Genomic DNA, 288,358 nt, shown 5'->3' on the forward strand with positions numbered 1-288,358 from the left:
GACACAAAAAGAAATGGTTGCAAACTGGCTGGGAATTAGATGGCTTCTAGATAACAGAACAGAAAAGCTGTACAGCAGTTTCCCCACAGGACTGGACTGGGGTGGAGGGGCAAGAAACATGACTAATACCTTTTCAAGGTAGTGTTTGATAACGTTATGGGAATGATCTAACAGCAAGTAACTGGACCCTGTGCCAGAGGCTCTGCCCGTCTTTTTACACTTACGTGTTGCTAAACAGTAAATGTCTCTGATAAAAACCCAGACATTTTACATATGACAAAACTACGTTAAACTGCTACACAAAAAAAAAAAAAGTGTGCAGGAGGAAAATGGCTTCTAGTATCTGTGCCGTCTTTTTATTCCCTGGGGCACACACTGCTGTGGTGGGTTGGCCCTGGCTGGGTGCCAGGTGCCCACCAAGCCACTCTGTCACTGCCCTCCTCAGCTGGCCAGGGGAGAGAAAAATACAATAAAAGGCTCGTGGTTCAAAATAAGGACAGCAGGGAGATCACTCACCAATTACCATCATGGGCAAAACAGACTCGACTTGGGGAAATTAGTTTAATTTATTATCGATCAAATCAGAGTAGGGTAATGAGAAATAAAAACTAAATCTTAAAAACACCTTTCCACCCACCCCTCCTTTCTTCCCAGGCTCAACTTCACTCCCAGTTTTCTCCGCCTCCTCCGTTCCAGCAGTGCAGGTGGGCAGGGAATGGAGGCTGCGGTCAGTTCATCACACATTGTCTCTGCCACTTCTTCCTCCTCAGGGGGAGAATTCCTCACACTTTTCCCCTGCTCCAGCATGGGGTCCCTCCCACAGGAGACAGTTCTCCGTGAACTTCTCCAAAGTGAGTCCTTCCCACAGGCTGCAGTTCTTCATACACTGCTCCAGTGTGGGGTCCTTCCCACGGGGTGCAGTTCTTCAGGGACAGACTGCTCCAGCGTGGGTCCCTGGCAGGGTCACAGGTTCTGCCAGCAAACTGCTCCAGCCTGGGCTCCTCTCTCCGTGGGGCCACAGGTCCTGCCGGGAGCCTGCTCCAGCATGGGCTTCTCACAGGTCACAGCCTCCTCAGGCATCCACCTGCTCTGGTGTGGGGTCCTCCATGGGCTTCAGTTGGATATCTGCTCCATCGTGGACCTCCATGAGCTGCAGGGGCACAGCCTGCCTCACCATGGGCTTCACCACAGTCTGCAGGGGAACCTCTGCTCTGGTCCCTGGATTATCTCCTCCCCCTCCTTCTGCACTGACCTTGGTGTCTGCAGAGCTGTTTCTGTCATGTATTCTCTCTCCTATCTCCAGTTGCAGTTTGTGGCACAGTTTTCTCCCACTTCTTGAATATGTTATCCCAGAGGCGCTACCACCGTCAATGGTGGGATCAGCCTTGGCCAGCAGCAGGTTCATCTTGGAGCCATTGGCTGTATTGGACATAGAGGAAGCTTCTAGCAGCCGCTCACAGAAGCACCCCTGTACCCTTCCTGCTACCAAAACCTTGCCACACAAACCCAATACGTGTACTCTCTGAAAGAGTGACTTCTGCAAGGTGACTCATTAACTCTTTGAGAAAAATCAGACTTCCTAATGCTAGACTGGATTTTATTTAAGACCAGTAGAAATGGAACTATCATAATTTGTATCTTCATTACCACAGAAAATGAAAATTTACAGTTTACCCTTATGGAAGGCAATTTATATTCATTGAATGGAAAGTCTAAAAGGAACAATATATCTAACTTGCTCTTTTCTATATAGCAGGCCAGCACATATCACTTTGCACTACACTGAGCCCAATAATATATAAATGACTAAAGCACAGACCTCGCTTCAAAACCATGCCTTGATGAAATTAAGAGATAGAACAGTTGTTCCGAGTTGAAATTAATCATGCTGTTACCTATTTGTGCTCATTTTAATAACCATTTTCAGTTTCCAGATACATATTTCCTTTCTGACTTTCAGAGCTGAATCTCCAAGCTTAGTCCAAGCTTTTTCACCTACCTGTAAACCTGCACATCCTTTTGTGACTAAGTTAAGATGACTGAGCTTTTTGGGATATTACATGTAATATTTAAATTGTTTCTGCAGTTCTCTCTAAGATCTGTCAGTTTTCTGATACCTCTTGTAAGATGTGGACAATAAAACTGGACTTTGCAGTTTTGTGTCTCCCCAACCAACATCGTCTACAGAGGTTAAAGTCTCCTCCTGTCTGTTATTTCCCTGTATGTACCTCCCAGGATCACAGGGTTTCACAGTGGGACCTGCTTCCTGCTACCATCCTTGAACCACAGCCTCCTGGGAGACTTTTCTCCACTGATTCAGGTTACTTGTCTTACTTCTCACCACCTTTGTGGAGCCACAGATACTACGGTAAGGTCTTCCACATTGCTCTGCTAAACCACCTTCATAAGCACTGCACACCTATCACTCAGCTGTTCCAGTTCTGCACTTTGCAAAGTAATCAGAATATTTCACCCAGAGTTAAATGTGCTTGCCAGGAAATCAGGAAGATAGTCAGATTTGCAGCCTCTTCTGGCATGGACAGGTTACAGGTAGTGTAGCACAGGTACCTTTCTGTAACAAACATCCCTTTACAAACTGCATTACTGTAGTGGATAAATCCTCTTCTACTGAAAACGTGGAGGAAATGCCTAACAGTCATCACATACTGCTTTAGTCTCCAAAAATATCTGGCAGTGGTCCACTTTCAATACTTCCCTGAAAGTAGGTGTCAGCTTTTTCTCCTAATGAAGATTTCAGACTAGAAATTATATATAGATGGTGTGCCTGTTAGGAAAATAACATCAGTCATTACACTTACCACCACATGACTCATTTTTAATCCATAGTGAACTTCAGTAACTTTCTAAAGCTTTTCTTTACTTTCAAAGCAGAAATAGAGTTTAAATTCAGCCTTAAAACAAAAATTCTCCATAGTAAGGGCATTTCTGTGTTCTTCTGAAGTTAATAGGGCAAGTTTCTGAGATTCCCTTAATTAGAAGCTCAGCAAACAGATTTGTCATAAACTACCTCATTAGGCAAAAAGTATAGCTGCAGTCACCTACACTTTTCATTAATGCATATGTAGCTAAGTGGGGGGTGAGGGTGGGGTGGTGGTGGAAGGAAGATGACCTATGCACTGTATGTTATTTCACAGGGGGGAAAAAGTCAAAGCAATCACATTCTACTGTCAGTAGAATACTGAAAAGTCACACTATTTTAGCTATAGGAATGCAAGCATGATCTAGATCTCAGGAAAAGCTATCTAGCACCTAAGTACCCTACATCTATATTTTAACATGGTATGAGTACATAATCCTGTAAGCAAATACAACATAGCCCTCCTAGAAAGCAAGTAATTTATTTCCAACCATCCAGACCTTCTTACTGGAAATTCCAAAGGGAATTCATTTTCCTCAGACATGTGTCCTTGATGATCTTGAAAGTTCCCAGTTCATTCTAATCCAAGAAAGCCTATGTAATACAAGTGACGCTGGTGTCTATGCTCTTTCTACTGCCCCACAGAAGCAAGTGTTGTGGGTTTTTGTGTCTGGTTCGTTGGTTGGTTTTTAATCAAGGTTGGCAAAGCCTGTGCAAAGGAGCCTGACTGCTGGAATAATGGTTGAGCAAAGTGCAGGCAGAGCTTGCCTGAGAAATTACACTGAAACTGCTACAAAGACATCAGCCTTTTATGAGGTGGTTGGATTGGACAGTAAACATCTGAAGAGCTGCTTGACGGATTTGTCGAAAGGTGTAGGGAGGGAAAGAAGGGAAGGGAAAAGGAGGCAGCGGCAGCTCCAGTCAGTGAGAGGAAGCAGGAAGACCAAGAGAGAAAAAAGTGAAGACTCTTGCAGGCTGCCAAAGAATTCTGAGAATCCCTAGGTACCAGAGCAGCATGCACATTTGTGCTTCAAGGACTCATTCAACTATGTAGTGAGTAAGGTGTAAGGAATTGGGCAGGAAGGGAGATGGATAGCAACAGCTCACAGTCTAGCACCAGAACAGTAAGAGTAATACAGGCAGAAGCCAGCAAGATCAGAAAAGATGGAGAAAGTAATATCCGATCTTTTTCTAAAAAGAAGCTATGGTATTTATGTGCATAATACAGAAAATCCTGTATTTTACAGAACAGGTGCAACATTGAATGTACATATGCCAACATACACTGAAATAGAAGGTTATCAAAAGTAATGTCTTCCCAGATATTTGAAAATGTGTACGGATCTATGTATGATAACAGCATTCTGATATCCATGCTGAATAGCATTTAGAGATGAAATGTCATAACCCCTTGAAGATAGCGTTAAACTGTTAATTAGAGTGGATAACAATTGGATCATCTAGAATGACTCCTGCTCAGCAGCAAGTGAAGCGTGTGCCACAGCTGTATTAGAAAGTCTGTTCTGCCCTGACGTAACCAACCAGTTTAACTTTTAAAACCATCTATGAGATGCAGCTTTCATCAACAAAATGTAGGTGTTCTAGAATGACAATTAAAACATTAAATTTCAAGCTATTCTTGTGGAATATGAACTAGTACAGGATCGTAACCCTTCATGAAAAACAGTGGCATTTTAAAGTTCACTTTCAGATTTGTTTTCTCTCACCTGTTGGCACTAACAATAGTTGCCTGAATGAAGATACGCCTCCTGTATACAAATGAACTTTTAAAAAATAAAATAAGCAAGCTAATTCAAGATGATAAAAAAATCCACTAATGCCAAAAGTCAGCAAGCTTTTAATTACTGTGTTCAAGGTTTCAGTCTCTCAAATTGTCAGAGCTATAGCCAAGGATAAAGAAATCCAGAAACACTAACACTGATGAATTCAGGAAAAACAGGACAAGTTGCAGAATATCATTCACAATCAAACATTTTTCTTCTTAGTGCTTTAAAAAAAATCACCTTAAACTGAAGAAATAAAAGCGGAAGTGAGCAGCAGAAGTCAAATTGGGATTTGTGGAAAATTGAGAGAGGAATATTGCAGTGGTTTGAACACAGTAACATTTTATTTACTTTGTCTTGCATTGGAAATGAAAGGTTCCATTAAAACTATCACATAATGTCTTCTGAACAAGTAAAAAGACATTTCTCTGTGCATCCTAAAATGGAAAGGATACTACATTAAATTCTGTGATGAAATTTTAACGAGAGTTGAGTTTCTTATGAACAGTACCATTTGCATTACTGCAAATGAAATAAAAATATTAGCTTGCTTTTCAGGGAATCATTAGGAGGCATGTATAATTTGTCCTGCACACTGTTTTCAAGTGAACACACAGTAAGGGAGGGATGGCCACCCTGAAGCACTGTGACATGGGTGCTGGCAGTGGCAACCTACACATAATAGGGTCAGAATATTGATTCATGTGAGAAAGATGATGTTCCTCCTCACCAAATCAAATCCAGTGGAGTTTGTCAGGGCTTCTACTTTGAGCTGGAAGTTGCCTGTGATACAAGCACATCTGGCAACAGAGGATGGATTTGGCTATTTGACATACTGCAAAACAACCCCTTGCCCCAAAATCCAATTTGTATTTCCTTGAGCACTTCTTCACTTTTTTATCTTTTCTTTATGTGTGTGTGAACAGCTACAGCGTATGAGCTTTTCCTTGTGATGTAAGCACCTAAGTCCGTCTATACACAAAACTACCCCCTTGGAAAACCTTCACTGCAATCCGATAGATCACATAGATTTTTGAATGTCCAAACAGCACTCCTCTTGATCCCCTCAGTATATAATTACAGAGGCCATTCTCTGCAGTTAATGAACTGGCCACAAGATGAAGAGATAAACATCTAAATTATAGACTATAGCTAAAAGCACATTGCCCGAGGCAGTTTAAACACGAATGCAGAGGTTAGAACACAACTTCTGGAGGAAAAGACTGGGACATGATGCTTAAAGGTCCACCCCTGCTTCCCATTTGCATATATGATTACCTTAATCAGTTATCCATCATTTAGTATAATCACTTTTATTTTGCTTAGCATGTTTCTGGATTTGTTGTCAAAGAACTAATGAGGTCAAGAAGTCCTTCTTTGTTTCAGCATAAAATGTATACCACACCTGTGTATCCGATCAACACAAATCACTTAAATGCAGGAAGCAGGAACAAACTAATAATTTTATTCTGAAAAATGAATGTAAAATATTGTTGGGGCTGTAACCAGTCCGAAGTAATACTCCTCCCTATATTTGTGGCTTTTGTGGCATAAAGAGCTTTTGTTGTTGTTCCTAATCAGGGATGACCTTCAAAGGGACAACTGCTGATAGATCCAGTCATGATACCTTTACATCAGCTACACACAGCATAGCTAATTTAAGATTAATATGGTGTTTGTACAAGCCTTTAATTTGATCTTTATCATCCCCTTCATACAGTACCATTATATTTGACTTTGCTTGCTTCAACACTCTTCTACATTTAGAAACTGTATTCTTGTCTGAATAAATAAGTCTGCTAAGAGCATCTATTAAGTACTGGTATCCCCAGGGTCTGAAGCAATTTTTTTTTTTCCCTTCCATTTTTTGCCTGGTGAATTTGAGTTATAAAACATATAGCAGAGAGAGGAAGGTTGCCGTAGTAACGAGGCAGACCCAATCAGCTGCATAGGCTCCCTTGAGACAACCTAATTTGCGCAGCAGAAAGAGGCCAGGACAGGTGGCTAAAGTAATGTGCCAGACAGCTCCGAATATGACACACACACACGCACACGAACGCATACACAAAATCTATCTGTGTACTTATATATGAATGCAATTATCTTCCACGGTTTGCAAAATAAATAGCATCTGGGTAAGGCAGCGCCGCAGAATCCCCAAAGCAGTGGAGATACCGCAACAGTGGAGGACGCGAAGGGGCTGGGAGGTAGCAGGGATCCTTCCCGCAGTCCTGCCAGATCCGCAGCTGCTCCGGGGAGGAGGGGATGGACTCCTCCCAGCAGGCACAGGCCTGAACAGGGGTGTGATGTGTGCTCTCCCATCTTTACTGGGGCTTATGAGCTGCCTGCTGCTGATAGCGTGATCTGTTGTGCTGCTCTCCTGATTCCACGGGGTGTTAGAGCTCTCTTCCCTGACCCTTTCTGTGCCACTCCACAAGGCTTTCTCCCCATGCCCTTGCTTCCGATTTAAAGTGAACTTCCACCTTTTCCCCACTGTTTCTTCATAAATACAAAAAAACTGAACTTGTTTTGTATTCTCCTTAGTCCCTGCTGTAAGGATTCAGCTGCAGAACAAGAATTTGGATCACTCTGGATGCAGATCACATACCAGCTTCTAGCGCTTACGAACACAACCTCACATCATTTGTTTTTGCAGCATCTCCACGTTGGCTTTAGCCACACCCAGAGAATAACAGAAATTCTGAGCCCGCTCCATGTTTGACATCTGCAGGGCACATGAAAGCACTTTATGCACAGAAGAGCCCTGCAACAGACTGTGCTTCAGAAATGCTCTATGTTACTATAGCGCAGAATCACTCAATTTATTTATGATGGGAATAATCTATTCCCGTATAACTAATTATAAGAGACATCTGACAAAAATTACTAGTAGAGGTACAGTTAGTGTATTGTTTCTTTACTATAGCTTCTCAGCCAGAAGTGCTGTGAGAACTGCCCTGTCACACCAGGTGCACATGTATCCCTACATGACATTATAACCTAAGCACAGACATGGCTTCTCTTCTCCTTTTGCCCTTGTGCATTGCTGGGACATAACAGAGCATTTTGATCCTAGACCATACAACTCCTTTACACAGTGAGGCACTTCTCATCCACCTACATCAGGCTAAAAAAGAAGAGCTCTGAATACTAAGATCAAAAGGGCTGTAAGGAAAACAGAGGCATGAGAACAAACAGTAAGTTTGAGCCCTGTGGAAAAAAAAAATTACAGTGAAAATACTGACATACAAACCATAACAGAGAACCCAAAAAAAGGCTTGAAAGTTTCTTGGGTTTTGTTCTTCTTGTTCTGAATACATTTGGTGTCAAGAGGATGGGCTTTACAAGATTATTGATATACCTTTCCCCGCCCCGATTTGCAACAATTGTAAGCATAGCTGCTTATGCTGTACTAACAAGCTATTTCAGTGAGGTGTGGAGCATTACCTAGGATTTGGCTGGAAATCACAAACTGGACAAGTGTGACAGTCTTATAATGAAATGGAAACCCCAAGTGAGACTAGGACCAATTTGTGCTTGCTTTTCCAGGATTTTCCAAAGCAAATGTGTGAATCTGCATCCAAAGGACACATCCAGAAGCACACAGGAAATACCTATTGGAGCAAACAGAGTCTCCCGAGGCTCAGATTAATGCCCTTGTTGCTGCCTCTGACATCTTGCCAGTACACATTGTTTATACTTTTCATCCTTTTTCACTATTAACAAGGCAAAACCATGGAGAATTTTCCTGACAGGAGCATTAGTTAGCTGGCTCAGAAAAACATGCATCACAGTGGATCGGTAGGGAGTGCAAGTTCTTCACAAGTATAGATTGTGGGAGTTACTTCCATCAGTTTTTGGAAAATGTGTTAATGGGATGCTTAATTATATTTAGAAAAGTGGCTAGATAAGTATTTTGCTATGTTAGGCAAAATCTGAGCCCCTAGTGACACAGTAAGTCGTTTCCAAGGATGTAACACTATATATATGATTAGACAAAGTCTATTTAAAACAAATGGCAGGTACCCAACAAAAGTCTCACCTGTAGAGCACATCACAATGTAATGCCAGCTATGTAAAAAGGTAACGCATGCAAGTGAAGACATAAAAAGTCTGCTAGATAATGCTTACGTATATTTGCAAATGATGCATCTAGAAAGAAAACTTCAATATCAATTAGTTTTAAAATATGTATAGTTAAAAGATATATATGTACACCCCCCTGAGACCTGTGACCACATCCAGTGTATCCTCACCACCAAACTCAGTGTGATCAGCTACACTTAAAAGACATTGAAGCAAAACTAGTCCTTCCTAACCATTTAAATGTCTTGGTCTGACATAGAATATTTGGTCTACAGACTTGGTGGGCAAGTTGGGGGTTTATTCAGTAGTGCCCCATCCCTACATAACTTTTAGAGCACCAACATCTGCAAGTGGCGTTATGGAGAGCTGCTGCTTTATTTCCAAAGGATTATCTATGGATTAACAAGCTGCATCACACCTTATTCATACAGAGCAGAAATGCCACTGTTCAGATTATGAAGATTTCTCTGGCAAGGAGGAGCACCCGAGCAACAGAGCTTCAGGAGAGATTTGTGTCACCCATCCTAGACATTTACATCTGAGCTGACTGCTAACTCCCCTTTTATTGTAGGCAGTGTCAGAAAAGGAGAACTTATTACACGTAACTCATTTCATCTGAAGGTAGATTGCTGAAGTCCAGATGGAAGATGAATAGCTCCCAGAAATACTCTTCTCTCCATTGACTGCAAAGAATATAGGTAACTTTCTGAGAGGGATACAGCTACTATGTAATGCTTAGTATTTGTTGAGATCAAATTATCTCCCGTGTCCCTGTTTGATCTCTCATGGAAGAGGATCTTAGCAAAAAGATCTAGAGTGGCAAGAGATCTACCCTGCCCAAACAGTTTCTAGTTGCTACTAGGTTAACATGAGTTTCAAAGGTACTTCCCTCCCCTGCCCTACATCTGGCATCTGAGCAGAATTTGACCAAGCATAATTTTAAATGCATGCTATGCAAGAAGTGGGGGAAGGAGGAAACACATCATGTGTAAAAAAACCCCAACACATCAGTTTTGTGAAGAGTGGCTATGTGTTTTTTGTTTTTTTTCTGTAAAACTATTCAATGATCAGACCCCTAACACAGTCAAGAAATGTTCAGTTGACCGAATTTATGCAGTGACAGGGAAAAACAAGAACTACTCAATCAGAAAACAGAAGTCTGGAGTATTGTCTGAATAGTACCTTTCCACCATTGTGAGGAAAATTGCCATCATGAACAAATACATTGTGGTCATCTCTGTTTGCACAGTGCTGATTTAGAACCCCCAGCTGAGAAGGCAGCTGTGAAGAACAAGTAACTGGTGAGCACGGCAGGAGTCCTCTGCTCTAATGCTGCTCAAATAAATTAATGCTTTCTTTCTGTTGTCATTATCACTGGCAGCTATGTGTCTGTTTTCCTTGGTAGGTGCACAAAGACTGGGCTGGTTTGGCCTTGAAGAAGTGAAAGCCAAGATCTCCTTTTTTCATAGTTTTGCAGCTAATACTCAGGATGAGACAGCAGCTAAATATTAGCCACCAAACCTGAAAGAGGACTTGTGAAGTTTTGCGCTGGCAAGAGTGGACAACTGAAGCAAAAAGCATCCTTTGTTGCATTCCTGCTGGTAATAGTCACTATATTAAGGTTGCAAAATATTTTCCACGTTAGATCTATGTTTCCAAATGGCCAGCTTCTGGGAACACGGTTGTTATGAAAATGTAATATTCATTACACTAATTAGTCTCTGACTTATGTAAAATATTTTGTGTATTTAAAATGCTGGCATAAAGATTCTTCAGGAACATATGATTAATCAGCAGATAAGTATGAAACATGACTGTACTTTTTAAACCAGGTTCTTACCTAATCCTGTGATGAAATCAATCACTGTGGGAAGCACTCAAACGACATTTAGAAATCAGAATGATATAATCAAATGAAATTTGCATTGTACATGATTTCAAGGTAGGTAGAAACAGGTATGGTATCAGAGTGCTGATATGTAAATAATTATCTCTGAGAATATATGTTTTATCAAAATCTGCAAAAGATGTGGAGAAAGAGTAATGCCCCAATAACTCTATTTCACACTGGGTTAGGTGAGAAGAAAAGGGAGATGACAAATGGGTAAAAAACCCAAAAGACCAAGGAATGAGGAGGACCATAAAATCCTTACAATACAAGATATCACTGTATCGATAAATCCCACTTTATTAATACTAAAGTTCACTCAAGCTAAAAACCACCCTAACCTGAGACTGTCACTCTTTAATCATCCACACAAGGCCAACCCAGCACTTTTAATTTCTGCCCATTACAACCAAATAAGACAACTCTTTAGTCAAGAGTCAGAAGCCTGCTGCAGCCAACCTCCTTCTATTTCCTTTTTTTCTCCAAAAGCTAATTTGTCCGTCAATCATCATCAAAATTGGGTCTGTGAGCCCCTACTCTGTACCTTAACTTCAACGATCTTACTCTGCATCCATGTACTGAGTACTCAGATAAACTACTGATTCAAAACAATCAAAACTAACCCCAAAGCAAGCCCAGTACACTTAATGGAAAACTGCATAGTTATGTGAAAACAGACCCCAAGAGGAATAGGAATGCCAGACACAGAGCGGGATGTGTAGTTCAACGATATTCTCCTCCTTTCCTCCCCAAAAGCTAAAGCCAGATGCCTACTCAACTCCTCTGTTCATATTGATGTAGTAAGATGTGGGGGAAAAAACCCACACACATTCTCACTTCTTTTTAGCTTTACATCTACTTCGTTGTTCACAAACCAAACCCTCCCTGTCTGTAAACAAGCTGTTCTTGGTTTCGTCTCCACCCACAAAGCCTAACCTCACACCACGAAACACACTTTCCAGCATTGCTCCCTTTTCTTCTCTTTGCCTAACACAGAAGTGCTGGGAGGACCACGATCCTTCTGATCGGTACAGTACCATGAGCTTCTGCACGCTGAAAACAGTGCCACGTCTTTCCAGCAAATGAGCACTGAGTCTAATCCAAAATGCTGAAATCAGATTTCTATTTCCTCCTTCCTTTAGGCTTTTCTTCCACATGGTAGGCAATTCCACCACTTCTACTAACACAATGTCCCAGCTACAGCCATGGTTCCTCTTTTTATTTCATCCACACCTTCACCAAACATTGTTTCTACTCTGATATTTATTAAACAGAAATGAACTGTAGACACTTGCTATTTTTGTTTGCTATGTAGAACAGATTGACTTTATGCCTTTTGAAAGGTGCTAGAAGCTTTTGTGCAAGAAGACATTATAATCCTATTTGCCATCAAACACTTTTACTATAGTCCTGCTCAAATACAAAGTATAGAGACCGCTAAAGGATGTCAGAATGAGTACAGCAGGCAATATACAAGGCAGAAGGCTTCTTCCTGGGAAGCTAAAATCTTTGTTCACAAAATACATACAACTGACAGAAAAAGGAAGAAAAGTTAGAGGGAAAGAGAGAAAGACTTCTAGCCAAAGTGGTAATGATGGAGACAAGTATGCATGCATTAGTAATCAGTGACTCTGTAGCAGAACAGGTGGTATAATTCAATGTGTTATGAACAAAAAGCACAAAATCTTTAATACATTGTACTAGGGAATGCATTTATTTTCGTATAATTGAGATTTAAAACATTTTATGTCTTTTATGCCCTGAAAATGTCTCTTAAAATAATTAGATAGGACAGTACTGCACGAGGTAATTACTCCAGTCACTGGCTTCAAGACTTGATTGATGCTATGAGCCTGACAAATGACAAATGTGTCACAAGCCATAATTTTGAAAGTTGGTGGGTATATTTTCGTCTAACCTTAATGTTCTCAACCAAGGCATGGTCACTGCCTAACACCACAGAGGTCTTCTGTTTAAGTTTGCTTGTTGTTTGATGTTATTACAGCTTTGGAGGGTAACCAGTTTTGAAAAATTTGCTCATAATTAGGCACACTGAGAAATACCAAATCTCACAGCCCCCAAACCATCTAACTTTATGCAAACAACATGCAAGTAGGAAAGAGTCCTGGAGTTTGAACTTCAGCCTTACCTGTCTTAGGTTTCAGCACACGGAGGAGTGTCATTTAGCCATTGATCCTTCCTAAAAGGCTGAGCTGGAAACCTATACTCCAGAGAAGGTGAGACTGTACCTTCAAGTGTAGTGTTCACCTGAACTGATTATTCTCCAGAACATGGAAGATCATATTATTATGTCAAACTATAGTTTTCCTTTACATTTAATAAAACCTGTCAGATGAAGAAAGGCTATTGCACCATGACTACATTAGTGTTTCTGATGTAGGCATTGTATTTGATCTTCCTAGAAGACTCAAAAGAAAAAAAAAAAAGAAAAAAAAAAGGATTGTCATGAAGATCGTGAAGAGACTGGAGCATCTCACATATGAGGAAAAGCTCAGAGAGCTGGGACTGTTCAGCCTGGAGAAGAGAAGGCTCAGTGAGGATCTCATCAATGTATATAAATGTCTGAATGAGGGTGCAAAGAGGAGGGAGCCAGGCTCTCTGCAGTGGTGCCCAGTGACAGGACAAGAGGCAGTGGGCACAAACTGAAATGTAGGAGATTCCCTCTGAACATCAGGAAACACTTTACTGTGAAGGTGACCAAGCACTGGCACAGGTTGCCCAGAGAGGTTGTGGAGTCTTCATCCCTGAACATATTCAACAGTCATCTGGATGTGGTCCTGAGCAAGGAAGTCTAGGTGGTCCTGACTAGATGCCCTCCAGGGGTCCCTTCCAACCTCAGCTATTCTGTGATTCTATGATTCTATGAGTATAACAGAAACAATAGAAAAGAAAAACTGACTTTCAGACAAGCACAAGGAAAGTAAACAAGATTCCCTTTTATTGTTGTGATTATTTTTCACAAAAGAGTAGTACTAGATCTCCTGTATTACATTAAAAAAAAATACTAAGGTGTATCCTGCAAGAAGGAAGATAGATGTGTTCTGATGCTGAAAGATACAGTAAAGCATGTGACAAGAATAGGAGCTGCAGAGATATTATCTTTTTTCTAAGTCACACAGTGGTGAGATTTACTGGAGGCAGGTGTTACAAAAAAAGCAAAACACAAAAAAAACCCCAACCACACATAGATAATGAATATCGGTGATGCTTAGAGAAGAGGGGTAGAAGAACTTTTTTTAAAAGACAGAATTTGAAAGGAGGAGCCATTAGAACCATTTAGGAATTAACCATTAGGAAGTGCATCTCAACTCTACATTTAGATTCTATATTGGAAGTAAAATTCTGGATTTTCTAGGACTGATATTTTTGTTTGATTATAGATAATTAGAGGATGATGGAAGGGTGTCCTGAATAGCAAGATGAACTAAACTTGAAGCTTATGTCTAAAGAAAAAAACACTCCCATTATTTAGGGGCTAGGTTTGCAGAGGAACTTCAGTGTCTAATGGGACTTCAGGAAAACAATTGTTCAATGAGATCAGTGGGACTGAAGCTCTGCTTCTTTAAATTCCTATAACATGAATAGGTGTCTTTAGGAATCTAATAAAACTGAGAGTTTTAATTTAGCTTAAAGGTGTGGTTTTGGAGGAAAATCATAAATCTTTGTCATTGGACTAACAGCCAGGGAGTTTACTAGTTTTGGTCAAATTTTAAAAATCTTAAAAGAGGTACTATGGAAAATGCACAAACAAATCATCAAAGCTAGCCCAAACGGTAGCTTCTGTAACATATTTATATTACATTTCTGTCCTGTTCTTTAACATTCACATGGCTCATCAATCACACAGGAGCTGCCTATATGGGAAATATTTACGTACACAAGTCCTGATGATGCGTTTTCCCAAGAATCTTATAAAATTCCAGACCTTTAACACAGAAGTGAGGTTAGGGGAGCAGGTATAATGTGGATCTCTGATTTGCACGCCACCAGTACTTCTGAACAGAGCCAAGACTGTTGAAACCTACCCAGAACCATTAAGTATGATGTAAGGTTGCCATCCTACTTCCTAATGAAAGAATTTCAGGCCTTATCCTGTCCAATTATTTTCCACTCCTCTTCTGCCCATGCTTGTTTCATCTCCTAAAATGTGTACCCGTCTAATGCATCTCTTTGGTGTTGTCCAGCACCCTTCTTTTCTTCTCTGGAGTAACCTGGACACTTGGGTTCACCACAGGAAAACCTTCAACTCTCAAATGACCCTCATGACAGTGAAAGTGGTCTTTTTTTTTTTTTTTTTTTTTAAAATCATAAGCCATCCATCCAATCTATTTCTACCTGAAGACAGGGCTACAGTTGGTGATTTGGTATAATTTCCTTGTATCTGTCTTTCACTTGTGAACTCTGCCTCTCCAAAACTGCAGAAGCAAAGCTATTAAAACAAGACAGCATATTTTAGTAAGTTCACTGCCATTAGTAAATAAATTCTATAGAAAGTAAATGCTAATAAAAAAAACCCAACAGCCTATTCATAGCACAGTGTTAAAAAGGGTGAGCTACCGAGATGAGCAGAACCTGATAGAAAGAATCACTTCTATTTCTCTCAGCTCCCAGTCCCCCAAAGCACCTCACAAAATGTCAAAGAAAGAATGAAGGGAGCTGAATGCTAGCAACTTTGTTAGCAGGAACTTAGTCAGTTTGTATACATAGAAGTGGCAAATTATTTTAACCAAAAAAGAGGAGTTTTTCATGACCATTTTGTGGAAATCTGCAACATGAACACTACAAGTAGCTGCTCATTAAGGCAGTCACAAAGTCCACAAACAGTATTTGACTATTAAATGTATGATTCTCCTAAAATCATATACTGCAAAAATGTTTTGTAAGCACAAATATGTGAGTAATAACTGCACGATAGCCATTATACTTACAAATATATCTTGGAACTCCATGGTAACTTCTTAAGAGATACAAAAATCCATTGTAACTATCAAGGGAATACTGTCATACAACAAGGAGTGCTAGTTGTATGACAAAATAGGATTTTTTCCCCAGTTTGGCAGCCATCTTTTGGTTCAGCAGGGACAGGTTAAAGCCATGCCAATAGTTACCAAAAAAAAAAAAAAAAAAAAAAAAAAGGTGTTGCATGTCCTTACTGTGGCTTATAGTCTTAACTAGTAGATCCTACTGATCCTACTGAAGAAAAACAAGTTCATTTTCAGTGGCACAAAGCAGAAAACTTCCTTTCTAGCAAATTCTCTGCTATATGAAGCACCATTCACTGTCATAAGATCTCAGTTCTTCTTTCAACTCTGCATGAACAGATGTTCAAGCACAGCCAGATCAAGGTACATGGGAAAAGTAGGCAGGTATGTATTTTAGCTGAGGATAGAAAGAACAGCTTTACTAGAATACAAGCTCATTTTCATCTCTCCCTGCTATTGCTGGTGAATGCAAATGGACTGAGAAGGGAGGAAGCAGTAGCCATGGGAGAAGACAAAGGTGTTTTTTAGCAGGAACAAGTTACTCCTTCCAGTTGCAAAAGGAAAAAAAAAATATCCTGTACATCTAAACCCTACCCCTTCCTTTTTCATCCTGTACAGCAGACCTGACTTTGGCGTTGTCACCTGTAGTCTTAATAGGTTTTATCAACTAATCTTAGTAGTACTCTGCTTAGTAATAGAGTACCAGTACTCTTAGTAGCTGATAAAAGAGAATATGAAGCAGCAGCTGCCCTGAGGCAGGTGAGAAGGATGGTTCTAGTGTTTGTTGTGGGTGAGGGATGAGAAAGGCCAAGTCCTGCGGGGCGGGGGTGGGGGGTGGAGGAGGGGACCAAGTATAGAAGTCCTGTATACCCAGAATGAACAGAAAAGTGAAGGACATCCTAGGGGAAAGAAAAGGCAACTAGCCTAACGTTTTAAGAGAGGTGTTGCCACTTCAAGCTTCTTAGTGCATCCCTCAGCCACCAGAATAGTGATCTTGACTGCAGCCCTGCTCCCCTCTGTGACCCACCCCAGCCTTCTTGGATACAAGCATCTTCTAAAGATTGCAAATCAGGAGCCAGAAGTCAGTTGGGTGCCACTGGAGTTTTTGCTTGCCATGGGGCACAGTTTATAACGATAAGGAACAGAGAAAGCTGAAGGTGCATAAAGCGAGCAGGGGAGAAGCTGACCAGCAAGAGGACTTGCCTTCAAGCCATTTACACAGATCTCAATCACACTGCCTAGTGGGTAGCAGAAGGTGAGCAGCAGCTCAGGCAGCTGTAGTCTGGTACCTGAGCAGAACTAACAAACTTTACTCACTCTTGGACTTTACTCATTCTTGGAAATATTAGTGTCAGTGCAGAGCTAAAACATGTGGACAACTTGCACTGTAGCCATACGAGGGCTGTGCTATGTGAGTCAGACACTGGGGGGGCTGCACTGCTCATAGAGGGAAGAAAAGGGAGATTCCCACCTTCAGTTATCCCCAGCAAGCCCAGTGTGGCAAGAGGAGAACACCTCTGGAGGGTAAAGTGGATGTCCAGGAAAGATGGTACCATATCTTTAATTGACAACCAGAAGCTAATCCCTGTGACTGGACAGGGTAATGTAAATGGCTGTAGATTTGTAGTATGAAAGCAGGAGGAAAATACTGTTGCCTTCAGAAACTGAAGTGAAGAGGAAGTTGTAATTAATACTCATGAAGGTTTCCAGCAAACACAGTGAGTCCTCACATTCAAAGATTCAAAGATGGGTGATGGCTGGTCTGAACAAAGGGAAAATTGTGCTGGGAAATCTCAAAAGGATATAAAACAGCTTCTCAGTTCATCATGTAATTTCTCCTATCCAACTGATGGCAATATTATGACAATAATTGCATGTCTGTTTGACAACCGTACACTGCCAGTCTTTTTAATGGACCTCTGTGTTTTCAAAATATCCCTAAATGACACAGTTTTTAATGAGCTACACAGCTGCAGACTGGTTACTAATTTACGACAGAAACAGTGCTATCACGCTCTTCTTGCCTCTCAGTAGTATTGTAACATGAGTTTGAGGTAACCACTTCAAAATAATGATCATTCCAAAATATTTTCAACTGATATCTGTTGGGTTTTGTCCCATCAAATCCTGACTTCTACCTATTTTCAGTGTTGCTGGTAAACAAGCAGAATTGCAGCTATGAGTAAGGATTTTATTTTTTATTTCATGTCTGATGTATACCTCTACAGATAGCATAAAAAATGTGCATGAGTCCAATGTTATTAAAAAAGAGAATCTGTTGTTATTAAAGACATTACTTTCAAAGATACAGTTGTTTAATTCTTCCTTACTTTGATACTTGTGGGAAAAACCAATTTAATAAAAACCTTGAAAACCCTAAATACCATTTGTATTCAGATTACTCACAAGATCAAAATAGTTTTAATTTTCTCAAGTCATATTAAGACTGTTCTCAAAGGTGAGAGGGTGCAAAATATTACTGGTCTTTCAGTATCTGTTGTCTGATCCATTTATTTCACTGCTGGCAAACTGTAACAGCAATTTTAGGATATTAAGGGATAATAACAGTTTGTAGGCCTTCTCCAGCCATTTTGAAGAGGAACGATGATATACTTTTCCTCAGAGCAAGCACCCCAGGAATTCTGACCCTAGGACTGTTGCCTCTTTTTAGTTTTTAAGACTGAAAAACAAAACCAAAAATCCTTCTAGACACAGCATTCTTTCAATGCACTGCCAAAAACTAACCATTAGTACGTAGAGCTTATGGCTGTGCTACAACAAAAATTAAAATCTAGCTCTTGACACACAACGCTTTTAATTCTCATTAATATATGTAGAACTCCAGAAGAAGTTCTGGCACAGCTTTTTGTGAAGCTGTATTTTAAGACATAGACAAAAATAAACTTAATTCTTCTAACACTTCAGCTATTAAACACTTCACCAGGCATAGGAGACTGAATACCATATAACCAGTTTTCATGAATCTCACAGTTTCAGCTATAATATATTCCAGTCTATTAAGCATTCTTACACTGAAGGTGGTTGGTATCTGCCAGCAAGACTATCCTTGATCTATGTGCAATTAAAAACTTCTCTAAAACTAAATGATGTGTTAACTAACCGGAGAAGTAATTAAGCCTTCTTTGTAAAAAAAGGAGAGCTGGAACAAAACAATCCATTGTTCAGTGACTGGACCACATGGGAAAGCCTGAACAAATGCTAATTAACCCAGAAAAAATAGGCTTCATAGTTTACCTGGTTGATTGAGATGAATTTTAGAAGCTGATAAAACCAGAAAGTTTATGTCCTCAGCTATGAGCTGATTTGGATTAACTGTTTACCTCATAGCTCTGGGCAGTCTCCATGCACTCTGAGGTTATTGCCCTCCATTCTCCTCTATAAATATTTTTCTGAATGTTCTTTAGCCCAAATTCATTCCACTGAGCTGGATTAGGGAGGAATCGAACTGATTGTCTGGACAATGCTTTGATGAACAGCAGAGGGTAATAATTAATTAACTCAGGTTAGCAGCAGCCAAGGATGTTTGACTTCATGCAAATATTAATGGAAAACCAGAAATTTGCTAGCAACTGGGGGAAATATAGGTAGAGATACTGTGATACTGGACAGACTGAAAAAGAACTTTGGACTTCTTACCAAGGAAACTGTTTAAAAGTGCCAAAACTGTGAGTTCTCTGAGCAAATCAAAATGAAAGAAGTTTATGTGGCTACCATCCTTGACTTCTCCTCCTAAGAAAGCAATTTAACAAGGTCCTCCCCAGTTCCGCTCAACCGCCTGGTTACTCTACCTAGCAGGCAACAGTAACATTGAACTTCAGCTAGAGAAGCTCTCATTTCATTCCTGGGTATTACACTTTTGCTTCTTGAAGTGCATAATTCACATTCTTCATGTGGGCTCACCTTTAAAAAGGCTTAAAAATACCTGTACTTAAATATTTGGTAGGACATTTGCCTAATGGTTTCCAAAAAAATGTGTGCCTAAAAGTGTGTTACAAGCTTTTACTGATAAGGCAGAGATTAGACACCTTGTCCTACTTTGAATTATAGCCATCTCTAAAGCAAACATAGCAAATATTAACAGCCCACAATGGCTTGGAGCAGGAAGTGAAAAAATAGCTACTAGAACTGCAAAAGGGATCACGCTGGCCGAAATGTTACTAAAACCTGTAGCCTTTTTTTTTTTTTCCTGAGGACATTTAACATTGCCAGCTTTTAAATCAATAGAAGGGGGAAGGAAGCTAAGTAGCTCAAAAAAAGCACTTAATTGGTATGGATTTCAAAATGCACCTTATAGAAGTAGGTTTATACATTTTCTGTCTTTGGAAGGGACTGAAAAAGAGAAACAAGAATATCAAAAAGACTACTTAAAAATCTGATTTAATGAAAAAAGAGAAAGTACTGTAATTTGGAGAAATGAGTGACTATCTATTACAATTCATTGGTCCACTTTTTCAAAATTTAAGCTTTAAAAAAAAATCTAAGATGTGTAATCCTTTAAATATTTTGTACCTGAAGATTCTGAAATTTTCTTATCACTGAAGTACACTGTTAAAGGGCTGAGCCTTTAAGTACTTACTAGATGTTCATGATAGTTATGCTGAGCCTTGTTTCAAAATTAATAAAACAAGAACTGCACCATCAGAAAAGGAATTTGATTTGTAAGTGACACACATTTGTAAAACGTTTTTTATAGTTTCATGTGTCTTTCATTTTCTTCAGTGAATATTAAATTCTAAGATTAAAGCTGAGTGCTCCAAAAGAATGGTGTGGATTTATTCTTGTCAAGACTTTTAGGATATATTTCATCACAGAAATGTTGTTTTCTAGCCATTTTAATGGACAATTTTCAGTTTAGCAGCAGCCTTTTATGAATTGCCTTGTAATACCATACATTACAACACAGGCATTCAGATAAATATAAATGGAAATTCCTTTTAGTTAAACTGATACTGCAATTTTAGCAATCATGCCTTCTCATTTGCCTCTGGGGCTTGTCTGATCTGGTCTAAAGATCTCTGTACTCCTATTTTAGTTTGAACTCCTCTACTCCAAATTAGGATGTGTCCTTTGAGCCTAAGAACATGGTAGCTTTTTATCCCATATGTGACTATCTCAGCAGAGGCTGGAGTGATTTATGAAAGGCCAGATCTCTTTTTTTCACTGAGGTCAATGTCAGAAATCTGATTGACCTCAGTAGAAGGTCAGCAGAAAAATGTCACAGAACTTGAGAGCCAAAGGAATTGTTCTCATGCAGCCAGTCTTGCCTAGCCAAACTTTATTTCACTACCAACTCCTGTATAAAGTGCACAGGTATATGAAGATAGATAGTAAATACTTCAAAATAATGGCAATACAATGGCCAGTCACAAGATAGCTACATCTTTTAAATGACACACCTGTTAAAAGTATTCATTTATTATCACTAATTTAGCAAGCAAAGACATTTAAGGATCTAGTGTCCAAAACTGTTGAATACTTACTCTTCTATACCCCTTTTATTTATTGTTTCAACAGTGAGCAGGTACATGTAGGCAACTCCATGTAATCAGTAATAAAAAGCAAAAGCTGCAGGCAGAATAAAGTAAGTAAAAATCTCAAAAGATACTTCAGGAATGCTTAAAAGCACAACCAGTAATCATAAATTCTTTGTAAACAAGAGGTCATCTACAGGCAGCTAAATGACAGGCACACATATGTATCTGGATGCCTGTGGCTATTTTCTATTCCTTTTATTTAAAATCAATGTGTCTTCCAAAATTGTTTTGAGTAGAGAAACCCCATCAGTAACCATAAGTTTCAATAAATTATGGTGCAAGCTGAACAGCCTAGATCAATGACCCTCCTTCTCATGGTTATTTACTAAACATAAATTCGAAATAAATTTAGATTTGGAGATGGTGGTAAGCACTTCATACTTGGCCCTTAACTGTGAAGTAAGTGTCAGAATGAAATCCAGCATGGTTTTCCTCCATTTTAGTGAGCTCTATTATTCAGCAAAGTAGTGATATATGCAGGTACAGATGATGTACAGGCAAGAGGCAGAAATCCTGCAAGACCTAGGGGACTTTTAATGATGCAAAAATACTGACAAAACAAGCCAAACCAACACTACCATATTACCCAGGGGAAAGAAAGGAAAAATAGTTGTAAAAAATGATTGTTACTGGCTGGCAACTACAACTGACTTTGCAACATGCATTTTTAAAAGCAATCACTACTTAGGAAACAAAACACATACTGCTAGTGGTGGCACTGGTCTTGGTTCTCGTCTTGAGCAGTTGTCTGTTTTACTTAATTGGGAGGCTCCAAAGACTTTAAAAGATAGACAAATAATATCACTCCTTTCCACATCCACATCCACATTAACATTTTGATAAGAGTGAGGTCACAATGGTCCTCAGGTCCTGACACCATTCACAACGCAGCCTTTTCAATGTAGTCACGCTATATTAAAACCCCTAGTGAACTGCTCTGATAGACATGGTGCTGCACTGGATCCACATGTTCTCAGCTGACTAGGGCCGAGAAAGACATAGCTACTAAGACTACTAACTCTGTTGCTTTTGAGGACCCTGCAATCCACTTGCCTTGCCCTTGGAATGGCTGCTCAGTAACCTGCATTAGCACTGTGACCCCTCCACATTACACCTCCCCTACTGAACTACAGCATAGTTTACATACAGATTTCATCCACATTACATTTACACTTATAAATACCTCAGAGCAGTCTTAAATGTCCTTGACTGTGTCTTTCTTACAAGTCTGTATATCTCTAATTCATTCCAACACCCTTTTGGATTTAATTGGTTTGGGTTTTGTTTTTTTTCCAGAGCTCCTTCTCTCTGTAGTTGAACGATGTTATGTAAGGAAAGGATAATATATATATCAGTGCAAGCTAATGTAGCTCAGTAAAGATAGGTCAAATTTTGACAAGATTTCATGCTTAAAAACGTTTGAAAAGTAAAAATTTTGTTTCAGTGTTTTCAAAAAAACATCTTGATTTTGTTTGTTTAGTTCCCCCACCTGAAGAGCCAAAATTAGGCTGCGGAAGGTTGTGAAAAATGCTATCCTTTCATAAAGTATGGAATTAGGAAGGGAAGTAGTATTTTTAACATTCTTTCGAGTGTGTAAAGAATTATGATTTATTCAATATTCTCACCTTGCTTTTGAACATCTAACATTGGCCTCTTTCTACTCCAGACCTTCCAGACAATAAAAACCAACTGCACCTGTAGCAGAATATAGCAAGAAGCTTCAACAAAAACTTTACAGGAAATCACTGGGAGAAAAAACCTCAACAACCCAAAAACTAATTATCCTTATAGATGAAAGAAGTTAAAGGCAGTCATTAATTCAACTCCACTCCTTAAGTAAGTACACAAAAAGATACTTTCCTTAGAACTGAAATCAGTCACCAACAACATTTCAGCAACAAGCCTATACATAACTGCAGAGTTTGTCTACAACAGACTTTACAGCCATTAAGACAACCACAGGAACATATTTCTACAGATATGTCAGTTTACTCAGAAATACCCCAGTAAATTGTAATGAAAACTTCTGTATCTGGATACCTTACAACGTATTACCTCAACTACTACTTATTCATGATCTGGGATTAATTATATGTTCTCTCTTTGCCTGCATTTGTCAACCAAGAGAATAATGAAATGTACCTAACCAAGAACATATTTTCAGCATTAATTGTAGAATAATATTCATATTTCTACAATGAAAAAAATCTGTCAGGACTACACAAGAAAAAAAGGAACAGCAGTCTTCCAACAATCCTAAACAATAGATAGATAGATTCAATAGATAGAGACAAACAACAGACAGACGTATACAATGAGTAAGGGCAATCACACCATGGTCTTTTGTAATCTGTTTGTGTAAAACTCAGTGAGGTCTACCTAAGCATTAAGATATTAAAATAAACAGCAAAACGATCCTGGAAGATTCATTGTACAAGAAAAAAGGGCACAACATTTTGCTTTTAATGTCCTTGTCAGTCATCTGTGAGGACAGATTTCTTTTCCAGAATGCAAGTTGAAGCATGACAAATACTAGCAAGCCTATGGACAAACTACAACCTTTCTAATTATGGAAGAGATGTTAAAAATTACAGCACAAAGAATTTTCTGTATATTGGATTTCAGCTATCTTCTCTATCACTATCACCCAGATTAAAGATTCCTCCTTTTTTTACTTTGTGAAGTAAAAAAAAAAATAATCTTTTCTTGAAATATAAAAGTTTTGTTTGCCCTTTTTTTTTTTTTTTTTTTTTTTTTAAGAGTTCAGAGGAGAGCTCTCTAGTGGAAAATCAGCATGGTGTCACTCTCTCCACAGGGCGGGTTGCCTGTGTCATCCTTAGCTTGTCTCTTCTTTGCTTCCTTCTTTAGAGTTTAGATCCGCTAGCTTTTGGTAAGAGGATAGAAAGACAGCAAGCCGATTTATTGCTAGAAAGCCAGTACACTCACCAATTCCAGCAACTAGATTTTTGTTGTTGTTGTTGTTCTTTAGCAGTTTTGTTTGATTTTTTCCAAGACTTTACAGGGCTGAGGGGAGGTTGGCTGCACCTTTTTAACTTCAATTAGGCAAAGCTGCAAATGGTGTTGGTTTTGAAAGCATTATCCACAACTGGCTAGGAAACAGTTCTGTGAGCTTTTTCTGAAAGAAAAAAAACCAAAGGTAGAAACACAAAAACCTTTGATAACACATTTGATAACAACCGACAAGAGAAAATAAAAGCCCGCTTTCAATCCAGTTTGTAACAAAAAATTCCAGATTTTTGCATTCTCCAAAATTAAGTAAAATAAAATGCTACCAACAAAGCCACAAATTTATTTAGACTTAATTTATTACATAGTAGTAAGTTTTGAAGTACTTCCATGGGACATTTTGTTGTTGTGGGAACTTCTTCTTGAACTTTTTTTTTAAAAAATACTGTGAACATGATCCCACTGAAATTGTACTATCATAGGTTCTTTCCCATTAGCCATTTCTAGGATAAGCAAAACACATCAGTTAACGGTATATACTACTGCCTTCAGACCTACAAAGAGGTAATTCTAGATATCTTTCTGTTGTTTGAGCATCACTCCCCTCACTCCTGTGAGCCACCAAGCAGTAGACTTGCCCTCAATAAGTGAGCAGCCATTCAATTCTGCCACAGCCAAGAAAAGCAAGGGAAGAAGTCTTTCCTTCATCAGATCCAATATCAACATGGAGTAAAAGAATGCTTTTCATATCTATTACTAAAATACACCAAAAAAAGTTATGCTGAACCTTTTATATATGATCTCTGATATGAAGGATTAGGAACAATTCAAAGATAACATCAGCAAGATGCAGTAGCCTGCCCACAATGACCAATGCAAATAGTAGAAATATTTGTCTTACAGATGACGTTTCAGTGGCAGCTTTCAGAAGAAGACTCTTCTATTTCTTTGATTTCTTTGACACTTGGCTCATTAGGATAGTTACCATTCCGTGCTGGCTCCAACCAACAGGAGAAGAGGTGGTTCTCTTATTTCCTACAAATTGGCATGTGTCCTCCGCTAACTTAGCCTGATTAGCTTTGAAAGACCCCTGAACTTTTTGCCTAATAACCAGTAATAAGACAAAAACTATATGACAAATATTACTCAGAATCCTAAGAACTCTCAGTTGTTTTATTTTCAGAAAAAAAGCACTCCATAGGAAAAACACATTAGTCTAAGTAAAATAAGCACCAACTTCTGCTTAAGTGAAAAACAGGGTTTGCTATGTATAAACTAGTTAATCTGTTTTCATTCTTGTACTTTCCACCTCCATCAAAACAATGATGTCAGACTATATAAACAGATTTTCCTCATGAACCTGTTATACACAAGGTTACTGGTGAGTTATTTTACCATTATGGCCTGTAGATGTTTATACTGAACTGGCTGAACTTGCACAGTTATCTCAGATTCTGGGATATCTGCTGCTTCCTTTAGAATTTCAAACTGAATTCAGATTCTCTGGAGAAAACACTGCCTTCTGGTAGCCAAACAGAGTATGCCAAGCATGGTGCAGAGCTGAGCCATGAAAGATGAGGTTTTCATTTAAAACTGTGGCTGAAATGTCCTGTCCAACTTCTGGATTAATGTCTGAGGGCTGACAGCATTTGAAACATATCTCTTCAAGAGTATGCAGCAGGCTTACAACACTACAACACTACAGCTGTCTCAAATTCCTCGGTTGAGTCCTGAGGAGCAATAGCAGCCAACAGACATGACTCTCAGCTCTTGGGCAAGTCTCAGTATTATCTCCTTACAAAATGAATGAATAAATAAATAAATAAATAAAAAGGACACTGATAGAATGAGGAGTCTTCTCAGTGTTACCTCCTCTTTCTCTCCCTTGAGAAATGAAAGTAAAGAAGCCATGCATCAATTTAAGATAGTGCATTGCAAGCTCTAGGGAACAATTTAGCCCAAGAATTTGGAACTAACAAAATAGAGCAAAAGGCAATTTTGGAAAGCAGCTAGGATGATGATGAGGAAAATAACAGCTGACACTCTAACTTAGCTAGAATCTCTCTCACATATGGTAGTTTGGCATCAGTGATGCCACAGTCAATTGTCGGCTGAAGGGAGCAATAAATGGTCATGGCAGTCTTGCTCAAGCAACAATAAAAAAGAGGTAGGAAAGCAAAAGCTGGCTGAGCAAATAGGTAGATCAGTCAGAAACACTGAAAAATAAGACAAGAATGAGTTTCTCAATCAGAAATAAGATAAGAATGCACTGTATAAAGCTGGGAAAAGTAAGGAGGGAAAGTAACATGGAAGGACAGAAACAGAACAAAGATTAAGACATTGAAAAAGATAAAATATTTAAGTAAACATAAAGGACAAGGAATATGAAACAAGAAACAAACAAACAAAATAAAACCAAATAAAAAAGGAGAAGAAATACTTTAAAATTCAAAAATTATAAATCTTTGTAACATTGAAATATTAAAATGTTGCTTTAGACAAAAACCAATAATGAACAGCTCCACATTTGTGATAATGGCCACCTATTTGAATATATGTATTGCCCTGGAGGATGACCAAATCAAATCCAACTAAATCACTCTTCTGCTTTGCATTTAGGAGTCAGAAATATAAAAATAACTTTAGAAATTCAGTCTTTAAAAATGCTTTCTTTATAAAGTCTGAGAGCCAACTGACCTAGAGTAGATAAATATGTTAATAAGAAGAAAACACAGGCAACTAAGAAGCTTTTGAATCTGAAAAATCAAAACGAGGATTAATTTAAAGCAGAGGTTAGTTGCTTATAGTTGTACATTTTCATAATCATTAATTATTAAAAGAAAAGACCAATGAGGAAAGCATCTTCACCTTAACCCTTTATGTCTTTCTAAAAAAAAGATAAATTGCTCAGATCAACTGCAGATCAATGCAGGAGCAACTCTGTATGAATAAATGGTCTGCCTATGCAAAGATCAGTCCCTTTTGGCCATGAACAACACCATGCAATCTATTAATAAATTTTAATACTTAATTTTTTTTTCTTTATATAGGTGGGACATAGACCTTAAGGCCATACAGAGAGATAATGCAAATTATGTACAGGAACTATTTTATTTATTCTTAGAATTATGGAAACCCATTGATCCAATATTCAGGTTAAAATGTTTCTCCATCCTTGAAACTTACACAGGAAAGTGCAAGTTTACGTATACGTACACTAAGTATACTTGTATCAATACAGAATTTCTCAGTCACATTGCTTTCAATGTGCTAATCCAAACCATGAAGAAATTTTTTTTTTTTTAATCTTGTGAGTTAGATGTTAGATCTATCAATTGAGCAAGATTATTCTTCAAATTTTCAATAATGAGATAAGTTGTCACCATTTCATTCCTTAGGTGATGCAACCTAAGTCCACAACGTCAGCCTTCTTTTGCACACACGTATTTCTGCCAACGCCTCAATCAACTCTACAGGAAATTCCTAAAATAAGAAACATAATTGCATGGAACAAAGAGTCAGATCAGGTCTAGCACTGTGTTTCAACAATATTTTCTAATCTGCACTCTTGGGGTCTAAGGATGACTGAAGAAGACCATGAGATATGACTAACAAAATGAAACTTGCAGCTGCTATACAGCAATCCATGTTTCTGATAGCCATAGAAAATATATTAAAAAAAAAAAAAAATCTTGGAAAAGATCCAGTGGTCTACAAATCACAAGAGATAGAAAGCCACTGACCTGTCAGAAGTATTTGCAACTTTGCTATGAGAAACATGAATGTTCTTTTGTGACATGGCCAAATTTTTTACATTTATCTGTCTGCATCTTTTGGGGTTTTGCTACAGGGTAAATCCCTGGCTCAATTCTCACTCCTTCCACCCTGCCATCTGAAAAGCTATTTCCGAGAGTACACCCAGTCCCTTCCACAGACAGAGTATTCACCATCCCCTCTAAAGATCACCCTTCCCCTCTCTCTGCAGTCAAACCTTTATAAAAGAAATACTATTAATATAGAAACTGCAAGGAATTGCAGACAAAGCCAGATTAGCTATATACACACCATATAGCTAATATATATAGCATATATGCATAGCAGAAAATGTGGGAAATTGTGTTTCACTAAACCCCAGGTACAAATATTTCTTCTGTCCAGATGTACACATATGTACATCTTCATTTTCATTCACCATGGGATGGTGTTTATGACAGAAGACTTATAACTAGAGGTAAAAATCTATTTGGCAGAGAAAAGGAAGAACATCCCGATATACTGATTTATCAGACGTGGGAAGAAAGCTTTGCATTTCTTTGAAGAGGATCAATGGTATTTTCCTGTGAAACAAAATAGCTGTTGATACAACAGGTCTGGAAATATGCAAGAATTCCACGTGCCAGTCTATAGTTTTGACAATATACACTAGGAACATGGTCTGTATTTTTTGAAAGTGGAAAAGCATAACCCATATGATTTCAGACTCTAAAGGTGTTTATGTATATACACATTACTAGAGTGAGTATATATGAAAGCTAGAAAGAGTTTTTTGATTTTTGCCTCTGGACTTATGCCCTTTTCTAACCATTAGAAAGGGCCTGCCAAATTTTAATAGTGAGGGGAGAGGCAGACAACCTATACTCTGCCTGTGTGCTGAGGGATTCCTGTCTTCTGAAGCATCTAACACTGGTAGCTATCTAAAATGCGTCATTCACATATATTTGGTCCAGTATGGCAACTCCTAAGCACAGAAATAGAAATAAATATTTATAGATGTAGGCAGTTTTAAGGGGAGAAGAAGCAAGCAGTTTAGCAGCCTACAGAACTGGGATTATTCATGGACAGATTGGCTGTATTTGAATGGAAAACAAGGAAGGATCAGGAAAAGAAAGAAGAGGGAAAAATGAACTGACTGTAGAGTGATACAGAGAGTTGATTATGCATATAAATAGTCTCCAGAACAGACAACCCTTTCAAATTTTAATAAGACCAAATTCACATTTTTCCAAAGTAAAATGAAAGTTACTGCTGAGTTCATGCTTTTGATGTGTGGAAACAACAAAAACATGCTCCAGAACACAAAGTACTCTAATGAAAATAGTAGCATCGCAATACTTTTCCTCAGTATAATGTTCTTAAATATTTTACTGTATTATTTAAATGCTCATGAAAGTAAAAACTGGAACAGACACAATAATTTTACTGAAATGACTAACAGAGTCAGCTCTCAGAGTTGCCTGAAAAATCCACTATGGGACTAGCAAACTGGATTCACTGAGATCGCAAGGGATGCAATGACACGTTTTCATTTTCTTCAGATAAAACCCTATGACATATTTCACAAGGTTTCTATATAAAAGGAAGTAATATCTCCACTTTAATGAAAACTATTGATTTCTTGAAAAGTACAGATTACAGGTGCAGAAATGGATTAATCAGAAATTTTGTCATGGCTGAAAAGTAGAATATATTTCGGGCGATGTTCCCATTTTGTTACACAGGATGTCTTTGGAAAGGTATAGTAGCTACAAAGGTATAGTAACTACTTTAGATTACACAGGTATGTCTTTTGTTTTTAGAGGGCTGGTCTTGTAAAAACTTACCTCACTGGTAAGCAGGGAGAATGAAAAGACCCAAATATTTCTAATACAAGGAAGACTGGTCATTGGAATGTTTTAAGGTCTTAAAATTTATGGAAATATTAATTCAGAGAGCACAGTGCAGTTTTCAACCCTTCCCAAATGGGCCCAGTTTTTAAGCTCAAACTGGGGATAAACCAACCAAGAATACGTGTTTTAGCAAACTGTGATGCACCCAGGGTGTCTCAGGTGTTCCTGCCATACATCATGTCTACCTTTGGGTTCACTGCACTGGCAGAGATGGAGCCCAGAGCTTCTCAATCAGAAAGCACAACTAGCTAACATCCATTAACTGTTGGATTTATTTAACGGCTTAGGACATGTCATTATGTCATGCTAACCCCATCCACTGGTCAATCTATACACCATCTCATTAATTGCCATGGAAAGAATGATCTCATAAGGGTTGTGGCATTATTTGGAGGTTTTGCTTGGTTTGGGGTTTGTTGCACAGATATTTGGGTGAACAGGCTGGCAAACATGTATTGTACCTCTTTGAAATTACTACAAATTCATCTCTATAATTTATAGGACTTTATTTCCATCTGATGAAATGTAACAGCCACCAGCTACTTTTACTCCTACCTGTATTAACCTCATTCATCTTCCTAATAGACCTATCTCTTCACGCTATGCTCAAAACTGAAAATGATGTGTACACTACATTTAATCAAACGTGTGGCTCAAGGAGCAAATAACTAAGCGAAACTTAGGAAAACTGCAGAAAAATCATGCATTGAAAATTGTAAAGAAAGAATTCCCAAAAGCTATTCTGTGACCGAACATGCAGGAAAACACAAGACATCACACAAGTTTCTATTGTAGCTGATTATAATTAAAAAGTTGTGGAATCAGCGTTTAACATTACAAATACTTTACTGGAAAAAAAAATCAGAAGGCCCTTGCAACTTTAACTCTTGATGACTCAATATTTAATGTCAGACCCAGTATATATTCTTTAATTAAGAAATCTGTAAGATTATCATGTACGGCCTTCCATTGTTGAATTTGCAGAATCATAAAATTCTGTGTCCTAAATGAAAGCAAAGTGGTGTCAAAATACCTTGGCCCAGATGTTTATAGAAAGCAAAACCAGGTCCAGACTTAAATCATCGCCAGAAGGCAACTATTTAAAATCCAAACCTGAACCTGTATTTTAAATATATATAGCTAGCATGCACTGATAGAAGACTGGGAAAGTTATGCAGAAGAAGAAACTGGGGGAGGAGACACATGAAGAAGTAGCAGCTATCAAGTTTTGTACAAATCTAAGTATGCCTGAATTAGTAATGATCAGTAAGCCCAGTAACATGCATGTAGAACCTTAATAAAATTAATATTTTGTTTCTTCATCTGATATCCTGCTCCTTCTTAAGCAGGAGCTGGCTTGCCAGGATGTCACTAAGAATCGCATAGCTGTGAAGGGACCCGAAGTTTGCCAATACCCTGAGGTGGGTCTGTCAGCACCTATTTCTCAGAGCAAGTGCACCCAGAGCCATGCTGTGCTTTGCAAGCTCTAGCGCCAGGCTGCATCACAACATGGACAAGAATAAACTTGCTAAAACAGAGAAAGCTCAGTATGAGTCAGAATTTAAATAGAAATGTTTTATAAATGAGTCCCTCCCTGTCCACTGTGTCCTTGTAGTGAGAACCTTTGGCTCTAGGCCTGATCTTAGTTCAATAACTCAGTTGCTTTTTGGATGAGGCTGAGATTTGCACAGTACTGAAGTTTGTGCAGTCCCCTCTGGGTCTCTTGGGGGGGAAAAAATCTCATGACCCCTGGGGCTTGGATTTTTCTGTTTCCTATTTTTCCCAGCAGTCTTCCACTGTCTGCGCTGCTCCAGGCTCCTGGTTCTTTGTTGTCTTTCACATGCTCTGCCTGCCCTACTTGACTCTCAGCAAAGGTGCCCCTCAGCCATATACATTTGCTCCCTTTGGAGGGTCAGTCTCCTTTTTCCTCCAGAAGGCTCTACACAATCCAGTATGCAGCTGCCAGGGCAAGAAACCCTCAGACTCCCTCCCCGACAATTAACCACAGCCTCTGGTTAGAAAGAAGCATTCTTTGACAAAATAAAAACAAAGATATAAAATGAACAGCATCCACCATGAACCTGATGATCTTCCATCACCTGAGCGGCCCCTTTGAATCTGTGCTACCTGTGCTGAAGTCCTGAGCACATAACTTTAAAGAGCGGCGAAGGCATTTGTCCTGCACTTTGTCATCTCCATCTCCTTCTTGTCCACCAGGGCATTTGGCAGAAGCCACAGCTTTTTTAATGCCCTCCCTTTAGCAGCAGTGTTCCTGCTGACCATATATTTAACCTGCTGCCAGAGAGCTCATGTGAGCCTCTTGGGACAACAACAGTTCAGTACAAAAAAAGCAACAGGAATGTCCCTACTGCAACTGCAAAATGTAACACAAGGTTATCACCTTAGCTATTTGCTTTGGCAGCCACTTCTCAGTCTGATCTTTACTATACATTTAAATTATGGGTTTGAACTTTGGTCCTTTCTTAGTTCAGCAAGAAGCACCAACCTTTTCTTAAGTTCTAATGAAAAGCCATCAGAATGGGCAGACCTGAGTGCCCCTACTCTGATGACGCTCCCCCTTCAGAACATCTCCAGAGCTGCGTTTCATTTGTTAAGTAACTGATTTACAGATCTTACCAGTCAATACCTGTGCAGAAGCACATCAGGCTTCTGAAGAGCAGATATTTAATGCACATTGAGACTCAGGGCACTTTTCGGTCTCATGAAGTTGTTATCAAATAAAACAGTAAATGCTCACATGGTGCGCAGGGAAAGCAGCGTTATGGATGCCAGGAACACAAATGCATGGGCTGCATTTTTGAGAAGTTATGAATTTTTGCTCTGATGTATTTACCCAGCTCTCCAGCAATCTTTAAACATTAGCACAGCTGACTGAGCGTCTCCTGTAGCAAGCACTGAGAATCCCAAGCAGCCATTTTGGTCTTCTCTCTGAAGCTTTTACAGAAATACCACACATTTTTAATGAGGAAAAAGACCAATTTCCTTTACCAAAGTTCAGTAAGATTCTGTGTTGTGTGCTCTTCTTTCTTACACACCATTGCTTCATGTTTTATTTTTTAATGTCAAAAACTAATTGTTGAAATAGTTTGTTTAGAAAAACATATTTTTGAGAAATGGTTAATCCTGCATATCTGCATGTGTTAGCTACTGTCAAGTAAACTATTAAGGCTATGCATCTCAGACCACACCTCTGTCAAAATGCAGAATAATTCTTTCTCATCAATAAAAGGCAATGATGTAGTCTTGTTCAGAAGACTAAAGCACACACAGGTTAAGATGTCTGCAATACCAGCCTTTGTTTAAGTACATTCAAGAAAGGAAATCAATATTTCTCAGGAGAGCATTTTGTTGGTACAGCTGCTGTTGCTAAGATTGGCTCAGTGTTGTGCTCTCATTAATAGAGTCTAATGGCAACCATAAGATTGAGAACGTGCAGACAGACATAATGAATTTATACTAAAAACACAACAATGTAGAAATTCTAATTGCTTTGGCCTGATTGGGTACTTTATATCTTGAAAAGATCATGTTTATAAATTAGAGTTTAATGATATTTATGAATCACAAAATTAAGTCCTTCCTTGTAGCAATCATTAGCATGAAAGCAATCGCTGCTGCAGTTCATCCTTTAAGAGCTCCAGCACAAAGAAACTGGCATGCTTGAAAGCAGTTTTGCATTTTAGAGCAAATTGTTACTATTGCAAAGAAAATGTGAGGGTTTAGTTATACTAGCATTTTTTATACCATTAAAATAACTCTTTGAAGCCCACATCTCTCAGAGGAAGATATGTGCATTGTGTCCTACCAACCTGTGAAAGAAAATATCCCTTTGTATCAAGCATTATCAGACCTCCTCATGCTCTCTCTAAACACACACACTGTCCTGGATGTCATTTGTCATTCAGCTGTTAGTTGCTCTGTTGGTGCTCTGGAAGCCTGAGAGATGCAGGCAAGAAACATGAAAAAAGGTACTGGAAAAAAATATTTAAAGGTGATACCAGAGGGAGCTTGAGCAGAAAACAAAATAAAAAAAGAATTGAAGACACAAATGACATCCATGGAGCACAGAGCTGACAGCCTCAAAAGGATTACTGATCAAACACAGGTTACAACCCTGAGAAGAACCCTGGAGGTGAAATTTGACATCTCCTTCGGCAAAATGGCTGCATCTTGAATTAAGGAAACATTTGTAATGAGTCCGGGTCATTAATTACAATCTCACAATGAGATCTGCACAAGCATCAAGCATACATGCAAGCATAATTTGCAAGCTGTATACACAGACTGCAACCCTTCCTGCCCCATCCTTTCTTCATTAGCAGCGTTTGAAGCAGCCTGTGCTCTGTGAGATTTAGCATTGGTCACACTCTGCCTCCACTGGCCCCAGAGCCTGATTTGTCCTTACTCCCTGTACTCCAGCATCCTACAGTTTACGCTAATAGGGGTTACATAATTTTTACTGCCATTTGTGCAAATTTGTCCAGTTGCTGTAGAATAGACAAATCTTTCAGTAAAGATTTTAATTAAAGCACAAAATTGCATCTTAGTAAAAAGTCCCAAGCTCTGTACCATGTGTATGCCTACCAATAATCAAACACAAGTATGAATTTCGTTATGTAGCTGTCTGCACTTTCTTCACTAAGGTGGTATGTTTAGTGTCTGGCACTCCATCAATTATTTGACTTTCATAAAAATTTATTTAGTGAAACATTATTTCAAGGATTATCAGATTTTTCAGATAAGCCAAAGTAAGGATGCCTGAGAGTGCATGTAATTGTGCAACCTAAAGTAAGCTGCTTGGGCACATACAGTACCTAATGATTGGACTGTGTTACAGCGTGTGTTACTCTGAGGTTCACTCACGTGTTCAACAGGCCTGCTTGGGTCTCGGAAAGGAAAATGTGTGCCATCATCAGCTAAATTTACAGGTGGAATTAAAACATCACCATATCATTTCATGTCACCTAACATTTCAACATCCTGCCTCCAATGCAAGGCTTCACAGCATCTTGTACACGTGTACCCACTACCCTATACAAGGAGGGAACTAAAACTGAAGGGAAGCTACAGAAAGGCAGCGCGCTGAGCAGGCAGCCAATGGAGGCTGTTAAGGATGGGTGCATTTCTTACATCCCACTTCTTTTTACAAAATAGACATTTTATTTTGAATTGTAGAGAGGTATCTTTGAGAATCTCCTCTGGGTTTCATAGCCTCGAGGCCCCTTTGGAACAGATGTCTAAGACCTTCTCTTTAAAATAGGAAGTGAAAAGCGATCAGATCTTTACTAGATGACTGAAAAAGGCTATTTCACCCATGCATACGCTTCTCATATGGTAAATTGGTGCTCTGAGAATACACATGGATAGATACGCAGTTAGCTTAAATGCACTACCCTTTGTAAATAATTAGAAATTGATGTCTTAAGTCACTCTTATGTGTACACACACACTCCTCCATTGTTTAATTACTCCTGTACTAACAACGCCATGAAATGGCTGGTTGTTTCAGCTGATGAGACAGGGAACACCCATACCAGAAAACACCTTAGTCTAATGTATAGAAGATACTAGCTTTCTGTATTCTTATTCTGCAAACCTCAGTATTCATATTTTTCTGGATGGCAATTATGTGCAAAAAAATGCATTCATTATTGCCTTAAACTGAACAATACTCAGGCTGTGCAAAATCAGGAATGCAGCAAACAAACCCACACACCCCCACGCCCCCACCTCCCAACATTAGTTCAAATGGTATTTGAGCATCTTATCACTCCTAATAAAGGGGATCTGGACAGATAGTCTATTTTACTCTGTGTCTGTTAAGGTGCAGGAAGGGACAGGATGCTGGGGAGCCAGAGTGGGACGCAGCTAGGCAGGTCCACAGCAATGAGCCAGGTCCGAGGACGAGCCGGGAAGCCAGTCGCAGGCTGGAGGCTGGCTCAGTGGGGCCCATGGCCAGCCAGGGCATGTCTGTGGGGAGCTGGAGACTGGCCCTGCTACATCTTTGCTGGGGCAGAGGCTGACAGCGCTGGGGAGATGACATGGTGTCCTGGGCCATGGGCAGCTGGGGGAAGCCCCAGAGAATGGGCAAGGATGATCAAAGCTGGTGGTGTCCTCAGAGCTGTGGCAGTAACCATCTTTTGTGAGGATTTCTGGGAAGACCTAAGAAAAGTGCTTCTGCAAACAGGCCAAGAGCAGTCCTCAAGCCATGAAAGCACTTGGACATGTGGCCTGACATGTGGCTCAGGAGGGGCTGAGCTGCCAGGCAGTGACTCAGTCAAGCTGTTCCTCAATAAACCTCACAAAGCCCAGCCTTCAGCCTCAGGTGTTTCTGGGTTCAGGTGACTCTTAAACAGAGTCCTGAGTAGTACGTCCTTTAGTCTGGTGGTATCAAAGGAGCAGCTGCGCTCCAGCTCAGAGACCAGTATGCTCATGGGTGACCACTACTGGATGCCCATCTGGAAGCCTCAAGGACCTGGTTCTCAGTACTTGTACCTGAAGTCCTGTTTAATAACTTTGTCAGTCCTTCCAGTCCTGTTTAATATCTTTATCGACAATCTGGACAAGGGGATTGAGTGCACCCTCAGCAAGTTTGCAGACAGCACCAAGCTGAGCAGCAGTGTTGATCTGCCCGAGGGCAGGAAGGCTCTGCAGAGGGGTCTGGACAGACTGGACCGATGGACCAAGGCCAATTGTATGAGGTTCAACATGGAGAAGTGCCGGGTCCTGCCCTTGGGTCACAACAGCCCCATGCAATGTGACAGGCCTGGGGCAGAGCGGCTGGAAAGCTGCCTGGGGGAAAAGGCCCTGGGGGTGCTGGCTGATGGCTGGGTGGACATGAGCCAGCAGTGCCCAGGTGGCCAAGAAGGCCAACAGCACCCTGGCTTGTATCAGAGACAGTGTGGCCAGCAGGACTAGGGAAGGGATTGTCCCCTGTACTTGGCACTGGTGAGGCTGCACCTCGAATGCTGTGTTCAGTTTTGGGCCCCTCACTGCAAGAGGGACATTGAGCGAAGGGCAATGGAGCTGGTGAAGAATCTAGAGAACAATCCTTATGAGGAGAAGCTGAGGGAACAGGGATGGTTTAGTCTGGAGAAGAAAAGGCTCAGGGGAGATCTTAGTGCTCTCTACAATTACCTGACATGAGGCTGTAGGCAGGTAAGGGTAGGTCTATTCTCCCAGGTAACAAGCAACAAGACAAGAGGAAATGGCCTCAAGTTATGCCAGGGGAGGTTTAGATTGGATATTAGAAAAAAATTTATTCACAGAAAAGGTGGTCAAGCATTGGAACAGGCTGCCCAGGGAAGTGGTTGATTCACTGTCCCTGGAAATGTTTTAAAGATATTCAGATGTGGTGCTTAGGGACATGTTTTAGTGGGGACTTGGCAGTCCCAGGTTAACAGTTGTACTTGATGATCTCAAAGTCCTTTTCCAAAATAAATGATTCTATGATTCTATCATTCTATGTAACAAGCAACAACAGAAGCTGTGATGCACACAAATTAAGTGCAAATATTCAAATTCCTCTATAAAGACTGGATCATAGGTATTTTTCAGGTTGGCAGCTCAAATTAAAGGACACTTAGAGGTGAGTTTCAGTTGTCCATATGTACTTAATGTTCCTTAAAATATCTGAGGCTTGAACTACAAGTCCAGACAGACATATGTTTTGTTTTTTACGCTAATGTAGATGGCTTGGATAGCCTTGGTTTCCTCTAAATGCCTGTGTTCAGGAAAGAGAACCAAGTCCTTAATATCCTCTCTGGCTTAGGAAGTTATCTCTAAAATGGAGATGACAAATTATTGCGAAGTTTTCTATATAAAAAATCATGTTTCTGAAGCTTTCAGGTAGTTCATTCTTTAATAAATACTTAAAAGAATCTAACAATTTCTCCTTCAGTGCTTTAAAAAAGAATTACCTCAGAGTAACACATTCAATGGAGAGAAAAATAAAATATTGCAGATCTACCCATGCATCTTCTAGATTATAGGTCATACCTATCCCATTTTCTCTATGATACTAGTGCAATTTTATTCTAAGTCAAGTTACACTCTTTAAGATTTCACATTTCATACAGACTTTTTTTAAGGAGTTTATTTTCTGCCATAATGTATCTTTTAACTTAAAAAATAGCATTATGAAGTTTAAATTCACTTTAAAGTGCTTTAAATAATACGTTCAAAAGGTTGTAAAATACCTTTTTTTTTTTAACTTTTGCTGAGTGGCAGGAAACCATTCTTAGACTAAGATAAAGTCAGGTGTTTACAATAGCTCAGGAGTTTTCAATAGCTTAACAAGACTGGTACAAGCTAAAAAAAAAAAAAAATAAAAGTCTACACTATGGGGCCTTGAGCTGTCCCAATTTTTTTTTTCCCCTGATCTTGGTAAACATTCAGTTATTTGTTACTTATGTACTCCAAGAAGAGACTGCGTAAAGAACTAGTCTGAACACACAGATTGTTCCCAGTACTTCATCAAACAGTAAGGCAAATGATTTTGGTGTAAAAAAATAATGCTTTTTTGACTGGGATTTTTTGAGCAAGCTCTACTGTTTAGAGAGAGTACTTTGGCCTAGCTGGTTCCCCTGAAAAATTATGAGAGTACTCAGTTGCTTTCAGGCCCTTTCCATTTTACAACAGTGTAGCTGGAGACAGGACATCTGCAGAGACGCTAATTCAATCTAGGCAAGTGTTACAAAGCAGAGTGACAGAACTGTGGCTGAATCATGCTTTTTCAGAGACAGCCTGATCAAGAGCGCTGAGGAGATATACCAACTGAATGCAATGCACTGGCCAAAGGCAGTAAGGCTATGCAACTCAGGTTGCTGCCAGAAGTGCCTGAGGGATCTGGCTGAAAGGTGGCCTCAACTACACTGTTCAGTAAGAAAAAGGGATGTGGATCTTTTCAGCTCGCACAGAGTACGTGTTGCTGGACTGGGCTAAAAGAACTAAAAAGAAATAATTACAAAATTTGAGTACACTTACTTAGAGGAATAAATGTTTGTACAGGGCAGAACATGGAGGAGGCATGGGTAGAACAGCAAACTGAGCCAAAGAGTGGGCCAGGCTACTTCAGAACTGCAAATTATTCTTTGTTTTGAAGTCTCTTGCCATTGGGATAAAACAATGAGGAGAAACCCTATCTGATTTTGGGGATCCCACAATGCTGTACTGACCCACATTGACTTTTCTACCACTCTAGAAAATACTGCAACAATGACCAGAGACAGGTTAAATACATAAAGGCAGAGAGAACCCAATTCACGCTCTGCAAGAAAAACTACAACACCTCTGCAAGGGTTTGGCAAATGAAATCTGTTAGGTTATACTATATAATCCAATAGCCAGGAACAAGGATTTGCAAGGCAGAATTCACGGGAGGGATTTTAAATCTGCTGCCAAAGAATCCTTGCAAAAGGCAGTTTCACAAAGACACACCAGAGTGTCTACATATAAGATTAAAAAAAGGAACTGTTCAGGTTTTTGAGAAGACTGCTTGCTATTTCAGCCTGCACAAATGAAACAAATTTACTAGTGAATCCTTACCTGAGCATGTTAGTCACAAGTGGTGACTAGCAATTACAAAAGAAAGACGTGGCAGCACTAGTATCTGAGCAACAGGCAGAAACAATAAAGGCTAAACAGGAGACACCTGGAAGCAGTTGGCCAATAACAAAACCTAATTCAAGCAAAACACGACTTTTATGGGGGTTGTCAGGGCACCGGTTCTGGAGTCATTGGAGTCTGGGACCCTGAGTTGCTTTCTTAATAGGTCTGGCTTTGTTGTGCTACCTGGTAGCTCAAGGTGCTGAAAGTAAGTCTTGCTATTATGCTCCAGATAAGCAAATATGGCCTCACAAACTAATTCAGCCATGGTTAAAAGCTGTGAAAGTATATGCTGGATGTCCTCAGATAACCTTTAATAGCTTGACAGAAAGACCTTGCAGCTCATCCTAAAGCATTGCCTCTGCTTCACAAAATATAAAACAGATCTGGATACCCAGAATACTGACTGATTGCTTGATTGCGATTAGATAATGCAAGATTACTCTGCTGAAGCAACTGACTTGCAAAACAGCACTTGTGTGCAGTCAACATGGCCCTTCAGTCTCATCCCTTTCCCCAGGAGGGAGTGGGGAGCATGTGGGCATGGCAAGGGCCAAAGCAAGTCTTCTGGATCCAGGCCTGAAATAGGAGAGGCTGCCAGACATGCTGAGGGCTGCAGCTCTGTCCAGAGGTGATGGGATCCTGGGAGGGGGGATGGACAATACAGAAGCAGCTTTTCAGTGGGCAAGTCAGAAAAGCATATGACTTCTACAGATAGCTTAATCAGAGAAGACTGGATACACTCCAGAAAAGCCCTACTCACACCTTTACATAGAAATCACCTGATAAATGAGAACTGCTGCTTTTGTTTTGCTGTTTCCAGGTAATTGGGGCTGTGCTTGTATTAGCCAAAATAATTTCACCGCTTCTTCCACAAGCCTTTTTTTCACCTGTTTGTCTGCAGTATCTGCCTACTGCCAGCTGCAATTGTAAACTCTTCATAACAGGGGCAAGTTTTGCTCGTGCCTGTTGTACCGCTTGGTTGATGTCCCTGGATGTTCACAAGCTGAAACAGCAGGACCCTCTTACTAATTCATTGTGTTTAATTTTTTACATTTTTCTTAAAGAACTGACTAAATGACAGTCCCCAGGTCCTGGCAGGCACAGTGAAGGCAGAAGTTTGGATATTACTACATAAGTGTCCTATGGCTTCATTAAGTTGATTTGGCGTAGACGACACTATAAAAACCACTCTTTAAATGCATTTTCTGTTCTTTTAAGGATCTCCCTGAATAACTGTCCTTCATCCTTTTATTTGCAAAAGGAGAATCAGAGAGGAAAAATAAAAAGGCAAAGTGTCTGAAATATCAAGATATAAACCTGAATGATAATTTTTGCATTGGTCAGTAGTTTAATTGGAGACAGCTCACCCAGAGTGTTCAGGTGAATATTTTTAAACTTTTTTTTTTCCAGAATACAGTCAGATTAGTTTAAGTCATTAAGCTTCATATAGTCGTACCAGAAATGTTCAGGAATTCATTTTCAGATGTCACGCTCCCAGTCCTTTCATAAAAGCTTGTATTCACACCTACCAGTGTGAATATGGACTTTGAAGTAGAATACATAAGCAGCAGAACAGTTTCTTTTTCTTGCTTTAAGGGATGGAATTTCATTTCTTCAGCCTGCATGGCCATTCTCTATTAAATGCATGTTTATCGTCCTATGTATAATGCTAAATCAAGAAGCTGCAAGGATTCTGAAACCAATCTTTTTAAGCTGGGCTTGTTTGTCCAGTTCTTTAAACTTGAAGCAATTTTATCATATTCTGATAAACAGCATTTTACAGTAGTTTGTGTTCACTTAATATTCATACATTAATCAACAAGGTGCAAGACACTAGGGAAATTTGGCCTACACTGTGCTCCATTTATTTGGCATTGTGCCTCTATCCTATCAGGTTTTCATATTCTGTTTGAATGTTATTATTTGTATTCTGTTCCAGCTCGTATTATTATGAGATGCCGATAAACCACTGACCAGCTGATCCATAGTTGATCTATCCACTCTATGCCACTGAAAAAGTTTATAACTTGAAACTCTTGCAAATGTTACTATCACATAAAAAGAAAGGAGAACTTAAAACTGAGAAATGCTCTGCTAAGAAATTTCAGGTTTACACATTTACTGTTGCATTTTGGCTGTGCAGAGATTTCAAAATCCTGCATGGTGTGCAGATGAGATGAAGCAAGAATTAAATGGCATTGTCACAAATAAAACTACATTTTCTTCCTGTAAAATCAAACCATGTCAAACGTGGCCTGCCTACCACCAACAGTGTTTAAATAATATTGTTCTGTGTTCAGCATCCTCCACTGCAGTACCATAACTCCATATTTCAATTTAATCTGATTTCACACTGTGTGACAGACTGTGTCAGGTTTCTGTATATTCAAATGCACCTGAAAATACCTGCTTCCTGCTAGACTTCTCAGTAGCTTGACAATAACATGGGATACAAATATCAAAGTCCTTACTGAAGTGTGTACCACCAGCTTTTTATCACAAGGCAGACTCCTTTCCCTGTGGCTCTAACATTCAGCAATGTAAGCATTTTGCCTTTTGAAGCTGAGGTGTTCCTGAATATGCACAGTCTGCTTTTTTAAAGCAGGGCATTACTCTGTTTTGGCTGATTCACTCCATTGTTAGATTGTGCACCCCTCAGGATCACACGGTGGTGAGTCAGTCATTTGTAAACAGGAGAGAGAAAAAACAGATGAATAGACAAGCACAGGCTTCATTTTTGTGATCAAAGGCCTCAAAGAAACCATGCAAAAGGAGCATGATTATTTTTTGAACAAAACTCATAGTGTGATCTTTCCTGTTCAACCTCAGCAGCGCCTGCAGCTGGCCTTACCCACTATTGAACTAAGAAATCATTTGCACCTCAAGAAAAGATAACACAGGCTTTGGATCCTCCCTTTGGGAGACGAGGCTGGACTATGTGTAGTGCCTGCTGCTCATTTTCTTCTGAGGGACTGCAGCATGGGCATTTAAACGAAAACATTTTCAAGGACAGAGATGTGATTTTAGGTGTATTTCATAAAAAGGTAAGTAAATATAATGTACTGGTTCTGCAGGCCGTAGCACTGGAACAGCACAGCACAACTTACAGTAGAGGCGTGTATGCTTTTAAACAAGCAGAATCAGTCTGAGGAGGCTTTAAAAAACAACATTGCTAAGAAAGGATTTTTGCAAACACAAAGCTAATGAGACTACTTGGTAATATGTCAGATGTATAATGTTTCAGTATATTGTTTTTTGGCAGTGGTAGTTTGGTTTTCCTGGGCTCAGAGCCCAGTTTCTGTTTATTTTTCTGTAAGGTTTCATAGCAGCCTAAGCATACAGAGATGGCCTGCTTGCAAATAACCACATACCTCAGTATACATATTGATTAGAATTTAAACAGATCCTGCAGCCTGTTGGATGGACAAGCATTGCCTTCCTATGGCATCTTCATCAGAAAAATCTCTTCTTCAAACTAATGGGAATTTTGCCTGTTGAAGAACTGAGAAGGTAATACATCAAAAAGAAGCTAAATGGAATAAAAATTAAAAAGGTAAACTTCACATATTAAAAACACATTGACTCATCAGTACAAATTTGGGCCTAAATCCTGTCCCACTTCTGAACAATGTTATATGCCTGTAGTGACCTTCAAGCTTTTTAAGGTCCAAAGCAAGGTACCAAAATGGATAGAAGATTTTCTCCCAGGAAGCCAACAGTCTTCTAGGTCCACTCGCTTACAAACATCTTGTTTGAGGCAAAGGCTCTTGAAGGGAAGTTTCCTGAGGCACTGCAGTTCCAAGGCAGTTCATTTCAGCTCACAGACGTATTAGCTCAAATCCAAATGGACTCTACCTGCTTTTATCCAGTGTTATTCCTAAGCTAATGAGCCTCACAGAGATAATAAGCTCTTACTGAAAGGTTGTATTTTCTGTGGAGTCAGCCCTAGGCCAGCTCCCACTGCCCTCCCCACTTCAGCATTACCTTGTGTGACACAAGCCTGAACGCTCTCTCCATTTGCATGCCACTACACATCTGTGCATTTGTATTTAGCTGCAGCTCTATATTCAGCTTAAGACAGCAAAACTGAAAGCTCTACACCCAGTTCTACACCTCCTTAAAAACTGGGCCCATTATTTATATTAAAAGATGAGGATATCCCCAATAGTGCACTTAGGTACATACATTCATCTTGTTCTAGAAGCCGATTGATTCACCAGAGGCTAGAATGTGTGATTAAAGTTGGGTGAGCAATGAAAAATAACTGTCAGACATTTGCAATGAAAAATGACTGTCGGACATTTAATGCCTGTTTACAGTAGCTCTGTAGGTCTTGTGCTTGCTTTCTGTGAAAGGTATATTTTTGAAATTTTATTTCCAGAAAAATGTAATGGAATTACTTTTATTTTTTTTTTAAAAAATATTTTAAAAATATCTTTTATTGTCCATACCAAGCAGTATGTATGAGGATTCCACAGGGAATATTTGTATATGCATTCAGTCACAGAGCGAAAAGTATTTTGTGTCATATTTTTGACAAGTGTGTGAAAGTAATAAAATTCCCAGTTATAAAAAATTAAGAAAATATTTGTAATGGATACATGGATAGAGTTATGACATGGATGCAACTGAATATTTTTTTGATCTGCTTATGGCTATTTGCAGAAGAGGGGAAAAGATGCTACATGTATATATTCAAACTGTGATGACACAACCAATTCTAAATCACTTAGCTGGCTGTAACTTTGGGTCTTTGCTTTAAAAGTGTTTATTCATCACTTCCTTGCCCCTCTGCCCACCACATCGACTCATTTGTTTTATATCATCCCTCAGTGGCTACTTTGAATAGAACTTGTTTGAATTAGGCATCATCTCTTTTTGTGTGGAGTCTCTGTTATAAGGATTTTCTGTTACATCACAGGTTTGGCCAGTTGTGGTCATTAGTAATCAAACACATAATGCACTTTATTATGCAGAAGTACCTTTGTTACAGCTGTTTAGAGCATCTGTTGTCCTAATCTCTGATTTCCCTTTGCTACTAATGAAAGTCACAGTAATTGTATATGATAATAACGGAGTAGCATGGTGAAAATGAACAAGGAAAAACACCCATTCATTTTCTTCTTGCCCAAAGAGACTGCTAGGACAATTAGTAGTGTATAAAGAAAGACACAGTTCTCTCTTTGGCACCAGCTTTCATCACACAAAGTCACCTTTAAGTTACACAGCAGAAAATAAAATCCTTAAACTAAAACTTTTGAACATCAGTACATCTTGCTTTGAAATGTCTTTAGTTCAGACTTTGCATATTCGTGTGGCAGTAGGACATCATTATCCTGGACCTGCAGTGTAATCTAGAGGCTCTGTCTCAATCCTACTATCTTCGACTTCCAAGAAAAAAGAAAAGAGAGAAAGAAAAAAAAAAAAAGCTGAACCATTTAGTCCCTTAAATCAGGTCTTCAGACTATTATGTCTGTAAGTCTATCTTAAAATACAATAAAAGATAGTTCTATTAATCACATTAAAACCTTCCTAATAGACACAAGGGGATGTTTGTCACTTGACTATCAAAGTAGGATGTCTTTCCAGATGCTGTGCTCTTATCCAAAAATTATACATGAACGAGAAATTATTTGCTGAAGATTTTGGCTTAAGTTATGCCAAAGAAAGAGGAAATGGTTTCAATGAGCTCATCTCACCCAAAAGTGGTAGGCAGATAAAAATTAGAGCTGTGAGTGATATAAAACATTGGGCCACTAGCAATCAAAGGTCATTAAGCACCTTGTTCCCTTTATAATGTACAAGCATTCAGACAATTGAACTCACCATTACAATTAGTCCTAATTATCCCCATTGTTGACAGCCTTGGTAAGCTATCCAGAGAATCAGTTCCATGTTGAGCATACTACAGGTTACTGTAGACACACACTGGCAAAAATCATACTTTGATGTATTTTCCTTGCTGATGTGGTCCTGTACTTTTCTATTAAGTGGACTTCTATTTCTATTGCACTTCCACCAATCAATTAAAATTCAATTAAAAATAAAAATAGAATGGCAAAAACTCAGCATCCTGCTAGCTGGAAGGCTTGTTGGTTTTTTCCCCTTCTCATTTCAAAATCTTAGATAAATTCAGTTGGTAAAAATCCCTGGGGAGAGGAATAAGAAAATGTAAGCTATTTTTATCAAAATTTATGTACTTTCAAATTAAGCTTCACAGACTGTGTTTAACTTGACAGGCGGATGAAAAAAAAAAAGTCTATTTTTTACTACTTTACTTGGTGCTTCATCCATAAGCATTTCCATTTTAAAAACCTAGAAATGTAAGGCATTATGGAGATAGGTATCAGAAAACATGTAAAAGAATTAGATCCTTTATTAAGCACTTTCTGGATTTATGACTCACAGAGGGATTGATTTTTTTCTGCTCTGTGGAGATTTTATTTGGTTTTGTCCCTTCTAACATTAGGGGAAATCTAACATGGGAAATGCCTGCTATTGAATACAAAGAAAAGTTTAGTTCCGGACTTCAGATTGAATAACTCATCCAAGATTACATACTCTTCACTTTTATACTGTTTGGTATAAAACCATGTTTCAGTAAAAGAAAGATCCTGATCTAGTTATCTAGTCCATTTTGATTAGTGATCAATAGTTATTTTTGGACATCTTGGTGAGGTCTAATTTTGTAACTTATAAGACTTATCCCTTCTTATACCGTCTCAAATGAAAAATCCACATGATGCTGTCTGCAGTTGTCTGATCACGATCTGAAGTACAGCAAACTAGTTCTTTTTCCTTAGTTCAGCTTGATTATTGACCTTGCATCTCTTACATGCCTACAGCCAGTGCTTAGGGATACTGCTTCTTTTGACATAATGAAGCATGTGAAAAGGAATTCTTCATTTACTGTAGTAACTTAATTGTCAAACTACACACCACAGCCTTGCTGATACGAATAGCAGTTCTCAAATCCCTTACCAACAACAGAATCACAGATGATCTTTTTCTTTCTCTATTTATGTCATTTCCTTAGAATGTAACAATATAAATCGGGTTCATCGTGTGGAGTGTTGTTCATATAAATTATTTTAGTGATGACTCAGCTGGTGACACAGCACCTTTACATTAGATAATACACATTCAAATGCATGCTGTACTGATAGGAAGCAAATTTTCCAAATTGACTGTACTTCGTTCTGTCAGGTCTGGTAATGGTTCCAGCAGGTACACCCGAAGCTGAAAACACTGTGGAGAAAAATATCCAAGGAAAGTTTCCAACAACACTCTCTAGTTTTCCGAGAACAGAGATGGAGTCAGGGCTGGATCATAAGTTCACAGTCCATCAGGGAAAGAGGACTGGAAACAGGGCTGGAGACAAAGCTGCCTACAGGGTAGTCCCAAATGCACCCAGCAAATCCAGTCCGTTAGCCAGGACAGCAGGGGAGAGGACCACATTAGTACATTAGCCAGGACCACAACTACAACCAGGACTAAAGCCCACCTAGAGCAGCGCTGGGTCAGGGACTGATGGTGCCAGGCTGGGCTAAAATGAGGTCCTGGCCACAAGCAGGGCATGAGGAGACCCCAGGAGAGGCTGCGCAGGAGCAGTCAGGGCTGGTAAAGCCCTCAGGGGTCAGACATGCTTTCAGTGGCCACTTAGTGCAAGAGAGTCAGGAAGATAGTAGAAGGCCTTGTAGATGTATAAGGCTGTTAAGATACACTTAGTGATGTACAAAAGAATGTCTTTCATTTTAGTACAAGTAACAATTAATTCCCAGCCAGGATGGCTTGCAACTTTTCTGCTCGTCATAAAATATGTACTACCCAGTAAACACCCACTCTCAAAAATTATTTAAAATATCATACTATAATGAATTACCTCCTTTTTCATTTTGATAAAATGGTATAACTATTAGTCAGACAGAGAATCCATAAAGAAAACAAAATTAGAAAAAAGTAACAAAATCATCTTGCCTTTGTAAAAGATTTGAAGTCAGGCTGTCTCAGAGGCTGGTACTGAAGTCCAGAAGACAGGATAATCAACTCCTGGTACAGTTAACCACAAGATGCCATTGAATGATACGTGACAATTACAAGGTGGAGCATCTTTTCAGGCAGAACTGTTTTGTTTTTTTTAATAACAAACCTGCCACTACCATTAACTGAACTTTACCTTTGGTGTATTTGTTTCTACCTTACATCCTTTTACACCAGGACTAAAGCCCTTGGGAAGTCAACATTATTAACTTTGCTCACAGCATCTGTTCTGAGGCAGTAAACCAGACTTTCACAGCTGTGAATATGGCACCTTCCCCCAGAGCTAAATTCACATAACAAAAGTAAATTAAAATAAAATATGGAGTCAGTAATTTCTGCATGGAAATATAAAAATATTTCCTAGCAGTAAAGTAGTAGTGGACATGAACAAGGAAGAGAAGACTCTTGCTGGTTTGGGTACGTAGAGATCTTAATTCATATTTTGATTTGCACTGAAGAATTTCCTTCAGTGGTGAAGTAGGCATATTCCTAGTGAATTCAATGAGGTTCCTATTGCTGTTCCTATTGCTGCAGTTAGTTCAGTTCCAGGTAATGTTTATAGCATGCCTCTAGTTTTACTGGGCGTAGTAAAGAGCCTTTGGTAGTTGTGCAGTGCCACATATGTAATAAGTAAAGATGACTAAAACAAAGGATGTACATCAACACTGAATTTTATCCTTTTCTGGGCTGTAGCTTTAAAAGCATTAGGTGATGATTATGCCTAATGATGATGTAATGGAAGAATTGACTGCATCTTCCTCCAAAAGAAACCATCCTAAGCTAAGGACAGAAAATCACTGTTTCATAAAGCAAAAAATAGAACAAGAGCAAATTATATTGTCTTCTGCCATCCTTTTTATTCCTGAATTAAAATGCTGACTGGATGGTTCCCAGAATTAGGAAACATGTCATTTGAATAGTGACCTCATTAGTTTTAAGTCTGAAAAAGGTAGGTCATTAAAGCGACCTCACCACACAGGAACTCTAATGCAGTCCAAGAACCACCATACTGGAACAGAGAGTCAGAAAAGTGATGCATAAGGTCTTCATAATTTTTAAGGTCTTTTATATGGTTCCCTGTGGGTTTAGTGCTTCCAATTGATTTCTATGAGATTTATCATGGAGTAAGGATCTATAAAATACAGTTATAACTGTCACAGTCTAGATACTGTAGATTATAGCATGACTGTGAGTGGACCTGTACAACAGCTCACAGATGAGAGACAGTGCAGTAACACTGCCTCCTTACCCCATCTTTACCACCTGGTCACCCTGTGCAAGGACATACCACAGTAACAACCTCTATTTCCTGGCCTAGCAATTTGAAAAAGTTGATCATAAGGGAAGGATCAGTCTCTTTCAGTCAGCCAGTGGGGACAATCTATGAATTTGTGGAGCAGAAAAGCATAACACTTGTCAAGAAGGTGATTTTAAAAATATTTATGTTTGGAAAGTGCTATTTTCTTATGTAGAAACCTGGAAAATTTATTTTGAAATGTGTAAACACATGCATTAGATCAAGTAAGGCCAGTCTTCATCTTGGCTTCATGTACAATAATAAACACAACCATTCCCATCTGGTCCTCTCTCTTCAGTCAAGAAAAGGAGAATGCTGACTACAGGTTTAAGAAGTGCTTTCTGTGCAGAGAAAGGACCCATCAATTCACCTTTCAAGTTGGACTTCCAAGAAGATGAGTGCTACATAAAATCGTTTCCTAACAAGTTCGCCAAAAAAGCAAGGGGTTATGCTTCTCCTGAACATGGGAAGCCAAAAGGCAGCCACTAAGCCAGGACTCTGCAACCCTCCCCTACCAACTACCTGATCCAATTTAAAGCCTAGTGTAACTTCTAGGGGAAGCAAGACCAAAGTGTCTGAAGAACAGCCTACTGCTTCTGCAGCCCACTGGGACACGTGACATCTGACAGCACTGGGCATTTGGCACAGGGAGCAGAGTATGGAACATTCTCAGTAGTTGAATCTAAAGACCAGAAATCTCATCCTGCCCCCTGGAATAAGTCTGCCCAGACCACTGACCCTCAAAGACTTTTAACTACAGTGATGCCAGGAAATCAGTACCAGAGAATAAGGAAGCATCAGCCACTTGAAAAAAAGGAAGAAAAACAAACACTGTCAAACTGGAGATGAAGCCCTGTTTTCTGCAATCCATCACAGAAACCGTAGATCTCCAGAAGGAAATAAATTAGAAATTCTGATAGAATTATCACTTGTGATAGCACATGGCATGCCTGGTTTGTTGCTTATTTATTTACAGTTCTAGAAAGGCATTATTTTACACCAAAGAAAAAATAATTTGGAATACTTCTAAAAATTTGTAAATGAATTATTCACCTCAGTCCATCAGGTTTAGCAGTGTCTGCTTATCTGAAAAAGAATAGAGGTAAAGAAATGTCAAAACTTAGTGATTTTATGCAGCTTCTTCCATAATTCAATCTACTTTTTCTTCAGCGTCCAAACAAAAACATATTAGATTCCTGAAAAGAAATTATGAAGTGATTATGCAAGATTTTTGTGGGGCTTTGGCATATAGATCTCCAATTTCAATAACAAGTTGCTACATTAAGTGAAATCACAGTACCTGTATTAGCCCATCCAGCATAAGGCTGATTTATACCTGTCTAGCCAGAAACCACTGAAGTATTTTGCTGCAAATGCAGCCTAGCTGAATATAATTCCACTGTTAAAAAACATGGTTAATAAATGTCTTCATGCCTTCATGTATTCTATGTGCCTAGTGTTACTGTGCTCTCCTCGGCCATGGTGTAAATTGCACTTTCCTGCAAAGAGGGAACTTCTGCACCCTCTCTATTTTCTCCCCAGCAATTTGAGTGTGTCTGCAGCAGTAACCTAGGCAACAGCAAGGATTTTTCCTCCCACTTTTCTAAATTGTCCACCTTATCATTAAGAATAAACCTCAGATAAATTGTGTGCCCACTAGACAAGGGGCTGCATTTTCATCTTTGACATGATAAAGGTTCGAGCATGAGTAAAGGTGCAATGCAAAGGCATGATTAATCCGTGCTATATTATCCACCAAAGGGAGTTTTCTTTTGCTTACAATCCCAGCCCATTGTGACTGTAGTATAACCCTGAGCAGGTCAGAAACATGTGCAAGCATTCATACCTTAAGCACAGATGATAATGCTTTGAAATACTTTGATCCACTGATTTTGAAGTGTTCTGTAAATATTAATTACAGCCTGACTCAGATAGGCAGTAAGCACACTTCTATCTGACAGTCCCTTACCAATTTTGGAGGGATCTTTGCCCAAATAAAAAGCATATTCAAACCTATTTCCATTATCTGTCTACCAAAGGCAGGAAACTGGGTTTCAAGAAAGTACAGTGTGCTCACTCTGTGAAAGCCAGGAGAACAAATTTTGTTGTCAAATTCAGTAACGTAAGCTAGGATACCTCTAGATGCATCTATTGGCAAAAGTTTATAGTTTGCACCGTATAAAATCCAGACAATGCTTACACATACTATTAGATACCTTAATCTTTTTGTTTATTTGATTGTTGGGGTTTTTTAAACTTGTGTTTTGAATTTGGAAAGTCTTGTCCTAAACATACAGCCACATTCCACTTTACTGTGTTTCAGAATTTAACTGATTGCAGCAGGATTGTGCTGACAGCTGACAGGAGCACACACCTATGCATTGCGAACAGCTTGAAAGTGGCCATGCAGTTCTGAGGATTTTGGGAAGCTGGCCAGAAATTGCTAAACTTTTTATTACAAGAGTATTCCTTTCTGAAAATGATGGAAGGGATACAATCTTTTATGAATTGCTCCCAATGCATAAAGGAATTTATTTCTATATATTTAGCAATTAAGATACAAGCCTTTCTTTCTCAGTCAGTGTTTGCAAATCCTAATCAAGCTGATAGGAGATTGACAGATGTTGTGTCATATATTCTTATAAGATTGCACACCAAGAAGTAGGCAAACGTCTATATTTTCAGTGGGATGATGCACTAGTGCTAGGCATATTAAGTTCCACAACTGTGGCTAGAAATTTGGCAGAACAATCAAAATTTATAATCTATAAATCAGAGAAAGACAAAGAAAATAGTTCAACCTACTGCAGACAAATAAAGCTCCTTTGACAAGATTTTGTTTGTTGAGCCCAACTCTGAATAGCAAATGACACAGATATTGAGCAAAACCTGGAAAAATATATAGATATAGAAATACCTGTCTATATATATAGATATAAATGAGAGAGGGAGAGAGGAGAAAGAGAGAGGGAGAGGAGGTGAAATCTCATACTTGATGTAAAAAGTGCAGTCAATAAAGAACTACAAGCTCAAGTTATGACCCATATATTTAGATAAAATGGACTATTTAAAGCCATTTACTTACATGCTTTGCAGATATCCGGAATCACTCAGGCCAAGAGCTGGTAGGTATTCTTGCAGCGAGTGCCTTGCACCAGAACTCCTTGCTCCATCCAGCACATTTGCCATGCAGCAGACTAATTAGTCTTTTACATAGTTCATCTGTAAAAGCAATCCTCCTGATTTAGTAATCATACACTTTGAAGTTACAGATATTACTCACCCCAAGGAACTACTCAGATGTGGCAAGCTGCACAGTTATTTGAGTCTGCCTGTGGTTGTACCTGCATGCCATTGTTAAGCCTATTCATATTATTAATCAAATCATGCAACAAGATCAGATTTTCAAAATACCTCAACATTTTTAAACAAGGCCAGAGTTTTTAAAGACATCTCTAGTATCCCCACTATTAGATTTTGAGCCAGATTATGAAAAATCTTACAGTACAGTACGGCCACTCACTTCAGGCCTAGGTAACTGCTAAGTTCCTCCTTGAAAACCTGGCAGAAAAGTGAAGACTGATCACTTCTGAAAATCTGTTCTGTAAGAACAAGGATTCTTTAATCCAGCACAGTAAAATGTATTGAGATACACTGTGACCTAACACTAGCTCATTTTGCAAAACATTATCAGGGAAAGACCACCCTGGCAACATCCTCTGATATAAAAAATACCTGATATATGCAATGCAAAAACGGCTTAGATCCATTGTTAATCTGGATCAAACACTCTTTAGAAACATGCACAAACATTTTGGGGAGTATTCTGCAAAATTATGTAAATGCCTCAAACCAGTAAATATATTACTGCTTCTGCAAGGTGATTTTGAATAAATATGTATAGAAAATTTTCTCTATTTGTTTCTTTGCTGGGCTTTCTTCATTTGAAATGGCTTCCATCCCAGAATGTAATTTGAATCAGATGCTGAAACTTCATATCTAGTTTTACTTTTGGATTATTATTTCATATTTAGGTGGGTTTAGGGAGTATTTTTGAGATTTTTTGAGCCAAGCACTTGACAATATTTCCATTTGTGCAATATTTGAAAGCTCCCTCAGCTTCAAGAAGAAAAAAAATAAATAAAACTTTTTTTCTTCTTAAAATTCCTCATCCTTAAACAATGGCTTTCCCCTCTCAGATGCTGTTCAGGACTTCTCAGGATACACTACCACATACCACAAATATTATTTGAATTCCAACTTCTAATGAAGCATAGTCTTTCGAAGGAATAAAAGCCACCCTTGTTGATTATATCCACAATGGTATTTTCTAAAGGAGAGCCGAAGTATTTCTCTATCTCAAAAGCAAGAGAAATATGTATGACAAAAAATCTCCCTTATTAGTTCTATACTCACAAACCTCCATTTTGATTGGCTATTACTCTTGTTATTGTTTTACTCAGTAAACAAGTTAAAAATCTGATGCCAAGTTCAATGATGAACAATTGTCATGTGAAAGTACAGACCAGTCATAAGACTATTACTTATTAAGGAGAAATATTATCTGAGTAATAAATTTTTGATAAAAGCCCTTAAGTAGAGTGCTGTATGTATTGCTGCATTATACTGGCTAGAGTTTTAAATCATAACTCCCTCTTTGTCTCGTGACACACAGGAAAAAAACCCTTTGTTTGGTTAATAGATAGGGATGCAACTCCCTTTTTTAATACACAGATGTTTCTCTTTTTAAAATTTGTTTCTTGCTTTATAGGATCAACAAGCAGGATAGAAAGGCACAAAGGAATAAAAATAATTTTAAAGTTCATTCATTCATGAAACAAACTAGCATTGCAATTACCTTCTTTTCCTCCTTTTTCTTCTAAATGCATTTATTGCTGATGAAATGAAGCAGACAGACAGAACACAATCTAGAACTCTTGAGCCAGCCATGGCAGAAGCAATTCAAACTCAGCTCTATTGTTCAAACATACTTCAACCTTATCTTTAGGGGACTCTCTCCGAGGTAAAAGAGCAAACAAAAGCTGCTGTCTCACTTGGTGGTCTTTCTGAGGTTGGGAATAAACATAGCAATTTTCATCCATAAACTCTGCATTATACAGACTTATAGAATGATGTTCAAGCAATTCAACTCTACTCTTCAGCCTGTTTTACTGCATTATGACTGATGTCTCAAACTACATTTAAATGTGGCTCCTAAATCCTGGTGCGATACTCATCTAAATCATTACTTACTGCAAGATGAAGACACTGGTTACTGTTCTGGATACATTTCAGCTCACTGGTTTCCATTCAGAGGGAATGTGTTCTCACGATGAATAGGTAGGGTACCTAAAGCATAGGGCTATAAGCACTAGGATAATTTGTAATAACAAGAAGTGAAATGCAAAGAGATTAATCCACTTTTCCATATAGACAAAAGGATTGGTAAAGAGAGGACAGGAAGCCTGTCCCATTCTTTTGTTCCTTCAGAAAGCCCAGGTTGAGGGAATTGCCTTCTAAGTTGGAAAAGTTCCAATTACTTGAAGCTGCATTTTCTTTGGTGGAGATTCTTTTGAAACTCCAAGATGCTCTGTATTTTGATTCTTTATCTAGGCTCTGAATTTCTATTTCTCTTCACTTCTTTTTTCAGGAACACTGTCCAAGTAGTTCCCTGTGTCTCAGTACTAGGAAAGGTGCTAACAGTAAGGTACTCCTGACTGCCTCCTCACAAGCTGAGCTGCAGTGATGATCATATAAACAGCATTCATCAACCCGCTGTTTCTCTTGACCATTGTGTATAAAACCACTTTACAGTGATTGAGTTTTGTACTTAACAGGTTGCTCAAAGATGCAGCACAAGCTACACTCTGAACTTGTCATAGCAGGATCCTCAAGATCCCTTTTTTCCTTGCTTACTAAACACCTCATGACAGAAAATATTCTGAATACCTTTTCATTAGATATAGTCTGCTCAGATGACAGTTGGGCACTAAAGTGTACAGATCTCCTTCAAAAGAAGCCAAGATATTAATGAAGAATGTTCTTGTTTCCAGCCAGGCAGAACAGAGACCTGAATACTTAGGGGGTTCCTAACCACCACATTTTTCTCAGTTGGGGATCTCTCACTCTTTCCTCCGAGAGCTGTACATGCTACAGCATTTGTCTATTGAAGCATGGACCTTGGCTGCCAGATTTCCTCCTCTTCTTGTTTCTCTCCATTCTTTGTGATAGGGAGACTGAACTGACTTAGCTGCAAAACAGAATTTCTCTGAAGCTAACCTCCTTCCAGTTATACTTCAAGACTCACAACCTCTCCTCAGCAGATGTTTGGCCATCTGGCTACAATTCCACCTGAAACTGACTTTTCTAGTTGTGAACTGCTGGACTAAGACTTGCCCGTCTTCTTGAATTCTATAACTAGCTTAAGCAGCTCCCAGTTTGGTCCCTACAGGACTTCTTTACAAGTCTAAAGCCCCCATTCACTGAGGGGCAAAGGGCATCAGATCGTCTATGGAAAAACTGGGCTGCTCAGAGGAGCAGTTTTTGAGTATTCTACAAGCCCAAGTTTGGATGACTGATTTTTCTGCAGCGCTACCAGAAGTATATTTAAAAAACAAAATTATTTTATCATAGGAGGACAATAGAAACAGGGTGAAAATAAAACAGAAATTTTGCAGATTAGGGACTGAAATTTCCAGCCCTGAGACATTAAAATCCCCAAAAAAGAACATTAATAAAACAGGACTTGCATCCAGTTGACTTTCACAGGAGCTAAATGACTGTGTGTGTGGTAAAAGTGATTTTATTTTCTGATTTTTTTTTCTCCAAATGAAAAATATTTAACATTCCTCTTTTAAAAGGGATTGGAGAACCACTACAAGTGGAAAAGATCTTAAGTTTCACAAGGCAAAAAACATGTAATATGAACTTACTTACCCCACTGGATTCCCCATCTCTAAAGTAATTTGAACAGAAATGGCCTCAGAAGTCCAGCAGCTTAGAAAAGGAAAAATAATCATTTCATTCTGAGTAGAAAGCCATGTTGCATATATGAAATAAAATAGACTAAACATGCCCGGACCTCAAATTTGAAGGCAGTAAATACTGTGAATATCCTCAGCATAACTAAATGTAGTATGTTATATGTATACTCTATATATACACTATACAGTATATATACTGTAGTATGTAGTATGAATTTCAGGCTTTTTATTATTTGCACATTAAAATGATCTAAGAAAAAATAAATTTTCTATAAGCACATTACTGAATAGCGACTTCATTTTTTTCCTTTCTTTTTAATACTGCAAGATGGGTCCAAAAGCAAGCATTTTAGCTTTTTAAATCAGTGACAGCTGGGAAGGGTTTAAGGAAATACACAGTTTCACACCAGCTTTGAGTATAGGACTGTTTCTGGTGATCAAATTGCCAATGGTAGGAAAACAGGTCTAGAGCAATTTGAGTATGAGTCTCTGAATTTGCAGTAAAAATTATGCAAATATAAGTGGCAGTCATATAAAATTTCCTAAACCTAAAAATTCAGACTTCAGTTTGTTCTGCTTAGCACAAAGTCACAGTTGAGCAGCACATTCTGTGTGGATGTGTAAATACGATGCCATAAAAAAGAAAAATTATTTATGCCTGGTTTAGTAAATTGGCTGGGAAAAATGTCTCACTTAAGAGAATCAAATGAAAATTATTAGACCACATGCACTGATGATGAATGAAGATTCAACTGCAATGATCTTGGCAGGATTGCAAGTGTCCAACACAATCTGTTATATGGCCATTTGCCATTTTTGTTTTATAGGTCAGCATGACATAAGGAATATAGGAGAGGATAATTTTATTAAGTAGCAGCCATTCTGCTATGGAAGCACCTGGCTTTGCAGGTAAGCTATCAATCCTTGCAAAGCAGATTGTGAGTTTGAGAAATGAAATAGGAAAACCAATGTGGGATGAGCCAGCTGCAAGAGATCTTAGGTTTTAGTTTAGGAAAATATCCACATCTTAAATACCTTTAACGTAAAAACAGTGGAAGATCCTTTATTTCTTTCTAGCATCTGCAACAGGTGTTGGCTCCTTTCCTATATGCTTTCTACAGTCTGGTCTTTTTTCTCATGGTGGGGAAATCCCAGAGTAATCAGAAATTTCAAAGTAGCAGGGAGCTTGTTTTACCCAAGCAGTCCCAAGTGATCTAATAATTTTCTACAATCAAAAGGAAAAGTTAAAACTTAAAATAAGGTAGGAAGGAAAACTGGGAAGAAAAGGAGTAGAAGAATTTAATCAAACAGAAATCAGAAGAGAGGAAAAACAAGAGTCTTAATGTTTGATCAGTTACTTTGTTTTGAGCAAACCTCACATTCAGATCTTACTTTGCATCAGAGTTTCACAATTCTGACTATTTCTAAAGCAATATTTCATTTTGTTCCCTGGAATGTATTACCTATGTTCTCATGTGCACAAAACAGGAAGAGACTAAAGCACAAATGAAACAAGAAAAAAAGATCAGGCCTGCTGTGCTTGTCGTTCTAGATCAGTTTTCCAGTATCCAGCATTTCTTTCTTGAAATGTATTGAGTCTAGATGTACTGTAAATTTTTTTTTTCCAAATATGTCATTGTAAATTCATACTCCGGACTTATTCAGTTGGCTTGAATTTCATCCATGTTCCTGTTTCCAGTCAGAGGAGAGAAAAAGACACACCTAAAAAGTGATATAGAGTTTTTAAATGAGGGAGTTAAAAAGGTAGTTAGAGCCTGCCAAGAGAAAACACTAAGCTTGCGATTTTATGTGGAATTTTGACACTCTGTAAATTCCATGAGACCCTTCAGCAGATGGCACATTTATAAATGTTTTATAGTACTAAATATAATAAGGCATCACAAATTTTTCTACATATTTATTAATTTATTTGTTATCTAAAGGAAAATATCTCCTGTCCTCTAAAATTAACGGTTTCTCTAAAGCTGCAAAAAACTTCTTAGTGTCACAGCCAAAACCCACATCCTGTATGTTTCAGAAGATCTGACAGATGACTGTTAATAAACTGGAAAACACTGAAATACAGATTAAGCTGTAGCTAAAAACAGTGTTAACAATAACAATTATAGCCATAACTGAAAGAAGCAGTTAAGATACTTGAAAGTATCAACAAGTGATAAGTGGGAAAAATCCATAAATTATTTCCAATCTTATAGTAGACGCTGTGTGTATCTGTTGCTGATATTGGAAGAACACATTAAAATATTATTTATATAATGAAAACAATGCAAAACCACATATTGATCTTCTATGTAACTAGACCTTTAAGAAGCCTATAATCTGGAGGAGTCACAGAATCACATAGTCACAGTATGGTCAGGGTTGGAAGGGACCTATGGAGATCATCTAGTCCAACCCCCTGCTAAAACAGGTTCATCTAGGGCAGGTCACAGAGTCACATCCAGACAACTTACCCTCAGTGTAAAGTTGTTCTTCCTCGTATTCAGGTGCAACTTGTTCTGTTGTTGTTTGTGCCTGTTGCCCCTTGTCCTGTCGCTGGGCACCACTGAAAAGAGCCTGGCCCCGTCCTCTTGACACTCACCCTTAAGGTATTTGTATACAGTGGTGAGATCCCCTCTGAGTCTTCTCTTCTCCAGGCTAAACAGGCCCAGCTCTCTCAGCCTTTCCTCACAAGGGAGACACTCCAGTCCCCTCATCATCTCTGCAGCCCTCTGCTGGGCCCTCTCCAGTAGCTCCCTGTCTCTCTTGAACTGGGAGCCCAGAACTGGACACAGCACTCCAGATGGGGCCTCACCAGGGCAGAGCCGAGGGGCAGGATCACCTCCCTTGACCTGCTGGCCACGCTTCTCCTAATGCTCCCCAGGACCCCATTGGCCTTCTTGGCCACCAGGGCACACCGCTGGCTCATGGGCAACTTGCTGTCCCCCAGAACTCCCAGGTCCTTCTCCCCAGAGCTGCCTTCCACCAGGTCGACCCGTAGCCTGTGCTGGTGCATGGGGTTGTTCCTCCCTGGGTATAGGACCCTACACTTGCCTTTGTGGATCTTCACTAGGTTCCTCTTCACCCAACCAACACTCCAGCCTGTCAGATCTCGCTGAATGGCAGTGCAGTCCTCTGGTGTATCAGCTGTTCCTCCCAGTTTTGTATGATCAGCAAACTTGCTGAGGGTACACTCTGTCCCTTCTCCCAGGTCATTGCTGAATAAGTTGAACAGGACTGGACCCAGTACTGACCCCTGGGGAACAGCACTAGCTACAGGCCTCCAGCTAGACTGAGCCCGTGGATCACATCCCTCCGAGCTCTGCCATTCAGCCAGTTCTCATTCCACTTTACTGTCCTCTCATCTAACCCACACTTCCTGAGCTTACTTATGATGATGATGTTATGGGAGGCAGTGCCAAAATCCTTGCTGAAGTCAAGGTAGACATCCACTGCTCTGCCCTCATCTACCCAGCCAGTCATTCCATCTTAGAAGGCTATCAGTTCATCAGGCATGATTTCCACTTTGTGAATCCATGTTAACGACTCTTGATATCCTTCTTTTCCTCCACATACTTTGAGATGACATCCAGGAGAAACTGTTCCATGACCTTTTCAAGGATGCAGGTGAAGCTGACTGGCCTGTAGCTTCTTGGGTCTTCCTTCTTGCCCTTTTTGAAGACTGGAGTGACACTGTCTTTCCTCCAGCCTTCAGGCACCTCTCTTGTTCTCCACAACCTTTCAAAGATGATGGAGAGTGGCTTAGCAATAACGTCTGCCAGCTCCCTCAGCACTTGGTGGTGCACCCTGTCAAGGCCCATGGATTTGTGGGTGTCAAGTTTGCTTAAGTGATAATTAACCCAATCCTCCTCAACCAAGGGAAAGTCTTCCTTTCTCCAGACTTCTCTTGCCTCCAGGGTCTGGGATTCCTGAGGCCTGGCCTTGGCAGTAAAGACTGAAGCAAAGATGACATTCAGCAACTCCGCCTCCTCTGTGTCCTTGTCACCAGGGCACCCACCTCATTCAGCAGTAAGCCCACATTTTCCGTAGTCATCCTTTTCTGCTAATGTACTTGAAGAAGCCCTTCCTCTTGTCCTCAACCACCCTCACCAGATTTAATTCAAAAAAAACCTCAGCCTTCCTTGTCACCCCCCTGCATGCTCTGGCAACATCCCTATATTCCTCCCAAGTGGTCCATCCTCTTTTCCACATCCCATAAACTTCTGTCTTCTGTTTGAGGTTTGGTGGAAGCTCCTTGCTCTTCCATGCAGGTCTCCTGGTCCCTTTGCTTGATTTCTGATTCATGGGGATGCAACTATCTTGAGCTTGGAGGACGTAATGCTTGAATATCAGCCAGTTCTCTTGGACCCCCCTACCTTCCAGAGCCCTAACTCATGAGATTCCTCCAAGTAGGTCCTTGAAGCGCCCAAAGTTAGTTCTGAAGTCCAGGATTACAGTCTGTCTTTTTTCCCTTCTTCCTCCATGCAGGATCCTGAACTCCACAATGTCATGGTCACTGCAGCCAAGGCTGTCCCCAGCCTTCACATCCCCAACCAGTCCTTCTTTGTTTGCTTGGACAAGGTCCAGGAACACACCTTGCCTCATTGGCTTCTCCACCATTTGTGTCAAAAAGTTATCAACAACGCCTTGTAGGAACCTCTTGGACTGTGTGCACCTACTTGTGTTGTATTTTCAGGAGATATCAGGGAAGTTGAAGTCCCCCATGAGAACCAAGGCCTGTGATCATGAGTCTACCTACAATTGTCTGTAGAAGGCCTCATTGACTTCTTTTTCCTGATCAGATGACCTGTAGCAAACACCCACAACAGCATCCTCCATGCTGGCTTGCTCATTATTCTTTACCCCTAAGCTCTTGACTTTTTCTGCATCCACCGCAAGGGAGATCTTGATACATTCCAGTTGCTCTCTCACATAGAGAGCAACTCCACCACCTCAACTAATATCCAAGTCTCAACAGCATCCTGAAATTATGGTGCAGGGAAAAAAAATCATTAGGCTTTCTTGAGCCTCAATATCTGTGATAGTGAGTAGCTTCTGCTTATGGTAGATCCCTCTTACATCATAATGTTTGAAAGACAAAACTCTCAAAGACCAAGAATTTCACTGGAGTACAATCCCATGGTATGCAGGATAAAAGTGAATTAAAACAAAAGGATCTTCATACATATATTAAGGCATAGATATTAAAGATGCTTCTTCAGGTACTTCTGCAGAAACATACAGAGACATGCATGCTTGCCAGCCTGTATGACACCTGGATGAGAATTAAAACAGCTTCATGGCTTTTGGTGTAGTGATAAAGTACTTCTCAGCAAGGCCTGACATGCTTTTCAAACTAGAGTTGGCAGGAGCAGGGCATGCAGAGCTTGTTCATTTCCATCTGCGCCGCCAGCATAGGCACTCTCTTCAGAGGCACTGCTTTCTACCTTCTTTTGAAATCAGTTAAGACTAAAGCAACCTTGAGTACCTACTGGATTTCAGCACCCGGTCAGAGGCCTCAGCATACCAAGAGTAACTTAGGAACATAAAACACACAAACAGCCATAGGACCAAGTTTAAGACAGCATTTTCCTTTCTATCCAAAGCAACATTGTTCACTCAATAGTTTCTGGCAACCAGTCTCTCGCTTTGGCAAGAAGGTTTTATACTGACAGCTTCAGCTTACATGAACCTCATGTACCTGCCAAAAGCTTTTAGGCGAAGACCTAGATTTGCATTGCTTTAAATATAATATGTAACTCCAGGATTTGACATGTATTTTCTTAGTTTACGTGAATCTGAAAAAGGCAAGAAGAGAAAACTATATCAAGACAAATAGAAAAAGAGTATGAAACTCCAGTATTTTCTGAGGTCTGACTGAGATCCCAGAAAATTTTTTCTTGTCTTTTTTTCTCACACATAGATTTGTGATACACTTATAAAAATCTTACCTGTATGAACTCTTCCAAACCAGATCAGAAAACAGGATATTTCCAGAAAGTTTTCATATCTGCTTCATTTCTTCTCCAATATAAGACGCTACTAGAAGTGTTTTCTCTCCTTCCAAGGGGGAAGCAGCAAAAGAAAAGAAACAGTCTACAGGACCACAACTACTCCTCAGGGAAAAAAGGTAATCTGAAATGTTGTGAGACTTCAGGTAGCCAGAGGGCAAAGCTAAGAATCCAATAGCCAAAAAAAAAAAAAGGTAAGCTTCTTTCACATTACTTCATTAGGTGTGAGGCATGCTGTTGTGAACAGGAAGACTGACTGTACCTTGTCGAACTTGGGGTGAATGGAAGGATAGCTGCTGTATGCACTGCATAAGATAAGCTGTGAATGAGCTCCTTCTTCTTGTCCTGATCAAATGGTGGACTGGCTGACGATGAGCAGGATACCTGCCTGAATATGATTATGCCAATGACTGTGTGTGCTCCTGAGCAGGCAGAGACAGAAGACTGGGGCCAAGTCTTTACTGTAGAGCAAGCATGGTGCCAAAACGCAAGTGAACTGCGAAGTCTACAAGAACAATGGTACGGACCTGAGTGGCTGCCTTCATACAGCCCTCCCTTACACTCTGCAAAAGTGCCTACATGGAGATGACGAAAGCAATTAAGCTAATTATTTTGAATTACAGCGTAGATCTCCTGGTTTGCAACAAGTATTCTTGCAGCTTTCCTCCACTCAATGCATCCCTAGTTCTTTGCTTTTGAACGTTACCTGTAGGATTTATGTTTAGGGACTAGTTTTTCTAGAGCATGTTTGAGTAGAAGGGAGAGGAAGAGAATAGCTTCTCTTTTCTCAGAACAAATCTTCTCTCAGATTAGCCGTAGAAAAATCTTTCGTGCTGAAAGCTACAGCGTGCTACTATCATACTTCCTTATAGCATCTGTTTTATGATATTATTCTTACATATTTCAGGTAATTTTCCTATTGCTGCAGACTGACAAAATGAAAATGTAAACCCCATTCAGTTGTTAGTCTCTAAAATGAAAGACAGGTCTAAAGTTCTTAATTCACAGATTTCAAAGTCCATAATAATAAAAGTTATTTCCCATTGCTGCAGAAATAGAATTAACTTTTCACATTTTTAAAAAAGTCTCCAGTTCTATGAGGAACTGTCCCAAAAGCTGCAAGTTCCTTAAAAGCAGCAGAGCTGAATGCCTGAAACTCCAACACAGAAGCAGAAATAAAATCAGCTGATGCTTATCTATCCCACAAGTAGCTCTAGTCACAAGCTTATTTCCACTTCTTTAAATGAAGAGCAATGCAAATTAGTTCCTTTAAGCCATGATTATCACTTCATCTATTACAAGGTAAAATTGCCCTCCCTCTACACTGTAGCTCTCTTATATTTGCTTAGTTACTTTAATAGGAGGCAGACTTGGGGTTTTTTGTGAACTTGGAAGAGAAATTATCTTAAATAATTTTATTTTGTGGTCTAGGTCAATTTCTGGAACACGCAACTGTGAGGCATGGGCATATCTCTTGTTATTGCCTCTGCTTTGGTAGTGTAGATTTCTTTACAATTCACATCTGTACCTATTGTCCATGCTAAGTAAAGATTTTCACCAACTTCTACCTCCAGCTGATCAATATTACTTACTAAACCAAGGTTCACTGACCCATAGCAGATAGAGATCTTTAATGGAAGAGTTCATTTCATATGCTGTTAACTACCTAAATTATTAAGGGTCTCATTTAAGTTCCTCACCAAAACTCCTAAGGTCTCTTTCATCACTGGAAGATGGAGGGCAATTCACACCATCTTAAAATAGGTAGACTGAGTCTTCTTTCAGAAGTGCCTTTTTTCCTTGGCTAGGAGGGTTCACAGTCAACCAGCTGAGACTGAAATACACACAGAATTTTTAAAGGGTATGTTAACAAGAAGTTCCCACTGAAAACATGGCTTTCAGTCTGCTAATTTAGGAGAATCTTCTGAATAACCCAGTCACTCTTGCTTGTACTTAGCACAGGATTATGTAAGTATAATTTGCCCATTGTTTTACTGAACTACTTCAGTGTATGGCTGGGAAAACTGTTCAGGAAGAGAGAGCTGTGCCCACCTGAACACAACATATGGAAATAACATGCTTCAAACTGAAGTTGAACACTAACAGTTTAACTCCTTCCAAGTAAAATCACAAAGGCCATGGGGAGGAAAGGGCTTTAAGATGCAATGCAACACAAAGAACCCTCTAAAGCTACTCAAAATTATTTCAAAATTTAAAAATCCTTTTGAAGAAAATACCTCCTGAAATATTTCCAAAGCTCTTCAGAGATTTGTTATTATACTCCATACAGTCTTACCTGATGGAAGTCTACAACTATAAACAAGGGTATCTTACATTAATCCAGCTAGGAAATGCTGCCTTTTCATCAGAATGCAATGAACACAAGCTGCTTGGGAAAAACACAAATTTCACTTTGGCTCTATCCAGGTAACAGCTGCAAATTATGTGAGGCAGCCACACAGAGGAGGAAATATGAGAGTAATTTCTAGAGAAGTGTATATATCCATACTGAACTAGTGCTCCTTCCTTGATTTTATTGAAAACGCTGTTGTTGCAAGGCATGGTTCTACTCTGGCAAGTAACAGAGAAGAAACTGTACTACTTAGTCCCAAGATTATTGTTTGCTTTCGAGCTTTTCTTTTTGTTTCACTTTTCCACAAAACTAAAACCTGTGTTTCACATGCAAATATAAATGTAGGTTGTCAACATAAGGGAGGTGAAGGTTTCTGGTAGGAGAACATATATTAGGCACTCAGCCTCTTTTAAGTGTCCTGGAATACTACAATACTTACCAACACAACTAGCATGACATTAAGATAACATTTTAATCTGAGGTGATTTTTATTTGGCTTGCTGAAGCTACTGCTAACATTTCAGGATTCTTCAAACCAACAACATTAATGAGCAGTCTCAGTTTTGAGTGTGGCAAAAATGAATTTGCTTGGTGGGGAACAGGGGCAGGGTGACATAACAAGGTTATACATATAACTATTCTGCTTTTAACATCAGGCATATCTATAAAGTATGAGTTTGTGTGTAACAGCTAAAGAATTTCCAGTGAAATTTATAGTTTGGACATAATAAAATATGATTTGTTCTTTTATTCGCAAAGTAGAGAGATTACTACTCATTGCTAAAAAAGAATGATGTATTATCCTTTGGAAACCTGTACATAAATTGTACAGTTTCATGTCATGTATGAATTTCAGTGAAGTTGCTGTGGTCCACTGGACTACCATTTCACATCTCAAGTGCTTTTCTGCACTAGTATCATTGCATTGATTACCTGGTTTCTGAAAGAAGAAAGGGATCTTTCAGGAGAAACAATACTACATTCATAAACCTTCATAATATTGCATGATACTAGAAGCTGTATTCTTATTTTTTCTATGATGGTATAGAGCCAGAATGAGTGTCCTGAAATCAGTACAGTTGCACTAGATTTAATGTGGTGTTTCTAAGCAAGGAAAGTCAAAACAAAAACTTTAGACACAGCCTAAAAAGTTTATAGACAGAAAAAAACTTAGAGGAGACACTTGGATCATCACAGTTAAAAATTAAATAATACTTAAAAAGAGGGCTATTACATTTGTTACTCTGATTATGGCAAGAACCTGTTGGAATTCTGAAAGAATCTCAGGAATATGGTCTCTATTAAAAGGGAACAATTTTCCTTTTTCCTTTAGCAATCCAGCAAATGGTGTCTCTCAGCCGCTGCCAGCATCATTACATATCCTTCTGAAACTACATGATCTCATTGCAAAGAGTTTAGATTTGGCACAAAAAGCATACAGACCTCATGGTTCTGGTCCCTATTCTGTCACTACATTTTATTCAATACGTCCTTCACGTATACAAGCCTTCCTTCATCCAGAAACATAAACCAGGACTGCTTTAGTGGTTGCTCATTTAATCAGTGAACTGGCCATTGTAAATTCTGTTTTGGTCATCTAAGTTCTGCCAGTCACCAGCAAGCAAATAGATGCTTTAAAAGACAGATGTGGCAATAATGAGACTTACTTCAGCTAAGCTACGAATTATACTTAAATTACTCATATAAACTAGCTACAAACTAAAATATCATTTAATAACCTTGGCCAGAATGAAAAAAGTAGATTCATCAAGGTCACAGTGCAAATATTAATAAGAGCAGAAATAGGCTAGTGCCCTGATGATTCAGTTATCTTTACCCTCAGCAATAGTGTTCATTTTACCTGTCACAAGGCACAGCAAATGAAATAGAACTCCAAGTACCTGGAAAAGAAGAATTGGTCTGGGCTCATAATTTGCTATTTTACAAGAGGTCTGCTTGATACCTCTTGCATGGACCGCTAATGACCTTTTCTGTGTAAAGATCAACCATGAGAAAAGCCTGAAAATCACTGCCTTGTAGAATCTGTGTTTTAATCAGCTACTTCTGCTCCAGAATAGAAGAACTTGTTCAGAACGTATCAAAGAAATGAACAACCTTGTTAAGATCTCCTTTTTTCATTGATTCTATATCCCAAACAGAACCTATCTAGCTTTTATATTGTCCTAATAAGCTGACTTGTAAAATATTCCCAGGTATAAATGCAAGCAGCCCAAGCTGTTGGGATGTTCTGGACTTACCATGAATTCCCAGGTTATTTCCTCATACATAGCAAAGCAGCTGATTATATCTAAGGACAAGCACTAAGGGGAATCTAAAGCCAGAACTTGAGTGTGCCCGTACAAACCTGTCGTTCTAGTCCTACTATGTGGCAGAAAAATAAAATGCAATAGCATCTGTTAGGCAATAGATGATTTATAAGCCACAGAATCTCTCACAGTCAGAAGTTTTATCAAAAGCATTAGAAGTGTCAGTGACATACTTCCTTTATGTCAGCAAAAGCATTAAACAACGTGTCCTAGTCTGGTTACTTCAGAGTACTCCACTCCTCCTAGTCTTCAGAGTTTGTTGTCTGTTAAAGCAGCAAATTAGTCATAGCTTTTTACTGAGACAATATTGTTTAATCGTTGTAGAGCAGGGCAGATGGTTTGGAAGGTACCTATCTATGGCAAATATAATTACTTACATTAATCTTTCCTCTCATTTCTGGTTGCGAAGCTCTGAGATTATGAATGGATTGAAAAAAACATATTTGACCAACAATTTATAGCACCTTTTGGCATTCCACCCCTTGACCGTATGAGCAGAAAAAAATATTAAAGGATAGCTGATTTTTTACTACAATGATTGTAAGAGACAAAAGAAATACATGCTTCGTTTCCATTTATACTAGTGTCTCTATCCTTTTCAGTGCAGCACCAAGCAAACAGGTCCAGCCACAGCCTTCTCCCAGGAGTGTCCACCTTTCTCTCAGGATTAGGCTACTGACATAAATTATTCTGATGAACCTCTTTGATCATCTGGTCGTGTAATGAGTGTTATTTAAACTCATTTAATAGTTTAATTTACTAAATTAAAAATTAGAGGCTTTAGATAAGGAACTGGCCTTGGGAGGGACTTTCTGCAGGTCAAGACTGTCTCACATACACTAATGACAAAGCAGGGGAAAAGCTATGACGAAACTTTTCAATAGTCTTTGAGGTTTCCATATATTTATATCACCTTGGGAACAGTAGGAGGTCTTCTTGCCTGAAATGTAACACAGTGTGTGACTCAAGGGAGGTGAAGGGAACTTATTTTTTCAAATAAAACCAGTGGTCATATTGCCATTGTTCTCTTCAAAGTTATTCTTTGATGTTTTCATGGCACAAAACCACAAAGAATAAACTCTGACTCTTAAATGGAACACCCTACTTCGCTTTCTGTCAGAGAAGTCTCTGAACAGGCATATGTGTCACCAACAAGCATCATTTTATAAGCTCCACTTTGCCTTATTTGTCAAAAAGCAAATTCCTCAAAACTGACTTTAGTTTGGTTTCGAAATAAATACACGCGAAAAAACCCTTGTTTTTCCAATACTTACAGGTTAATCCAGAGGTACAATAGAGAAAAGATAGTCTGGTTGAGTTGAAAAGCATACCAATGTGCTTAGAGCTCTTAAAATTGAATTAAATTACTCAAACTGGTATTTTCAAATGCCTCATACTTACCAAAAAACCGCAACAGGTATAGTTCATTTTAGTCCAAAAACGTCTACATTGAAATCTGCCAAATATGCTTCTGTGTTAATTTAACATACAGTGTTTGTTTATATACTGCCCATCAAGAAAGAAAGAATCCTGGTCACTAATGTAGTCCCATATAGGTTTTCTACTTGTTTTCTTAACATTTCCATGTTCTTAAAGATGACTGCAATGTAGAGTGGTAAGTTCAATGGTCAAAGATAGCTGCAAAACTTTGCAGCGGTTGTCTCCTATTCCCCTCACAACAGGGTAGCCTCCACACCTACCATTGCTTCCTACAGATGTTCTAACAAACCCCTGTTAATTAAAGATTTGACAACCAGTCTTCTATGATATATGTTTTGTGAACAGTGTAACTCTTTTAATGAAAACCACGTAAAATTGTAATTCTAGTTCAAAAAGTGACCCAACATGTATTGACTCTCTAGAACAAGAAATAAAGTTTTTCATTTCTGCGTATCGGATTACTGTCTCATTTCTGCTTAAATGGATAGCAGTATTGCCATCAGAAAGACTGCCCATTGGCTATTTCTGGGTAACAGAGCTTTTCTATGAAAAAGATGATACTGATTATCTAGACTGACATTCCTAATGAATCCCAGTAAGACAAATTTGGGAGTGAAGTTATTCAGGGAAATGCTCATTGACAACTGCTTTTTTCTAAATTAAGAACCTAAGAATTTAGCCTATTAATGGTAGAGGTCATGCTTGGAAAGAATTCTGTGAAGAGATGTCATGAAATTTTAATCATGTATTACATTTTAAGGCAGATCTAGTCTAAAGCATAATTCCAATAAAACAATGGCATTATACCTGCATTAAATTGTGTTACATTGGGGCAGCAGTCAGATCCTTAACCTGGTGATAGAAGATCTTCCTCTCCAGTGTAGATTAACAGCATTTTTGTTACATTCATGTTGCTTCTAGAGTAATGTTATCTCTGGTGAAACTGTCAGAGTGATTGTTATAGCAACAGGTGTAAAGGTGTAAATGTCATAAATCATAAGCTACTAATGCTTAAGATTTTAAGACAAAATTTTCCACAAAAGCAGAGATCAAATGTATGAAATGGCTTAAGGTCATACGTAATGGGGGCGGGGGGGAAGCTTGCTGGTAACTTTTTCTGTATCATGTGAACTTTGGTCTAGGGGCATCTGAGTTTTTTAGAAAAGTTGTCCTTGTGAACATCTCTTCTCAAGGAAATGGAATGTATCTTCCACATTTTTTAGGAAAAAAAGCCACGCAGAAGCCATGCTGAGACTAGACATTACTGAGTTCCTTAAGAACAAGAAGCCAGGGATCTTCAAGACAGCAGTATCTGTGATCTGTATCTGTCTACAAAAGGGACAACAGAAATATTCAAATAAGACCCAGAGGGGGGAAATGTAGTGATTTATGCAAGCTAGCATTAGTTTAAAGAAAGGAAGGAAGGAAAAGTGACTGAGCTGTAGGGCTCTGATAAACTCAGAACAAAGCACCAAAATCAATTTAAAAAGTAAAATAAAATAAAATAAAATAAAATAAAATAAAATAAAATAAAATAAAATGGAAGAAAATACACAGGTTAACATAACTGCACAAAGTCTGTGTTAAATGTTGTGTGTAAGAGGTGATGAGATAAGAAATTTATATGCAGTACTGTAGATCTTGATAATAAATAATCGTTTATTTGAGTTTTATTTCCATGGTCTGTGGAGGAAGTTTTACAATCATTTCAACTTCACTATTGACTCAATACTCCTAGTTCAGAAATTTAATCTCTTATGACATATTTTTGTCATGTGTTTTGATAAGTGACATTGCAGAGAATACAAGAATGTGTGAGATTCATCCTGCAGTCTGTAGACAATTTTAAAAAGACATAAAAGAAAATCTTATTTTGGCACATGCAAAGTGGTGTAAAAAAAATCCAAAACCCTTAACCAGGCTCTCTTAGTCCCTTTCCTCTGTCCACATCACTAGTATATCTATATATTTGATTTATTTGTAGGTATTATATTATCCTCCCCATGAAAATACAAAGTGCATGAACCATAAAAAAGTGCTGAATAAAACAGGAAGAAAGCTACATTTATTTTCATGTTCCTGGATTATCTCTTTTAAATACCCAAGTATTATAGTGGTACATCTGGGAATGGGAGAGGGAGTTTCCATCGTTATTTTTGCTTCCACACACTTGGAACTTGCTTAGAAATGAACAATGACATTATTGAAATATTTCAGAAAAAAATCCAGAAAAATTATTTTACAGTATCATTGGTTTTGCCTGGAAATAAATTAAATTTTAGAAAAATTATCCAATTCAAAATCTTTATGTCTTCCCATCCCAACAAAAACCCTATAGAACAAGCCAGCCTTTCCTCTGCCCCTGAAAATACTTACCTAAAAACAACAATAAAGCAGAATAGTTTGATTAGATACCTAGAAATGTCAACAAAAAAGCCTTGATAATACCATACAGAATTAGAAAAATACCTCCTTTCAGAATCCGTATTCTAACCAAAGTTGTTTCCATGTTTATATCAAGATATTTGTATTTTATAGAAAAGAACCTCTATCAAATTTTGGCTATTAGAATGTAAGTTTAAGGATCACATCCTCAACAAATACATATAAATCATATGCAGCTTAGCTGACTCAAATGGGTCAAGCCAACACCCGCATTTCAATGATGTGAGCTCTAGCCAGGTTAAGCTGTGAGAATCCACACTGCCTCACCCATTCCCTGCAGGGCCATCTCTTTGCTGCTCTTGAACGCACACGACCTCCCATCCACACTGGAAAAGTAGAATGTATATTATTTGTCTTAGGTCAACTGCTACCCTCACTGAAAACAACCAACTTTGTGAGGCAAGATTTCAACTGAAGAGCACTGCTTAGTTTTCTGCCTAGGTAGAGCGCCATACTGAGTACTGTGCCCACTGGCTGCCACTGTGTTGGATCCAAGAATTAGCCAGAATCATCTGATAAAATGGCAAAGCCTATTATGCTTTTCTTTGCACTGCATCTTAGACTGCTCATTTGCCTTGTTCCCTCTTTTTATTCTGTCTTCCACTTTACACACAGAACCTCCTAGGTGACAAATAAAGACTGCCCTGTGAATAGTATCCAAGTTGTCTAACCTACACAAGAGATACAACTGCACGCGTGATTTGCCCATATACAAGGTATGCAACTGGATGGATATTGACAGCGAAAGACCATCTGAAGGATATGGATGACCCTTCAGCATTTGCAGAAATCAGGCAACACTCTGACTTGGCCTGGGCATCACCAGGAAGTTCTTGGAAACTGCTCAGGAAACAGGCACTTTCCTACTTTCTGAGTAGGTACAAACATCTCCCCCTTACTATAGTTAGCCAGTTCTGCTGCACCGTTCTTTAAATTCTCATTCATGGCCTAAACCCAAATCCTGTTTGAGATTATTCTATCTGAGCCACTGAGCTTTCCAAGGGCACACAGAGTCTGTCCATGAAAAAATACATGAATAAAAGCTGATTTGATGACTGATGCCTTCATGACAATTTGTATAATGCTAGTGCTGATGTGTAACTGAGTAGTTCTTGTGTTTAAGAGAATTTCCTTTTGACAGCAAGCTTTCAGATCTAGTGAAGAGCTGATTACAACACTTTATCTTTCCTAATATTGGAGAAGATTTCTAAATAAAAGGTAGTAATTAAAGAGACATTTTATCGCAGATTTAACAACAAAGTGCATACAAACCTGTAATGCTAACAGTGTAGGAGTTAATGAAATTCAGTCACAGGAGAAGATGAAAGAGCACATAAAAGGAGCCCATTCTTCTATCTATTCCCATATAGAAAGCATAAGGGAATGAGAAGCTTACTCTGTTGAGTGAGAGAAGGTTGTTAGAGGGCAGACAGCTTCCTGGAATTTCACCAGAGACGCTAAATCAGAAAAGGACCTGCTAGGGAGCTTTCTGTAGCAATAGCAAACATAAAAGCAAGAGATCGGTGAAGACAAAGATAAGCTTCAATGAAGTATTTCACTACAAACTTTCTCATCAAAAGCCTTGTGCCACCAGCAATACGGATGTTGAAGAAAATATGCCTTCATTTAAAAAAAAAAAAATCATTCCTTAATGCATTTCACATGAGAACTTGCAGAATTATTATCAAAGAAGACTTGCACCCATACAAGTGGAACTTCTTTTTCAGTCAACCAACAGTCATAATGCATGAAGTAACAATTGGCAGTTATAGTTCTAACACCTTTAATGATTTCAGTAACCCAGGAAGCGTCCAAATAAGCAGTTTTCAAATGTCTTTTTACTGATAGATTACAAGTAAAATTCCATGCCTTCTTATGAGTTCCTTTTCATTGTATGTTTCAGTGCTCTGCTAAATCTCCTGGTACCTTCTTTTATGTTAGCTGAATGATTCGTTTAATCACTGCAGCTGAATTTTCATTCAAGACATCCTTCTCTGACATTGCTCCAAGATAAAATGTGTCATAAAGGCTGACACATACTATAGGAAATCTCTCAAAATTTATTCAAACATCAGCTGCCCATAAGTTCTTAAACACTTAAAATGCACTTACCAATTCCTCCAATTGCCTCTGGCAATTCAGTCCTGCCTTCCCTTTCCCTATAAGCAATATGGCCCACTTCCCGATGTGTTACCCAAGCACTTCTCAGTGGCCAGAGATATATTGCAATATTTTGTTTAGCACAGTCACCAGAATATTAACATACCAGACTTCATTCTGTCACCTGCTCCATGAAATGAGACAAGGATATTCATTCACAAGGAGCCCATTGCTGGGAAGACTTACACAACCATTTACCTTCACATACTGTAAGCCACCCCATTGACTTTTCTTAGTGCTGTCATACATCAAATTAAGCACATATTTAAAATCTTACAGGGTCAGGGTTTAAAAAATGAGTTTAGGCAGATTCAGAATATCACGACCTGTAGTTGTAATGGAGGTGGCAGAACAGATATGTGTCCACTATTCAGCTTCCCCAGTTCTTGATTCAGTGTCATAAAACACGTCTGTAAATTTTAAGTCTAAGCCGAAAGAAAAAATAGTGAGAATTATCCTATCTTCATTAAATGCAATATTTGGGCTTGACATAAGACTTTCTTTGCTCCAAAAAAATAATTTTTTTATGACTCTGAAAAACAACCAATCATATATTTTTATATATATATATTAATAAATAAATAACAATATTAAGATATCATTACTTTTCCATGTAGAGAAAGGTAACATCGATAAAAAAATGATTAGAAGCAATTAAAAAATGTCTGCATATTTCTTGCTTCTAAGAAATAGACATTTCCTTGCGCCAGTTCAAAACTACTGAGTCAGTTGATACAGTCTTTCAATTAGGTCATTTTAATTTCAAACACTTTCAATATCCCTCCCATTGTGGGAACTTAGCACCTCTGAAAAAAGTAGAATAGAATAGTGTCTGAAGCCTTTTGCTTTAATCTTTGATTTTGAGAGTTTTGCTGCTTGCGCACACACATACACATGAAGCTGGTTGGTTGGTTGCATATTTGTGTATTACAACATACAAAAGCTTTCACTTAACAGTTACATAAATCCAATATTTGACACTGAAGTGGCATGATAATTTGCATTATCATTTCAGAGCTATTCACACACTTTGTGATAAAAAATGCAGAAGAAATTGATTCTGTAGGAGATCTGCTACTTCCATGATTCAGAGAGACCATGACTACAGGAAGAAGGAAAAGAATGGAATAAAAATTTAGAGATCTGAAACTAAGGGATAGCATGAACCAAATGCTTCGGCTTAATTTATGGCAATATAAGTTCCTTGCAACACAGTTATCCCTGTGCCCTTTTCTGGGGGCCCCACTGGAAGAATACATGCATTTCACTATTTTGCTTTGCAAATGAAGGTATGTGCTAGCTATAAAATAAGAACTAGATCTAGAAGGTCCTTAAGAAGTAACTGCAACAGAAGAAAATAGATTATAATTAGGAAGAGATCTAGACCATTCACCTTTCTCCAGCCTATTTTTGCAGATGTCTCCTAATTAAAAAAAGAACATGAGCTTCAAAAGCTTTGATGGGAATTCCTTATCTATCAGGGCTTGGGTCCCAGATTAAGTAAATCTCTCGGCCGGATGCCCAGCTGCTACAAATCCATGGAATTACCTGGATTTAAGCCAGCTGATGAAAGGGCCAACTCTTTTGAATGCATAGATCAATTCCTTTTACCCAGAGCTTTTTTTTCTTTCTTTCTTAAGAAAGGATTTTTGAAAAACAAGCTCTGTGTAAATATTAGGGTGAAATATGATTTAAAAGCACAAAGTAGCATTATAAACCCCCCAGCCAGATGCAAAATCTCAACTCTGCTATGCAGTTCAGAAGTTTATACTTAGGATAATGGTGTTAGGTTACTCTTATATATGGAGAGTTTTATGTTTCCACAGGTCAGATTTGGAAAATATTATTTGGTCATCTAGCCCTGTCAGCCAAAATGCTTTCTAGTTCTCCATCAGTCTATCCTTCAACATTTGAAGCAACAGGTTTCTGTTTGTGTCTTTTGCTTTAGAGTCCCACCTTAGTTTTGTGAATGGCATATTATATCTCTATTTCATCAGAATGGCTTTAGGAGTTCATTTTTAAGTTGAAGCTTGGCACTGTCTACGTTATTACAGGGGAGCAATCAAAGGTAGCCTACAAAGCAGTTCCATCCGAGTGGAGGTGGTACCCCTTGTACTGGTAAAACTATTAATTTTGAGTGTCTGCCAAGATACTGAAGAAGTGAAAGGGATTGGCCCACCCTTGAACTTCCTATCTAGAAGTGCATGGACAGGTAACAAAGATTGATGTGTAACCAAAAGCTTTAGGTTTAGACTAAAAGCAAAAAAAGGCAGAGCCACCTTGCATTGGGTCTAAAACTGAGTCAAGATTTTCTAGAGAGAAGACAACAAACAAGATAAAGACTTTATCCAGGAGAGCTGTGGTGCTAGTTCTGCAGTTTGCATAATGATATTGTAAGGTCCTGCTGCTGCAACAAACATGCCAGGAAGTGGGTTTCCATTTAAAGAAGGAGCTGCCAAAGCCAAGCCACACACAGGAAAACTGCTTACTCGATTCTAATCAAAAGGAATTGACATATCTGAGATTCAGCAATGGGAAGTGCAGCACAACACAGAGACAGGTTCAATACTTGGAAAATACATGTACACTATGGGATATGGGAACACTTCAACCTCTAGATCTGTGTACTTCCCGGCTTCACACCACTAAAAGAGACAGGACAGGCTTCCCCTATTCATTGACAGTTGGACTGAAAGAAGAGTGTGAATTTTCTTAACGTTGCTAACCTACATTGGACCCCACGGCACATATCCAGCATGCCCAAATATTGCAAGCAGACACAGAATTCAGTTCACTTTTTCAACAGCTTGCCAATGTAACATTTTAGAGCTATTTTAAAGCTTTCATTTCCCTAAAACAACTAACCTTTAGAACTGAAACCATGGGCAGCAATTTCATGGCAACTGAAAGGGAAACTTAAACTTTCCCCATGTACACAAGCGTGATGAGAAATACCACCCCTAAAGTGTACTGAGGCAAAGCTTGTGGCTTATCCTAAGCAGTAGCCAGAGTCAGGTGTCAGATCCACCCTGTGATCCCACAGAGACTTTCCAGGGGATTATCTCTTTACTAGAACTTTTTGTGTGTGTCACTATGGGTGATAAAGGGAAAATATAGACTCAGAAATACATTAACGTATACGTATCTCTTAAAGACATAACTTGAAGTGCTGTCAATGGCAGCATTAAGTTTAATGGCCCACCTGGAAAAAAAGAAGAATCTAGCACAGTTACAATGAAGGCGATGCTAAACAGCTGTTAATATTCCCTCAGCCTCTCACAGATTCACATAAAGTAGTACTACATAGATTCTGTCTGTTGTTCTACTCCACCAGGAAATTAAAACCAAAGATAAAATTTATACCGATACAAGGAAAAAAAACCACAACAACAAACCAAAAAAACCAACCAAACAGGAAAAAACAACAAAAACCAATTATGCCTCCGTAGCTTCAAATTAACACACCCAAGATTTGTCTGAGCAAAATGTGCAGGAATTTAAATTCAAGGGCATTTTTAATTGGTGTCAGGGAACCATTTCTTCCAGATGATGTTCAGAAATACAATTTCATGTAGCAAAGACCACAGAGATGTTTTTCAGAGCAATAGACAAACAAAGCAATACTGCTTGACCACTGTCTCATTGCTGAATTCAGATTTACGGATCCCTTACATCATTTGACTAAGACTGGGTGAGAGATACCAGAAAATCTCTTTGGTTTCTTGATAAACAGTTTGGAAAAACTGAAAGTACAAACTGGCTATTCAGAGAACTGCAGCTATCTATGAGGTTTTATGGAGCTGATTTTCCCCCAAAACCTCATCAATGATTTTACCTAATCTGTAAAATGCTTGAAGTTATTCACCAAACATGAAAAGACTCCAAACTTTGTTTATAATGGTTATGGATATTTTTTATTTGACATAGCTGTGAAGATGTGTTCACTCCAATAACCCCTCCTAACATCTGCAAGTAACAAACTGAAATAGAAGACTTAATTGAGCTGCCATGAGGTCAACATCAGCATTTAGGGCATGAAAGCCAATTGACCTGAACACCAAGTATTGCACTGCTGTTTGTGGAACAGAAGACTGAAGATATTTTGAAGGATATCTTGAAATTTTCCTTTTACATTTTATTTGTATCCTTTTACATCTGATGTTTCATATTAAAACAGAAAAAAGGCAATAAGGATAAAGGATAAGTGAATTTCTACTACCACATGAAAAGTCTCAGTTTTACCTAATTCTTACTCTGTTTGTAAATTAAATCTTGCTGGAGAATATAAAGTTTTTGTTATGATCTTAAATTTTTTCTCTTTTTTTTCTTCTTTTTGTGTTTCCAGTTTTGGAAAGGAAAAGCAAATGCTGAGATTCTCATGAAATACCCAACTGTGAATTTACAGCACAGTTTTGCAGACTAAAAGGATCAAATTAAGATCAGATGTGGAAAGCAGCCACTCCAGGGAAGTGAATGGTGATGCAGCCTCCTACACCTGGTTTGAATTTTGTTGCACTCTACTAATTCAGATACACTTCCAAAAGTATTTCTCCCTGAAGCTCTTGACTAAAATTTGCCTAAGAGAGACTACATTTCTTTAAAAGTTTGAATTATTACAAAGCTAGCAGGAAGCAGGACCTGAGGTAGCATACTAAAATTCATTTTAAGCCAAGAACAGAGGGAGAGAGATGAGACACCAGTAACTGTGATTTAAAATAAATAAGATATTTAAATAAACATTTTGGCATATTATTATTAGTAATAGTAATAGTAATAGTAATATTTGTTTCAGTAACACATGTAAGCTCTAGTCCTGACCACCTTTGATAGGTGCAATACAAGCAGAATGAAAGAGAATGAAAATAATAGTTTCAGCTCCCAGAGCTGTCTAGGCTTTTATTAGAAAAAATATTTTTAAATCCTTCTACATTTCTTTGTAAAGAAAACAGAGAAAAAGGAAGCAGTATGTGTGAATCAGTTCAATAACCTACTAACCTATTCTATGTTTGTTTTCCTGCTTTCATGACTTTGCAACGGTTTGTATGAATTTTCCAAATTGCACCTTATTATACCTGCTGTTAATAGCAATTTCCTGTAGTTATGTTTTATTTGCCAAGCTTTTTAATACTACAAAAGGTTGTGCCTATGAAAATAGACTTGAGCAAATCTCAATAAAAATGCTTAAAAGTGCTGATCAATTGGAATACCTGCTGATCAGCAGAAAACATGTTTATTTGTTATGTCATTATTGATCCTGACTCTCTACAGTCATATCTCATTAATTTTAATCATTTTAAATTAAAGGTAGATATTTAGCTCGGAAGAAGATATTTCCCCTTGGATACCAAAAGAGAAACAATCTTGCATTTTGCCAGGCTATACTATTCAAAGTTGGAAAGTAAGGTGGCACACCACAGCGGCATTTGTTTCAAACTAGCAAACAACAAAGCCCAATTGCTCACTTCACCATAGAGATCACTCCAGTATAAGTGCTTTGTGTGCTTTTATCCCACTTCCCATTTGTGAACTTAAACAGGCAACCAGAAACACTGATATACCGACCGCCGGATAAAACTTGCATGGATATATTGCAAACTGGTGAGGAAATTTGCTGGACAAGTTTTTTCAGTTGGCAGGGTTGTAATTGTTGTCTTCCAATACCATGTGAATGGGAATTTCTTTTCAAAAAGACTTTTAATCCAAGCTTCAAAGTTATTATGGAGTCAGGTAGAAGATAAACATAGCTCAGTTTAAAAGAATAGTTAGGAAGTAACATGTCATTTATTATTAGAAGCAGGTGTGGTATCTCTTGAAAGCCCAGGGTTTTTTTCTGGGTGCTAGGCGTCAGCATGCTGACATGTCTAGTTTATAGCGATGAAAGTGCTTCTTCATCTCAGTTCACCAACTTTCAGGCTGTTATGGAATCCTGCCAAAGTTTAGCACACACTGACAGATTCAATCTATCTCAGAAGTAACCTCATTTTAGCCTTATTGCTGTCTGCACCACTAGATTGATGAAATGAAAAAAAGGAAGTCTTCTATAGACTTGCAAATAGAGGAAGATGTCATTTATCACCTCTACTGCTGATTTTTTCCATTCTATTCTTACATAACTGTAAAAAATTTTCAAGTGCAATGCACAGTTCTTTAAGAAAAAACAAAACAAAAAGCCGAACAACTCCTGTTGTAGCCAAAAGCTTCTGCCACCTACCTAAGTTTAGACTGAGAAAAAAATAATTTTAAAAATATCATAATTTTTTTCTTAGAATTTATAGGAAAAAAGCAAATACTGTAAGTTTACTAGGTAAAACTTGGGAGAGAAATGTAAAGAGAAATTTCCCCACCTCTCTGACTGGTCACTAACTGCTGGTGGTACATCCCTGTAGCAAACTGCATCCCTTACCAGCTTCTGTGCAACATGATGTCTGGGATGATATTCAGATGACAAAAAAGGTTTCTGCTACAACCAGTCTTCAGCTATCCATGCCTACCTGTCTTGCACTACAGGTTCTTTTCTCACTTTTAGTTGTAACATCAAGAGACAAAAAAAGGACGTCTCATACACTTGAATTGTGTAGCTGTAATGTAGATCTGATCTTGCTTTAAGATTTTCAGATATTTAGTGGAAAAAAGGGAAAGTTTGGGGAAAAAAAGCACAGATGCAACCAACCAGTCCACCTGTCTCCCACAACGTATATAGACAAGTCTTAAACAGTGCCAGAGAAACAATTTCTCTTTATATAAAAAGATGTCCATCCACTGAAGAAGAAATGAACAAACAAGTTTGACTTTTACTTGCTGACAGATATCTGTTCATCCTAATATTACTGTATCTCACCTTAGCTTTGGGTGTGCTTGGGTAACAGATGCACAGTAAATAACCTTATAAGTGCTATGAGAAAAAAAAAACAAGTGCTCATGTTATTCACATGTGAGGTTTGTGATTTTTATGAGCAAAAACATATTTAAAGTAAACTGTAGTCATCAAATGAATGGGTCATGTGATAAAACAATAATGATAGTTTCACATCCCCTTGATTTTGTCTTTAAAGCTCAGGATTTTTTCTTTAATAGCTGAACTGCCAAAAGGAAGGAAAATTAAACAAATGCTGAATTTTGTTAACCATTGTGTTATATACAGATAACTGTCTGTATCTTAAATAAAGTGTTCCTTACAGCAAAGGAATCGGATGAAAAAAACAAAACCAACATCTCTCACGCTTTAATAAATTAATCCAAATTATATTGCGCTTTTTTTGTTGTTTTCTTCTGCTATTATGAGAAATGTGTCGGAAGAATGGATGTCCGCAGTTAAAGGCAAGTGAGTAAAAGACAATCCTCAATGACAAAAATAATATTTTTAGTATTCAATATGTTCCTTGTATACCCCTCAAGACAGAGAGCAAGTAGATGCAGGGAAGAGAAGCTAATACTGATTTTGCTGAAGACCATAGCCAAAATGAACATTTGAATTCTCTGGATACTGCCTTGTTCACAAAAGAATCACAACTGATTTTGATGGTAAAGGTTTGTGTAAAATGTCATTAAGCACAGAGGCACAGCAGGCTGCCTGATCCATAGGAGCTGAGATCAGTCTTTAGTTTATAATCTTTTAACACAATGAGACTAAAAGTGTCAAATTATGACAGCATCAAACTCAAGCAGTGTGCTTCAGCAGACAACATTTAGTGAGGGCTAAATGACATCTTTAGATTCACTGAAATCAATGAAAGTCAACAAGACACATTTGATAAATGTAAGGATATTCTAATTTGGTCCTTGAAATATTTCTTTCCTTTTTTATTCTTACATTAGAACAGTGAACATATGTCAGTTAAATTTACGTAAATACAAGAATCACTAATCATGGGAAAAATCTAGTAAATTAATCTATTCAAGCAATCTGCAAGATAAAGTTTAGTTTTCATAAAACTTATTAGACCAACATTTTATCAGAACTATTATCGCTCTACCCTTGCAATGACTCAGCTATAAAATGTAAAGAACAAAATGTGCTCCAATCTTTCTGGACAATGAAATAATTTCAAATCATCAGTTACTGAAAACACCAAAATATTTTCCAGGCTGACATTTTTGCATAGCTCTGAGATGTTTTAAGCAATAATTTTTTACTAAACTGCTTTCCCTGTCATGGTGAGCTTCAGGTAGACCTACCACAACCAGCAACATGGAATTGTAGAACAAGAAATGAAGTATGTGCGAAGATAAATGGGTAAAGAAAATTGTATAAAGAAACCTCCAACTAATGAGGAGGTGGTAGGGAACTGGGAAAGCCTACTAAATAGAAAAATTCTGGTCTTTGTTCAGATGGCTGCATGCTGAACTTGTCAGGTGGTGCAACTGGTAAACAGAACAGCCATGATTTTGGGAAAGGGTATCAATATTATACTTTGCCTGTTAACTGAATGTACTGGAAGAGCTGATAGGCACATCTGTACTACTTAACTACTATGGCTGAATTGCTGGGCATGTGGAGGGCTTTGTTTTCTGTACTGAGATCAACAGATGCCACGGTGCCTAGATCTATATGTCAGCAGGCAAGGAAAGAAGGAAGGGGTGAGCATAGTCTATGCTGCTTGACTGAGCTCTACTGCAGAAAGCAGTAAAATGGCACACAGAAACCGCTCGACTGCCTGATTGGCAAGCGCCTTAGTGTCCCCATCTTCTAAAATCATGCATAAACTGGACTACAAAAAGTAATGAAGCCAGCCTTCATGGCCATTCATAAACATATTTTGGGTCAGCACTTAAACTCTTCGATCACTACCAGGCTTTATACACCAATTACATCATTTTGCAAGAGTAGAATTACATATTCTGATGCTGAGGATTGACAATTATTTTTTTAAAAGTATCTATGTTTAATTTCCCAGTTCAGTTCATGACAAAGTAAATGCTAAGCACTCAGACCCAGGAAACACTGGGACATGTTTGGAAGTGGTTTTTTGACTCTTCCTGCCTGAGTTTTTAGCTTAAAATGTGGGTTCTGTGGGTTTTGCTCAAACTTACACATTTTAGAACTCCATATGACCTGGAATTTTTGCCAGAACTGTATACACCATGAACTAAAACATTATGTATTCTCAAGACTCTGAGGTGGGATAAACCACAGAAAACCAGCCTGAATTTCCTAACTGTAGCACTCTCATAAAATTGTTGGGAGTGACTGGGCATGGCTGTAAGAAGAAACACAATACAGGCACACATCAGGTGAACAGAGCAAGTCCCAGTGTCACACCACTGGTCATCAGGTTATGTCTCATTTGTGGTGTATGTAAGTAATGGCATGGTTTTAACCAACCAAAACCTTATTTACTGTTCTTAGTAAAGTAGCTTTTGTGTTAGGTTGAGGAAATGTGGATTGACCATGACTTTTAGGAAGTTTATAATTAATGTCAATTAAGGACAATTTTGGTTTTGGTTTGCACCAGTTTTGCCTTTGCTGTTGGAATTTCAATAGAAATGTTCTCTTAAATATTTCCTGTGGGCTTGGACTTTCTAAACTTTGTTCTTTCCTTCTGCTCCCACAGGCTTTTTTTCTGATGACATTGTAAAGACAGAGCACTCTCTGAAGGTTGTGATATGACTTAATTAACTGTCTCTTTCAGGGAGAACAAAAAGTTTTGGCTAGCCCTACATTGCAGAGAAATAGAAAAAATGGTATGAGATCCAATGTCTTTTTCAAACAACTAGTCACAGCTAAACATCTTTGGTGGCATCCATGAATCCTCTGTTCCTTCTGCATCAGTCCATCTTATTTAAGCTCTTCAGAGTTCCTATTTTTATATGCCCTGCCAGCCCCATTTCCTCAACAGTCCTAGTCTTAGTCTGAGCGAGTTATCAAACACAGGTTTTCATGGTGCTCTTCTATCCACTCCCCACAGCTTAGTTGTGCATGACCACATTCCTAAGGTACATGAAGTCCCTGACTTTAGCACAGCTTTGGCAGACTTCAATGCTTCTCAAGAAAGGAGGTCCATTTATTAAACTGCTGACTCTTGTGAATAAAGAAACCTGTATCCAAAGAAAATTTCTTTTACACTTAGCTTTTGCAATTCTGCCATAGCACTGGAATTTTCTTCCCTGTTTACAGCTTCATTTATAAATTCTCTCATCGTGCTTTCTCATTCTGAACCACTCTGTGACACTTTTGTACTGAAGACTGTGCAGGACAGGCAAGGACATATTTCTTTTTTCATGGTTTCCTCTGAGTTTCTTTGCTTCATCTTTCACTCTTCATCTCTGCTTTGATTTACTTTAGTTCCACTTAAATTTGTCTGTTCTTCATCTTCATCATAAGCCACACTGTTTCCAAAATGATGAACTCTCCAACCTACCCTACAAGGTGATAACAGGTAATGGAGACTTCACCATCCATTAAAATTCTACCTAGAGCTTTCCTTCTCTTGCCACAGGGTGACATCATCGTATGGAGAGCAGAGAGGTGGAAGAGATCCCATCTACAAAACTGATTTTTTCTGTAGTCCCTGAGGGCATTTATTAATTGATAATGCCAACAAGAACCAGATTGGGAGTTCTTCTAGAAGTTACCCACCATAAGACATAACATGATTCCTACAAATCACATAGAAATGACTATTTCTGATTTATGACTTCCTCTGCAGATAGTACACAACAGGTGTTTTTCAAGGCTGTATAGTTCTCCATTGGCTATAGTGGAAGGTTAGAGAGGAGAGCACGAGAAAGTCAGCAGGTAATTCCCAGATCTGAAAGGTTCCTGCATAGATGTTAAGTGCACCCTGATGTACACCCAGTCTTTTGGGACCCAGATCATGCTTTCTACTGGCAGAACAACAGTGTCAGAAACATCTACATTAAAAAGTTAATGCTGGGACCAGATGCAGCAACAGCACAGAGAGGACATTGCCCAGTGACATGACCCCTCTTCTGCCATATCACTTAGACTGTACATACAGCCCCAGACAGCCTAATGAATGTGCAAAGGAGGGAGAGCAGGAAGCCTGCACATGGAGCACCCCTGCACACCCCTTCTGCTTAACACAGGACAGTGTCACATCAGTGTCCTCAGTGTTCTGAAGCAGAGTGGGAAAAAAAAAAAAAAAAGGTGGACAACAGAAACTGTCTCTGAAAAACCTGAAACATTTCTGTGGAGAGGAGGGAAAAAGATGGAAAGGGCCTGAGGCAAGGACTGGATGACAGCTTGACTTAAACCTCCAGCAACTTTCTGGCCCAGCATCCAAGTCTCTCTAGTCAATGGGCATCACCCTCGAAATATTGCCTGTAGAATGTGTAGCTATAGCCATATATGTGGTTCCAAACACAGCAGAAATGTAGGAAATGCCATAGAAGATCGGAGAGTTCACTTAGTCAAAGGACTTGCCAGTGGTCAGATCCTTTAGAGGACAGAAAAGGGATCCTGAAAATGTTTATATACAATATGCTGACGTGCAAAAAAACCCCAGATATCAAATATCTCATATCAGATATCTGCCTCCTGTGCTGGGGAGCTCCTAATCTTGGTGAGTTAGTTAGGGACATAATAATGATTTTAAATATCCTTCTCCAAAATATTACCACCACAAATCTGGGTATTCTACTCTCCCATGTATATATGCAGTTTCCTTATATCACTAACCATCAGACATCACATTTACTATAGCCTTTCAGTGTGGTTCTCTAATTCTTCTGCACACAGTGTTTTGTTTGCTTGGAGTTTAATATCATTTGTAAATTTAATATATATATATCCTTACCCTGTCCTCTGGGAAGCTGTTGCCATAAAAATGTAAGATTCATTACCGTCTCCTGCATTTTTGGCTCTTGAAAGCAATAGTTCTACAATATCATTATATTTTTGACCAGTATGAACCAGCACCTACAAACACTTTTCTCTTAGGAGTATGACTTTCAGTGATGGTATTCTCTGCAAGGATAACATTCAAGATTTTGTAGATTATTTGCAGAATTTCAAAGTAATAAATTTACACAACACACTATGAACTGTTTATTAGATAGACTAAGAGACAGAAATGTTAGCCAAAAAAAAGAAAACAGATCAGAAAACTCTGTCTGGGTAATAATGTTAAGAATTATGTGGGAAAATAATACAATCCAGGATAATACAATGCCTAATAGAAAAGCAGGGTGTTCTGTATGTAGCTTTCTCTCTCTGGTCCCCTTGGGAACATTGCAAAGATTCTCTTTTCTTAACCTCCCTATCACTACCTCTCGTTCAGTTTCTAATTTGTGAGACTAGGCTAGATATCTGAAGTCTCTAAATCCAGTGTTGATATGCCAATGTCTTTTAAGCATAGCTGTCTTCCCTAGACCTCCAGTTGTACACACACTCCAGACTGACAGTTCATTTTTTCAGGGATGCATAGTGCCAAATTGATAAGCAGATTTTTGTCTTGCATTTAGGAATAGTACCTGCATTTAGGAATAGTACCTCTCAATATTTTCCTGCATACCACTTGACCACTCTCAGGTATTGTCTGAGTTAGGTCAAGGTCCTGTGAAGTATCTTGAATCTTTCCTCTCCCCTCCACTAGTAAAGAGACTGTTCTCCTAGTGTAACCACCAGTCATTTAAATTTTGCTTCTATTCCTGCTCTCTTCACTTTTTCAGTGTCCTGCTAAGGTAGTTTCTTAAAACCTCAGGCTTCTTTCTCAGGGTTCCTCACCTTGCAGTCAAAGTACTGCTTTGTCACTCAATTATCTCTCTGGAAAACTCAGACTTGAAAAAATGCTTTAGTAGGGAAAAAAAAAAAAAAGTCTATTCATTCAGCTGAGCTTCCACACAAATAAATGATCATCAAGAGTTAAAGCCACTTTGCTGCCAGCACTGTGTTACTTTCTATGAGAACTGCGTTGTAAGGTAAGGCAGGAGAGAAGACAGGTAAGCTCTTGCATGTATTGATTATAGAGAAATTACAATACCAAGTGTATTTCACGTTATGTATGTAGATATACACATCTCCTCTGTTGTCACAATATTCAAAATCCATTGGTGCTGTAAGTAAAACACTGGACAGCACTAACAAGTATTATCTAGGAAAATGTTCACTGGAGTTTCATTTGAAAATTGGTGTTATCCACCAGGAAGGGGTATCAGTATGAAAATACAAAGGCTACAAGTAAAATAAATATGCACAAGTATGCTCTGCATTCACAGTGAGACCCCATTTATATTATACTGGCCATGTGTAACAGCTTTAGTGCACACATGCTTTATCCAACAGATTCCTCAACACTGCATAAGAATATCATACACTATAGTATAAATGAATTTTGGACACTGGATTTTATTCGTTAGAGGCCAGGATCCCATGCAAAGTTAATTGCTAGAAGCGATAAATCTTCTGTCTAAAAGAGGAGAGAGATTCCGCCCAGCTCAGCTCAGTATTCTTCCATCAATTTCAACAGGAGCAGATGAAAAATATTTTGTGCAGCAGATTATCTTCTTGATCAGCCCTAACACATACTTCTGCCTGGTCTTGGCTTTCATTAAGTTAATGGCAAGAACTCAGCTGGGAGGAAATGCAAAGCCTCAGGTTGATGGTCAATTCAGCAGGAAAAAAAAGACCAAAATGGTCCCTATCTGAAAGCAGTAGGCTACTGGTTTGTAAATCTGTCTCTCACCAGGTGATATTCTATTCTCTTGGATATTGCCTGCTGTGCCTTGTACCCTTTGCATACAAGTTCCCAAGCACACATTGGTATAGCTCTCCTTTTAGTGACTTTTAAAAGATTTATTAATAGCTTTTTTTCCACAGTGCCTTATTTAATGAAAGTATCAGAATCCCCAGCCCACCCCTCCCCAAAAATATTAATACTTTATACTTAATCATGTTTGTATTATTGGCATAGGGCAACCTGTTGCCTTGGTAATGGAGAAACTGGTTTTTGCCCTAAACATTACTCCATTCTCCAGGGAAAGAAGGTAAATGCATGATGTAAATAGCCTCCTAATTCCACCTCTCGTCTAACCTTACAGCTTTAAAATAGAAGTAATTAGAAGTGAAGTTCAAAGTATTCTAAAGACACCTACTTTTCCCAGTCTCTCAGCATATAAAATATGCTATTAGGATGTGAAGAAAACCAGTATTAATTCAAATTAATTCTTTCAATGAATATCTACTTCTTTATATGAGATTTCACAGCTTCAGTAAGAGAGACCCACTACTGAGCAATCAGGTTTGACTCTAAGCCCCTGCTCATCTTCTTTCTCTTACCCCAAATACAGCAAATCTACAAAGCCCGAAGTCACAGGCAAAGTTATTTTTAGCACAGTCACGTGACTGGAATTTGAAGAAAAAATAGCACAGTTATCGAACATCCTTACTGTAAATGCATCATGGGAGAGAACCATATAACAGTTCTCTTTCTGTGACATAGCTGAGAAAATGCAGAAACCAAATGTAACACATGACATGACCAAGCTTGAAAGACACTTGCTGTGGAACTTCTGAAATTCTGTTACGTTTTTTTTAAAAAACAACAATGACAGTAATATGTAAGAATGCATGTTGTAGGGAAAAAATGCATATACATTTAAATACAAACATCATATTTTCAATTTTCATTTGAGTATTTTAACACAATATTTTAGATCACAGAGAAGTAAAATGCAAGAACACTAGACAGTATCTCAGGAAACAGATAAAAATTCCAGTAGACTGATCACTGTAATATAAGCAATGATGAGACAACCCCACACTCCTTTGCTTTGTACACAGGGCAAGGTTAACACAGATCAGACTCTATAAATCAAAACTATAAGGGCTTGCCTCATGCCATTTTCTGCTACATTTTTTGCTTTATCACACAAAATATTAAAAGCATAATGGTTAGTTTTATAAATCCAAGCACAGGTTTGAATCCTTAAGGATGTGGAAAGCTTTTTTTCAAATGATGAACTCTTCAACCCAGCAAAAATCAACGATGCATAAGAGTCAGATAAAATCACTGCGGGAAACTAACATGCATTTTTGTCCTAGATAGTCTACAGATTTGTGCTGCAATAGTTATAAGCTAACTGGTTACATGAGGAAAAAGGAGGAACTAATATGGACAAATGTAGGAATCAATTGTTCTGTCCATTCTGGCTCTGTGCCTATCGAGCTTTTAGGTACGTAAATTCCTACTGCTTCTTAAAGAATCAAAATCTCTAAAGATTCTCTTTTTCTCTTTTCTCTACTCCCTTGGTTGTTCTAAGCTGAGAAAAGATGGAAGTAATTCAAACTGGCAGCTGCAGGCAAATTTGGTGGTAAAAATAGGAACTAAGAGCTTGGAGCTTGTTTCACAAGATCATTTTTCTAGCAGTGAGGTTTCTGTTTAGACAGAAAAAACTAGAGCTTTTAATACTCTAGATGAGTTCTGGAAGTAATAATTCTAACAAGTGAGGTTGTTCATAAAGGCTATATGATGTCCAGCACTATTACAAAATCTCTTTGTCTTGCAACACCCAATACTTGGAAAACTTACAGTTTAATCCATTGGCTCCCAGTCCAAAGGCTGGCCTTTTGGTTTTCTCCTGCCCAGGAGGAGAAATTACAACAGATGAGAACTCAGTAGTGGAGCCAATTGAAACAGTCCAAAAAATTCAGCACATTAATGCAAAAGAGTTACGTTTTCTGAACATTTTTTGATCATCTCTGCCAAGCAGAAGAGGCGGGACACTGGGGATAACTCCATGACAGTCATCTAATTCTGCAAAAACCACCAAGGGCCAGCAGACATCTACTGAAACGGGCCTTTTGTACACTCCACACTAACACCACTCAGGCAGCCACAGTGTGAAGGGTTCCTGGGTGCACACCAGAGAGCCCCCAGGAGAGGGTAGCTGCAAAGCGTAAGCCGAAAGCCATGTACAGGCACAGACATATATCTGCTGGCATTACACATACAGTGGCTTGTAAATGGTTGGATGCTTTTGTTCGGTGTGATGCAGATGCAGCTGCATGTGTGGGGCAGAGGAAATAGGCAGCCTCCGTCCCCACTGTCCCCTCCTTACCTAGGGACAAGGGTGAGCAAGGGGGTGCTCTGCCAGCTCCCTGATCACTGCCCCTGGGGCAAAAAACATAAGCAGAAGCAAAGGGGAACTATTTAGAGAGCTAGTAGAGGGATGAGTTGACCCTTGCTTTTCTCTGCCATGTGACAGCCATACAGCACCGGGGTGGCTGTGCTTATTGCGTGAGGTGAAAGCTGACTGCCTGCTCTGTCACTTAGCAGAGTACAGCCGTCCCTTAGCCCACCCTGAGCTCCAGGTTCAGTGCAGCTAAGCTGCTGGTGGTGCTTGAGGTAGAGAGGGAGGTTTTAGGTACCTCCAGCACACTGAAATCTTCAGGCAGTGAACACATTGAGAAGCAGAATATTGCGATGCCTAATACTGCAAGGGAACGCATTTATGCTGCCATGCAACTGTTCCCTCTTTTAAGACAATGCCCAAAGGAAACCCTCTCACCTTTAAATGGTTACATGCCCGCTGCATTTGATGATAATAAAGGTATTGTTGTTAGGGAAGCCTAGTGACATGTAGCACAAAACTTGTTTTCAGTTCTGAGAAATAAAAAGCTAAAGCCAATTATGTATCTGTTAGAAAATGAATAAAGAAGATTAATCTCAGTAGACAGAGCAGGTGAAGACAGCATAGATGGGCATAATCAGTCCAGAGATCTGAGGAACTCTGAGTGTTGTCTGTCAATAAAAAATAAGGCTGAAGATGGAAAAAAGGTGTGTGTATATCTAATGGAATTCATGCAGCCACAGGGTTTGGGGATTCACTATAGAAAATGCATGCAATTAATTCTGCTTTAATCCTTGACCTATTTTATGTCAGTAAACCACGAATGTTTATGTTCATGCTAAGCCCAGAAGTAAAAGTAATGCTGTATCAGCTTTCAGACTGAAAAACACTACGTTTTTGTTGCCTCCACAAAAGTGTGTCTAATTACGTCCTGAGGCTGAAGCCAATAGGAAAGTTAAACTGTGATCTGTTATTACTCATTATTCAGACTTCTCTGAATTAGAAATGTGTAAGGTTTACACCAAAAAAAGTCTAACCATCTCCAGGCCTATTTACAAAGTAGTTCAAGGTTTCCTCCAGTACTGCCTTGAGATGTTCCTGGTGCAGAAGTCTGAAAGATAGAACTGCTGCTGGACAATCTGACTTAAGACCAAAGAAATGTCACTTTAGATTTAATCCTGAAGTCATACAGCAGAGCACAACAAAATGGTTTAATAGGTCTTTAAGCAAGTATGCTAGCTAATGGAGGTAGCTTAAACCCCTAAGAGGCTGAGCAACACTCCAGTTCAGGCCAGCTGTGTCTCAGAACAAGACACAATGTGCCTGCTTTTGCTCTCTGTGTCATCTTGAACGAAGTATTGCAAAGAGTATGTCCCCTACCCCTATAAAATAATGAACTTATTCATCATTCATGGCTTATGTTGATTATCAACCAGCTCCACTAGAGAAATCACAATAGCCACTCAGCCAAGTGTCAGAAACTGTAAGGTATTTTGTGTGTTATGAACAGGGAACAGAGTACAGTCAGCTCAGCATGACACTGCCAGTAACAGAAAACCAGGAGAGAAATATTTCACATTAATTCTTTGATAAAACTAGAAACAGTTGGAAACAGCAGACATTCTTATCTTGTCCCTGATTTGCTACTGCCTAAAAGTGCTATATCCATTACCATCTGAAATTCATGAACTTATTTTAAATTTGCTGCATATAATTACCACTTGGATATCAAGAAAAATTTGGACCCACTGTTACTTCTGTTTTGCCACCTTTCTGAAACCAAAAGAAAGCTGTTAATACTAAATATCTAATAATGATATGCTGATGGAACTTTGGGATACTGAGGAATGTATTGTGACAGAAAGTACAACAACTAAAATGTAGTGTTTTAAAACTCAGTTGATTGTCCTTATCTACCATAAGAAGTAACACCAAGTTAAGTAAAACATGTCAGTTACCACCATTTCTAATATAAGCCTTTAGCTATTTGGACATACTACTAGTATTAAGTTTTTGACTGTTATTATTTAATATACTGCTATACAAATGAATCTTTACGTTTTGCAGGACTTTTTCTTTTTTCCTATTATTCCCACAGTGCTGTATCTCTACATACCCATACCCAGCATAAAGCTGTAAACTTAACAATAATCATATTTGTAAGGACAGGAAAAAACATTAAAAAAAGAGTATCAATGAATGTCAAAGGTCAAGTCTTGGTGGAATATTTTACATTTCAAAGCTCTTTTAGGAACAGATTTTCATTTTTAAAAAAGACATTTTCACCTTTTTTTATAAGGATTTGTTAATACAATACAGTTCACAAAGGCTGGTTCATTATGTCAGTTACAGAACACACTCAACTTAGGAAGGATACTGCAATTTGAGCAGCACATTACTTTCTGAAAATGTGGGAAAAGCAATAAACTTTCAATAAAAAATGCAAATGTTTGTAAATAAAATGTGATGACAAAGTGTATTTTAAATACAAAGTCCTTGTATACTCCTCTGACTAGTATAAAATTTATAATTCACAAGAAATTAGAGAAATTAGAATTTTTAATGGACAGATAAAACAATAACCAAACCTTTTTTTCAATGATTCAAAGCCACATTTTCATTTTAACATGTATGTTTCCTACTCATTTCTTGGTACACATTTAATATATACACATTTGGTTGAGGTGTGTAGTAAACAAACTTTAAAAGATGCCTAAACCAGGAATACTGGATCTGTCACCTTGGCAAACACAAATTTAACAAAAATGTTATTTTAGTTCCTGCTTTGACAGTTTTCACATCAGTCTTAAAAGTGAGAAAGAAAGAGTGAGAGCACAAGAAAGAAAGAGAACAGGGAGACAGCAAATATTTTGTAAGTTTTTTTGAGAAAAGTGCACTACAGAGGGAAGAGTACTACAGGAAATAAGACAAGAGTCCCTCTCTGGTGTGTGTGGAGAGGTTACCCACAGGAATAGACTCATAATGCCAAGACCAGAAATTGAGAGTCTTGGCACCACTTCTTGTGTCTGCTGCTAACATCTCTGCCCTCCAGAACCTTCATTACAAGCTAATGCATTAGCCCCCTTGTCACATACATTTGCTTATTTTTCAGAGAAAATTAACTAAGGTTGTAACATGTGCCATTTTAAAAACAGGTCTGGAAACAGAAGTTGGTTGCTCTTCAATCTAACAGCTAATTCACAAGTTTTTCATGTGGCTTTTCAGGCAAGAACACATGAAACTGCAAATAAGGTGCATCTGTAGCCCACAAGCCTACTATGCCTCCCTGTCACCTTGACCACGCGCAGGAGTTTATGGGCTGGATACCACATCCTTTTGAAGGGATGTAAGCCTTCAGTGGAAAGAGCAAAAATGCATACTGTCAAATGCTGAACTCTGAACCACTCCCCCCAGAAAACCCAAATAAGTGAAAACTCTCCACAAACTCTGTGTTCTAAATTGTCCTTCAAAATAGGAGGTCAGGTGTTGGAATTAAAAAGGGGAACATATGGCCTCTGATTTATCTAAGAAATAGAAGCTTCTAAGACAGAACTAGAGCAGCAAGGGCATGCTATACACTGGACCAAGGACAGGCCATGCATTTAATGGTGGCAGTTAAGCATTGCTGTTCCCAGCCGGTTATGCCATTGCCCAAGGCAAAAAACAGCAGCAGAAAATGATTGTGTCTGTGCTTCAGTCACTCCTGGATCTTTGCCTAAACCACCTGTGAAGGTGAGCTGCAAGTATAAACTGGAGCATGGAAAGTGTAAATACAGATTGTTTTCTGCTGAGTGTGTGTTAGGAACAGTAATGCCCGGTGAAGGCGCAGAGTACCAGTTCCAGGCAGCAATGCCTGAAACAGACACTACTGATTTTATGTGTGCGTATACATCAGAACCCTCTGTTGTTCTAAAAGACTGGGTATTGGCTTAATACTTTGCAGTTAACTTAGGAAGAAAACTTTAATTTAGGCTTGAATAAAATCTACAGCTAAACAAATGTGACCAGACTGGTTATTGTTTCAATAATAATTTCCCCATAATGTTTTGGTCTAACTCAAAACCCCCACCACTCAGGGACAAGTATTTAACATTGATCTTTAGAGAAATTACCTTCCTTGGGATGTTCCTAATGATCTGTTGACTCCTTTACCAATACACCAGCAGATGGAAGATAATCCAGTTTGACATGGATCAAATGTCATTTCTCCTGCCTAACAGAGACTTCAGTGTGAACTGAGTCCTCATTCTCTCGTTCACATTGAAATATCATCATTGCAACCGCTTCAAGGCATGGTATTCTGGGGTGACGGGGCAGGCAGGGGTGGTCACTGTTTTCTTCAGCTTCTGTGGACTGAAATTACCAATCAGGGAGAGGAACAAGAAGAGGAATTCAGCAGAGGAACTTGGAAGGGGTGATGGTGGTCATAATAAGAAGAGCAGGGGGAAGGAAGGCAAGGTCAGGAAGAAAGTCCTACTACACAAAGACTGTGAGGAATAAGCCACAAGCAGAAAAAAAACCAGCATAAATTCTCCTCATTGAATGATTTGACCACTCTAAGCTGAAGATATTGGGTTGCGATTTTCAGAGAATGGCAATGATAAATACTGTCTTGCAGGGACACACAAGATCTGTATTGGTGTTGGGAATAACTTTACCAGCCACTTTGCAGTGATTAAAACTTATCAGCCCCCCAACTCAGAAGACATTATATAAATTGATTTCACAGAAACACTTTGTCTGAGGACCAGAAACATTTGACTATAGTTGAAAATGTGCAATGTATTTCTAACTAACCTTCCAGCTAAAACCAAATTACATGGCACTGGAAGGCTCTAAAAAATCTATTTACACAAAAGGAGCAACACTAACAATAGTGAGTAATTGGCTAATCATGGTGAAGATGATGCCACTGGGAATAGAAAAAAGGTTTAGGCATGTATTATTTATTATCCCGTTTACAAATAGTTTATGAATAGCTAAGAGATTCTTAATAGCAGTCCTAAGCATGTCACAGATGTAGATAGTATGTGCTGTAGTTGGTTATAAGCAATGCATTGCTATAAATTATGCATGGATTTTTAGGACTCTCTAATAGCACATTATTAAAATCTTGCTGGGTCTATTATTGACCTATTCCACATAATTTATAAAACCTTAATGTAAAGTTTGATAAGTGTTTATTTTGACTTTCCAGTTACAGTCCTTATTCTCCTTTTGATGGTTAAATCAATGGGTGAAGAAAATTAATGAAAATCACTATTACCAAAAAGCACATTTTTACTGAGCAGCGTTTTTCAAGAAAAGTACCTGTGTTAAAGTGGTGACTTTTTATAAAGACTGGAAATCAAGATTAAAATTACTTTGTATACAAATTGAAAAGTGCCTTATGCTACCAATTTATTAGCTTATGTGCCAAATTCTTTGGTTGGACACCTTCTCTGTTGATGCACTACAGTCGGAGACAGCTATAACATGTATCACCCCTTTGAGGCAGGAAAAATGCTGAATCTGAAACGATGCCATAGAAAAGGAAGGTCTGATTACTTTAATCATCATTTTTCCTTACAGACTCACACCTGTTTCCTACCTTCATAATTTTACTGTATCTCTGACAAATGTACCCAATCTAAAATCAGATCTTTTGCCCACTGTGCATAGGCTGCAATTGAATGAGTTAAAACATCCTGAATTTTCATCTGTTACCTACGGGCCTTTATTGTACACATGCTTGTCTTCCTCCCATGTACTGTCTCCTGCACTGAATATTTAAAGTTATTGTGCCCTTTAAACAATGAATTGGTGACCAGCTGTGAAGGAAATAAGAATCACTCTTTAAACATTTACCCAAAACCTGATTTGAAATCAGTTTTCCATTTGCTTTTCAATGTTCTGAAAAACTTCAACAAAGAAAATACTGACAACTCTTCCAGTCATTGTTGAGGACTGATCTGTTATTCCTCTCCCTGTAACGTTTCTTCCCACAGGGTCCCTTGCTGGATATCTCCATGGCCTTTTTGCATTTCCACTGTCCTACAGTATTTGAGGAGAGACAATGGTTGACCTCATCCTTGCGTAGGTTGTGCTCTGTTGAACTCTGCTATGGTGAAAAATCAACAGTTAAACACATTTACAAAACTCTAATAGTGCTGCTCCTTTTCCCAGGATCAAAGGAATGAGCCTCATTCATAGTAAAATAAAAAACAGGGGGGTGGGGAAATCTTAATTTCTTAGCTATTTCTTTCCTTTCTAGATGAGGGCTGCATTCCTCCCATACACCAGCACCAGATATCTGTCTTCATAGAATCATAGGATGGTTTGTGTTGGAAGGGACTTTAAAAATCATTTATTTCCACCCCTCTGCTATGGGCAGGGGCGCCTTCCACTAGACAAAGATCCTCAAAGCTCTATATAACCTGGCCATGAACACTTCCAGGAATCCACAACTTCTCCGAGCAACCTGGTCCACTATCTCACTGCCCTCACAGCAAAGAATTTCTTCTGCCTATCTAGTCTAAATCTATCCTCTTTCATTTTAAAACTATTCTCCCTTGTCCTGCTTCTACATGCCCCCACAAAAAGTCCCTCTCCAGCTTTCCTGTAGGTGCCCTTTAGGTACTGGAGGGCTGCTATAAAGTCTCCCCAGAGCCTTCTCTTCTCCAAGCTGAACAACCCCAACACTCTCAGCCTGTCTTCATAGCAGAGGTGCTCCAGCCCTTTGACCATCTTTGTGGCCCTCTGTTGCTGCACAACCTAGCTATCAGGCTGCAACAAGGCTTTACTATAAGTCAGATTGTACCATCAGTGCTCTTTCACCTTCCTCCCAAGGACAAACCACACTGCTCCTCCTCCATCCAGCCACCTCTCCCACAATTCTCAGGGCTTAATATTTAACCAGGTGGCAGGAATGAGCTACACCTGCACATCATCCATGTCAATCAACCCACTACCTTCGAGGCAAGGCCACAGCTGCATATTATCAATGCTGATCACCCCACTGCCTTCATTCCTCTATAGACCTCATCTGGACACACTCCAACAGGTCCATGTCCTTTTTATGTTAAGGGCCCCAGAGCTAAATGCAGTACTCCAGTTGGGATCTTACAAGAGTGGAGCAGAGGAGGAAAATCACCTCCCTCAACCTGCTGGCCACGCTTCTTTTGATGCAGCCCAGGATATAGTTGGCTTTCTGGGCTGCAGGTGTCATTGTCAGTCTATGTTGAGCTTTTCATCCACCAGCACCTCCAAGTCCTCCTCAGGGCTCCTCTCCACCCAGCCTCTACTGATACTGGGGTTTGTCCCAACCCACTTGCAGTACCTTGCACTTGGCCTTGTTGAACTTCATGAGGTTCCCATGGGTCCACATGTCAAGCCTGTCAAGGTCCCGCTGGACAGAATCCCTTCCCTCCAGCATGTCAACTGCACCTCACAGCTTGGTACTGTCCGCAAACTTGCTAAGGATCCACTCAATCCCACTGTCCATGTCGCCAGCAAAGATGTTGGACAGCACTGGACCCAGTACAGACCCCTGAGGAACACCACTCATCACTAGTCTCCACTTGGACATTGAGCCTTTGACCTAAACATTTTGAGTGTGGCCCTCCAGCCAATTCCTTAACCACTGAGTGATCCACCTACCAAATCCATGTCTTTCCAGTTTAGAGACAAGGGTGTTATGTGGATGCTACATCTTTCACGCTACCAATATATTTCTCTTCTGTGGAAAAGTCTTCACAATAGGCAGGACTGGTATAGCACTTCCAAGTGAAAGGCTTTTGATATTTTACTAATCCAAATATTTCAGATTAAAAAGTATATAGAAAAATCCAGATCCTTCCAGCTGCCCTTAAAATGTCCAGCCAAGTTATTGTGTAGCTGTGCAATCACCCCTTCAGTCTAAACAAGCCACCTCCAAAGCGGAGGAGGATCAGGAATTCCTTTCCAAAGGTACAATCTAACTAATGTGCTGGGCAAGTCTGGTGCAGTCAGTTATCTGCTATCAACTATTTGGCAACTTACTGTTTACACAGTATAGTCTGGTTTCTGCTTGGAGACAATAGCTACTGTAGTCAGACTATGTACTCTGTAAATAGAAACAAAATTCCCCAAGGGGACCAAGGCAGTGCCAACACCTTGCTTTTAAATATTTGATTAAATTAACCAGTTCCTACTGTCTGGTGTTTAATTTGTTTTATACTAATCCCCTTAAATAATTCAGTCTTCCTCACACAGACAGCTGACTATGACCATGCGCAAACCTGTTGCATGAAGTGAAATAACGCCCTAAGACTAATAATTGATAAGGTATCAGGAAGAGTATTATCAGCTGGCAGTCTGGCAGTTTCATTAATCTACACGGTACACAGATTTTTATTACCTTCACTTCTTGGAGTTTCCATTCAAAAACTCATTAGGCCTATAAGCATGGCGTACCTGAGAGTCCAGCCCATTTACAGCTGATGAAATAGAATTCCCTGTTTTCCAGGTTTCTTTTTGTTGTGGGGAAATAACTGATTTAAGCCCACCCTGATAACTCCATAAACATGTTCCTGTCTTGTACTAACACCCAGATATCTGAAGATAATTCAGCCTCTCCTCTACTGAATATTGCCTATAAGTTTTACATAAAAGCATCTGTCTTTCAAAGTGGCTCAACTTTACCTCACGATATTTTGCCACGTAACTAGGAAAAAGTGGGCCAATTGGTAGGACTGTTAACTGCCTGAGTAACTGTGAAAAATAACCATCTAGGTCATTCAAGTGAACGCGATGACACCTATGGGAGTTTTCAAGTATTCCTGGGAGTCTATTTCAGTTTATTTCAATGGGGGATTAAAGCAATTCCAACCAGGTCCACCTTTAGAAGTCATTGGAGATGGCAGGGAGACTTTTAAGTCTTTCAGGAAAGTAAGGAGGCAGTTCAGAGTTATGGGGTCAAAAGCAATTAAAGGGGTTTTAGTTCAAATGACCTTGATTTAAATAGTTAACTGTGTTCACACTGGCAAATTTTAAGGCTATTCAGTTTCTGGATGAGCACTGAGCACTTAAGACATCTCTTAGTCATCATTTCAGTTGTATGGTGCAGACTCAGCCATTAGTAAAACACCAGCCCTGGTGATTCATGGCTGGGACTTTTATGGCCACATGAGGAGGAAAAAGTATGCAAAACTGTAGACATATCCTGGACCACAGTTCTACAGAAAGGTAAAGGACGCAAGGTACTCCACAGGCATGGTAGCAAAGGATCTAAATGCCTCTGATCTTACTGTGACTAGCACCATCACATGCAGCAACACTTTCTGTAGAACACACCAATTCCAGGAGCATAAGCTCAAAGTGGAGCAGCACACTACTGCATTACACCAGCGGGATTTTCTTTCTTTATTTGCTTCCTGCTGTTTTTCTTGCTGCTTTTCCCTATTAGCCTCGTTGCTCTGCTCTGTTAAGTTCTGCATTCCTGTCAAGTTTCTGTCTCTGCTAACTCTCTTAGTAATGACAAGACTGTGAGATTTTCATTACCCCCAGACTTGAAAATGCAACACGCAAGAGATGTGAGGAGAAAAAGCAGTAAAGATCTAAATTAACACAGAATGAGGAAAATTGTGACCAAAAAAAAAGGGCTAGGAAACAAACAGACAAAAACAATGTGTGCTCATGATTCCTTTTCATTGAGAAGCTAAGTACATTTTTCCAGACGAGGAATTGCTCCAATTTAGAAGATGAACAAACTCAACCCAATGACCTTCAGCAAGGTCCTTCAAGGGGTACTGAAATCCCATTCTTCCCTTCATTGTCCATTTGATGGACATCTAGGCCACATTTTAACAGAACAGATAGGCAAAGAAAAATTTTAGTATTTTATACAATTTTAAGAACAAATAATGCCAAACCACATATGGATAGGCCCAATCCCTAAGCTGGGCTACAGCTATTTAAATATTCAGGGAGGTTGGACCCAGAATTTTGTGTCTGCCTTACTATAACAAAGGCCTCAGCTTTGAAAAACACATTTGAAGAATTCAAAACAGACTTAATTCATGGTTATGTAACTAAACTATTTTGCTTTTAATTATGCGTTAAAACTTTATCATGAAGAATTCGAATTTTTGTTAGGCAGTTTTTCATTTTGTTGCCTGATTAACACAGAAGAAGAAGGGGAATTGTGGGCAAGCAAGTTAACTAGCCTGCTTTTGTTAAAAAGCTAAGCATGTAAATAGTTTATAGCTTTAATTTTTATGTTATATTCATTCAGGTTTTCTGTCAACTTACTCATGTCACTAATGTCGCTAACAGACATAATTCAGTTACCTGGTCATGACTAATTTGCAAACCCAGGAAAAAAACAAAACATTTTCACCTTTTAAATTTGAATCATAAATATTACATTATGATTATCACATTACATGTGAAGTTAAAAAATAAAAAATTATCAGATGGAAGTCAAGAGACTAAAGATCAATAATTGAAGAAGAAATTAAGAAATATGCCAAAGTCTGAGCAGAAGTTAAGGCCTATACTGCATAACCTGTTTTCAACCCTGCCTCATGAGGCAAGAGGCTGAAATAGTCCCTGAAGTCATACAAAAAGTGACAAGATATTACGTGGGAGTCAGCAAGGGAAGGCATGATAAGATCCAAAGTCATAGTCACAGTCAACATTTAACAACGCTTGTTTTCCTTCATAAAGCATAGACTGAAAAGTTGTGAGAAAAATGTCTCTGTCAAGAAGGAAACATTGATTGTTGTCAATAAACTAGAATGTCACCCAAGCACTGCCCACATTGCTTATATAACCTGTGTACAACACATTGCCATGTCTTTTCTGCCCATGTGCATACTTTGGCCTGCAGACTTGTTTTTTCCCACTGTGTTTGACACTGATCTTCAAAGGACTCCATTTCTCAACAATATATATGAAGGGATTTGACCTCCTGGGACAAGCCACATCAAAATAAACAAAAAAGCAGAAGCTGAACTTTGAAATTATCAACATACAAGCATGAGCATGAAGCCAAACACCGTCAGCCCTCAGTAATACCCATAAAGGCTATAGACAGTTACACCCAGAAAGGAATGAGATAAAGGTAATGGTTTCCTAACCCTGACAGAAGAGTGACCTATCAATTAAGAAGAGTCCAGTACAGGCTGCTCTAAACTAGCAAGCTTGGTTTCATAGGCCACAAACGGAATTTCTGCAGGTATAGAGTGATAAAGTACTTTAAAGGCATTGAAATGTTTGGGTTATGATTTTGTATTCACTTGCTCTTTTGAAATCTCATTAGCCATGCTGAATGGCTATCAAAAAAATGTGAAAGCCTCTCCTGCATGTTCTCTTGCTGTTTCAATAAAGAAATTCTGCATAGGTTTACTAACTTTCATGGTGACTTAAAAATGTTTTCTATAATCAAGCTTTTTGCATGAAAAATTGTGTTTTAAATTTTGACCGCTAAGATACCACATATGCATTCTTATCTAATAAAGACAAGCAACATGATGTGATTTATTCAATCAGTCCATCTCTGACAGTACACTTTAATTTGAATTTGACTTCCAAAACCTGCTTTTGGACAGGCCACAAGCAGAAAAAGTAACTGTGTTCCTCAGGAACCGAGTATTTTTCAAGTTACGGCTCAGCATCTAATCAAGGCATAATTAATAAACTAAAAATTACATCAAGAAAAAGACATTATTTTCAGAAAACTTCAAGGTGACAAACTCATCCTAAAAGGATCCATCCTGTATAGTAACAGAATCCTGTGTGGACCTCAGATGTGTCCAGATACAGCTATACATAGTTCGAGGAAAAAATAGGAAGTTATGTTAGATCTAATTTAAAGTAGTGCATAATGTCAAACAGACGAGCATTCAATTTCTATGCTATAGGCAAGACTTAAAGAAAAGGATGCTATTAAATTGTCTGTGCTCAACACAGACTTGATTTCCTCCCAATATTTGTTGTCATCGTGAAATCTAAAAACGAAGACGAAGCTTGAACAGGTTTGATAACATGGAATCCTCAAGGACATTTCAGCCTTCAACAGACAAGGTCAGAATAAGTCAAACCAAACTTCTGCTGCCAAAGCTTGAATTCAATGCATATTGATCCTCAAAATATAACACACATACAAGCTGTTCATGTGAATTCAGGCAGTAACGGCTGTACACCTTATCAAAAGCCGCCTTTTGAAGACTCCAGTTGGTGCTCTGCTTCTGCTCATTAGCTGGGGGCAGGAGGAAACATTTTCTGAATGGCAAGTATGTTGCGCAAAAGATCAGGCTAGGAGAATGAAGAAAGACTAATGCTGCTATGTCCACTAAATAAAACCAAAATGTGCTAATTGGTTTTCTCAGAAGACAGAAGCAGGTGCTCTCTTCAGGGCTTTAACAAAGACCTGAACACTCTGGCTGATTATGGGTATGATCTCCAGTGGCAACAAATTATCAGGCTACACAAGGGGCTGCAAAAGGAATACTCAGTGCTCATTGTTATAATATGTGCAGAAAATACATGAACATGCTCTAAATAGAAAATTATTAGATTCATTATGGATATTTTTTTTTATGGTGCTGTTCACTACAATATCTGAACGCTTAAGAAAAACAGAATTTATCTTCACATTTCTACTGCCAGGAAGAGGGAGGAGAGATGAAGTTTGAAAGGCAGCAGGGTTCAACCCAATTTAGAGATCGGCAAGCAAAACATTTACAGGACTGCTACCCAGAGATGAGTACTATCTGGTTTTCGAGTACTTCTCATTCTTATAGCTATTTCTGTGCCCAAGTCTCAGTTTCCGATGGATTCAGTAGCAGCTGTGTATGTTTAGCACTTTCTTTGAAACTCTGGCTTATAGTTAACAGGAGTAAGTTAACTTGTCATGACAGAGAGAATTCTCCTACACAGGAGCCAACTGCTTTAATCTAGCAATATTCTTTTTATTCCTTTGAGCCCTTCCCTCATTCTCCAAATGTCTTCCACATTCAGTGTAAACAACACTGAATTTCTGCAGCAATCAATGAAGCCTAGTCCATTTATAAAGTTGATACATTATCAATTATAATTATAAATAGCAATCAAAATCTTCTTCCTTTATGTGTTTCATAATGGTGTACAGAAATGAAAGGGTAAGGCACCTTTACGTTGCAGCAGCTGTCCTTCCATAGAGCCATCCACACAACACACTGAATGAGGTAGAGCTTAACAGAAAAAAAAGTATATTATCACATAATTAAAAGTGAGATAATATGAACAAATTCAAGTTAAGATGGTGGTTCATAACATTTAAAAGCACAAACTGTTATGTGGCAACACAGTGACATTGAATCATCAGCAGTGCTTTTATTTTTAATGGCATAAATCTCCATCTTTGAGCAAACAGCCTGAGCTGGCAAATGCCTCTGAATTGAGGCAGACCTTGTAGTTCTAACTGTAAGGGAAAAGTAGGAAAACATGTTTTAACAATGACCTACTCATACACTTGCGGATAGCATGTCAGGGCCTTGAGTGCACTCACCCCTTTCTAGAAGCATTGCTGGCTATGCAAGGCCAGCTTGCTGATAAAAGCATTATGAGGAAAAAAACCTCAGCTTCCCCCTTCCTTTGGGAGCTGCTGGCCACCACTGGCCTCCACCTGGGCTACATCACAACTCTGTGGTAGTTGTGCCTGTGCCTGGTCATGTAGCCCATTGACCAGGACCCCTGATCCTGACCCATGGTCTGGGCACCCTGGGACCTCATCACTCTGTATTTACCCTTAATCTGGACCATCTCTGACTTTATTTCTGCCAGAACAGCTCTGCTGTTTGAGAATTGTGGGACTACACCCCACTGGGGAGGGCATGGCTTTGCCAGGCAGGCATGGACCCACCACCACAATCCCTGCCCTTGTGGAGCAGACCACATCGCCCTGACAGAAAGCGTCTCAGACACTTTGCTCTTTGTTGTGGTCACAAGAAGATAAAAGACCCAGTCCAGCCATTTTTTTAATCAAACTTCTCTTCCTAAATGTTTACATCTTCTGGCTTTTGATCCCTTTGTTTCAGGATCATACATTGTCTAGATGAAAGGAGAAGAGCAGGAAGGTGAGAGGGGCTCACTAGCAGCACAGGAGAGACAAGCTCTCCATTTGGTACCAGTACACCATTCAGCTCAAACTCCTGCCAAGACCCATCAGATGGGAGTAAGTGTAGCTTTCCCTCTGTAGTCCATTGCTGATGCACTCTTGGTTTCTCTTCTTAAGTTGCACTTGTACAGTTCATGTTATGTTAGGAGCTATTAGGGAATTCAACATTGCAATAAAAGGCTATTAAACTGGAGAAAGCTTCTTCTGAGTGTGTGAAGACACAATTTAGCCAAATTTGGGGAATAGTGTAAAAATATAAGAAACACCTGAGAAATCCATAAACATTTTGCAACAAAAATGTTTAGAAGATACAGGGGTATGATGCCCATTAACTGCCATCCTCAGTTGTGCTGCCATTTCTACTATGGACTTAGGAAAAGCCCACATTTTGGGAATAAAAACTCATCCAAATCCTTACAAATGGGAAACAGCAGACAGTAAATCAGCCTCCTTTCTTTATTAATGAGTTTTAATATAATCTGTGACTATTGAACTAGAACTATTTCTAAAATAAACTCATTTCTCACAGGTTTCTTTCGTTGTCTGCTAGTGTATCCCTTCATTGTTACCTTTTCATGCATTTAAAGTAGGCTACCTGCATAAGAGACATGTTAGAGACATGTATTTGTTGGGAAACACATTAAAGTCACCATCATCATTCTTTGCCCAGCAGTCAACTGTTTGAGGCATTTCAGTTTTGACCCCATTCTGACTAGAACTGTATCACAGGTTAGAAAACACTCTCACCAAGTTTCTTCGGATCAGTGATTTTTGAAAACTGTTGTGTGTTAACAAATAAAATTAGATGCTTTCCTTATTTAGTTACATTATAATTCTCATTCAAATCCCAGAAGAATCCTTGCTCCCCCGTGATTTTGATGGCAGCCACAGAAAATGAAGACAAGAGAATTCAATGTATATTTTCTCACAATCCAGAAGCTGGAGGGCATCCAGTGACATTTTCAGGTACCAAATTTAAAACCACATTACATAATAAACTGTCCAACTCATTGACACAGTAAGCTGTTGAGACCAAAAGTCTGAAGGAGTTCAAAAAAGAACTGGACAAAAATCACAGAAGACAGGTCCACTAGAGGCTTTTAAACACAATGGACAAATAACAGCCTCTGGCTCAGAAAGTTTGCCCCATTAAATGCCTTAAACTGGGAGGTTTCAAAGGAGGATTATTCTGCGTTTGCCCTGATTCTTGTTCTCCCTCTAAGCACCATCTATCAGCTACCATCAAAACAGGAGACAGCAAGCTAAACAGACCTTTGGTTTCAGCTTATATGACATGCTGCTTGGGAAGAAAAAATCCTTGAAATTGAGTGCATTTTTCCCCATTTAATGGTGTATTTTAGTTATTTTAAAGTCTTTAGGATCGATTGGGGGTAAAAACTAAAGAAGGAAAACCCAAAAAGAAATAGTAAGTTTAATCAGTAAATACATATTAATAAATACAATATTATTAAATTGAATATATTGCTACTGCTTGAAGAAAGCACCAAAATTAAATGGCAAAGATAGATCAGGCCAATGGTAGATATGCATAAAACTGTCAACTATCGTTACACCTGTAACAGAGGATGAGACTATTAATCGTTTTGTAGCAATACTGAATTCACTGCCCACAGCAAAAGGCAATGTTCCAATTAGCTTTGTGCTCTTGTAATAATAATAATCTCAATGTACTTTGTTTTGAGGATCCCAAAGCTCCTTGAGGATGCTTTCTTCTCAAGTCCTTCCTCATAAATATTTGAATAGCTTTTTATTATTTTTACAACAAGAGACAGGAACTCTAAGGGATTTGATCACATTTACAGAAGTTTATCCTTCATGAAGTGACAACTACACTCACATTCATGAGACAACACTTCATTTCTAGGCCTTATTCCACTGAAAACACTGCAACACTTTACAAAAGAAGATACCTTGATCATACATGTCAAAAACTCAGTCTCACACTCTCTGGAACCATTGCAACTCATAAAGCACAGGCCAGATCATCACATAGTACAGATTTGCACAAATCCATTTATATTGGTTGGAACTGTGACAAACACACCGGTACAAGATCTCCAAATTTGCATATGATACAATTATAGAAAATGTTCAGGTTACATTGTCATTTTCTGTTTCTACCTCTCATCAATATTTACACTGTCATTGGCATTTTAGGGTCTAAGAGTTGTGGCAGTTTTTCTTTAATTACATATTAAGACGTTACATGAATAATGAGGTTTCTATGCACTTCTGGCACACTTCTGCCTGGATAAAATAAAAAACCAAATAAAAGTAAAGCTAACATTAGTAATAAATTAAATGACCATATATGCTTTTGAAACCATCTAACATCCTGAGCCCCTGAACTTCCGACTGTTTTAACTAAAGGTCTCAACTTTCACTAACAGGTCTTGAACTTCTCAATCTGTAGCACCACAAAGTTCTACCTGCAGGAGAAGATGCACGGTCATACCCATTTGAAAGCAGCAGAGGCACCAGGAATGCCGTGGGCTCCCTGGGGTGGGTCATTGCAGCCAGGGCCTGCCCCATCTCCCCGACCAGGAGCAGGGCAGCTGGGGGGCACTGGGGCAGCCCCAGCCCTGGGCACCTCCCTGGGGATGTGGACAGGCTGAGGCCGGGCTGGGACTTGGGCCCACTGATGGGCCCATCTCAGCAGAGCCCATGGCCGGGTCTCCAGCTGCCCACAGCCCTGCCCTGTCACTGGGTCACCGGGGCAGGGGCTGGCAGCCCCAGGGGGCTGCAGTGGGGTACCGGGCTGTGGGTCCTGTGGAGGGGAAGAGCCCCAGTAGGGCTGGACAGGTATGGTCAGGGCTACCAGTGCCCTAGGGGCATGACACATGAGGGAAAAGTCCTATAGCAAGTGTTGTAAGATCCCCAGCCTGACTGAAATTCTTGTTTAGAAGAGCTTGGGGCAAACATCCCATCCCCTTTCTGACAGAGTACATGTGCTGGCTGCAGACACTACTTTTCCACGGAGCAGCCTGGCCTTAACAACGACTCTTAGTAGCAAGAGCATTGACCTAATCAGGAACTGAGTACATTGGTGCAGGAAGACTGTCACGGTAAACCACTGACCATTCCAGTTGCTGCCTGTTCTCGAGAGTAATACTGCATATAATGTTCATGTAACTCAGTTGCAAGGATTTCTAAAAATAAAGTATTTTTTAGAAGAAATCATCCTCAGTCCTCCTCTGCAGTTTCACTAGTTAAAGTCCCACCAGTCAGGTGACAGGTTTCAGGTCCCAACCGAGCAACTTGGTGTAAGTTTCATATAAAACGCTTGTATCATTCCAGACAGCCATTTCATTTCATGATAGATCCTAGATCATTGCAGTAGCCTTCAGGACTCATTTTCCAACCTGTTTTTCTTGAGACTTTGAGATCCATGGCCTTGTTCAGGGCTTTTTCCAGACTGCCAGCCCATGGCTGACTTCTGTGGATCCTGGTTCTCTTTTCACCCCACACTGTTGTCTCTATCAGCTGCCTTCTACTCACCAGGATAATGCACAAATGGTAGGTTCTGCTCCACTGCAGCTTGAGCGCCTCTGATCCCTGTCTTCTTGCCTACAGTTCCCACAAAGGACAGATTTTTCCAGCTTGTGTTCATCCTACCTAGATAAAACTACCATCCAGCACATTGTCTTATACCAACTGTGTTCAAATGTTGGTGCATGAAGAAGTGAAGAAACAGGGAAGGCATGTAGTAACACCCTAAATATTTAACAACTCACTATCATTTGCTGACTAAAGACTTCCTGAGTCAGGGTTGTTATCTTTGTGTGTAAAAGCCCACAACAGACTTCTGTTTCACAAAAAGTTTCCAAACTTTGATCCTATGTGCGGTTTTAGCACACACATAATCCCACAGCACAGGTTTCCACAGCTTTATTGTATGTTTTCTGATGCATTGTTGCCTTTTTATTTGGTTTGATCTTGCCACCCGATAGCTTAATCTAATGCCACTGGAAAAGGCCATGAGTAGTTGTTCCATACTTACGCTCTGCTCTGCATTATCATGCATAATCATCTACTGGTCCTTGAGACATCTAGGGTGAAGCTGGCTGGGATAGTCTTACACTTTTCTGCAGTAGCATCCATGCTGGTAACATAGTTGTAGCAACGTGGCCTGCGGCTTCTAGAGTAGCTGTACTGACTGAAAGCAGAGATCTGGAATGTATTACATTTTTTTTTGGATGTTCTCTTTGAAAGGCTTGCACTTTTCCTGAGTTGATGCCTGTAAGAAAAGGCAGAGACAGTGTGGTCTGCTTTGGTTTATGTGGTGGTTAATCTTACCCACCTTTCCCTGTTCTGTTCCTTGGGTAGTAGGTGGGAGGAGCTCATCACAAACCAGTGTCAATAGGATGTTAGAGATAGGTATGGATCCATACACCTTAGTATGCAGTGAAGATAACTAATCTGAAGCAACAGCATAGTTGCCCTCCCCTTACTGACAGTACTGAAGAGAGGGCTGCTGAAGGATATCTGAATGACACACTACGTCCCTTGATCACTACTCAGGAGCCCATCTAGATGCCCTTGCACGGGGTCTGTTATTTTCTTAGCAACCAATGAGCCTGACAATTAGGTAAGGGTGCATTCTGCAACAGAAGGAGACAGCATAATGCAGTGAAGACAGAACGGGGGGGGAAATGGATGCATTAAAGAGATAAGGCTGAAACAACAGCTTCAAGCAGCCCACTAAAATAGATAGGTTGCTCACCTGCGGAGACCCAGCAGTAGACAACATTTCTGGATAGGGATTCTATTTTCTGTTTCCTGCGGAACAGGCCATATCCTCTCATCTCATTCCTTTCTTTAATAACACATGATATAGCCCTTGCCAGCCATCTCTCTCAATTTTGCTGACCATATTTTTTTTCGTTATTCTTCAATTTTGGTTTTATTACAGCAAATAACAGAATAGCATCAAAGTTTTTTTAGGACTATTCAACTGTCAATCTGTCAACCTCTGTTTAATAGATCTGACTGATTACAGGCAATCATTTCAGAAGCAATGCAGTGCTAATTTAGACCTTCCCAATAGAAACTGAAGTTCCCAATGCAGTACACATGCATTTTTTCCTCAGAGAACTGTGGTACCTAACATAAGATGTGAGATCTGTAAGCTTCTCATAAATAGCAGCTGACTGCTTAATTTAAAATGGCATTATCTGAAATCTAGTGAAAGTCTTCTATGCAAACACACATTCTCACTATTGCATGTGAAATTGATCTTAGGTATTTAGACACAACTAGCAAGTAATAAACAATTTAAATACGATCATCAAATATTTGACTGATGGGAATCTTTCATAGACCTTACCTTTTCTACAGCTATCCAACTCACAAAAGAAATCATAGGCTTCCATTGAATTTAGGGGATGTAAATCTACCACTCAACAGTAAAAATCACCTTATACAATTGAGCTTGTTACTTACAATCATGAAACATTTTGGAGTGGCCAATTCCCAAACAAGTGGGAAGGTGTAAGGTAACCTGAAGTAACATAACATGTTATAATGCTTCAGAAATCATCATCTCTTAGGATAGAAAAGAATCACTTAAGAGTTCGTATAGGAATTACTGTTATCAGTGAGCTGGGGTTCAAGCTGATGCCAACATCATCGTTGCCTCTAGGAAGCCAAAGAATCCTCTTGCCTTTTGGATGTGTAGGAGACATTGGACAACAGCTTTTGAATGTTCTACTCCTCTTGCTTACTAATTGGGAGAGTTTTCAGTTCTCTGGATTCCTTCATATGAAGCTGTCATGGCTTAACCCAAGCCAACAGCTAAGCACCACCCAGCCACTCAGTCCCTTCCCCTTCAGTGGGATGGGGGAAGAGAACTGGAAGGGTAAAAGGGAGAAAGCTTGTGGGTTGAGATAAAGACAGGTAAATAAGTAAAGCAAAAGCCAAGCATGCAAGCCAAGCAAAACAAGGAATTCATTCATCACTTCCCATGGGCAGGCAGGGGTCCAGCATACCTAATGGTAACTCAGGAAGACCAACACTATCACTCCAAATGCCCTCCTTTCCTCATTCTTTCCCCAGCTTTTATATTACTGAGCATGACATCACATGGCATGGAATATCCCTTTGGTCAACTGGGGTCAGCTGTCCTGGCTGTGTCCCCTCCCAGCTTCTAGACCACCCAGCTTACTCACTGTTGGGGTGGGGTGAGAAGCATAAAAACCTTGACTTTGTGTAAGCACTGCTCAGCAATAATGAAAACATCCCTGTATTAACACTGTTTTCTACACAAATACAAAACACAACCCCATACTAGCTACTATGAAGAAAATCAACTCTACCCCAGCAAAAAACAGCATGGAAGTCATGAGACATGAAATGCAATTTCTTGCTGTTACTGCTGACTTGATTCTAGTATGGCTAGATCTTCCAGCCTTTATGAATCAACATACATAAGACATCTATCAAACCGCACAAAATCATGCTGCCTGTTGGCAGTGCTCCAGTAAGCTCACAGTTCATTTCCAATCTGACTAAACCTAATTAAAGCATATCTCAACATATGAGTACGGATGTGTCAGAAACTTAAGCATAAGCAAACAGGTTCATAAGGAAATCAGTGATAATTGGAATTTTAGATAGTGACACTGCTTGCAATGTCAGGGTAGTAAACATTCCCATGGAGATTAAGAATTTACTGAAAATTCATGTAGAGCCTGTCATAGGCTAAGTAATGGAAGATTTGAGCAGATGGAGACCCCTTTGCCTTTGGGGCAAAATTAATTTTGTCTAAATGCACGTACTTTCCAGAATGCTGCATGCCCTAAAAGATCTCCTGTTATTATTCTGTCATTTTATTTGAAAAAAAAAAAACAAAAAACAAAAAACAAAAAAAAAAAACGTTCTTAAATTTTTAGGTAGCAAAGAAGAGGTTAACAGTGAGGTAGGATGATGCATAACATGTGATTTCCAGTCATACTCAAAAGTTTCCACTTCTGGAAATTTTATTTTGTTCCAATGCCTATCCATAAAGTCTGTAACTTCAGCACAACAAAGCAAGCTGATCTCAAAGAATCCATTTCCTATCCTGCACTGTCATATGACTGGCACTGGCAGTGATATAATTCTTCACATTGAAAATATGAATAATATCACCAGTAATACGACAATTCTGTAAACTTAGCTCCTTAGCACAGAAGTCATCCAGGGTGGCAGTTCAATGCAGCTCAAGAGTTTACAAGGGAATTTAATCTCCATGGATCTCTTTAATTTTTTTCATTGAAAAGAGTTAATAAATATCTAAGGCAAATAAATGAACGTATTATGTAGTGGGCTTATTATGCCAAAAAATCATAGATAGATATCAGAGGTTAAGTGGCCTAGAGACCCAATCCTTTTGCAGGAGCTCAGAGTGTTGTTGCATGTTGTTCCCTGACAGCCCACACCCCTGCCCAATGCAGAATGGAGCCACACCATGCCTTGTGTTCTACTAACCCAGGAGGAAGAAAATAATACATCATTTTAACATTTAAGAACAATCCTTTATAAACATAAATATTCAGGTTGCTACAGAATATGCAGGTAGCATGAGAGTCTCACACCACAGTTGTGTTTCCCTCTGAATTGCTAATACTCTATGGCTTTTTTAAAGGTTGGATTTATTACTGTCATAGTTTAACCTTGGCTGGCAACAAAGCACCACACAGCCGCTCACTCACTCCCCCCTCACCCAGAGGGATGGGGAGGAGAATCATAAAGGAATATACAACTCAAGGGTTGAGATAAGAACAATTTAATAGGGAAAGCAAAAGCTGCGCATGCAAGCAAAGCAAAGCAAGGAATTCACTCACCGCTCCCCATGGGCAGGCAGGTGCTCGGCCATCCCCAGGACAGCAGGGCTCCGTCACACATAACGGTTACTCAGGAAGACAAATGCCATAATGCCAAATGTCCCCCCCTTCCTTCTTCTTCCCCCAGTTTATATACTGAGCATGATGTCATATGGTATGGAATATCCCCTTGGCCAGTTGGGGTTACCTGCCCTGGCTGTGTCCCTTCCCAATTTCCCGTGTCCCTTCAGCCCTCTCGCTGGCAGGGCCCAAGGAACTGAAAAGTCCTTGACTTAATATAAACATTATTCAGCAACAATTAACAACATCAGAGTGCTATCAACACCATTCTCACACCAAATCCAAACCACAGCCCTGCAGCAGCTACTAAGAAGGAAACTAACTCTATCCCAGCTGACCCCAGGACAATTACATATATATTTAAAAAGAAAAAATAAAAATTGTATAATAGAACAGGTGTACAAGAATGTAATTAGCATCATTTCTTGCCCTGCCATTTATTTAAAGTAACCCCACATCTGCACCACATTACTGTAGGGAGGGAAAAATCACCTGCAATGATTATCCTGATAAAGCTATATGTTGCTGAATAAAAGCAATATTAGCACATCACAGAACAATACTGTGGTCTTTTAAAATTAGTTCACCATGGACATAAACTTCTAAGATCCCTTCATCATGTTACATCATCAAAGTACATCTTCTATAGCTACAGACCAGAGAGAAACCGCAGAAGCCCTTTGCCCCCAGCGAAGCAGTGCCACTTTAAATCAGAAAGGAAACGACCCACTTAAAGCCAGTGGGTTTGGGTTCCACAATCACTTTGTTTCTTTTATAAACAGGAATTATTGAATATTTCGTAACTATTCTAGACACTGAGTAACAAGTAGTTCTTGGGTTACATAAAAACTGCCTGGAAAAGAATTACCTGGCAGATAGGCTTGTTTGGGGCTTTTGGTGTATTTTATGCATGAGATAGAGCACAAGTTCACCAGAAACCTGAACGAGCATGAAATAGACTTCTTTAGGCATACCTTGTTGAGCAGCCAGCATTTAGAAAAGTTTTCTGGCTTTGAAATGAAATAAAAGTATTTGATCTTGTGTACTGTCACCTGCATCTCAGGTGTTGATGATATTTGATATTCAAGGGAGTGATAACTCTATTCTTGCCTTCTTTAAAATGATGAAATCCCTTGCCTACAAGCTCCACGTGCTGTTTTACCCTTCCAAAGCTCTATACCTTGGATGCTGTAACAGCCAGGAAGACACACAGTTCCACCTGCCAGGAGTGAGACTACTCTACTCCACTGGCTGAGACCCTCCAAACAAGAACACAATCCAGGATGTGCTACTTTCTGGGATGAACAGAAGTTACTGTGTAAAGCTGTAATTAATTCAGATTCCTTTCTCAGGCTATGCCAAATCAATAAGGCATATAAGCATGCATAAATTCTCATTAAATAAGACATGCAAAGGGTTTGCTGGCTTTGTCTACACTAGCATGTAGGCTAATAGGCTAATAGGATTCTTCCTACCATGTTCAAAGCAACAGGAATTTAAACACATCTCAGCAGACAAAAAGTTATACTAAGGAGTTACCTAATCATGTCTTAGAATTTTACTTTCCAAAAAAACCTAAACACCACATGACACTATTTGTTTAATATAAAGCCTTATGTACAGCTCTGATGTACAACTCAAATGACAGGCCAAAACACATACTGAATTTCCTTTTTGCTGTGGCAGAAGGCTTCTATTTTGTGCATCAGATAAAACATTTCATTCTGGCCCTGTGAGAGTTGGAAGGAGATCTGTTACCAAAATGGAAGGTCAGAATGTGAACTACGGGTGTGTTTTCCATGAATTATTGACTGAGATTTTTTTTTCCCGGTAATAGGATAAATGCTTTCAGAAAAAGAACTAGCATAGCAAGAGGTCTGAAATGTTATTTTCCCTCTGTGTGCTAAAAGAAGCAAGGGAAGAGGAGCACCATTATTTTAAGTGAGCCTTTTATACAAAGATTGAGATCCATTTTCACACTACTCACTAACGATACCAAAGCAAAAGCGGATAGGAGATTTATTCCTTTGCCATTTCAGATTACATATCAATAATTCCAATACTGCATTTTCCCTGTGTACACTAACATACATGCTTAGATCTGAACGACTTCTTTTCTTCTGGATTTATTACTGAATGCATCTCCAGTTCCAGCTTTATTGTATCCTAGCCATCCTCTTTGCACTGAAGAAAATAGTGTCAGCCGAAGTGTATTACCAAGTACACCTGAGCACTCACTGCGGTGAGTCAACCCACAGCATTCACCGTAAACCCAGGGCATCTATTCCTGACAATCACTTTTAACGTCAGACAATGTACATTGTCTTTTTGCTCATCACCTTCGCCACATTTATGCTTCCTTTAAGTACAGCCACTGCCTGAAAAGAACTAAATAGGATAGTGTATGGTTTTGGTTTTGACTGGGGGTTTTTTGTTGGGTTTTTTTTGTTTGTTTGGTGGCTTGGTGGTTTGGTTGGGTTTATTTGGGGGGGGGGGGGGGTGTCAGTTTGGGTTTTTTTGGGGAGGGGGGAAATCAACTTAATATATATTCAGCTCTTGTTTAAAAAAAACAAAATGTGGGGAAAAAAGCTTAGTATTCTGGTCAGTTGATAAATGTAATCCCCAAGAGCACACTTTATCCCATTTGGATTAGAAAGATGAGAGTAGCCAGGGTGCAATAGGTTTTACTGGGATAGTGCATAAAGATAATTTACAACTTTACTAATAATTGGTAATTGCTGATGAATTTCTATCATGTGGTTGCTAAAAGCATTTTCTTGAATGAGAAATTTTTGGTTCCAAAGTTTTTGTATTTTGAAATTTTTTGCATTCTTTGCTCTATTACAAAAGAGACCAAACAGTTTGATCCTTTTTTTTTTTTTTTTTTTTTTTTTGGGTGGGGGGGAACTGATTTACATTTTTCTGACTTCAGTATTAAAATAGTATAAAGTTGGATGAATCTTAACCCATAGTGAATTATTCATACTAGGGTATGAAGTGAATTAACATTTCAGCACAAAATCAGAACATAGAATTTTTTGCCAAATATTTTTGTTCTGCAAGTGAAACTAATTTAGTTAAACAACAAATTTAAGTACAAATGTTCCTTCATAAAAGAAAATATTGACTAGCTCTAAATATTGACAGATAAATCAAGCTGGATAGATTGTTTGCAAGATTGAATGCTGAATCCATTGACCTTCAAATCTATCATGTTTTGCAACATATATTCAATTGCCTTACAGCAACACACTTTTCTTTATTCTCTGTCAAGCAAATACCTGACATACTGTGTGCGCTATTGTCAAACAAAAAAATTGGTTCTTTCCCTGGAGTATGGTGTGCAGGTGGGAGGGGAGGAGAGAAGCAAAGGTTATTTTAATTTAGTTCTCAGTTCCCTCTCAGACAAGTTGCTTAGCTCACCATAAATTCATCACCACACAGCTCAGTTATTCCTAATACGCTGCCTTCAAAAATGTATTATTTATGGATGCAGTAATGGAGTAACTCAAACGACTGGAACAATTCCATGACAGAGATTCAAAAGGAATATTACACCTTCTCTACACTTTCTAGCAGTTGTTTCTTAAGCTGACGAAGTAATTAAAGTGAAATGCACCATGATCCTTGTTGCTGTACATCTATGTTCAGAAGTTCTTAAATTAATTGTCCATCTAAACCAGAGAGCTCTGCCACTGCAGCAAAAGCATATAAGGGAACAAGGATAGCTATTGAAGAAGGAAAAGAAAATCAGCATGATGAACAGGAAAAAGTTAATAGCTAACACAGAACTGGTCTGCTACATCCCATTCAGCAGCTCCCTAAAACAAAGTACTATTGGATTACATTTTCTCAGTCAGGGTATTTGTCTGAAATTCTAGAGCCATCTAGACAGGATTAAATAGGATAAGAGTGTTCCCCATGATAACAAGCATTAAATCCAGTGACTGAATGAGAGACAGAGGGTGATCCTGTTTGTGTGTGTGTGTGTGTGTGTGTGTGTGTGTGTGCATGCGGGCACGCGTGTGCGCAGACGTGGGTTCCCCTGCATGCGATGGCCTCTATAGGCTTGAGTGATTCAACTGCATTTCTGGCACAGCCTTTTATTCTGCATACACACAGCCAAACACATTAAGTATTTATCATTGTGGAGCACAGCGGTGCTGCAAGTTTGGAGTGCTGGTAATGATCGTGACCAAGCAACTCACTAATAAAGTACAGATGTGGTTTCAAAATGGAACAGAAGTACCGGACACACACGCGCGCACATGCACATATGCATACACACAAAATATGCTGTGGGTTATTTACGTTATGCCTGGTATTGATTATTACCAGATGGGAGGGGAAAGCAATAGCTGACAGATTAACCATATGGATCTGCTTTAATTCACCCTGAGTTATAGGTCTGCAGTTCTCCCTCCTCCCTTTTTGGCTCAGAAACCTATGATTTGCTAAGGGGAAAAAAATGTAAATTTACTGTAAGGAGCACATTTCCATCATAAAGCTCCTAATGCTACACTCAGGGATTGAGCTATCTTTCTTTACAGGAATTGCAGTTCCGGCACCACTTCCTAAAGCCACAGGCAGTACCATGAGCAAGAGATTCTGTTACAGACCAGTGAACAAAAAGCGTTTCAATACTGATGAGCCTTGCAGACAATAGATCCTAACTGAAGAAGCTTTGTTTAAGATTCTGCTTTTCACAAAGCTGTTTCAGCCAGCCTCATATAACATACCAGCAAAAAAATCCAGAGACTGCAGTTGTCAAGGCATCATTCTATTCTGAAAACTGGGAGCCCTCAGCAGTGCTTTGAGCTTCAAAGCCTTGGCTCTGGAGGCTTTCTAAGTAGCTGCTCTTCCTACAAGAGTCAGATATAGCAGGAGCTACAAACTCTCTCAAAGCAACAAAGGAAAACACAGTCTCCCCACCCAGCTGTGACCTTCTGAGACTTGTGCATTATGCATTAGAAGGCTGAAGTGTAAATGGATACTTCAGAAAAGCTTCAAGAAAAAAAAAATAGCTAATTGACAAAAGAAACTTTTTGGTCTTTCTGCCAAAAGTAGATTTGAAACAATGTATTTTCTGTACAGTTTAACCTTTAATTTCTATTGTTTTGATTTGCAGCAACCTCCATCCCACTTCCAAGGGCAGAGGGCAAACAACCCTCTATTGCTCATAGGTTTCATTTATATATGTGCACCATTATAGTTCTCTAACCTTTCTGCTTTTCAAATCCATCACTTATGCCTACTGCCAAACAAGTTGCTGTTGACTTTTCAGTGCTCTCTAAATCCATAAAAGAGCTCTAAAAGGAGTAGCATGGGCATCAAAGAAACAACACATAGAGCTGAGACAGAATGAAAAGGGATGATACAAACTAAGAAATCAGCACTAGAAAGAAACGTACACCATGTTTCAATGTGCTATTCATATCTTCTGATGGTTACAGGCAGATTCCATCCTTTCTGGCACTAAAAGGCATGAATCCTTCCTTTCAACTCTTGAGTCAAGAAAGTGACAGCCAGAGTTTACGACTGGTCAGAGTTTTGTCCTTTGATTTTGTGACGCTTTCTGTGCATTCTTGGACAACTGGGTGGGGGGGTGGGGGGTGGTGTTCTTCATTTTTTTTTAATCCTAAAATGGGAATAAACGCTAATACATGCACAGCAACTGGTAGGGGAATTAGTGAAGCATTTTCAAATTCATAGTTAAAAGCCATGCTCCATCTACTCTAGCTCTGCCTGGACATAATTCTAAAACCACAAAGAAGCTGAGAAGATTGCACCCAATCTAGTAAACTATTCTCAGTTGAAAATTTAATAGCCTGCTGGAACAAACAGCAAAAACCCTGCTGATTTTCACACAGTTAGGATTTCACCCCACTAAACAAAATTCCTAATGGAAGTCATGCACGTCAAACATTTGCACACTACATCCCCTGTATTTTCAGCTTCAGAAAGGTATTTTGTAATCCATGCATGACTGCTACTCTACAAAATAATATTAAACAAAATGTCAGTGTTCAGTGAAACCTGTACAAAATACAGTGGTTGGCCTTAAAATCATGCTTTTTTTAAACAAAACTATATTTAAATGGAATGGCTGCTTGAGCAAGACATTTGTTTTCTATTATCATTTTTGACAAAAGCTAGCAGCTTAACACTCTCTCCAAAGACATGCTTTAGAAAACATAATGCCATTTGTAGTGTTTCCCCTTCCTATGACAAGAAGCACAAAGAGCCCAATTTACTGCTGTGCTGTCTGTTCACCTACCAAGCCTGTGGCAAAGCCAGGATGGGGATCTACTGCTCCAAATCCCAGCCCTATGCATTAGCAGATAAACCACACTGTTTCCTCTTGTGCCCATGCTGCTCTGATGGTAGGTAAGACTGGAAGCCAACTTAGGGAAAACTACTTGTTTAAAGTAATAGAAGGAAGATTACAGATGCCACCCTGAAGGTGAATAACAAAGGGTATTATGTGAGCGCTTCTCTTGTTAGTGGAAGCTCTGTCTGAGATGACTTGTGTGCCCAGGAGTAATGTTTACACCTCTGTAGAGAAGCAGGATGCCATCCTGGTGGTACAGGATTAATCATTTATTCCGAGTGGCACTATGGTTCATTATTGGAGGGTGTTGGCCCTTATTTCTAAATGGTCCCCCTGGAGCCACACTGGCAGAAGCGTGGAAAGAGGCAGAGCCATACTGAGGCCCTTTAGTTTCAGCCAAAGGATAATACATTTGTGCATTACCTCTGGACTTGCAGAGTAGAACAGTTAGTAGTATGCAAGGAAAGGTTATTTAGATTCAAACAGTGTTGTGATGCAGAGGAGGAAAACCAGACTCAAGCTAGTATATAAAATACATGAAAAAGGGCACATTGGGTTAAAATCCAGGGTTAAAATCTTTTAACTTCAGCCATAAAAATATAGGTGGATGTCAAATGACTTTCCCTAACAGAAGACAGAAAACGTGCTTTCTTTGGGAAGCAGCTTAGAAAGCAAACTCAGTTCAGAGCATGTCAAGGTGGATTTCTTTCAGCTCTATGGATGTGCAAGTCCAAACATTCACCCTGAAAAGTCAAATTCAGAAATGCTAGGTTTCACACAACTTTCAACAAACCAGAAAATGCAAGCAACCTTTGATAGATGGCTTTGCTTCTGATTTTACCCTCTGCACTTTTACTCAAAGTTTAACTCAAAGTTTCAGGCATACTTAGCCAATGTTAGGTAAATAATGAGAATATCTGTGTGGGATTAAAATAGTAATATAGATGCAATTCTTTCCGTATACGTATAGGCAGAGGCCACGTAATTTGCCTACTTGAGATGCTGTATGGAATGTACTACACAAACATTCAGATTACACTTGTGTTGATAGAGCCACTGAGTCCAGCTTGAATGTATTCAGTCGCTCTGCTGGGTTTCTTAATTTAGCTCCTTCCCCATCAGGAAAAAGCAGCACCACTTCTGACATCAAGCAAACATGCCATTTACGTGGCTTTATGCCAGTATATTATGCAAACCTGTGGATGCCTTCAAACATAAAGCTATGTCAGAATTTTAGCTAATTATACTGGTTAAATCCAAAGGCGTGCATCTGATTTGTAAAAATCATTCTTATGCTGCCCAAAGTCCTGGCTTGGTATTCTGACACTCCTGTAAGAACAGATTAAAATTAGATGATCCAGGTATCCCTCTATACCTTCTTGACAGATGCTGCTAGGCAGTGAAATAGACCTAAATTAAAGTTGGGGCAACAACCGCTTCAACTGTCTAGTTTTAATCCATTGCCACAAATCTGCTGGATACCATAGAAGCAGTTATATTGTCCAAAAGTGCTTTTGTCAGTATAGCTCATTTCACACATTGAATCACTGAAAACTATGCTAGCCCTAGCACTTTTTTGCTGGTATAACTGTGATTCCATTAGTAGGGTTTTATCAGGAAAGTTATCCAGTAAAGCTATCTGTAAAGCCAGGTCTTTCATTAGGAATGAAACCGCTAACAAGTCTGACATTTAAATTACCATTACTAGCCAGCTGAGTTATCTTGCTGAAATGAATGGACCATTCGGACCTCTTGGAGCTACTGCTGCAAGCTCTCTGCTCTGTGTCCTGTGATTCAAGTTTCTGAGGTTTTCTTTGTGAGCAGAACCCATAAAAACATCATTATTTTTCCAAATTCAGAGAAGCAAGCTATTGCTACAAAATGGTGTCTGATGTGATCTGCTACCACTTCCAGACCTACTCCAGACACTTACCTTGAAAATTCCCTAGGTTACCTGGAAAGTTCCCAAGCTCCTGCTCAGCACAAGAAAACATACTAAGAGAAAGAAAAATCTCATGGTTAATGTTCAGGTTCTCCAACATGACTTTGGTAAAATATTTTTATTGTCTTTGCTGCAGCTTTCCCATTGATGAAAGGGGGTAGTCCTCTGCCTCTTACCCGCCTGCTGTGATGGACTTTGCAGCTCGCTGCTTGGGTAGGGAGAGTCAAAAGCAGACCTCCTCTTTCAAGTGCTTTCAGAAAAAATCAACAAAATAATGTTGATCAAAAGACTGCTAACAAAAGGAATGTAATATACATCAACTGTGCTTTTTCTGGATGCTGCTGTACTGGTTTCAACCTTTTTGGTTGAAAGCTGCAAAGTCCTGCCATGGCAGTCACAGGGACATTTAGCTGAGGCTGTGGCTACATGATCAGAGGCCACGCTGCAGGTATACACTTGGACCAGAAAAAAAGGTACCATGGCAACTCCTGAGAAAGCAGCAGACCGTGCATTTGAAAGTCTGCAATAGCAAGCTGCATGCTGAAAGAAAGACATTTGATCATGTAAGAAACATAGCCCTGACTCATCCAAGGGTGCTTTGGGAGAGCTCCAAGATGCACTCAAGTCACATGACAGCTTTGCTGCTTGTCAAAAATTGGGACAGCTCTATTTGCCTTGGGTTAACTGGTTCACATGTCCCTTGCCTACGTGTGATCTCATGTAGCTGTTTACTAGGATGCCCGTTTTCTAAGGGGAAAAAAAAATAATAATACGCAAAGTAAAATCCCACAGGTTTGGGGATTTAAGGATTGGAGTTTTTTTAAAACCACAGGCTTCCTGGGTAAGCAAAACTCTCATTTCTTCAGACTTACTTGTTAGTGTGATAGACTGTGGATTACAGTAGAGAAGCATTTCCAGATTCTGAAAAGACCTTCAAAAATCAGAGGTTAGTAAATAAATGTAGGCAGCAGGAGGGGGCTCTTGATTTCCCACAAGAAGGGGAAAAAAAAAGGCACAGGAAGAGGCCTGACCTTCCTCTTCTGTGGACACTAACCCAGCACAGAATTATAGTCCTGTCTCACTTGCTTCATGCAGACAAAGGGTAGTGCCCATGAATGAAGGTACCCTGGCCCAAATTCTTCTCTGCTTGCTTTCATCAGCCGCAGCATGCTCACCCAGGGACTGAGTAATGCTGCGTAATTGATGGCTGTTTGCACTCCGGAGTCTCACAGCCTGGTAAGTAACAGCATTCACAGCAGCTGGGAAGAAAGAGATTTTTGTTAAATAAATAGAACCAGAATTAGAAGGCAAGGATTTTAACGAAAGCTAGATATTTCTAATGTGTATTTCTGACAGCTCATTCACTTGCACTAAATGCTTCAAGATGTACAAAAATGTACATGTATTTAAGACAGCTGGGTCTCTGTGTCATCAGGTGTTTCTGAGGCTGCATTTTTAGTTTGAAAACTACTATGCCATGTATTTGAAAAATGTTTGACAGAACCAACAAACAAAACAAAACCAAGAAAAAATACTATTTGCATTGCTGCTTTTTGTTTTACAGGACAATGCAAGGATTCTTGAAGGTTACAGAAAAAGGTGGCAGGAGCAGTTTCTCAGGGCAATTCACATAACCTAATTTTGAGAATTACGAGAGCTGGAGACAGTAGAAACATCCACAGCCAGGCCAGGCATAAGGCAGAGTAAAGTAGACATGCAGAAAACAGGTCAGGCTTGCTACAAGGTCTCAAGGAAAAATGAACGCTGGTAAGCTTTACCTTTTGGGTTCAAAGTAGCTGCCACAAATTAGCTATTTGCTGGGTTTCACCCACACGTGGCCAGACAACATTTGGCAGTTTCGCTTTGAGATGGCTTGTAGGCAAATTTAGGCTCAAATATAGTGACATTCTCAGACCTGATTCATGAGCTGATTCAGGCTCTGCTCAGATAGTGAAGAATTGGGCTAAAACAGTGCAAGCCCACAAGTACCAAATAAAAAAAAATAAACTGTGCTTTTTTTCTCTTTTTTTTAGGTTTTTTTTTTTTTTTAATTTTCAAACCTACTCTGCTGGTTTTGTGCAATGCACAGATCAGACTGATTTCAGAATTTTAGAGATGGCTCTTGACATAAAAACAAGATATTTGTGCTTATCTCTCTGAGCAGAGTTCTACACTCCCTGCTGCCTACTGCACTCCAGCAAGTCTCTGTTTTCAGAGCTCTCCATGCAGCATGTCTGGCTCTTACAGAGCTGGTCAGCAATAAATATTTTGGTCACAGAGGTTTTCAAACACATGGGAGAAAAATGCTGTGATACATTTGACTATTTGTGTCACAGGGCTAACCCAAAAGATACACCATTGTGGGAACTCTGCTAACCAGGCCAGCTTTAATCTCATTGTCTTTTTCTGGCTATGCTTTCTTCTCACTGAACTGAGACACTAAACATGCCCCTAGGTGAGTGGGTGGGGGGAGGTATGGAAAAAGTGTTAGCTCAGCTTGCTAATGAATTAAGCTGCTCAACTTGATGACAGATTTTGGCAGGTTCTGAAAGTTATGACAGTAGTAACTGGCCCATGTTACACCGAAATCGCTTTGACCTAAGCTTTATAGCATACATTAAACTAGCCTAGTTTCTAAAATAATATTAATTTTTCATGTAGCACTTGGAACAAAAGGAAAACAAGCAAAACTTTCTACCAAGCCAATAATACAAACAGTTTACTAAGCTGTGCTGAGGGCATAAATCATATTTTGGTTTTGTCTACTTCCTTTTCATAACTTTGTGGAAAGCTGGGGGTTGAATGTTCATAAAGATTTATTTGCTTATCAAATAATAAATTCTTCCATAAATAATCTCCAGTGAATATCATTTGACGATAAAAAAATGACACTAATAGCAGTGCAAATAAATGAGAAACAGATTGTTTCAATTCTCATTGAAAATAAGAGACTGGATTGATGCAATGATGACATTGAAAACAATTGTGAGTGGATAAAAATCTCTGTTTACTTACACAGACAGTATTTAAGCCTCAAAGGAATCTATTGTGCAGTATTTGTAAGGTGCATTTTGTTCTTCACAGTGCTTTATAAAAGTTAGAATTCAGATCCTAAAATGCTCTGAGGTCCTTCAATTCGTATTCTAAATGATTCAAATTAGGAAGCCTCTTTAGAAGCAGTCTATACAGACTTCTAAGAAAATAACTTGTTCATGGATAAAGAAGGAGTGAACAAAAAAGCTGGCAGCAGATGCCCAAGGCTCCAGCCTCTCACTTGCTCAGGTTTCGATCAGACTAAACCTCCTCTGCTTATCTGGCCACGTTTTCAGTGTTAATGGTTCTTACAATAGGGCTATTCCTGTGAGTTTCCAGCAGTCACTCAGTCCAGTCGTTAAGATACCCTACCCTTAGTAAGCAGAAGTAATAGCTTTTATAAGTGCCATTATAACTCATTATGAAGTACTCCAACAGTACTGAGATACTTATAGAACCTTAGCATGGGTTGGAAGGGACCTTCAAAGATCATCTAGTCCAACCCCTCCCTGCAATGAGCAGGGTCATCTTCAACTAGACCAGGTTGCTCAGAGCCCCATCGCACCTGATCTTGAATGTTTCCACCTCTCTGGGCAACCTGTTGCAGTGTTTCACCACCCTCATCGTAAAAAACTTCTTCCTTGTATCTAGTCTATCTTCACCATGACCTACACTGGTGCCCCAAGTGCTAAGGATCAGCTGAAGGCAATTGTTCAGTAGTGCAATTTGTTCCTAATAAATGGATCTGCTGGGAACAGGCAAAGTTACAAATAATAAGTTACTCCTCCAGATTCAGCCCTTTCACTGAGGCCTTGTAACTTGCCCATGTTTTAAAGAAACCCAGGAATAAACCAGCATGGGTGGGTGAACCATCTGCTGTTGAGCCTAGAGGCAGTTTTGAGCAACTGAGACTGAGTTCTCATTCAGAAAATGTTTACACCCAGTCCCTGCTGTCCAGAAAAACATGTCAGACACAGCTTCAAAGTACTTAGATCAGAGGCTGCAAGCCGGGAAGCAGCCACACCATAAATCTCAAATGGTACGAAGTAGCTCAAACATTTACTTAGATTCACAGGTGGGATTCATAACCTGTGTTGGGCATCATGAATATGCTGAGAGCAGTACTTGAGTTAGCTAGCTTTAAAGTTATCTTGGAAAGGCCTTTTTTAACCACAATAACTACAATATTGGCACATCCTCAGGCTGCAAGATTTTTCCGGAAGGAAAATACACATTTGACAATACACTGGGTAACTCAGAGTATCTGCACTGGCAAGGGCAATGGCATTCCGATTTCCAGCTGGGATTTTACTCACAAATACAAGTTGGAAGTAAAAATTACTAAAAATAGGATGTCAAATACTGTGTTGAACAGATTATTTTTTAGTATCCCCAATAAAAATCAGTTACTTGGTTTTAGCCAAGTCTTAACTTTCAGTCATATCAACATTAAAGCATGCAGAAATGTAAAAGCATATATTTCAAACAAGCCCCTCACCAACTAAAAGTGCAAGGTCTCACAGAACTCTCTCTATATGCTGTAGTTTGCCATTTTTGTTCTCATTGCTTCTTCCCTTTAATTTTTTTTCTTTTGCTTTTGAAGTAACTTTTTGTTCCCACACATTCTTTGCCCATCATTCACCACCTACATTCCTATAATAATAATAAAGAGGGGATTTATGTCTAATTTGCTGAAATCACTGTATTCATTTATTTCCAGTACAGAGTATTAAAAAAAAAAGAAAGAAAGAAAAAAAAACAGAAAAGAAAAAAAGTTCTTTTTTTTTTAAGTAAAAGAATGTATTTTTATTTTGGTTTTTTTCTTCCTCGAGTCACATACAACTTTGTTGTCACAGACTCTGGGATTGTGGCAGCACTTTTTAAAAAATCTTCTACATAAGTTAAAAACGTGCCATACAACAAACTGAAATGAGGCAATGAATCACATCTTTTACAGGTATAAATCTGCAAAATTCATTTCAGGTCAATTGTTTTACACTGATCTGCTGAGAAAGTGGTGGTGAGGAGGGTTTAATCCCCTTTTCCGTCACTCTTTCCCTCTGGACTACACTCCTATCCGCTTATCGCCTCTTTTTGACTTGTAAGACTTAAAGTCAGAAATATTTTCAGGAAGTTTTTATAATGCTGATGACACTTCAAAGGGGCCAGAGGAGGTAGAGAGAGAGAGAGATTAACTAAGAAACTATATTTGTATACATTAGCTCAAAAGGCAATTAACTGCTGTAACAGGAGACCTAACAGATTGGTGCCTAGCAAGAGTATATGTGACTAATGCTGTGTGACTGTATCAGAAGAGCAGTTTTCCCACCAGAAAAGCTAACACATTACTATATAAGAAGTAATTCACTTTGAACTCACATTTTTAAGCTTGCAGCTGCTCTCAACATTTTTACTTTTTTCTGTAGTTTTCTGCTTCCTTTTTTCCATAATTATTTTTGACAACTCCATCCCTCCTACTCAGCCCAGTGCAAAGCAATGCAATGGAAAAAGTATTGCACTTACACCACAAAAATGGGCACTTGTGTATTTTCTTGTCTGTCTAACCCTTCTTCCCTTCCTCTACCCCAGCAAGCATCAGACCTGACATATAATAGAGGACAAAAGCAGAATATACACTTTTCTAGAAAAGAACAGAACTCCTACCCACTCCGGTGACAATGGTGTCTGGCTTGATGTTACAACATTTCTCACCTCATACCCCCCCACCACCACCCCCCACCCACCCCACCCCCCGCTAGAGTTTCTCTCCTGTGTAATATGACCATCCCAGGTGGATTCATTTGACTTCCTCCTTAGCAGTTACTTCAGACTGTAAGATCAGCTAAAAGCAGTGTTACTTTGTAAGCAGTCCAACACAGACCACATCCATGCCTGCTTTACAACAGTACTCATTTTGATGTGATTGCTTCTAGCTGCAGTGGTATCTGATACTGTGGTAACACTGAGAAATCACTAGAGGCCTTGATAGTCTGCCCTTCTAGGTTTCCTGAAGGCTGGACCTCTGGTCCCTGGGGAGGAGGGAGATGGATGGTGACTGAACCCCTGCAGGGCTTCAGGTTACACAGCTCAGAGGCAACCCAAATACAGCAGATGTAAGTTGAGTATCTTTCAGCCTCCTCCTCAGAGGACACCCTTACCTGTGTCTGAAGTCACACGTTTTATGTCAGCTTTACATTCCCTTCCTGGAAGACAGCTTTGGAAGTCATACCTGTGGCTTCCTACCTAGCCGAGCCTGGAGGAAACTACACAAACCCTCTTCCTCCGCTTCCCTTTCAGTAATAATATCATATGTTTGATTTCCAGCAGATGAAAGACACTTGAGGCAAAGCTTCATCTACCGATTATTAGGTTTCCCTCTCACACAGCTAATAGGTTTCTCACATACTTAATTGCATTTTTTTGTAAAAAAGTAGTACAGGAGAATTGCTGCAGAAACCTGACACATACTAAGGGAGTGCAGGAATTCATAAACAATACAGGGAATAAAGATCATTTGCTTTGAGAACAGCTGATGAGATCATTCACTTATGAAATAGCAGGCTTGGCAGCAAGGATCAGGTGTCCTCAAACTAGCTCCTGAAGTGTAACCATACCATGTAATTAATACCAGCCCTCAGAGAGGCTAACATTTCTGTTCAAGTTGCGTTTCCTTCTGCTATCGGTGAGTCTTTATGGGGGCTCAAGGCACAGTGGAGCAGAACAACGGGGAGTGCTGTGCTGTTACTATACAGGCTGCATTGTCTGCAGAAGCATGCTGCTAGCTGGTAGTGGAAAAGGCAACAAAGAGAATGCTGGAGGGTCACTTGGAAATAAAAAAGTAAAATAAAATAAAAATGCCAGAGCTATAGCACTGGATATGCTAGCTATTACAACTTGGCTCAGGAAACAGAACTTTCCAGGGCCTTTTCCAGCCTTTGCAGGAGACTATGCTCTCTGGAACACAGAACAGATTGGGCTGAGTGGGCTTGCCGTGCCCTGTCACTCTATTCATGGCAATCTTGCCTGTTTTAGCCTCTGCTTTTCTGAAGGGAAAAGTGTAAAAAGAAGTGTCCCAAACAGCTCTTCCAAAATACAGAAAATGTCAACCAAAAACAGCAAAAGTAATTAAAACCTAAGGCCAGCTTAAAAACCATGTTGGAAGTCATACAGCTGCAGTCTTCAAAGGCTTGCTTTTTTCTGGAGAGGGGTGGAGAAGAGAGCTTTGATTTAAACACCACCACCACCACCACAATGGATCATTTGATCTTTGGGTTCCTCCTGTTTTATTTTAATTAATGTTTCTAAGTACTGATTTAAAGTCAATCCAGCTTTATTAAAGGTTCATTGTAGGATTAAGAGGAATTTGAAACCAAGCCCAACACAGTCAGCAAAGACAAGTTCAAAATGGCCACTCGGCAAATAAGCATCTCATGCTGGTAGCGTTCCGAGAGATCAGCCAATAAAATCAGGCAGCATTTCTAAATGCTGTGGCTTTGGGGTTTTTTTCCCTGGCAAAGAAAATCTTTTAAACTCCCAGTTAATAGGCTTTGTGCCACTTTTGAAACATTCCTTTTCGTAGTTTTAAGAGAACATTAATTCATTTAAGGTTAGTGTTAAATAGGATCTTGCACCCATGTGCATATCAAGTACACAGTCACTACGCAAGCTAAATGCAACATATATTAGCAACCTCGTACCATTTGATTCCATTCTTCTGCCAGATTTGCAGGCTCAGGAACAGCAAGATTTTCTAGTGGAAGAGGGTGCCAAGGCTCTAACATAACATAGACTGTACATTCCTCTCTACATGCAGCACGTACAGGATGCTGAAGGAGCAAGGTTTGTGAACTTATTTTAAATCTTGCAGAAGCAGTAGCCTTTCTAACTCTTCCAGATAGGTTGCATCCAGTTGATAGCCTGCGTTGGTGGCATTAGGGCTGTGTCTTAAGAACTTATTAGTATTTAATACAGATTAGGCACCAACCCATTTATTTCACAGTCCATTAGAAGAGCAAAAAATCTGAGATCCTTTATGAAAAAGTCCTGTGTTTCTCTTGCCTTACTCCCACCTCAGATGAGACAGCATTTCACAGGTGTGAAAAATGTTCCCTCCTCCCTTCCAGAGGGAACGTTGTCCGAGCCATACATGCTGAACTTCTCAGACCTTATCTATAAGTACTGCCTCTGTTCAGTGCTTCTGGCTTCTGCAGGTTTTGGAGAAGACGAAGGAGAGGCCCACTAATACTTCATGTAAGGTGTAACACCTCGGAAAGCACAATTCTTTCTTGCAGAAACCTTTCCACAGCTTCTGCAGTGGGAAGGTGGGAAGAGAGGAACTGTCCTGTGAAAGGTCTGGATCCAGTTGTGAGGGAGCCAGGGTATATAGCAGGAAAGTGTGTAGCAGAACAGTGTGGGCATTGGTGCTGCTGTACAGCAGGTCCAGGATCAGCCAGTACAGCTCATCATCCCTCTGCTTCATTCGGTACAGCAAGTTCCCTCTCATTCAAATGGACAACAGTTCACAGCTGTGGACTTATTATCCTAATTCACTCTCTCCCCTGTGAGTGTGTCTACAGAGGGTGTCAGGGGGCCTCCATGGCATTAGTGCTGCTACTAAAGCAAGGCAGTGCTTACAGAAATGCATTTCAGTCCTGAGTCCTGCAGACATGCTTTGGTTACTTTTGTCCACTTAATGAGAAAATAATCTAAGGGCCAGCTGGTGTAAGTCAGCACAGAAGCAGTGAGTCTAAGGAAATGGTGCCAGTTTACCTCAGCGAGGATCTGGCCCAAGGGATTCATAATGGATGGAGATGTCTAGTCAAGAAGAGGTTAGAACAGCTCAAAATGACTGCGTTTATCTCCCACTTTCACAGTTCAGACAGCTTCTGCCAAATGCTATGAGCAGCTGGACATCTCTTTCAAATCCATATGTAATTCCCTAAAGCTGCATTGAAATGAAGAATCCTGCCCACAAAACAGATCAATATCTTGCACTGCTTTAACTTCAAATTGTAATAAACAAGGAAGATGATGCTGTAGCTTAGAATGAAATGAAATAATCAAAGCTACAGCATTTTTAGGCTGAGTAAACCAAGAAAATAAGCATTTTAAAACATTTTATCAATTTATTGTCTATGATGTAACCAGATTCATCCCCTATTATGACACCTTTTCTTATTCAACAAGGGTGAGTAGTAGGAAAAAAGAAAAAAATAATTACAGTCTAAGAACTGAAAGAATTGTGCAAATTAAATGAGAAAATTATGAGTTATTGTCATTCATGATACTGCCATCAATAGACACAGATACTATGACTAAATCAGACTATTGGAATCTGGATCTGACTATTATTAACATTAATCTCTTTATTCAAGTTTTCTCTTTCACCACAAAAATACATGAATTTCAAATCTGTTAATAACCATAGAGATGGATGGAAGAAAGGCATCATTTAAATTCTGATTGGAATTTGCTTCTTCACTTTTTTAATCTAAGCAGAAGAAAGTTCCCTTCAACATTGCTTGGTGCTAAAAATTTAATCAGATATAGCTGAGATACACCTGAGCATAGGGAATGGAATATAGGAAGGAATAAAAACATCAGGTAGTTTTATTGATTTTGTTGGGACTATTTAAATTCTACGAGAGTACATTATATTATTGAGTAGGACAGAACCTACATAAATGTAGTGTCATGGTTAATTTTATAAATTCCAGTCTTAAGAATCTATTTTGAGGTCTCTCAAGTTCAATTTTTACTCTTGTTAAAAAAGGCGTTGTAAAGGTGTGCCCCACCGGATTTTCTCTACAGCCTTGATCAAAAGCAATCTGAAACCCTCAGGTTTCACAAGACTAGATGAAAGAATCCTAGTTTAGAATACAGATAGTTCTAAAAATTTTGCTAGCACTGGATACAACATTCCATTAAATGGAAATCTGATCTTTATTAATGTGTGACATTTTCAAATTAACATCTCCACATACTTTTAATTCCCCTTGATAGTCTAAATTAGGATAAGAAAATTGTCCCCTTAACCACAGAGATGCAAGCTTCTATATGCTCACCTGAGACTACAAAATAAATTCTGGCTTATTTTATGGATGGATCAAACCCTACAAACCCAAATAACCCACCAGCCCAAAGATAAGTTGATAGGAATCTCAGTTTCTCTCTTTGACTCTTTTAAGTTTTGAAAGTGGTATCTTTCCTCCCAAACAAACCCCAGAAGTAGCTCATCTCTAGAAATAAACATGCAAAAATACTTTTTCAGAGAAAAAGGCTCAGTTTCTCAGTCAGATGCAACTACACTGATATTTTCTGCAATGAAGCAACCACAGTTTTTAGACCCCACCAGTAAGCAAACTGAAGGTGCTCCGTGCTAAGAAATAGCTCTTACTAAAAATACATTATATAGGGTACACATAACTTATATAGAGTACACATTAGATCAAAATGTGTCTGGTTGTGTCTTTCAGAATGCGTATTTGTCTGCTATAAAAGGGATTCCTAGGACTGCCAGAGTTGCTGTGGTTTTGAAAGTAAAACTGCCTAATCATCAGGGAATGAGAAACCAGATTACCTGTTTGACACAGCTTCAAGGATGATGTGCATGCTCTGTTCCAAATTAAAACTTCAAAAGGATCCCATAATCAAACAAACTGAACATAAGAGGTATCCCAGGACAGCACAACAGAAGGCTGCTTTGCAAGGACAGAGAGAAAGGAAGGAATGGGAAAAAATACAGTCAACGCTCACAGGCAAAAGAATGCAAATGAAGAAAGGGAGTGAAAAGTAAGGAATCCAAGTGTATTAGAACAAAGTAAAGAAGAGTGGGGTGCTTTTTAATTAATTGCATAAGCAAAAATGTTATATACCTTCTGCCTCAGATGGGCCAATCAGATGTCCCTCTAAAAGCTTCACTCACAATTTAGAAAATTCTTGCACAAGAAATTGCAGATCCTACTTAACAAAGTCAAAACAATATATGTATTTATAGTCAGATGTCCATGTTTTTGTTGCTAGAAAGCCTTTTTACTGAGTTCTTATTTTATTTTTTCAGCTTGGATATGCTGACCCTAGTCTGGATAGAGTAGCACTAATTTCACAGGATGAAAACTCCACTGATACATTAACACTGAATCAATGGATTGTGTTTTCTCATCAATATGAGCATAATGTTGAAAGTCTGGTCTTTACAATTTTGAGGGAAGGCATGAAGCTGATAATGTCAGAGGACAGGAACCACAATATATGCTGTAATAGGGAGATCAGGACAAAGAGTTGGCAGACATTGTGGCACAACAGAAAGGGAAGGAAGGACTACTGGATGGGACGGAGATCATTCTTCGAATTATGTCTGGCCTAGTCTGGTTGACTGAATGCACACTGGTGCAGTAGGCACTTGGAGCACATCTGCTATTTTAATATCCTCCAGAAGGAATCTAGTCTGTATACTCCAAACGTATCTGCAGTGCAAACAAACCATGGTAAGAGCAGATGCATGGGAGAGGGACTTGAAAAGTACTTTCTTGATTCAAACTCAAACATTAGCGTGGATGCACCCCTCATCTTCCTAAATGAAAATCAGAGGCAGAGCAGGGAAGGAGCAAAAGGGCTCAGGCTATGAAATGAGGCAGAGCTGGGCAGCACCGTAGCAAAGTCTTCTGCTGAGCACTGAGTAACCAGTACAGCCACTCAGTAACAGCAAATTGTGCAGCTCTCTCATCTCTGGTGACTGTTCAAACCGACAGGGAACCATTTGCTTCTGTTATCATGAGTGGGAAAAGATCTGTGCTGTCCCTCTAAAGCATCCAGCCTTACCAGGTAAGGATGATTCTTTATGAGTGAATGCTGGGGCAGGCAGGGAGGAAGTCTAGAAAACACCATTAGAGCAACTACATCCGAAAACTATTTTGGATGCTAGTTGAAGCCATCAAAATCCAGTTTGGAGGAGTGCTGAGTGTTCCCTGTGCACATCTGAGCTCAGTGGGAGCATGGCTAAACATGTTAGCCTTTCAAACCTAAGCATCTCTGTCAAGCCAGATAAAACAAAACCAAGAGTCTGAAAACTGCCCCTTCAGAAGGAGGATGCACATGGGTGGAGGTCAGCTGTCTTTGATGCAGGCCAGATACGGCACAGGAATGTGCAATATCCTGCTTCCTTCAACATCAGAAAAATCAAAGAGCTAGGGACTGTCTCCCTGCTCATAGCTTCAAACCTTCCAGCCAGCGAGCTGTCCACTGAGGGGACCTCTCTCAGGGGGCAGCTCCAAGTGCCTGGCTGTGGCTGGCCATCTGCTTGTCCAGGTTTTTTGCTTCATGTATTTTTGTTGGCTTTGTGGGTTTTTTTTTCTCTGACCCCATATTCTATCACCCAAATAGCCCTGCACTGCAGCCCACACTGTGCAGTCCCGAAAGGCCTTGGGCACACCTTTAGTTTGAAGATCAATGCCATGCCATAAAGCAATTTAAGTTTTTGCACTCAGGGTGGTATTTAGACTTACCTACTTCTGTGCATTTAGGCCTTGACGCTTATGGGGGTAGGGATGTGGAGGGCACTCAGCAAGCACCTGCACAATCTTTTCCCATGTCATGGTCCATAAAGCCCAGGCTGCCAGGTACTGAGGAACATCGCAGTTCCCTGAGACCCCCAGTTAGCTGCCTCTGCAACCAACATGGAGCTTTCTGATGAACTCTAACTGCATCCAAAGCAGTCACCCAGATTGCCTGGATATAAGTACACACACACACATCATCTTAAGAGTTCTGTGGCTTAGTACCCTACCTGTAAAATGGCAGTCAAATACCTCAACCTCCCAAAGGCTGTGGGACAGTAGTTTAAATAATATTTGTGAAGTACACAGAAATGTTATTAGCATCAGACCCCCCACAAAAATTAATAATTATTTACTCAGAACAGGCCTGGCTCTGAATGTACAGCAAACAAAGGGCATTGAGCACTGAAGGCTAGTGATAAGGAGAAAAAATATGGTCATTTCCTCACCATCTCGTGCACAGAAGCAGAAATCAGAGGGGAAAATACTAAGTGACTATTAATTCAAATTTATGTTATATTGTGTATGTGCAGAGATCAAGTTTGGACTGAATAGAGACTTTGTTAAATTTTCTTACTTCCAAATTATTTCTATTTTGCAAATATGGCTTTACATGCAATACTAATAATACTTAGAAAATTTACAAACTCAATGAACTTCTAAGGGGATAGGATGTATTTCACAACCCAGGCTGTCAACTAGTAGTCCAAAACTTGCAGCAACACTTTTGCAGGAAAACCCTACAAGTGCCAGAGAGTCATATTCCATTTTCATGCGATCCTATATTTGCATAATTAAGACTGAACACAACCAATTGTTTGATAATCTGAAGAATGATGCAAGAGCTCAATGAAGATTAGAATCAGCAAGAAAATGTCAGTGTCTGAGGGAGAAATTAGCAGAGAACACCATGGCGGGGGAGTGGGGGTGGGGATACAAAGCAAGCAAACCAGAAAATCAATTGCCATTCCTTTTCGCTAGTTGCATGCTAGCTCTAATGAGAACAGCAGATAAGTAGCCCTGCCAGCCATCCAGGTTGGGGATGGATATGATGACAAGGAATGTGAGGAAGCAAGCACTGCAGCTGCTGTTACATCTGTTTTAAAAAGTGACATCAGCCTTCCGTCAGAGCTAACTAACCAAGCAATTTTTTCAACTGTTAATGAGACACACTTGCTGTTAATGAACTCAAGGTGGTGGGAGGAATCAGACCCAAATCTATCCATTCTAACAACCTGATAGCTATTATTTTATCCCTTAAGCTTTTCTTGTCCATACCTCTCGATAAGAGTTTGCTTTTTTGTAAATTAGGTCCAGGCCATTAAAAAAGGTAGAAAGCAAAAATGCTGAGCACAGCCTCATTACATTCCAAAAATATTAAAAGATTAAATACCTTTGGCCTTTATAAAAGATACCAAAAAACAAAAATAATTTGAACAAAAAATGGGAATCAAATGCCTGCAATTGCGAGTCCCCAGCTCAGTATGCCTCTCACTAGCAGTGTGTTATGCCATAAAAAAGAAATCAACAAACTAGAAATTCCTCCTGCTGTGCACAAATGAAGCCAGAAATGACTGTTGCTGCTGCTTGTGCAGACAACATCAACATCTATGTGATGCTTCACAAACTAGGTATGTTTGGTAGCCCTGGACTACCAAAGATCCTGAGCAGCATAACCTGATGATTTAGCAGCACGCTTAGGCACAAGCTGGTTTCACTACCATTCTGATGTAGATACTGTTAAAATATTTTTTGGAACCACTGAAGGACCTAAGGTAGCCAAGGGGGGAAATAATTTTTTTTTTGAAGTTTCAGACAGAAGAAGACTGAATGCCACTCACTGATTTAGTGCCAAGATCTATTATCCTTTATTCCCCACCAGTTGTTCATATTTTACCCGGTGCTTTTTAGGGGCAGAAATGTTGCCTTCATGGACAACAATTGTACAGAATCCTAATCTGTACATTTGTGTGAGCAACCGTTATTGATATAACTGCAAAATATCAATGTCTCTTATTATGATGTAATTAGGCATCAGGCATGATAACCTTATTATTAATGAAAATTTATTGCCTTCCAGCATGGCTGCTGCAAGTAAAATCATTCAGTTCCCATTTTATCTGAATGTATGAAGTGCAATGGCAAGCTTTATTACAGAATGCACAAAAGGCTAAACACAAAATTTAGACTATTAAGCAGAAACTTGTATGGCAGTGTTAGCCACTATGTAAATTAGTGTCAAGCCATAATCTTTACAAGAAGTTTGAAAGACTTTTTCCTTGACCTAACTAGAAAGTAGACAGTTTTTACCAATTGACAAGATTTCTACCCAAATAAATCTCAAACAGAACCAAAGGAATTGCTGATTGTGGAAACAAATGGAGAGACCACCACTTTTTGTAAGCAACTCAGAGGATGTGTTTTAAATAGGGGACAACAGAAGCTACAATGGAACAAACCAACAAAATAGCCAAGAAGAAATGACGAAGATTAAGATGATATCCACTCCAAAATTATAAAGCAACTCAAGCAAATAGCTGAAAAGCATGTAGTTTGTAATCTCTCTTTCATTAACACTTGCATCTGAGGACTGGGAGGTAACAAATGGGATTTCAGTTTTTTAAAGAAATTTCACAAGGGAACTACAGACTTCTAACTCTGGCCATATCTGTACTGGGAAAATTGATAGAAACTATAATAAAACCAGAATTAGTGGACATGTGGATAAAGATTATATAGTTTGGGGAAAAAAAAAAACCCAACCCAAAAGTTTTTACATGGTCCTGCCTGGCAAAAGTGGGAGTTTTTCACAGGGTCGACAAGTATATCCAGCTGATATAAACTACCTGGCTTTCCAAAGGTGTTTTCTTTAAAAGTTCCCCTCCAGTACCTTTTCAGGAAACTAATTAGTCATGGCATTGTGGCATTGGACGGTGAATACTTGGTTAAAAGCCAGGAAACAGAAAGCAAGGTGAAAATAGAACAGAACAAGATCATCAAGATCAAGAAAAATGTGTGCTGGGACCAAGGGGAAGGGACATGAGCAGCAAGCTGAGAATGTCTGCTGGCAACACAAACTGGTATTGAGTAGGAACAAGAAAGAATGGTGGTGAAAAATTTCAAAGGTCTTTTGCACACTGTGTAACGAAAAGGCAGAAGTTCAGTAGAGATTAATGTAAAAAATACACAAGGGGAAGAAAAATCCTAACTTCATCTCAAAAATCATGGCCTCTGAGCCGACCACTAGCACTCAGGAGACAGACCGTGTGACTGCAACCGATGAAGTGTTAATGATTATTAGGAATGGAATTGAGAACAAACAGACAACATCCACATGACACCATAAGGAATCAGGGTTCCCAACATACTAAACTGTGTAATTCTGTCTCCCCATTTTAAAAAGGACGTAGCAGAACTGGAATAAATGGATGAAAAAGACAATTAGAAGTGCGAAACAACTTCAGCAGAGGTGATGACTAAGTGGAGTAAAAGTCTTATCTGGCTCATAGGGAATGCCGGGGAATTGATAAGAGTCTCTAAAACCATAGGAAGCAGGGTGAAGGTGCATAAAGATCAACCATTCATCTTCTCTTTTGACTTAAGAACTAGATGTCATTGAAAAGCCTTGAAAGAGCAAGTTCAACATAGAGGCAGCATTTCACTTAGTGTTAACTAGTGGAATTCCTTGACTGAAGGACTTGGGCGGAAGGGTCCAATGTGGCAATGCTCGTGCCATCACACCCAACTAAGGAATAAGCCAGCCCAACCAGACCAGCAATATATGTTCCTTATCTGCCTCCCAAGATGAGTATCAGAAGGCCAGCCTCCTCAAGGCTGCACATCACCATGGTGGATCCACTTGCATCCCTATTGGGAAACCTGGGTGCTCGATTACCTCTCTTAAATGCCTGTACAACAAAGAATGCAGCATGGGGAATAAACAGGAAGAATTACAGATCTGTGTGTGGCTGCAGGGCCGTGATGTCATGGCAATTACAGAGACATGGTGGGAGGGCTCGCATGACTGGACTGCTGTCATGGATGGCTACATACTTTCTAGGAAAGACAGGCAAGCAAGGAAAGGTGGTGGAGTTGCTCTTTAAATGAGGCAGAAACTGGAATGTATCGAGATCTGCCTTGGGGTGGATGCAGAATGAGTTGAGAGCTTATGGGTAAGCTCAGGAAGCATGGGTTAGGTGAGAGGGGAGTTAGGTGGAATGAGAACTGACTGAATGGCAGAGCTCAGAGGGATGTGATCAGCAGCACAGACTCTAGCTGGAGGCCTGTAGCTCGTGCTGTTCCCCAGGGGTCAGTGCTGGGTCCAGTCTTGTTTAAATTCTTCGTCATTGACCTGGGAGAAGGGACAGAGTGTACCCTCAGCATGTTTGCTGATGACACAAAACTGGGAGGAGTGGCTGACACACCAGCAGGCTGCACTGCCATTCAGCGAGACCTGGCAGGCTGGAGAGTTACACAGAGAGAAACCTAATGAAATTCAACCAGGGCAAGTGTAAGTGCCTGGAGAGGGACAGCCCCATGCACTAGTAGAGGCTGGGGCTGACCTGCTGGAGGGCAGCTCTGGGGAGAAAGACCTGGGAGTTCTGGGGACAGCAAGTTGCCCATGAGCCAGCAGTGTGTCCTTGTGGCCAAGAAGGCCAATAGGGTCCTGGGGGGCATTAGAAGGAGCATGGCCAGCAGGTCAAGGGAGGTGATCCTGCCCCTCGGCTCTGCCCTGGTGAGGCCCCATCTGGAGTGCTGTGTCCAGTTCTGGGCTCCCAGTTCAAGAGAGACAGGGAGCTACTGGAGAGGGCCCAGCAGAGGGCTGCAGAGATGATGAGGGGACTGGAGTGTCTCCCTTGTGAGGAAAGGCTGAGAGAGCTGGGCCTGTTTAGCCTGGAGAAGAGAAGACTCAGAGGGGATCTCACCACTGTATACAAATACCTTAAGGGTGAGTGTCAAGAGGACGGGGCCAGGCTCTTTTCAGTGGTGCCCAGCGACAGGACAAGGGGCAACAGGCACAAACAACAGAACAAGTTGCACCTGAATACGAGGAAGAACAACTTTACACTGAGGGTAAGTTGTCTGGATGTGACTCTGTGACCTGCCCTAGATGAACCTGTTTTAGCAGGGGGTTGGACTAGATGATCTCCATAGGTCCCTTCCAACCCTGACCATTCTGTGATTCTGTGACAAAGAAATTTGTGGACCCAAAGTTTACCTGGTCTGAAGAGAAAATTCATGCAAGTCAAGTTCGTGCAAGGGAAATCCCTCAAGAATTACTATTTTTCTAGGAACCACATGTAGCTTATGTCTTTTCTAGGTTATTCAAGGATTAAGAGTCCTCTTTCCCTACCTCTGTCAGCCAGCCTGGAAGCTGGTAATAGATTCACTTGAGAGGTCTCTCCAAAGACCGGCACCAGCCGAAAAAAGTCTTCAGTGAGCAGCAGAAGAGTAGAGAGATTCTGATATATAACGCTCTAGGACTGAGGCAAGGATGTTAGAAATCTGGATTTATTATACAGTAAATTGAAAAAGTCAATGAACTTGGGAATACTAAAATTTTCCATGGGGTCAAGAGATCAGACAAGTCCCTTAGAAATACCACTATATCCATGTCCCATTCTTATATTCTTTGCAGTAGACATCTATTACTGGCTATAGCAAACTGAGCTAGAGGCAACATTCGTCTGACCTGCTGCCGGTATTTTGTTTGATCTGAACCCTGTTTTTATAGCAACATGCATAACACGCGGTGTCAGGGCTCAAAGTGCATCCCCCCGCTCCTGGGGCTTTGGCTGCCTGGGCTTGGGGCCAGATTAGAGAGGGCACAGCTGCTGACTTGGAACACTGCTGTGAGGAAAACTAGAAGAAGCCTCAGCAGACGCTGCCCCTCCTTCCCTTGGGAGCTGCTTGTAGCTGTGGCTGTCGCCCTTGGCCTCTGCCTGAGCTATGTTGCAGTTGTGTTATAGCCATGCCCACACCCAGCCATGTAACCCCACCGATCAGGACTCCCAACCCTGACCCACGGACTGACTGCCCAGTGCACCCCACAACCAATCTTGTCACTGTGACTTCACATGGCAATCACTGGACCCCAGCTGTCCCTTGTCCTCAGCCCCAGCCCTGCTCTGCTTAGGTAGTTGGGGCATGGTGGGGCTGCACACAGCCAGGGATAGCACAGCCAGGGTAGGAGCCGTCCTGTACCTTCCATGCCCTGCCCACACCCCATGGCCCATGCTGCACCCCAACAGCGCAGCAGCACAGAAGTTTGATCAGTATCTTCTGCTAACATCCACCCTGGATCAGAAGAACACACGAATAAAACATGAGGAATCTGAACAGCCAGCATGCCTGTGACAGCATCCTTTGTCTTTAAAAGAAAAAGTATATCCTAGCACACTGTCATAATTCAGAAGAGCTTCATTTATACAGAGATTTCTACTGTGAAATTCTATTGATTGCATAATGCAACATTTCATTTTGGAATTGGCAGCTAAAATATATAAAGCCCTTTATCACAGGAGACTTCTGTCCAAAGTTAGTATACAGGATAAGTGGAAAAGAAGGATAAACACAGGCTGTTCTCTTCTTCGCCTGTGCTTTTAGAACAATGTTCCCCATTCCTGTCTCTGAAAGAAGCACTGTGAGAAATAACTAAAACTGTCTGCTTTAGTAGGATAGCAAAATTGCAAAGCTCTGGCTCTGAACACAAGTGTAAAAGTACATTGAAAGTCAAGAAAAGAGGGAAAGGGGGAAAACCCCCACACACCTTCAACTGACATTTTTTTTACTGTTTTGTTCGTTGAAGTAGATATTCCCCTAAATAATATATTGCATTAGGTTTTCAAGTACTACAGGTTTCAAAATGTTTGATATTTCATTCTGGTTTGTATACCTGTGGAGTTAATTTATTTGATTCTTTCCATAGTCATGAAGATTACATTTTCCTTTTTATTTTTAACATGGGAATCTCAGCTCATTTAGTCAGCTGATTCCAGGAACTAAGGTTTTAAAAGTAGAACATTAAACACTGAAAAATTAGCAATAAAGCTCTGAGAGTTGGCAACAGTTACCACCGCAAGGACTTTTCTTTTTAGCTCCTAAATTTTTACAGTTATGAATCAGTAGTTTGATGATCAAAACAGTAGAGGTCTTCTGATACTGCCTCCCCAAACCTCTCCTCTTAAAACTAGAATTCCCATAAAGTAAGTCAAAATAGCAAAAAGAGCAACAACTTTTATGCAGGATACGTTACATGTGCATATACTTTACTCCTCATCAGACACTTCACATTTCTTACTTTCCCCACCAATTTTGCTCATTTACTTAATTGTCTGTTACCATGCATAATGAATATCGCTTTGTCCAGAATGTGATGATATTTCTAATGGTCTAGAGTAACAGGCTTTACTGCTGTTATACTGATGACCTATTGACTTTGGTGTCTGAAAAAACCAGCATTTTTTCTGCCTCGGTAAAACGTGTTGTTAGCATTGAATCAATGACTAGAGTTCAAGCAGATTTTTCCTTTACAGTCAATTTAAAATATTCATTCTGTGAAGTCAGATCTACATATATTATAAAAATTAGAAGTTGAAATTAAAAATAGAATATGAATAGTTTCCACTTCACTCAAAAATGTCTTTTGTATTTAAGAAAAAAAAAAAAGAATGACTATTAGGAAGAGAATTGGAGAAAAAGAAAAAGTTCAGGACAGGCTTACTGGTAGTTTACATTAGAATGAATTTCACTTGATGTCTATGGAAATGAGAATAAGATTTCAGGTAAAGCTTTCTGAAATAACTGTATGAATGCAATTATGATAGATTACACAAAAGGAAAAAACAAGGTTTATTTCAGTAGACCTTGCTTTCCTTGAGGCATTACTGCAGACCAGAAATAAGACAATAAAACATGTCTGGGCTCAGGAAAAGCTGCTGATAACCCAGATGAGGAACACAGTTTTCTTCACAGCTACATTTAGATGGGAGTTCACCTGTACTAGCAAATTTTTGGGGAAGGTAGACCTTCCATCTTACTTTACTAGGTGATATTTGACTCTTTCCTTCATCCTCCCTCTTGGGTTGAAAGGGGAAAGATAGGCTCAACCTCTTGTGAGCATACCTATGAAAGGTACTCAGCAACTAAGTTTACCTTGCCATCTCCCTGCAAGGAGAAATTCATATACCTGGCTTCCCATTTACAATGCCAAATCCTAAACATTATGCCCTCCAACAGCCTCTCTCTCTCTCTGCTAAACCACATATTAACAAGACTGAAGGTTTCTTTCCAAAGAAGCCCTGGAGCATTTTGGCTGTTTTACATAGGGGCTGATTTCTTCACACGTAACAGAAATACCATAGTAATCAATCCACTAAGGGAGAAAAATTAAATGCTCCCCCAACTACTCAACTTCTAAAGGATTCCAACAGTTTCTGAATTTAATTACTGACAAGTTTAGATATGCTGGGAGATTCCAGGGCTGGTTTTATGCACTTTCCCTTGAACGTCTCTTGTCAGACTTTCTCACAGTTCTTCATAAATGAAGGCCCTGATTGTTTAGATTAAATTGGAACATTGTGTTTATGTCCATACAGTGTAATACTAAACATAAACAAAATCACATGAAAATTCTTGGTATGAGAAAGGACAGATCTCCAGTGTAACTCTGTTGTATCACAAAGCACATAATTTCTCTTAAAATCCAGAGAGAATATTGCTATTCAAATCCAAACAAATTACTACAATGTAAAAGAACATATAGATTTATTCTTAATAAGGCAAGTGACGCCTGATTCTTTCCAGTGAAAGTTCAGACAACTTATTGTGGTGCAAATAAGTTCAATGCTAGCCCAAAAGTCAAGGTTCCTACCCAGGCTCAGATGAACACAGCAAACACCAAACAAACTTGTAAAAAGTTAGCTATATCAGTTCATGCATTTCCCACTCCTTCAACTGGGGAACATTTGTATGTATACAGAACCTTTGAATTTGAAATCAGAGTTCCCAGCTACATAGAGTTGGTGGACAGGCTCTTTCCCTTTTAGTTGCAACCATTCTCAGCAGCTCCTGGCTTCTAAGCACTGTAGCCTGAAGTCAAAGAAATTGTTCAAAGACAATGTAGCTGCACATTCATGTTCAGCTACAAAGGTCACATGCTCAGGATGCAGAGATCCAAGGAAAAGGCTGAAAAAGAGATTGGTGACTGGAAGCAAAGTTTTTGAAAACATTTTGCCTTTATATTCATGTCAGAATAGTCTCAGGAAAGCCTTTCTTCATTATTAAAAAACACTTCTTAATAAAACACTTGAAGAACCTTAACATTAAAAGGTTATTAAAAATTTCTCTTTCACACACAAACTAGAAAATTTCTCTTATATTTTCCCAATGTCTTTATAAAGCAGTCATCTTTTTTTCTTTTCCTTGTATTTAAGTAAAAATGCTGAGCAGAGGAAGACCACAACTAAACAGATAGCCAACTGCAAACATCCAAGAATGACTTCCTGATCCCTCCTCCATCAGTCCTTCCATTCTTACTACAACTGTGGTCCACATACCACCAGTAATGATATTTGTGATCACACTTTAGTATCATACTTCATAATATGAAAATCCAAGAAGTTGCAATTACACTCTGGAGTCAAGTGTTTATGTTACATACTTGTGAACTTGTCCTGACTGGTTAATAAATTGTAAGGAATCACATTATTACTTGGGAGATACTGAAAATACTAAGAATAAGTGTAAACATCTATGTAGCTCAAATATAGGAGGATTTAAAGGTGTTACCTTTTACTAATAGTTGTAGTGACTTTTTCATTGTAATGGACAAGAGGTCTAGGTGGATGTCTTTTAATGTCACTTAATAGGGATTGAACCAAGCCCTAATTAAACAGGCACTTTCAACTTTGAAGAACCAATGAAGCATGCAGACACAAATCCCAAAACAAAACAAAACACAACACATGACAGTACCTTTGGGTATTATTACAAGATGTTTGATATACCTACTATGGGGTTATTACAAGGAAACAAACAACAACTGAACACAAAAGGATTATTTTGTTGCAAGAGTAAAACTTCAATTCTTTGCAGTACATGCATTCCCATGAAGTCATGAGAACTCATAAGTCATTGCTCTACCTCTGAAGACTTACATTTTCAGCCTGTGACACTGTGTTTTAGCCTTGATCCACAAATAAGCCCCATTAATCTATTTAGAAGCATTGGAAGCATGCTCATGCATGTGTAAGCATGTTTTGGATTTAATGAGCAGTGAAAAATTAAGTGACGATGACACTTTAGCACAGTTTATAAACTGGTATTTGAGAATGTACATGCTCTGTAGAGGCAGTTCTATGCTATTATTTGAAACAAAAGTAAACAGCTCAGTTTGTACTTCCCACATAAAAATGCCTCATTTCCTAATTTTACTTAATGTTGTGTAAAGACACCATATTTAGAAAATAACACCCAGCAGAGAATCGTTCTGCAAAGGTAGCTACTCTCAGGAACTAACTTTAGATGCATATGGCAAATCTTTCATCTAGAGCTTACCTTGCACCAGAACTCATTCGCTGTTGACTGAGAATGAAGATTTTTTAGGTTACTTTTTTTTTTTTTTTTTTTTTGTGAAGCTGAATTGCCTTCAGCACGAAGACCTGAGCAGAAGAGTAGAATTGAATTGCATATAAAAACCCCATTTCACCAGTCACTGCTAGCTAGCTGGGTCCTTAGATACGTCCTAAGATAATACGTTTAATTTTTTAATACCATTAAAATTCAACCAGTAAGTGCCACAACCGCTCTTTATTGTGCAGTGCTGATGACACAAAAAAGATAGCAGCTTCTCCCCACAGACCCTCATCACACAGATTCCTTGGCTAGGCTTGAGGCTACCTGGTGCTTTCTTAAAAAAGGGGCATTACACAGGTGTTTTCATCATGAGCATAGAGCCAGACCAGAAGATGAAGTACCTTAGCTTGAAAGAAATTAATTTTTTATAGAGGAGATGTAAAAGTAAGGGAAACATAGTTGACACAGGTCATTGATGTGGAAGGGGACAAATATTAAAGGAGAAAAAAGCCATCTGTCAAAGTGAAGAACTAGGGAACGGGAAGGAAAAATATTATATCTATAGAAAAATGCACAGTCAAATAAAGGAGTTAACAAAAGGATTGGAAATAAGGAACTGGGAAAGTATTTCCTACTGGGAATAGCTGGCGAGTATATTATTCTAATTTAGAGAAACACAACTATGTTCTCTTTTCCCTTTTTTCAATCCAGCAATAAAATGAACCAGTGGACCTTTGCATTGCACTTGTAAGTAATCAAAGAAAACCCAAATAAAAAGTAAGGGAACCAACAAGTCTATGCTATAGCAGGAATCCAAATTAACATGGCAAAGTGGTTCAGCATACATAGGAAAGAACAAGTAAGGCAGAATTGTTTCCTTAAACAACAGAGTTTGGAATTCAGCATGATCCCAGTTTTGAAGTTATAACTAGGAGACCATTATAACCTGCAGTCAGCAGCAGTTTTCTTTAGAAAATTCTTCTCATGGACTGCTATAGAGGGGGAATTAGACAAAAACTGAGCAGAACCCAGACTAAAAATGGTGCAGTGGGATTTTATTCTAAAACTTCTATACCCAAGGGTACAGGAATATAAGAAAATCATAATGGTATTAGATGAAAGCAAGGTGGAACTTGTCAATAGGCACGTACAACAGGAGATCTCAGCTAAAGAAATGAGAATGGGTATTTGCAAAGACTACAGAAAGAGAAGTGTTTGTGCAGACATCAACAGAAGGCTTCCTTGTACAAAACAAAAGCAAGAAACGGAGGCAGGAAGGAAATCACAGGGAATAGCTTGAGTACTAGCCAAGATGCAGTTTCAGATCTGTGTAAATGTCAAGGTAGAGGACAGAAAGTGGGGAGAGCTCACATGTAGTGTTAAAAATCAATTCTCCAGTCAAACAAAATAGGGTCAGAATGAGGAAAAAAGAGAGGAAGGGGCAAGGACTTTGAACAAGAGTATTACTCCCAAAAGATATACTTTCCACCTGTAAAAATAAAACCCAGAGTCCTAGCAGTGCTGGTAGGCATGAATAACAAACTGCAAACATTAGCTGAAAGAGGAAAAGTGTAATATGATAAAAAAAAAAATACAAGTTACAGGAAGAAGAATATTTAGAGTAAAAAGTGGTCAGGTGGAGAACACACTCCCAGATGAAAACTTAGTAATCTCTTCATCTTTCAGTTCTTAGATGAACATTGATGACCAAAATGTTGGAACAGAGGAGGAGGAAGAGACACTAGCATATACTCTTTCTGCCATTTTCACTTAAGTTAATGAAGACTGAAGGAAATTAAATGACTGCCAAAGGCACCAATTAATGCAAGGAGGAGAATTATTTTTAAAGGAACATAAACAGTATTAGAAGGAAGCAGAGCGTGTGAAGCTTCTCAGGTATCAGAGAGTGCAGCAGATTCATTTCCTGGTTTCCTTTTTTATCAGTGCTTACATAGCACTATTTTAAAGCTTTGCTGGTAACTCTTCCAGTCCTGCAACTCTTTTACATACACAATTTGTCAGATACTAGGAAAAAAAAATAGCCTCGAAAATTATAACACCATCATTCATAACAAACTTGTTTTGTTTCCATGATTGTAACAATGAAGCCTTACTGCAAGGTGAGAGAAGGATAAACCAGTAACTACAAAGGGAACATTCATCACCTGACCATGGTGGCTATGGTGCTGCCCTCAATAATAAACAAGACACATAGAAACAGCCATTTCTATGAGATGCATGTTTCACAGACACATCACCCAGAGCAATTCTTCTGGAGTGCTTGTGTGGGCGTGCTATGCTCAATGTATCTTCCTGATTCTGTATCCTTGTCCAATACATAGCTGTCGGGATGGTGGAGCAAAATCTAAATATGGGAAAGAAGCTTTAAAAGGGAAGCCCTAGAAATAAAATTTTAAATGGAGGCAGAAGGCAGATCTCTTGCAACAGAGCTGTGTTTAAGACTTTCTTTCAGTGTTTACCTTTCAGCCCTGATCGGAAGTTAAAGCACACTGAAAAATCCTTCTCAGGCTCATTCATATCACAATCAGCAAATACCATCATGAAGAATATGAGGCCAATTTATGTTGCTCATCAGCAACCATGGTTGATATCAGAACCAGACTATGCAATTCTTTCTGAAGTATAGCTAATTCAAGGCAAATATTTTTCACAATTAACTCTTTGGATTACAAGGAATGCTAGGCCAGTGACTCAGTACAGCTAAGGTTTCGTCCTTCTTGCACAGGAAAATGTATGGTATAGCAATTTTTTCCCTAATTCTCATTTCACTAGGTGATCCAAATGATTCCTTTGTGGTGATCCACTAAGTGATCCACTTAAAGGTGGTAAATAATGGTTAAGAAAAGGAGGCTGACAGTTTTCACATTACCTTCAGAACCGATGGAGGCTGTCAACATGAAGCGCACATTTGCACTGTCTACCCATCTGACTTAAGTCAGGAACTCTTTCTGACACCTGGAACAGAGTCCATCAAGAAGCTGAAACCCATCCTTTTCAAAACATTTGGGACTTTAGTGGAACAAAACCTATGTTTTCTTGAACAGGAATTTACATATATGCCCTTTTTTTACAAGTGTAGGCATATGAATTGCCCAAGAACCAAGAACGCCATAGATGATTAAATCAAATTTTGAGGCTTCCAAGAAAAAACTAATGACAAGAATAATCATAAATGTTTCCTTTTTTTTCTCCCTGAAATTACTATAGGTAGAGATTTGAGGGTTTTTAACTGAAAAATCCCTTTCATTTTTGAAAGACACCCTGCTTGTATGCCCTTTTTTGAAAATTCAGATTGAGACCTGTGAAGAATACTGTATAGACTGTTATCTTCACTTTTGAAAGAATAAGAGGGAGTTAAAAAGAAATTGCTCATAAAATCCTACTGTGAAGCTCAGATGGCATGTGGGCATGTTCACAAGCTTGGTTGCTTTACACAGATTTTCTCAGTGAAGAAATCAAATCGACCCTCACCATAGGCTTCCTAGCATGATGCATTTCTGTGTTTTGAGAAGGCTGACTCTGGCACCACTGGAATGGCAGCACTGCAAACATAAGACATGCCCCAGTAAAGGTCCAGGTCTGGCCATTTTTAAAGCAAAAAAACAAAAGGATGCAATCCTTTCCTAGAAAAAGGAGTACAAGCTCTGCTGTCCATTATTGTGAAGAATAATCTACCTTAAAAGCCTATGAGTTATAGAATCACTCACTGTCAAGTTTAATTACAGGCAAATGAACTGTATGTGATCGAAAAGAGGAGTTTAATTTTCTGCTGCCTTTCCCTTCATACAGATACCAACAGTTGATACCAGAGTATGATGTGACTTTCTACACTTGCTTCTTTGCCAGTAAAAGGTAGCATAATTATACAAAGCGGAGAAAATGGAGAGTGTTGGAGAGGAATCAAGATTTTCCACTCAAAACAAAAAAGTCTTTCAAATCCTCTGCAAGCACATACAAAAGTTAAAGACACTCTGGAAGATGCTTTTCCCAGTAGTTGCTGCTACTACCATCCAGTGAAAGGCTGAATTATGTCTTTTCATGAAACTGCTCCTTGAACACCACCTACCTTCCCACACTCCTCCTCAGAAAGAGGAAGAATGTACTAAACTTTCTCTAACACCTCTGATGAAGTATGCTCGTTTACCTTCACGTGTCTCATTCTGATTTATTTTGCCTGACCTTGCTGTCCCAATAAGGGCTTGTCCAAACCTAATAAATGTGGCACCTAGGACATTCTGTTGATGGCTGAAAAAAAGATAAATGGTCATTCCTAAACCTTACATAATATCAAAAATATTTTCAATTACTCATATCTGTCTGGGCATAATTTGATATTATACAAAACTGAAAATTAACATTTAGGGTACTATTCTGTCTTTAACAGCCATTGAGCATCCCCAGGAACAGGCAACCTACTATGGGAAAGTAAGGATCACAGGACATCAGTCTCTTTTTCATCTCTGGCTGACATGTTCCAAGTCATATGGCTTTATAAATTCTTACTGATCTCCATCAACATGTCTCTTTGATGTTTAAAGTCTCAGCTGGAGTCACATTTGTAAGCCAACAACTCCTTTCAAAATATTTATGTCCTTCCATTCAGAGTTCAAAACAGGGCAAGATTCTTTCTGTATTATCACTCAGAGAAAGCACAGTAGTTCTGTTGCACCAGTTTGAGGAACGGGCATGACATGTATTTCAAGACACTATACCTCATGTAACTTTTGGCACTAGCCCTGAAGAACTATAACCTTTTAGAAAATGAGAATAATGTGCTCAATTCTTCTCACATTAAGCCAGTTTTGACTGTACTGTAATAAACTTCAGTGGTCTGTAAGTTTTGCATGAGGAGAATCAAGCTATAACAACACTCTAAAAATGGAAATCATCCACAGAGTTTACTGTGGCTCCAATGTATGCATAAACTATGAAAAAAATTCAGTGGAATGAGATGGCGATTAAATCAATAGGCTTCATTAAGCATTTATCTTAGAGAATTTAATAAATAATGACATCCTTTCTCCGGAAATTTTTAAGTGATGTGTGCTTTCTCTAGCAGGAGAGAAAATGGTGAATTTCAATTTATAAAGCTCTGTGTGGAGTATCGATTTTATGTATATCACCACAGATTTTGTTTTGCAAGACTTTTAGATTTATGGTTCCAGTGCCCTTCTGCTTCCTAGGTATTCTTGGCAAGATGCTGAAGCCGCCATCAGGGTGTCAGTTCTTTGGCTAGCTGATCCAGCGAGAGGGTGTGAGACAGCTAGAGAGGAGGAGCAGTTCCTCTGCTTCTCACCAATTTGCGCATCTTGTTCTGTCTGGGCTGGAGGGCTCAAGCCAGCTGCTGCAGAAGATACGTCATTTGCCACATAGAAAGATACACCCCGAATCATTCCATAACCCATATTCTAGATACCCCTATTCTCAAAGCAAGAGTGAAATAGAGGATTATATTAAATATAGGTGGCAGTTCCAACCTCTCTGCAGCTGAGCCTGACTGCTGCTGCTGCCTTCTCTTTCTCATTTGCATCCTCCCATCTGTTCTTGCTTCATTTCCTGCCACCCCACACAAATTATTACACTCCTTTCTCAGTCCTCCTCCATCTCTTTCCTTCTCCCATTACAGCTACAGTCACTGCCTTCTTCTTTGCCCCTGTATTTCCCAGGCTGTCACATTCCTTCCTTCTTACCCAGCTTCAACCATCACAAGTCCTTCCCTTCCTTGCTCTGCCTTGCCTCTCGCCACCCGCAGCTGTGGCAGTGCCAGAACATGACCACAAAGCTTCCTGAACCTGCAGACTTTATTACAAATCTGCCCCTGCACAAACAGTGTAAAAACGTGTCAGTCTATAAACCTTATGTGACATTACATTGCACTTTAATCTCTCACCAAGCAGTGTTGTAGATAAAAGATGTCTCATTTAAACAAGATAATTTTTTTTCTTTTGCATTTCAGTTAATTATTCTTTCAGGCACAGCACAGTGAAAGAAATCTCTGTGCATTCTTTCAGCCCCAGGAATTTTACAGAAAATTCTGATGACTTTCTGGCTACGCTATTTGAGGAACAGGAAATTACCAAGGGAACTCCCCTGGAAATTATCTTTCAATATTTTCAGCTTTGTATATCTGAGAACAGTGCACCACACACAACAAAATAATGGAATACAGCTACTTCAGAAAATACATGGTTCCACACTATCTTCCCTATATTAAATCCATTAAATGGCAAGCAGAAAATGCCTGTGTGGTTTATGATGAATCAGCAGAGAACAACATGGCCACTGAGGTGCCAGAGCAGCTCCAGATATACTACAAAGACCACTTCACATTGAAAGCGTCAACTACTTTTACAAGGGGGTGCCTTAGAAGACTGCCCAGGTGATTAAGGGATTACCTTGCCAAACTACAAGACAGAGCTTTTAACCACAGAGAAAGCTAAACTGACAACTACAGTGCTGTGGTTTACTTTAAAGCCTAATATATTTTCTGCACTGTTTTTTTTTATTTATTTATTATTTGACAAATGTAAACTCTTTAATGCAAAACATAGGAAGCCATATTCCTATCATCAGGCTTTCCCCTATATCCATGCTTGACCAAATAGGGACCACTTCTGTTTCAACTTAAACCTTGTCCCTCTACAACTACATACTTTCACTCAACTGCAACAATCCACAGCGAAGTTCTCTTTTCAGGCCCTGCTTGTGCTTCACTCCCTTTGCACCCATGACCTTAACGTTTCAAAAGGAATGGCATAACACTTTCACAAACCCACTGTGAAGCCCATGGGGAATTTTGTCTGTAAGGTATTGTGGTGGAAAGGAATTTCATGAGGATGTAAAAGATCTACTTGACTTCCATATCTGTGTCCTTCTCTAGCAAAGGCAAGTCAATTCGCTGAGGAAATTTATCTGTAGGAAAGAATTGCTGTGATGCAAGTTGACCCTGCTTTATTTCAAGTAGGCTCATTATTATTTTGTGAGTGATTAGATGAGAAGGTCCAGCGGATTGATGCTCTGTGAAACAGGTGACAAAACTCCAGAGAAGAAAAGACTTTTTTTCCCGCCTGTGATTTGCATTACCCCTGGTCTGCAGGGGCCTAAAGATTATTAGGGAAAGCTAATCAACTTATGATTCATGGGTCCACTCCACCCCAGGATTTTTTTTCTGCTCACTGAAAAAGCTTGAAACTCACTGCTTTAGACCCCTTACAATCAGATTTTCTCTGTATGATTGCATTCTGCCAGAACAGCTACATAAGAGGATTTTAGTGTTTTCACTAACAGAAAGAACAGCAAATTCAAGTGACAGAGAAAGCTTCTTCTCTGTACTGCCCCATACCTACGTGTCACTATTCTTACCCACCTTCAACACCAGCAGACCCTGGCTTCAGATAGGGCCTGATGAGAGTGGGCTGAATCCACCTACACAGAGACGGATTTCCCACACGGAATCAGGAACTGAAAATGTATGTAAGTAATTGATGTGTACAGCTGGTGATATTTATAGGTTAAGAGTCCTCTGACTTTTCAACCACACATTTGGGGATTTTGTTGTTATGGAAGCTACTCAACTCTCTTTGCTCTCTTTACTAAGTGTCAAGGAGGAAAGTTGTACTTGCAGAAATGTAATACCCTGAGCCTCCAGACTGAAAGCACATAAACAGGCCTAATGTCATAGGGTAGCCTTGAATCAGGCCCACAGAAACCAGTTCTCCTTCTTCGGCATCTTGAATTTTTGCTTTGATTTCAAGTGGGGAAGAGGGGACTCACATGACATAATCTGACTATGTATGCCCAAAGGAAGAATTCATTCTGGCTACTTACTTCGTATGAAGTCTTGCATAGGTTTATTTTTATATCTGTGACATCTTTATTTACTGTTGGCTCTTTCTAAAAACAATAAGCCCTTCCTGTGCTTTTTCAGACTATTGTAAGTAAGCAACTCTCCTTTTGGTTTTAAAATTACCTTTTGGGAAAGGAACATTTGTCCTACATAACAACCAGTAAATTAAAGAGGACGTTGACCAGAAGATACATCTGTGTCTATTACAGCAAGTTTGCTGACTTCCTGCATTGTTACTTCTCTACTGTTTTGCAAGTGTGGGCCACAATCCATTCTGGGGTGAACAAGAAGTCAGAAACTTCTCAAGTGACAGATTTTCCGTGAAAATTACAACAGGCAGCTACGGTTTTACATAGACCTGGACCTTCCCCACCTCCCAACTTCTTTCACATTGGTTTATACCCAGATTTTCAAAAGACTTCAACCAAAGTAGTAGACTATTTTGAAGACTTTAGAATCTTGGAATTTAAAAAAAAACCAAAAACCTCATAAACCTGGAAATCTAGTCTGTGTTCAGTACCTGGCCCAATGTTTCAGGCTATCTCTTTTTTAAGCTTTCAAAATCTCCTGCAAGATCTAAGAAACCTGCTCAAACTGTTTCTGCACAAGTTCTACCCCACTCAAAAATATGGGATCCTTAGAACAGTTGGAGCAAATCACAAAGGGATTTTTTAGCTCAATAGCTCTTTGCGAAAAATTACTCTTCATGTTTCTGTTTCCTACCTTCCCCATTTCCATCCTTCCATTCTTCCACTTGCATTATCCCTCAGGTAAACTACATTCTGCTCTTCTTTTCCAGCCCACCTTCCAGTACCAGTAAGTACAAGTCCTATATTTGCTTAGGTTTTGACAGCTGACATTAGCATCTTTAATTCCACCAGTTTGTGGAAAGGGTTGAAAGGGACAATTCCACTTGGTTGAATATTTTGAGAAATAATTGTTTGTTCTTCATCTTTCATTCTCCCTCCTGCCCAAGTAGAAGTGGAAAGGCATCCCTGATCCATGCTTTGTGCTTGCTACAAATGGTTTCCCTTTTTTTTCTGTTTTGAAAACCTGCAGGTGTTTTGAGGGGGAAAAGAAAAAGAGACATGAGGGCAGCCCTAGGCTTAAAAGAGAGACAGAAGGATATGAGACTTCTGGAGATCAGTTTTGTTGCTGGATGAGGAGAGTCTGAAAGAGAGACGGCCTATGAGCAAAACCAAGGCAGGTACGTAACAAGCTGAGAGAACAAAGCAGGTTGTTGATCTCCAGAAGCAATTATCAGATGAACTTTGTGAAGCACATAAAGCAAACAGGACATGCAAGACTGGTGTCACAGGTAGTAGAGAAATCAATCAGTGAGCTTGGATGGGAAGACAAGGTGCTGTCTGGCAAATTCCACAGGCTTGTGCTCAGTGGTTGTCAGCACAGATTCAGGCCAGAAGTGACAACACAGATAGTAGCCACGAAAACCTGACCATCCAGTTCTGCTATCAAAATCACAGTGGTTTTTTGCTGACTATTAGAAAGTATCTTCTGAAAGGTCTGTTCCCTCTCATCCCAGCCACCCTGAGCAGGGGGTAAGCCCTGGCAACATATCAGGAACTAGAACCTACTGCTTTATACCTGTCTGTGACTGTATCTGATTTAGGTAACACCTTTTTATCTGCAACTTATCAGTCACAGGCAATGCTCAGAAAATGTTCTCACTCCTCATACACAGTGAACCTGGTCCAAATTTGTACCCTCTCTTAGGTTTGTGCAGTACGGGTACCAAACAAAACTGACATCCTAGGACAAAACAGCTTATTGCATTTGGGAAACAGCGTCTGGACCTGGTTTGCAATTATAATGAAGGCACACAAATAAACACAGAGGACTCGAGTGACACAGGCAGGCTATGAAACAGAAATAAACTGACAAGGTCAATAGAAATGGTGCTAGGAAGGCACTGAAGACATCATTACACTAGAGGTTAAACACTGAGCTGTTCATTTAGTGGTTATCCCATTAGTGCATGGATTGGAAACAAAAGTCGTTAAAGCGACTTTATATTTAGAAGTAAGCTTTGTTTCACCCAAAAGTGCACTGTCAGGTATCATAAAAATGCCATTCCTCTTGAGGCACTTTGGCTTCTAGCAAATCAGATCCAGACTGCTGTAGTGTAACTACACCCAAATACATTTTGAGCTCATAAGAAAGATTTGCACCTATGAATTGCATTCATCTCATCTGGAACAAATGTATTTATTCTGAGTGAGGAGGTACAGAACAAAATGCTCTTGAGACACAGAAAGTTTTTATTCACTCCTTTGATTCAGTATCTTAAGGTTAGTCATGGCAGGTGCAGACACTATTTCTTTTCTTTCTTCATGTGCACAACCAGCTCATACAGTTTCCTTCATTAATGGGGAAAGATTGCCTCTTAAATAATGACTTTTATTGACAGGACTTTATTTTTTCTTGCATACTGATTCAGTCAATTTAAATTAAACTATTCCCCCATACAACTCTTTTCCTCATTTCAACCCCAGCTAAAGTAATGGATCCTATACCACAACTTTTTTCTAAACTCAGAATGTTTTCTTTCAACAAACTTATTAACACCAGTTGTTATTGCCTTATTCACTCATCTTTAAGATTCTGCTCTGTTTTATTTGTGACCTTGACCCACTAGGTTTTGGACATAAAATTTGCTCTTTTGCTACTGGCTTAGCCTGATTTTTTTTTCCAAACAATTTTCTATTTACCATAGATTTTCTTACTTTTGAAAATTTTCCCTTTGAAATTTGAATTTCCCTTGAGAAAGGCTAGGGGAAGAAAAGCATGGTTTTATTTCAAGATTAAAACTGGTGATCTTTTCCTTTGAAAGTTACATGGTTTGGAACAAACACTACAAAAGGACAAGGCAATGGCCTTTGTATCAGGAAAATGTGCTTCATAAATATGCATTCAAAATAGATCGTGCTACAAGCCTTCTGGTGCTGGGGGAATCATCCAATTTTGCGTATGTAGAGTAGAGGTTAACTAGGGTTCAGCAGTTAAAACTGTTCTTCCACTCTGGTTTTCCAGAGATAAAGAAACACCAGCTCCCCATCGCATGTGCCAGATCCCAAGTAAGGAGCAGGCATCTACTTGACTCCTACACAAAAGAAGAATAAGATAGGATAAGCAAGTAGATGTGGCAACAAGAGGTGTCAGGAGGAGTAGGGAAAAGGTGGCTAAAAGCAGCAAACCTGCAAACCAGTGAAAAGATGCCCTGAGGGATAGGTGAGACAGATTTGATGAAGTGTGTGGGCATGGAGCTGACTGGGCAAAGGTACCACAATGCAAAACTGTGAGATTCAGAACAGACCCAGGGGGATAAGGAGCAAGTGTCTAGAGGCCAGACACAGAGTGAAGAGATGGAGGGGACAGAAAGGTGAGAGTAATTTTCTCAGAGCAACTTTGTAGAGCTCTGCCGAAATACAAAATGCAAAGTTTGTGAGTGTGATGAAGACCTTACATGTGAAAGAAGGAACAAAACATGAGTGTGGCCCTGTTTTGACTGTCTTTGCTTGTGCTTATATACAATTACAAGGTCAAAATTTAATGTAATCTTACACCCAATGAAAATCTTAAGGGAAAATATGTCCAGTCCAGTACCTGAGTAGATGAGCATTTAAAGAGAGAAATTATAGAACTGCACAGACACAGAAAGAAAACGACAGATTGCAACATGACTCTAGAAAACAGGAAACAAAATCAGAGGAGTAGACTTACAGTTGTTACAGGCAAAGGGTATCTTACACTTCAGTGACATTCCATTACGTCAGCAGTAGGCAGGGAGAAATCTTAATGCTCCTGAGCATTTTAATTCATTAATAAATACTGTTACATGAAAGACTCCTTTTTCCATCAATCAAGAACGTGCAGAACAACGTGTCAGAGCTCTGGCAAATTACACAAAGATGATTGATTTGTGCAATTACCAAACTCTACAGGCTGAACTAATTTGTGATAGAATAATGACAGGACAAAAATCCAGTCACTCAAATGAGAATGCTTAGTGATCCCATTAACTCTACAGAGAACTAAAGACTTGCACAGCTAGTGAACAAGCTCACATCCAAATAGAGAATATAAGCAAAGCAGTCACAAAGGTATTTCAGAACGTAGAGCAAGGAAGGCATGAAAATTTACTGAAAATTCAACAAAGGCAGGCATACAAATACAAAGCAGAAGAGATGAACAAAATCCAAAGATCTATGGCTATTGTGGAAAAAATAAAAAGATAATAATGAAATGCCCTTTACACAGGGTCACATGCAAATATCCTGACAAGACAAGTCATTATGCAAAGGATTGCAGACAAAAAAAAAATGCCCCCATATTGAGAAAGTAAGCAGTGACTCAGAGATCTTTGCATGTATGTGACATCAGTGCAGTGCAAAACAGCAAAAAATAAATGGACTGTGAAGTTCAGACTAGCACCAGATGCAAAGACAAGGCAGCAGAACACAATAAGAAATGGAATGCAAATGAACAGTGGGCATCAATGTGTGTGAAAGGCACAAAGACCTCTTCAGAAGCGTACATGAAGAGAAAGGGAAACAGCAGAACCAAATAGCAAATTCTTTGATAATGTAATCAAACAAAATTTTAAATTCTCTGATAATATAATCACAGCACTATGAGGCCAAGTAAATTAAGAGTAGAATATCAAGTAAGGAGTAGATAGTTCAGGGAGTACAAATGTTAGAGAGACATTTAGCCTTACTATCTTATGCATGGTACACAAGACAAGTATGTGGTACCAAGTTCTGCAGAGCCGCCCTACACTATGAAATGAATAGCAATTGAGTCAAAGCATGAGATCTTCGGCCAGCTAGAAAGACGTCTATCTTTCTGTAAGAAGGAAATGTAAAACAGAAGGCTAAGGGACATCTCTGCCTTTGTTGCAGGGAAAGGAGGTGGAAAGAGTTCAGTAACAAATCTTTGAGAACAAATATGAATACGTGTTCCCATATCTTTCTGTGTTGGGCACTCACAGAGCAACCTCACCTCTGTCTCAAAACAGCAGGACTTCACACAAACTGAACATGTAGCATTTTTGCCTCCTATATTCTTTATCGTAACAGTCATACTTAAGGAAAACAGAAAAACTCCTAAGAGATCAGAGCCACTCTGAAAAAAAGGCAACAGAGAAGGACCATACGGAAGCCTACAGGTGAATTCATCTCCCCTAACTGCAGGCAGACAGAAGTTACACGTCCTCTAAACTGCTTGCTTACTCTGCCCTGAAAGTTAATAGACAGCTATCCCTGGATGAGGTAACTGTCCTGGAGGCACTTGTTTCTTCCTACTGATTTCAGCCGGAACTTTATAGCTAGCTCAGAGCACAGCCCTACCTTTTTGCTCGCTAAAGCCAGGAAGATGCCATATGTAGAACAATGCAGGAAAGGAATCAAGAAAAATGTGGGGGAAATGTACACATGAACTTCAGTCCCTGAAACAAAAAAAGGAAGTGAAGCTGTTACTGCAAATTACTGCATTATCATAGGCCACTAGGAATTAAATTAACTGCCCTAGTAGTCCTCTCAGACAAGACCACAAGACATTTTAGCAGCTATGATACCCCAAAAATACCACTTCAGCCAACGAACACCTACTTACACAACTCAAAATAGAGAAACAATAAAATCCAATTTGTCCAATGCCAGCCAAATAAACAAGCTAAATAAATTATTTAAAATTGTTATATACTACCAAAAGAAAGGTGAGAAAGTAAAAGTCACAGGATCACAGAATGGTTGAGGTTGGAAGGGACCTCTGGAGGTCATCTGGTCCAGCCCCCCTGCTCAACCAGGTTGCCCAGGATCATGTCCAGATGGCTTTGGAATATCTCCAAGGACGGAGACTCCACAGCCTTTCTGGACAACCAGTGCCAGTGCTCAGTCATCCTCACAGTAAAAAAAAAAGTGTTTCCTGATGTTCAGATGGAAACATCATATGGCACCATTCTTAAATTCCAAGAGATAGTCATAAAAAAGCACGGGCCAAGACTTTTGTGACAAACTCTCTATAAGAAAATAATGTCATTGAGGAAAAGGGGTAGTGTTTGACCAAGCAACAACTTTTTTTCTTCACTGCCTATTGCACCAATATATCACAGCTGATCTGTAAGAAATGCTGGAAGCAAGTCATGAGGTTCACAAGGAGTTCATGCCATAGTCATTTTTAAGACTGATTATGAAAGACATTTTGCACCACACAAGAAAAGATTGCGTAAAACAGGTCAAATGGTTTGGTTAAAGACAACTAAAACCTGAAGCAAACTCTTAGGGTGAGGAAAGACACCACATTTACCATACACACTCTATAAGAGAATGAATTTGGTGGCAAGTGAAGCTAGACCACCACAACAGGAAAAGCTGTAGATTTGTGTTCACAAGTTTTCCTGTATGAGGCAACTCAATATTAGATTTGTATTTTCACTGTCAAACAAGACTGCAATGTCATTGAGCTGAATAGCAGGAAAAGAGGATACTGGGAGATAAGGTGTTTTTCTGAAATTCACTTGCATTTAGTCTTTAGCAAATAAGAAGGAACATCTTCAGAAAGACATGATTAAGAAAAGGATCCAGATCTATGAACCAATTAAAAAAAAGGGACAATACCTCTGGAACTGGCCTCTGAGTAGGACTACTGGTAGATAATTTTTCCGAAAGTGTATTTCCAAACATAAAACCAAATTCTGAAGGTTAGTCTTTGCTAAAATAAGGTTGATGGAATTCTTTCATATTCTTTCATATTCTTTCATCTTTAATCTTGTTTAGTAACAAGATATTTCTTAAAATGGGCTCACAAATGCCAGATCTTATTTTTTCCCCCTTTAGCAAATAAATCTGCTTTGAGTTATGCAGAGATATACTCCTGAAATACTTCCCTATCAGAGGTGCATTTTGACAATCTACAAAGTAGGAGCACATGCTTACCATGTGGTTGTAATGATCAACATTAGTGATATTCAGATACATATCAGATAAGTAGAGGCAAACCTCTTCTTTTACTGTTTATCAAGCCTTTTAGCAAAAAGCAGCTGGTAGCTTATAACTCCATTAAAAAAAAAACAAAACAAAACAAAACAAAAAACCAAACAAACAAACAAAAAAACCCCTGAAAAAATGGATATCAAAGAGCTCTAACAACAGAAAATGTGCTCCACAATTTAAGGAGGATGTTGAGGTACTTGAATGCATCCAGAGGAGGACAGCAAGGCTGGTGAAAGGGCTGGAAGGAATGTGTCCTATGAGGAGTGGCTGAGGAGTTTGTCTTTGTCTACTGTGGAGAAAAGAAGGCTGAGGGGCAACTTCATTGTTCTCTACAGTTTCCTGAGGAGGGGAAGAGGAGAGAGAGGTGCTGACCTCTTCTCCCTGGTGTCCTGTGAGAAGACATGTGGGAATGGTTCAAAGCTGCACCAGTGGGTGTTTAGACTGGACATTAGGAAGCAATTCTTTACCAAGAGGGTGGTCAAACACTGGAAGAAGCTTCCCAGAGAGGTGGTCAATGCCCCAAGTATGTCAGTGTTGAAGAGGCCTTTGGACAATGCCCTTAATAACATGCTTTATCTTTTGGTCAGCCCTGAAATAGTCAGGCAGTTGGACTAGGTGATCATTGTAGGTCTCTTCCAACTCAAAATATTCATTTCTATTCTATTCTATTCTATTCTATTCTATTCTATTCTATTCTATTCTATTCTATCCTATTCTAAGCACTCTTGAGAGAATTGACCAGTCCTATATGAATAGAACATGGACCAAAAAGCAATAGATGACAAAATAGATTTAGCATATCCCAGCATGAGATGAAGCAAGTGCAAAGCAGTAGTCAGTCATCGTAAGAAAGACTTAATGTTTTTCCAGCATCTTGATAAATAAGCAAAAGACTTTGTACCAACACACAAAAGATGTTACTCCCAAAACAAAATAATAAACTCTCACTAAAGCTGGTATTGATTTATCTGAAATCGATTTTCAAGGAATGTCCCTGAGAGTTCAGTATGTGCACAAGTTATGTTATTCATGTTTCATTTCACTAAATCCCATGAAAGTGACACAAGGAAAGTTATGGTATGAACATCCTAGTACGGGTCTGTTTGACATATATTTATAAGAAATGGTCAGGAATTTAAAAGCACTTACAGAAAGTACTTGATGGTTGTCATCACACAAAGAGCAGAATAAAGCCTGGGAACTGCTTTTTCTTGGCTGCCATTTCACATCAATCGAATGTGAATGGCAAGGAATGGAGAATCTGAGAAAGGAACTATGAGAAAGTGTCTGTAACAGGGGCAGATTACATGGAAAGGAAAAAAAAGAAGCAGAAAAGCCTATGCTCCTAGAACACACTGTCCCAGAAGGAAGCCTGAGGCTTGCGAATCTCATCTCCCACCCTCTGTATGGAGTCACTAGGAAACCCACTGGAAGACACCCCCTTTCTTTTGCAGCACAAGCTACGACAGAGGATGACACCCCACTACTGGCACGATGGCAAGCTACAGTAACCCAAATGGCAGGGGTCAGGGTGGCACCAGTCATGCATTTGAACGGTGACATGTGAATATGGAAAGGCACACTGGAAGCTGGAAGTTTGATCCACTGCCTTTCAGCACACACCTAATACCCTTCAGCTAACAGTGGCTTCTACTGCTAGAATAGTCTACCTTTTTTCAACCTAACTGGCAGTAAAATGCAAAAAAAAACCCTGAGATGTGTCTTATGACCAACAGCTAAAACAAGGCTAATTGCTCCCAGGGAGAACGCCACCATGTATTCTATGGAGTGATACAAGGTTGAGCTTAAATCTTAATCTAGTTGGAAGACAGCTATTTTTAGTAGAATTCTAACACACGGAACCAGTACCTTTTAGTTCAACACTTTCTGAAATTTTCCCAAATGTAGAAACAAACCCAAAATAAAATAAAAGATGTACACAGTAGGACAGAAGGTATCTGTGAAAAAATCTGGGTTTCAGTTCAGTGATCAAAGTGGAAGTAACCCATGGAGATACTGAAGATTTAGACTAGTGTAATGAGAAAACAATTTTTATTGGAGACAAAAATGTCAATTAAAATGTTTACAGTCACAGCATTTTGCTTTTCATTGCTGCATGACAGCCCAATATTTGTTCAGATAGCAGGGATAAGCCAATTCCACAGCTTCAGAGAAGCACAAGTGAGCAAATTCAAATAATAATACCGTAGCAACAACCCCATGATCACCTCAGTGTAAGAAAACTGGATCCCTCTGGATCACTATGTGGATGCTCAAGATACTGACATGGAAATCCTGCAACCTTACAGAACTGTTTTTAATACACTTCTTTCACTTTTTCCCCTATTGTCATTATCTAATTAGAGATGGGATGAATCGGTTTTTCCACCTTTCTACACTATACTTTCCCTTCATGCCACAATTCATAGTAATTGATACTAAATAACTTCAGCACTGAACTGTTATTAGCCACAGCTTAGTGCAATTCTATTTTAAGTTTGCAACAATCTAATTTACTTTTGCTATGCCAATCAACATCAGTATTACATATGAAGGGGAAAACGAAAAAGCCAAGTTTATTATTTCTGGTAAAAAAAGAACCTAAATATTTTCTCTCGGGATTACATAAGCTTGTATCTGCCAGAAAGACATGTGGCATTGGAAATCCCGTGGTTCAAAACTGAAGGTAATCTGCAGGCATCAGTGAAGAACAAATGGGAGACAGCTGCATACGAACCAGAGGAGAGACCATCCAACTTCTGTGTCATTTACAGAACTTACCTTTCACCTGCACACCTCAAGGATCACAGCACCTTCCCTTTCCTCCTGTAGGAGCCATGACAAGATGAGGTGGCCCACTCACTTCAGCCCAACCTGACCAGAACAGCCACTGGTAGCCAATGTGCCATGGCAGAGTAGCTGACATCGTGAACAGATGCTCGTGACTGACCAGGTGTTTCACATACTGAAGCCAACAAAAAGCAATATCAATGACAAAACAAAATAAATAAATTAAAAAAAAAAAAAACAAAACACCCTGAGATCAAATAAAAGCTGTACTTTATGACAAAATAAAGGTCTTAACTTGCACATGCTGTCTGGAAAGGAAACCATATGCTCATTCTGCATAACCAATTAATTTTGAAATATATTTTAATTGCATCTGTCCATATCATAGTCTATAAACCTTCTGGCTTGCTATAGGTTTCTCTATTCTTTACAGGTATCACTATAAAAAGTTCAACTATTGTCTCTCAGTGTGAACTAAAATCTCACGTTTACAGTGACAAAACAATGTTAAAATATTTGACTTCAGAAACCCATATCTTTCATCAAAATTAGTGTTCCTTTCTATCCAATAGGTCAAAAAAATCTTGCTCACAAAGAAAATTCAAATAACTGAAGAGGGAGGCAGGGGTTCTCTAAATCAAGCGGTGCTGATTTTACTTCTTGTCATGACTACAGGGGTTTAAACTACTCTTAGAAACAGTCTTAAGATTAATCTTTTTTGCATAAATTTGTCTGCGTATACTGCATAGCAGTGACTGCTACTAAAGAAATATTTCACCAATAGACATTTTAACTTCTAAGCAAGCCAAGAATTAAAAATCTAAATATTTTGATAAAAGGCCAAACATTGCACATATTAAAACCATCTTTTTTCCCTAAGAAATTGAATAGAGCTTGATTACAAGTTTTATTTTTTAGTTTTATTTTCTTTCCTTGACATTTCTGAAACTGATTTAGGAACAACAACAACAAAAGCCCTACCAAACTCTACCAAGAAACTAATACAAATGAAAGTGAGAAAAAGACTAAATATGCTATTTGGACACTTAGCCAGCACTTATTACACCCAGCTTTCTAGAAATGTTTAATATTCTATTGATACTCCATATATTTTTTCACCTTAAAATGTAAGTGATCCTATGGCTGATACACAATGTTAAACACACAGATTGTAGATTCCAGTAAGGGGGTAAGATCCAGGAGGATATGATGATAAGATCCAAGAATCCAAGATTTTGTTCATACAGTTACAAAGAACAATCTTCCATTGAACATTTTCCCCTTCTTTGAGCAAATTATTAAAAGATCAAAAATCAAGATGACATTTATAAGAAATAGTAATAGCTGTATACAAAAACAAACAAACAAAAATTGCAGCTGTTATGAATAAAGAGATTTCACACTGTAAATTTCCATTTCTAAGTAAGAAATTAGACTATGCTCTGCATTACTTGTAACTGTCTCGTTGCAGCTCTTATAATCATGTGGGTTGGTATCCTCATGATATCCTAATATTTACAGATTTCCCATAACATATACCCAAATGAAATCCACAGCCCCTAAAATTTACTGCTTCCTCCTATACTAAATTATTTGACTCGGTTGGTTTAGTGATAGTCAGGTGGCCTTTTGAGAGAAGTTCCTTCAAAAAAAAGATCCCAAAACAACATGTTCTAATAGAAAGAACACTAAAGCACACAAGACATTTCTCAGGTAGAGGGAGGAAGCACTAGCAAAGAGACAACACTTCAACTGAGGTTGCAGCTGCTTGGAGAATTGTCCATGGGTAATGAAAGCCTAATTTCCTACAGAACTATCCTCCCTTCTTTTTACTCCATGATTTCCCACAAACTCTTAATTTTTTCCTACTTTCTTCTTCCAAGCACAGATGTGATGGGAAGCAAAACATGAGGTTTGAAGAATATGGATTATTACCTGCCTGTCAACAACCAGCTGCCCTTTGTGTTTTGATTGTGCAAGCTCTCAAAATATGAAATTCAAACTAATTTCTTTGTTCTCATCAATTTCTACCACCAGTAGGTTAAAGAGCTGGTTTTCAATTGCTCTTCCTGTCCTGTAGCAAATGTGTATGACTCAGATCACTAGAGCAAAGAGTCTTCTACTTGAAGAAATTACTTCCATTTTTTCAGACCACCTTTGTCAACTGGAAACAAAGGCAGTGACTAAATATAAAATATTAGTAAGCAAAATATGTGGTTTTTAAAAGAGGAGGTGAACAAATAAAATTTTAAAGTTGTAGAAAATATGAAAAGTATTTCTTTGCCCAAAAGAATCCTATTATATAGCAGAAAGTCCAGGCAAAACATTTTCCTTGTAGCTATCTATGAGTATTACTTCAGACAAAAGGAATTTGCAAGTTTCATTCATTGTCAGTATAGAAATGCTGTTCTGTTCCTACTGGCTCACATGGTATGTACACAAAGATATTGGGGGAGAGAATAAACGGAGGGCAAACCAACTTGTTATTTATTCATTTAAAAATCAAAAAAAATACTGACTTACAGACTAACTGACTCAACTAATGGAACAGAGGTAGAACAATTTGGAAATCTGCTTGCATAACTGAAAACTCGTAAAAATATTTTTGTTTGTTTTTTAAAAGCAATATTCCACTGGGGGAAAATTAATAACAGTTACCTCCAAGATCTTTGGAAAATAAAATTTTCATCACAGTTCTGCATATTGGAACTTAACATAGGAATAATAATCCAACTGATGTAATTTTAAAATGAGGATGAGTATCTTGAAAAACAAAACAAAACAAATTCTCAAGTAAATTTTGGAATGAAATCATATGTGCACTCAGTTTCAAGGCATCTGCATTTTTTCAATCGAGTGGCACAGAGGTTTTTTAGTTAATAATATTTTTAGTTAATAATATCACTGATACTATTCCATTCTAAATGAAAGATTTGCTTTGGACAACGTTAATTACATGTTGTAGCTAGAACCATGCCATTTATGCTGATAGGTAAAAGAAAAACACTTTCCTCTACCCTCTTTCCCAGAAAAAAACATGTTAATTTTAGAAGTAATTAATAACATTTCAAACTGAGTCAAGAATTGCTTTTCTTTTTTTTTTTTTTTTTCCAGAACCCCACCTGAATATCTTGTATAACTTGGTGGACTGCCATTCCTCACTTTGGTGTTCCTTCAAAAGGTTGGGGTCCATCCGCCCCCAGTAAACACAAGCAGCACAACAAGGGGTTGTGGGTTATCAGAAATGGCTTCTGCTCAGATCCTGTGCCACAAAGACTTTTCTGTCACTCACTCACAGGTGATTGACAGTAAGCACTTTCTTCGGGGCCTTATGATGGGAAGGGAGGTGCACATGCTACAGTCCTGCGTGTCCCTGTGGAGGTTTCTGAGGGCTCATTGTAGAAGACAGAAATATCTGTCAGAAGTTCTGATGGGATTCCAGCTGAACTGGCAGAAGTGAAGAGCTGCTGACCCATACACACACTTAGAACAATTATGTTTTGGCCAGCATTAATATATAAATGGGGCTTAAATTAATTTAAATCACATTTGGCATAGAAGAATGTGTTTTTCATCCTATAGCATTGTACATAGCACCAGGTGAATATTTTCTGGCTCGGGAGAGTAAGAGATCAGACAAGAGAGTCCCAAAAGTCCATTGAAAGTTTTGAAAAGCTTTTGAGCTGACCATTAATCCAAAGACAGTTCTTACAAAACACGGATAACCACAAAATTGAGACCTCCTTTGAATTCGCTGGTGAATACTTCATCGCAGAAAGACCAGAAAATGTATTTATGTAGAACAGCACCACAACCTATTAACACTATTAAATTTCTTGCTCTGTTTGTTAATATTCTGTAAGAAAGCAACAGCAACAACAGAACTGTAGGAACTAGTTAAGAAGGCTGGAAAAAAATAACATAATGAAATGGGTATTTCACGTGTTTCTCTTCTATTCGTTCAAAGCAAGGATGTAAGCATTTTTCAGGCTGACATAGTATTCTGATTTTACCAGTATTATTTTCCTGTCAGACAGTGAACATATTGATAAGAATATTTAAAACACAAAATATTCCTATTGCTCTAATGTTCAACTAGAGCTAACTTCAAAGAAGGAGTTTACTGTACATGCCAGTGTTACGGAAATTGCTTCACGTTGGAAAGCTCAACTGTTAGCAGAGAATGAGGCTCTTGAGTATCATATTTGACTTTAATCTGTTGTGAGAGATGCATTTACTTCGTTAAAAAGACTGCTGTCTGCAGACACAGCTAAGACAAATGAGTTTCCTTCTGGTAAGACAGAACACTATCCCAAACAATTATACCTTGCTACAGAAACTACTTTGAATATACATATATATGTGTACATATGTAGATCTCCACAGATGTATTTACTTTTATACAAAATGTGCGTGTTCACATATGTGTCTGTGAACTGGGTGGCAGGTAGTCCCCACATTCTGTTTTCTTAATGTGTAACAAATACTAAAAGAAAAAAAGAGAAAAAACAAACAAACAAAGAAAAAAAAAACCACAAAAAAAACACACGAAGAACTTACGGAAATCATAAAACATCATAGTATCAAGATTTTCCTCTCTGCAAAGCAAGGACTGAAGCATTTTTTCTATCCTTTCTACTGTAAGGCTCTCCTACAATTCTTTACATGTCTTCCAAACATTACCTGTTTAGACTGAAGTATTTCACGTTCTTGTTTTTCAGAAGTAAATGACCAGTTTCCTCAGAAATAAATCAATATCGAGGAAAACCCATGTTAGAGCACTGTAAGAGTATTTCCTAGGGCTCCTCTGTGCTTTTGAGCAGGAGCTTCAGGTTTGGCAGATGGATCTTCCCGGTACTGGTTTTTTATTCTGATGAACATCCACTCAAACTAGTTTATAAGCCTCTGAATACTTCAGTCTGTATCCACTCAGTGGGTTATTAGCAAAACACTTCTCTGCTCCGGTCTTCTCTGCTCAGATCACCATAGAGCCCTGAGGGATGAATGGGACTTTCCCTGGAATTGTGTCTGGCATGATGTAGTACCTGCTGCAGTGACAGAGCAACTCAGGCACCAGAGAGATGGAAAGAGAAGCAGGCTTCATAGAATCAAGTAAGAAAAGCATAAATTGAGTTGCAAAACCAGTACAGATGCTGGAGGTGTGGGATGCTGCAATAAGAAAATAAGTGAGCAACAAGGAGTTGCAGAGCTGGGAGAGAAAAGCAAGATTCGCCATCTGCCCTAGATATTTTCTGTGACCTGCAGTTTTACTGGAATTTAAGTGCCTAACTTCCACAAAATTGATTTTATTTGGAACTGAGAATCTAAATAACCTTTTTTTGGTGGGTTTTTTTCTTTCTAAAAAATAAGTGACCCTCAGGTCCATCTGTCAAATGGCCCAGACTTTACTTGTATATTCTTCTCAACTTTTCCACAAATCTTGTTACCATGTAATTTGCTTTTAGAAAGTGTTAAACTACAACCAGAAGGGAGAGAAGGGAGAGAGGAAGGTTTTGATCACACAGGATTTTCTGAAGCAGCAAGAGCCTTTGAATACATTATATAGGCTGCCATTCTGGAAGTCCTTAGCTTTATCTTAACTGTTGGAATGTGTTGTTTTGCTGTTTCACAGCATGGAGGGGACTCTGTATGAAAGTCACCAGCTGTTCTTTGAGAAATGTATGCTCTAATCACGTTATCAGTTTACTCATCTCTATAACCATTTTCTGTTTCACATACTTTACAATCTGATGTGACTGGATATGGCTGGATAGGCTGGAAGGAAATACTCATCCTTGACTTGTCAGCTTTATTGTAACACTTCAGGAAAGGAAAAAAGAGGGGAACCTTGCTCTGACATGGCACATCTGAAGACTGACCTCTCTGTTATGTATATTTTTTTAAAAATACAGCAAAAAATACACCCCAAAACCCCCACCTAAATCTTTATTCTGCATCATTGAATACAGTGGAAACTTTCTCTTTGACTTAATCAGATACAGAAATAGGCCATAGAAGGGTGAATATGAAGACCTAGTTATGTACATAATTACCACTTCATCAGCTGACACTGTAACCCTGGCAGGAGGAAAGAAGGAAAGAACAAACCACTGGATGTCCATGTTGTAGTTGGCAGCCTTTGGCTACAGAAATTACACAAGGACCTCTAGTTACCACTATAGGACCTTTGCCCAGAACCTAAGCCACCCAAGCGAGCCATCTTTGTCCTATACCATCCTCATTCTCTGCACCCTAAGAGTCAGTTTAGTTGCACACAGTTATTTGGAGAAGCAGAACTCCAGGGAGGTAGCTAAGAAACAGATGATGAGCTAGGCAATGACTAGCAGAAGTCTTTATTCTGTTGAATTTGGGTTTTGCTTGTGTCACTGTATAATAAATATCTATCTAATTATACCACTGTAGTCAGGAGAATACAGTAAATCTAATCTCAGAGAGCACTATAGCAAAAGCCTCTCAAGGCTTTCTCAACCCCTTCCTGAAATACAATCAACCAAAGCATTGTTGTCATTCACTCTCCAAAGTAAAAATATTTCTTCTTTAACTCTCAGTAAGAAGAAAAGATGTGAGCTTCATTACAAGAACACTAAAAATTAGCATATGAGTTAAGGATGGAAGCACCTAGCTGAAAATACAAGGATGGTGATGGGCTTTACTGAATAAGACACCAGTCTTTGAGTGATGGTGCGAGGTAATTGGAGATTCTGAGCCTGATATTGCACTCAATGACTTTGCAATTCACTATAGCTACTCTTAATTTAAATCTGAGCAGACTCCCTAACTTTCCCTTTAATCTAAGACATCTGCCTCTGGCAAGACATTTGCCATCTTTAAAATGGGAGTATCCATACCCTTCCTTCCCAAGTAGGCCTACATATTCCTATTCCTATATGTCTGTTCTCAGACTTCTAAATATTCTTCTGTTGTGTGTTAATCGTTCAGCAAAAAGGAGTCAAAGAGGTCTGATTAATCCAGAATCTCAAAGCTGTCACATCAGAGAGACACATCATAGTGTGATAGATCCTTTTCATATGATAGTCCCTGGAATGAATTTGCATAGAAGAATGTGTTCTTATACAAAGATTCTTCTCTGTTCCCAAAGTAATAGTGTACATATACAACAGACGTAGCTTCAGATCCACTTTCATACTTTTTCATGATTGTTATAATAGTGCTGATACATGTTTCCATGTGCTTGTCAAGATGAGAGGTTAGCTCAGATTGTTTGAAGGCTTCACTCAATTGATTTTCCAATGCATAGCTAAATTCTCTGTTGGCTTAAACTAGCAGAGCAGCACTACATTTGATCAGTAAAGATACAGCCATTTAGAGAGTCAGCAGAGTATATTGGTCAAATTTGGCTTTTAGTTGCTATAAACTGAGAAAGACTTAATTGATTTCAGCTAATGTATTGTAGAATTGCACTTGTACATTTGGGAACCAAATGTGGGCCAAGGACAGTAAGGACTGCAGTCACAAAATTATTGTGACAGAGAAGTAGCATTTAAATTCAGGGGTTTATGAGCAGGTAATAAGCAGACCATGTCAACAGTGGGCTGGGTAACTGACCATCCAAAAAAGCAACTACAGTTAGCCTATAGTTGGGTTACAGTTAGACTGATCCCAGCACTAGCTAGGGTATTTAACTGTTGGATAGCAGTTTGCGTTGTGACTGCAGTGCAGGTATATTCCAAGTTACCCTACTCTGCAAAAAAAACCAGTCACCTACTGCTGATAACATTTTTTCAAGCTAATTACAAATAGTTCCTTGCCACAGCTCCATTTCTAGAAGATAACTTAGCACTTTCCCATGGTGTCATTTACAAAACAGCATGAAAACAACAGCCTCCAGGTGCTGTGAATTTCAAGCTGTTCCTTGTGAGATAAGTACCATCAAGACTCCTTAATTTAGTTTTGGCAGTCCCATATTTAACCATGTTGTTAAGTGTGCTGAAAGAAAAATCTGAAAGGGCTTTTCTCAGTTTTCATGTAAGTGTTGCTACAGAGCTTGCAAGGTGATTGTTTTTCAGACTTCCTTTGAAGTACAATTGTTCTTTGGTCTCTGTGCTTGAACATGCGCTGTTTCTTGGTTGCATTATAACCTTAGCTGAGAGCAGGGAAGTGCCCTTCAAAGCTGCACACCAAGCATGTGCAAAACTCCTAAAACCAAGACATTTTGAAGCTGGCTTCAGATTTTGAAATGGTACCGTAGTATGAACGTAATGAGGAAGGATAATCTTGTGGCTGGAAAACATGTTTAAATGTCATTTCAGCTTCTGAGATCACTCTGCATTAGTTTCTGTTTTCTTCTTGTCCTGGCTTCGGCTGGGACAGAGTTAATTTTCTTCTTGGTGGCTAGTGCAGGTCTGCCTTTTGGCTTTGGTGTGGGAACACTGTGGTCAGGGACTTCTTGGTTTCTCAGGCCTTGTCGGTGGGAGGGCTGGAGGGGCACGGGAAATTGGGAGTGGACACAGCCGGAACAGCTGACCTGAACTAGCCAAAGGGATACTCCATACCATGGGACGTCATGCTCAGTACAGAAACTGGGGGGGGTTGGCCAGGGCTGTGGATCATTGCTCGGGGACTGGCTGGGCATCGGTCAACAGGTGGTGAGCAGCTGTATTATGTGTCGCTGGTTTTCTTTTCTCCCCTCCCTTCAGATTTCATTCCTCTCCCCTTCTCCCTCCTTTTCATTATAACTGTTATTATTATTATTTTGGTTTTGTTTTATCTCAATTGTTAAACTGTTCTTGTCTCAACTTCAAGTTCTGCATTCCTTTCTGATTCTCTTCCCCACCCCCCTGGGTGAGAGAGGAGTAAGCAAGCAGCTGCGTGGTGCTCAGTTACCGGTGGGGTTAAGCCACAACGCTTTCTTTAGCTAAAAAGATACAAATTTCAGTGAGCCATGCAGATTTAAACAAAATCTATGCCTTTCCGCTCATAATCATAAAGATGCTCTTACCAAAATCTCAATGTGAGGCCCACTCAGTTTTCTGGAGACTGACAGAGAATATCAGTGAGCACAGAAAACTCCGCAAAACCATCTGGCTTTGGGTCAGTAAAAAGTGAGACCTTCTGGGAGCAGGAAGAGGGGGAAAAGCCAGGAGCTTCAGAAGATCCCAATGTTGGCTATGTCCTTGCTAAGGAGGAACCAGCCAGTGGCACCTAAGCAAGGCTGGGTAGTGACAGAGACAGGTCCCATCAATGGTCTAGTGATCATCTACTGAAATCAGGGGGATGAGTCGAGTCAGGCCAGGGATCACTCTGTGAAATCCAATCAATTTGAAATGGTGATCTGTGACATATCTCAGGAAGAACCTGAAATGAGGTCCTGGTCCATTGTCAGCATGGGGAAAGCCTGGGGTAGGCTGGGCAAGAACAGTAAGGGCTAACAGTGTACTCAGAGCCAATACTGCAGCTAAAATAATGAATGTCTTGGACACTTTAACTATTTGGGACTGTGATTTTTGTGACTGGTTTAGTGTTATCTAAGCTAAATCCAGACGTCAGTCCTCTATTCCAGGTCCAAATATCATTTTCATTTACAAAGCCTAAGCCCTAAAAGATACCACTCACAGATATAGAAGTGTTTTAATGTACAGATGGACCAAGGAAGAACAGACCCAGGTTTAGTCTGTGAATTAAAAACAAATCTCAGGTAGTCCTTGTAAATATACAATTGTCTGTAACAGTGGCATCTTTTATACCTTAAACTTAATATGTGACAAGAAAATGTCTTGATCACAAAAAGTCTGCTTCCAGTAGATGAAAATTTCCCTGTACCTCACGTCTCAGAGCCAATGAAATTGGTAAAACCCAGTAAAAGCTTTCTTCAGAAGAGTTCTCATTGAGAGCTTCCTCATTCCTTCTTTCTGTGCTGTGCTCAACTGAAGCATTATTTCCCCAAAGTGCACCAATTAGGAGATTTGGTAAAATTTCCAAGTCACATTTCTGTGGGATCAGGAAGTCCAACATAATGACTATCTGAAAGACACCACACATCTGTTGCTTCATCTCCTGCTTTTCTTTGACCATTATTCACTGATTCATTAAAGAAAGCACTAGTAACTAGTACTAGTAACTGCTGTGCTTTCAAAATTTGCCACTGCATGGTCCCAGAGATGAAAATCCTCATTCTCCTCTCACACAGGATAGGAAACCTCCTGGTGTCCCTCTCCTGGTGCTTCAGTGTTACTCTGGAAAGCCCAGCTACAGCTGAGAGGTTAGTTCAGTGGCCTGTCACTGTGCCCTGAGACCGTGGCTGCCATGCTCTCTTGTATGTGAAGGACAGAGAAGCAGCTGCCCTAATTAGGCCCAGACTGCCTTGTGTCACCAATAGACATCTGCAAATTAATTTATTTTCAACACAAAAGTCCACATGCCACTCACCCTTATCTGGTGCAGAACTTCCACTGACAGTGTGCGGATTTATATGTATGACCTAAGGAGAGGAACAGATAACGGTTATTTATTATTGCTTATAGTATTTTTTCCCGGGGCAACTATTGATATCCTTAGTTTTATTCAGCCTCTCTAAACAAACATAACTCAAAGGGTTCTGAAGGTCAGGCAGTGGTGATTCATCTGCAACAGTGTAAGTCACTGTGGTCCCCCAGAAAAGGAACAGCAGGGGGATTACAGCAGGGGAAAGCCTGAGCTTTCCCAGCCTCGTACTGTACACACAGTTTCCTCAACAATGTAAACACTGAGGACTGTGACCGAGAGTGGTAAAGTCACCATCTAACGCACAACCAGTCATGCTTCCCTTGCAGCTACAAGCAGGAGAAGAGGACAAAAGACAGAGCAGAGAGAAAACACAGAGAGATGAAGCCAGTCATGCTTTAGGCATGGTTCAATCCAGAAGTAAGAAGTAACATCCAGTGCTCTTCCTAAATGAAATCTGATATGATCAACATGATTAAAATTCCTGATCTGGAATCCCTGAGGTAAATAGCTCGGCAGATGCTTTAAAGCAACCCTTTCAACAAGAACATTCAAGTTTAGGAAATGGTTTGAGGTAAAAGAAAGCAAGGCAGAAACCCAGCCTGGAAGAATGGCCCGGCCCCCACAGCGGCCTGGCAGGTTGTTTCTTGAGGGTAAAAGACCGTGCCAAAATGGCAGTATGGGCTTGTGAAATGGAAAACAAAAGGGAGAAACTAGCTAACTTCATAGAAAGTTTTTAATCTTAAAATAAAGTTGTTTTAAGCGAGCAGTACCCTGCAGAGAGCAGAGGCTGTATACGCTCATTGCTGCTCCACAGACTTCCCTGATGCCTGCCGCTGGGACATCTGCACGAACACCATCACTAAGGGCTGTAATTTAAAACTCAGGACAATGCATTAATAAATCTGATGAATAACAAACACAATGAGCACAAGCCAGACTTGGGAGCTGCAGTAAATGCTGGAAAGCTGATGTGGCTACAAAAACTTTGTCTCATGACTGGCCTGGATAGCTTTTACATGAGTCACCTGACCTCAGAACTTGGGCCTGCAAGGGCTGGGCTTGCTGATTACCCTTATTAGGGGGTTGTTGATTACCCTTATTAGGGGGTTGCTGATTACCCTTATTAAGGGTTTGCTGTTTCTCAGGTTTCACACTGCTGGACTCTCAGTCCAGAAAAAGACAATGCGTCTGATGGAAACATCCCTGGGGGTGGCCAGTGATTCATTGTGAGTGCTGTGATAAAATTGCACAAATGTTTTGGTTACTAGATAAGCAGGATGCTAGCATGGTGACTACACTCACAGGACTCTCATGTGGTGTTAAGGGAACCTAGTATATATTTGTGATTATGTTTTCACTGCATATCAAACATGTCTGCATCAGGACAGCAACTCAGGTCCACATAACTGAGTCACTGTAAAATGGCTAAAATAAAAACAGAAGTACAATACACCAATTTAAGGGTCCCAATTTATTGAAAGACTTGAAAGGATCACCCTTACTAAGAGCTAATGAAAAATACCCTTTCAGAATAATATCAATTCTAGTGCTAAGAATAAATCCAAACTTTATCAAATGCTGTGTCTTCAGACCTGATTTCAACCTATACAATGAAGGATTGAATTCTGAAGTCTAGATCCAGATATGAGACTTAGATTCTAATCCATCTTGATTTATTACCACCTTTGCATCTACTTTTCTTTCCCCCACCCCAAGATTATCTTTTCTTTAATGTAAAAAAGGAGATGTTCTCGTTGAAAAGTTCCATCTTATTTCAATAGCTCCTAGCTGCTGAAATCTGTAGGGCTGCATTTTAATTTCTTAAGCAGTTCTTCTAATCCTGTAGTTAAAATTAAAAAAAAAAACATAATCTGTTTCTTGCTTACAAATAGCTTTACTGTAGGCAAAGTGAGCGCTGGCACAGGAGTGACTAGAATCAAGAAACAAAGATTTTAGTAAATGCTCTTCCACTTTTCCCTTCTGGGGCAGGGACCCTGTGAACCAAACCTTTAATCTGAGTCACTGATATGCCGCTTTATACCACCTTTGACTTTGATCTTTCAGTCCTACCACAGTGTAAATTTTGCCTCATATTTAAAACTTGGAAAATCCCCTGGTTATAACATCTGCTTTTTCTCACTTCCCATTCTGAAATAGTTGCCTTTTTTGTGGTTCCTTTGAGAAGTGTGGCCCAGCATCTCCTCTCAAACTTTCATTTCTTTGTGTATTTAGACAACTAAAGCCGACTGCTTCAAGATTTTTATTACCACATTGCAACAATTCACATGGTAGGGATCTTAATAATTAAAAAAAAATATGAGTGTGCATTCAAAAAAAATGCAAGTGTGTATGGCTTTATAAAGTACCTGCTAAAGTCTCATTAAGCTCGTGCCTCAAGTAAAATCCACATATTTTGCTGAATAGAGCCCTTTTGGGTTTGATCCAATGCCATTGAAGCCAGTCAAAAATTCCCATTGACTTCAGTGGGCTCCCAACCGTTTCCTGGGAGGTACTGTGTGTCAAGTTCAGCACTTCTCCTGCCAAACTTTGGTTCTTGCTCTGACATGTGTTCTTTAGGTTTTTTACCCTGTCTCCTCTCAAAAGAGAAATATAAAATTTTTAAGGCCTCCCTGAAAGGCCAGAGGAGTTTTTCATCACTGCTTTAAATGCACTCTTGTCAAAGTTGAAGCATTTCGAAAACATCCATTTCCTCCTATAAGAAACATAAAAACAAATAGTTTCAGGTCTAATATATAACTCTAGGGCTGATAAATGTCATTGCACATTTATAATGTTGAGGTTATGTTAGTATTTTTACACAAATATTCAGGATATTCATTACAAATTATATATATTTATAAACACAAAATGCAAACACACACTATTGTACGTATTTAGAATCTTCTAATGGTTTAAATAGTTAACGAAATGTTCTATTTTTTCATAATTAAAACTTTCACAAGTTTGGGTTCAGAGGGGAATTTTAAAATAAAACCAATTTCAGTTCAGATTAGAACCAGATTTCTAAAGGTTCAATTTTCTATAAAAGAAAAATTCCATTTTTCTGTTAGCATCTTCTAGAATACTTCAGAAGATATAGCTTTTCATACTTCTCCCTCCAGCTTTTTACTAAGAAACATGGAAATGCATTTTTCAACATCCTCCTTTATTACAAATACTTTCACATTATGTATACAACCAATATCAGAACACAGTACTCAACTTGCATAAATTAATCCTCCAAGTTACAGTGCATCAGATATTAATTTTAAATGGGAGCTCACAGGTAATCATAGTTTATCTCAGACTTGATGACTTATACTATGACTGTTCTGCTGATTAGTTGGTACAAGTACACATGGCACTTTCAGCTTGTCTTGCCTGTTTGAAGCAACTTAGAAACACTAATAAATCCCTCTTAAATAATCTTAAAATCAAATAAATGGATTTAGTATACAATGTGATAAACTAAGCTAATTTCTGCAGAAGGGACCTCTGGTTTATGGGCATTTTGTTAACTTTGTGGCAACTTCATTACATATAAAAATTGAGAGTCAAATATTAAGAAGTTTTAAGACCACCAAAGCTCTGAAGTCTAATGAGCTGTACTGGTTCAATGCAGCTGGATATGCATATAGTTGAATATGAAATTAAATAATAGAAATTTAATAAAAATACTTTGTTTTATTAAGATAATATATTAGGGGGGTTTTTTTGTGGTCCCTGAATTTTCCAAAAGCCTCTTTACTTTCTTGATGTCTTCTCATTGAAGCTGTTAGGAGGCTGCTTGATGTTTAGATGATGGAGATGGGGACCTGGCACCCGAGAAGGTGCAGGAGGAAGTCTGAGCTTCTCAAACAGTTTGAGTCATAGGATACATGCGCTAGAGGGATCAGGACAAAATTTAATCACAATTAAAAATTATCACTTGGAGATTTCACTAGTTACTAGGCCATCAGAGCACACAGGGTCTGCCATGTCTTTCAGATCCAGGCACAGATTGACCATAGGGACTAAGGGGCATTTTGCACCATCTCCAGCAGCCATTGAGAGTGAAGCAAAGCACCACTCTAAAGCTGCTGTCCATAGCTGCCTCAGCCTTGCTTTTCCCAAGGCTACACCAAATGCCAAGTGCCTGGGGACAAAGGCATTGCCCTTGCTGGATCCGTGCCTACGGCAGCCAGTATTAGCTGCTAGGGCAAGCCTAGTTTGGTATGGAGCTTGGCATCCAAACACAGCTTCCCTGAAACACCTTGGCTCCCCGGAATGCACCCTGTTCTTACTCCACCACCTTCAAAAGGTAAGGACTCAAGTATTTCTTATCAGTTATTTGTATGAGAAGCCCTCCCCACATGTTTACAAATGCAGATTTGAAGGACAGTATTTATTCTGAGCGACAGCTGAGTTACGAAATTTTTACCACACTTACTTGGAACATTACATAAAGGCTAGTGGCAGAAAGAAAATGGTAGCAATAAAGGGGAAGGCTGTATTTATACAGGGATCTCTGTGTGAAAGATGAGGGGACTGGGACTGAACTTTCTTCATGAGAACTGAAGTCTTTATTTCTGTGCTTGGGCAGTCACTGTACCAACTTTAGATTGGCCTTTCACCAGAAAAGGGATCCGAAGTGTGTGTTTCCTGTGAAGAGAAAAATGAAAATCATTGTCAGTCATCTACTTCAAGCACTTTTTCCTCCTTCATCTTCTCTGCCTGCCTGTTTGTTCACAGCAGTGGCTCTGCTGAGTCAAAGAGAAAATCAGAGAAAATGGTAATTTGAAAAATCACCTGTTAATACTACTTTGAACTTGTCCTCTCCCACACTAAAATCAGTGATGATGTAATGAATTCCTACAGTGTGTTGCACAACCTGATCCTTGTCCTGCTTTTGTAAGGACCTGGTTCTTCAATCATCCAGCCAAAGCAAAACTTCCCAACTTCCCCCCGTTTCATTCAGAACAGGATTAGGATATTTATTCTTTTTTAATTTTCCTTCTTTTTTTTTTTTTTTTTTTTTTTTTACCATGTGAAGCAGTACTTGCTAGGATAAACACAAAGTAGAGAGGTTATTGGAGCATGTAAGTTCAGTGACTTCTTTTACTCCATGAGAAAAATAACAGATTTATTGTGATCTTTGTTCCCCAAAGGGGAAGCGGTCATGTTCTTTCCATCAAGATTTTGAAGGGAAAAAAACCCCAAAAACAAGAAGGAAGCATTAAAAGCAAATAAAAACCCAGAGACATCTCTCTGTCAGGTCACTACTGCAGTAGCGAGAGAAGGGGAGAAAGTGGGAAGCTGGTAAGTAGGAGGAAAAATTTTTTTAGACTACACTTGATAGATTCTTCAAAAGAATTGCCGGTAAGGATTGCTACAGAGTGAAGAGAAGGTGCTCAGCAAAGACTTTATTCTTACAATACGTCAGTGATCTCCATCAGCAGAGAATCGTAGAAATATAACTAAGGGAGAAGTGCCAAAACCTGCTGAGTCTACAAGTGGAGAGAGAAAATGAATAGGAGAAAGCAGAGAAAGCCTCCACCCTTTGTGCTTCCCTCATCTCTTAAGTTTAGCTAGTGCTTTTAAATCCTCTCGCTGGCTGTTTCCCTGATACTTCTCCGGCAACCTAGCACTCCCCACCCCCCACCCGCCCAGACTAATTAAACCAATAGACAGTAATTCATAGTGTAATTCACATGATGCCTCTTTGTTGTTCCAAGATAATCCCAAACATTTTATTTCTTAGTGGAGCATTAACTTATGTTGTACGGATATCTACATAAAGGCAGCTTACCAAAATACCCAGCTGGAACAGCACTGTACACAGAGGTCTAATAAATCCTTATACTTTCAGATAATTTAATAGAGTTGGTATTATTACAAATACATGAAAACATAAGCTTTTAAGCTTTACATCCCACCAGCATTATTTCTCTCCCTGTTTTATCAGCAGCTATACTAATGGTTACACCAGAGCAACCATGTCACATTTTTTCTCCTTCCAATAACACTGCCTGGCCAGACTACGATACTTGGCTGCAAACCAAGAACTCCCCCAAACTCTCACAGACAGGGAAGGTGGGGAGAAGAGTGGGCTACATGGGTAACTACCTATCACATACCTGATTTCTAAAGAGATGTTAATAAGGAAGAGCACAGATATCTTCTCCAGGATAAGGCTGTGGTGTTTTCAGTCTGGCTTTCCAAAACCAAGGTGAATTAGGCTGTCACTCTGTAATGCACACTGCTTCTCTACCTATTGCATTACTGCTTATGCACTTGAAGCCTGAAATAGATGTGACCGTTTCAGACTAATTTGAAGCTTTGTTTTAGACTGAGGGCATTTTTTTAACCTTCTGTGTTATTTTTCCCTTCCCTAAGAGCAGGTCATGTATTTAAGAACATCTACAGGAAGCGTCAGGCTCTAAAAACTTAAAAGTGATTTCCTAAAAAAAAATACATGTTAGTAAAGAAAAATGTTGAATAATAAGAAATTAATAAAAAATAAAAATATTTTTTATTCCTAAATATCCACTCTCTGCCCTCAAGCCTCCAGCATCTTTTGGGAGCTGTTCTGATTATCCTCTTAGGCAATTGCTTTAAAACTAAGCAAATCCAGGGTAGCAAGTTTTAAAAAAATATTTTGCCTCTTTCCCAAGATGGAAAATTATCTCATTAAGCATAAACTTATGACAGAACAGTGATATCTGTGATTGTCTGGACTATCAGCCATAGCAGGAATGGTATCTCTTACCATGTGGCACCACTGGATTCCAGTTGCACACAATATAAAAAAAATGATGGGGTCCACTGTAACAGCTATAGGTAATGGGAGTATATCTACTGCCATTTATCTTCCATAGTGAAATCAGCTAACCAAATATACCTTGTAGTCCATGAGTGAAAGTTGCCGAAGTATGTATTATATAGTTCCATTCATCTAATGATTTAAAATAGCATCACTACTGCAAAATGAGTGTAGATAATGAGTATTAATAGCAGTTGCAATCATTGCAATGCCAAATAATTTACACGTAGAAGAAATGTGGAATATTTCCCTAGAAGAAAAATTATGAGAACTGAAATACTGTAAGTTTCCAGAGGACAAGAAAATTAAATGACACTGCTATTTCAACTCTCTTACGTCTTTGTTAACTGCATCAAGAAAAGAAAAGGAGCTCTCTTCTTTTTATTACTGTGTTTAGGTTTGATACAATGGTTCAAGGAACACAGCTCTCCCCTTAGTTATTCAGTAACTTCTTAAGACGGGTCTGGTTGTACATTCTGTAAGAAACTCAGGTTTCTTATTTGAAAAAGATAAAACTTTTTCAATAAAGATTAGCAGCTGTGTGGGAGTATTATAAATAGAGACAGGCAAGTACTAAAACACTACACACCCACCTGTATCTGCAGGGTGATAAAGCAGTGGAGAAAATCTACACGGTAACAGGGTAAGACACCCACTGCTTTCAGATACCAGGTGAGCTGAAACCTTGGGAACCACCCATGAGTAAATAGCCCAGATTTTGTGGAAGGGCATGGCTGATTACTCAGCAGTTCCAGTTTTTATTATGGAAAAGAAGCTCAAGCATCTTGCCTACATGCAGTTGCTCCAGTTGAACAAACATTCCTTTTCTTCTTTCCATCATTTTCATAGCTTCAATGATTATTTTAACAACACCACAGTCCTGGCTAAAATCATGGGAAGCTGTATGTGCAGTCTGGTCCTTAAGTTCATTGAAATTTGGATGAATTTGGCCAAACTAAGATGGGACGGGTTGGAGAAACTTGGAAACTGTGGTGGTTTCCAAGACTTGATATAAAACCCAGCAGTTTTTACAGATATTTGCTCTGAGGTTTAGGTGTTAAGAGATGCCAGAAGTCAAGACAGAGCAAGGAGGGAGACAAACCCATGGAATTTTCAACTGGAAAGTGTTTGAAAGAATCCTCAAAATTGTTAGTTCCTGAGTTTCAAATGGATCTAATTACTCTTATGCACATGGCTGAGTCACTTTGGAGCCCAAACGTGGCTGTGTGGAGATGCACAAGGACTTGAGAAAGTCTGACCTAGCTTCAGTTTCTAATCTTGTTGCTCCCTCCCCACAACAAAAATGAAAGGCTTAGAAAATAATTTTCTCTTCAGGATAAAAAAAAAGGGAGTTTAAAATTTTGTGGTTTCCCCTGTGCCTATCCCAGCTCTGAATTAACTCAGTCCTAGTATATCTACGCACAGGCCAGCACAAAGGAAAAAGCACAGAACAGCAATGATTGCTCAGCAGTCAGCACTGTACATGAGGCAGGGATTTTCCAGGTCATTTTTATCCAGTTCATCACTACAATTCGCTGGTCCAATTCTGCCAAATCAGCAGAAGTACTTCTTAAAAGAAAGCCTCACCCAGTTTTGCACAGGCAGCACTCTAAGAGTTTGCAGGGTTACTAGCACTTTTCATCAGAGATCCATTGCGAATTGCACTTTCAAATAAAGCACACAAAGATGAGAAAATTCTTACCACTGCTGGATATCTGCATGTCCCCAAGTCAATTTATAACTACTGATGATTTTGCCCAATTGAAATAGCAATATGGTCCTTGCCTATAGCAGGCTGGGACATGAATTGAAGTGCTGCAAAAATATAACCAAGGGAATGCTGTGACCAAAACACATGCTACTGTTTCTCATTTGTGGTTTGATTGATGTACACAGGAAAAAGTAAATAGTTTTGCCCACTGATGGCCTGCTAGACAAAAGAATGGTTAGAATGAAATCATCTAAGAGGGGTGGAAAAAAAGTAAAGTAAAATGGAGAAATGCTTCATTCTGGGCACTCAGACAACACTTCAAAAATCCATTTAAAACGGGGATACTCAGTATCCCAGAGTAACAGTCTGCAGCTATTGAGGTACAGTACCATGGATGTTATTTAAGACTGAACAGTATCTTGTACTGTCCTTAGTAGTGCAATGACTGAAGGCAATGTAGAGTGAATTATTATTCCATGAAAGCATATACAATCTAGCTCTTATTCAGGTGAAGAAAAACAGTTCTCATTGGGACAATCTTTGGTTATCACAGAACAACAGAAAACTTTAAAGACTTTGACTTTCAAAGTCTTTTAAGGCCTCCCATTCCCCTGCCTTAAGGGAGATGCAACCATATCCATGTAATTCCTGAAAAATAGCTTTCCTCCTCACCCTTAAGCTCCCCCAACATAGTTACACAGCCTCCCCAGGTGTTTTAATGACCTCCAAGCCAAGTCTCCTCAGCAGGAGACTAGTGCAGATACAGCCCAGGTGGAAGGGGGAGCAGGTGGCAAGCAGGGAGAGGCAGCTCACCCGCAGCCCAGCGCAGACAGCCCCGGTGAGCTAAAGGTGAGCGGCTCTCCTCACCCTCATGGTCAGCCCACAAGGCAGCTGGAGAACGTGCTCATAAAATGACCTCTCTGGGTTAACAGGACCATTGTTGTTTCAGGCAAGTACTAAAACACTACACACCTGCTTGTATCTGCATAGTGATAAAACAGTGGAGAAAATCTATGTGGTAACAGGGCAAGGCACATGATGGTTTCAGATACCAGGTGAGCTGCTACGGTTTTGTTTCATACAAGATGCTTTGAAAGGCAGGGCTGTACATGAAGCCCCTCCAGAAGCACAGGAGCTCTCTGGAAGTCATGTGGTGTGTGTCACATTCCTTTTAAATGGGCGCTATGGCCACTTTGGGAAAGTCTAGCCTGTTGACTAAAGCGTATCTTGGTGACAAGAAAGAGATCCTTGAGGGAAAGTTTAAACCTGCAGGAGGATGTAAAGATCAGTGTGGGAGAGCTGGAATGAAAGGGAAAAGGACATCTGGGCCTGACTTTGTGCCTTCACATGCAGGCAAAACCTGTACTTTCTTTTTGCGTAACGTCACTAGTCTGCAACCCATTGTATCTGGTTCAGACTCTCCGCTTGTGTCTTGTCTCCACGCCCATTCAAAGTGGTGCTCTGAAAATCATTACCCTGGCCTTGCACACTGGCTGCAGTCCTGACATTCACCCTGTGACTGACTGCTTCCCAAGTGCTTCTCTGACCTTGTAATGCCTTTTCAGTCTTTATCTACACCTGCCCTGTTACTGACTTGCAACAGACAGATTAATTACTTTCAATGCTATCAAACAAATTCTGAGATTTTCAAGCTGGACAGCAAAGTTATAAAACTGATGGAAACATCCATTGACATAAAAAGTTGCTCCTTCAAAAAAGTCGTATGTAATGCTGAAGCATTCTATGACTAAATTGGGTGCAGCTGGATCTGAGTGATAGTATCATTGGATCTGACAGTATCTCGTGATACCATCACTAAACCAGTGCTTTTTATTCACTGAAAATGAGCTGATTGCTGTGCAGAACTGTGCCCCTAGTTCCCATCCCATCCTCTAACTTTTGTTAGAAACATTACATGTATCCAGGGTGCTAGCTAGGAACGTGCATTTCACTGACACCACAGTTCATTTCTTTTTAAATTCCTACATCCTGCTGTAGAAATGTTTTCTTATGCTGTTGCGAAGTTTCATCAAGTATACCAAAATGTATTTTTTTGTATTTGTAATCTAAATTATCAGAAACACAAGCATCAGACAAAAAAATCTCTTTAAATAGGTTTCAAACATGATCCCTTCTCTGAAAATTACTGCAACAGTGGAGATGTCTTTCTGCCAAATCAGATGTTCCTCTAATCATCGTAAGTTTTGCTTTTGCCTAAAAGAAGTATTTGCTATCATGGCAGCTGCTTTCATACTCATGAGTATTTTCATGCTCAGCTTCATCTACAATATTGTATGTGATCTGATTTGCAAGGTGCTACTCTTCTCAGGATGCAGCCTGTCTTCATCAGCTTAATTCTACCATGAAGTTAAATATCACTTTTATGTTAATGATCATTGTCCTGGTTTCAGCTGGGATAGAGTTAATTTTCTTCTTAGTAGTTGATCCAGTTCTGTGTCTTGGTTTTGTATGAGGACAATGCTGCTTGGTAACACACTGGTGTTTTAGTTCTTGCTCACTCTAAATCGAGGACTTTCCAGATTTCCCAAGCTCTGCCAGTGAGGAGGGGCACAAGAAGCTGGGAGGGAGCAGAGCCAGGACAGCTGAGCCAAACCAGCCAAAGGGATATTCCATACCACAGAACATCATGCTCGGTATATAAACTGGGGGAGCTGGCCAGGGCCTGCCGATCACTGCTGACGGACTGGCTGGGCATCTGTCAGCAGATGGTGAGCAATTGTATTGTGCATCACTTGTTTCTTTTCTTTTGAATCTTATTCCTCTCTCTCCCCTTTTCATTACAACTGTTGTTGTTGTTGTAATTGTTATTATAGTTTACTTCAATTATTAAATTTTTCTAATCTCAGCCCACAAGTTTCACCTTTTTCCCGATTCTCTCTCCCACCCTGCTGGGGGCAGGGGGTGTGCACAAGTGGATGTGTGGTGCTTAGTTGCCCCTGGGGTTACACCACAACAGCCCTTTTTGGTGCCCAACGTCAGGCACAAAGCGTTGAGATAATGACAGGTCTGATTAGAGTAATGACAATCATACATTCAAACTCTTCTTTTCCATTCTCTGCTTATCTTGACCAAGGAGCTATATGACTTTTTTCAAGTTTTCAGCTTTTCAGCTGAGACCCAGAGCAACATTCTCCAGGTCAACATGCTAGAATGTATAAGCTGCCTTTATGTTTTGAGCACAGAGAGGAGTGGGGCTCAGTGAGATGTGGGGCACCCCATGCAGATTAAGAGCCACTGACAGTTTTTCATGAGCACATGAAAGCCAGAGGTAACGAGCTCAGGTGCAACATGGTAGAACAGAGCTCAGCCTGGATGGTAAAGGCCTGTCTGAGAGTTTGGGTCATCATCTATTCAGATCCCCACTAATGTAGCCATGTTGGTCCTGGCAGATTAAACTAGAAAAACTGGTTTAAAATTAGATCAGTTATGGCTACAAAAATAGTGGCAGTGCAGTGAAAAAAAAAAGCTGCCGTTCAAATCTCATCCAAAAGTCTGGTCCAATATCTGTGTGATACAGCTAAGCTAGAACACCAAAATATGGTGCAAGGCAAAATTCAGGCCCAAATTTAAGTGCAGCGTGATGCACCAGTTTAAATTTAACAACTATTAGAAAGTATATACCACTCCTCCCTGCTATCATTATTTTTTCTTCTCTAATTTTTACATGCATATGTAGAAATATGCTGATCCTTATGTTGTCTCTGTTGTCTCACAGAAACACTGTGAAACATTCATAAAACCAAGCTAAATTCTCGAATAAATAATTTAAATTTACTATTTCAGAATTTACATTCCTAATTAGCATTCACACACTACTACAACTCAAATCCAAATCTGTCTGTTATTAGCTTACCAGTAAGGTTAACAGCTTAATTCTCTCATATCCAATCATTCAATGCTACCTACCATAATGTGACATTTTATTGCTAACAATTTTTTTCAGATCTATATGAAATAACTGCAAATGAAACATTTTTCATACAGTTCAGTGGACGCGAATCAATAATTTTGCTAGCTGATGAACTCACTTCCCATGTTCCACTTTTTCTCTCCTTATCCTGTGATGTGTGGCCAGATTCCATTAGATTGTCCATTTAGCTTATCATCAATGGTTATGCTATAAAAGTATGCTTTTATGAATATGACCTTGAAAAACTGGCTATCAGGAAACTTCTTTTAAATAAAATGTTGGAAGAGATTCCTAAGTAGTGTTAGAGTTTCTTCTACTTGGAGAGGTTATTCAAGGTTTAATGGGACTGAAATTTTCCTTTGCAACGTACTCATTATGAGCTGCTGTTGTTCGCCTTTTGAAACAAAACTCCTGCTTGGGAATGCTCTCTTTTATTTAAAAATAAAAAAATGAAGTGCAGCTGACAAAGTTCAGATAATTGGGCAGAGCAGCAGAGCTTAAACTAACAATGTATTCAGCATACTGACATGTGATATCTTTTGAAATCTCCATAGGGTCTTTTAGCTTACAGTGAGCCATTTCAGAATCCCAGGCTGTTGCAGAATAAAGGGTTTGCTCTTTCAGGCTTGCACCACTTTCCAATGATATAATTATTTTTTCAGCTTCTCCTTTCCACCAGATTATTTCATATCATATTCTACTTGGTAAACATATAAGTTTTTACGGACCCAGTCCAGAATCCTGCAAGTAATGCTAGAACTCTAAAAAAAAAAAATTAAATCCCAGAAAAATTGTATAAATGGAGCATCGGTATGGTATGTCATTACAGCACACTATTCTCATTAACACATAATAAACCTAAAACTGGTAGAAAGCCAATAAAAAGGGGGAAAGGAGTGCTAAAAATGGGAGCCACTGGAATAGGCAGAACAGAAGCCCAGCAGCTGACTTCCTGCCACGCTGGGTATCTGTAGTAGCCCAGCTCCTCAGGGGGGGCTGTGTAGCCTGTGAAGAAAACACCTACTCTTCGGGTTTAAGGTTTAAAGTACTAACTCTTAAGTTTTAAAGACCTTTTTTTGGTTAGTATGAATTACAGTCTGGCTGCTGTGAGCTTCCCTCATTCCCAAAGTGAAAAGACCATCTAGGGACAGGTTCCTATTTCACACTGGTTTTCTGAACTGGATGGAACTGAATGAACCAAGTAAAAAACTGAATTCTGTTACTTTTCCACCTGCTAATGAGAACAGCTCTGTTCTGTCCATGTATTGAGCCCAGCAAGATTTTTTTTAATTCTCAAGTGAGATTGAATGTCAAACTTTACCAAGTGTTAATCTAAAACTACTGGCCAGCTGAACAGCAGTTATGTTTAGCATTTTGCTAAACAACCTGCAGCAAACCTGATGATGCTCCCAACAGCAGACTGGTAGGGCTTGTAGGAAGATTTCACCTCACCTTCAGCAGGAACATCATACAAAGCCTTTGAACTTTTGTTTAGTAGGTGAAACAAAGTTGTAATTCAATCAAATGTGCACCTCGATTGAACAATCTCAAAAAGAGTCATCTTGGTCAAGCCATCAAGAACATCAGTCAGCCTCCTGATGCAACAGGAGACTGTCAGAGATTTAAGACTTATATTGTGGAGGCAAGACAAGCTAAAGATGGAGACAATACATTTGAACAGCCATGAGAGTAAGTGCTGGAATGAATGCCTATTACCTACACAAGCAAATATGCTGAAAGAGAGACAAGCACCCTGACAAGTTAGAGAGCTGTGGTAACCCTATGGTGGCCAGTTAACATACAATAGTGCTGTCTCCAGGAAACAAAGATTATGTCATATGTCCTATGTCCCAACTCCTGTGGCCATATTATGAAACATCCACTCCTTCCCTCTCTCCCCCCAACAAACCCTCCCTAAAAATACCTCCTCCCACTTACCTGACCCTGTGGCCAGCTCTTGACTCCACCATGATAAATACAGCAGGCAAAGCCCTGCCAGTCCCGGAGAAGACTCTTTTACAGCACTGAAGGAAAACCACACGTATGCTGCTGCTCCTTCTGCTGTGTTTATTCCAAGACTGGAGGGCCATGGTTTCCAAATCTGACTGCTTAACAGCTGATATGCATTCATATTGCATGAAATACGGTGGGGAAGTTAACTATAAAACAGGACGTAACAAAAAAAAAAAAAAAACAAACCACAAAACAAAAAAAAAAAGGTAACTGAAACATAGAAAGTCAACCAAATCAGACTTGGAATAAATGTGGAGACTTTGGTGCAGAAAGAAGTATGTGACTGTGGAAAAAAAAACAACAACCCCCCCCCCAAAAAAAACCCAAAAAACCCCCAAGTGATAAGCATTTTAAAATCTTTTAAAAGAACCGTAAAGACTATGAATTCAGTGCAAGGAGACAACAATGAAAGTACAGCAGTATGTGTACTGAAGAAATGTACTGTGAGAAAATGCCTTCTGCAGCACTGGCAACAAATCTGAGATGTTTCTTTGACATGCTCCCCAGTTTGGCTAAATAAAGATAAATTAACAGAAATGCACTCTAGCGATAAGAAGGTCCTGAAGCAAGGCTGAGGACTTGATCCACCCCCTGCTTCAAGGTCCATTCAGTACATTAAAACCAAGCTGGAGTTCAAACTGATCCAGAGAGAGCACTTGTTGGGTGAGACAGAGAACAGATAGCCCTCTTGGTTAAGTGCTGGGACAAAGGAAGTGCAGGCAGAAATTTGGGAGCCACTGTTTAGATCCTGGCAGTCACGCAGTCACATACCTAGAAGTGCTGCCACATAACACACCAACACATTCTATAATGTTTTATATTACTGTTTCTTCATGGAAGTGTCTGTCCTGGACAGACACATAAGTAAGTGTACAGAAACTAGCTACAGGGCAACTGGTAAGCATCGCTCCTAGGAAGCTATTTCATTATGAATATTTTAGCATAACTTTAGTTGTTTTTTTCATCTCAAAATGTCAGTATAAAAATACCAGCAGATACATTTCAAGTACAGGGGAGAAAAAAAAAAAAATAACAAAAAACCAGAGGTTAAGCTGCTGTACATTTAACAGCAGCTGCATTTCTCCTTGCTGTGAAAGTGAGAGCAAAGTGTGAGCAAAGCCAGCAGCATTGACCTTCCTGTTGTCAAAGGGGGAGCAACAGATTCTTGACAGTCTCCAAGGCAAAACAAGGGAGACCTTGCAAACATCTCTCTGCAGGGGCTCTAAATAATAGCAAAGGTTCTTTCCCAGGGTTGAATTTCTCTGTTCCTTTGGCACGCTTTCACCAAAGGTCTGGGTCCTTTGAGGTTATCTGCAATGTGCTTATGCTCAAAGCATTAACATGCCTGTTAGCTCTGTACCCTTAGCATAATTTTGCTGTTGTTAAAGAGTGATCATAACTCAGAAAAAGGATCTTGGAGATGAGATACTGGACTGAGGTGAAGAAAAGCAGGGCTCTAGGCTCTAACTCCTTCTCATGCTACTTCAGGCAAGCAATATGCTTCACATTTCTATTAACCATATACATTTAGTTCATAAACTGTCTGAACAGAGATGATTTCTTACCTTGCGTATGTAGGTATACAATAACAGCACCATCAAGCAACAGCCTAAGCCAGAATGCCTTGGCACTACCAGTTACACACTAAGCATTGTAACTGCTATGACAAGGCTAATTTTGCAGCCCCCTCTATTAATAAAAGAATTAAGAACATTATATGGCAACCTTCCTTTTTATATTTTGAGAATACTGAACACTTATTTAAGTGCATCAATCTTCGGCTACACTGCCTCTCGGCTTCCCAGATGCAAGCACATATTTCTTTGGCCACATGCTAGTCATTTCCAGCCACATGGGGCACAACATTCCCTTGAACCGTCAACACTGTCGGGAAGAAACTACCATCAGGAAGCAGGTCGTGAGAGCTCCAGCACGTGTGTAAAGTTTGTTGTCAACCACTACAGAGGCTGCTGGGTTTGTATACAGCTGTGGAGCACAGGGGTATTTTTAATTGCCTCAAAGAATTAAAGTAAGACTGCATTCAAGATCTTCTCACCAGCTTTAAGTATGCCAGCTGAAGAAAGTTCGGGGGAAAACAAGGCATGTGTTAGTTATCAAACTACTTTAGTAATAAAGATAAAACACTATTTTGAACATTATATTGCAAGCGAATGGGCATGATACCAGCCGAGGTGTGATATCGTTAATAGGCACATTTGCATACCATCCTAGTAAACAAATTACATACCTATCGTCCATTGGCAGCAACTTCCAGCCCAAAAGCACAGCACAGATTTAATCCCATCAGCTTCGGGTTGATTCGGTACTACATCACCATGAAGTACTGCCAAGACCCCTGCGCTCCTCCTCTCAGTCCTGGACTTGTCTCATGACAATTCATGGGGGAGCTGTGGACAGAAGTTTTCCCTTTCCAGGACACATCTACACTGGGTATCGATGGCAGAGGGCTCTCACAGATTTGCAGGAAAGATGCTGTAGATGGTGACAGCTATATATGCACAAAGCTTGGTAAATTACTGCAAATGTGTTATCTGCCTAACCCCTTGCAGTGCTTTAGGTATTTAATCGAAAAAAGCCTGCGTTCTTTTTTAGCCATAGTACTTAGCTGACCTTTATCTGAGCAAAAGAATCCACTTTATTTTGACATGTTATGCGTGAAATTGACTCCTTCCCATTAAGGACACAAAAGCCTGATGGTGGTGCAAGATTCATGTAAGTGGATGACCTGATCTAAACCCAACAGAACTACTCCTGCCTGTTCCAATAAGCTTTCCACGGGCGCATGACTGCATGTCAGTACCCCCAGGACGGTGTAGGAGCCTTGTATTTCTGAGTAAAATAAAGGATAAGAATTAGGGAAGTCTGTAGGGTGAATCACCCGCAGTGCATGGAGAGAGAGTATGTGAAATAATTTATATCATTTTAAAACACCATTTTCCTTATTTACTAAATACAAGTCCACTCACCCCTTTGGTATGTGTACATGCTGTGTTTCTATTTACCTTTGCCCACTTCTCTCAGAACTTCTGCTCAGCCTAAGAGCTTACTCATGGGCAGACCAAATACGCTTCTTTAACCAGTTTTGGGAATCCTGGGCTCTGCACTGAAATCGTTTTCTGTATCCAGCAAGGGCAGCACTCAGCAGAAATTGCAATTATTCAGCAGTTCTGCTGAATAAAAATGGGGCAAACGGGCAAAACTATTGAAAAATGTTGTTTATGCTAGGCTAAACTATGCTCAGCTACACAAGGTTACCCATATTTGAAATACACAGAATTAGCCTTTTGTTGCAGCTGCATTTCATCTCCTTCACAATGGCAATGGGGAAAAGAACAAAGTGTATCAGCACTAGGAATTTTAACAGGAATAGGATTAAATTTAATTGCCTCATTTTAAAAGATCACTTTATCAAATCCACTGCCTTACTCCCAGTTAAAACCCAGTCAGCATGCCTCTGGCTCTTTAAAATAGCAAGAGAGCATTTTTTTTTTCACATGTTTAAGACAGGCAAAAGTCATTTCTACTTTGCCTGGGATAAGACATACATGAGATGTACTGTTCATTCACTTCTTCCAGCCTCACCTGTGAATGCCTGTGCCTGTTGAAGTAGGAGTTTATAGCAGCATAATTCCAGGATCACAAGGTGGATGGTTCTTTCTTTGCCTCTACTTCACTATAAATAGGAAACACGCCCCGATGTAACGCTTCCTCAAGTGTAAGAATCTCCTTTGCCTAGTTCCCAAGGGGTAAAAGTGAAGATTTAATCAGTCTTTACGCTTTTATATTTTTTAAATTATTTAACTTTTATTACTGTTGCACCATTTATACAATTACATATAATTTCAATGCATCCATTGTACATTTTGTTTTTTCATTTGTTTTCCAATGAGTGTGTGTTGGTGTCTGTGACACAGAATGGAAGAGAAACTGGAACTGCAATGAACGCAGACTTTTTCATTTCCACTGACCAATAAACAGAACTACAGGTGCACCCAACCACGGACATGCATTAACTCGTCATGAGAAATCTAGGTAGGCTAAGTAGGATGAGAATGCTTTTTACTCCCAAAAAATATTTGGAGAGGAAGAATTGGAGGATTGGCATTGAGAAATATGTGGACAGCTAAGTGGGTTTTGTCTGAAAGTTGGCATTCATCCACTGCATAAAAAAAATATCAAAATAAGAAAGGCTGTAAATAAAAAAACCACAGAAAATACTGCTTTCATAAAGATCTGATTGCCTTGGCACAAACCTAGTGGGCAGAATCAAACGCATCACTCCCAAACCCCATTACAGAACAAAAAGAAGATTTTGATACATTGGTGGAGTGCATTTACAGCAGTTCAGATACAAAAGATGTGCTGTACTTTCAGACATCCATTTATTTTACTTTTTTTTTTTTTTAATCCAGGACTTGTGTCAAGTTGGCAGAAAGTATATTAGATATTTCCCCACAAAAATACTATTTGGATTCTCCCCCCTCCCTCCCTCCCAACTTGATGGGACATCCTTTTCATTTTTTCTTTTTTATTTTTTTCTCCTTTTCTTTCTGGGCAATACATATTTGTTATTTCAGATCTGAAACGAGTTAGTATAGCTGAAAAAATAAAAAAAAGACACAGGTTGTTTTAAGTGGTTGTTTCAACAGGCTGTCCAATTTAATCTTGCACTGCTATGGTTTGATCCGAGTTAGTCGCTGGAACTTCAGAAGGTTTCACTTCCTCTGGTGGGGCTGCAGGGTCCGAGGCCTTAGCAGTGGAACTAGGTGCTGCTGTTGCCGCGGGCTCCTTGGAAGAAGGCGCAGCCTCGCTGCTGCTAGGTTTTGAGTCTGAAGCTGGGGCCACTTCACTTTTAGTTTCTTGGGCTGCAGGCGTTGCGGGAGCCTCAGTCTTTTTGGCTTCCCCTTCCTCTTTGCTCTTGTCATCTGCTTTACTGGGAGCTGTGGCTTCTGAAGGCTGGGAAGCTTTCGCATCGTTGCTAGGCTCAGAAGTTTTGGGGGCTTCGCTACTGGCAGCAGGAGCTGAGGCTGCAGTCGGCTCCTCTTGCTTGGGTGCCTGTTCATTGTTCTTCTGTGGCTCTACTTTCCCATCAACAACAGACTCTGACTTCTCTGGTTCTGCTTTCTGGGTTTCTTCCTGGGTCACTGTTTTCTCCTTCTCTCCTTCTTTTTCTTCCGTCTTATTGGCAGCGACCTGAGTATCCTTTTCGCCCTTCTCCTCCTTGTTGTTCTCCTTCACTTCTGTGGTCTCTGTGGTTTGCTGGGCATCCTCAGCCTCCTTTGGAGTCTCCTCTTCCTCAGTTGCTGCTCCTTCAGCCTTCTTGTCTTTGTCTTTAGCTTTTTCATCATTGACACTGTACCCCTTCTTCTTCTTGCTCAATTTGCCTCCCATGTTGGAGCTCTGTAACAGAAAAAAGAAGGAGGCGGTTACCCAATGCCCAGCATTTACCACTGAGAGAATCAAAATCGCATCAGCTGAGGCGCAAGAGAAAAATTAATGCTGGCTCCTGAAAAGGAGACTACATCAGGTTTGGTCAGACACTACCAGCTGAACACAGTGATGATGCTGAGTACCACTGCTGCTGAGCTTACGTTCTGGTCAGCCCTGCAGCATTTCAGCCAGCAAACCCCCTTCTGCCACATTCCCCTACAAACAGTCCTTCTCCAAACCCCTCTAACCCTCCTTACTTTGCAGGGAGGGGAGGGAGAAACAAGGTGATGGAGGACTAACCTCCTGTGTCCTGAGAGAGGGATGTAAAGGGTGGAAGTAGAAAAAAGCTGTATTTATATTCAGATTGGGCACAAACTGAATCCACCCCTGCTTAACACGAAGTCCACTATCACTCTAGCAAAGTCTATGAACAAGCTTTTCATTAAGGTTTGGAAAAACCAAAGCAAGCCTAGACACAGTGAGAAGGCTGATGCAGAAGACCACATCTACTGATCCTGCTGTCACCACCTGTTACCCACATGGCCAGCTCCCACTGTAGGTACAGCCCGTGCGCAGGGCTGATGGTACCCCGAGGCCAGGGGCATGTGCCTCCCTCAACCGGAGGGGTGCGGGTACCAAACTCCAGCAATCCCAGAAGCAGGAGCAGCTCCAGAGTGGGGACATCCCCACACACAAAGCCCCACTCAGCCCCTTCCCACCCCGCAGCTCCCACAGGGATCACCCGCCAGGAGCCCCTCATTCCTGCACAGAGCAGCGCCTCACCGTCCCCCACAGCGGGATGGGAAACAGAGCTTGAAACACAGCAAGCCTATGACCATTCCTTAAGGCAACAGAAGCAAAGACAGGCACTCCTAACAACAAGCTTACATGTGGCACGAGGCATAACGCAATAAAAAATGGGGGGGGGGGGGGGGGGGGGGGGCAGAGGGGTGCATGTTTTGTAGCCTCTGCTCACAATGTTCAAGCATTACAAGCGATCAAGTACACCTTTTGTGTGGGAGTCTTAACTAAGAATATACAAAATATTTCACAGTACTGCAAAGCAAACTTTGTCTATTAAAACAGTAGGAGACACTTACAGATACATTGGATCATTAATGAACCTCTATGACTGGCTAAAAAATTACACTTCTGGTATTACAACAAACATATCATTCATAATCAGTTAAAGGTTAAGGAAAAAAACAACTTCCTAGTTTTGTACTATTTGAAAATACAAGAAGGTGATTGTTTTTCACAGTACTATCAAACAAATGTTTAATTTAAGACCTTCTTCAGGAGAGATGAATCATTCCAATTTTCTGTTTTGCAAAGTTAGATAGACTTACAGGCCCTCTATTTTTCACACACTTGCCAAAGCTGTGAATAAAAACCAGTAAAAATTCATAGGAGGGCTGAATATTAAATAATTTTAAGTACCACTAAGAACTAGCTGCCTCTCAGCAGAATTTCTGGTAACACAGACAGAAGGCGCAGGCCCAGCCCAAGAGCAGGCTTTCCACAAGTTCGGCAAAAATGAGATATTACGGTCAGCAGAGACCTTTCCGATCTCAGCTTTCAGAGAGAATAACAATTTGCAAATACTGTTGAAGGGTTAGCACACAGCACTGCAAAATGGTAATGTTACTGAAACACTACTTTGCTGTCTGAATTTTTATGGGGAACAGCAATAAAAGGATTAACTTCCACAGAGCCACAGCTGAGCAATCTAATCTCTACCTTTATGGCAGAGACACCAGCTTTTTAGGTATTTAGGGCAGGCTGTGGACATTAGTTTGTTATCTGACAAATTTACAGGCTTTTTGATACTCCATAAATATTGTGCCAGCTTATCGTTTATGTACAGTTAACACCAAACACTTTGAAAGGGCTTTTGCAAGTCAGCAGGATCAGATTTATAGTGAAATAATGTGTGTATCCCAATTTGCAATCCCTAATTAAGCCTGCATTTGTTTCCCAGGAAAGCCCAGGTGCCGACAGCCTAGTTTCATTTGCTATGTCTTCTGTATTTTTCCAGATTTTTCTATTTCATGGATAGTGGTAACTCACCACAGTTCATATTTTCTTCCACAAAAAGCTTTTAACCTCAGATTCAGCTGGCCACAGAATGAGTATGCCAAAGGACCTTTAATTAGCAGAGAAGCATGCATATGAAAAATGTGCTCCCAAACTATGAAAAGAAACATGCACTGTCTTTGCTCAGAGGTATACTGTGAAATCGCTGTGTCTTAATTTGCATCACAGCCAGCTGGCTCAAGATACTGGAGCAGAAGATGGGGAAGAGGTTCAGAGACTATCATCACGCTCTATTAGTAAATATTTACTATTACAAATGGACTGCCACCTTCCAGCATAGTTTCATCTACTTTATAACAGAATTGCTCTTTGTGAGACCAAATCTCACATCTCCTTATCTGAAAGCCACCTAGATCATCATCATAACAGCTATGCCAGGCTATCATGCGAAAGCACAGCAATCATCAGGGTCATCGCACAGCACTGCAGGTAGCAACCTTATGATGTTCCTTTCCCCCCACCTCTGAATTACAAATACTCCTCGCCTCCCCACCCTCCTGATAACATATCTGGGCTCCCCTGTCACATTCTCCAGGAACAGCCCCTACGTGCTCCACTGCCTCAGACAGATGCTGATCTAGTAGTCCCTGTCTCAACTGTGCAGCAGACACAAAGCAGACCTTTAAGAGTATTTTGAAATTACAGCCAGCTATACCTGGAAGAAAAGCAGCATGTTGATCAAGTCACTTAAACACCTCTGTGACTATGCTGGATATTGTTGCAGAGATAACCCTGCCTGGTGCCACAGGAAAGCGAATCGCAGTGAAATGTCTCAGGAGTGAAACAGACAGCAAAGCGCGTGAAGGCCCTGAGGTATCTATTCATACGGTGCTAAATCCACTCTGTATTACTACCCACATAGTAACACTTGCAAGAGTACAGACCTTTTTGCTCCCCGCCACCAAAGGGCTAAAGCCTAACAAAAAGGAGACACCCTGTCCGTCTCAGTGAGACTGATGGCCCTGGCTCTGTTGCTCAGCCTCTCCCACCTTCCCTGCCTCTCTCATAACCCCCATAACCACTGCATCTACCTCGTGTGAATGACAGACCCAGGAAAAAAAAAATTGCCTACAACTGTTTACCACACAGGCTAAAACCCAGTATGGCTTCAGTTATTTGCACTACTACTGACAGTAGTAGTTTTGAACTAGCTCTAGCAGCTACCAGCTGACTGCAAAGCACTTTGTAGCAAGCATATCCAAAACAGAGATCCTTCAAATTTACGGTGCTGAGCATCAGTTCTGCAAAATGGCACAGCACTTGATGGCTGTGCCTCTTCACTACCGGACAGAAAAGGGTCTAGAGGCAGACAGTCTAGAAGCAGATTTTATACAAGAAGTTGCAAAATATCAGTTATTTTCACAGAACTTTGATGAACCAGCCAGTGCATCAGAAAAGCAAGGTTAAATGTAATGCTCCGAAGTTATGATAGACTTCATCTACTTCTCAGCATGCTCAGCGTCCTTTGACAATTGCTCTTGTCATGGAAGAAGAAACAGACTCAGAGACCACTGTGGAGAATACTACAACAGGAGCAATGATTTCTGCAGTTTCTAAGAGCTGCTGTTCCTTGTGCTCATCCTAAAGTTTCCATTCTCCTGCAGAAAGCACAAAGAGAACTGGAGAGCTTGAACAGGTATCTTTTTTTATTGTATAAAAGAAATAATCTGACAATATTTGTACTGCAAAATATCACATCTACAGGTCAGCTAGAGCACATTAAGACTGAATATTCATGATAATCAGAATTTATTGGGATAACAGTGTCAAAAAACGATTTAATGTCCATAAGACCATAATACAGCAGGAAAAAGAACTCACAGAACATTTCAGATTTTACACCTGAAGACTGAGTTGACTTGATGGCGATGAGTCCCTGCAACACGGGCAGCATATACTTTTGTACAGTTTGGGAAAAGTACTATTGCAAAGATTTATATTTCAAATTGTGCTTCTATATTGAAAAAGATCCTAGAATTAGACTCTTACTATTTCTCTCTTTTGTCAGTAAAGATTTGTCTGCCCAATTAGATTTCTTATGTGCTTATAAATTTCTAGGTGTTTCATTTAGCATACGCTTTCACACCCCATGAAAGGGTCTGCCTGTTACAAGAATGGACTTGCTATCACCCTCATTCTCAGCACAGAGAACAGCGCATCAGGAAAGGACAAAACCACAGGTATCACCTGGATATTACAACAGCCTGACTGCCAAAGCTAAACTTCCAAAGCTCCTGTTCAACTTCATGCAAAGTGTGGGGGGAGCCTGCTCCGCCTCCAGAAAAACGAGTTCAGGAAGACAATAGGCATCTTCTGAAATTCCACTGCCTTCAGTGCAAGGTAGGCACGTGTGGTGGGTCAGGCCAGAGTAGCCTTTGCACAAGCCTGTTCCCACGCATGAGTTATCTCACATCGCCTGCAGACAAGTGCTGTAAAATGCACATCTCTCCCAGGGCAGGGTTTCAACACTCCCAATCAAAGGAAATACCAATCCCAGAAACCACCCCACTCTCCAGCTGCTCAAAATAAATAAAAAGATCTTGAAGAAGCCATTACATCTCTGAACGTCATTGATTCACCCTGCACGTCCTTTTAAAAAAAAAAAACAAGAACAAAACCAAGTTAATAAGGGACATATATAGGAACTTAAGGAAACAAGGAATTTTCAGCCATGATTTTCAAAAGATTTTCTGAAACTTTTATGAAAGAAAAAAAAAAAAGAACTTACTACTTCTCAAAATATGCAATTTCACACTTCCCATTATGCACACACACACACTCAGAGACCTCCTATCTCACCAGCCCAGGTCAATCAGTTTACCATGTTAATGTTAGAAGGTGTCTGTAGCATACCCCTAGGTAGAATTAAGACTTGCTAGTCTTGTCTTGTAGCAACAAAATCATGTTTTTCTGTTCTTTCTCAATTATCCTTGCACATCTTCCTTTTCTTCTGATGTTACTTGTAATTAACAGAACAGAAATGGCTAGGTCTCACTCATGTTCAAGCCTCTTCACACTTCAGTAGTAGTGACCTCCCCTCTCCCCTCCCCTCCCCTCCCCTCCCCTCCCCTCCCCTCCCCTCCCCTCCCCTCCCCTCCCCTCCCCTCCCCTCCCCTCCCCTCCCCTCCCCTCCCCTCCCCTCTCCTCTCCCTTCCCTTCCCCTTTCCCTTTCCCTTTCCCTTTCCCTTTCCCTTTCCCTTTCCCTTTCCCTTTCCCTTTCCCTTTCCCTTTCCCTTTCCCTTTCCCTTTCCCTCTCCTTTTCCCCTTCCCTCTCCCTTTCCCTCTCCCTCTCCCTTTCCCTTTCCCTCTCCCTTTCCCTTTCTCTTTCCCTCTCCCTCTCCCTTTCCCTTTCCCTCTCCCTTTCCCTTTCCCTTTCCCTTTCCCCTTCCCTCTCCCTTTCCCTTTCCCCTACCCCTTCCCTCTCCCTCTCACTTTCCCTTTCTTTTTTTCCCTTTCCCTTTCTTCTTTGCCCTTTCCCTTTCGTCTTTGCCCTTTCTCCTTCCCTCTTTCCTGCCCTACCCTATCCTCCTGTTCCGTGTTCCCTATGTTTCAGAGCAGCGATGGGAACCAGCTCTCCCACAGCCGGGCGGGCTGCGGTGCTGGTGGGCGAGAGGCAGCAGGAGGCACATACCTGACACATCTCTCTTCCGCAGAGATGGCAGGGGGTGGCACACAGCTGTGCCTTGAGGGGTCGAGCACCTCCTGCAACGCCACGTGTGGGCTCTGAGCAGCACACCACCTTCACACGGGAGTAACAAAATTGCTAGTTCATTAGATGCTCACAACAACACATGATCTGTGGTCTCCCCATGCCCTTGGTTGTTCAAGCCGAGTCCTCAACACTGAACAATTTAGCCCGTTTATTGCTATGAGACACACGATAATAAACTGGGAACATCTCAGCTTGGCATTTGTGCTGTTTTCTTCATGGAATACAAGTAGTTTTTTCTCTTTCCCTCAGCATGTGGACAGCCCTGTAACTACTGTTCATCCTCTTCTTCCCCAAAGCCTCATGAATCTCAGGATTTAATGAAGGAGTGTAGAGTGAAAGAACAGTGAATGCTTCAAACACAGAAATTGGGCTCACTTGATTTTCTAACCTTGGTCTTTAAAAGAAGCCAATTCCAGTTTTGGTACTGTCTCGTTTTCTTTTAATATGCAGCCAATAAAGGGATTCTAAGAAATAATATTACCAAGTAAGCGTTAACTCTCAGACAAATTTCAGATCTATTTTCCTTTGGTAAGAAGTAGAATACTTTTGATGAAAATTTCTTTGAAAGAAAAAGAAAAAAGGAACTTAAATTTTTATATTACTTTAAAATTCCTAGGGACATGTACACCACACAAAAATGGGAATGATTATGTTCTTTTTTTAATAGGGTAAAATGATATTTGGCATTTTTGTCATCATTTCATTACTATATCTAAATTATGATCATTGATGATAGACTCCAATTATGAGAGTTACAATAACCTAAACACACTGCAGGCTGATATAAAATTCTACCTGGCTATTTAAGAGCTTGTACATGAGTAAGTACTCGAGAAGCAAAACTACTAATAATACAGGAAGTTATCAGAAAAGTTAATAATCACATGACAATTATTTTGAGAGGAAATTAAAAAATTGTACCTGAGCTATTACTATGATTCATGTGAAATACTTGAGCTCTGAGGTAAGTATTAATTAATTTTCCAAGAACAGCACAGGAATGAAGACCAGCAGTTTCATTACAGGCAAAGGTTTTGCCAAAATTATCCATTCAATTACCATTAACCTGAAACCACAGGTACTTCACATGTGTAATTCATCTTTGTACCCTGTGTGGCAAAAAGCTAGCTAGCCAGGCAGAATCCTTGAATAAATGTAATCCATTTTTTTATCAAAGAGTGATGAAGATTTTGCAGGTTGCATTGAAAGGAACTGTGAGACTTTGGACTTGCAGCCGCCTGACTTGGAGAACTGTACAGCTAAAGAACCGTGAGACACGTAGTGACTGAAGGTCCACTACCCAGTCTGACTGTGGTCAGACACCAGCACTACTGTAGCTGTAGTGAGAGCTTTAGGAGAGTCTGCAGAAACAAATACATCGAGATATTGCCTCATGCAGTCTCTGTGTGTGTGTCACCTTATATTAAAGACACTTCAGTGAAGCACTGACCTGTGTGCTGCTGCAGAGCTGCTCTGTAGGAGCATGCTCCCAACTGTATTACACCTCACTTTAAGCCAATACGCCTTAGCTTCTCCAGCTAAAAAGCCATCTTGCAGAAAACATGAGCAGAACATGGACCAGTTCTTGCCTTCCCGAGTCAATGAACAGCATGGCAGAAATGCTCTGCTCTGTGCATCTCCCCACTCAGCCTGGGTAAGGCTGCGCTTTGTAGGCAGACACATCTTTTATTAGATGAGCTCATATGGATAGAAATAACATCACCCCTGTTCTCCTTAGATGATTTTCTATAGCTGATCCATTTTCGTGTTAGCTTTATTTGATACTTCCTTATTGCTGGTTGCAAATCAGAATCATACTGTTTTGCCACAATTATTTTTTTCCCCCAGTGATCCAACACAACACTACATTGCCCAGCTGCATTAGATACAACTGCCAGTGCCTCCAGTTTCATCCAAGGCAGCTCCTGCAAGGCTGTTTTGCACTGTTTGTAGCAGAAACACAAGCCATATTAAAAACTGAACAACACAGAAGAAGCATAACATAGATTATTCTTACAGTGCAGTGTATGTGTTTCTCAGCTTGTGTTCAGTTCATCCAGCGCTCTGATTGCTTAAATGAAAAATGTTGCCATCAATTTCTGTTCGCCTCATCTGCCCCGTTCGGTCTCCCTGGTTGAGACCCAGTTCATGTTCAAAGCATTCCTCCTATATTCAGACTAACTGTATATGTTCTTTTTGTTGAATAATAAAAGCAGCTTGCAGACTTGCTCATGCAGGTACACACATGCAGCCAAAAGTCAGCCTGCCCCAAACTGAGATCTTAATCACGCTATTGTTAGGCACATGGTTGGAAGGGGAAACTCTGCTGTAAACACCTGCTTTGCAGAGACTGAGATTAATTTTAGAAGAATGCCTCTTGTAGAAACAGTTTGAAGGCTACAAAATAACCTGAAAGTCTCAGCCAAAAATATAAGCATGTACCTCCTCCTTTATTCTTTCTTAAGTTGCCACATCACTTTGGGGTTTGTGCATGACTCCCAGGGAAGCAGTTTAATAAATATTTTACACTAGCCAAAAGCTTTCTAATCTGTATCCTAGAATTAACTTCCTAAATAGGGAATTACGTAAATTTCAGAGGTGGTTACTACCCACATCTTTCAGACTGTTCAGGTCCCAGGAACATGCACAGCCAAGGGAGAGTCGAGATTCCACACATATTATTCCGAACACGGCCAGCCACTTTTTGCCTCCCTCAAATTCTTAAGACACCACCACCATCTCTAATTACAAAAACATGAAAGGTGATAAAAGCCTAGATAATGGGACAATTTCCTTCTAATTCGCATTTTGCTTGACTTTCGTCCCTCCAGCGCTATCTCTGTCATGGATCTCAATACCACGAACATGCTTGGCTTGCAGACCCCTGAGCTGTTTTATGTGCCTCCAAAAAAGACACTCCAAAAATGTAACAGTCAGATGCTAGAAAGCGATGAAAAACATTAGCCTCCTCCATGCTGCAGTCCTAGTGAAGAGCAGATGTGGGAAGACCTCATTCCTGTACACTGGAAAGTGAATTTTTTCAAGCTTAACACCTGCGGCTTGCATTTCGCTAGCCTCTTCCTGAACAAAAACCGTAACAGTATGAGGCACGTGAAAAGATTTCAAATTCTTTTTTTCTATTCGGAAAAAAAATATTACTGTACAATCCTCATTTACATTTTTTCTTCAGGAGCAAAGGTTCTCGGTTACTGTTTGCATAAATAGAAAATTCACCTGCCATTTCCTTAACAATGACATGGAGAGCCACATTCACTTTTTGAAACAGGTCTTAGGGTATTTAACTAGGGAACTGTCACTGGGGACAATTATTTATGGAGATCTACGTTTACATTATATCTGTTCAACATTCCACACTTAAAAAAAAAAAAAAAAGTATTACTTTAACACCCATTTAACAGGTCAAACGAGTTTTAACCAAAGTTGAGACTGTCCTTTGAATATAAATTAGAGTATGCTGTAAGAAATGGATACATTAACTTTGAGATCTTGGAACTACCAGTTTTACTTTGAAAATGGGTTCTCCAAGTGACTGCTAAATTCTTCAACATTTTCTTCCCCATGTCTAGGCTGCTTATGGTGCTGCTCACTGGAAAAAGCACTGGGCATATACCCCAGCTGTAAGAAATGTCCTGTAGCTAGGAACACGACTTTTAACAGACAGCTCAGACCTATGATAGATCATGGCAATCCTTAAGACTATGTATTTTCTTTCTTCTGTTTGCATGACGTCCTCATTACAGGCAATGAAACCACATTTATAATTATGAACCAAATCCAATTCTAAATTTTGGGTTTCTTTTTTAAATGCAAGCCACATGCACTGTAACACACCATTTCTGACTGCAACACATGACTCCGCAATTATACCACAGAAAGGAAGAAAACAGGGAAGCCTTCCACATAACGCAGCACTTTCCAGTGCAGTGTGTGTTGTGGTGTTCATGAGAGCATTGCAGGAGCTTCCTTCCAAAATATATAGTATCTAGTTTGCTCAGCAAAACAAAAGATAAGCAATTTAAGTATTTGTTGTTGATTCCTTTATTCCATTACCTATCTAAGTAACGGATCTAATTAACACATTGTCTATCTGCATTTATCAGTTTCAGCTCTATAGGAAGGTGCAGCAATAGCTTTTCCCTGTTTTTTCTCAAAACAAAATGACTGCACATCCCCTTGATGTTCCAGGAGGTACCGCAACTTCAGGTTTTGGACATTAGAAAAGGTTGATTGATTTTAAAAGAATAACCACAGTCCTCTTCTCACAAATGTCCATCACAGAACATGCAGCTTCTTCAGTTACTGGCGATGTGCCCACCTTCCCAGCAACCTCAGCCCTGAACACAGCAACAGCATTCCTCAGAAATGAAGGTATATGCAAGAGTCACGGGATTAAACCAATTTCATCCTCCAGTTAATACACAACTGCTAATGACAGTCAAATTAGTAATTTGAATATTATTCTGAAAATACCTACAAGTTTAACATTGCATTAGAAAGTTGAGTACGCTTACATCTTCAGGACAGTATTACACATCATGCCTCTGGTGGAATTTAAGCTCCTGCAAGCAACCAACACAAAACCTACTTACCACCTCAGCAGCACGTACAGGGTATTTTAGGCTGATTTCCTGAAGAGCTGTTGCATTTCTCCTTGAAATAACAACTTTTGACTTTTAGTCTTGTGTAGGAAGTTTCACTTCAAATGAAAAATTCTGTACTGAAGTCAACGTATACAAGCCCAGTCATGTTTTGGATAACGTCAAAACTACCTGTAATTAAACCTGCAAGACTTTGGGCTGAATTACAAGTATTTTTCATTTTGTTAAGAAAAAAACTCCTTCATGACCACAGTATCAGTGTCAGCACCTTATCAGCTCTCAGCTTCTCACAGCTCTGTCGCAATAATGTCTTGCAGTAAAGACACGCTCAGAAGAAATGACAGAAATGCAAGCCTGAAAGATCAACATCCTGATAAAGGTTTTACATTCATGTTCCCTGACGCTCATTTGTGCCATATACATTTTCCACCAGGCCGTAGCTTGGTCTATTACACCAAATTTGTCACTTTGGTCATTCCTGCTTCTCACACTAGCACAATACGTGGGGTTTGAAAACAGCATACATTTAACACAAAAGAAAATCTCATGTTCCAGACTTTCTTTTTTGATCTTATTTAGAATGCATGTTTATACTGGATTTTGACTTTTTTTTTTTCCTTCCTCCCTCCATTTTTTAAACAAAGCATTACATTCACACTGCTAGGCCTACCAGCCTACCAGTCTCACTTTAGTCACTGCGGGAGGATTATCGAACGAGAACACAACAATCACTGGCAAGCAAAGAGCATTAAGCAGCTGATTTCTATTTGTATCTTTGTGGAGATACCTATCTCCATCTTTTTAACCACTACTCGTTTACACTCCTTTAATGGCTGTTCAAGATACCAAGACATCTTAGGCACTATTTCATTAAGACCGGCAGTATTCTCCAAAACTTGAGAAATGACAGCTATATTTCTTGACCCAGAAGAACCATAGGTATGCATCAATGACTGCTGTCACATGGAGCCTACTGCACTCCTTCGGTGCCGTATTTCGGTAATCAGCTAACACAGGTTCAGAATGTGTCATAGATGGTTGACAGGGAAGAGGCAGAGTTTGCTTTCTGGTGTCAGTGGTGCAAGGTCACAGAGGGGGCTGCAGAATAAAACCAGTCTCTACTGCAGAGTTTTGTCTTGTGTGCCAACACGATAATGGTTTACTTTGAAAAAGCTTTCCACTTTGAAAATGTAAAGTGGTTCTAATAATCCCAAAGTAAGAGCTATGCCAGGCAATAAGCCATACCATGCCATGTGTTAAGCTGTTGGATGTGTCACCATGGATTCAGGACTCCCAGATCTAGAGGGATTGCCCAAGTTTCTTTCTGACATCTTCACTGACTGTACTTTCTCTTTTCTACTTTCTCTTTTCTTTTACTTGGTTTTGGTTCAGGTTATATTGTGTTGGCTGACCAGCTCTGCCAGAGGGAAGGTTACCTAAGACTGGAGGCCAAGTCCATTTGGCAAGACATAAAGTGAGCAACTAGTGCCATCCACGAAATGCACTAAAAGATTTATATTCAAACTAGGAAAGGCAGAAATCTGATTTAATAATTACTCAGCCAGAACCATTCGAAGCCAGCAGCTACCCAAAAAGGAAAACAAACAATGCAGCGGGAATGAAATGAAAACTAGAAAACAAGAAAGGTGATCAGGTGCCTATCTCCATTCAATAAAATAACTTGTTTTTCTTTTCCGTTTAAGTATCAGTAGGAAATCTGTCCATCTTAGAGCTATCAAATTTAAACTCACTAAATAAAAGCAAAAGAAAAATAACTTTACAGGGATAGCTGTGGAGTTGGATGTAGTCTCTTTCCCTCCACCTCACCTAAGCACTGACTTCCATTTTGTGTCAATGAATGCAATTAATACCTAGTATGACCAAAATTAAATTTCTGCAGTTCAGAATGCATATCAATTGCCTTAGCTTATATGACTTTCAATGTAGAGTAGCCCTATACTAAGGCTATATGTATGCCCACGTGCAGTTCTGGTCAGCTCAGACCGCTCAGAAAAGAGATTACTTTCCAAGGCCCACATGCTGTATAGAAAGCTATTTATATAGAACTCTTACAGTCACTCCTTCAGTTTAAAGAGCTTTCAGCCCATTTATTCTAACCAAAGAAGGCAGGCAGACATCAATATAAAGTATAATTGATTAATCCTATTTCAGGATTAAAATGAGAGAAGTCTACCAAAGCAATGAAGACTTGAGAAATATGGGAAATGGGCTCTCATTTCTCAAGACAGAGCCAGAAATAAAAAGAAAAATATCACTAGCAAGGTTCTGTTAGCTCTTTCAGCACTAATGCCTGTCAGCAGTACCCCATATTTCAAACCAGCACTGGGGTCCCATTTTGCTGTCCCCCATATTAGCACATAGAATTAAAGAATCATTCAGGTTGGAAAAGACCTTTAAGATCATCCAGTCACACGTGGAATCTATCCATGCCACAGTACATTCACATTCTAGAAGAGGAGGGTATAAATGCATTTTAATGCTGTTAACAGAGCACGGCTACCAAGACTCCTGACAATAACTGGCTTTTCCAGAGGGTTTGTTTTGTAATCAGTTCTCCTGGCCAGTGAGGTAGCAATGGTCAGACCCAGCAGCACGTCCGTCTGGGGGTTTTCCCCCTGCCTGCACTAGCAGGTTAGCCGGTGGGGCAGGTCGCCTGCATTCCCCCACGGCATCTCACCAGGGAATGAGAAGCAAGTACGTGCCTCAGCCCCCCTGCCTCGGCTCTGGCTCCCGGGGACTGGCAGTTCATTTGCCTGGGGGGTGGGGAGAGGGAGCTGCACGTCATGAACTTTAAGATGTTGGCTGTCACGAGCCAAGAGACATTCAGCCCTGCAGAAATCATGTACACAGTTCTGCTCACTGCAGTTTTCTGGGTAATCCCCCCCACATGCACAGGTTGACCACCAAACTCACAAGTGCCAAGCAAGGGGCCAGGTCTAAACATGCCAGTGTAAAGCCTCATACCCATACGTGGAAATACCACTTTCAAAGGTCTCAGGCTATTTCAGAAAATGCTAAGGGAGGCAGTACCAAGAAATAAGTCTCAAGAAACACATAACTACTTTAAGAGTATTCGCAACCCCAGATCTTCATTTAAGTCTCTCACCTACCACAGTCTCTTACTTTCCTGTACTACTACTATTTTTAATCACAGGTAACTGGGTAAGCAATACCACAGTTAAGTTTATTCTCTGGTTTACACATAAAACAGAATAAAAAACTTTTTTCCATAATTGGCCGGTTTCACTGCCCCCTTTCATTTCAGCAATTCTTCACTATAAAAGGGCAAGTCTTCTATTTAAGCATTTATTATCTTTTTGCAAAGGAATGATTAAAAAAAAGGTTTCTTATCAAAGTCTATTATGTGTGAATATATGGGGCTAAAAAGACTGGTCCTTTCATGCTGTTGCCAGTGACTGCAAACTTCCGTCATGTCACACACTTCTCCTGACAGAATCGAACACAAGCCACTTCATTCAAACACAGAAGGAATTATTCCCTTTATTCAGGACAACCTAGACAAATAATGAAAAACTACCATCACACTTACATTTTGTCATACCCTGCCATTCACACTTAGCTTCATGTGTGAAGCCTGTCCCAGCTCTGCATCTTCCTGCAAATCTAAAGAACCAGCCTCATATCCCTAAAACCACAACATGCCCATTTGGAGCAGGAGTCACCTTTTCAAGGGGAAATTGCCATCTCAGAGCAGTGAGACAATACCCCTTGGTTTAAGCTTTTGGGAGCTGTCAATAGTACAAAGCATATCGTGGTAAAAATGACAGATGAGATATTCCCTTCCCAAGCCCGAAGGCAGACACATACTGCTGCAATAACACTGTTAACAAAGTGCAAAATGATGAGACTCTCTCTCTCCCTGTTTCCAGGGGTCCACAGCAGTCTGGGGTCTGGGGAGACAAGGGCCCCAAACCTGCTCAGTCTCTTCCAGTCACTGTTGTGTGGAAGGCCACCTCACCTGCAGCCCAACTCCACCGTCTGCAAAATGGGACAGTATCATTTCGCATCCTCGCCAAAGCTCAGCCTGATGCCAACAGGTGCTATAAAGGAGATACTTCTCCTCATTTCAAAAAGCAAACTTATTCGTATGACTTCTTACCCCAAATCTGTTACAGAAGGCTGTTTTTCTGCATATTGGCACTGTACTGAATTGTATCAGACATACTGGAATAGCCTAACGAGCAAGTCACTCATCTAGATTGTACGGTACTGTGCTAATATTGTAATATGGACCCATAAAGCATCTCTGAACATTTTCAGGTATTGCTGAAAGCTCCTTCTGGAACCAAGCTCCTTTGCTTTTATGCCTCTAGGCTGAGAACATCTGTACATGGACATTTTGATTTATAGTTCCAAATATGCACATTTCACTCAGTTTTGGTTCACTTGAGAAGGATTTTTTCTCAAGCTAAGAAAGCTCAGGTGTATCCAGCTGGATAAAGATGAAGCTACTGCTTGGCAGCCATTTAGTGCTTTATTAAAGACAGATGTAAGAATACAAAGCGATTTTGCTTAAATAGAACTTTTAAATGCTTAAAAAACTACGATAAACCCCTTTTAACCTGCTTTCATTAGGTTTTCAGGTGTTGGACTGAAATGTCATCGTCAGTGCTATGTTTAATCTATGTTTATTAATTAGATGCAAGTCTTTGTTAAAACAGCATCCATTTTAGGAGTAATTATTCAAATGTGAACAGATCCAAGAGAAAGCTCTAAATGGGTTCACTACCTTTCCAAGACCTTTTTAAAGTTCACACAAGTCTGAAAATTCTGAGTTATATTTGTCACGTCCTGCAGAAGCTGCCTTTCCTACCTGTGGATCTGAGCTGCAGCAACTCCATTATCACAGTCACAGAAAGTAATGAAAATTAGAAGTGTCTTCCTTTAATGTGTGACTAAATATCAACTAGATGTAGCAGCACGGCACTACCGGAGATGATGCTCAACAGAGCAGGAACAAAAGGATCATCTGCAAGGAAGAGCAGGAATTAGGCATTTGAGGGGTGACAAGTTTCAGTAAATTCCCCTCTGTAGCAGCATTTTCACACTGTCTACTCAAACTAGTCTGTATTCTGGAGTTTCAGAAGCCTTGATAAGTAAATTAAGACCAGCAGAGCAAACCTGGCTAGGTAAATAATATCAGGGGAATGAAGAACAGCTGTGTAGGTCTCAGTACTGGCACCGAGGGGCAAGTGGCTACGAAGTTGTAGACTGCACTGCGGGCTCGAAGTCACAGGCTAAATTTGTGAACTTCTAACTTTGTACCCATTTACTCTGATGTTATTTTTTTTTTAATATTTTGATGTAATTGTTTTTTTCATTATAAGTAGACAAAGGGCATACACACGTTGCTGCACAGACTTCTGCTTCCACGCAGGTTACATCGTGGCAATTATGTAAACATGAGGCTTTTGAAAAAATCTCATGTCAGTATCTGTTGAGCAGGTTCACCACCTATTTTGTAGTCACTGGTTGGAAACTAAATTTATCTTAAAAGCAAAAAAAGTTTTTGGATTAATTTCAAAAATAAGCACAAGTTCCATGTCAAAAGTTCAAATAACTGTCAAAGAGGAAAAAAAAAAGAATATTTTAAGCTCATAGAAAACTGCTTTCATTATCATATCTGTCAGAGACCAGTCAGGAAAAATGTTATGTGTGCAAAATGATCTTAAAGTTCCTAGCCTGAGAAAGAAGTGAGGCTAAATTAACTAAATAATATGGGATCATAACCATATGACACTCAGTTTCAAATTAATTCAGTTTCTATGAACTCCTGTATTTTATCATAACTTTAGAGTACTTGGAATATTTTTTAAAGCATCAGCTCTAGTATTTATTACAAAAATAATCTAAGATTTCATTCCTAATCCTCATTTTAGCATGAAAAGTCCTGAAAGAGTCCTAAATCCAGAAGGCATTTTTTGTCTCATGGTTTCTTCCAACATCATTAATTTTAAATGCTTAAGGCTGGGAACACTGCGCACTTGCAAAGAGAGAAAGGTATCTGAAACATTCATTTAAAAAATGAATATCAATTTATTTCAGTCATTCATACCTGTTAGCCTGGTATTCAGTTAAATTAAAAAACCACAAGAGTCCTTTAATTTTTTTTTTAAATTTGTGGGAGTGTTTCTCCTTAGCATGTTTTATTCTGACAAGTTAACCTTACATATTCAGAAATCAAGACATCTAGCACCATGTGAAATAAATCTGATACAGGAGTGTACAATAAGGCCACAAGGAGGACAGAAGAATTGTGGATAGAAAAGAACAGTCTCTAGCAACTGGTACGTTATGAGTGCAGAGCCTGCCAAAATCAGTACAGACAGAGGAAGGAGGCACTCCCAACAATTCTTTGATTTCAAACCTACACGGAGAATCCAAAATTGCCCTAAAAAAAATAATTAACTTTAAAATGAAAAAGTCAAGAACAATTTCATTGTCTACAAGCTAACTAAAGTGCATCACTGCAAGATGATCTATGCTATTAGCTCTCCATCGACTAAGCTTCTGGAGTGTTTTGACATGAATTCCTTTCCTCATTTGCACTTAACTGGTATTTTTGGTGCTCTGAGTGGTTTTCCAGCTGAAGCACTATAACAATAATTTGATTTTTTTAAAATGTTATTTATAGCATAGAATTAATCCACAAATGAAACCATGGGAATTTGAAATTGGCTGCCTGTTAAGCCATTTCAACTGTTTTGCCTGGATGGTTTTGGCCATTTTTTTTTCCTATCTCATTCCTATTTTTAGTGACTGGCAAATAACTATTTGCTCTCAGGCTAGATTAAAATAAAAGTGGCTCTGAAATTTGTTTGGTGTAATGTGGTGATATATCTGCTATGCCAAGTAATTCATACACAAAACAATGTGAAAATTCAGTATTGCTGAAGAGATTCCTTCATTAATTTTTAGTTCCAATTTCTATTTTCATGAGTTATATTTTCAAAATTAAGTGCTGTTGAGAGTTCTTCCTTATAAGCTTTCCCTCAAAGATAACTACAGATAACAGTGCAAAGCAACAACTCAGGCTTTACAAAATGCCATCATCATTAAGAATAATTTTGCAGTTTCACTCAAAGAACTACAAAGGAATGTTAAGGAATGCTAAACAAAAGTTAATCTGCAATGACCACCTGTAATTTGGTACTTTCAAATAAGTATTAAAATACTACATTTTATATTTAGGAGAGTGAAATTTAGCCGGGATCTTTGATCACATCCCTAGCATTTGCCAGTACAATTCTCTTTCAATAAAAAATAAGAAGAAAGACAGAAAGGCTCCAGCACTGTTTGCTAGCCCTATGAATGAAGTCAGGAGCTGGATCAAAGAATTCTGAACCAGAGGCCCTGAAGCCAGTTGGCTTTACTGAACCTCACATTCAACAATTTTTTTTTTTTTTCCAAAATCAAGTGGTTTATATGCAGCCCAAATGTATGAAATCTACAGTTACTCAAACATGATCCTCAGTTACCAGAAATACGCTCATACTAGCAAGCAGCAGCTGGAAAACATTAGTATCAACGGTAAACCTGGATGGATATCAATATCTGTGAGCTAATAGCCAGAGAAAAGAACTATTACAGTTGCACATGGCCACCTGCCTGTACAGCCTGAAAGTTATTAACTCTCTTCTCAACGGAGTGTCCCCCTCCTCAGACTGCATTAATCACTTTAAAACATTGTTTAGAAGGTTACTGAAAGCATATTCTTTGCATTTGCAAGGTGCAATGCCATTTCCCAACTGTAAATTGCTGAGACTGACAGCCTCTCCAGACGAGCCCCTCAGCGCAATGCTGTGGAGCAGAACGTACCACCGGGCTTATGAAGATTTGGCACGTGTGATTAAGCATATGGAACAAAAGTCTTAATGCTCAGCTGCAAAAACACGGGACACGTAATTAAATATTTCACTACAGCAGGAAGAAATTAAAAGCCCAACTATCCATTAGCACTTTACCTCTATCTTGGACTAATGTCTAAGAAAACATGAAGTCCTGTCTTCCCTCATGTGACATTATCAAGCAGTTGACGGTTCTGTTAACTAATGGACAGGAGAAGAGAGCAACAAGAAAGCAACTTTGTGCATGTATACATTCTTGTGTTAAAGAGAGATTAGACCACGACTACAATTAAATTTACCAGGAAACAAAGTACAGATCTTGTAAAAAGATAATGATATCTGAGAAAAGGGTATTCTTTCCCCTTATTTGGTACTGGAAAGGTACAGAGGAAAAAAAGAAAAAAGAAACAAGAATAAATGTCACTCTATGTTCCCATTCAGTTGTGGGGACTTCATTGGGCCTGTCAGCCTGTGCTTATTTCCAATCAATGATTATCCACAGAAAATGGGAATGCATCACAGAGCTGTTTATTTTCCATTTAACACCCCACCTGGAAAGATCAGCAATCTTGCAGCTCTGAAAGGCCCTGTGCTCCATTGCTGATCTTGCTAAGATTTGTGAGACGACCAGCACTCAAGGAAGGGCGCGATGCAGATTTACAGGCACTGTGGTCAGAACAACCAGTCACAGCCTGAAACATTAATATCGAGGTGAAGACACTTCCACAGAATTATTGTATCAACACTTCCAAGCTGTACCTTTGTTCTTGAAGCATGATATGGCAGGAAGGTTTCTGTAGCGCTAGCAAGACTTGCTCTCCGATCAGAGACTAGCATAAATTTGGTACAATAGGTTCATGGAAGTTATTATGCCTGTCCACCTAAATCCTCCCAAAATGTAAATTTTCACCTTGACTTTAACGCAAAAAGAAAAAAAAAAAAGAAAAAAAGTAAAAAAAGTAAAAAAAAGTAAAAAAACCCCAAGCAATCCTACCATCTTTTTCCCCTGAGATGCTACACGATTTTGCACCTCCGCTGTACATAACTATTCGGTACCACTGGATCACAGCATGTAGCAGACCCAGGAGCCTGAACAACCTGTACTTCCCAATACCATTCCATGGAAAAGGGGCATAAAAATTGTTAAATAGTTCTTTCATTCTAGGCTATGTTTTAATTCTTTTCTACAGTGGTGGTTTAGATCTCAAAAATATTAAAGCATTAGGGAACCAATCTGGACATTACAAGCATAGTTGCCAAGAAAAGCTCATGTATAGAATCTGAGAGTTTAAGTACCAAGGAAAGTTGAAACACAGACTTAAATAAGACCACTAGCCAGAACATGAGCTACTGAAGTGTGAGTAATTATCGTGATTCAGTAAATTAAGTTACTCACTGCCATTGTCCATACTGAACACAGTCTAACAGCAAATGTGTAACAAGCAATGCCAGGAAAATGTTACTAAATTGGCTAAATTGGTCCTTACGCTTTTTCTTATTATTCAAATGTTGTGTAAGTATTTGACAAATGGTAGACATCTTTGCAGCCCCCAGAATTAGCAGTCATTTCAGAATGCCACTAATTATTTCTGAGGTCAATCTATGTCAATGTTAAAGAGTAAAACTGCTTTTATGTCCAACAGAGTTTGCAAGAGAAGGAGAAAGGATGAAAGGGCAACCTTTTCCCTTTCGAACATTTCTGAAGAAAGGATGTTTGTTATCTACTGCTTTGACAGGTACTGGCACATGGCAGATCACCTCCCTCGCACTGTCTTTTCTTTGTTTTTTCCCATGTTCCTCACCGAAGTATTGTCCAGTAAATTATCCTGGCATGCAGGGTAGTGTGGACCATCACACAGAGAAGGCGAGATGCCCTCTGTTCTAACCAAGACACTAAAGCAACTTATCTAGAGGGTCAGTGTGGTCCATATTGCTGCTTAGCTCTCCATTGCCATGACAGAGCACCTTGGCTCCAAGCTGTCCTATGACTCCTCAGCATGGGAAGTTGCCTGTTCTCCTTTTCCTGGCACCAGTTAGTGTCATCTTCCTGTTTCCTCTGAACTGGCATGAAGCAAAAGACCCCACAAAAAAAGCTGGAGTTACTAGATGAAAACATAAAGAGGAGGAGATTCACTTTTACACTGTGAGGGAGGGGAGGAGAGGGACAGGAGAGAACAGAAAAATAGGTAAAAGGAAATATAGGAAATCTGTCCTTCTCATGTTCAAAAGGAGCAAGAATACGCTGCCACAAGACCAGCCTTCACCTCCTTTCCATGCAAACAAAAAGTAAGTACTCCCCACCCATAGCTGTAAATCAGATAAAGTCCCATTACACTAGCTGTTGTACACAGGTGTAAGATGTTGTCCTGGACTAGATAAGAAAGGTACAGCATCAGCAAAACACCAAAACAAAAAAAGCAAAACATCAAACAATAAAAGCTCTCTCAGACCAGTAGTAGCAACTCCAGCACTGGAGCTCAGCATCTGTTTGGACACAAGCCTGGCTCGCTCAAAGTGCCTGGTGTCACCGAGGCAGCGGCACAATCTGAATGCACCAGACTAGGCCCAGCAAGACATCAAATGAAATTTAACAGCAAAGTGTACAGAAAAAAGCAGTATACTTAAGTCATTCTTGGTAAACAGCCGTTCAGCATAGTTGGGTTGAGACGCATAGCTGACCTAGAAATCTGAGCAATCCACATTTGCCACAACATTCAGCAGGAAAGGGGAATAAAAATAGTTAAACAGGTTGAAAAAATTCTCACCTTGATTATAATCTAGAGCAGGTAAAAAAGAGTTCAGTTAGCAACGTTTTTTTTAATTTATTTTAACAGATATCAGAAATTAGAGGCAATAATCTATGCCTCTGTAAGTACTTTTATAACTGTATATATTGCTGTAACTACATAAACTGCATTATATGCTGGAACTGATTTCTTGGCATGTTTTCTATGACAAAGAAGGATAATAAATTTGACAGCCTTCTTCACCGTCACCTTCTACTGTATGTAACATTTTGGTTCATGCACTAACTTTCAGAAATTACTCCCCCACCACCACCACCCCTTCACTTACAGTGCCCCTTCACTCCTATGAAACACAGCTGTCAAGGACTTCAGTAATAAAGAAATTCCAGAATTCACCCAGTCTCAGGCATTTTCCTGTCTACGACACTGCTTACAACACTAGAGCAGTACTATGTGAAACAAGGCTGCCTTAAGAGTATAGCTGCCACTATCTATTGACACAGGACACTTTTAAATAAGAATGTAGTAAGAGTCAGAGTTCAAGAATTGAGCACTCAGTCCAGCTGGATAACATACAAACATCTTACAACTCTGTCTCATTAAACAAGTTCAGGGAAAGGGCATGGCTAAAAATGAAGAACAAATGTCTTGATTTACAGATCTAAGCAGCATTTGCTGCAGTACACTAAACAGTCACAGAAGTCATTTTTAATGCAGCCTTTTTCAGTGAGAAGCACATAATGACACCACATCTACACTGCTAAGGAGGAACCCAGAAGGGACACGTAAGTCATTTGTACTATCTTGGACTGAAAGCCCTTATCGATAGAAGGTAATGACGGCAGTGTGGCTATGTACAAGATCTTGTTCCAGTTACTTAAATCAGGGTCCTCAATCCTTGCCCTTCCTTTCTGATCACTGCTGGTCCAGCAGCCACCTGCAGACAGCCCAGGAGATGCTCTCAACAACGACCGAGTTGCCTAACGTACTTTATGTCACTGAATTTAAGGGACTCGATTTCGTGCCTACAAGCAACAAAGTAGAAAATCAGAGACTACACGTTTATACTTACACAGCAGGGACGTGCTGATACAAATCAGAGTACTGATTTTACCAGTCTACCAGTAATAACTAACTGGTCCGTAGTGATCATACTGGTTGTTGAATAAAGACTTTTGTTTTGGGTGGGTTTTTTCTGCTGAAGTATGCACAGGCCTCCACAAAAGAGCTCTGTGTCAGGGCAATTGCTTCTGAACTGCTACTCCACTCTTTCTGAAGGTGCCCAAGCAGCTTTCCATACCATGTTTTATTTCTCTGCTACTGCAAAACACCATGCGGCACGGAGCACACACCCCAGATCCCACTGGGATGGATGCAAAGCACTGTGAAATGCATCTGCTATCGTGGAATCAGGGGAAAATGCCTGGGGTTGATTCAAAAGTGAGGTGCATTGATTTGGGATGTTGGGAGAGGGGCAGCAGCTCATTTCTCTTCAGCACAGTGTTAGTTAACTTTCTGCAGCTAAGCAGACAATCAGAAAAAGACTTGCAGGATTATAAGGATCATGTATCCATGGTGATTTTAATAAGAAATCTTACTTGCAGTAGAATAGATGGAAGCAAGAAACAGAATCAGGCTTCACGGGTGATTTATTTTAGTTCATCTCCAAGGAAGCAGGATGTTGCTGGTTTGATTTGAAACCAAAAATTGTAAGCCTGGATCAAGTTCTTGAGATTCAAACTCAGCTATGTTTTGCTCTCAGAAACCAGGACACTGTGACTGTCTTTATCTTGAATATATCAGTTCTATGGTATATTGCTTATAACTTATCAAGCCAGGTTTTGACAGGGTCATGCTGTGAGCACGAATACCATCAACAGAAGCATTTACTTCAACTTGCCTGTTTCTTTTCCTGTAGCTTTCTGAAAGAGCAGTATTTATGGTACTTCTGTCAGTCCCCGTCCCCCGTTGTGTCCGCCCCCCAAAGCCACCAATGTTTAATGTGCTCAGGTAAAGTAGCTTATTTTTATATATATATATATATGTATATATATACAAATTCTTAAAAATAATGTCATTTAAATATAGATACAAATGTAAGTTGTAACTTAGTTCAGTGCTCCTTTCTACACAGCATGCTGACATATGCTGCAAATTTCCTGTCCTTTCCTGGTTGAAGAATTGACAAAATTAGGTGTGTGTGTATATATATAAATATATAATAATAATATATAATATATATTTTATAATAAAAATACATAAAATATATATAATTTTATATATATATATAAATTATATTTATATTTATATATTTATATATATACACACACACCTAATTTTGTCAATTCTTCAACCAGGAAAGGACAGGAAATAATAATATTTATATAAATATAATAATATATAATAATAATATATATAATATATATTTTATAATAAAAATATATAATATATATATAATTTTATATAAAAATTATATTTATATTTATATATTTATATATATACACACACCTAATTTTGTCAATTCTTCAACCAGGAAAGGACAGGAAATTTGCAGCATATGTCAGCATGCTGTGTAGAAAGGAGCACTGAACTAAGTTACAACTTACATTTGTATCTATATTTAAATTACATTATTTTTAAGAATTTGTATATATATACATATATATATGTATAGATACATATATAGGTTCTACCAAGTATGAGCACCCCTTGTTTAGAAAGCTGCTTCTTGGATCAGCTGCTTAATGCCCCTTATTCCTTGCAGCTGATTGCTACATTTTCTGAAACACAGTAAGATTATTGTTACTGTGTATTTTAATAAGCCATTCTATCAGGCATTTTTGAATTGCTCACCACCACCACCATATTCCCTGAAATCTGTGACTAAGCTGCCCAGCTGCAGTTGTGTCCTAAGCAGTGAAGCTATTTGTGATGCTAGAGAAACTACCCTATGCCCGTTTGGTTTCCTCTGTTGTCTACAGCTGTATTTTACTCTGTGTCCTTGCTCAGTGAAGGAGGACAAAACCCCAAGAAAACTATGTCAACAAAGCAGAATTTGATACAAAGACTTGGAAGAATATGGAGAAGAGAGACCTGTTTGCCTTGAGACTGACTCTGTAGGAGGGAGATGCCGCAGATAGTTCTAAGCTTGAACGAGCTAAGACCAGAATGGAAATTATTTTAAGACTTCTGAGAAAAAGACTCTGACGAATGGCAAAGCAGCAGTGAAATGTTTGCATTCCTTTTGCAAGGTCCAATAGCCCTGTTCCCATAGCTACTGTATGTTGAGACAGATGATGTAGTTACAGCAACAGAGAGCCAACATCCATGTTCACTGTAAAATTCCCAAGTCATTACTTCATCCTTCTTTACCTCCCTCCAAACTTCTAAAGGAGGTAAAAATTAGGCTTAGCTCATTATTTGAATGAAATAAAATTATGCTGAAAATATCAGAATTAAAAGACCCGCTGCAGACAACTGAAGCTGTAATTTGCTTCTTTGGCATAAATTGCCTCATCCCGTGATTCCCCTCTCCACACTGACTGGGGGCCACTGCTGCTGCACTAAAAAGAGAGCTGTCATTGCATTCCTCAAAGAGTGATGTTTGGCAGTCTGCAGCTCCTCCAGGTCCCACTGTATTCAAGTGCAGCACCCAGTCATTTATAAGCCAGTCCTTCCATCAGGTATAGTCAATTGTTTCTTATCTCCCATCACCCAGCATTTCCAACCCACTAGTATTTTGAAGAAATACTTCTAGTCAGAAAATCTGCAAATTTACATGGCAATTATTCACCTCCTCTTAATAGTGCTAGTTCCCTACATAATTAAAAGGAAACTCTTGCATCAAGCATAGAAAATGTTGTTTAAAGCACAGAGTCTTTTAATCTTCAGCATGTTGTTTGCCATGTGATTGCCAACTGGATAATATTTTGCAAGCCAAGGGCATGTTTTGTTATATGTATATACAGCTAAACAGAAAAGAGTTTGAAGTTTAACCTACTGCAATGATTTCTGCTTTAATGCCCCAATTCAAATCTCACCAAAAACAATAGGAGTCTCAGTTCGGGGCATTTATAGTGGGTCCTTAAGAGGAACAGTCAGCACAAGCCTGGATTTCCTAAAGGCCCTACCACAGAAATATGCCCTATCATTGTGGAATCCAAATGTGGCGGTACCAGCAAAAGGCAGCACCCTGAACTCTACTTAATTTTGTTTCAGTGTCCTATATAAACCTGCTTTTTTTTCAAAGCTACATAATCTTACTCAAATGGACAGTCTTTGCTAGAACTGTAAAAGGATCAAGCAACACTTAAGCCGTCGTATAGTGTAAATTAATCTGTAACCACTGATTAGAAAAGTGCTGAAGCAGTTTTATGTTAAAAAGTCAATCCTAGAATATTCTATTTAAAAAAAACCCAGCTTCAGTGCTCAGAAATAATCTCACAGGAGTCCAGAAGGCAGCAGAATCTCAGTGTAAATATTTAAAGTTTTAATAACAAGATGTTTATGCAATCTCATAAAACCGTGTGTGGCACAACTACCCAATGTCTACACTGACATTGCTAATTTTGGTTTGCGTGGACAGAAAGAAGGCTCAAGTAAATACTGCAGAGGATTGTTTTTCCAGACCCCATCTTTCTGTCAGGTCAGAATTGCTAAGGCTTGCAAAGACTTTCAGTTAATGGCAGGACACTTCTTTCCTGCCTGGGAGAAGTACAGCACAGGTAGCACATTACTCCTTCAGCGAGTGTCAACAGTTTTCCACTTAAAAATACATGAAGAAAGAACATAAACACAGCCCAGGTTTCAAGTTTTTCAGAGGGCAAGATGACCACTCTGGTTCTGAGAAATGGCCATTTTATGGATGAGGCTGGGTTATTTTTTTCCCCTCCCGGCATTACAATGTGTCTTTCTCTCTCCCCAGGGCACAGCTTCTGAAAGAGGAAAGTTTCACACCACGGTGTGCGCAGAGCAGGTGTGTGTAGTGCACGCCAGCTTGGGATGGCAGAAATTGTGCAGGAAGTGAAACTACTGTAAGTTCACAAGTTTTCAAATACAGAGCTGAATATAGACACAAGCTAGCTGAAAAGTAGAAGAAAACCAGAGTGACAGGGTTTATGCAACGTAGCGAGAGACAGAAAAAGGCACAGTAAAGAACTTACAGGTTTTTAAATCACTTCACACGTTAACCAAACAGGTTGGTATTTCATGCGTATTAAGTTTTTTTAAAGCAAATTTACAAATAATCTAATTTTTATCTAAAAAACTGTATCAGCTCTGAGCAGTCTAACAAAATAAGAGTTTGGTAGGTCACTGGGTCATCATTAACCTTGGTGTTGTAATACCTTTGAAGTACTGCAGCAGAACTTATTTATACATCTCAGGCTAGCTATCAGGCTGCACTGCTAGAGTCCTCAAATTTGGGATGATTGCAGGCTCCAAACGAATTAACAGCAGAAAAGGCAATCGGCTGCTCCACACAAGCAGCTGCACAGGCACCATTGGAATTTCAATCAGAACCAGGAAAGGCTTCCTGAAGGCTGCGCAGAAATGTTTGCCATCACCCTGCAAGTAACAGTTCTGAAGCCAAAAGCAAAAAGAGTAGGAGATTATCAAAATTTTATCTCTCAACATGAGATTCCACCTGCATACCAGGGTAGTGTGAAACATGCCTGGTACACGCCTAAGCAAGGAGAACAGAGGATTCAGAAGGCATGCATGTACTCTGTTGCTTCCAGACCTAAATGCAAACTGGTTCACTCCTCAATTTTAACATCAGATTCTGTAAGAATGAATGACCTGGGGGACCAGGACTGCCTCTTCAAGCTGTGTTCATTCTGTGAAACAACTAAACATTGTCAGAAACTGGCCCTACTTCATCTGGATTTAGCTTGCTCTATTGACTTTAAAAGACTCTGAAATGAAGAGTCCCTATATGACAGAAAACAAGCCTTGTTGCTGAGAAGTTCTGAGGTTCCAGAGAAACCTAAGCTTCCTTCTAGCATGCTGGCCATTGCAAAGGGATAAAGACAGAAATTCTGAACGAATACAACCATTTTGATATTGTGACGAACCCTGTCAAAGTGAAGTACAAAGCTGGAAAATAATTTGTTGTGGGATTGCCCCAGGCATGCTAAGAGAAAGGAGTGCTACTGCTACGTCTTCCTGAAGGAGAGATGGAAATCACCTCCGTGAATTGGATTCCAATGCCAGAAAGGTAGTCTGAAAACTAACAATAGGGAACAAATCATAAACTGTGAGTATCCTCAAAACTCAACACTCCCAAGATATTAGTTTTATGAAATACAAAATATATTTAGAAAAAGAAATCCTCCAAATTCAAGAGAACTTAAACTGCCACTCTATCGTAGAGACACTAGTCATTATTAAAAACAGTTACGGTGTTTACTGCACACAATAAAAATGCCAGATCCATTTCCTCTGTTCTTCATTAAAATTACTCCTTAAATTTTACACACTGATCCCTGGCATAACTTGAACAAGGCCTCCTGCCCATCTGAATTATGCATTCTGGTGCGTTCAGCGTAAGCAGTGCTTTCTCCCTGTAATGCAATGGACTCTCATTGCAGCAACAGAGACTCAGCACAACAATCTGAAAGAGAAAGAAAACTAACACCTCACAGAGTCAACCTTATGACTTCCATCCTGCATTTATTGTAAGAAATGCAGTAAGTTATTCTAGCCCACCTGCACTGGGAGAAAGAAGGTGTTTTACATGCAAGGACATCAGTGCCACAGCATTATTTGATAAATATCTTCAGAGTTTCTCAAGCAAACAATTGGCATCCTCTGAGTACTGTGTCAAAAAATGAAGTTTGCATAGATGGTAACGAGGATGCAAGTATAAACAGCAGGTAATCTGCACTCATCCTAGTAAAACTAGCACTCAGCAAGAGAATTGTCTTAACCAGTATTCTGGTAAGGAACCAGCAAATGAGAGAGGCAGCACGGAAGATCATCCCAGAGATACTCATCTCAGTAGCTGTGACATAGTTTAAAAGAAGTTTGCAATTCTGAGTGATTCCACTTCATTGTATCTTCAGTAAATAAAAATAAAATAAAAAAATACAATAGTGATGTGGACAATACTTCTTAATCCATATTATTTTGGAAGAATCAGCCATGCCATGATGATGAAAAAGAACATTATTCAGACAGCTCTGTTTTTTTAATCTTTTGTTCCTGTGCACCAACAGATTAGAACAGGAAATCCTTAAAAGAGTCAAACAGATGCAAATAGAAGCTGTTTACAGTGAGTGGTCTGAAGTGTCTGCAAGAAAACTCATTATATTACTCAACACTGACAGTGGCAGCAGTGAGGTGATCATGAATGGTAAGGAAAAGAATTAGGAGTTCCTGATATGGGTGAAGTCAGTCATTTCTAAGAATGTATCCCAAAAGCCAAGGCGCAAAAGCGATAGCTGGAAATGCTCATTTAAGAGTGAAATATGTCCTAAGAAATGACAGCGGGAAAGGTTCGTAACAGATGTACAAGTTGCCAAGAGATGACTGGTCTGACACACTTTCTATGTTCTCATCTGTATTTGCAAGGTAAAAACTACAGAGCTTCATGCAGCAGAACAGGATTGAGCAAATTCAGGTCTCCCCACAGGCCTGCGAAACTCTGTTATGTAAGTTCTTTTAATTTTGTATACCTCAGTTATCCACTACTGCCAACATACAAAGTACAGAGGAAATTCTGTAAAACTATTTAAATGAAAGCGTTTGCCAGTAAAAATTAATTATTTTCTCCAGCAAAGGAGGTAAACCAGAGGGTGAGACTTCTGCTTTGAGGTATTCATTTCCGAAACATCCAATGTCTGGGGGTGGCAGTGAACTATCTCAGAGAGTTTCTTAACCCATGAGAGAATTTCAACTCGGCACAACTGAAGAAGTGGCTAATGGTCCATGAACATCTTGCTCAAGGATGGGCTACGCTTGTTATGGCCCTTGGTGCATGCCTACCAGGCTTCATTCACTCAATGGAAAAACCAATGCAATAGAATTTAGGATATGTAAGTGAAGATATCAAATAAACCTAGAGTAAGGAAGGACCAGTATTTTTGGAGATACTACAAGTACACAAAAGAATCATTGCCAGCTGGAAGACTGCGGGGCAGACAGCCTGCCAAAATAAACTATCCTGTGCCCTGGCGCAAGGTTTTGGCAAGTTTTTCTGTGTCTGTTGGAAGTATATTTCCCGTGAGCTCTGGCAACACCAGGTAGGCTCTCACCTAAGCGTGCCCGGACAGGAGTGAACAGACGGAGAGGGGAAAAGGAGAGGAGCTGAGCGCAAAGGGGAGCCCATGGTCAAGCAGGGGTCTGGGACTAACTCGCACCATGTGGGAGCAAAAGAAGTAGAACTGGGATGGGAACTGACTGCAAGAAAAGCCATGAGATCCAAAGACATGAAGGTTTAGGAAAACGATGAGGAAACCTCGCAAGAGGGACTCCTAATGGCAGAGGTGTCTGTGCCAATAGTGAACTAGAGTGGGCTCCTCACATTAAGTCAACGGCTTTGAAAGAGGCCGCTGCTGTGACAAGGGATGGGGCAATCGTGCCAAACTGCAAGGGTAACATCCTCAGAGCAGGAATGCAGAAGTGCCAGACAGGGGAAAATCACCCTGGCAGTCAGGGACTGGGAGACATTACCTACTGAGTTAAGAGCCCCCAGCTGGAAACTATCTTTGCTACCTCATTTTGATTTGAGGTATGATGAAGATAAAAGTGGAAGGAGCGTGTTCAAGGCAGCAAGGCAATCCTTAATTCATACAAACAGCTTTTGGTCTTTGCTCCAGTCTCCAGAGAGCAAGAGCAAGGGTCTGCGCCTGCATGCTGCCTCCCAAAGGGCTGGCAAAGATTGGGTCAAGATTCAGGAGGGCTTGGAGGCAGCTAGATTAGGTCTGGCACGGAACAGGAGTTAAAATCAAGGAGTTTTGTACAGTCAAACTTCTTTCTACCAGTTCTTCCTCATACATGGTTTTTTTTTTTCCTTTCCCATTATTTGAGCTAATGAAGTCCATTATGTTGGTCCAGCCCTGGAGCAGTTGCCCAAGAGGAGCAGAGGTGAAACTGTCTCCAGTACTACAAAAACCCCACACGTATTGGCAGACAGCAATGGATTAAATACAAGCACAGGGTTCATCTGTTTTTCCATTCACTCTAGTATTTAACTCTATTAAGGTTATTTTAAATACAGAAGTCTCACTCACTACTGTAGTGGGATATTTTTTGAAGTCATTCCAGAATATTTTTACTGTGCTGCTTGTTTTCTTTTTTTCCACTCTAATGGGAAAACGTCACCAAAAAAAAGCCTCGATTTTAAGAAAACACGTCAATTCTTTTATGTCCTCAAGGACTTGGCAAGCAGACAGATTTGGCAAGCAGAGTCATGGCCAGGCAGCAGCTTTTAAGTTTATGGACACAAAGGCCAGTGACATAAGGCACATACACTCCGTATCACAGCTGCCTGCTACTGAATTTCCACAGTGGGTCAGTGACTTGACTACATAAACAGTGGAAATAAGAGATCAAATTGTCCCAACCAATCTATTAATAAAAATAGTCCTGTTGGGTATGAAAAATCAGGAATTGGCAAAAGACTAGCTAGGAAGGTTGCCTAGCTTAAAAGACAGCACAGCCCTAAGTTTGAAGGTACCACCTCCAGTAAGCTTGGCTTAAATCAATCTTCATTATCTACAACTTTTTGAAATATCATGCACGGCTTCACAGAACACACGGTATATTGGTATTCCGGCCTTACAAAGAGGAAAGGTAGTACCTGCTTCTAACGCACACTTCTTATTTTTACTTTGCTTCCAAGAAATCCTCAGTTTTCATCTCTATCGTATCTGAGGTACAATACCCATGTCCAAGTAAAGTCAGCTAATTTTCTTCAGTGGATGATTAGGAGCACTGAGGAGCCTGGCTTCTTCCACCCATGGTAGATGTCAAGGCTTTTAATGTTGGCATTTGTTTGTTTCTTAAGCTACTCAGTGAGAACTGCAACACTATGTTTTCAATTTTTATAAAACCTACAGAGCAGAGCAAAATCTTCTCTTACGTAATAATGATGTGTTTTCAGAGCACAACTAGCCTTTTGTTGTAAGGACCTTCACACACAATGAGCTAAGGCTTCAAAATACTATATAACCCAGGCACATAATGGTATTTGAATTCAAATAGCTGCTAAACACAGCCAGGTTACAATCCCCTATGAAGACCCAGGTCACACTGAGGGATAGAAAGAAACAACAAGAACAGAGGAGTTACAGCATCCTCTCTAACAGTTAGCTGAATATCTTAATCAGCAGTTTGGCAATGATTTATTGCTTGGCCTAGGCAAATTGCTAAAAAAAGCTGGGGTTTCATTTGTGGTCTAGGAAACGAAATTTCAGGTGCCAGTATCTAACTATCTTAAGACATAATAACATGATACAGTTTTCCTGGAAGCATGGCAAGGGAATTTCAAATTGCCATCAGACTTTGTCAGTGTGAATCCTTAAATAGTACCTGCAAGATAACCTCTGGAGTCTTGAAGTGCTCCACTGTTGTTGAGGCAGCAGCTGCTTAAAAAAACAAAACATACTCTGATCTTTGCTTTATTGTTGATCTGCATGATGTCCTTTTGGCTATTTTATGTGTTGTTCTATGCAAACAATTGGACTATTTGTCTGGGAATAGAAATACTCTGTATAGTGAGAAAATGGTCTAATTTTTAATTTTCTTTTAAGATGACGTGAAAATTCTTTCTGAAGCACTGCAAGTTACATGTACAGTTGAAATAGCAAATATAAACACTGTTCCATGAGAAACAGGAACCAGTTTCAAAATACTAATGAATTTTCCATGCATTGCTCCATCTGACCAGCTGCATTAATCTCACCATACAAAATGCGCTACACCTTCTCACCTCCCAAAACTGCAAGTGTTCTAGGCGTGAGAAAATGAAACCCATGTGAAACTGAGAAATTGCAAGCCCCTGAAAAACAGTTGTTTAAAGACTCTTATCAATCACGCTTGTAGCCGTGCTAAGTCTGGAGATCTTGCTCTTAGCTTAAACAGACACTAGTGACTTATTTGACTTTGATAATCAGAGTTATGTTTTTTATTTTAAGTACTTCATAGGAGCAATATTTACACAAAATTTTTACTTGTTAGCTAGGACAACGCACACAAGCCAACAATACCCCTGAAGCAATGGTTCAGTGCTAGATTGCGGAAATAGCAGAGCAACCCAAATGAACCCAGAATTTCAAGGGAGAGCTCTTTATATCCCTCTAATTGGGTGGACACATCAATCCTTGTTAGAGCACCTCAGTGATTCATTTGTTGTTTACTGAGGCATGTGCTGGAAGAGTCCACTGGCATGCCTTCAAGGGTCACAGGGAAGCCTCTTCCATTGAAATTAAAAATCTAGTTGTTTTTAGCAGCTTTTTAATAAACAGGATTTCCATTTGACCCACATTAGAAGCTTGCTTTGTTGAGATTTAGAAAGAAATGTTTGTCCTTGCAAAAGAGCACAGGGGGCTGTTAATATTCAGATTAGATTTCTGCAGTGATTAAGTATTATTAGAATTTGAGTTTCAGCTCAAAAGGAATATAGTTTCTTCCTCATCTCAAGTTGTTCTCAAGGAGTCACGTTTCTTCCTCTCAGAGGCAGCGGCCTTTATAGGCACTAAAGTCTTTTTAATGAATGGAATTTCAATCAGACCTGCATTAGGTGCGAAGCTGGGGCGCTCCAACGCCTCATTGGGCTCAGGTCGGTATAAGACATCAGCGGCACAGACGCATGCTGCCTCGCTTCACGTCAGCTATGCCAGGTGCTGGTAGTCGTGTGGCTACCCCAAAGCACAGTGTAGTCTATTTGTGTATTCACACTGCTGCTGGCACGGTTGCTGCAGAGTGCTGAGCTCCACGCTGCCATGCAACTTCAGCACATGCCTCGAGCTAACTCAGAACTAGTAGCGCATCACAGAGGCATCACAGCAACACCAAGCCGTGTAGACACACCACAACGTTCACAGGCAGAAGAGAAGGAAGCAGCTTTCAATGCAGCAGTGCCATCGTGCAGCTGGCCTGGCAGGGACAGCAGGTAAGCCCTCAGGCATAGCCCCTCACGCCCCCCACGCTGGGTAGCTGCACCACGAAGGCGGCACGTGGCATCACCCTGGGCTGGCCGGGCCAGAAAGCTTCATGAGATCACAACTTCACTCCAAATCACAAAGTGCTTTTTTCAGCCTGTTCTTGATGGCTTTTGGCATTTATATCAGGGGTGATATGCTTAGCCTTATACTTGTTATCTGAGTAAAAGTTAAACAACATTTTTCATGAGGTTAAATGCCTTCATTCGATGTGAGTTTGTTTTACAGAAGCAAAACCACTAGAAAACAGGGGTTGATGTCCAGTTCCCTGCAACAGATGGAACACTGGTTTGCTGTAAGTGGCATTTATGCTGACTGTCTGTGCAGAAGGAGTGACGGATGTATGACAGATTCAGTGTTTACAGTGCCATTGATACGTAGAAGCATGCAAATATAAGGTAGTGGGATCTTCGTCATTACTGTCATCTCTCATGTTGCAATTTTGTAATTATACAGTTGAAGTTAAGAGGGACTGTTAGATTTTACAAGCATTTCTGAAGAGCTATGTGCACAAAAAAGCCTTATAATGAAAGGTAAAACTGGCAAATTTAACACTGATTTTTTTTAAAATGTTACTTTTATGTAGTTTAATTTGATTGAAAAGAATGGAACACAAACCCTATTCCAGGCAATGCAACACTGCAACTAGTACCGGAACACTCAGCTGGAATGAAGAACTATGGGGCACGATGGCAGTATAACGTACTGGTGTCCACGTTAGTGGAAGCAGTACGGTAAAATACATGTGAAATTCTATGAGAGATGGCTAATCATTCTCAGAAGGATTAAATTAGCTCCCACAGAGCTTTCTCATGAGTGTGGCTATGGTGGCTATAGGAGCAGAGCAAACTCCTGCCGCTTCTACAGCTATGCACTATAGACAAATTCCCACTCTTATAATTGCAATATGAATGAGCAGAAAGCTGTGGATCTATAGCTGTAGATCTCATGGATTAGGACTGGTCCAACCGTTCTCCACTTCCAGATATAATCTGAGAAGAAATTTACTCGTAGTTGGTTTCTCAAAAATCCCCTCAGTAGTCCTTTCCTTTTACTGCATTGCCTCAGGACATGGTAGAAAAGACTTCACAGGGAGTTTCAGTAGGCAGAAAGCACCCAATGAGTTCCTGTATGAAAAGACCATATGATAGCTGGGCTCACCTCATAAAATACAGCTTTACACAAGAACAGAGCACTTACCTCACTATCCTGACAAGACTGCCTCGCATTTGGCTAACAGAGTCCCAACTTCCCCTCCCCTGAGCAAGTGGTACCATTTTCCTGCAGCCAAATGGTTGACATACTAGACATAAATATGAAAAACCAGTACAAAATGAAGCTCAGTTTTATAGCCATCTTGTAAGTACACTAAGTGAGAAAACTATACATATTCATAAGTTATGCTGAGCAGCTACCTACAGGATAAGACATTTCATAAAAAGCGCTAAGTTCCTGTTTACAATATAAACAACTTCTTAAACCAGCAGCTGTGTAGCAATGTGTTATGTGCAACACGCTTTGATTGTTGCTTTCCTGATCTAATTCTATCAAGTAGTACAACCTGTAGTCTGAATGACCTCTTTTGTAGTGGGAATCAGGAATTACAGATGAAGCAGTTAAGCTAAAATACCCTTTATCTTTTGAAGAAAACTGTAAGTGACTCTTATATTAAAAAAACAAAAAAAACAACAAAAAAAAACCAACACAAAACCCCAAACAAACAAAAAACCCAACAACAAAACAAAAAAACTCCTTTGAAGAGATCATAAATATGTATCGGGAATTAAAATGTAGTGCCCTTGATTAAAACTGATGGGAAATCCCCCCAGTCAGCATTAAATGAACATTAAGAAACACTTGGAAGTATGAACCCAAGTTTGAAGTCCAATATAACAGTTTTATCCTAACAACCTACTCACTATTTTTAATATTCAAATCAAAAGACAACATTAAAGTAAGAATTTAGTGAGCCTTCTGCAGCTGTCTTGCAGTGCCAGGATCACAATATCTCCTTGAGAGGTCTGGCTCCTGCCCAAGGCACAGAAGTGTCAGATGGTCTGAGGCATCCCTTGACTTGCCATACCACTTTACTCACACCTGAGTTTTACACATCAATCTCCATTCAGATGTAAACAAAAGGATTTAATCATAAAGCATAAGGGTTATTGCTTACTTTTCCAGGAATCAAAACAAATTAAAAAGAAAAAAAAAAAAAGGAAGCTCAAGATTTGAGGTGGTCTTCATTTATGCAAAACAGATATGGATGTAAGAGATGTAGATGGTCGTTAGAGGTCACAGTCTGAGTTAATTCACTTCCGATTTCCCACACTGGAACTCCCTTTTCAGTTGAGACATACGGTGATCTTTGGGCAGATTTAGCCCTTTGGCACTGAGGTAATTAATTTATAGATTTTAAACCAAAAAGCATTTTATTCAAAGACTTCACTATTGGTTTTAATCTACAAAAGTTTGTGCAATAATTTTTTTTTTCAATTCCGTAATGTGATGTTTCCATGTTCTAGTCATAAGACAGTCTTACGAATGTGGCTTTAGGTGAAAAACATACTTAAAGGAATAACATTGAAAATCCTTAAAATCTTGAAATGAAGGTATATTTAAGTGATACAGCTAAGCCAAATTAAATAGCTTGCTGTTTCAAGTGGGCTGGGCCCACTGCCCACTCCCTTTCCCTTGCAGCTGGTCTGGCTCTTAGCTGAGCCCTGGGCAAGGTGATTCAGCTCACTGAGCTGGAAGAAAAGGAGCCCAGCTAGAAAAAACAAAGCAAACAACGGAGAGCATGAGGCAGCCCACCCTAAGGAGCTGCTGTTTCAGGTCAGCTGTCCTACCTGCACCCTTGAGGTGGAAGTATCTAACACCATCAATGGGATTAGCACTCAAATAAGGAAAAAAATTCCACACATTGTAATGTACATTTAAAATTTCCATGCTATGTAATTTGCCTGTAATGTAAAGTCGCAGGACCAGCTCTGTGGTTAAGATTCATGCCAGGCACTAAACGGGCAGCTGGGGATTTGAACATCCTCCCAGAAACTTCTACAAATAAATACCGCAAAAAGGCAGAAGGGGTAGAAATTTAATTTGTGAATTCAAACAAAGACGCTGCCTTTATACTAGAACTACATGGTAAAAAGCTATCCAGCCTCCCAAAAGATTGGCATTTATGGCATTTTTATATCAGTTTTCTTAGTCAGACAGGCAAAAAATCAATCACAGGTTTGAACCCTTTACTTAAAGAGAATCACCTTATCTATAAAAGAGCCTGTTTCAACTCTTTTCTGTCCAGTTCAGACCTGAGCCTCAGCTTCCAACACCTCAGTAAGTGCTCTGACCGGAGATACTCTCTTGCCAGTTGGTGGTTCATATAGCATGGAGGAGCCTGCTCCATCAGCAGGGGCTCAGACTGACCCAACCAAACCTGCACAACAGTCTGCTGAATACGTTACTTGTTTTATAGGAGACAATTCTAATACCCCAGCTGGAATCTGCAAGAGCAAAAATTTGAATCTTGGCTGTCCACATGTTTTTTTTACACATTAAATGATTCACTAGCTGAGAATGGGTAAGTCTGTCCTTTTCTTTTCAGCTAGAAAAAAACCCTGTGTGATTATTCCTACAGAATTTCATCTGCAAGAACTCAAACCTTTTCCAGTAGAAGACATTCCATTGAAAGATTCCCAGCCAGCTCCATTGTCATGGCCAAATCTCAAACCTTTTTATGGCAATCATTTTTAAAAAGTAAAAGAAAATAAAAATTATAAAATCAAAAGTACCTTTCACTTGACTAGAAACTGCTGATAGGATTTTATTTAAACTTTCCCCCTATCGGTATTACACTTCCCATTGGGTGAAAGAAATGCAAAGGATGTGGTACTATACAGGAAGCTATAAAATCTACTAAAATATATTCAAATTTCAAATAATTCACATTATAGCTTTTGCAACAGGGTTTTCTTATTGCTGCACATCCTCAGGGTGCTTTACCAATAGGCATGCAATATAGGCCTTTAATTAACACTCATTAGTCCATAGGCTTTGTATGCCGTTGCACGCTTTAGGTCTTATACCTCAAAACTCCATGAACTATATTAAGTGGCTAGTTGCCTTATAGCAGAAAACGGACATGTTTTTACTATCCTACTGTTGCAGACAGTAGTCTCAAAAGCATACTCTGATCCTGAAATACAAACCTGAGCGTTGATTTTAAAGTTCACGTTTATTTTCATTGGCCTGTCAAGTAGAAAAGGGTTTTGAAGAAGCAGACTAATTATGCCAGCTGTATCTGGTTTATACAGGTCCTCTATTTCTCTATGACAAATCAGCCCAGCTCTGAGTGTAAACATCTGCATGCAGATGGCAACTTGAGGATAAAAACTATTCTCTAGGGCATATCAACCCTTGAATGAAGTTCCAGCATGGTCATTTTTAGCACTTCACCTTGCTTACCTATCGTTCATACTGAAGAGCTCTGTAAGGCGGCTGATGAAGCAGGCTCAGCTGGATCACTTGCGAACAGTTTTACCGAAATCAGATGCACCACCAAAGCACAGCTGAAGGCAGCTCTGACGCAGGATGTTGACTCAAACCCAAGACAAGCAAGTGAAAATCCCATGGCCACCCTAACCCACCATCCTCATTCAATAGCTCCCACACAGAGATCTACTGCAGAGAAGAGGGCACTGCCTCGGCATACACCAGTGTAACACTCCCCACCTATCCTATTATATTATATACTACATATATATTATATTATATTATATTATATACTACACCTATCCTATTATATACACAGCAGTATGCACTTGCATAGCCTAATATATCTAGGACACACTCCCCTCTCTCACTGCTGTAATTACTTGGTCTGGTTCTCGTGTACAGGTCCATGTACTGGAAAAAAAATTCGCTGCTCTACAGATTATTAAGCAGCCCTTTGTGCCAGTTTATATGAGCTTATTAATATTGCTAAGACCTAATGCCAGGGATTTTGTCTCTGACTAAAATAATCCTAACCTAAGGCATATATTTTCTGACCTAGCTACTCAACATGAAAACTGCACTGCTGCACACCCTTACCTTCTACAGATTAGAAAAATAATCCTTCTTCCTCTTCAGACAGTAGGAAATTCACCTTCAACATCAGCGCTATCCAAATTAACCTACCATCGGTTTCTCAAAGGAACCAAGGAGGAAGACAGGAAGAAAAGCAAGCAGATGACAGAACACCAGGATTTAATGTTTTGGTAAATGCTTACATATTATGATTGCAAACACAATGGCTGTTATATCACATAAGAGCATCAGACCCAATCAGTGCTGCCTACCCAACCATCCAAATTACTGTGGAATTCTAGCGGCCCACAGCCCTGACTTTACTGGTACAACTCAATTACATTCAAAGTAAATACTCACTGATCAACAACAGAAATAAAACCAGAATCAAGCCCACAGCTCTAGCTCTGCTCGCAAATGCGCCTCCCTCACTGAAAGGTTCACTTTAAAAAATGCCAACACACTGCTGTGCATGGCTCGAAATCCATACGTTGCTGAATGACCTAACAGCAGCTAAACGAAGGTGAGCATTTCCTTACCTTTGATAACACCAAGATATAAGCCACTAGCCAAGAATCTGGTTCATTAAACAGATACATACATACAAATCCTGCAAGTGTTTCTTAAGAGCACAGCACCATTTCCAGTAAGCGCATATGGAAAGTAAATAAATCTCAGGTTGCCCTCAGGTACAAAAAGCTTGACTGATTTCAAACACGTACTCCAAAGTAGCCACAGCACGGATCGCCCCTGGTATTGAACCAGGAACTTCAGAGGCAGCTGCCCACCTGCACACAAAAGAGAGATTGCACAAAGATATTTGTTCAGCTACACATTAAATCTATTCAAACCCATTTATGAATACAGACCAAAGATTTCTTTAGAAATGAGGCTAATTTATATCAGGCTTAACCTTCAAAGCCATTGTTATTATGCCGTTAAGTTTGAGCAACCATGTGTTGAAAACGTGCGTATAGCCTTTGTTACACAGTTAGATTCTCCACTCATCTGTTGAACAACCCAGCAAACCCAGTCCCTGCAGCCTATAGATTAACAAAAGACATCCTGGTGTCACATCAATCAGCGTTACACAGCTGTCCTCAGATCCAGTCACAAAACTTCACCCTGGGCTTACAGAGTAAAATTCTCAAACATATCCACATGACTACACATTACTGTTCTGAAATAAAATTTAGGAACTGAAAAGCTTCAATCATTTATATAAGCTTTACCCCCCTTCTTGCACATCAGCCCGAATTTCAAGAATAGCCTCAAACCTACAGCACATCTCAGGAATTCTGTCAAAAGTGCTATGAGAAATCTGTTTAACCACTTGTGCCATTCAGCATCAATAAATTAAATCTCCTTTTGCCAGCTCTAGAAAAGTCTTATTTGTATATTATTTTTTTTCTAGCATATGCCATGTCCATAAAGCATCTTAGCAAAGAGTTTATCTTTTGTTCTCTATTTTAACAGAGCTCAGATATACTGCCAATAAATTAGTACATTTGGGAATGATTTTGTTTCAACCCTACCAATTTTTCTGCACTCAAGAACAAGCTCGCTTCGAAGGTTCTCCATGTACCTGATCCCCCAAACCGCAGGGCTGGAAGGTACCTCAGGAGAAGTCTAGATAGTCCCTCGTCTTGCCCCAGGGCAGAGTGAGTTACATTTAATGATGGCTTGCTGGCTATTTTCTTAGCTCTTTGAAAATAATTGTTCCCTTCCTTACACTGCACAAACCCAATGTGTTCATTTTCCCCTTTCATAGGTCCCGTTTGATCACTCTTACTATTTACATGTGCATCCACTTGAACAGTATCTCTCTTTTATGTGGCATATGACCCATGCAAGTAATATCTTTAAACGTTCAATGCATAGTATATGAAAGGAAATACTTAGATGCCCATTACAGGGCAGTTAAAAGGCAATTTATTCTGTTTCGGTTGCAAATTCTTAGCACAACTAGGGACCTCTGTTATTCTTGTTCTCTCCTTCTGGTCAACAAAATCTTCTTTATGAAATTTCTATTCACATATTCTTTATGGCTACCAAGTACCATCTTTAATAGAAATGATTCCACGGACAAAAAATTTTTACTGTGGTTTATTAATTTCAAATTATTCAAATTATTTTAACTCAGGTTACTGACCATCTTCCATCTGTTACAGAGCAAAGGGAAAATATTTTCCACATACAGTCTGAAGATATGTTTATCTACTCACACAGTAGAAATCCCATTTCTTGTGTACCACACAGTTACTTGCTAGCCTTTACCAGCAGAACAGAGAAAGATGCTTCCTTGTTTCCATGGAAGGCTTTAATGTGATTATTAGTTATGAGGTGTATTGCCAACATAAAAAAAATTCTACCGTATTCATTAAGATGAAGTCTTTGTATTTTTTATTTCGGATAAAGGGCAGCTGGAAGGTATTCCCGGCTGTGACTCTATAACTTTGAAATACAGTCTCTTAGGAACCGTGAGCAGATTTAACCACAAATAGCTAAATGTGCCTAGATACATGAAGATATATTTAACTATCTCCCTAGCTAATTAGATCAAGGAACCAGAATCATATGGCTAGATTAATTAAAATAAAACAGGGCATTTGTAATAATTAAGTTAGCTATTTGGTCTCCTTTCCAGTGCAGGGAACCAACAAGCATCGTTAGTGCAGTACACAAGGACTGGCACGTCAGATCGTGCATGCCCCATGGATGGTGACCCATCCCCTCGTTTGCAAGACAGCACAGAAAGCTCCCGTGGCCAGTCCCAATTATTTTGCTTGTTTTAAGAAGACCAAGCAGCCAGAGGAGCTCCTTCCCTAGAGGAGACCCTGAGGCTGCTCAGAGGAGAGAAGGTTTCTAGAGACAGAAGGGTGAGACAGGCAAGAGACGTAAACTGGGAACCTGCAGCTCAGGAACAAAACTGCAAAAACTCTGTGAGGAGCATGTAGCAGACAGCCAGCCAGACCCCAAAGGTGTTGGGAAGAAAGTCTGGGACCAGGGAGGACTGTGGAAATGTGCTCCAGTGCAGAAAACCATGCGTACTTGAAACCAACATTAGTATTCAAAACTTGCAAGGGCACATAGGCAGAGATCAGGCTGTGAATAAATCTTTTATCTATTATTTTGGTTCTCTCATTGCTCGAGGTTTTGTCTGTTTAAAGGAGTTAATTAACTGAGATGACTATTTGTAATTCTAATGAAAATCATGTCCTTTCAGTTTTTTGGTCTTCTTTTGGAGTTCAATGTACAGGAGATGACCTAAATCAATCCAGTTCAGTTCTCCAGCCCCCTGCTCGGAGACCCTCCACAGCGACCAAAAGCTATTTTGTCTCTTCACTCTGTAGCTACAAGCTTGTACTTCAGAAAAAAGGCATATACATTTGCCATCATGAACTCATTTGGCCTGAACATGGCCCTCATCTTGATGGCATTCATAATGAATTTGCACAGCAATCATGTTGTTGTCTCCATCATTTATAGATGTTATGCTTTATTTTGACACAATGAAAATCTCAGGCAATTAGAAGTGGATCCAAAGAAGGGTTTCTCTATGAAAGAAACTCAGGCCAGTAAGACTGTGACAGCTACTGGCCTTTATGCAATACGCAGACCAGCAAAGCCACAGCTTGACAGACAAGCTTTGTCTATTACAATAACAAATGTTTCCCCTAAAAGTGTGTTTTGGAAGGTTTTGCAACTCACTGATGTAGTTTAATTATGATGTTCCAGTAATTTGTTTAATGTCCTACAGGAATCAAACAAATCTAGTTCTTCTTGAAAGTAAGACTGACAGTGCAAGCTATCACATAAAGGGTTGGTTTGGGTTGGGTTTGTTGGTTGGGGTTTTTTTCATTTAGTCAAGAGCCAGTGCTGCTTGAAACTGAAACAGCATGTAAAAAGGAAAAAAATCTATTCCTTTTCACTCAACAGAAGGAGAAATCACACTAATATTTCTTCAAGTGATAAGAAGTTAAAAGTGTTGAATGCTTTTGGCTGGCAGAGCTCCAAGATTTCCATATTGTTACAGGATTTGCATAAAACTTTGTTTAAGATCAAGTTCTCATGTTGGTATCATCTCACTGCAGTGAACACCTAGATTTGGGAGCCATATCCATGGAAACGGTTGGGGTCTGGTAGCGTTAGTTTTAGGGTTTAGAATTAAAGTTTTGCAGGAAGTGGCTCCGTTCTCTTATCTCTGTTTATTACACAGGAATGACAGCACACACTTCAGCTTATGGCATAGAGCTTACTGTGTTCTGGGTACGTTCTGGCTATGTGCTAATGCACATATTGCATGTTACTGCATAATTAACAAGGTGTTCTCTGAAGTAGGTTGGGTTAGTCCACAGCTGAACATACAGACTACTAAATGCCCTTCTAGAAAGGGTGACCAAGGGAAATGCAGTATAACCACTGTGGCAACTGAACTGAAATACGGATAAATGATCTACAGGAACATGGCAAGGAAGGATACAAAGCCAAAGCTTGCTGAAAAATGAGTAAGTAGCTTGAAGACACCTAATTTTTTTATTATTTTTTTTACTGTGACACGTTTACAAATATGCACAGAGATAATAAGGTATATCCCAACATGTTAGAATACAAAGTTTCTATCAAGAAGCATACTGAATGGCTTCTTTACCCAGGAGAAAAATGTGCCAAGGAACTTCATTTTTTAAGTAGAAAGGAAATAAAAGCTGCTGCTGAGATAAATACTTCTATTCTCAGACTGCAAATTTACTGTCATTGTTTCACAGCAAACTCCTGGACAGACTTTTTTTCTTAACCATAAATTTGTCAGTGCAGAACTTCCTTTGTTCCCTGTCACTTCTGTGTTTTAGGTGGTGAGGCAGTCGGATGGGGTTTTTTTTGCCTCACATGGTCAATGGCTGTAGCAGAACGTGCAAAGCCAGTTGGTTTCCCTCAACACCATTCTCCATATATCCACTCCAAGTTAGAACAGAGATGGCAGGTATTTAAAGACACAATATTTATCCTGTTTCAAGCAAGGGGGATCCTTTATATGTGTCACTTGCTGACTGATACGCTTCCTTTGCTCCATAATGCCTGGGTGACAGCATAGTTTCAAGAGATGCTTAAAAAAAACACCTGCAGGTGATTTGCAGTATAGATCGAACCCTTGGTAACGGACACTACCCCAGCACTGAAGGTCACTTTCAAGGCACCGTGCCGTAGTGGATTGCCAGTACAGCGTATTGGCAATCAGGAACGAGAGACACCATAAGGAGTGCCACATTCCTCCTGCCATCACCACCAATGATTTGTCCATGGATCTCTCAGTCACTGACTCATCCACAGAAGAGGATGACAGCTGAACTTTCAGTGACCTAATAATTATTCTAGTGCTTATTAAAAAATACTGTAATACTAGTGTTCTTTATCTCCGTTGATGCTTTTACTCGATTTTACATGCATAGGAGAAGAGCACACTTAGGTGAGCGACCGTATTTCAGTGCACGTGGCAGCTCTTAGTCAGCTCACATCCCAGATGCAGCTTTCTAGAGGCATCAGGATGCTCTTAGCCATGAATGCTGGCATTATACAGAATATGTGTGGACTGCAAACAAGGAAAGTTTTCACATTTCCACATTTGCTTTAGTCTGCTAGTTTAGGCATTTGAATTATAGGCTCAGGGGCTATCCTGAGCACTCAGGTTCACTACAGAGACCTCACAAGCTCCTAGTGAAAGCGTCTAGTGAAATGAGGTTACAAATCATCAGTACACTCTCCTCCATTTCAAGAAAAGTATGGAATGGAAAAGTCTGGAAAATCTGGGCAGATTTTCATTTTTACACTCTGAGGAGCTATTGCCTGCCTTGCTTCACAGGGCTTGTAGATCTGAAAAGGAAAGTGATAGTCAACAGGCAGCTGTCACCCACTCTTCAGTGAGACCAGCCATTGCCAGCACAGGCTGTACAGCACAGGCAGGTGCAGGGTTCACACACACACAGCTGAGCGATGCTGCTGCAGGAGAAAGAGCCCCGCTCTTTCAGCCCATCTGGTTCAGAAACCTGTTGGTTAGAGCAGCTAGCACACCTTCCCCATTCGCCTCAGCTTTTGCGGTGACGGCAAGAAACCCGGAAAAGCTGTTTTCACCACCTCAGAGCTCACTGAATTTCCTTCCTCCCACCAGCTCAGCACAATTAGTAGCAGAAGTCAACCATGCACTTACCAGTGGTGGCTAAAATACAAGCAACAGGAAACCGCATATGAATGGGGAATACCAAAATCATCCAAGCACCACATCTAGGGGTGACAGGTTTCACCCTATCCTTTTCCAGACTCCCAGTTTTATACCATCAAGTTTGGGTTTGTTTTTTTTTTTTGGGGGGGGGGGGTGGGTGTTTTCTTACTCCCTGAATGACACGCCTCACTGCTTTGGGGAAGGATGATTACAGGAAGCTGATGTAGCAATTCTCAGGCTCCAGTCTATCTTGGACAAACAGATGTACCAAAGGGTTTCTGATGGTTTCACTCTCTCATGTTGATCACATGTTTGCAGCTGGGTTTTCACTGTTTTCTACATTCTGCTCTGCGCTTGTTTTCTGTGTGCTTTTCTGAGGTAGATGAGAAAGCCAAGTATCAGTTCTATTATTGTTGATCCATTCTTTGTTTTGTCTAACTTTGCTTCTTCTCCATAGCTGACTGTCATCTTAGATTTGTCAAGCAGATGCACATCTCCAGCATCCTGCTATGTGACCATCTTCTACTTCATCCTAAAATAGTTATTAACATCAAGCTGTAATTTTGAATATGAGCCTCTCCCTCACCAACCAATCACATAAGGAAAAGAGTAATAGCATAAAATAAATTCACAAACTAAAACGAGGCTCTATCCTTTGGCAGAGGTTATGCTCTATATCCCATTGAGTATTTAAGGACTATTGAAACAGGTGGTGGCCAGAAGCTCCCTGATTTTACTACTTGCACAGAAGTGGCTTGCATTTGTCATGTAAAGTCATGATGGCATAAATTTCCATCATTCAAATTAATCCTATATGGGAAGCTTTACCATTATAGTTACTAGGCTTTTGCCTGGAGTAAAAGGTTGTGTTTCAATGCTGCATTCACATCCTCTTCATGCCAATGCTTCGGTACTACAACCACCACCATGACACCACTAGCAAACATCCAGTAACATATAAGTAGCAAAAGGTAGATGGTTAAGGCCTAATCTTATTACACATTCAGTGTTGTAACCTTTGTAAGGACAGCAAGGCTTTCATCAAAATGAAGCTCCCACCACCAATCCTACAGTTCGCATTAAGCACCGAGTGCATGCTGCTATGGACAACTGCTAGGGCAGTGTACATACAATTAAGTCTTTTGAAAAGACATTCAAATTCCTACAGGGTAAAAGAAATAATAATAATCCCTGGATCAGCAGACCATGATCATATGTGGCCCTACTTACCAGGCTAAAGTCTAAACTATGCAACATGTGACTAAAAAGCATGTGGCTTTCCCAACACTACAGAACTGATGAGGTACTTGGCAGTCTATACCCAAAAAGTCAGATCAAGTGCATATATATATACAGTGCACTTAATTCCTATTCTGCAGGACACAATACCAAACACATCAAATGAGATCAGCCTCTGATTTATATCCTAAGACAGAAGGTTTTTATTAATAAAACTGTTTCCTCAGAGTTAAATTCCATTAACCATACTTAAGAGGGAATTACTACACATCTTGCTCCCAGGCAAAACCTGACCATTCCACATGTGTTACAAATCAGTATCTCTTTACATTTATTGGTGTGCTGAAGAAAGTCAAAGGCTTTTTTTTCAGATTCTGGCAAGTCAGGAATCTTTCATGTTTGAGGAATCATGTTGCTATCAATCAGTTTCTATTCTAAACTTAGAAATTTCATATCAAATAACCAACAGCTACATTTTTATACTAACCGAGTTTCTCCATCTTGAAGTAAGCAGCTTAGCTGGCATCATGCTTTTAAAACAAACAGCGGTGAGATACAAGATGCTGTAAGGAAAACTTTAAAGTCCTCTCCATTCTGCACGAGGTGTTTCCCCTCCCTCCTTCCCCCTGTGATTTTTTTAATCTTGAAAGCATTTCCTACTAATGCATGAAACCTCTATTATGCTGCATATGGTTTCTATTTTCAAGTCTCTAATGTGTTCAGGAATTTCTTTGATTTCTCTAGTTGTTACCTCATTCTTGTCATTCCTGATAGAAACAGAAGCAGCAACCCAAGCCCCTTGTAAGTTCTCTTTCTTCAGTCATGAAGCTGTCTGAATGCATCTGTACAGTACTTCAGAATGGTCTGCTTCTACGATCCTTGTAGGAATGAAGGTCAGCCTTGAATATTGGTTGATAACTCTTCGCTGTATTTGAATAGCATCCAGTTTTCTTATTTGAAGAACTCAGATTTTAACCATTAAATTTACAGTGCACCCAAGGACACTACATTTACACCTACAGACCTAAATCAAGACCTGGGATTTGCGCACAAATGTGTAAGTACAAATGTAGCATCTTCTTGCAGATGGATAAAAAAAGAAAAAAATATTCTGAAATTCTTGCCTTCAAAATTAGTGCAAAATCAGCTTCCAACAGCAAGTTTCCAAATAATTAGTAGCTCAATGGTAGCTGAATGCCTAAAAATGTAGCTGCACGACACTCTACCAAGATCTCACAGGAAGGCCTGTTTCTGCCCCGCAACCAGCTTCTGTCCCTCAGTGTATCCCATCGGGGCATGGGTGGATGCCTGCACCAGGGGCTGCTTTAGCATTATTCAGAAGAAAGCTGTCACATACACAGGAGGGTCTGCTGAAGGAATTCATGGTTCACTGCATGAGGCAAAGCTGCCAGTGGAATGCACCACAAACACAAGAAGCTTCACTTGGAAAATACAAATTTAATCTGGAGACTTAACATTGAAAGATCAAAATACACAAATACTTAAGAACTATAGATAGCTCTAGAGATGGCTCTGAAATTATGGAGTGTACAGACTTTATAATCTCAGGGAAATTGTATGCTCCAACGATACACCACTTGCTGAAATAAATGAATCTTTTATCACCAGGTTGCTTCAGTGGGTGTTGCATTTCAAATGCAAAGAAACGTGGAAAAAAAAAGGGGGGAAAAAAGCAAAAAAAAAAAAAGCACCTGATCATTGCTTCATGCAATAACTACAACAGTAATTTTACCAGTTTTATCTTTTAATGTTGATTTTATTTTAACATGATATGATATGCTCAGAGGTTCATATCAACAGAAAAAGCTGCTGCATGATTGCTTTTTGGCAGCTACATAAAATTTCCCTGAATTACACAATCAGCTATTTCATACATGAAGCATACAAGAAGAGACAGAGCCACCATGAATTTCCGAAGGCTCTGGGTTTATTCCATCCACAGGCCAGAGCTGGTGCTCTCCAGTGAAACTATAACAGCCAGACAAAAGGAAAATATTTACTGCCCACAGTCCAGTAGATAGGAAGATCACAAAGCAAAGCTTCTCCCTCATATGAAGTTCAGTGAGACAAGTACAGGCAGCATGCAAAAACCTTTGGCCATGTCCTTGCTTCTTCCTTTTTTCCCCTGCCCGTAAAGCTTGGAGGGTCTGCACAAAACAGACACAAAATCCGAATACAAAAGGATTGTGTGGGTCAAAGTATCTCCACTGGAGACAGCAGATGCCGCATCATCCCCTGGTGTGGCACTCCCACCCCACGCTCTCACCGCTCCCGTGCATAACGGGAAGAACAGCTACACTGGAAGAAAACCCGTGGCATTTGAAGCCTGGCCACTGGTCTAGGTGGTGCCTGGCAAGCATCTAGCAAGCAGAGAGGGGACACCGAGACAGATTTTAGGGCTCTGACGGCAGCGCTTCTTCAGAAGGCTCCTTAATTGAAAACACTGGAACTACCAAGTAAATCCCCATGTGAGGGGCCCTGGGGTGCGTGTCTTCCAGCCAATGCTCATCACCCCAGAGGGGAAGCAATAAAACCCACTGCCATCTTCTGTTTAGGAGCCCGCTTGCAGTATTCTTTTGTCATCTTTAACGCCAGCTTAACAAATACACCAGTTGTCTCTGATCCGAAACTAACAGTCATTAGCTTACAAAAGTATCCATTTCTAACAGGCTTAAGCATGCTTGCCCTAAAGAGAAACATATATCCTAATTTTGGACAAGAGCATCTGCTGGGAAGGAAAAGGGGCGGAGGAGGAGCAAGCACCGATGCCAGCATCGAGATGCAACAAATCGAACAAAAGAGATTTCAAGATGTCGCACTAACACACACACACCCCCAAAATAAATCTTCCCCTTGAAGGATTGCTTCCCCTCGGCAGAGGGGGATGCTCCAGGGCCGCCCGGGCCCGCAGAGTGCGGGTGCCCCCCCGCAGGCGCAGCCCGGCAGCACGCGCAGTCCCGCGCCCTGGCGGCTTCCCGGGGGACCCAGTGCGGCACGCGCGGGGCACCCCCGCGCCCCCTCTGACCGAAAGGACCCCCAAGCGGACCCGCCCGTACCGGCGCTGCTGTAAAGGGGACCCCCCGCTCTCCCTTTTCTGCACCGCCACCCACCGAAGGCGGTTTTGCGGAGGGGGAAGGGGGGAGCGGAGCACGGGGCGGGGGCGCTCCGGGGGCACCCCGCAGCCCCTCGCCCCCGCAGCCCGCAATCTGCCGCGGGCGGGGGGGCCGGGCAGCACCGCCTCCCCTCCCCCTCCGGAGAAGCCAGATTTTGTCTCGGCGAGATGTGGGGGGGCGCGGCTCCGCTCCCCCACGGCGCACGGCAGCAGGTACCAGCGCTCAGCCAGGCTCAGCGCGGAGACCGAGGGGTGTCGGCGCGCAGCAGGGACACCCCCCCGTACCCCCCGGGGCCGGGCGCAGCCCCGGCAGTGCCGAGGGGGGGCCACCAGCCCGGGGGGCGCGGCGCGGCGCCTTTGTTCCGCCACCGGCGCCGGCCCCGCCCCCGCCTCCGCGCATGCGCCGGGCAGAGACAAAGGCGCGGGCAGCGGCTGCGGGGCTTCACCCAGCCCGGGGCACCGCGGCGGGCGGGGTGGGGGGGGGGGTGTCCTGCGTGTCCGCCCGCCCGCCCGTTTGTCTGTCTGTTCGTCCGTCCGTCCGTCCCCTCGCACATGCCGCCGCGCCCAGCTGAGCCGCGGGGAAAGCTCCTTGCGGGAGCCGCGTTTGGAAGACGCGCGTGTGCGTGGGGAGAGGCGATACGGCGAGGGGGGGTCGGGGGGAGAAAGAGGCGGCAGGTTTGCTTGGGCGGAGGGGGGATCGGAAAACGGGGGGCAAAAGGGAGGGGTCTGTGGGAAACGGGGGGCGGCATTCGATGAATATTCATGAACAGCCGCATCGGGGCGCCGAGAGCGGGGCAGCGCCGGCGGTCCCCGCCTTTCTCGACGGCCGGTCCGTAGCCCCTGCCCCGGCGGGACGCGGCAGCCCGAGCCCCCCGCGCCGCCCCGCACGGGCGCAGGGACTGAAATCGCCGTCGCGCCCACGCGCACGCGTGACCGCGGTGGCAGCGCCGCTCCCCGCTGCCCCACCGAGAACAATCGCATTGTCGCCAGCCACAATGGGCACGCGCCGCCCCGCGCCCCGCCGCCACCGCGGGCTGCGCTCCCCGCGCCGCCCGCCGCCCCCCGCAGCGCGGCACCGGGGCGCCCGCCCCGCCGAGCCATCGCGCGAGCCGCCTGCCCCCCCCGGCGCCCCCTGCACCACCCCCGGACCGGACCCCCGCCCAGCGCCCTGCCATCTTCCCAGCGTCGCGCGTTCTCTTCTCCGAGCGCTTCGTGGAGGGGTTTGGGGATTTTCTTTTTTTTTTTTTTTTTTTTTTTTTACATGAGCCTCCCTTTGGAAACAGATTGAAGGCGCCGAAAAGAAATTGGGCATAAACCCCTATTACTCCCACCACACCCACCGCTACCCACCCCACCACCCCCTTCCCCAGGAAAGCCTTATCGGGCATTTAAATTTCAGGGAGTAGCCATCAGTCCGTTCGGTGCCTGGAGCCCGCGCCTGGGCGCGCTGCCCTCGAGGAACCGAGCTCCTCGCAGCGATCCTCCCAACCGTGCCGGGGCAGGCGGCTCCCCGCCCGCTCTGCCGTCCCCACCCTGCCCGATTCAAACGCACATCTCCTTTCCCCGCACCCGAGACACCACGGGGAGGGGGAGAATGATAAAAATTACAAAGCTCTCGGGGTCTGCTATGTAAATGGCATAAGTGAGATACACTGCTTCTTACCTTTTTATGTTCTTCCTCTCTCCCTCTCTGTGTGTTTGTGTGCTGGGATGTCACAACGAGAGTCCCAGGTAGCCCAGAGCCCGCTCGGCTTGGTCCGAGTGCTGTGGCTCTCCCCTGCTCGCTCGCCGGGACTGGAGTGACTAGTGCCTGCTGGAGCAATGCCGCCGCTACCGCGACTGCTGCCTCTGCATTTCTCACTCTCTCCCCCTCCCTCTTTCCCTCCCTCCCCCCATCTCTGTGACAGTCTGTGGGCAGTTCAAAAGCCACACGCACTTATTTATTTATTTTCCGGGCTTTCAGGCAGGGGATGCGCTGCGCGGCGTCCGCGCTTAGGGGGCGCACGGACCCAAGGTTTTAAATATTAGCCTTGCACGCTGCGGGAGGACTCGCTCGGAGGTCCGCAAACGCACCTTGCAACCTTACCCCCCACCACCACCCACCCCCCAAAAAAGATATCTCAGGGAGGACCCCGGCGAGGAGAGGACGGGGAGCGGGAAGGGAGAAGCCAGCCGCCCTGCCCCGAGGAGAGCGGGACGGCACGGAGCCGCACGCCGAGGTGCGGGCGCTCCGCAGCCTCCGGGCTGTGTCCCGCGGGGCGGCGGCGGGTCCGGCCCCGGAGGAGCTGGGGAGCGGCGCGGCGGCGGGAGCGGGCACGCCGGGATGCCGCCGACGCGTGCGGCCCTTTCGAGGAACGCGAGAGCCGCTTCCCCGCCGGAGCGGGGCGGCACGGGCGCAAGAGATTGAAAAATCCCAGGCGTTTATGCTTTTGGCACGCTTAAGGAGAGGGTCTGCCCGTTAAAAACAAAAGGCAAAAAAATAGAGGAAGGCAACCCATTTCTCAGGAGAACGGATCTCTCCCGGGCGCTCCTGCAGCTGAAGAGCTGGCCTGAACATCGCTGGGGCTGCAGGTCTGGTATCCCTCCAGTGCTCCCCCCTGTTCACAAGCGTCCCTGGGGCCGCCACAGCTAAGGGCACTGCCCGCACCTTCCCACCTCCCTCTTCTTCCAACCCTGCCGCCAGCGAAGCCCGGCTGCGGCGGGGCCGGGCGCGCCCCACTCGTCGCTCCGCGCTGCGGAGCCCGGCAGCGGCGGCGGCTGATGCGCGGAGCTGGGGCGCCCTCTGCTCCCCGAGCGGTGGCCGGGCAGGGGCTGCTGGGCGGCCGGGCGCGGGTGCCCGAGCCGGGTGACCTACCAGGTGGCCCCGCGCCCGGTGGAGGCCGGTGAAACGGGCTCGCTGGGAGCGAACCGCGGTGGCGGCATCACCTCGGGGGCGCGCCGGCTCGGGGGGGCGGCGGGGAAGCCGTGCGGCCACGCCACGGCTGCAAAAGCCGGCAGCACCATCTTTCAGCAGGGACAATGAAGGCTATTTCCCATTCATTCGGGGGCAAGGACCGAGTGAGAGACGCGTGGCTGGCCCGTGATGAAGGATAATTCCGGTCTGCATTTTCGATGGAGACGGAGCGAAAAGGGCGCAGGGCACGTGGAGAGAGCGGGCGCGGCGGCGGCGAGGGGGTCTCGCTGCAGGGACGTGGTGCGCGGAACGATGTGCGACGCGAGGAGTCCCGCTTCCCATGCATTCCCACGTTGGAAAACTTTCGGGCAATAAAATGCATTTGGGGTTTATGTGTTTCCCGCACCGCACCGTGCAGCCTGTGGCCGCGGTGGGCAGTCGGCCCGAGCCGCCGGGGGACGCGCGGGGCTCAGGGACGGGCGGGCAGCGCGGCGGGAGCCACCGATGTTCCCCCACGGTCACACAAAAGTCCCGGGCTTGGAGGGAGGGAAGGAGGGAGCACGGGCACGGCGGGTTCCCCGGGCGACTGCAGGGACAATTTCCCATATTTTCGTGCAAACCTCCACGTGCCAGCCTTCGCTTCCGCCTTTTTCCTCTTGTGGGTTTTTTGTTTGTTTGCTTGCTTTGTTTTGGGGTTTGGGTGGGTTTTTTTGGGTTTTTTTTTTTCCTTAATTCTGCTCCGTATCCCCATTTTTTTCACCTGTGGTTTAACCCTCGCTCTGCAGCTGCGGGGCGCAGTGCCACACCTGCCCAAATGCAGCATCCCAGCCCTTCTCCGGCACGGTGCGGGGCTGGCTGCGCCCTGCCGCAGCTGGGGGAGGGAGGGCAGGCGGTACCACCCCCCACCCACCCCCCCGCACCCGCGACATCGCCCTGTTGACGGTAACGGGCTGCTGGGGGGCGGCTGCAGCGCAGGGCGAGGCAAGCGGCGTTTACCGTTACATTGGGTAATCGAGGAAAAAAAGAAAAGGGCGGGGCGGGGGAGCGCCCTGACACGTCTCGGCTCTCGGGGGGGGCTCCCCGCGGTGCCTCCCGCCCCCGCGCTGCCTCCGCGGCGCTCCGCGGGGAGAGGCAGCCCGGGCGCCCCGGGGCCGTGGCGGTTTGGCAGCCTCCGCGCAGCCTGGGCGAGCCGGGGTCCGCCCGCCCGTGTTCCCGGGAGCATCCCCGTAGCGGGAGCGGGAGCGCCGGCGCCTGCCCGTCGGTAGCCTGCTGCAAGGGCAAGGGGGGAAATCCCTCTCCCCAGTTTTCTTTCTGAGCCACGCGTTATTTGTGAGGTAGGGCTAGGGGGAAGTGACGGGCAAAGGTGGCCCCAAAATCCAGCCGGGAAGGCAAGCAGAGACAGGCAGAGCACAGCAGCACACCCACAGGGTAGCTCGGTCAGGGGCTGGGGACCTGGGCCAGGCTGAGATCCTGGGCCATGGGTAGGGCTTGGGGAAGCTCCAGGTTAGGCTGAGCAGGGACAGTCAAGGCTGACATTGCCCGCAGGGCCATGACATTTAGGCAGTCAGGATTGTCCTGTAAAATTGCCCACCCACTATAGATCCAATGTGAAATAATATAATAGCGGGAGTAAAAAGACCAGGTTTTAAGCCTGTATTTGAAGGTCGACTTAGGCAGCGAATGTTCACCTGCATGGAGTCAAGCCCTCGTGAGGGGAAAAACAAGTTACAGGGTTCCCAACTATATCAAAAGAATAATATTCCTGAGTGTGTACTGAGTCATTTGCTTGGGAAAGCCTGTACAACTGAAAGTGGCACAGAAATAGTCATTGCTGCTACCAGTTTGAGAGCGGTTTTGATCCTTTCGCTGTTTCTACCAACTAGAGGGCTGCAATAACCATGGTTTATCAGCTAGTATTCTTTTAAATATACCTACATGTTAAACTATGTATCTCCAAACAACCCCCCAAATTCATAATTTATCAAATGCTCCCTTTAGCTACTTTGCTGCATCGAGATATTATACATATCTGCATTTCTTCTTTGATAAATATGATAGATGTATCCAAACAGGGATTCTAAGCAGCCTTTGAATGTCTTTGTCATCACTAAGGGTGTGTAAAGTATCTCCCACCTTGTCATCATATGTCAAAGGAATTGAAAGAAAAAACTGCTACCAGGAAGAAGAAAAAGCACTGAACAGAGACATCTGCAAAAAGATGGAGAACCAGGTCTGTTCTGGAAGCACAGGTACATCTAGGCCCTTCTGTGCAATGTAGCAGTTCTGCGCTTTTCTGAAATCCACCCTGTTACCCTGCTGCGACAAACACTTAAGCTACCTCTCCCTTTTTGGCCAGCTCCTCTTGTAACCTCTTGCCAGTTACTCCGTCTCAGTGCTTTTCCCTCCAGCTTCAACCTTTCAGGCTCACCTTTGCTCAGCGCTGTCTGTCTGCCAGGTCTCACCTGCTGTCATATTTTCCTCTTTCCCATTAGGGAACAAATCCAATCCTAAATACTGTTTTCTCCTCTTTAATTTGTATTAAGTTTGTTCTTCTGATTAATAATGAATTCTTTGCTCTGTGATTATGTTAGGTCTGGCAACAGAGCCCCAAGCCACGGCTCTCAGCCCAGCATTACCACAGCATAAGTGCAAAGTACCCACGAGGCCACCCCCCCACTCTTATTCTCCCACCCTGCTGGCATTCCTCCATCCCTATCACCCAGAACATCCATTCCTGTGTCTGATCGCTCTTGGGTCTTTTCCCTTAGGAAAAGCTAGTATCAATAAGGAGCACCCGCTCTGGGGAAATAGGGGCCTTCTGGTTTTACTCTGTAGGAAGAGAGGAATGACCGGCAAGCAAGAAAAAAAAAAAAATCATCAAGTTAAAAATCCCACCTGTGCTCCTCTTTCAGAATCAGCCTAGCAAGAGAAACGCCTCCTCCCTCGCACTTACCATCACAACAAAGCAAAAGCAAACCCGGCCTCCTAACAGTTGCTCGGGGCTTTCCCAACCTGCCAGCCCGGCTCGGCCGCCCGCTCCGTTTCCCGTTCCCACGCTCACACCACGAGGGGGAGCATCTTGTTCGGTTATTGGCGAAGCCCGGGGGCTCCTGTACCGAGGCGAGGAGAATAACGCAGCTTCCCACATCTGGGGCTTTTCCCGAGCTCGTTTACCCCATAAGCATTTTCGCAATAACATGTTTTCTTTCACCGCGCAACGCATTTTTTTTTAACATTTCATAAGTTTATGATTACGGTAAGTTTTATATAAATTAATAACTAAAATGTAATTAATGTTGATTCACCTAATAGTCATTTATTCTGGGGAAAATAAAAGATGCCAGTGTAAGGCATATGTAAAATTTTCTATTTGCAGTGGATATCATTCTCCTCATAAATGTAAATACCAGCCACCTGAATTTCAAAAATGGATTACAATAGCATAGGCAAACAACGAGGTGCTTTTTCACAGATTTGCAGGCAAGGCACATAAAATAAATAGTTCTGATAAAATCCTAAAATAACAGCTTTGGTAAATCACTACTGGAACATCTCAATTCAAATTTAAGTCCTGACATGAAGACAGATGCAATCCTCTGATAATAATTTGAATCTTAATGACCCAAAGTTGTATGGTGGTAGGCATTGCTAAGTCTGATTTTACTCGACTGAGTGTGTCTGTTTATACCATAATAAGTGGTGCTTCATGCCTGTAGCCAGGTAGGGTTATGTGGGTTGTGAACCCTGCTTTACCCCGATGGTCCTGGCTTCAGCTCAACCTATAACGCAAAGCGTGTGTGCCTCCCATGAGGTCCTGCACTAGCCATTCATTTTAAAAGGCTTCCCTGCTCCACAGAAGTCCATATGCAAGTTTTCCCAAAGATGGACATAGCTGCTGTTCTGACAGTACAACAACCTGGGTTATTTCTGTTTCTAACCCCAGTTACCCTAAAGAGTTGGGTAACCCATGCACAAAAGAAGCAAATGTGCTCAACTACTATAAGCTTCCCTTACAATCTATGTATGTCAGGCTTCTCTGTGACCATCTATAGGTTAGATCTTGGAATCTGTGCTGCATTTTCACTTGCAAGTTTCACCTAAGCAACAGCTGAATAAGATAATCACTGTTTGGCTTCTGTGGCCATAAAGATGTCTTTCAGTTGACAGCTGGAGTGACTATGTCAAGATACTGACAGTGATCAGAACTGGCTTTTCATGTAGTATTTTCTTCTGTTCTCAGTCCATTACAAGAATGTCAGTAATGCAGGATCAAATGTACTACTGACTGGATGATCTAACCAATGTGACAGCTACGATGTACCTCCTACAAGGTAGGAGAAGTGAGGTGCATAGAAAAGAGTGTAAATACCCTGAGAGAAGCAGAACATGGTTCTCTGCTCCAGTACTTGGTGTTCTGGTCTCTGCAATGAAGGCTGCTTATATACTTTATTTACTGGACTAAAACATTGCTCTGTTTGAAACAGAAGTTGCTGGATTCCTACCTGGAGAGAGAACTTCTGGCTGTGAACCCCAGGGCCATGGCCCTGAAGGTACTGTTATCCCTGACTGTCCCTGCCAAGTCTCCCCTGGGGCCTCCACCCACACTTGCCTATGGCCCAGGACCCTGTTTCCAGCTCAGCCCGGGCCATCAGTGCTCACCCCAGTAACGCCACAGTTGTGCCTCATCCCATCCCTGTCTCTGACCCATCTTCTGCTACCTCTGACTGAACCTCCTGGGTGGACCCTGGATCTGGTTTATCTCTTCATCTTGCCCCCCTCAGCTCCTTGCTCCTCTTCCCACATGGAGCAGCTCTGCACTCACTGCTCCGTGATACCCAGTTTGTCACAGGTGCCTCCCGGTAGCCCAGTTAGTTGTGTGAAGACAGCACAAAGTGCAGTTCCTTGAGGTAACTCCAACTGAAGCCATCAGGTTTACCTGGCACGTTGCTCCTTGCTGAAGGTGCTCATGACATTGGCACCACTGCTCTGCTTTCAGATTCAAACTGGCTCACGCAAGGCACTTCAGGAGCACCTGCATCTGTACTTTTGCAAACTTAGTCTTGTAATTAAAACTCTCCTAACAGTGCCAGCATCTCCTCAGTCAAAGCAGAGAAGGGAGAAGGTGGACACCCACCTCAAATTTGCCTATCCACAGCAAATATTCCCGACACCCGTCTGTTGTTGCTGCCACTCCTGTCCTAGAAGCTGGCTGTGGGAAAGCCCAGGGGTTCACTGCAGGGGAGAAATGTATAGGATCATTCAGGTGTCTTCCTACTGCGCTAGGTTGCAACACTCACTTATATACCTTGCCCGTCCTTTCCCAGCCTCTCCCGATGAATGGCATTTCTAGGTCAGGAACCAACTGAAATGAGGTGTTCTGAAGATCCCTGGTGATTGAAGTGGTCACAGAAAAGAGCTTAAACCTGCATAAACTGCAGCAGCTGTAGTCCTATACAACCACCCCTGTATTACTTCAGCTCCAAGGCACTAGATTTAAAGCTGTCTGCCTCTTGGCCTTCACTGCACTATTTACACCAAGCACAAGCTGCAAATGACTTGTGGAGAGTCAAATTAAATAACTTATGTTTGAGGTGGCTAAAGCTGAAAATATTTGTAAACATAGTAAGGGAAGTGGTTCCCCCAGAAAATGAGAGCCAGGCCATACCAATGCCTCCAAGCCACTACTCCCCAGCTAACCACCAGGCGTGTCAATAGCACGAGTTGTTGAGACTACTCCTATGTACAAAACCACCCCTCTGCTTCCAGCCAGGAGTCAATTGTAGAGATTTCTCTGAAACTGAAATGTTAGCAGTAGATTGCCGCAGAGAGGACCCAGTGCTTCAGATGACCAAATGCAAGTGTGAGCAGCTACGTGGCAAGTTATGTGACCACACCTAGATGGCCTGTCCTTCCCATACCAGAGATGGGTACATTCTCAAAGCATGCACCATGCGTTCAGCCACAGGATTCTCCATGTTGGAGCAAGACATGCTGTCTGCTTCCTGAATGCCTCTTTGAAATGCTACACTACTTTGATATTTTATATTTTTATTTTTATGTTTTTACGTGCCAAGTTTAGTTATCAGAGAGGGTGGGTGAAAGTACTTGAGCTTTAAATAAGCCTTGTAGTGTGCCCCACCAGCTGTTTGTAGCTGAATGACAGAGGATCTGTAGCCAGGCTGTACCTTTTGCTTTTATTGGGTGATTTTTGTGGATGCTACACATGAAAGAACATATGGGGAGTCCTGGCATATGGTAGGATGAAGGTTGTTACAGCGCATAAATCAAATGCTAACACACACAAAATGGTTCAAGCTTTGCTGAAAAACTTCAGAAAGAAGATAAAGGACAGTGGGATCAGTGGAGATCCAGAAGCTGATAACTGATTGTGCTCCAGCATGGAAATATCAGACATTCCCTGTTTATCAGCTAGAGTTCACTGACCGGTGTAACTGCATGACTTCATGTAATGGAGGCAGATGCTGCTTTTGCTTGCCCAGCAGGTCATATTTTTTTAGAGACCCGTAACAGCCTTAGTGACAGGCACAGGCTGCTATTGTCACACAGCAGTCTGTCCTTCAGTGAAGATCAGCTCATTGTGGTAACAACATCTGACCATGCGAACAGCACCTCCAGTTTCTATTTAGTGTGTTAAAACACTGAGAAAGAACTTTCCGATGGGATAAGGCAGGCATCATCTTTTCTCATCAAAATCACTGAAAGATGCCCCACTGCCGGTAGGTCTGACAAGGCTCACAGGACAAGCAGCCTGTATGACTGGAAGTTGTAACTTTCTGTAAGGAATACTTTCCAAGTGTTTCTGGAACACCATCATTTCCAAGATGATCAAAGCCTCTAGCACCTTCTAGCAGAGCCGTGACCAGCAGGCCATGGTGTGACCTTACAGCCTAGACTTCTCAATGCACCCTCCGATAGGACTTCTGTGAAGAGGCATGTGATTTTGCTTCTGATCGATGAAATTCATAGACGCCATCTTGCATTGACCCCATCTGCTCTCTAGTATTAAGCAAACTTGTGTGTTTTAATTCATCAGTCAGGAAAACAAGGCTAATACCACACTGGGAGGTAAGTCATAGTTTAGTAAATGTATCCTGAATTCCATGAGCTCCTCAAGCCTGAGGCTGAGCTATTAATAAGCAGATTACAATCTAAATCATTAAAGAGGTTTTGTTTCAAATATGGTAGTCACCACATTAGCAGAAGGGCTTTCAAGCAACTTTTTCTTTGCATTGAGAAAGTAAACTGGGTAACGGCATTGTACAAAACAGTTACCAGTTAGCCTAATGGTGAATTGTTTAGAGTTTAAGAGATGCTTCAGCTCTTCTTTGTACCCTCCCCGTCCACCCTCTCCCCTTCCTTCCCTTACAAACCAGCACTTTGGCTTCTTGGCAGAGAGGCTGTAGTACTCGGCACGGCCAGGGCAGGAGTTTGTACTGTTTCACCAATGCAAAGGGAATATGAGGGATCTACAGGTATTCATAACGGAAGTAAAATCAAGTCCTAATAAAAACTCAAAATTGCCAAAGGTGTCTTGCTTTTTCGTCTTTCATGTGATTTCATCCACAGTCTGCCCTGCTGCAGTTGTTAGATCTTTGTGACAAGGCAGAAACTTTCCGTGCTCATACACATCTGTGCGTTGTAGGTTCTAGTCAAGCCAAATAGATCAGTAAGATCATGATGCTGGCTAGGCTCCTGTACAGCGCAAGGATCATAAAAAGCACAAGGATGAGTGATGCCCCCTATAGTGAGAATAAAAGCCTAAGAGGCGACAGGGCTGGATTTTGTGGGAGCTGCTCCCCTCTGTTGTATCAGTGGCTAACGAGGTGCACTTGGCTCAGGGGCTTCCTGCTGCTTGTCCCAACATAGCCAGCATGACCAATATTGTGCATCGAGGAGGATATACTGATGGCAGAACTGCACCTAGAGCAGATTTCTTCCTTGCAGGCAGAGAGGAAGGATGTTGGAGGGACTATCAGATGAGTTCATGAAAAAGCTTACCTACCCCTGATTTTTGGCACGGAAGCCATCAGTACTAAGAGTAAAAATCCTTATAGCTGCATTTAGAAAGAAAAGCTGACCAGCACACATCAGGGCAATCATATTCTGAGTAAATACTGCTTTTCCACAACAGATGCAATATATTTGCTTTTGAGAATTTTGTGCTGAATTTGCAATGTTATGTAATGAATACAGGGCATAGCCATGTGTATGGTCCGAAGCTCCAATCTTGTTCAGTCTGCAATGTATATCTGGTTTGCTTGTTCTGCCACTTCTGCTCAATGACTGCTTCTTTTGTTTGCAGAAGTTAGTAACATAACTTAAAGCAAACACCGTAGCTTTCTTTCTTTACATGTTATTTTTTAAGACCGTTTTTTAAGCAAGTTATAGTCTGGCCTGAATAATTAAGCCTCTGAGCGCAGATGAAATGCAATATTAGAGGACAAAAGCATAAGCCTCTGCATGTTGCTTTCTCAAACACTTTCTTCTATCGGTAGAAGCAAGCATTTGCTAGATTTTCCTATAGCATCATTTTGAAAATCTTTGCCAAAATTGCCAGGTACAGTGTAGGCCTTTCTCGTGGAGGAACTAACCTGTGGCCAGCAATTTATTTTACAGCCAAGAAGCAATTTGGTCACAAGAGCCACTAGATGCCCCAACCGGATAAAGAAACAGGAAGCTTGAAGGAAGGCTGTCTTCTCCTCCTGTTCCCTGTAACCACTGACATTTGTTGACTTTAAGCCGATACAGCTCGTTGCCAATGCCATGTGACAAATGAAAGATGCTGAAGATTTGCCTCTACTCTGTCATCCTTCTCATACCCAAAAAAGCTCGAACAAGATTTATCTTTGTTAGTAAATAGCAGGAACGTTGAGTCTACCACAAGGTAGTTCTGCTGTGAGGAGCCATGGGAAGAATATACTTCAAGCTCCAAGGGGACCTTGGGAGGTATACAGTTCAGTTTTCTGCTTAAAGCAGGACAATTGTTAACACCAAATTAGGGTCATCACAGCTTCATCTGGCTGAGTCTTGAAAACCTCCAAGGGTAGAGACTCTGCAGCACCTCTCATAGCTTCTTCCAGTGCTGCACTACCATCTTGGTGAAGGATATTTTTGTTAACGTCTTATTTGAACCTCCCAAGTCACAACATATGTCCCTTATCCTTGTCTGCTGTGTGCTTGCTACTGTGAAGAGAAGTCTGACTGTCATCTTTGTAACTTCACTTCATGCAGTCATAAGCTATTCAGTCTCCCCTTCATTTCTTCACCAGACTAAACAAGCCCAGATTCCTCATTTTTTCCTCATAGCTCATGTGCCCTGTGTGCCTGGCTGTCTTGACAGCCCTCTGCAGGGCCATCTCCAGGTTTTAACATCCATCTTGAAGTATGTTGGGGGTCCCAGAACCAGACACAGTGGTCCAACTAAGGCCTCCTTAGCAGCAGAGTAAAGCAAGGGAAAACCTCCCTTGATATTTTGGCCATACTCCCCCTAAGGTAATGGTTAGCTATTTGCTTTATTCATGATGAGTGCACATGGTTTAGAAAAGTCCAGAGGATATGCTCCTCAGCTGCCTCTCCTGATTGTCATTTTCCATAGACAGAGGCATCACAATCACATCAGCCATCTCTGCCAGCACCCACCTCCTCCTACCTACTTTCAGCTTCTCTGGGTAGCCCCTAAACTGTTGTGCCCCCTACCCACCACCTCCTTCCAACTATGTGCTGGTACACACAGAGCTCTAAGAGCAGGTTTTGTCTGTGAAGACAGAAGCAAAAAAGAATTTTAGTACTTCAGTCATTTCTGTGTTTGTTACTAGACTGTCTCCTCATTCATCTACTGACATAACTTTGCTGTGAACTTGCTTTTCTAGCTAACATTCCTGTAACATCTCTTATTGCTTTTTGTGTCCCTGGCTAGTCTTAGCTCGAGACCCACCTTCTGTTTTGTCCATCCCAATTTTGTCCCTATAGCATTTGTCCTTAAGCATTGCCGAGCAATATTGTTATACCCTTCTGTCCTTGCTTCTTTGTTTCCCCTTCTTTTACACTCTTTTTTTGTGTGTTTTAATTCATTGAGAAGCTCCTGGCTTAGCCAAGCAGGCCTTCTGTCAGAATTCCCAGTCTTCCTGTACAACAGGATGGTTTGTTCCTGAGCTTTCACAGAGTTTTCTTTAAAAATTAGCCAGCTTTCCTGAGCGCCTTTTCCCTTCATGGCTGCTTCCCAGGGCACTCTGCCTAGCAAGTCCCTAAAAATAAGCCAAAATCTGCTCTTCTGAAATCCAGAGTCCTAACCCTGCTGCGTTCCTTCCCAGCTTATATTCAGATCCTGAGCTCTGTCCTCCTGTGGTTACTGCAACCCAAGCGGCCAACTGTGACTGCATTTTCCACCAGCTCTTCACAGTTTGTGAGCAGGAGGTCTAGTACAGCGTTACCTGTGGTTGAGCCTCTAACATTTCTATGTTAAGAGATTATCACCAACATAATGTAGGGGTTGGGGTTTCCTGAATACTTACATAATGCTGTGATGTCAATATTTAGAGGGTTGAAAAACACATGAGGATCGGAGTGTAAAAACAGGAGACCTTTGCTAGTCATTTCAGAAAGCCTCATCTGCTCTATTGGCTTAGTCAGGTAGTTCTTAAATCCTCAGTGCACCCTCCTCCTCTGTTCCTGACACACAGACATGCTTAGTGAGCATGTCCTCCAGCTTTATGCCGGAGCACCGGACAATCAAACTCTTCACAAGCTCTTCTCCTCTTCTTTCCTGCTTGTCCTTCCTAAACAGCTTTTACTCATGCCTGGCCATGGGCTTCAGTCTCTGTTCACCAGGGATTTGTGTTACAAGAAGGAAATACAGGATCTACATTAAAACTGTCCAATCTTAATGTCCGTGTATAGCTATCTTACTGTTCACTTACACAACTTAGGGAAAACCTGCTGTGTTAAATGTTGTTTTGCGTTTTGGAGGGAAAAGAAATCTAGGGCCTTTCTCTTTACCCTCCTGAAAACAGGGGTAGATGAAGCTGTGATCTGAAAGGGAACAACACAGCTGTTCCCTGTGACATGGCTCACAAGCACACAAGGTGTGAAATGAGCCAGGATGAGCCACCAGAAAAGCCCCAGCACTCAGATCCAATTTTATATCCACACCGGCACTTGCACGCATGGAAAATAAAGGAATGGTTAGAACATCAATGACTTCACCTGCACTGTGATACTACAGTTACGCGGCACATATGAACATTCAGGCTGAGGAAGAGCAGAAAGAGAACTTTCTCTCAACTTCAAAGCAATAAGCACATTCCTTTAACTCAGGAAACTCTAATAAAAATGTAAATATATCCTAGTTCCTATTGTATTCAGTAGTGCCTATATACATGCAGCAATACAGTTCACAGCGATCTTTTATAGAGCTCCAGCCAAGCTAAATGCTTTTGAAATGTTAATGAACACGATGAATCAATTCTTCATAACCCAAGACACTGCTATGCGCTCAATATGGGGAAAGCATCCTTAGGAAAGGCTGGCTATCCCCCTTCACATGGGAAACACATTAGGTTTGGACTGCAGAGCTTGTGAGTGGGTATCCAGAGCCATCTTCAGGTTAGTACTCATGTGGATTTTGTTAGATGCTTGATTATTTATAAAGCAGCTAATTTAAAGTATGTTTCAGCTACAAGCAAGGAAAATTATAGTTGTAGTCCATGTAATAATCTGTAAGTGAGACTGTATGTGGCTTGTGGATTCCTCTTGAATTTGTGATGCCATAGTCTCAACGTGTCTGGCTTCCTCACCACTGCAAATAGGAATGCAGCATCCTTATGGCGAAGGTACAAATGTATGTGTGGATAAGCAGATATCCCCTGTAAAGTTAAGAATCACTAATGTCAATTAAAGTGTACTTTAGATTACTTTGGATTTATTGTCTCGGTCTTAGAGTGAATGACAACTGTGGAGAATGCTATTTTCTGCGTTTGCTGTTCGCTGACAAGTCCAAGAATTCATACTGTGACAAGAAAAAGAGGTTTCTGGACTCCAGGGTACAGGACAATGTTGTCAGTACCACTGTTGATGCTCTATATGTAGCAAGGTCTGTACAGAATTTGCATAATTCAAAATCTAAACCTTTCCCCCACCACCTCCACAGCTTTGAACCTTTTGTGCAGTTTTATCCAACAGTGACAGAGAACTCCCACCAAAAGCTTGCATGTGTTCATTAAAGAAATGGTCTACTTTTTCTACTATTTTATGGTCCCCCTGGCTCTCTCCTCCCTGGGTGTGTTGCCAAGGCTGCTTTAATAGCATGGGCAGGAGGGAGATGGGGCTGGCATTGATCATCTTGGTGGCCCCAGGACAGCCTGTTTCCTCCCCACGCAGGAGAACCAGCCATCTGTGCCAGCATGGGGCTGGCTGGGTGCAGGATACCCTGTGGAGCTGGGGCTCTGGTCCGCTCCGGCCTGAGCTGGGGCGTGGAGAGGCAACACCCCACTGGTTAAGTGCTGGTTTATTTTGGTTGCTGCCTCTCAGGTAAGTCCCTAAGTACCACTTAACCACAGGGACCTGTGCCATGGGTTCCTAGGGGATCAGCCGGGCTCTGTGGGTGTTCCAGCCCTTTAGGACAGCACACCCTGCTGTGTTTGGCTCTGCAATGGGTCCTGGTGCTGGGCACAAGCTGTCCTTCTGACTGGTGGCCCATGACCAGGAACAGAGCAGGTTGGCTGGCTGTGTCTATACACAGGTGAAGGAGCAGCTCCATTGTCCTGCAGGTTGGGCCCTGACAGCATCACACACAGTTTTTGCAGACCTATGAACACACAGGACATGGGCAGCATCTTTTTTGGTAGACGTAGGGACAAGTAGCAAGGAGCACCAGAACACACTCAGATGGTGATTTTATGACCACCAAAGCTGCTGATCTCTGTTGCAGAGCAGGGAAGCTGTGGCAGAGCAGAACAAGCACTGCCACCCAGCATCACCTGGTGGGGTTGAGGACAGAGCCAAGGAGAGACCCCATACTGGCTCTGCAGATTCTTATGCCGTGTTTGGCTGGAAAGTTGTTCAGTAGAAAAGGGCCTGAGGGTGCTGGCTGATGGCCAGCTGAACATGAGCCAGCAGTGCCCAGGTGGCCAAGAAGGCCAACAGCACCCTGGCTTGTATCAGAGACAGTGTGGCCAGCAGGACAAGGGAAGGGATTGTCCCCTCTACTCAGCACTGGTGAGGCTGCACCTCAAAAACTGTGTTCAGTTTTGGGTCCCTCACTGCAAGAGGGATGTCAAGGGGCTGGAGCGTGTCCAGAGACGGGCAGCGAAGCTGGTGAAGGGTCTGGAGAACAAGTCTTGTGAAGAGTGGCTGAGGGAACTGAGCTTCTGTGGTCTGGAGAGAAGGAGACTCAGGGGAGATCTTAGTGCTGTAGCAGTAGCTACCTGAGAGGAGGCTGTAGGCAGGTGGGGGTCAGTCTCTCCTCCCAGGTAACAAGCAACAGGACAAGAGAAAATGGCCTCAAGTTGTGAGGGGCAGGGAGTTTAGATTGGATATTAAGAACAATTTCTTCATTGAAAGGGTTGTCCAGCATTGCAACAGGCTGCCCAGGGAAGTGATGGAGTCACCATCCCTGGAGGTGTTTAAAAAACACGTAGATGTGGTGCTTAGGGATGGCCCTAAGTGTTTAGTAATGGACTTGGCAGTCCTGGTTTAACAGTTGCACGTGATGATCTCAAAGATCTTTTCCACCCTAAATGATTCTATGATCCTACAGGGACTCCATTTTTGCTCCACTTTAAGGAAAGGTTGCAATGTGAGCTTGTACCTCAGGGACATCAGAAAGCACTTGTATGAGCATCCTGAATGCCTTGGCTTAAAAAAAACTTTGGACACGTTTTTAGGTAGAGAGTGGAGTCAGCAGGCAAAACGTTATTAAAGGCATGTTAAGAACGTCTCTCTTGTGGCACATGTACATAGCAAGTCAACGTCTCACATAAATGACACCAGATGTGCTGCACAGATGTTGGATTTTACTACACACATGCTTTGCAGTTGCTGTGTGCACATGCAGCATAACACGTGTGTGGTAGACACTGAACATCAGCTGCAGGGATCTGGAAAACAAACTTCCACTTGTTACAGTAATTTTGATTGCTCAGAGCCCCTTGTTTTCTTGAACAAAGCCATTTCTCTTGATATTGTTGATCTAGCAAGGCCCGCAGAAGGATCACTTCCTTCAAACACCGTGGAGCTCTGCAGTGCATAGTTCTCAAAGTTTCCCAGTCGGCTCCTGCCTTTTGGGTGGGAATCACAAAGCACCAGAAAGCACTTGTGTGCTACAAATATCACCCAATGCTGTCGAAGGAGATCAAGGCTACGTAGTTCTAAGTCCAGGATGGTGAGTGGTCTTCTTAGAGTCTTGGCTTTCTGCAGCATGTGAACACTCTCCAGTAGTGCCTTAAGAAAAATAAATGATTTGTCATTTGTTTGATCTCCCCTTCAAGAAAGCAGGCATAGCTTTCAGGTTACCTTCCTGGGAATAAGCAGAGCAGCACTGTTTGCTGCACTTGTGTGTCCTGCTGCAATGGAAACTGGGGAGCCACCCAGGTGATTTAATCTTGGTGACGAGTACCTTCGGAGAGAGTCGATCAGCACCGTTCTATGCAGCAGGCATTGCTAGAAATGGCATTATCAGAAAGCTTCATGCTTCTGCTCATTTACCAAACCAAAAATCAAGCAGAATCCCATCAGGGCCAATTTTGACCGGAAGGGAGCGACTCATTTCAACTATTTGCAGTGTGAATGAACTTTTGAAGGAGTAGCATGTTTATCCTTAGGTCCTACAAAATTTTCAGTTAGTGATTCCAAATTTCCCTCTGTCTGAATCTGATAAATTTTGTTTTCTATTTTAAGCTCAGGCAAGTGGGGCCAAAATCAGCTCTCCAGTAATGCAAACATCCCAGGCTGCATGCTGGGGTGAGCAGTGGTCCTATGTTCCTAGCGCAGGATCTGATAGCTACTTCTAACTCCCAGTTTTGGGAGTACTACAGAAGATGAGCAGAAGAATATTGTCTACCTGTCCTCTTGCTATGCCCAGGCTTACCCTACCTTATCTTGGAGTAGGACTCCTAGAAAATCATTGTGCCACCCACTCAATCCTCCACACAGAGGAAGTAAGCAGCAATTCCCGTCTTCTGTTTCTTGGCCAAATGAAAGCTGTAGTGTGTAGTTTGTAAATATAGTGCAGGAGTACTGACCACAGAATATTTTCTGCTTTTTTTCCCAAGAATCATGTAATCACAGAATGTCTCAAGGTGGAAGAACCCATAAGGATCATGGACTCCAACTCCCTGCTTCTCGCAGGACTACCTAAAACTAAAACATTTGACTCACAGCATCTCCCAGATGCTCCTTGAACTCTGACAGGATTGGTGCCATGACAACTTCCCTGGGAAGCCTGTTCCAGTGACTGACTACCCTCTCACGGAAGAACCTTTTCCTAATGTGCAGTCTGTCCAATCTGAACTTCCCCTGATGCAGCTTCATGCCATTTCCTCATGTCTTATCGCTGGTCACCAGAGAGAGGAGATCAGCACCTTCCCCTCGGTCTGCCCCTCTTGGGGAAGCTGTAGACCACGATGAGGTCACCCCTCAGCCTTCTCTTCTCCAAGCAGGACAAATCAGGTGACCTCAGCCACTCCTCGTAAGTCTTACCCTCAGGGCCTTTCACCATCTTGGTTGCCCTCGTTGCCCTCCTCTGGACACACTCCATGATGTCCTGAATGGGTTAGCCCACAGGTCTTCCACCAATGCTTTAATTGGAATTAGCTGAGGGAGATAGCTCTGGAGGCAGTGCAGCTTTCCACAGGGTAGAGAGACTGGAAGACATCTCACTTTGTCAATCAAAATCACTGTTTATTAGCTAACCTGAAGTGAGTCAGAACAACAGATTTTCTCAGAATCTGACTGTCATAGCAAGAAAAGGGCCACTTATTTACAATTAAAAATATTCTGTATTTCCTGAAATGATTACTAGCACTACTATTGGAAGTGCACTTTATGTTACAAGAACATGGTGTTTACACTCAGTCCCTCAAAATCTTTATAATTTCAGTCCAACTAACATTCACCAGAGCTAAACGAGATCTAGGCAAGACTCCAGTAGCACATTCATTAACAGAACAGGAGCCTTGTTTGGGAAGTGTAAAACATCTGAGATTTCTCAATTATCTTTAAAAATTGGAACATGATGTGTTATTTTTGTTGACATTTGTTGTGCTTCTAGTGAACAAATAGGCTGGAAGGATACTAACAGGAAATTCTGTTCACAAGATAAGCAGCTGTTAGCCCCCAAAGCTTCAGAAGTTCATAAGGGCCAAAAATAAAAAAATGCCTTTCTCTGTCTGATTAAGCGAATAGTCAGCATTCCACATCAGCCAAAGGAAATGCTTTGGGGGCAGTTTTTACAGATGCAGTCAAATTTTGTGTTTGTCTGAAGAAGGACAGAGCTTGCCATTTGTTTGTGAAATAACAGTTTCAAAGGTTATGCTTTCACCACAAAAATCTTGAACTGTTGTCATTCCAAAAAGCTTGAGGACTAACTAGCCTATTTTGTAACTTACTGTTTAATTTCTGGAAAGAGGCTTGGCCCAGAACATGTCTTTGTTTTCAGATTGGAAACCTTCATGATTTTAATGCACATTTCTTGAAAAGTTTTCTGGTCTGGCTTATAATCATCTACAAAGCAACTAACAGAGAGCTGCTTCAGTGTTTTCACCTTCCGTTTGTGGCCCACAGGCACCACGGCTTTCAAGTAAACTCACAAAGGAAAGAGTAACAAAAGCACATCAGTAGTAGACCACACTACCTATTAGTAAGATCCTAAACCAGGTATGTCTTCACATTTCTCAGCCGGGTGCAGTGAGATACAGCTTCAGCTGGTGCAGATGGCATAACCTCATTTATTACTGCTATGCTAATTGACATCAGCCGAAGCTGTGGACCTGGTGAATCACTGGTAATTTGGGGGAAAATTCCATGCTGCTTTGGAAATACTTTTTCTTGGAAAAGCGGTGTTGGATTTTTGTATATAAAGCATGTTCAAGGACTGTCCTTCACAGCAAGTAATAAATCTTTTAGGTATTTTGATTTCATATGAAAACATGAAAATAAAAATGAAAATTTAAAAGTTACTGTGGGTTCTGTATGATCTATTTGTAGAAGGGTGGTGAAACTTTAGAGCCCTGAATTCCTTCCAGTGGAAAAAACAAGCTCTAAGGAGCTTGGCATTCATGAAATCTTAATCCAAAAGGGCCAGAGAAGTAGTAAGCCATGTTCCTTGCAGGGACATTGATGAAATTACTTCAAACCCTTCACAAGCCCAGTGACAGAAAAAATGGTAGGCCTTCAATCAAGCTGCTCTTTAGTTGTCTTCAACATATAGGAAGATAAATTATAACATTTGTATTCTGATTAACTTTGGTAGTCTGACAACAGAGTTTGGCTCCTTTTCTGTATTTTCTCTTCCCAGTCTAGAATAGAATGAAGTTTTACTTGCAGGGTACAAGAAATGTGTATTTAGATGCCTCTGACGAAAACAATGTAACTGTGCATATGGAGGTCTCATAAAGCATGGGCTGGATTTATTTTCTCAAGAAAATACAATGGCTTTGACTGCATTTATATACAAGCATTAGGTTATTCAGTTTCAGAGTAATGAAATATAGAAGGAACAGCCTAGACAAGACAGAATATATGCAAAATACAGCACTAACTGCTTGCACAAACGCTGTCTCATTGATAAGCTGAGAATCTCCTCAAGCGTATGGAATAATGGAGCAGAGGACCATACAGCTGCTCTAACTGTGTTGCATATATGGACCAGGGGTCTTTTCGCATTGAAGCTTCTTCTGGGCCATGGCAATTCCAAACAGACAGGCACTTCAGTATTCAGCTGCCTTAGAACAGAACAGATCCAGCAGGTATAACCATTTCCTTTGATTTCCTATCACTAATGCATCTTCAGAAGGTGCAGGTGTGATTGATGTTGGAAATAACACTGTGGAAAGGGAATAAACAACTTTTCAGGAACATCCTTGTCTCAGCATGACAAACGATGGCTTTTTTTCTCTGTATCTAGCATGTTGTTTTCTTAGTAATGCCCAAAGTGCACAGAAGTAGAAAGAAGTTGTGACATTTATATACATTGATTCCCGTTCTCACATTTGAACACATATTTTCTCTGGGAAAAGTTCAATAGTTTTATTTTCTTATTCTTCTGGGTTTTTTGGGGTTTTTTGGGTTTTTTTAATAAAAAGCTCTTTTCAAAATGAAAAAAGATATTGCGGTTTTTGGTTGAGCTTGAAACAGTATTTTGTTGCAAGAGACGGTATTCTTTGACTCTGGTTATGTTTATGTGTGTATGCATTTCATGTGTATTTTTATAGAAAAGATTATATAAAATTCACTAATTAAAAGTCACTGCAATGTTTCAGAAATAAATTTAAAGATTTAGTCTACAGGAAATTTGAATTTCCCCAGGATCACATTCTCAATTAACCATCTATATTTTTGAATGAGCACCCTTCAAGACTGAACCAGTGCACTAGGTCATACCTCGCTCAGCTTGGATAGAAATTACATCTGCTTTTCCATCCCTTTTGTCTTTACCTGGGTGTTTGTGCTACTTTCATCGCTTTCCTTAGAGGCAGTACTTGGGTAAAGTGAAGTTCCTGCCCCCCTGTTGCTCTGGACTTAGCTGAATGCTAGCACATGGTATGTTTTTGCAGCAGTCCCACTGGGGTAAGTCAGTAGGCTCTTGGGGTTTTCATTTGTAACAACATTTTCATTTGTGTTTATACATAAAAAGTGCTGAGGGTTTTGGTTTGTTTTTTTTTTTTCTGTTAGCAGAAAGGATGAACTTCCCAAAGGCTCCTGTGGAAGTTGTAAGACTTTCCATTTTCAATAGGAAAATCCACCCTGGCCTGTCTCTGGGACCCAAACACAAAACTGAGCATATCACACTTATGTGAGCTACTGTCCCAGGCTGTCTGCCAGTACTGTTTCAGAAAATGCTCAAGTTCTGCTTTCCAAGCTGTCCTTCAAATTCCTGCAGACAGCTGTTGAGAAGCTTTTTTAAGCAATAGTGAGTCTGAGACTTGCTGAGACAGAAGGGGAAGGCAGCTGGTTTTTGTTAGCAGAGATAATTTACATATCACCAGGTATTCCCTGCTAGACGTGGAGAGACTGACCACCACAGAAACAGGGGGCAGCAGTTTTTATGGAGCCACATCAGTGCTTGCTTTGCTACACATATTTACCTGTGTTCATGCTGTCTTCTCTGTTCACACAGGGAATCCAGAATACTTGTGAAGTAGCATGCTTCAGCATGTACTGAAACACTCACAGAAAAGGCAGCTTTCCCTCATTCTTAGTTGTTTTTTCTCAAAAATCCATCCAGTATTTTGGAGGGTAAATTTTCACTTTGGTGTGGCGTCAGCCGTGTCATCACTCCATGGACTGTTGCTGAGCTAACCCATACCATGCAACATCCTCAACTCTCCTTTCTCAGTAGACCTTGGTAAATAGCTAGGTGATACCATTTGCTCCAGTCTATGAATCATATAAACTTCCTGCATCTACTTGTTAAGTCAACCGCCTCAAAAGACTTTATTTTCCCCTTCCCTTCCTCTAAGTGATTAGTTACATACAAGCAAAACACTGTCTGATGTTTTGATGTTTGCAGGCTACTTCCCCTTGCAACTTTGGAAACCACTTTCTGTATTACCTATACAAATACATGGTGTTCGTTCATCTGGAATTAGAACAGGAAAAAGATGTGGAAGCTGTGAGGGTCTTTGTGATGTAACAGAATTACATAGTTAGAAATCCAGCTGCTCTCCTGCCTCCCTATCTCTTTTCCCATTGCTCATAATTCAAATTCCTTTTGGCTTCAATTTTCCACACTCGACCTCAGCCCAAAAGTGATTACTTTGCATGTCTGAGTAAAATCTGTTGAGCCATTTTTAAATGATTCAACTGTGAAAAAACACTGCCATATGCTCTGACCAAATATAAATAAACAGAGGGGAAAATTAGAGCTTTTCTTTTTTTTTTTTTTCAGTATAGGTCACTGAAGAAAGTTTCTCAAGTCTTTTCAGCTTGATGCAGAAGTTTAGAATGGGATATTTTGGTACAGCTCCCCAGCCCAGCCTCAAAACCCATACTTTTCCCTCGTTCTACAGCAGGGCTCCAAAATTTTACCCTTAAGTGCGTGTGGACATACACACAAAGGGCATCATTCAATCTGTGCTCTCTGGGCTAACAGCAGCAGAATTTCGATTTCCTCCCTGCCTGATGGAAGTTTACCACTGTGTTAAAAAGGAAAACCAAAGCAATGTGCTGTTTTCTGTTCCAAGTGAACTCTTCATCCAAACAAAATGTCTGAAGGGAAGATGGAGCCATGATGCTACCTGGCAAGGCCTCCCTCTGAAGGCCTATCTTGAGCTGTACCCCTGGAGATACAGAGGAGGTTCTTAATGGCTAAAGAAAGGCAAAAGTTCTATGCATCTTAAAAAAAAAAAAAAAAAAGGCCAAAAGGTCAACCTGAAGAACTACAGGTGGTCCTAATTTGGTGGTCCTTGGGATGATAATTAAGCATGGATTTACCAAGGGTAAATTATGCCTGATCCATCTGATTGCCTCCTGTGATCAGGATCTCAGTTGTCTGGACAAAGGCAGAGCACTGCATGTCATTTACCCTGATTTCAGCAAGGCTTTCAACAGTCTCATGCGATATTCTTGTATCTGAGTTAGGAGGTTACAATTTGGATGGATGGACAACCAGTCATTTAAAAACTCAATCATTAGGCTCATGATCTGTAAGCTGGCAACAAGTGGAGTACTGTGGGGCTTTTCCTGCAACCTGTCCTGCTTAACATCTTTATCAGTGGCCTGACTACACTTCCATCCAGTTTGTAAAGGACACCAAGTTGGGGGAAAATTGTTGATATACTCAAGGTCAGGGCTGCCAACTGCAGGGACCTAAACAGCTTGGTGGAATGAGCCAGCAGAGATCAGCTGAAATTCATCAAGGACAAACATCAGGTGCTGCCCCTGCTCAGGAAGCTCTGATGCAAGGACGCAGGCTGGTCCCTGCCCGGCTGGGAGAAGGTCTGTGGGAAGGGACCTGGGGGCTGAGGGAACTGGGGTTGTTTAGTGTGGAGTAAAGGAGACCCGGGGGGGGGGGGTGGGGGGGGGGGGGTGGGCACACCTTATTGCCCTCTATAACACCCTGAAAGGAGGTTGTAGGCAGGTGGGTGTCGGTCTCTCCTCCCAAGTAACAAGCAACAGGACAAGAGGAAATAGCCTTGAGTTGCACCAGGGGAGTTTTACATTGGATATTAGGAACAATTTCTTCACTGAAAAGGTTGTCAAGCTGCCCAGGGAAGTGGTGGAGTCACCGCCCCTGGAGGTGTTTAAAAAACACGTAGATGTGGTGCTTAGGGATGGCCCTAAGTGTTTAGTGATGGACTTGGCAGTCCTGGGTTGACAGTTGGACTTGATCTCAAAGTTCTTTTCCAAGCTAAATGATTCTGTGTGAGCCAATCATCATTTTCCAGACTCATTCAGAAGCTCAAGAAAGTAATTGGGTTTTCTCATCCACTGCCAGCTGGCACTGAATCAGACTTAATGTACAGTAGTGGAAGTAAGACTGGTAGGTGTAAGTCATATTTCAGTCATAACAATAGATCATCTTGTATTAGAGAAGCAGTGGATATGGTTGTAAAGATTAGTTCCCAGGCATGTGAGGCAGAGTGGATAACGAAAGACTGTAATAATGAAGGATTGTGAGGGAGGAAAAGGAAACCAAAGTTTCTGTACGAGTGACAGAATGTGATATCAGAACAAGTCAGGCAGTTTATGTGGGAAGGTGATGCGAATTAATGGCTGGAAGCAGCAATGGAAGGTGGAAAAGCTAGATCTCAAGGGAGCAGGACAAGATCTTTTTCAGTAACGAGTAAAAAACTGGAGAATAAGAGAGGATTTAGATGGCTAACAAGGAAAGTTAAGCACTTTACTTGGCAATAGTGTAGGATCAATGGTTTCATCTTCAAAATGAGGTTTAGAAAAAAATTACTTTCAGTAAGAGGTATATTTACAAATAGAAGTAACAACATTTTTGAAATAACCTGCTTAGCACAAAGCCATCTACAGCACGTACTAGGTTTTACTACTGTCATACAGTCCAAAACTATTGATTCATAATGGTGGTATATGATGTAATGATTAGATGGTGTCAATCTTACCTACTTTTCCTTAACCCAAGAACATCACAGGGCAGTTAATAGTGATAAAATCTCTGTAGCTGGAATAACAATTTCTTTTTTCTTAGTTCTTCTTCTTCAGTTATCCTGTACTTAAATACAAGACTTTTTAATGATAAAAGCAAGAAAAGTGAAAAAAAAAAAAATTAAAAAAAAATGTGAATGTACCATCAAGTGGAAAATATGTTTGATTTTTACATTTGCTAGTATTAAAAGATGCTTACTCTTACGTGAATTTACCTTAGCATATAGGTCCTCCTCAGTATCATTAGTCACAGTATATTAGCAATGAATGCTAAGTAGTGAGATACTACAACTGAGAGAACAAAGCACAAACAAGTAAGATTATATTACTTTGGGGTTTGCTGTTGTCAGACCTGTTTGAATGCTTTTGAAAATGGAATTTTGACTTGGAAAGTGATATCTAGATGCATGATTTGAAGTCTGAAAGCCATGTCTAGGAATGAGAAGAGTAAATTCAGCCTATTTAGTGGATTGAAGTCTACAGAATGTAATCACTGTCTCATTCACACATAAATGAACTCCAGTGTAGCGAAACTTGCAAACAAAATTGCAATAAGAGTAATGTGATATATTTTGCTTAGTGTCAGAATTCATACTCACATTTTTCTGATATTGTTCCTGACCCTGGATTTGTAAGGGGTTTGGTTGGGGTTTTTTTCCAGGTTTATAGCACTGCAATGAGACTGAGCTAAGAAAAGCTCAACAGAAAATCAGTTTCACCTGAAATAATCAAAAAATAGTCACTGAATATATCAATATGTAGGACTTGACTTCAGGTACCCCAAGAGAAAACAGGAGGGAATGAATACTGCAGAGCTCCTGTCCTTTACTTCTTAGTTTACTTTAAAGAATTTACTTATCACTTAACTTGAAATATGGTACTAAATCTAAAATGTTACCTCCAGGGCATAAAGCCTTAAGACATTTACTGAGAATAAAAACTAGAACTAAGCTTTTTTTGAAAGAAACATGGCAAATATTTTGAAAAAGAAGAGAAAACCTTGTGAACGCTACTGGAAGCTACAACAGTCCATTTAGTTTTTTATAAGACTTTTCTGTGCCTTCTTATACAGTGGGTATTGATAGACCTAGTCCATAAGTAGGTACGGTAGATGAATGGATCTCCCATACAAACAGCATAAGGGGAAGGATGACAGTTCAACTCACCTGGAGATAGCATTCCCCAAAAGCTTAAGTACCCTTTTTTGAGTTGCTCATGTCCCTTTGCTGTCTCCAGTTTTCCCTATGTAGCAAATTCAGTTTTGTCCCTAATACAGAAGGCTGAATCAGTCACTATCTTGTTCACCAGGAAAGAAAAACAGCACAGAGTTCTGACTGAGATGTGTACAGTCTGTGTGTGAGCAACAGACTGAGATTTGAGCTTTCAGTGACAAATCTCCGTGCCTGCAGGTTCTTCAGTGAAGTGATCTGTCAGGGTCTGAGACTCACAGTGAACTGAGCGCATTAGCAAGGTCATTAGGATTGAGCTCATCTTGCTCCTGTGCTCCTCATGTGCTCTTACACTTATGCCAATTTCTTTCCAGATGCAGAAATAGAAACACAAGAATGCTCAGCCAGGTAAATGTGAAATCATCTCAGGGCAATGTAGCTAAAGCCATTTTACATATGAAGAAGTGTGTTTCTACATCCTTAATCACATGTTGATTTACTTTGGGTACTTCCACTAGGTAAACACAAAAATAACGTAAACTTGACAACAAGTAGGTACATAATTTTGAAGGCCACCAAACAAAAGGAGAATTTAGTACTGAATAAGTGTTTTCCAAGAAAACAGGTTTACTTCTCTAGAAGTGTCCTGGGTGCCAAAAACTCGTTTGTAAAAGACCAGTGACTCCACAGGAAAACAGAAGGACTGTGCAAGCCATGCACTTCCCTTAAGCTGTTACAGTGATTGACTCAAATGGCTTGTTAGTTTAAGAGACTTCCAGCAGGAACTGGAGCACACTGCATACTCTTTAAGTTTTAAGAAAACATGGACTGTGTTGATTTACAGCTCTTTTGGTTTCTCCTTTAAGCAAAAATACAGACTCCAGGTGAATTACACGGAAAAAAAAAAAAAGCAACCCCCACAGCATTCAGCAGAAAGCACTGGGAGTAGAGTTAGACAACATTATAGTCAGGTAAGTAGCAGCATTCAGTTTCCCAGTTTCACCATCTGCTTTTTAACTTCACTCCCTATGTGCAAAACTAAAAATTTTAGAAGGGCAGAGGGTCACTATTACTTCAGATAATTGGTATTTTAAATATGTTAGAAATACCATGACTGCTGGCAGGAAGCCATTAGCTGCGGACAGGGAAGCAAAATTTGTCTTCCCAGATTTATAATGAAAAGTCTGTGCATTACACCAAAGCCCTGCAAAGAAAGAGTCTTTAGAGAGCTATTCAGTTCCTCAGCATTTCACATTTTCATCAGAATATTTCACTGCCTTGTGTATCTTAAATAGCTGTTTGTACAAGAGAATTCATAACCAACAGGAACAGAGTTCATATTGCATGAACACTGACTTCATACTTCTCAGAACAAACGTGAACTTAAATCCTTACTTTTGAATGGCATTTGCATTGTGGAATTTTTAATTTTTTTGGTGAATTGTGTTAATCTTGTCATTTCCTTATGTAGTAGCACAAAATTTTGCTTTAGGTTCATGATCATAAAGGCACTTCTTGGCTTTTATCTAATTGTTAAGGGGCATTCTTAAAACCTGTAGCCACTGTATCACAAAGTGCAATGACTAAGCCTTTGAAGTAGAATATCCCACACCAAGATACTTTTCCACAAAAAGTTTAGAATTAAAAAGCAAATAAGAGTAAGTCTTTCAGCATGCAGTGCAGCCCAAAGCCTGGCACTTGAGTGCAGGTGGGCAGAAGGAGCGTGCACAAAGGTGCACACATAGGGCTCAAAATATCTTGTTTAACAAATACATTTTTTCATGTAGGCACTTCTGGATGACATCTAGGATAGCCTGACTGAAGAAAACAGGAGTTCCTGCACCAATTTAGTCTGAAGTGAAAGCTTTGCACACGTGAATGAGACTTGTTCTCTCTCCACTAAGTCACATCTATTTTGTTTTACTCTGGGGAGATCCCATCAACTTCAGTTGAATGGAGGCGGAGAATGTAGCAGCATGAACTTTCTAAAATTCAACATAGCTTCTACTAGTTCATTTTTAATTCAGTGTTGCTTTCATGAAAATGGTACTTATTAGGTAAACTGTCATTTATCCCATATAATTAATTTGAACTAAGATTACTTGGACTGTTCTTAGAAATGCGATATTAGTGTTGGCAGAGTTTCCCCTATTGTCTGCCATGTTCTCTAAAATTATGCCAAGCCACAAGCTAGGTCATCACTGCTTTTATAGAATCCAGTAAAGCTAGCTAGCAATAGTATGCTTTTGGCAATTTTAGAGTTGCTATTTTAAAGCTCCTTAGCCTGTAGCTATCTAGTCTCAGGGGTTACAAAAGGAATCCTAGACTTTCCATTATAGCATCCCAGACAAGGATGTACCCTGAATTTTCAGTAATTGAGAATAGCCATAGGATTAGACCATCATTTGATACTGTTTGGATAACTCCCTCAATTTAGATGTTACTTATATCAGAAGTTTATTTTAAAGTGAAGCGTATTTAGGGTTTTAGTAGCTCAAGGCAGATGCCGCGTCAGCTTTCTCCATGCTATACATAGCCACCATCTGGCATAACTGCATCAGCACAAACCCCCAGGGTTAAAAACTGCAGCTCTCTGTGGCACCAGGAGAGCTTAGCACTGTTTCAAGCAGGTGTGAATTCAACTCTAGCTGCAGCTAGGTCACTGCAGGTCTAGCGCTAGAGCAGATCACAGTTTGCCAGTATCTAATACGTGGCATTGAGGCTAGCATCAGCTGAAGATCAGGCAATTGTTCTCTGTTTACCTGCATTTGTCTAAATTATGGACTGAAGAGCTTTAAATGAGCTGTCATCTTATTTAAATGAGACTACTAGGCCAGTTTTCTGGCATTCACAATGCTGAGTCATGCTTACTCATGAGCAGGGACTTGCCAGTCAGGTCTCTAGAGAAACAGCCTGGTGTGTAGAGCTGTGTTACAAGAAATTTAATGAGGACAATAAACTCCATGTAGATGAAAATGTTTTGTGTTGGGAAACTTAATCAGTATTCATATGATCAGTGTCCACCGTTGACCTCTAAGATTGATCCAAAGTATATTGGCTGAATCTTTTAGATGTTCAGAGCTACACCTTTTAGAGTGAGTTGTCAGACTATGATGCATCCAGCTGGAGCTCTGGCGCTAATAAGCAATACCAAATATTTTATAGAACAAATAAAGATTAGCTGTAGATGCAAAACACACAGCAGTCTGCACATTAATGCCTGAACTATCATTATACTTCTTTGTAGAAGCCACGATGGACTGCCCTTAAAAAAGTGTGCATAGCCCATTTCTATTTCACATGTGGCAACAAATTCCAGCCAGACCCCACAGAACAACGAGTTAATTAGGATATTAGGTAGACAGCCTGCATGACCATATTTACCACATTTTCTTACTTTGTTTGCAAGGATAACTAATTAGAAGCAGCTCATCCAAACACATTAGAAAAGAGCTTAACATGACACCTGCTGTGCATAGTTTGTGTGCTGCATACACAAACAGTGCAGAATTGCACAGTGGAGAAAGCCAATGTGTGGCTAATGAGTGATGCTGTGTTTGCAGAACAGAGCTTTTGGCACTGCAGATATACTGGGGAAAGTGGAGCTTAACAACTTTGAAATTATCTATTTTATACTAAACCCAAAACAGCAGTTTGCTGTTTGATTGGTATTCTGCTCTGCATTGTGGTGTAAAACTGAAACAAAGGAGTAAGAGGAAGAACTTTGTGATATCCTTAGAGAAACGTTTTTAAGGGGCCATCCTCATGGCTGCCAGGACAGAAAAGTGTGGAACAGTTCTGCAGAGTTATACCGAAGGTACAACCAGCCTAACAGCTAACGCCTAGGAAGGAGTGTGGCGGAGCACTCATGTTGTGATATGTTCCCAGAACACTTCACCGTTCTTTAGCAATTTACAGTTTGTTGGCTTCCAGAGACAAATGTCACAGGCTTTGTATATGATAACCCTTGATGGATACTCTTCTAGGAATGTTTGGTTGCTTTTTGAATGCATATGTACACTACCAATATCTACACCACTCCTTGGCAAGGGATTTCTTGCAACAGTTTAACTTTACAATGGGTAAATCTTCCTTTTCCTTTTATTTGGAACCTCCCCACTTCTAATTTGGCGTGATGGCCAACTCTTCTTCTCTTGGAAGAACTGTCAAACAGCCATTTCCCTCTCAGCATCTACAGGCCGCTCATGATTTTGTAGCACTCGGTCGTATCTCTGGTTATCTCTTTTCCAAACTGAAGAGTCCTGGTCTTAGTAGGGAAGCTCTTCCATACCTTGCTGGATTTCACTAGACCTCTTCTAGTTTTCTTTTATCCTTTTTGAGGTGACAGAGCAGAACTGCACATTATATTCATGCTGGGGGTATTCAGTGACGTGTTACATCGTCTGTCTTCTGTATCTTTCCTAATAATTCTCAACACTGTCCTTGCTTTCTGATTGCTATTGAGCTGATGTATCCACACATTAAGAAGTAAATTCTCATTTGTGAGTTATAACAGTTTGTTCAGAATCTATCATTAGTAGTTAAATTGGGGGTGCATATTTCCATGAACAACACTTAATATTGATCTACAACTGAATTTGAAATTCCAGTCACTTGGTCCTATAAGGGCTACATGCAATTCATTCTTCCCATCCTGTATAAACTGATGTAATTGGAAGACTTACTCACCTTGCTGCTTGTGCCCTTCCAATTTTTTTATGACTGTGCTGAACAGCAGATGTAATCGCATCAGCCTTACCACATTTCACCATGTGCTGCTGATGTCCTCCCTCCACAGCTAAAATTAGCCTTTTTCTCCCACCCTCCTACATTAACTATTTAATTATCTATGGAATGTTCTTCCCTTTCAGGCAAAGGCTGCCTCATTTCCTTAAGAGCTTTCTGAAAATCCAGGAAGACTAAATCAGCCACGTACTCGACTGCACCTTCAAAAAGTTCCAAGAGATTTATGAGACGTAACTTCCTTTACAAAAAAACACCATGTTGATTCTCTGAAGTGTGTAATTTATCTATACGTGCACTCATTCTACTGGTTCTACAAACATAGCTCTGCAGCAGCAGCCAACTCACTGATCGAGTTTCCTGAATCTCCCATGGAATTCTTTTTAGCAAAAGCATCAAGGAAGTTTATCCAGATAATGTGTTAGGAAAAATCTGCACGCTAGCTAAAACAAATCAAGGTATTTATAGGTTTCTTGCTGAAATCTTCTACAGATTGTATTCAGGAAAACAATACACTAGCATGCAAATTCTTTTGCGTTGTCTTTCATTAATTCATGATAGTACTATATGCAGAAGGGGAAAATGAAGAAAAAGCTGATGGAAAAGGGATAAAAGACTCTTAGAGGCCAATACATGGTTCCAGGAAATATGGCTTTGTCTATAGTAATGTTAACAGACATGTTAGGTATGTGTATTCCTCCAGAACCAGTATTTTCTAAAAAGGTATGTCAGCTGGGGATGACAACTCCTATGTTATCTCACATCCTCACTGTGAGAAAAAAAAAATTAATCATTAATGCTTCAGCACATTGAGATCCTGTGATACCCCTGAGCCAAGCGAGGACACAAGGCACCATAAAGTGGTAATTGGACTGATTTCATCTTGTATTACAAATATAATACTAGAAAACAAAGCATTGAGGACAGATTGTTAGAGGTCGCAAGATCCCACCACCCCTGATCAGGTGGTATTTCAGATGTTTCAGTACCCTGCGAACTGGGCTTTGTGAACGTTTGCAAAAATGCTGACTAAAGACTGCAAGAGCTTTTCTAAGCACCCCATTCTGAAAAGAGGATTGTTACATGTCTACACTTTTTTTAAAGCATAGTTACTTAGAGATCCTCCTCATTACTTAAATATTTCGATTAGAATATTTATTGTTGCCACTGACACCTGGAATATACTGCAACATGAAATTACATTTTACTGTGACTATATTTTGAAAAGCGCCCTATATGTGTTTACATTTGCATACATTGTAATACTGCTGCAAAAAATGAATGCCAAGTGACCTCAGTGCTGCAGGGGCAGTTGACCAATGGGGCATGACTACATAAACTGTGGTGTGTAACTAATACATAACTAACTCTCACCTTTCAGCATGATTTGCAGTGGGGAATGGAAGCTTTAATCTCAGCAAGGTCTTTGTTGTACTCTTCTGATACACTGGAGCAATGAATATCTGCCGCTGTTGTTCTGGGAATGAATATGGTCAGGGACAAACTGCCAAATGTAAAAAGATTTCCAGGCAATCTAAATATATCACCCCACCAAATGGAGATCTAACCATTATTGTTATCCACTGGTCACTTAAGCTCCTGTCTGAAACTAGCCTGTGCATATTCATCTTCTAAACTACAGTGACAAATGTTAGAATTAAGAAAAACATTTCTTTAAGAGTTGTGATTTTCCAAAGCATGGTTTAAAATCTTCCTGAGGGGACTGAGAGTAGCTATGGAGTTATTGCCAAAGAGAACTAGATGCTACACACTCAGGGTTTTACACTGCATGTGTGCAGGAACTTTTCTTTCTTTGTGTGTGGCCACAGCTCGACTAATGAGGGTAAAGCATATTTCTAGACAAGCAAATGGAAAACAAATCTGTCAAATTCTATTAAACAAAAAGATACGTCTTCCTCCTCAGTGAGTGAGTGAGCGTGAGTGATGCTGGAGGCTGGGAGAGTGTTTAGAAGACATGTCATTACGTGATGGCCTGACTCTTGTATTCCCCCTATGCCTGCTGTGGGCTATGGGTTTTCCCTTAAGCACAGGAACCAGTCCCCCCAGAATACCAGCTGAGGGCAGAGAAACACCAAAAGGGAGAAGCAGAGAGAGCAAGCTCAGGAAAAAGCACAAGTGATCCCACAGGAGATAAGTGGGAAAAGGATGGGGTAAAGGATTAAAGAATCAAAAATGCAAAATAGCCAGAGGAGGTGCTTAGCTGAGGTTCCAACAGCACCCATTGATCCATGAAAATGTCTGCGGAACCAATGGATGCTGCCAGGGTGCTGTTCTTGGGGACATGACAGGACAAGGGAACAGCAATAGGATCTGCAGTTGCTGAAGTCTCCCCTTATCATGCTGCTTTTTTCCACTGTGGTGGGTGGTCAGCTTGTTCAGGACCAGGAGGGCATGGATGAGGATGTCTTGGGACTTGGTAGGCATGAGAAAGGGGCAGGGGTCAAAAAGATGAGGGGCACAAGTGCAGCCAGAACCTCAGCAACAGGGTTTGGAGTCAGAGGAAAGACTACAGCCTGAGGCACTCAATATACTGCACAGTGGAATTTCTCCTTTGCCTCTGCATTGCTACGAATCGGACAGCACAGCCATGCCTGTCACTCTGAGGCCGAGCTTTCAACCTAGATCCCTGCTAAGCACTGCTTTGGTTTCAACTGGAATGGCTGTTCTTACATTTATAGCTAATACTTCCACTGGCAAAGCCATAAATATCACGGTCTGAGTGCTAATTCTTAAAATTAAGCTAATTCTCAAAAAAGCTAATACAATGCAATGCTTCAGATATCCACACTCAAGATACTACCACTGCACTGTATTGCACATCATGAACCCAGTATGGTGTTCCATAGCTCCAGGTTTTGGCCAAACACAATTTTTCCCACAACCTCCAGATCTCTTAAGTTGAGGTAAAGATGCATACACACTACTTTGTAATAATGCCAGATTTCGAAAAGGGCAAGGAATAATTTTTTCACTGATTTTTCAGAGCACAGTGGCACATGTTCAGTTTTGCATGATGTATTACATATTACAGCTCTTTGACCTGTAGAGAAACATATATCAAAAGTATGTCATATTCTAGTACCCCAAATCACAAATCCAATAATGAAAAACTGTAGTTTAATAACCTTGAAAAAATTGTCCAAGACAATGCTCCGTACTACAGAGTGCCTTTTCCAGTCACAGAAGGTAGAAGGAAGCTGTTTTGAAAGCACTTGGTTACAGTGACTTAAGAAACACAGAAGATATATGTTCCTGGTGTATAAATTGTGACATATGGGCTATTTGTGTTAGCTGTAAAGCTATCTTAATGTTGCTGTGGTTGAGCATCCAGTCAAAATTATTTTTATTAAAGTTCTGCCTGTCCTGGCACTCCTGTGTCTCTCGACTATTGTGAAGGTTGCTTTGTTAATATTTGTAAAGCACTTCTGGACTTCTTGACAGAAAAAAATTGAAGCGGTAGGTACTGCTTTATCCCAATTCTTTGCTATTGAAATGTTTATAACAACCAACAATGCTGAAACGGTAGGTATTACTTTATCCAGTTCTTTACTGTTGAAATGTTTATAACACCAAGAGATCAAAATACCTTTTAGTATACTATAGAGCTTTCACTTCCTTATTTGAAAGTGGCAATAAAACCCAAATTTATTTTTAGAAATAAGGCTGCATTTGTTGTAGCTTTGTCTGCTTAGCCTTCTTCATTCTGACAGCATCGCCTCGTGAATTCATCCCCTTTTTGGTGAGTATGTGCCTGCATTTACAAGGCAACGCTATTGGAAACAATAAGAAGTTGCATCTCGGGAACTCTTCCGTATATGGATATTAGCTCTGCCCTTAGATGTAAATGATAGAATTAACTGCTTCTTCAGCATATTGCTGAGAAACTCTTTGAGCTGGTTGGCTAAATTTCAATCTTAATTTAGGTCACTATATTTCGGTTTAACATAACGTTCCTGATAGGCTGAAAAGAACAGCTAAAATAATATTGCCTCCCCAATGTTACCAAAGCTGTCGTTTTCAGGAAATGACATAAAATAGAGAGGAATTCCAATTAAAGTTGAGTCTGAGTGGCTGCAAATACTGGAAGTGTTGGGAGTTCAGAATCCAAATTTGGCATCATCTGTTATCTTTGACCCTGAATGTATGAGTTGGGCTGAATGCATGCACCTGAGAAATGCATCAGTTTGGAGGTCACCTCTCCTCTTTCTCCTTTCCCTCAATCAAGACCTAGTGTTCATTCTCTCTGACTTCAAACCTGAATCCTTACATGTCACCACAGCTGTGGTGTGTCTCTCACTGGGAAGCCTGACCCACGCGGCCCCTACCCACGGTGCAGAGGAGCAGATGTGTGAGATGGGGGCTGCTACGGGCACTGGACCATATGATCATTCTCAGCCAGTGGCTCATATGAGCTCACTTTCCTTCTCTGCATGAATAAAGAATGCTTTGTTTGTACTGTAGAATCAAAGAATACATGCAGGCAGTTTCCATGGTATAGCGGGTTTGCAGGAACTTGGCAGGAGGAGAAGTCAGCACCAAATATGCCGTGTAGCTCCAGCCAGCCTGCAATCTGGTTGGCATCCCACAACCACCTACTGTTGCAGACCAGGAAGACTAGTGAGATTTTTCTTTCAAAGCAAAAGATCATGGAAGGGAGCCCAGGTCTACCTGTCTGCTCTGTGGGGACCTTATCGGCAGAAAAAAAGCAACTGGAAAAGGGCCCGGTGCCCCCAGCAAGCCAGTCTTCCTGCCCTGGGCTCTGCCACCCCGCTGCTCTCCTCTGCCTGCTGCTTTGTCCCAGCTTCACATCTAGCTTTTGTCTCCTGGGCTCACCTCCATTTCTCATCGTGAAGAGCAGGGAATTAAGATCTCCTTTTTCTGGCTGGTGTCTGACATGCACTGTCGTTGCCAAGACAGAGCAGCCCTTTTCAAACAGTCCTAGCTCTCTGCTCTGTGAAAACACAGCGCTTAATTGATTTTGTCAATGCCGCAGCCTGCTTTTCCAAGCGTTATAGCACACTGTAAAGTTTGCATTTTGAACTGAAACTTAGTGGGGGAAAAAAATATGATTCATTATTCTCAGGCCTTGAAGAGTTTCTGCACTGGATGGCAAGAGCTGCCTGTGCTGACAGGAGGGAGCATTGCCAACAGTACGTAGTAAAAGATGAGGAGTTGTCCCACACTGAGGAGCAGGGAGCACTTCTCCTCCCAAGGATGTACATGTATGTTAGTAAGTAGCAGCTTCTGTTAAAAGAAAACATGCTACAGCAGTACGTCATTGTAATTGGGAATAGGGACTGTTAGTAATCAGTCTTAAATGTAAAACCATTGCAAACGGATAGGAACTGCCACCGACACGTGTGGGTAGGACAAGACCATGCAGTCTGGAATCACAGACCCATATCTTTAAGGCAAAAGCTGGGTTTTAAGCTAACCAAATATTAGTAGCAATCCCTTGACAGAGGCTTTGGAGATTGACTTTCTGAAGATGGAGAGACTGTCAGTAATTTTTCATTTTGGAAATTAAAGGCAGAGTACTTACCAGTTTTGAGAACAGGTTAGATATCCTAACCCAGACCCCTAGTTTATTTCCTGCTCCTCAGCTCCAAGTGCAGTTGCATTTCACCGCTGACTTCCACATGGCAGCACAATGATTGCATCCAGATTTGGAGCTTCTGAGAATAAGTACCTATTACTGGTCTTTAAATGAGAAATTGATGGGAAACTAGTTGCAGAAAGCTTGCATGCACTGTCTTAAGCTGGAAAATCCGAAGTTTATAAGCCCTTGAGAAGGATTAAAGATCTTTTGCACACACGTTTTGCTCCTTTTTAGCAAGCTCCTTGATACTTTGAATTGCTGGTAGGTATTTCCTCTGGATTATTTCACTAAAACTGAATGAACACAGAAGGAGAGCTGACAGCAAGTTGTCAGTATTAGAAGGCTCTGAAGAAATAATGACATTTTCCCCTTTGATGAAAGCTTTAACATGTGAGTGGAGTTTAAAGATGTATGGGGCATTAGTGTTCCTATTCTTTTCTTTTCTTGCTATCTTTGTCCCTAGTTGGGAGTATTAACTAATGATACGTAGAAGTGAAAGCACTCTTAGTTTGCAGAAGACGTGTCCTTGTCCTTTATAACATGTGTTGTCTTCTTTATACACTCCTGGTATATTTAAAAAATTATATAGTTATAACAAAAGGCAAACTTTTGTCCAGAAGGCTTGTAGTGGTGCCAGGTTCTCCATCCTTTCCTTTTTGATTTGAATCTCTATCTCTTTGTATATTAGTTTGGAGTCAACAGGATACTGCATTATTAGCCTTCCTGAGGGCAGCTTCCTTTATTTTTCTGAAGGAGCCACGATTGCCACATGTCAGTAGATGGCTGTAAACAGTGCCTAATATTTACCTTTCTTTAATAATAAACTTAATACGACATGCAGTGTGTTTTTAACTTTTAAAGTTGATACAGGCAGGAACTTAGCGTCACAGCATCTGTGTGACGTAACAAAAATATTGTTAAGGAAATTTGGATTTGTATATCTCAAGCGTGTTGTTTATACTAGCAAGCACTGTGTCCATTTTTCTAGTGGCAAAAAAATGGAAATTAACATCTGGTGACACAGTTAAGTTGTTCTTTCCAGCATGGTGATCATTCAGCTCCTGGCTCTTGGATCTCCCACCACAAATGCTCCTCCACTGGAGTAGTGATAGATCCCTACTCCCCCTAGCCTGTTAAAGGACTTTGTATCTTCACATATGTAAAAAAGAAAAGACATTATCATAGAATCGTACAATCACAGAATGGTTTTGGTTGGAAGGGACCTTAAAGATTATCTAGTTCCAACCCCTCTGCCATGGGCAGGGGCGCCTTCCACTAGACCAGGTTGCTCAAAGCACCATCCAGCCTGGTCTTGAATACTCTTTTAGAATATATGTACAGGGAAGTATTTCTTGACAAATATTCTTCATAGGACCATAATTATATCCCCAAAGTGTAAGGCCAAAATTATTTTTTTATTAATATAAATATCAAAATATAGAAATATTTTATTACTTGATTTCATTCTACTCCAGTATGTTGTACCAAGGCACCAGGCAAGGAGCAGGAGGCCCACAACAACTCCTGCGGCTTACGTTCCCCGAGCAAATCCTTACCTTGCCAAACCCAGCAATTTTAGTTCCTTTCTACTAGGTTATCCCTCTTCCACAGCACAAGGAATGTAACACATGTTTCATGGTGAGCAAAGCTGGCTTTAAAGGGGGTGAGCAGGCTTCGCTGACATCGAAGTAGGTGGGACTTAGTTTGTCTTAATATAGACCGTGAAGAATGCTATTGGCAATAAATACAATAATGGAGATAAAAGAATGGATAACTATTTAGTCTGAGAAAATGCGTGAGCTGGGGATTTCCAAGGTCTCTGTGGGTATAATTATTGTGAGAAAAATTGCCGGACAACTTGAGTTCAAAGGTAGAAAAGTACAGTAGCTTCTGGTTAACAGGATGACTCCTTACTGAGCCTCGGGGGAGGCAGGGTTGCCTCCCTTTGTACATCCCTGGGAGATGTGCTGTTACACACTGGAGTGCTGTGTGTGGAGCTAAAGGCTGATGGTCCTGCTTACGCAGAGTGAAAGGTTATGTTGAAATTGACTTCAAAATAAAAAAGAGCATTGAGTTCAAAACATTCTGCTATTACAACTACAAAAACAAGGCAGTCAAATATTGTTTTGGTTCTCATGTTCAGGGTGAATCAGGTGTTGGACCTGAAGTTCTGGAGTAATGGACAGCATAAGGATTCTGTTTTTCAGCCCACGCTTGATGGTCAGAAAGACCATCTTTCCTGGGCATTTCTACATTGTGTTTATCCTGTTACCTTGTCTCACTCAGTGGAATGGTAGATGTCTGATTTTCATGCGTTTATCTTGGTGAAAGTGAGATCGTCCTGCAGCGTCTCGTACCTTCATTAACATGTTGGGAATGCATGATCCAGCCATACCATTCCTCCAAGAGAATGATACAAGTTTCATAGGTATGAACAGTGCCAGATGAGGGAAGGATTTTCTCAGCCATGCTTGTGTGGAAAGAGTCATAGGAGAAGTTTAGACAAGCAGTATCCCTCTAGTTGCTTTATCATGAAAGTAAGCTGGTTTTGAGACAGAATTTGACCTCATTGTGTGTGGACACTGCAGAGTTCAAGCAGGTCATAAATTTTATGTTTCAAGTACCTAGTGTAGCTCTGGCAAGTGAAAAAAACGTGACATATTACATATTTTTCAGGATCATGTTGTGTTGAAGAAATCCTAGTGGATTCTGTTTTCTCCCTCAGTTGCTTTTGGTATTTGGGCTGGGCAAGTAAGAGCCAGTACTCCTAAACTGATCGTTAGCATGAAATTTGCAGTGGTAAATGTTGCAAAAAGTTTGGATATATACAGCCCAGAAATAGCTTTAAAATTACATTGGGAAAGCCAAGCTTCTAGTATATATGTGTTAATGATCATTAATGTATAGAAACATGAACAGGTTCCAAAGCCTTTATTGAAAGTGATGAAAACATTTTACTCTGGTTACTGGGTCTCAAGCCCTCAGACTTACAAAAGATACCCAGTTAGCTCAGTGTCATGGCCTCAAGGGCACTACCAGTCCTGACCCTCCCCTGAGGCCACCCACACACGGCCCAGGACCCCATTTCAGCTTAGCCTGGTGTAGAGGAATGAAGGCAGTGGGTTGATCAGCATTGATAACATGAGCTGTGGCCTTGCCCCAGAGGCAGTGGGTTGATTGACATGGATGATGTGCAGGTGTAGCTCGTTCCTGCTAAGTGGTTAAATAGCCCTGAGGAGTGTGGGAGAAGGGGATTGGGTGGAGGAGGAGTGTGGTCTGAGTTCTGAAGGAAGGAGATACAGCACAGACAGTAGAAGCTGATCAACAGTAAAGCCTTGTTGCAGCCTACTAGTTTGTTTGGGCTGTAACAGCCTAGGGCACCCAGACTTGGCTGGAGCAACACTGGAGGAGTGCTGGTCTCCAGCCCTGCCTCATGGACTCCAGCCCTGTCTTGGTCTTTGCCCCTTTTGTGCTCCAGACTGGACTCCCTTGATGGATTCTGACCCTGGTTCATTGCTTGCTGTGCCTGGGACTGCCAATGGACCCCAATACCAGCCCAAGGTATTTGTACCCTGTGAGATAACACCTGTTGATAAGGGTGCTAAGGACTCCAGCTTCTTCCTCATGGAGTAGCCCAACTCTCACTGCTCCCTCATGCCCTCAGGTCAGGTCTTGAGGTTAAACAGCTCAGAGATGATATAGAAGTGCCCCTCAGCAGTGTAAAATAACAGTAAAATGTGCAAGTAAGCCTCACAGCACTAAGGACTTCTTTGCTTAACAGGAAATTATCCATGCTTAAAAAAAGATTCTGTTGTGTTCCTTCATAAACAAGCTCTTCTCTTGAAGAAATTTTTGTAAGTCTTTTGTCCTTAGTTATTTATTCCCAACTATGGGATTTTCCCAGTAAGTTTATGCACATGCAATAACAATGTTCTAGAGGTTGTATATGTCTGCCTGACAAAGCCAAAATCATGCTGGATCAAGCTGGCTTTGTTCAACCCTTACTTGACACCTCTTACCGTCACTGGGCCAACCAAGTAGCTGGGGCATTTGGCACATGCTGTTTGGATGCCTCCTCCTGGTTTTTTCGGTCTCTTGAAACTCAGCATTAAAATTCTCAGGTATGGCTTCTTAACAGATGAACTTATTTCTGTCAAGTTTCCACGCAAGGATGAGGAAGAGATTCAAAGATTTCTGCTCTTTTCAGTGTTTCAGGAGCCATGTGCGTTGTGTTCGGATAGTCTCCAAAAAGTCAAATGCATGTAGTTACTGCTAATGACAGATTTTGTATTTGGGTGTTATGACTGCACCTTACAGCAAGTGAGCAATAAAACCTGACAGCTGATGTATATTTAGGAAGTTTGTTTCAACTTGCCTGGCTCTTCTGGAGATGATTAGTACAGCTGTATCCACTAATCATGTGGTCAAGAGAACTTTTTCTCTGAACTGTGGAACTGCTCAAGGAGAGGAGCAGTCTCAGGTTTTATTAAGGACTTCTGCACTGTGTCAGTCCATGCTACAAGAATAAAATTTCCAATATATTTTCCGAGTAGCTCTAAGGAGAGGTGGCTGGGTTTTTCTGGTAGGATGGGAGCTTTTGCTCAAGAAAAAAAGAAGAACCAGCACAGCCTTGTTTGTTCTGCTGCTTTGTGTCCTACAAGCATATTTACCTCTAGCAACTCTTCAAAAGCCAGCCAACTAGCTAAAAGTTGATTCTTCTATGGAGAGACTGAAGATTAATTAAAATATTGCATGATTTCTTGCGAAGTGGAGTTAACATTTTTTTCATAGTGGCAACTTACTGAAAATTGAGTATGTGAAAATTACTTTAATATGGAATAACTGTGATAGCCCAATGCTGCACCTAAACATGTAAGCTGTGCTCGTAGCCATGAATTTTGGATAACCATGTGGCAAAGAACACAACATTTCTGTGGCCATGGTTGCAGTCGAGTGTAAAACAAAACCCAAATTCTCTGCATAGCAGAGACAGTGAAGAAAATCTGAACTGTAGGGCTGGTATAGCTGTAGATACACCTGAACTGATGAACTGTGGGAGTCAAGATCAGCAGAAATTGGTGTGTTTTCTTTATCCAAGTCTAATTAAGCTAGAAATCTTGCAAGATTTCCGGTAATATGTGATTTTTGGCTTGGGAGGAAATACCATGAGAACAGTCTTTTCATGGACATTTAAGTAGTAAATTTTGGTTGGAGCCAGCAGCACAGAACATGATGAGGTGTTTGCAAAAAGGGAATTGGAAAAGATGAAGAACTTTAAACATTTTTAGGCAGAAAAATAATGATGGGATTTAAGCCTCAGGAAAAATTCAAACTGGTTCCTATACTATCTAAATAAGTTTCTTTCCCTCTTAAGGTGGTGGCAATGTCCCTATTGTCTTTGATGTGCTTTGAACTGTATCTTTAAGCATTAGTATAGTTCCAGTACAGTTGCTCGTTATGAGTACTTTAAGTAAAGATTCTGAGGACAAATATATTCAGCCTCTGCTTTTCTTCCTTAACATGGGTACACCTTTCATGTCCTCCACATGCTTGCTTTCTCTAGGTTTGTCTTGAGTGTCTGTTCACTTACTCAAGAGCACAGCCAGCCACATCCCTACAGTCATTAACAGGCTTTCTTTGGACTTAAGTGCTTCACTCTGTGAGAAAATACGATGGCTCTGCATCTTAGCCTGTAATGCTGTTCTTGAACCAATATTTCTGTGTAGAGTGGGGATCTACTGATGGCATGTCACAGTGAAGTTTCCTTGGGCTTGTAACAAGGCCTCAGATGGACTACCTTTTTCAATATTAATCTTGGGTATTAGAAGTCTGCTGCTCTACGGTAAGCAATGGGGAAAAAAAGTATTCCTTCCCAGAGCTTATTTCAGATCAACAGTATAAAGCGACTAAACTAGGCCAATATGGTGCATGAAATTTCAGTCTTTTAGATAGCAGTCCATTTGGTTGAGAGATTGGAGACTGAAAAGCCATACTACTTTAGATTCAGGTCACAAATTACCTTGTAAATAAAACTATTTTCCAGACAAACAGTTCTTGTCTGTGTCATACATATATGCCACATCATGATAATCTGTGAATAATGCCACTAATTATTTTGGCCAAACAATAACTGAAATTCAGATTAGCTTGAAAGTTATCTTGGAATAAAAATCTAGGCCGAGAAAATTGCAGTTGTAAGCTATATCAAGTCACTTTATTTGGAACCATGCTCTTCAGCTGAGAGTCAGCATTTGCTTCTGTTGTTATATTATATACACGCTCACACCAAGCTCTGCTCTTCTGGATTTGCTTATCCACTAACGACAAGACAGTACTCCGAACAGCAAGATGAGATATATTTCCATCCACGCTATTCAGTATAGAAGAAATAGCATTAAATGTCAGTTACAGCAAACCTGAATCAGTGGAAAAGCTTTTCCTCGTTTAGAATGGTGTTACGGAGTATCAGCCATTGTCAGTTGTTAAGTCCTCTATAACGCTGGATAATGGTAAGTATGCTTTTACAAAGCCAAATAGTTTTCACCTGTTTCTATTATCTACTGATACTGGATAATTTTAGGTTTTGGCTTATCTTATTAAAACATTTTATGTTTCAAAGGGCTTGGGGAAGGGAGGGCTTTTACTTTATTTGGCTAGTCTTCAGGAGTCTTTCTGTAGTTACCAACATTAGATAAAGGTCAGTAGAGGAAACCAAATGCTTGCCAACATTACAAGTCATAAGGGATCATCCTGTGCCCTCAGTCATTCTGTCAGCTCAGGTCTGCTATGACTGTCCCACTCTACAGTGACAATTTGTACTTTAATTTCTCACCCGCTGAAAGCATGTCCTGTTTAGTTTCCTGAGAGAATAAGCCATAGGTGATCACACTGTCCTCAGCCAGTGGTGTCCCTATTCTCCCTCTGTTTCTTTGACAGATTTCAATCAAATTTACCAGAGATTAAAAAGTCTACAATAATTACTGTAAGCTTCATTTAAAAAAAAAAAACTGACTCAAAAGTGTCTACTTGGATACCTACTACAAATTCTTTTATTTCTTTGTAAGACATCAGGAACCTCATCCAGAAGGAATACTCAGAGCTGAGAGGACCAGGAGCACACCTGTAGGAAAGCAGACTTCATTAGTACCCATGCTTACAGCACCACTGGTTCCTAAGGTTGCTCTGCAACAGCTAGTAGTAGATGCTGCAGATCTGATACTCTTCCTTTTCTCGGTTACGTATCTCATTATTCCTGTAAGGCAAGGAAACAAAGAAAGGAGGAATGAAGCCGGGAGCAATATTTGTTCTTGTTCGCTCCTGCAGTAAGAACAGAGCTAGCAAGGAACAAGCAGAACAGCTGAGGGGAGTTTCTTGTCTTGCCAAAAACTATGGTCATCATCCCATTCCCCATTAAATTTACGGTTAATGTGTAAAGAGATCTAGATTTTCAGAAATGTATCACTTCAAAATCAAGTGAGCAAAGAGGTGAACTGTACACTCTGAGAGTGTAAGATGGTTTTCTTCTCACCAAAACTATTTTCCTTCGGTTTGTGAGAAGTTTCTTGATGGGTTAAGTCACATAGCAGAATTCCCAGGGTAGGGGACTCTGTTCTAAACAGGGGTGGGGGGTGGGGGGGTATTTCCCCTTCAAACTATGCAAGATTTCTAATGCTGAGTTTAGCATGATAGCTTCCCCAAATGGCTTTGACACAATCCTAACACAAAAATAGCTTTCATCATTGTGCAGTCCAATATAAACAGCCCTAGAAAATACCTTCCAGACTTCCAGCAGCCACTTGATATCCCCTTTGGATAACTTTTTTTGCTGTAGTAGAGGTGCAGAGAATCTATGAATTTATCATTTACTTGTTTGAATCTTACAATTGTACCTTCAGTTCTGCAACTATATTAGTCCTACTTCAAAATGAGTCTAACGCTCTAAGCATTACTTCAGCAAGCACGCTTTCTACCCCCCTCCCTTCTCCCAGCGCTATGCAATTTCTACCCAGAGTACCTTAGATTTTTCTACAGTATTTTCCTTTAAGATCTCTTAAATTAAACATACCCTTCACTAATATAGTCCAAGACTAAGTGTGGATCCAAGTATTCTTGAACTGAGTGGAAATTCATATCCAAATTTTGGTTCTGAACCAAACCAAAATCTTAGATGACAATCCCGTTCTCAGGAATAAAGTTAAAATTGGCTAGAGATCAGGCCCACAGCTCTGCTTTGTATATGTGACATTGTGAATAGTAAGATTTTCTTTTTTTCCATCTATTTCCTTTCTGTTGATGCATTTTTGCAGTGCTGTAGTCCTGACGGTAGTTAAAAAAAGGGAAATAAATATCAGTGAGAGAATCTGCAGTATGTTTCATAGCCCTAAAATCAAATTAACTTCTACAGTCATGAACTAATCAATTGCCTTTCTCTTCTTTATGACTGAAGCTGGAACTTGTGATTTAAGTTTTCTTTAATTTAGCATTCTTTTTGTACAAAGACTAGAAAGACGTGAAAGTAGCACATAGTAAAATGAAGTGCTGAACTCATACCATTAAGAAAATAAGCTTATATATCCCATATATATCACATCTTATGCTGAAGACCAAAAAATGCTAGGCATGCCTAACATTGTTTGTCCATTAGTCTCTCCCTGTAAAAAGTAAACGATAAATATTATTTCATATAGTTATGTCAGAGGATTTGGATTAAGATGCTGGAGATGTTGCTCTCTTTGGAGGGAAATTAATTTTTAACACAAACCCAGTTAGAAGTTATCACAGATAAAAACAATGATGTCAAATCTGGAAATGAGTTGGACTCTGGAAGAAGAGGACTGTCTTTAAATATGTACCTTTTCTTGGGTGCGTCAAGAAATGCTGATCACCCCTTAGACCACATGCCTGATAGCTTATTAGCAAACTATTTCATATCACATTTGGTCTTAGTGCTGGGACAGAGGACAAATTGGATTTGGAAAACCCAAACAACATGGAGTTGTGGTGGAGAAAGCAACCACCTCCAGAACAACAGTTGTACTAGTGGCTGAGACAGCTGTCTGCTACCCATCTCTCACTATAGCACCTCGCAGACACACTGCTCTAAGGTATGTTTGAATTCCAGAATCCGTCATCTGTCCCCAGTTTAACAATTAGCGTTTCACCTGCTGAAACATTAAGGACAGGCTTGGATGCTTTTGACTGCCGTATCATTCCCAGCTAATCAGTCCTGAGCTCTTTTGTAATATGAAGATTAAAAACATTGAATGCAAAAAAAAATCTGCTGGTTTTTCCTCAATATGCAATAGGAGATGGTGGGAAAATAATCATCAAAACATCGACATCTAGGTCTGGAGACATCTAAGAGAAGCTTTTTTGATTATCCAAAAATAGGTATTTGTGCAAACCTGATGATCAAGGTATTGATAACTGCTGCCGAGCAGAGACAAGAGCTGTCTTTGCCCAAAACCGCCAACTAACAGAGCCCTGTATTAACACAGGTTTCAGTCCTGTGGTTGAAAGAGTGACTTAGCAGCAGCTTTGGAGAATAAAGGAAAGTAACTGGAATAGTCCAAGCTTAGGCAGGCTTCATTTTCATGGATGATCTGTTATATTTGGAACACTTCTGTTAAAGATGGCTATATCTTAACCTTGAGCAAACATCTGCACTGTGCAGTCAAGCATGCTGCACTCTGAGGAGTTCATATAAGTTCAGTGTTGTGGACTAGAAACCAGCCTCCAAGTGTCAGAGTCTAGACAATTTTGGTTTTGCAACCATCTGCATTCTTTTGTGTTTCTGGGAAACTGCTCGACAATGAGACATGATCCCAGTGTGGCAAGGTCTTAATTCACAATGCTTGGTTGCATGCTGCCAAAGGGCAGAGGGCTCTCCTGCTTTGATGTGGTAGGTGAAGTTAGTAGAGAGGCGGTAGGCAAATTCGTGAACTGATGGCAAGTACATCCAGGTAGGACTGAATAAGGCAAATGACATAAAATTTAAGGATTATGCAGCTTTCAACTTTGGTAATAACAAACATTTTGGCTTTGATAATTTCACATAGTACCCCACAAGCACCAGTTATGCTTTTTGACCTCGTTAGCACAGGTAGCAGGCTGAGCGTGGGCTCTAGTGGTTCTCAAGTTGTTTTTTCCTTGCACGCTAAAATACATTCCCCCTCCCAGGAATGCTTTGACCATGTGCTTCTGTGACTTTGAAAATTTCTCAATGGAGAACAGATCCTCTCCAATCACACATGTTTTTTGGCCTAAATTAGGTTATTTTGTGTCACAGAGCAAGAAAAATATTTATGGCTGGAATCATCTGCGCTGAGACATGCACCTCTAGTATTTGGGGAAAATCAATGAGGCAGCTAGTATCATACTGCAGGCCTTCGACAGCCGGACCATCACTGTCAACAAACAAACAAAAAAAAAGCGCTGCCAAATACAAAGCACGAATAGGAACCTCAGATTCCTATGTCTTGGTGTGGCAGTCATGGCAGTCATTCTCAAACTGCACAAGTCAGCAAGAATTAGGAGAAGAGAACCCTTTCTTCTAGCTTTACGGCATAGTACAGACCACTTAAGAGCTATCAGCTGTAAGTTATATGAAGCTGGCTGTAGGAAGACTTAGAAAGAAGTCTGTTTTGTAAGGCTTGAGTTGGAGTTAAGCTGGGAGGTAAGTCATAACACTGTCACCCCTGAGTGAACTTGCCTATGTGAACTTCCTCATCAACAAAGACATTTCAATCATTTTGTTTTTTCCTTCAGCAATGAAAGAAAGCAATGAAGTAGATCTGAGTTGTGGGAGCTCAGGGAGCCTCAGCTGCATTGTTTTCCAGTTCTCTTGCAGAAATTCTCACACAGTCACAGAAGCACTGGCTGGAATGGGCATCTGGATGTCATTCAGTCCATTCTTCTATTTAAAACAAGAACTATCACCATCACTAGATCATTACATGTATCATCAGCTATCGAACCATAGAATTATAGAATCATTTAGGTTGGAAAGGACCTTTAAAATCATCAAGTCCTAATATTTCCTAATATCCAATCTAAACCTCCTGGTGCAACTTGAGGCCATTTCCTTTGTCCTACTGCTTGTTATCTGGAAGAAGAGACCTACCCCCACCTGCCTACAACTTCCTTTCAGGGAGTTGTAGAGAGCAATTAAGATTTCCCTCTGAGCCTCCTTTTCTCCAGACTAAACTCCGGTTCCCTCAGCTGCTCCTCACAAGATATGTGCTCCAGGCACCTTCACCTTTGCTGCCCGTCTCTGGACACGCTTAAGCACCCCAATGTCTTTTTTGCAGTGAGGGGCCCAAAACTGAACACAGCATTCGAGGTGCAGCCTCACCAGTGCTGAGTGCAGAGGACAATCCCTTCCCTAGTCCTGCTGGCCACACTGTCTCTGATACAAGCCAGGGTGCTGTTGGCCTTCTTGGCCATCTGGGCACACTGCTGGCTCATGTCCACCCAGCCATCAGCCAGCACCCCCAGGGCCTTTTCCCCCAGGCAGCTTTCCAGCCGCTCTGCCCCAGGCCTGTCACATAGCATGGGGCTGTTGTGACCCAAGGGCAGGACCCGGCACTTCTCCATGTTGAGCCTCATACAATTGGCCTTGGTCCATCGGTCCAGCCTGTCCAGACCCCTCTGCAGAGCCTTCCTGCCCTCGGGCAGGATCAACACCTCTGCTCAGCTTGGTGTTGTCTGCAGACTTACTGAGGGTGCACTGGATCCCCTCATCCAGATCATTGATAAAAGTATTAAACAGAACTGCCCCCGATACTGAGCCCTGGGGAACACCACTTGTGACTGGCCACCAATTGGATGTAACTCCATTCACCACCACTCTTTGGACCTGGCCAGCCAGCCAGCTTTTTACCCAATGTAAAGTACACCTGTCCAAGCCATGAGCATCCAGTTTCTCCAGGAGAATGCTGTGGGAGATGGTGTCAAAGGCTTTACTAAGGTCCAGATAGACAACATCCACAGCCTTTCTCTCATCCACTAGGCAGGTCATCTTGTCATAGGAGGAGATCAGGTTCGTCAAGCAGGACCCACTTTTCATAGACCCATGCTGGCTGGGCCTGATCCCCTGGCTGTCCTGCGTGTGCTGTGTGATGGCGCTCAGGATGATCTGCTCCATAACCTTCCCTGGCACTGAGGCCAGGCTGACAGGTCTGTAGGTCCCCAGATCCTCCTTCCTGCCCTTCTCATAAATGTGCATCACATTGGCTAACCTCCAGTTTTCTGGGACCTAGTCAGCTTGCCAGGACTGCTGATAAATGATGGAGAGTGGCTTAGCAAGCTCTTCCACCAGCTCCCTCAGTATCCTCGGGCAGATCCCAGCTGGCCCCACAGACTTGTGCATGTCTAACTGGAGCAGCAGGTCACTAACCGTTCCCTCCTGGGCTGTGGGGACTTCGTTCTGCTCCTTCTCATCCCTGTCTTCCTGCTCAGGGGGCTGAGTACCCAGAGGGAAGCTGGTCTTGCTATTAAAGGCTGAGAGAAAGAAGGCATTGTGTACCTCAGCCTTTTCCTCATCCTTTGTAACAATGTTCTCTGCCACATCCAATAAAGATAGAGATTATCTTTGGCCCTCCTTTCGTTTCTAATGTATTTTTAAAAGCCTTTTTTGTTATTTTTTATGGCAGTGGCCAG

At 40.5% G+C, this 288,358-nt stretch overlaps 1 protein-coding gene and 2 long non-coding RNA genes across 7 annotated transcripts; 2 read left to right on the top strand and 1 right to left on the bottom strand.

The window, feature by feature from the left end:
• Positions 1–119,451: 119,451 nt before the first annotated feature.
• LOC114011690 (uncharacterized) lies at positions 119,452–160,205 on the top strand. 2 transcript variants are annotated; one of them, XR_003553732.2, is made up of 3 exons: positions 119,467–120,074; positions 150,927–151,074; positions 158,335–160,205. It is a non-coding gene; the product is annotated as an uncharacterized LOC114011690 (long non-coding RNA). The 2 variants fall into 2 exon arrangements; XR_008746245.1 differs by lacking the exons at positions 150,927–151,074; positions 158,335–160,205 and adding an exon at positions 145,811–146,257 and having other exon boundaries at positions 119,452–120,074.
• Positions 160,206–188,389: 28,184 nt separating this feature from the next.
• Positions 188,390–240,811, bottom strand: BASP1 (brain abundant membrane attached signal protein 1). 4 transcript variants are annotated; one of them, XM_013297903.2, is made up of 2 exons: positions 240,587–240,811; positions 188,390–190,012 (listed from the first exon to the last, which is right to left on the bottom strand). In XM_013297903.2, exon 2 carries the CDS (start codon positions 190,001–190,003, stop codon positions 189,272–189,274), a length of 732 nt encoding a protein of 243 aa, XP_013153357.1. In that variant the 5' UTR covers positions 190,004–190,012; positions 240,587–240,811; the 3' UTR covers positions 188,390–189,271. The 4 variants fall into 4 exon arrangements, with proteins under 4 accessions (XP_013153357.1, XP_027640125.1, XP_055654371.1 ...); XM_027784324.2 differs by lacking the exon at positions 240,587–240,811 and adding an exon at positions 234,540–234,665; XM_055798396.1 differs by lacking the exon at positions 240,587–240,811 and adding an exon at positions 200,462–200,482.
• On the top strand, positions 193,441–194,862 carry LOC129784002 (uncharacterized). The gene is made up of 2 exons (XR_008746246.1): positions 193,441–193,775; positions 194,198–194,862. It is a non-coding gene; the product is annotated as an uncharacterized LOC129784002 (long non-coding RNA).
• Positions 240,812–288,358: the final 47,547 nt, after the last annotated feature.

The sequence above is a fragment of the Falco peregrinus genome, chromosome 3 (genome assembly GCF_023634155.1).
Source record: "Falco peregrinus isolate bFalPer1 chromosome 3, bFalPer1.pri, whole genome shotgun sequence".
Taxonomy (NCBI): Eukaryota; Metazoa; Chordata; class Aves; order Falconiformes; family Falconidae; genus Falco; species Falco peregrinus.

Bases quoted from the DNA above. Each gene is read 5' to 3' on its own strand.
- BASP1 (XM_013297903.2), bottom strand. From the start codon at position 190,003: ATGGGAGGCAAATTGAGCAAGAAGAAGAAGGGGTACAGTGTCAATGAT.